Source organism: Felis catus, chromosome F1 (assembly GCF_018350175.1).
Source record: "Felis catus isolate Fca126 chromosome F1, F.catus_Fca126_mat1.0, whole genome shotgun sequence".
Classification (NCBI taxonomy): domain Eukaryota; kingdom Metazoa; phylum Chordata; class Mammalia; order Carnivora; family Felidae; genus Felis; species Felis catus.
Window position 1 is genome coordinate 43,555,878 of NC_058384.1, and position 277,149 is coordinate 43,833,026.

Below are 277,149 nucleotides of genomic sequence, written 5' to 3' on the forward strand. Positions count from 1 at the left end.
GCAAAGGGCCAGATAGCAACTATTTTAAGCTTTGCGGCCATATGGTCTGCCTTACAACTCAAGTCTGCCATTGTAGCTGGAAGCAATCATAGAGAATGCCTAAGTGAATGAGCACGGCTGGTTCAATAAAACTTTATCTGCAGACATTGAGATTTGAACTTCACGTAATTTGGGGTGTCATGACATATTCTTCTTTTGAATTTGTTCGACCATTGAAAAATGTAAAAGCCCCATGGTTCACCAGCCCTTCAGTTTACGTTACCCTTCCTTACCTGTGTGTTACCTGGAGAAGGCGTTTCCCTTCTCCCAACCCCCAGCAGCGATGTGGTCTGCTCCGGAGAGCGTGCAGGGCGCTGCTCCCACTCCAGCTTGGGTCTACATCCTGACTCTGACACCAGCTAGCACGTGATCCTTATCTTGTCCTCCTCCGGGGCACAATCATTGTGTCTGTGTCTCATGCTATGCTGTTGGAGAAGCAATGAGAACTGAGTTATGGGCCAGGCCACCTGGTGTCTGGTTCCAGCTCTGAACTTGGGGAAGTTACGGGGTGCTGGGTGCTGGGGTATTAGGGCCTTTTGCATCAGGACACACAGACCTGGATCTCAGAAGAGATGAAGATTTGGGCTGAGAATAGATCTTAAATGTTCTCACTTCCCCTTCCCCACCCCCCCACCCCCACATTTAAAATGTAACTATACGAGGGGCGCCTGGCTGGTTCAGTTGGTAGAGCATTGCACCCTTGATCTTGGGGTTGTGAGTTCGAGCCCCATGTTGGGTGTAGAGATTACTAAATAAATTGAAAGTAAAATTTAGGGGCACCTGGGTGGCTCTGTCAGTTAAACGCTGACTTCGGCTCAGGTCATGATCTCGCGGTTCGTGAGTTCAAGCCCCGTGTTGGGCTCTGTGCTGACAGCTCAGAGCCTGGAGCCTGCTTCGGATTCTGTGTCTCCCTCCCTCACTGCTCTTTCCCCACTCCTGCTCTCTCCGTCTCTCAAAAATAAATAAACGTTAAAAAAAATTTTTTAAGTAAAATTTAAAAACCTATAACTGGGGGCACCCGGGTAACTCAGTAGGTTAAGCAATCTGATTCTTGATTTCGGTTTAGGTCGTGATCTCACAGTTTGTGAGTTCGAGCCCCACGTCAGGCTCTGCACTGACAGTGTGGAGCCTGCTTGGGATTCTCTCTCTCCCCTTCTCTCTCTGCCCCTCCCCTGCTCATGCTCTCTGCTCTCTCTCTCTCTCTTTCACAAAATAATAGATAAAACTTGAAAAAAAATTTAAAAACCCATAACTTTACGAGGCCATGGATGTGTGATCATTTCACAGCATATATATATATCACATCATCATTCGCACACCACAGATTTGCACAATGTTATGCATCAACTGCATCTCAATAAAGATTGCAAAACAAAACCTTCAATGATTATATATATATGGGAGTCAGCAGCATGTAGATGGTCACATAGCCCTGGGAGAGGATGACATCAGAGAAGAATCCTGAAAAACACCCCTGGGCTAGTCTTAATACTTTGTGGCCAGGAGGTGGCAGCATAGGCCCTTAAGGGGTGTTCTGAGGGGCAGGAAAGGGGCTTGGGAGAGAGGGGTAGGCCCCCCAAATTTCAGATTTGCCAACTGGTTGGGCAAATGCCTGGTGCCCAGGTATAGGAGGGGAGGAGAGCTGAATCAGGGGGGTTTATGTATATGTGGGTAGAAACACATGTAGCTTTTTCCAACTAAAAACTCCCTGGAATCAAGCAGGTATTATATTGTCAGGAGCTCTGACCTAGAAGCCCGAAGGGTAGCACTCACTTGGGGAGGGCTGGAGGAACACAGGGTACACACTCCCAGGCTGCCTAGTTTCAAATCCCAGCTCTGATGTTTACTAGCTGTGTGACCTTGGGCAACTTACTTGACTTCTCTGTTTCAGTTTCAACTATAAAATAAGGACAATGATAATATCTATTTCCATAGGGCTGTCTGAGTACTGGACGAATTGATACACGAAAAGCTCTTAGAACAGTGCTTGGCACGTAGAAAGTGCTTAAATATCAGCAGTTAATGTTATTAACTTTAAAATGCCACGCTGAATGGGAATCCCCCAGGTTCCTTACTTCCCATGAAGAGGTGCTGCAATCTCAGCCTGGGGACTCAGAAACATAGTAGCCACATCAGATCAGCCATTAGCAGAAGGGCCCTTGGCAGAAGCATAGCATGGCTTACCAGGCCAGGAGACTCAGATTTCAGAGGCCATGCCAATAGGAGGGTCAGAGGGCACATACCTGCTGACTCCTGACTCCGAGCCCATTTTATCAGACCTGGGTCCCCACCAGTCTCCAGGAGGAATTCGAACTGTGTGTGTGTGTGTGTGTGTGTGTGTGTGTGTGTGTGTGTAGAAGGAGGGGGATGGGAAGAAGACAGCCTCTCCATCTCTCATGTCCCCCACTCTCCCAGTTTGTCTCTGATCCTGAATTCAAATGATGAGGCAGAAAGACCCCCGGACTTGCCATTAGGCGACCCAACTTCCAATCCTGGCTCTGTGACTTAGGGTGACTTACCTTCCCTCTCTGATCTATTTCTCAGAGGTCCCTTCTGGCTCTGGCATGTCATGGTCTTTGGGGGGGCTTATGATTCTCACCCCCCCCATCATGCAATGTGGGATGCCACACTCCTCTTCCCAGTGTCTTCTCCCTCATCCTCCCCAACCCACTCCCGTGTCCTTGTAAAAGGATCCCAGGTCAAGTCCTGTTTTGAGAGTGAATAGGAAGAGACAGGCATCCTCCCAGCCTATCTGTTTCCATTTCCCCTGCAGCAATGCTTCTCAGGGGTCAGTAGGTGGGCCCAGACTGCCAATTTAGCAAACGGGCTGGGCCCCTTGGGAACAGGAGTCTAAAAACAGCTAAGGGGCAGACGCTGTGGAGGTCAGATGCCTCAGAGCAGTCTGCGTAGGAGGGAGGAGGCGGCTCCGGGCCCGCCTCCGGCTCCGCCTCGGGTTCCAGTCCTGGGACAAGCGTGTCTGGAGTGTCTAACCTGGTAGTCGTTTTCTGACCTTGTTACTCAGAGCTCTGTCTCTTCCCTGGCCTGTAGCCCTCATCACCCCAGTGGGTGCCGAGGGGGGCTCGGCAAGTGTCGTGGCCCTGCCATGCATTCTTGGAGGAAGTGATTTGGGACGAGTGGAGGCTCCCAACCTTGTGGGGCACTTAACACCAAATGGGGCTGGTGGCATCACGGAGACCACCCTCTGTTGCAGAGAAACTTCGTGGGCATAGAAACTCCTGAAATGATGAAATGGTGGAGGCTTGTTCCGGCACGGGGCGTGGTCAATTCTTTCTGGATTCAGGGAACTGAACCCAAACCAATAAGCAGGATTCGTTAGATAATTTGCAGGACCCAAAGCAAAATGAAAACCTCAGGGCCCCTTGTTTAAAGAGCATGAGGAATTTCAAGAAGGCAACAGTGAGGCATTAAACCAAGCGTGGGGCCTTCTGAGTGTGGGACCACCTGGGCCCAACCCCGTGCGTTGCATGACTGAGTATCTGTAAAGCCACCCCTGCCAAGAACGATCATGTATTAAGGGGTGCTAGACATTTTAAATGATTTTTTAAGTTTATTTTGAGAGACACAGAGAGAGCGTGAGCAGGGGAGGGGCAGAAAGAGAGGGGGGTGGGGAGAGAAGAATCCCAAGCAGGCTCTGCAGGGCCGGCACAGAGCCGGACACGGGGCTCAAGCCCACAAACTGTGAGATCATGATTTGAGCCCAAGCCAAGAGTTGGACGGGTAACTGACTGAGCCCTCAGGCGCCCCCTAAGTTTTGGGGTTCCTACAGAGTCACGGTGGGCCCGATCTCTTCTGTGCGTGGCAGCTGCTGGTCCTGATGCTGGCAGCCGCGTGCTTTCCTTCCTCAGCGGGGTCTCAGCCCAACGCCCCTCCTTTCCTTGTCCCCATCCCCTTCCAGGGAAAAGTGTCTCCTTCCTGCAGGAAGGCCTCCTGCCATGGGTGCCTCCAACTGGGTACCGCGGCAGGACCTGATCAAGAAGGCAGTGCCTTCTTTTTTTTTTTTTTTTTAACGTTTATTTATTTTTGAGACAGATAGAGACAGAGCATGAACAGGGAAGGGTCAGAGAGAGAGAGAGGGAGACACAGAATCTGAAACAGGCTCCAGGCTCTGAGCTGTCAGCACAGAGCCTGACGCGGGGCTCGAACTCACGGACCGCGAGATCATGACCTGAGCCGAAGTCGGCCACTTAACCGACTGAGCCACCCAGGCGTCCCTAGAAGGCAGTGCCTTCTTGATCTCAAGGAGAGAACCCTGAGCCCCCTCATCTACTACTGGTCCCAAAGTTTCCTTCTAGTCCCTCCCAGCCCATGGCAGGAAGAGTAAGTAGATGGTTGGGTCCGGGGATACCTAAGGCCTGAGAAACCCTCCAGTACCTGAGAAAACGCAGCAACTTCTCCCTTCTTCTCATCGCCCCTCCCCCAGAACCCAGCCAACTGCGGCCTCGGGCTGCCTGGGGTGACGCCTGCCCCTTTGCCCTCTCTCCAGGAGTAAATATTGGATCAGCCTCAGTCACCAGCTGTTTAACGAAGAGCGAAGTTGTGGGTTCACAAATGGCTGGGATCCTAGAGAAGAAATGCTGAGCCCTATCAACACCGCAGAGGGACCGTGGGCAAGTGCCCCGGGGCAAACAGTAGGCCTGTGGGTTCCAGACTGTTCACCGATCCTTTCCTTCTCCCGGCCGTGCTGAGCACTGTTAGATACCAACCTGCGAGACTGGGCTGTTCACCGGCAGCAGCCGGTCCCCTGGATTGGGTCTTTCTTGCCAGGTCATTTGGCACTCTAGTGTGAGTGGGGGCAGCCTGGAGGATCCAGGCATTGTATCCGGTTACGCCTGTTCACTCAGCCACACTGTGGCCACCACTGCCTGGCCACTCAGGTACATTTTCACCTGATAGTACCCGACATATTCAGATATATTTTGATTGGACATACCTGTTCATTCAGGTATAGGGTCCCTGGACCTAGCTGATCGTTCGGGTGTGTCTGACCTGAGCAGGCCTGGTATCTGCTCCATCACTCAGACAGGGTGTGCTCCTGGGAGGCCCCAGTCATCCACACCCTTCTGGTCACGGGCTTACCTCAGAGAAAAAGGATTGTGAGCCAAGCACCCTACTCCTTTCTCCCTCTTCTGGTTGTACCCCCAACACCGGGCCTGTCCCGATTCTTTCTGGTTCCAGATCCCTCCTGACCCCTCCCATCTGCCAGGCCCCACTCCCATCCCTTCGGCCACACCTGGCTGCTCTGGGGCCCCAGCCCCTCCCAGGCTGCAGGAAAAGGGGAAGTTGGTCTGGGAGGAGCCCCCAGGAAATTAGCTGCCACTCCAGGGCTGGGTTCACCTGGTGTGGTGACAAAGGGCTCCCCGCTGGTCCCAGCAGGCCGTAGGCACAGCCTGCCCAGGCATTTCTCAGGGCGGCCTAGCCTCAGAGGCCAGTACTGTGAGTCAGCACTGCAAGGCTGTCCTCGCCTCTCCCTCCTTCCCAGATTGGTGGTGGCAGTTCTGTGGTGGTCGGGTCAGTCCGAGCCGAGGTAACCCCCAGGGGCGAGGGGCAGGGGCCAGACGGGTGCACTTGTCTGATGATGGGCAGTTAGTTCTATGTGCTGCAGCTGGGTGCTGCCCACCAGTCTAGCTGCTCACTTTGACATTTAATGCCTTGCACACGTATAGCATCCACATTTTCTATCTATGCCTCGGTTTCAGAGGCGCTGGCCTCTGGGTGTCCCCGTCTCTGCCCCCTGTGAACTCACCTTCTTGCCTGTGCAGAATGATGTGCTCCGTGGCTCTGTCCTCCATCAGGATCCAGCTGCTGGAGCCGGGGCTTGGAGCTTGGAGCGTCGGGTCATTCAGGCCCAAGCCACTGAGGTAGAGGGACCGGATAACTCTGGAAGGGTGTGGACGCCCCATCCCCACGCCCGAGGCACCTGTCTTCTCTCCAATCTCCTTTCTGCCTCTACTCCACCCTCATGCTGCGCCCCCGAGCAGCCACACTTGGGTAGGGGCAGAAGCCCCGTGACATCTTCTCTACCCTTCAGCCGGAGATTGTGTTTGGCTGGAGACATGTGGGTGCCCAGGGCAGGCCAATTACGTGGCACCTCTTCATCAGGGTATCTTCACAATATTTGTTCAAAGTGATTTTAGCAGAGAAGCCAAGGTTTGGGTGGGACTGGGCAGAGAAGGACCGCTGGGCCAGGCTCGGCCCCTCTGGCTTTCCCAGTCAGTTCGTGCCCCCCACATAGCAAAGCAAAAGTGCTCAGTCCTCCCACCTGCCATCTTGTCACTAGAGCAGTCTTGAGCATGAGGCGAGCTCACCTTGATCCTAAGAAGCCTACCAATGATTTCTCCTACGTGCATCTTGTTACATTTTTAGGATTGGCCTGTGCCCCTGTCTGCCAGCCCACCCCTTACTCCAACTTTGGCTACTAGGGTCTCTGGGGTCCATCTTGTCCAGGCCTCTCCCCCCAGAATCCATCCAAGTCAGCCCCCTTCTGGTTACAAACCAGTGGAGTGTGTGTGTGTGTGTGTGTGTGTGTGTGTGTGGTGGGAATGTGTGTATGTAGGGGGGTGTGTGTATATGTGGGATGTGTAAATGTGGGATGTATGTGTGTGTGTGTGTGTGTGTGTGTGTGTATGTTGCGTGGACGCTGAGATGTTCTCAGACAAACCCGGAGCAAAGACTTTATAACACCCCTCTTTCTAGGACCTCACTTTCTAGAGTCCAGCTCGGAAACCCTGCAGAAGGCCCGTGTGGCCCATTTGCCCTCCCTCCGTCCTGGTGTCAGATAGGGAGAAGGCGGGGTCCCTCCTCTCGCTCCATGCCCTTTCACTTCCTTTCCCTGAGAGCTTCCCACATCTCCTCCCCAGGGGAGGGTCCCGGGGATCCCCATTCACGACCCACACCCCTCTGGTTTCCCTTCCCCCAGCAGGGCCAGAGGGAGGCCTCACCCATGCTCAGCCCCTCCCCACTGCCTCCCTATCCCCCACAGGAGGGGCAGCCAGTGCCTTGAAGAGACGGGGATTTTGTGTTTAATTATGGAGCAGGCACTTGGCAAGGAGGTGGCTCCAGCAGGGCGTGCGGTGTCTGGGCACCCTGGCTAATGAGACGGTGTCCCGGCGGCCGACGGAGGCGGGCCCTGTGATCACGGCTGTGGGGGGGCTATTGCTTCTTCGTTGGATCAAGAGCAACCTCCTTCTTGTTTTTCCTCCCTCTTTCCTCTTTAATCTAACTGGGAGAAACAGAGTTCGGGTGTCTCCTAATGAATGCGTTGTTCCGATCCGGACACACTATTCCGCGGCACCGGGGTCCATTCGAACGTCTCTACTCCAGATGACGTTATGGGCTTTCAGACTCGCTGAAGCCCCGCGTGGACTGTCTCCTGCTGCTCAGGGGTATGAGCTTCTCCGCATTTCGGAGGCTTGAACCCAGACCGAGATACCTGAGGGTAGGGACTGTGCCTGTCACCTTGACCACTGGATAAACAGTGCTTAATTAGTGTTTCCCAAAAGAAGGAGAGAGGAAAGGAGGAGACAGGGAGGGAGTGCGTGACCCCTGCCTTTAAGAAGTTCAGAGTTTAATTAGTTGGACTAAAGAAATACAAACTAAAAGCAGATTTTTATCATTTTTTATCTTTATTTTTTGCAAGAATCTTTATTTTTTAAAAAGTTTATTTTGAGAGAGAGAGAGAGAGAGAGAGAGAGAGAGAGTGGCGTGGGGGCAGGGGCAGAGAAAGAGAGAGAGAGAGAGAGAGAGAGAGAGAGAGAATCCCAGGCAGGATCCATGCTCAGTACAGAGCCTGCCACAGGCTCCAACTCACAACAATGAGATCATGACCTGAGGGGAAATCAAGAGTTGGATCCTTAAGTGACTGAGCCACCCAGGTGCCCCCAAAGAAGATTTTATAGTATTTAAAAAAATTTTTTTTAATTATTTTTGAGAGCAACAGAGAGACAGAGCACGAGCAGGGAGGGGGGGGTAGAGAGAGAGGGAGAAGGATAGAGAAGGACAGAATCTGAAGCAGGCTTCAGGCTCTGAGCTGTCAGCACCGAGCCCCACACGAGGCTTGAACTCACAAACCGTGAGATCATGACCTGAGCCGAAGTCGGTTGCTTAACCGACCGAGCCACCCAGGCGCCCCCCCAAAGGAAGATTTTAAATAAAAGTTTAGAAGAAAAGTCGACCAGGAGTAGCTGGATCTGTTGTGCCTACAGGACAAAATACTACAGATACAAGGGACAGAGGGCCACTGGTGCTGTGGGCATTGAGGTGGTGGGGAGGGTCAGTCAGGTGATAGAGGTAGTGACCCTGGAGCCCTTCAGGAGGAAGTCGTCAAGGGGCACGCGATGTTCTTGACACGAGCCTCGTTTGCTTTCTCCGCAGGGCAGTGGGACCAGGAGGGAGAGGCTGGGAGGCTGGGGCCATCCTCAGGCTCCCGCTGCCCTCCCTCCCGGACCCAGCACACTGGCTCTGCAGTCGGTCACCAGTTGTCCCCAGTCGTCCTTCCGCATCTGCCATTGGTCCTCCAGCCAGCCTCAGGCAGGTTTCTGCCCCAATCTCACTTCCAGCACTGCCCTCATTAGGGTCACCAACCATGACCAACCTGCAGGGTGGCCAACCATGACCGTTCACTCAAGACTTCCAATTCCGGAACCGGGGGAGTCCCCGGCAAACTGGGGCTGCTGGTTACCCTACCAACGGCTTCCTGGTTGCCAAATTCAGTGATGCCTTTCAGTCCTTAACCATTTTGACCTCCAGCTTCTGATGCCTCTTTCCTCCTTGATAGCCTCTCTTGTCCTGGCTCCTGTCCTAACTTCCCGTCTGCTTATTTTCCTCCTTTGTCAGCTCTGTTTCCTCTGCCAACTTGGTCCTGCTATTTTGGTTCCCCAGACCTATTACATGCTAGGAACTAGGGACATAAAGGCTAAGAAGTGGTGTGTGGCCTCAGGAAACCCAAAGCTCAATAAAGAATACAGACACAGATCCCCCATGTAGTGGGAGACAGGTAATGAGAGTACTTCAGACCATGGAGTGATCAAGCCTGTCTGCTCAGCATCAAAAACTATGAGGTGTTGACTCCTGGACAGGGTTTTGAAGCATGAATAGGAGTTTACCAGGTAACAGGTGAAGGAAGAGGCCTCTCCAGTTGGTGGGAACACAGGCACAAAGGCATGAAGCAGGCCAGTATGGCGGTGCCTGCAAGGGGAGTGCACATTGTTTGGTGTGGCCCGTTATACACCGGGGGTGGGGGCGGGGCAAGCCAAGTGAGCTGATGAGGGAGGCAGAGGCTGGCCACACGGGCCTTCACATGCTATTCCCCCCCAATCCAGTCCATGAATGAGCTTGAAGAGGCCCATAGCTCCCCAAAATGAATGGAAAATGCTGGGCATGTATGTTTTGGATGCTAGGAAGGGAGTCTCTCAGCTGTCGTCAGATTCTGAAGGAGGGGACCCAAGGCTGTTAGGGAGCCACGGGAAGAAGAAGCTGGGCAGAGGAGCCCATTGTCAAATTTTCACTTTGAATTAAGGTCTCTCTGGTAGCTGGCTGAAGGGAGGATGATGAGGTATGGACATCAGAAGCCAGTTCGCCAAGGGGGCCCGCAGGGTCCCAGCTTCAGCCCTCTCCCTTGGCCGGGAGCAAAATCTCCTCCAGGCAGCCTGCTGTTCGTCTAAGCACCTGCTCCAGACCCGCCCGACAGACCTCCAGGACGCTCTCACCACCGACACGTTCTGCAGGCCCCGCCCAGCCCACCCGGCCACGGCTGAAGTCAGCATCGCTGCCTGGCACAGGGTAGATACCAAGGAAATGTTTTCAAACTGAATCGAGGCCCAACTCTACGAGGAACTCACGAGCTGGGTTTTAGGGTCTCTCTGAGGATCAATCGGAAGTCTTCTTTTCCCCAGGAGGCTCAACATTCTGGAGGTTTTCTGAAAAGATCATCTATAGTTCCTATCCTTATTTATTGGTTAAAAAGTAATTGCAACGCGATAATACAGGCACACACTGAGGATACACTAAAATACAAGAAGGCGTCTGTGACCCTACAGGTCAAAGGTGAGCGAGCGGAGGCCCAGGGCTAAAAACTGGGCTTCGAAGGTCCAGACACGCCAGCCCTCTTTTCCTCCCCTCCCTGCATGGGGACCCTCTCCGCATCGTGACCTCACGCTAGCCAGTGCTGCTGGCGTGCTCACCCCAATGACTGGTCCGGTCTTGTTGCTAAGGGCCACCTTCCCATTTTCCCTGCTTTGTGTGATGGTTTCGTTGCCATGGCAATGCAGCAACCTGAAGGTTGTGTGTGTATATGGTGTGTTTGGGAGGCACTGCCGGACTCGGGGTGGGGGTGGGGGTTCTAATCGGGTTGATGGTTGCTAGGGTCAACAGGGCTGTGATTGGCTTACTCTGTTTACATGCCTACCCTGTTCTAGAACCTTCTGGGGACGCAGCTGTTGTTCCATGGGAAGTCTGGAGTGGTTGTGCATGGGGTGTGTGTGCGTGTGTGTGTGTTCACACACACGCACGAGTACATGCGCGCCCGTGCATTTAGCACAAGCAGTGAGGAGAGGACGTGATGCTTGGTGCAGTGACAAAGTGGCAGCTCCCGGGCTCTGTAGTGGCATCACACTGGAACCAGGTAAATGACACTGACCCTAATCACCCTCACTCTCCATAAGTCACTGGAAAACAACGGTCTGGGTTTCTTCAGGGGAGGAGTAAGCATCAGCTGAGCACGGCCACGTCCTGCCACCCCTACGGACTCACACACTCGTAAGGAGCTAGCCCACAGCGGGGTGGTCCATGGGCCAAGCTCCGTGTTGCCATTCTCCCTCCTCCTGCTGAGGTCACAGACGTCCTTGGGGAAGACTTCTCTCTGTTCTGAGTTTCCCATTTCTCTTGTCTTCACTTGTCTCCTGAGAACCCTAAGAAGGTCTCTTTGGCCAAACACTAATGATCTCATACACAGGCAGGTGTCTTCACAAAGTAAATTTTCGCATTCACACTCTCATTTAACCCTCCGGAGCGGCAGCACTCACATTATTCCCCATTATTCAGAGGAGGCAAACTGAGGCCCAGATAAACGAAACGGCTCTTGGCACCTTAGGGGCAGAGTCGGGTCTCCAGGCCTCCCAAGTGTCCCTGCAGTGCTTTTGGAGACTGTGTCGCATGTGTGGGTAGCACCAGAAGGGAGGAGAGTTTGCAGCAACGTGCAGAAAGGAGATTCTCCGTTGGCTGGTCTCCCTGTCTGGATGCTGAGCCTCCCAGGGGAAAGTAGGGCGGGCTTGAACTTTGGTTTTTCAGAAGCTATTCGAATGCACTGCCCACACAGTCTGTGAGGGAGAGCTGTTTCCAGCTTCCCCGCCAGCCCTCGGGCGCCCAGGGACGCCTGTCCTATCTGCAGAGCAGTGGCATGTGATCGGCAGCAGGGAGGAGAGACAGGATTGGGGTGGGAGAGTGGGCTGGGCCGCTGCTGGGCCCCCATTGTCATCCTGCCAGCACTACACCCTAGGGTGACCAGGGCCACCCAGGGATGCCATTTAGGCTAGCAGAGGGGAAGGCCTATAGCGTGGGGCCCCAGAGGCCGGTGTGCCAGGGGACATCCCCAGCTGACAGTCTCGTCTGATCCTCTGCAAGGAGGCAGTTACTGGGCAGAGAAGGGAAATAAGCATCCCCTGTCCGCCAAGTTCACGTCACATTGAAACCTCACAACGGCTCCACGAGAAGGAGCCCATGTCACAGATGGGAAAATCGGAGATGTAACAGTCCATCTAGCTGGAAAGCCCAGAGTCTTGCTTGGTGGGACAGCAAGGCAGCAGTCCTTCCTTAGTGGAGGACCAGGGAACGCGGCTTCTACCAAGCTGGGCTCGTTAAGAGAGGGATGGAAAGAAAATTGGCATGGGAGGCAGGCTGAGGACACCAAATGGTTTTGCGGGGAATTTTTAGAAGGGTACAGACAGGGAGCAGAAAAATCAGGACGGCCCAAGTGCACACACATATAGGCTCCTACCCAGCTAGCAAGCTCCGGCCACGTGCCCACGTTCACGCTTACCTGGTCCCCCTCTTCTATCTGCCCATCTGCTCATGCCCTGCCCTGGGGTTGCCAAGGTTCTATGTACCACTCCCTGGGTCCATATAGACACTCATCTGTAGTCCACCCCCTTCTCCCAACCCCGAGGAGCATGTCAAATGCCTTCAAAACGGAACATTTCAGATTCTGAAACACAATCCCATGTCTGGGAGACAGGGGCGATATGATAGCCTCTGAGCCGATAGCTGGCCCTACGTGGTTTAAGCTGTCATCTCTCCTCGGTGAAGTTGTCCTTGATTCTTTGGGCACAGTTTCCTCCTCTGCCCCAGCCCATACCAGCCTGTATTGCTTGGCTATATGGCTATCCTCTGCATAGCTCTCTCCCACTAGATGGTGAGCTACACGTGACCAGGGAATGAGACTTACGTCCCAAAGATCTAGGACAATTCGTGGCACATATCAGGTGCTCAACAAATGTTTGTGGAAAGGAAAAACAACCATAATTACATGTACTATTTATTGAATTCCTGTTACGAGTTAAGCCCTACGCTTTGGCATACATTATCTTTAATATATACAATGACCACGCAAGATCGATTTCAGTATCTTTGTTTTACAGATTGCAAAACGAGGCTCCGGAAGGTTGTCATTTGCCCAAGGTCACACAACCAATAAAAGGAGGTTGTATGAATCAAGGCAACCCGAAGAAGCTTCTAGCTTGGTCTATCACACCAGGGGCTCCAACCTTGACATTCTTTGCTCCCTTATCTCCTAGACTCAAATAGGCACAAAATTCCATGATCCTGGCTCCCAAACCGTCTCTCAAGTCAGCCCCCTCCTCTGTCCCTGCTGCCACTGTCCCAGTCTAAGCCTGCGACATTCATCGTCAGGATCAGCCTGCAAATTGGGGGTTCTACCTCCAGATTTTGTCCCACTGTCAAGCCTCCACTTGGCTGTCCAAGGGATCATCCTATTTCACAGACCTGGTGATTTCTCTTTCCTCTGACATGTTTCACTTTGCCCTGTAGTTTCGGGACAGGGCGAATGTTAGGAGGGTCTTCAGAACCCAGCACCTGCCTCCTTCTAGCACATCACCTCTAGCCCGGCAACTCTAAGCTCTGGCCTCTCACCCCTGAAGTCTGCACAGGTGTTACCCTTCCTGAGAAAATGGAACCCCCCTCCTGCCTTCCACTGTCCCCTCATCCCTGGACCTTCAGCTCAAGCAGCAAAACAAACTCTCCAGGCAGCCGCAGCTCTAACCTGGGTTAGAGAGACAACACCCTGTCGCGTGTTACCTGTCCCATTAGATCGCGAGCTCCCGGAGGGCAGGGCCTGTGTTCCATCCATCTTCGGTGCCCGGAATTCTGGCTATTATTTGGCATATAAGAAATGTTCAGAAAACTTTTGTTGAAACCTCTCGACCCCATCCATTCCCCTGGTTCCTTGAAACTCTAGTTTGGCCCCATTCTCTTGAACCCTCCAGTATGCACAGTTCTTTAGCCATAGCCCTCTCCCCTGCCCTCCTTGTCCCTTCCCTGCCTCTGCATGGCCTCTCTGCCCCCTGTGTTATCATACACATGGATTATGGAGCCAGGCAGCTGGCTGTTCCCATAGCCTGGAGGCTATGGATCTATCCACTTTTTGCACCCCTTCGGCACCAGGCAGTTTTCTCTTCCTAAAGTGCGCGTGCCCAGGAAATCTCATGCCCTGGCAGAGAAAACAGGTGGCAGAGTTGGGACGCCCTTTGTGGTGTGCCCCCGCTGACGACCCACAAGTCACTCTACTGCAAGGGCCCAGGGTCTTCCTTCTTTCTGCCATCTCCAGCCCCCGTGGAGTCTGGAGAGATCCGTGTTGCCGGCTGGATGCGGGCCGGTGTTGAGGGGCAGACGGTAGGTAGGCCCATGTCCTCCAGAAAGGAAACACATCCACACTGTGGACCACCCTCCTCAAGAGCCCCCCCCCACCCCCTGTGAAGACCCCCAGACTGTAAAGGCCATGCCCACTGGCAAGGCCGAGGACACAGATCTCTCTGATTCGGTGCCCCTACGGTCTGAGGTACCACCTGCTCTCTGATAGCCCCCCCGCAAGGAAGCAGGGCTGGGCGGGGCCGGATGGGACAGGTGTGCCCTTCACTCCGTCCCAGTTTTCCTTCGATCCCTGAAGTTAGATGGTGTGGTCATTGGCTTGAGTCCCAATCATGGTTTGTCTCTGACTCTTTGTGGAACTGTAGGCCAGTCCAATCACCTTTCTGGGCCTCAGTTTCCCCTTCTGTAAAATGAAAGCGGGACCGGCACTGGCTATTCTGTAAGGGTTCCTGGATGAATCTCAGTCGGCCTGCAGAGTTTCATTCCAAAAGGGCCAACTGAATTACCCTCCCGGGTAGGAAGTGGCGGTGATGACTAGTAGGGAAGCTTCATTCAGGCCCTGGAGAGGTGGGGAAACCAGGTGGGAGTTTTGTCCCAAAACGTTAGTGACAAGTCCCACCGGAGGGAGAGCCCTAGGGCTACTGTTGCCAAGAACGCAAAAGGCAAACGTAGCCAACAGGATCAGTCTTTGCACATTAGCTCCTGGGGTGCCAGGGGCTGGGATCCAGGATCAGCCTACCTTTCCAGAAAAGCACTGTCAGCAAATCACCCGTGGTGGTCTGGCCCCAGTCCTGGGGTGCTCCAGTCCAGAGGGTCTCGTCGCCTGGTCGGGGTTAACCGGGCCAGCCCCAGAGGGCTGGCAGGGGCCAGGCCTAAGGAACGAAACCGGAAGAAGCTCTTGGACCCTGGTTCCCAGAGTGGGAGAAAGGGGTGGGCACTCGGGCAGAGGGAGCCCTGGGGATTGGCAGCGGCTGTGGGCAGGGCGGGAGGCACGGGGGAGGAGTCAACTTGTACACGTGAAAAACTCTGGCGGGGGCCGGGTTTTTCCCTTCCTCCTCCTCCTCCTCCCCCTCCCTCCTTTTCCCCACCTTCCTCCAACCCTCCCTTCCCCTCCCCTTCGCCCTCCTCCTCCTCCTCCTCCTCCAGCTCAGGTTGCGGCTCCTCTGGGGAGCCGCTCACCTTTCCGGAGCAGGGGAAGCAGCCCCGCGCCCGGGCAGGGACCCCAGCAGGGCGCAGGGCACGGCGCCCAGCCCCGCGGCACCCCGGCCGTCGCGGGCGGGACCCGGCGCGCCGCGGCCCCCAGGACACGCGCGGTGAGTCCCGCGGGCGACGCGCCGTGTCCGGAGAGCTGGGCGGGCGGCGCGCCGGGGGAGGAAGGGGGCGGTCGGAGGAGGGGGCACCGCGGCGCCGGGTAAACCGAGCAAAGGTAAGCGGAGCGGCTCTTAAAGGCGCCGGTCTGCTTTTGCCCTGGGGCGAGAGGTTGGAGGGAAATGCCGGAGCGCCGCGGGGAGATCGGAGATCACGAGGCGTAGGGGCCAGTGTGCCGGGGGTGGGTGATGCCCCGTGCGGCCCCCTCCCAAGTTCCAGGTGCGCTATTTTGCAGCCGCAGCTTTCCCCCACCCCCCACCCAGGGAGTCTCCGCCGGGACTCACTTTGGCCCCCGGGCTCCGGTCAGAACCCTAGGAAGCAAAGTTTTCCACCCAGGCTCCGACCAGGCGCTTTCTAGTCGCCCTTCCTTCTGGAAAGGGCAAGGGTCAGGAGTCTCCGGGTGACGGGAGAACCCGCGAATGTGGGGCCAGATCGCGCCTTGAAGGGCTTTCTGGGCTCCGGTGAACTTTCCAGAGTGGCAGGCTGGAGGGTGGGAGACCAGAGCCCTGGGGTGAAGGTGGAAGGACACGCGAAGCCCTGCAGGTTCCAGCGCTGGGGAGAGGGGGATGGATTGGGGCCTCTGGGGATTGCTGCCTCTTCTCTGCCCACCAGGGAGACCACGGGGGCAGCGGCCCCCACCCCGCAGCAGTCGTGGGCGAAGGGTTAATAATACAGCGGTGGGGAAGGGCGGGCGGCCTGTTGCGCTGTGTGGCTGGAGGATTCTGCTGTATGGGGGGGGGGGGGGGTTGGAGGGAGAGGATCGGGGATCTGAAATCGGGAATGGGCTGGAAGCCTCTCCTCTCTCCCTGTTGGTGGCAGGGGTTCCCTGGAGCTGTCTGCAGGCCCTGTGGGCCTCCGGCTGTTGAGACAGTGACTGATTTTCTGTGCTGTGGGGTCAGCACGCCCCTAGGCACCAGTGGCCTCTTTAAGGCTCTCCAAACCCTTTCCTGACAGGGAGGCGGTGGGGAGGAGGGGGGGAAGGTGGGGGGCCTGCAAAGTTAGGGTGGTGTGAGGAGTAGGGGGAGGTCAGCTCCCCCCGAATCTCCTCCCTCCCCCCAGCCTAACCCTCAGCAGTTCCCCAGCTGCGGCCTGGGCGCTGTGACTCACTACCAACACCAGCTTGCCCCTCCTGGTCAGTACCCTGTGAGATACAGCATGTTCAGTGGCGTTTTCCACTGGGCATGGGCACACGGCACATTCCAGGACGCTGGCCTGAGGGAGCAGAGGCCTCCAGGATGCTGGGAGGACGGGCTGACAGGCACTGCCGGCCCTGGGAGAGCCCCTACCTTTAGTGTGGCCTTGGGAGGGGGCTGGGAAAATTGCTGAGGGTGGAGGGGAAGCAAGGATGGGCCCAGGCAACAGTGTCTTCTGGGTTTGGGTCTGCATCTTGAAGGCCGTCTGGAGAGAGGGTCACCTTGCCACAGCAAAGCTACTGTCTCGGATTACTCTGTCCCAGCCACCTCCTGTTTGGACTGATGAACCTGTGAGGCAGACCTCCCCCCACCCCTGCAACCTCACTGCCCATTAGGGTTCTGGGACTCTCCCTGCTGTCTGCCCATGCCCTTCCAGGAGCCTGGAGCCTTTGTTCTTCCCATATTCACGGGGCTTCCCGGAACCAGAGTAGACTTCAGTAGTTACATCCGATTTCTGAATGCCTTGATGGCTACCATTTATAGAATATCTACTGGGTGCCAAGCAGTGTCTTACCCGGCTTTATAAAGTAGGCATTACTAGCCCCGTTTTACAGACAAGGAAACAGAGAGTCTGAGGGGCCAACTTTCCCAGAGTCCCACATAAGTGGGATCCAGCCTTCTTTCATCCGACCCCGAGCTCCCTGCTCGCAGTCCCTGCCCCATCAAGGGAGATCCCAGCCCACTCTGGGGGTTCTCTGGTTTGACATCAGTCGTCAGGAGAAGGAAGGATGGGTGTGGTGCTCCGAGTAAATGAGGCCCCCCTGCCTGTCCTGTGCCAGGCAGAGCCAGGCTTCTCCACGGGTCGCAGGAGAGAAGGCACCAGATCTGAGGAACAAGTGGGTTCTTGGTCTGAGATCTCCTGGGATCCAGCCGCCTGCCCTGGAAGCCACCCCCCAGGGCCCAGGGGACGTGGAGCTGCCTTTACGGCTGTACTTGTTTTCTCTGTAGACCCAGACTCTGTCGTCGGCCGGCCGGGCCCAAGCAAACACGCCCCATGCTGTAGGGTGGAGCCTGGCTTGTCTTCTCAGCTGCTACCCCAGCCATGCCTCTTCTTTCGGGGGTCACCCTGTCTGGGATTTTTGTCCGGCATGTCCGTCTATCCCTCCCGATTCCTTTCCTCCCTGAGTTTGAGGCCTACATGGGAGGGCAAACCCAGGGTCTTGTTGGACTCCGGCTCCAGAACATACAAGCTGTGTGACTCCCCTCTCCCCAGCAAACTCCTGAGCTTCTCTCAGCCTCAGTGTCCTCATCTGTGAAATGGGGCTCATCGTAAGGAGGATTGTCACATGAGTTAAATAAAACAACTCCTAGTGCCTGGCACGCAGCAGATGTTAAATGACTGCTAGCTGTACCGTGGAAGGTTATTTGGGAAGGAAATTTCCTAGTTATCACACCACGCCTGGCTCTGGGGTGGAGACTGAGGCAGGCTTTCCTAATTCCAGCAGGCTGGGCCCTGCACATCGTTTCTGCTGTTGCAGGTTGGGAAAGAAGGGTTGGATGGAAACCTGCCAGGAGGGGACCAGGAGTCTGTGTGGTAGGGACTCCGCCCTCTAGTTCCCAGCATGAGTGAGGGGGGCACCGGAAGCTGGAAAACCAACAGCCTCCTGCTCTGACAGGCCTCTGGCGGGGCCTCCATTTCCTGGGGTAAGGAGACCCTTGCTCACTACTTAATTAATTACAGTCCCTGTTTGGCTCTGTTGTCCATGAGGGAGTGGCTGGCCTGGGTCCAAACTCACCTGATCAGCTTTACCTCGTTGGGAACAAGTCACATTTCTCTTCTCTAGCCCTGTGTCCTGCCCTGACCCCTTCTCTCCCCCACCCTGGACCCTTTGCCTTTGCCCTCCTGGCGTGAGCTGCTGAGTGGGCACTCTGCCATTTCCAGGGGGTGGGAACACGCCACGGTTAGTCTTGTCTCGTCCTGGTCCCCACAGCGGCGTGCACACCCACAGAACCCAGCGCTGAGGCTGGGCCTCTGGTAGTTGGGGCAGGGGGCTGGGGTCCCGGGGGTCGCCCCAGAGCTGGGGGCCGGGCCCGGCAGGAGCTGGCCAGTGGTGCGGCAGCAGATGAAGGAAGAAGGAAAGCTGTAGGCGCATCTCAGCCAGAACTCCTGTCTGAAGGAGAGCCCATCTGCTTCTGAAATCTTCCCAGTTTCGTCTGCAGAGGGGGAGGGGTGGGCAGGCAAGGAAGAGGTTTAGCTTCCAACCAAAAAGGGTCCTGAAGCTCCCTGCAGGCATGAGTGTCCCCGCTGAGACAGGGCACCCTGGTGGCGGAGACACTGGCCAGAACTTTTGAAGGGACGGTGGCGAGAGCCTCTTTCTTGGAACCGCGGATGGTTCACCCTGTGCTGCCACCGCACCTACCGACGTTCAGGTCTTCCCTGGCATTAGCGGGGGCCGGTGGGGGGACAGACAAGAGGAGTCCGTAATGGCTGATGCCTTCACTCATTCTTTACAAGTGCCCGTCTAATGTCCTGCATGGGTGGGGGCACTTTACAGACTTTGAGGTTCGTTCAAACCCTGCCCCTGCTGTTCAGTGAGCGGTGGGTCTAGGTGAAGGGACTTGTTCACCCAAGGTTCAGTTTCCTCATTTAGAAAATGGGGAGAGTCGCAGTATTACTTCGTGTGGTTACGAGGATGTCCGTGAGGTCGTGGCCACAGCACTCCTAGCTTTTTGCCTCACCTCGTGTCGTCATCGAGGAGCGGTGGCCAGCGGAGCCACTGGGACACACGTAGCAGTTCTCGGTAGCCTGGCCTCTGCATGGCCCCTGTAGAAACCAGGGCTTAGGCCTCAAATCCAGAAGGGCAGTATTCCTAAGCCATTTCCACCCTCCCTCATTCCAGGCACCTTCTCCATTTTTATTGTTATCGTGGTAAGTTCCAGCAGAACTCCAGAATGGTTTCTGTCCTGACATCTTGCCTCCCTAAAGAAACCCACCCTTTCTTGCCTCTGGGGGTCCCTTCAGGAACCGGGGCTGCTTCTCTCCCCTGGCCCCAGCCGTCCAGCAGAGGAGACCCTTGCTGGGTGACCGGTTTGGGTCCTTCCCCGTGTCCGTGGCAGGGTTCGGTGCCTGGAAGCAGGTAGGAGGTAGGTCCTGTGCCGGAGGACAGCAGTGCTGGGTCTCTAGACCACCTCTGGGATGAGGCCAGACGAGGGGTCCCAGAGCCCCTCCCTGTTCCTGGCACGGAGCCCAGCGGGCAGTACCCTCCACTATGGCTGGGCTGGGTGCCGTGTTCTGGGCTGAGGCCATACCTGACATGGCTTCTTCCCTAGGCAAGCGGCTCCTTGGGTGGGCTGATGATTGTCTAGGTGATATTGCCCTGTGCGGAGAGAGCTATCTCTGGGCAGGTCCTTGCAGTCCCTGAGGGAGCAAAAAGGGCATTGCACTTAGAGTCACAGGCCCTCAGTTCTGGTCTCAGCTCGGCCTCTTCAGCCTGAGTGGTCTTGGGCAGCCCATTCCCCTTTCTGAGTCTTGCCTTCGCCTGAAAAATGAGGGCACAGATGAAGGGATTTCTAAAGCTCCATGCAAGACTGCTGGTTTGTGGTTCCAGCTCTTGCCGGTAGTGCTGATCAGGTGAGCTGTACTCTGAGACTCCAGGAGGGACACTCTCTCTGCCGTTCTTTTAAACTCTGGAGCACAGACAGGGGCTTCCCCAGTGGAGGCCTGTGGACCTGGTCCCTGCCACGGCTCAGATGAACCAGGAAACCCTGGAAGGCCTCCCCACAGTCAGATAATGAGGGAAAAAAAAACTCTCAAAGCAGGGGGTGCTGGATTCAAGTGTCACACAGGCACTGGACGTTCGGGGACAAGGGACTTGGCTCTCGGCCGGGTCCAGCCTGTTGCAGTATGGCACGTGAGCTAAGAATGGTTTCTACGGTTTTAAATGGTTGGGGAAGAGTTAGAAGAAGAAAATAATATTCGAAGACATGGAGACTTATATAAAATTCAAGTTTTACTGTCCACGAGTCAAAGTTTACTGGAATGCAGCCACACTCACTTGGTTACATCTGGTCTCTGGGTATTTAAAAAAAAATTTTTTTTTTAATGTACATTTATTTTTGAGAGAGACAGATCGCAAGCCAGGGGAGGGGCAGAGAGAGAGGGAGACACAGAATCTGAAGCAGGCTCCAGGCTCTGAGTTGTCAGCACAGAGCCCGATGCGGGGCTCCGACCCACGAACCGTGAGATCATGACCTGAGCTGAAGTCGGACACTTAACCGACTGAGCCACCCAGGCGCCCCATCTCTGGATACTTTTCTACAAGGCGGGGCGGGGGGAGGGTTGTGTGACTGCCGCAGAGACCATATGACCCCCAAAGCTTAAAATATTGACTCTCTGGCCTTTTACAGAAAAAGTTGGCCAATCCCTGTTCCAGATAATTATAGCCCTCCCAAGGCTTGCACTAAACAGTTTCGGAATCTCAATCTAAAAATACTTTCTTTTTATTTTAAAAGAAGTGTTACTTCTTTTAACATAAGCAATGAATGGCCATTGTGGAAGTATTGGAAGATGCGAATAAGCAAAAAGAAGATGCGACAGTCAGCCCCATTCTGCCACCCTGAGCTCACTCCCGTTAGCATTTTAACCTGCATCTTTCTGGACTGTATCTAGTGTTCGTATTTACAAGTCCACACGTGTAAGTGTATACGTATGACACGTGCCTATCTAGCACACACACAGCTTTACCAGTGGTACACATCTGCCCTTTCCACTTAACAACACATCTCAAACTATTTGCTACATCCGGGCCCAGTGAGGTTTATTCTAGTATTTCAGACCCTGGTGGGGGGACATCCAGCGGGGCGGTGGCCCGGCAGGTGGTCAGATCTACATACAGGTAGCACTGAGGCTCCGGGGCTTGCTGGGGCCGGAGCTGTGGGTCTGGGAGTCATCAGCACGTGGCTGGTGGTTTCCACCACGGGAGAGCATGAGGTCACCAGGAAAGTGTGTGGAGGGGAAGAACAGAGGGCCGGAGGAGCCCGGGCACTGAGGGACAGGTAGAGGGAAGTGAATCTGACAGACGCAAGGGGCAGAGAGAAGCAGGAGGAGAGCCGGGAGGCTGAGGGAGGGGAAGACGGGGCGTGGAGCCTGGGACTGTGCCTGGCCCGGAGCAGGTACTTGTGGAAGGAGCAAGTGATGAGGAGAAACCAGTGGGGGAGCCTGAGCTCCAGGCAGCAGGGGCCACTGATGGGGGCATGCAGAGGATAAGCTGAACAACTGTGAGATGTTCGGAGGGCGCCTTGGAAGCGGGGAGGGGTGGGAGGAGGTCTGGGCAGAGGGGGCCGCCTGGGCCCAGCCTGGTGGGAGGGAAACCCTGCTGAATGTGAGGAGGCCAGCTTGCCCTAAAGGTTGGGAAATATTGGCCGGGGGTCCTGTTGGAATGTGGGCCAGACTGGGGGGGAGGGGGGGACAGGGCGCGACTGGGAGTGGAATATAAATAGGAACAGAGTCGAGAGACGCTGGGAAAGCCTCCCCTCCTGCCCTCCCTGCTCCTGAGACTGAGAGGTCCCCAGGGATGCCAGCGCTTGATGTTAACAAAGATCCCGTGACAGACCACCATGAAAGCTGGGCTTCTTCCGTGGATGAGGGACAGGGTGGGTGAACTTGATAGGCCTTATTTCTCCTCCTTTTTATCGTGTGGAAGCTGGTGGGCACCGGCCTCTAAACTTCAGCAAACGCAGAGGACACAGGTGTGAGCTGTTTCCTTTGGGACTGTAGGAAAGGTTCCAGACCTTGGGATTTTGAAAACACTAGACCGGGGCCGCCTGGCCCAGTCGGTGGAGCATGCAACTCTCGATCTCAGGGTTGTGTGTTCAAGCCCCATGTCGAGTATAGAGATTGCTTAAAAATTAAATCTAAAAAACAAAACAAAGACAACAAAAAAATGAAAATGCTGGGCTAGGTGGCTGAGGGACCTTCCTTAAGGGTCTTTATTTTATTTTATTTACATTTATTTATTTTTGAGAGACGGAGCATGAGCAGGGGAGGGGCAGAGAGAGAGGGAGACACAGAATCAGAAGCAGGCTCCAGGCTCCGAGCTGTCAGCACAGAGCCCGATGCAGGGCTCGAACCCACAAACCGTGAGATCATGACCTGAGCCGAAGTCGGATGCTCAACCGACTGAGCCACCCAGCCACCCCATCCTTGAGGGTCTTTAAGGGAGCCTCCTGAAAGGAGCGGGCTTCTCACCTGGCAGGGGAGGCGGGCCCGGTCTCGAAGCAGGACAATGTGGGGACAGGTCTTGCCTACACTGCCCCTTGCTGTAGCCTCTGGTCTGGGATGTTCTGCCAGGACTAGAACTGGCAGAAAGGCACCTTGTCCCATCGTATCACTTGCAAATTCAGAGCCTCCCTAAAGATTGCAGACTAGGCTTAGCTGGGTCTCAAAAAGGGTCAAAAAGAAAATACGAGAAGATGATACATGAGCCTCCATTCCTTGAACCGTAAGAAGCCAAAGAGAGCAACGGAGAGTGAATATCAGCAGGGTTGGTGTGGGGCCCACACAGAGGGGCTAGAAGTGGGCAGTCGGGGGGTCAGGAGGGGTCAAGGTCAAGGTCTGATCCCGGCTAATGCACCTGACCTGTGAGGCACTGGGAGTCTGCCCCTGAGGGATGGGAACCCATGAAGAGGGTCCAGGCCCTGTCATCCCCCCTTCCCCACAAGCCCTGTAGGCCCCAATCGATGGTGTTTGGTTGGAACCCCCCCGCCTTAAGACTTTCTCCATCACCAGTCTAGCCATCATGGTGGGTCATCAGCCCAAGTACAGACCTCTGCAGACCTCACTGAGGGAGTTGTCGTGGGACAGGCAGCTTCCCCCCGTGCCTCAGTGGCCCCCTGGCCCCCACCACTGCCATCAGTGGAGGGCTAGAGAAGGAAGGTTTGGTTACAGCTGAGGCCTCGAGGCCAGTGAGCAACGGACAGTCTCCTGGCTGTTCCTGGCTGTTCTCTTGTCTCCGAACAGCCCCTAGAACTCAGAACTCACAGCTTCCAGGTACTCCCTCACTGATCGTTTGAGGGCTCACTCAGTGCCAGGCCCTGGGGAAGAAATGACGGGTCAGACCCAGTCCTTGCCCTAACAACTCACAGGCAAACTGGAGAAGCAGACAGGTGAACAGGAACAGTACAGGGTGCCAAGTGCTCTGCTTGGGGACGGCTGGCATGCCTCAGGCTGGGGCCAGTGGGCTTTCCGGTTGGAGGAGAAGGGAGGACCGTCGCAGAGGGCCTCGCGGACGAGTCTGCGCCTCTGTCAGGCCTTGAAGATGTGAGCGTTTCCCTGGCTGTCCCTAGTCCCTGGCCCACCAGTCCTGCCCGTCTTCCAGTTCCCACTGAGAGTCAGGAGAACCAAGGAGGAGCGACGTCCCGGGGGACTAGGGCTGGTTGATTGGGCCGAAGGGCTCGCTTTGGTGTGCCCGGAAGGAGGGCAGGGTCAGGCTCACCCCCATTGTGCTCGAGGCCTACCTGCTTAGAGTAGAGCTGGCCCGATGAGAAGAACCACTTAGAATCAGGGCCTTGGTCGGGCTGGATGTAGGAAGAGAATCACATATGCCTCACACAGAGAGAGCACCCTGGAGGTTCAAGGGGACCTTGGGGGGTGGAGGGAGGACAATGGGCCTCGTCCCCATTATAGCTGCAGAGGGAAGAGCTTGAAACAGGCCATTGGGGTGCAGTGGCCCGATGGGGTCATTCACTCCACGAACACGGACTGAGCACCTTGTAGGTTCCTTACCCTGTGTAAGATGCTGGGAAAACAGCTCACAGAGCCCCTGCTCTTGTCCCGAAGGACATCACAGTCTAGGGACAGATGTTCACAGGCTGGAATGGGAGCGACAAGGAGGAGGCATCCCATTTTACCTAAAGGAAGGAGGTGCGTCACATGTGACTTTCCAGGGAAGGCAACACTGGAGTTTAGAAGCAGTCTTACCAACCCTCCGTATGGGGGGTTAACTCCATAACCCTCCAGGGAGGGGTGAGAGCCGAGACTCCAGAAGGAGACAGATCAAAACACAAGAGGCCTAGTTGGCTGGGCCCTGGAGTTTGGACTTTTGTCTGAGGGCAATGTTATTTTGAAGGATTTTAAAGAGGAGAGTGATATTGTCAGAAAGTAGCCAAGAAAGTTAAGTCTGGTAGCTTCTTGGCAGTTGGATTGGGGATTAGGTATTCTCTCCACTTAGCGGACAAGGAAACTGAGGCATGGGGGGGTCTTCCCAGGTCACGGTGCTGGTAGGTGGGAGAGCTGGGGTTTCTTCCGTACTCCGAGCGGCAGAGAATTTCGGAGAGCAGGCCTGGACAGCATGTGGCCCTCACTCTAGGACACTTCCATCAGGTGGGACCCTGCAGGGGTAAATGGTGCATCTGTCCAGAGAGCAGAGGCCCCCCTGAGCCCCAGACACTTCACCTCCTGACCATGCTTCCTGCGGGTCAGCTCGTCTGGCTCCCGGAAGGCCCTCCCCGCCTGCTTCCTGCATTCCAAACAGAGGCTGCGGGCAGCGTCTGTTCACTGGCAGGGCGGCTGTGGGCCTATCTGTCCTCCTCGAGGCTGGCCACCCAGAACGCGCCAGGCTCCCAGCCTCCCATCCAGGCCGGAGCTGGGGCGGGGGTGAGGTCCGTGATGGGGGCTCCGGGGCTTCTGCTGTGGCAGCAACTTCAGGCAGCCGTGGGGTGACTGGTGGGCTTGAGGTTTGTCACAAGCTGGAGAAACCGAAGCCCCACGCTGTGCAGGGCAGGGGCAGCCAGAGGAGGGCAGAACAGGCAATATCTGCAGGGCTCCCTGAGGCATGCTTCTCACTGGGAACAGGGCACGTCTCTGAAGTCCCAGCTCGTGACGGCTGCAAACTTGCTCGGCCGTGGCCTCTTGTTCTTTTGAAACCCGCCCAAAGCGGCAGAGTGACCGGGATTGGGGGCGGGGAGCGAGCAGCAGAGGGTGCCCTGAGGATCCTGGCCAGTGGGCAGCCTTTGAGACTGAGGCTCAGACCCTCTGGGCTCCAGAAAGTGGGCAGTTGGGAGTTCTGTCCTTGGAGCCCTGCCCCCGGGACCACGGAGACAGGGATCTAAAAAAGAAAAGAAAACGGGACGAAACCAGAAGAGGGGCTGGGAGAAGCATCTGACTTGTTCCTGGAACCCAGTAGGTGCTCACCACGTGCCTGTCTGCTGTATGTCACCGGCACCGGGCAGAGAGAGCAGAGCACCCTTGTGGGAGAGGCACTTAAAAAGTCCTCACTGTGGCCCTGGGAGATTATGCGCGTGCTCGGACTGTGTCCATCACAGGGCCGCCCGGTGGCCCTAGTGGTTCGGGGAAGCCTTGGAAGACCCCAGGCCTGAACCGTGTGCAGGGGGTACAGGTGCTGGAGCCGAGCTAGGGTTGTGGGGAGCGGGGAGAGCAAAGCCGGGGAGCAAGGGGGCTGGATCGAAGGACCTTGGGTGCAGGCTGCAGATTGGGGCTTTATTTAGGGAGAAGGCAAAGGGCTTCTCGGAAGGGTTTGCTGAGAGGAATCTCAAAGCCTGGCTCCCTGGAGGTTAAGGGATGGAGCTGACCCCTGCCTTCCACGTTAGTCTTCCACTTCCGTGAGGTGGACGTTCCTACCCAGCTTCCCTGGATGCTCTGCCAACCTCCTTCTCTGCCTCCATAGCTTCTCGGTAAGGGCCTGGCGGGTGGTAGGCGGGGGGGCTGGGAGAGGCTGTCCTGGGGTCGGGGGCAGCAGGCTGTGTCCGGACTACCTGTGCAAAGGGCCTGTGGACCGGCCTGGCCTGCTGTGGGGAGCTTTCTCCCCTCTGAGGACCGGGGTCCTCTGCCTTGCATGGCTTTGGAGAGTTGTATCAGTCTGAGCAGGGGTGGGGGGAGGGGGGGGACCCTGCCTGCCTGGCCTGTCCCTCTTTGTCAGGGGATTCAGGCCTGCAGATAGCTGGCGGGCTCCTGCCTCCTGCCCCTCTTCCATCCGGGGTCTCAGAGCCCTTCACAGGCTGTAAAGAGGTGTGCGAGGGACGTGTCTGATGAGCTTGATCTGGGGCCTCTCTTCTGGCATATCTTTGCATCTTAGCAGGGGCTTGAGAGAAGACTAGAGAAGAGCTGACATCTCCTAGTGTCTTCCTTGTGCGGGCTGCACCGTGTCCGGGTGCTCCGTGCCTGCACACAGGTGCCCACTGGACATCAACACTTGCCCCAAACCCGGTTCCTGGGCTTCCCTCCAGAACCTCCATCCCACCTTTGCTCACCTGCACCGATGGCCACCCCATCCTTCCACGTGCTCCAGCCAGAGCCCTTCAGGGTCCCGCTTGACTCCCTTCTGTCACCCCCTGTACAAATCCGTCCGTAAATCCCTTTGGCTCCACCTGCAAGATATATCCAGAAGCCAACCACTTCCACTGCTCCCACGCTGGTCTCAGCCACCACCATCTGTCACCTGGATCTCTACAGGAGCCTCCTGACTAGGCTCCCCGCTTCCTTCCATGCCCATACGGTCTGTTCTCAACACAGCAGCCAGAGGTACCCTGTTAAAATCTAAGTGGGATCATGTCAGTCATCTGCCAGAACCTTCCTGTTCCCTGTGGGGACCAACACCATCTGCTCCGTGCTCGTCCATGGCCTCCTCTGCAACCACACTGCTGTTCCTAGAGCACACTAACACTTCTGCCTCAGGACCTTTGCACCTCCTGTTCCGCACTGATCTGCTCCCCCCCAGGTTCGGCATGACTAACTCCCTCGCCTGCACCTTCTTGGAATTCTTCCTGAGGTGTTGCTTCCCCATGGAGACCTTCCTGACCACCCTGTTTCAGGTTGCAACACCCCACCCCCCCACTCCCCATCCTTCTTTGCTACTTTGTTTTCCTCCATTGCACTTGTCACCATCTAACATCCTGTGCATTTATGTATTTGTTTGCTTGTCTGCTGCTCCCCACCATTAAAATATAAGTACCATGAGGGCAGGAACTATGTCTGTTTCTTTCATAAATGGATTCTCAGGGTCTACAACAGGGCATGGCATGTAGTAGCTGTTCAGTAGATACTTGTCAAATGAAGGACCAGAACCAAAGCTAAGAGAGATCATAGAACATCACTGCCACCATCCAGCCCTGCTAATGTAATACCAGGATTTGAATTTGGTTTTTAATTCGGGGCGGGGGTGGGAGAGACCCGGAACAGGAAACAGCACTCACAGCCTCGTCCATAGGGAGGGGTGGGGCGGGGAGAGCTCCCCTTAAGAGAAGCAAGGAGCCGTGTGGTCACGGAGTCTGTGCGCTCGGCAATGACCAGGAAGTTGCCGCATGATTTCGAGCAAGGCAGCGCTCATCTTGGGAGCCTCAGCGACCTCCCTGCCTGGGCCAGCAAGGAGGTTGCAGTGGTGGATCTGTAAGTGCTGCGGCTGACATTCCAGAAGTTCAGCCCTTCATCCCTGGGTGCATGGTGGCCTCTGGGCAAGTGTCGGTTTCCTCCCGGCCGGTTCCTCCTGTGCTGCCCGCTTCTCTGGCCCCAGCAGGAAGCTCCGGGCTGGCCGGTGTATGCCCGGGAGGAAGTGACAGCAGGTAGGCTGAGAGCTTTAGGCTTCCCTGGCAGGGGGTGCAGGAGGGAAGGCCTAGTTGGGCATCTGCTTGTGGAGGGTCTACCCCACAGTTCCTGAGGGGGGCCCTTCTGCTTCGACATGCCCCCCCCCCCAGACAGCCCAGCCAGGCCAGCATCCCCCACGCCCATCCCCCTCCTCCCCTGGCACCAGTTGCACGAAGGCAGCCCCAGATGGCTCCCTGGCCCAGGGACAAAGGCCACACTGTGCCCGGCCTTGGGCCGGCCGCAGGCTGGGTCACACTGAGCCCTTCTGTCCCCAGATGGGGGTGAGGGGCAGACAGCACCAAGGTGACAGGCCTTTTTCCTGTCTCCCTTCCCCCTTGACCCCCAAATCTGAAGAGCCGATTCTCTCAAGGGAAAAGCGACAGAGGCATCTTATGTCTTGAGCTGGGGAACAACTAACCATTCACCACTCCGTCTGCCCTGTCACACCCAAGACCCTGTCCGGCTCAATGCCCCGATTGTCCCCAGCAGAGAGAGACGTCCACTCTCTGCTGTGGCCACCACCCCTGCCGCCTGCTCCACTGTCACCATCAGAAAGTCCATCCTTACATGTGCCCTCTATCCCTCCTGCTACAGTGACAATCACTTCCTCTGGGTCCCGAGTGGGTGGAGAACAGCCGGTCCCCGTCCCTCCGCATCGCGCGGCCCTGCGTTCCTGCTTGAGAAGCCGTCCTCTGCTTCACCCTCCTTCCAGCTCCCACCCCACCCTCCACCCCACCCTAGACCCAAGCCGGTGGCTCCTGGCTCCTAACCGAAGTGAGGGGAGAGCAGGAGCAGGTGCGAGTCTTGCAGAAATTGGGGGCCTCCCTCCCCGAAGGCCTTTAATGAGCCCCCCTTCCCTACAGACAAGAGCAAGGGCATAAGATTTATGGCAGCTACTGGTGGATTCCTGAACACAAACCCAGCATGCCATCCCATAAATCCCAGACTGCAGGACGGCTTTATGGGGGAGCCCTGTTTTTAGGAGGGGGCGTGACTAGTCCCTCTTGGCAGAGCTCAGACCTCAAGGAGCCAAGTGACTGCCCCCCCCCCCCCCACTGCCGCGAGGCCCTAGGATAACGATGACCAAGCCTGGGGCATCAGTCTGCAGGGCAGACATTCCCCTCCCTTCTGTGCGGTGGTGGTTGGCAGGGAGGGGTGGGGGGTCTGCTGCTTTACTCGGCATGCCTTCCTTCTGCCCTCCTGCACCTCCCCAGCTCTGAGGATTCCCCATCAGCACAGAAGCTGGAAACCGGGGTGAACTACCATCCCTTACCTGGACATCGGATGCTTTTCACCATGGCTCCGTGTCCAGAGCACTGGGGATGCTTCTTTAAAAAAAAAAAAAGTTCGTTTTCCCAGTCCCCATTCTCCGTTCCAGACTCTGAGGGTGAGACCCAGGAATCTGAGTTTTTAAAAATACTCCCTTGGTGCTGCTAATGTTCAGCCCGCTTGGTAAACAATGGACCTATACGGTGGGGACATCTCCGCTCTCCTGTCCTGCTTGGGAATGGGAGGCCACAGGTAGGACGCGTCTAGATCTTCTTGTCCCCGGAACCCATATGCCGCCGCTATCACGAAACTTCTATCGCGGGACACCCCCTCGCCCTCAGCTGGCTGCCACTACAGCGTGAAGTGGGTGGCTGCCCTCTGGGAGCTTCCCGTCTGTGAGTCCTACAGAAGGCACCAGGGGCGCCCGGGGGGCTCCGTCGGTTGAGCATCGACTTCGGTTCAGGTCATGATCTCACGCTTCGTGGGTTCGAGCCCCGCGTCGGGCTCTGTGCTGACAGCTCGGAGCCTGGAGCCTGCTTCGGATCCTGTGTCTCCCTCTCTCTCTGCCCTTTGCCCTCTTGTGCTGTCTCTCTCTGTCTCAAAAATAAATAAACAAAAAACCAAAACCTTTCCTGATAGACACCCATCAGTGAGTGGTCATTGGACTCCACTGAGGGACTCACATATAGTAACTGCTTGTTTTTAAATTTATAGATGGGGACTTACGATGATTATGGTGTGCCCAGTTCTGCCACTTTGTGCAGGTGTCTTAAGGACATGATACTGACAGAAAACTGTTAATGCCATGAAAAAGTAGTCTTTTTATGTTGTATTTCATATGTGTGTTACTTAAATCTTTATTAAGGTTGATAAATCTTGTGCTGCTCAACTGAAAATTTTTCTGACTTGCCTTAAAACTATGATAAATTCTTTGTTCGGATCCTTAAAATTTTGCACTATAGTTTTGTGTTAATGTGTTGATAACCTAGAAAGTGTAAGAATCTGGATTAAAATACGGAGTTTAGCTCTGCCTCAACGGACTAAATTCCTTTGTGCATTTATTCTATGATGACAGATTTTAATAGGACGTATGTAATTAGAAAATACATTGGTCCGTCCTTAATGTTATTCTTTGTAAACTAATCAGAATGAGCTTTTGACATTGATTTTTAAAAATTAGTCTTGTCGGGGCGCCTGGGTGGCTCAGTCGGTTGAGCGTCCGACTTCGGCTCAGGTCACGATCTCGCAGTTCGTGGGTTTGAGCCCCGCATCGGGCTCTGTGCTGACAGCTCGGAGCCTGGAGCCCACTTCAGATCCTGTGTCTCCCTGTCTCCCTGCCCCTCCCCTGCTCACACTCTGTCTCTGTCTCTCTCTCAAAAAAAGTAAATAAACATCAAAAAATATACATATATTTTTAAAAGCAGAAGGCAGGCCCGAGATGGCAAAGAGCCATGGAGGAGAGCCTGAGGTTGGCTGGCAGGAATGAGCTTAGGGATGGAGAACCGGGAAAGTCCAAGCCTGCTGGGCTTTGCCAAGGAAGCTGGTAGAAGAGCTTCTGATACCTTCTCATCAAAGGTGTCACCAGCCCGAGTTCCTTGAGAACACAGGCCGCACTTTACTCGCCATCGTGACCCCCGTGCCTTAGCACAATGCCTGGACACAGTAGGTGCTCAGTCCTCATTTGCTCAGTCCTCACTGAACTAAGTGAGCCTCCAGGACCCGCTGACAGAGATGGGCTCGGTAGGCAGTGCAGACCTGAGACCTCTACGCTGAGACCTGCCGGCCTGAGGAAAGAGGGCCTGGCCACCCCCAGTCTCTGGGCTCAGGGTTGCTGCAGGGCCACGACTCAGGTGCATTTGGGGGCAGCCAGGAGCCAGCAGGCCCAGGGAAGGGACCCTTTCCAGGCTGGCTGAGGACAGAGGATGATCATTAAGCAAAGCAAACATGTTACTGACCCATAATCCCTTAAACCGGGAGGATTCCGGAGGGGTCTGGTTGCCTCGGCAACGGGGTACTGGCTAGTGACGGGGCGGAGAGCATCCCCTGGGGATGGGCTGTGCCTGGTGCTTGGGTAAAAGCTGGGAGAGGGTGCAGGGTGCCCCCCTCCCATCACAGGACTGGCCCTGGGTGTCTTCTTGGCAGGCGTCAGTGGGGCCCTTGTGAGGCCTCTCAGTCCCCCTGCAGCTGAGGGAGGTGTGGGCAGAGCGGGATGAGGGCAGCCACACCGAGAGCTTATGAAATCATGGAGGAGAGCAGGGAGGGGGTGATTTGGGGGAAGCGAGGTGGGCCAGCCCCTCTCTGGTTTTCAGGGCAGGATAGAGAAGAAAGTGTCTGTAGGAAGAAGCAGTCTTACTGGGTGGCTGGGGGTGTCCCCTCACTCAGAGGGCAGGAGGGCTGGGGAGCCACAAGGAGGGAACCCTTTCTGGTTGGGACAGGGGCCTTGGGGGTGAGCCTAGCAGCCCACCCTCTTCCCCCATTGTGTTCTCTGCAGTGGACACCCTGCCGCCCTCGGGGCTCTGCCGAGGGACGGGCCCAGCCTCCTGTCCCTGGGGCCCTCTTTTTCCGGCAAACTTCTGTGTTTCCCCTGAGACCTTCAGCTGCTCCCGACCTCCCTCCAGCTGGAGAGATGGGGCCGGGCCCGCTCAGATGCATATGTCCCCTCCCTTGTCCCTTCCTTCTCTTCTCCTGTCTCCCAGGGACCTAGGACAAGCCAGAGAGGGACCTCCAGGTGTCAGTAGCACGATGAAATGGGAGTTGGGGCCAGATTCTGTCACAAAGCTATAGGCAGAGCTGATGTTCAGCTTGTGGGCGTCAATCAGTAAGGCTTACTGGCTGTTCGCATACTCAGGCTCTCACATACAAGTTGGTAAAGAGCTATTTGGCCTGAGCGTCACCGAGTTCTGGTCCCCTTGCTGCCACTCGAGGCCTCTTTTGAGAACCTTCTAGACCCCCAGCAGCTAAAAGGTTACCATCTGGCCCCGGTGAGGCCCCCAGGGTCCTGCTGGCACATCGTGCGGCTATTATGAGCAGTACTTTGCTATACTGATTGATTCATGGTGTGACCGTCTCCCCCGGGGGCAGGGGATCCTGGGGGAACGAGATTCGCAGGGAAGAAGAGGGCTGCTAGATCCTCCCCTCTGGGGGCTCGAACTTTGGTTAAGAAGATGCAACCCCAGGGGCGCCTGGGTGGCGCAGTCGGTTGGGCGTCCGACTTCAGCCAGGTCACGATCTCGCGGTCCGTGAGTTCAAGCCCCGCATCAGGCTCTGGGCTGATGGCTCGGAGCCTGGAGCCTGTTTCCGATTCTGTGTCTCCCTCTCTCTCTGCCCCTCCCCTGTTCATGCTCTGTCTCTCTCTGTCCCAAAAATAAATAAAAAACGTTGAAAAAAAAATTAAAAAAAAAGAAGATGCAACCCCAGCTTCTGGATGCAGGGCCCCAGAGCTCGAGGGGCAGACGGAGACCAAGACCCAGAATTCACATCTGGTGTCAGCACGGACCCGGTGCCGTGTCCTCACCTGCCCTTCTCCCCTCTCCCGTCTTAGGCCCTGCTGCCTGGTCCCTGCTGACCATGAACAAAATGAAGAACTTTAAGCGTCGTCTTTCCTTATCCGTGCCCCGCACAGAGACCATCGAGGAGTCCTTGACCGAGTTCACAGAGCAGTTCAACCAGCTCCACAACCGGCGCAATGAGGGTGAGGTGTCTGCCCCCCACCCCTGCCCCATCCTTGATGCTCCCCCACGGCCCCTCCTGGCCCGTCCTGACCACGCCCTCACTGCTGGGGAAGGACAGAGGTGGGGCAGCAGACTCCCCTCCCCACCCCTCCCCTCCCTCCGGGGCAGAGGGCCGGGGTGGGCAACTCATGCCTCTGCTCTCAGACCTGCAGCTCAGTCCTCTCGGCAGAGACCCCCAGCCGGCGTCCAGCACCTTCTCCCCGACAGACAGCGGGGAGGACCCTGGGCAGCTGTCCCCGGGCATGCAGTACCGGCGGCAGAATCAGCGCCGCTTCTCCATGGAGGTGAGGGGCCCAGGGCTCTGCCCTGTGCAGGTGACAGACGCGTCTACAACGTATGCCCAAGGAGGGTGGTTGCGTGGGAGCCAGACTTCATGGGTTCAAATCCCAGCTCCGCCACTATTCAGCTCTGCGACCTTGAGCAAGTTTCTCAAGCACTGCATACCAGTCTCCTTGTGTCAAAATGGCCATCATGGAGATTAGGCAAGTTAATATATACCAAGTGCATAGAACAGTCCCAGTACATGGCAAGGGCTGGACAATTTGATTATTGTTCTTGTGACCCGTATGCATGTGCCCAAGTAAATGAAAAACAGGCTTACGGAATCACAGCGTCTGTAGGAACCTCATTCCGTAGATGGTTATACTGCAGCCCAGAGAGAGGAAGGGACCTCCTAAGGTCACACAGCAACCCCTGTGTGTTCACATATGTCTCTGAGCACATCTTTGAAGCAGCTGTGAGCCTGGGGCCACAGTCCATGGTTTGGCCCTGCTGGGATTGCTGTACAGGAAAGCCGGGCCCTGGGGGAAAGGCGAGGGTCCCACAGCACGAGGTAACCTGGAGCAAATGCTAGTGTCCCTGTCTCATCCCGGCCACATAGGACATCAGTAAGAGGCTCTCTCTGCCCATGGACATCCGCCTGCCCCAGGAATTCCTGCAGAAGCTACAGCTGGAGAGTCCAGACCTGCCCAAACCGCTCAGCCGCATGTCCCGCCGAGCATCCCTGGTGAGTCCTAAAAGGGTCAGAGGTCACCAGGGTGGACCATCCTCTCCCCAACTTGGATACATCAGTCCTCCTTTTGAGGGTCCCAGCTGAGGCCTGCAGTAGTCTGTGGGCCTCCAGCGCCACCTGCTGGCCTCAGGAGACTCACAAACCTTGTACTTGGTCAACATCCCTTCCCTAGAGGAGTCCCGCCGGGCCTGGGGCTGAGCCCCCAGCCCTCTCTGGGCCCCAGGATCTCCACTGGGGTGAGATCCATAGACCAGCTGGCCCGTGCTTTCCAGTCGCGGACGCTTATCAGATTTCCTTGGGAGCATCTTGCAAAAAACATGGACTCTGGTCCCTGCTCCAGATACCTACAGAATCAGACTCTGGGTGGTGGGGTCCAGGAATCTTGTCGTTAAGGGTCGGGTACCACTGAGCTAGAGAAGGTATGCCGATGAGAGAGGCTGCCGGGGAGGCGGGTTCTGAACTGGGTCCTGAAAGGCACAGTTCCCGCCCAGGGGGAGCTGGTCATCCGAGCAAGGCGGAGACAGACAGGGAGAAGGTGTGCGGCAGTCCCATGTGCCCCAGCCCTGGCTCCACACCCTCCACTGCCAGGGGAGGAGGGAACTCTTACTTCCAAGGCTCCTTCCTTTATCACAGGGATAGAGGGGAGAGGCCAAGAGGCAGGATTTGTGGCTGCCCTCATCCCCGCTAGCCTCTGTTCTTCCCTCTCACCAATGGGGGTCTCATTCCCTTCCCTCCCAGAGGCTGGTTGGGGGGGGTGTCATGTATGTGGGGCTACTGGGGCCTTGAAGCTCACAGGACCCTGTGTCTCTCCCTCTCAGTCAGATATCGGCTTTGGGAAACTGGAAACATACGTGAAACTGGACAAACTGGGGGAGGTAAGAGACCGGGCAGGACGCTCAAGAGCAGGGTCAGCGTCTTCCTTGCCCTCCCTGCCTTCTCACTGTCCCCGCCCCACAGAGACGTACCATTTTGGCCGGCCAGTCTGGCCCAGCCTTTTGCAGGCATTGAGGGGGGCCCAGGTCCTGGAGGACATTGAGGACACAGTGGCCCGTGGGCTCTGGGCATAATCCAGCCCTTTTTTTTTTTTTTTTTTTTTTTTTGCCTGAAAATACTTCTCTGGATTCAAATCCCTGCTCTAGCATTTGCTAGCTCTGTCGCCTTGGCCAGTCGTATGACCTCTCTCTGCCTTAGTTTCTTCCCCTGGAAATGGAGATGCAGTTGCTCTGCCGCCTAGGGTTGTTGAGGCCGGAACAGGTTACTATAATAAGCTCGTGTGCACACTTAGTGCCCGGCACACGGTAAGCACTGGGTGCCGTCCGCAGTTTCTGTTACCACGCTTGGTGTCAGAGCCTTGGGGTGGGCGGAGGTCTACAGACACAGCCCTCTCCCTCCCGGAACCCAAAGAGGAGACCGACCTGTAAACGTCGACACGAGGAAGGGCAAAACTGGTGTTAGAATAGAAGGGCACCTAGCCTACTGGGGGCCTCGGGGGAGGACAGTGCATCCTGAACAGGGAGGAGGGAGGGAGAAAGTCATAGAGAGGTGGCCCTCGGAGGAAACAGAGAATAGCAATGAAAGGAGAAGAGGGACGAAGGGCCCAGCCCAAGCGGAGGCACGAGGGGGAGGGTGCTGGACAGAGGACTGTGGGCCCTGAGTGTGGCTGGTGCGGCTGGGGTTCTTGTCCCCAGGGTACCTATGCCACAGTCTTCAAGGGGCGCAGCAAACTGACAGAGAACCTCGTGGCCCTGAAGGAGATCCGGCTGGAGCATGAGGAGGGGGCGCCTTGCACCGCCATCCGAGAGGGTACAACGTCCTAGGGTCCTGCGCTCCTGGGGGCTCCTGGGAGGAGGGCTTCATTGACCTGATCCCCAGTGGGAGCTTGGGGACAGAGGGTCATTGCTGGGGGGGGGGGGCTCCCGAGGCTGATTGCGGGAAGAGAGGGAATGAGGGGTTTGTGGGGCCCCAGGGACCCAGGTGGGCCTGTCACCCCACAGTGTCTCTTCTGAAGAATCTAAAGCATGCCAATATTGTGACGCTGCATGACCTCATCCACACGGAGCGGTCTCTCACCCTGGTGTTTGAGTACCTGGTGAGTCGGGCTGGGGCTAGCGGCTTCTCCTTTCAATGGTAGGGGTGGGGACAGCGGGAGGGGGCAGCCCAGGCCTTGTTCTAGAACCAGGTTCTCAGATGCTCCCATGCGGGAGTGGGCCAGGGGGGCTTAAAGGGCAGCTCGGAGCTTGGGCTCTGCCAGGGAGGGGCTTCCGGCCGGGGGTCAGGACAAGTCAGGGCTGAGCCAGGCTCTGTGTTCCAGGACAGTGACCTGAAGCAGTATCTGGACCACTGTGGAAACCTCATGAGCATGCACAATGTCAAGGTGAGAGCCTCAAGGAGGGCCGCCTCCCCTCCGACACCCCATCTTGGCACCCACCTGTTTTCAAGCCCAGCGTGGGAACCCATGCTCACCAATAGGGGCCCAGCTGCTGAGGTTGCTCAGACCTTCAAGTGTATGAGGGTTGGGGCGCCTGGGTGGCTCAGTCGGTTGAGCGTCCGACTTCAGCTCAGGTCATGATCTCACGGCCCGTGGGTTCAAGCCCCGCGTCGGGCTCTGTGCTGACAGCTCGGAGCCTGGAGCCTGCTTCCGATTCTGTGTCTCCCTCTCTCTGTCCCTCTCCCTGTCACGTTCTGTCTCTTTCTCTCAAAAAATACATAAATGAACGTTAAAAAAAAATTTCAAATGTATGAGGGTGTGCAAGGTCATTGCCATTCGGGGTAAGCACCCTTCTCTACCCCACCAGTGCAGACACACACCCTCTACCACCATCTAGCTGTTGACATAGAATCCCCTCGCCAGCTCCGAGCACCACTTTCCCATCCGTCAAATGAGCGTATGGATAAAAGGAGGCTTCTGGAGAAGCGTAAAAGGATGAGTGACCTCTTCTGGTCATTGTTAAAGAATCAAGGGCACACCTCCCCACCCAGGCCCTTCCTGGCCCTTCGTGCCCCACCCCCCCACCCCCAGCTCCCAGGCCAGAGAACTCTCTGGCCTCCAGCGCACCTGCTGCCCTCCTCTGTGGATGCGATCCCCTGGGACGGACGGAGCCCAGGATGGGGAGCAGCGTGGGTAGAACACGAGGTTGCTCTTCTCCAGACAGAAGAGCTGCCCCTCCGGCCCTGCCCCATCCCCATCCGAGCCGTGGGGCAGAGACGCAGGGTCTCCCACGTGGGACACGCTGTGTCCTCTACTCACCGTCCGCTTCCCCTCCTCCCACAGATTTTCATGTTCCAGCTGCTCCGGGGCCTTGCCTACTGCCACCGCCGCAAGATCCTGCACCGGGACCTGAAACCACAGAACCTGCTCATTAGCGAGAGGGGGGAGCTGAAGCTGGCTGACTTCGGTGAGGGCCACGGCCCGGCAGGGCGAGGGGGGATCCGGCACGGTGTCCTCGGGAGGCGGGGGCCGTGGGAGAGGGAGATTCAGTGACATGTCTGTCCCCAGGCCTGGCGCGGGCCAAGTCGGTGCCCACGAAGACCTACTCCAATGAGGTGGTGACCCTGTGGTACAGGCCTCCCGATGTGCTGTTGGGGTCCACAGAGTACTCCACCCCCATCGATATGTGGTAAGTGAGCGCCGTGGGGCCAAGGTGAGGGGGGGATTCACACCCCCACATTCCCTTTTGCGGCCTCAAGTCCCTCTGCAAAGAACTGCCTAACCTTTGACTAGAAGCCATGTGACATCCTGCTGAAGTAGCTGGATGCGAAAAACTAAGCCTGGACTACCCCGGGGTTCCCCTGGCTCTAAACAGACCCTCCAAGGCTATGCTTCTGAAACATGCCCCCAGGGACCCCTAGGAGGTGACCAGAGGGTACAGGAGGCCTTCCAGAGTAAACGTGAGGAATCTCCCCCAAGCATCGGTTCTACTGAAAATTTCGGAAAGGATATATTGTTTTTGTGGGAAAATTAACACGCGTATGATTTGGGGTCGAATGAAAAATCAGCCCAGTTTTAAAGCTAAAACACAGGTTTCCGATGAATGGCCACTGTGCTCTGTGCCAGGGGTTCCCCAGGAGAGTGGATTTATGGACTTTCCTCTTCCGGTGGGGGCACACGTGGACAAAGCTTGAGACAGCACTGCTTAAGGATGCCACATGGGTGCAGCCGCAAACTCCACAGCGTGAGGGGAGAGCCGAGAGAAGCCCCAGAGAGAGGCCACGGTGGCGGATTGGGCTGTGCCAGCCTCCAGTGTCCCGGGCCGCCCACCCCAGAGCCATGACCATTCGAGCCACCGTGGCAGGCAGGGCATCCTTGGTGCCCTGGTGGAGCAGCCCTAGGAAGGGCAGGTGCGAGGAGGCCCAGCCTGACGCCGCCCCTGCCCATTGCTCCCCGCAGGGGCGTGGGCTGCATCCACTACGAGATGGCCACGGGGAGGCCCCTCTTCCCCGGCTCCACGGTCAAGGAGGAACTACACCTCATCTTCCGACTCCTCGGTCAGTCTCCGGCCGCTCCCTCCCTCTCGCCACCAGGGGGCGCCAGGACTCTGTCCAGCCCAGGCGCCTAAAGGGACTGGGAAGAGGGGCTCCCCCTCGCTCTCAACCGGGCGGCCACCCCTGTGGCCTCGGCCATTCTCTGCCCCCGCCTCCTTCGTTGCACCTTTTCAAGCCGCCCTTGGCCCTGTCCCCTCATCATGCCCTTCCCACCCCCTCTCGTCTCCCCAGGGACCCCTACGGAAGAGACGTGGCCCGGTGTGCTGGCCCTGTCGGAGTTCAGAGCCTACAACTTCCCACGATACCTCCCCCAGCCGCTCATCAGTCACGCTCCCAGGTAGCCGTGCCTCCCCACACCTCCTGGCCTGCTCGTGGTCCCGGCTGTCCCTTCTGGAGGTGGCCACACACACACACACACACACACCCCACCCAGATCAGGCTTGTGCCCGCTCCGTTCTCGTGCAGGTTGGACACCGAAGGCATCCACCTCCTGACCAGCCTCCTCCTGGTGAGTGTGCGCCTGGCCGGGCCCAGGCAGCCAAATAGCGCCGAACCCCCGTGCCCCACCTGGGCCCTCCGCCAGCACTCAGGCGTCTCCCCCATCTTCCACCCTGTCGCCCCAACCCAGGCCCAAGAGGGACTTGGGAGTGGGCATGCTCTGAACTCGAACCTCAGTTCAGACCCACCTACTGGCAGTGTAGCCGTGGGCAAGTTCTAGAACTTTTCTGGGCTTCCTTTTCCTCAACTGCAAAGAGGAATTAATAATTCATAGTTTTGAAGATGGTCACGAGGACAAATTGAGATCATGGAACAGTCTGGGGCCTGTCGTAAAGTAAATACGCAGCGAAGGGTAGTTGGTGGTATCCCATGTTAATATTTCTATTATTGATGTTGTGGTCATGGTTGCTTTAGCGTCTGTGTTTCCATCCCAAGAGGAGGTCACTCTCTGGAAGTCCCGTTTCTGTCTTTCTCTTGGTAGTTGGAGACCCTAAGAGTGGAGACCTAGGACTGGCTTGGAGTTGGAGGCTGGCGGCTGACCCCGGGGGCTCCTGGGTTAGACTGCGGCCCCTCGCATCCTGGCCACCTAATTTAGTGCAGTAGTTGCCCTGCCCAGAGGGGTGCCCAGAGTCCCCAGCCAGGGCCCAATAGCCTACCCTCTGCCTTTCAGTATGAATCCAAGAGTCGCATGTCAGCAGAGGCTGCCCTGAGCCACCCCTACTTCCGGTCTCTGGGGGAGCGTGTGCACCAGCTCGAAGATAGTGAGTGTCTGGGGGAGGCTGGGGGAGGGGGACCAGGGTCGCCCCGGAACCAAAGAAGGGGCAGCAGGCGTGGGCGGAAGAGCTGGAGCAAAGAGGCCCCAGGTCCCAGTCTAGCCGAGCAGCCTTGGGCCCGGGGCTTCCCTTCCTTGGGTTCTCGTCCGACACTAAGGGGAGAAACTGTGGGATCTAAGACACCGCCTGAAAGGCCCAGTCCTGAATGAAGGGGTTCCCCAGCCAGGAGGTGTGGGGGGCCACGGGCTCCAGGAGCAGGTCGCCCCTGCCCAGCTCTCTCCCTGCCTTTTCCCTCCCTCGTCACAGCTGCCTCCATCTTCTCCCTGAAGGAGATTCAGCTCCAGAAGGACCCGGGCTACCGGGGCCTGGCCTTTCAGCAGCCAGGTAGGGGCTCCCCCACCACTCCCCTTATTGGAGTAGACCAGGCAGGCTGCTCCTCCCTCCGGGAGAACAGAGATGGGGCCCACCAGCCCCTCCTGCAGCGGGGAAATCAGCATGGCCTGCAACATGGGCCTTCCTTCGGGGAGCCCGTGGGGAGCGGGGAAGGGGCTGGCTTCCCTATCTCCTGCCCAGGCTTCCTCCTCCAGGGTGTCCCTTGTCAACTCCCACCCCAGACACAGCACTGACAAAGCCCTGATGAAGGTGCGTGCTCTCTCTGGTACGTTCACACTCTGAATACTGTCACCTCCATACCATGTCTCTAGGACAGCTGAGGGGGTGACAGGTGCGTTATTCCAGTCCATCCTAAAACACCCCTTATAGCTGGTGCTTGTGTGTGTGTATATATATTTTCTTAAGTAATCTCTGCACCCAGCGTGGGGCTCAAACTCACGACCCCAAGATCAAGCATCACAGGCTCTCCCAACTGAGCCAGCCAGGTGCCCTGAAGTAGGTACTATTAATGCTGAATAATCCCATAATCACGGAATCTGAGGCATAGGGGAGGTGAAGTCACAGTTTCATGTGGCTAGTAAGTAACAGAGATGGGATTTGAACCCAGGACCTGCTGGCTTCTGAGACCATACTTTTGCTGGCTCTGTCAGAGTGGCACCGGAGCACGGCCTTCCCTCCCGATCTCGGGCCCCCTTCTGCCCAGGCCCCTCTCCGCAGCCCCACCTCTCCCCTCTGTTGTCCAGGACGAGGGAAGAGCCGGAGGCAGAGCATCTTCTGAGCTGTGACCCCCCTGCTGCGGCCCGAGAGACGAGAGGTCACAGTGAGCACAACCACAGGCAGGACGGGGCCTGCGTGGCCCCAGCAGGACTGAGGAGCAAGGGCTGATGGCTGGCCCAGAAGACCTCTGGCCACGGCTGTTTCCTCTTCCTGCTTCCCACATGCCTCCCCTGCAGCCTTCACCTACACACCACACCGTCTGTCACCGGCCCTGGAGCCGGGGCGGGAGCCGCTGTCCTAGGAGGAGACGAGGGGGCGGGGAGGGACCTCAGACCCTGTCTCACCCTGAAGTGCTCGGGCACCAGCGTGGGACTCACACAGGCGGGAGACTCCAGGGGCCAGACTGAGCACCGTGCCCAGGACATGGGCAGCACCGTGCCCCCCCACCCCTGCCCACACTTCACTCACCCTCTTCCCCTCTGAGAGCAGGAAGCGGCACGGCACCCTGTCTAGGACCCTGGAGTCCTGCGTGCCAATGTGTGTGCCAAAGCCCACCCCCCCCCACTCGAAGGGAGGGTGTCCCGGGAGCAACAGAGAGAATAGCAGCCCACCCCCCTTCTCCACACCCTCATCATGTTCCCATCCCCTCTCCTGGCCAGAGGCCCCATATGCTGCTGGAGTCCAGCTGAGTCCAGAGGTGGCCTGGTACCACCAGCTTCACTCTGTCACCTCAGCTGGCTCCCACCCCTCTTCCTGGTCTGAACGGGATTGCCTTAAATTGGCAGGTGGTAGAGCACTCACTGCCCTTGGAGCTCTGACCCGAGCTCCTGCCTGTCCACCCTTTCCCGAGAGCGGTTCCTGCTTATCGAGCCCGGGCGCTGATCAGCCGGCCCTGGGCCAGGGTCCTGGGGGTGACACGCAGATATGCAAGGTCACCCTGACACTGGTGCCAGGCCGGCCTCGGCTCCTTGGGGCTAGCACAGCCCCTCCCCCCCACCCCGTTCCCTCCTTCCCACCCCTGTGTCCCTATCCATGATCCACCCAATCCAGCTTCCCCATGCCTCTGCCCACCCCTCTCCCCAGAGGGTAGGGTGTAAATGCCACGGTCTGAGGTGGAGGAAGGTGGGATAGAACGCACAGGCTTTGATCCTGAGAGGCTGGGAGTATGAGGGGCCGCAGCCCCAAAGAAGGCGCCCTCACCACCCCTTCAGAGCACGCCTGTTGTATCCCCAAGGCCTCCTCAACACTTGGCTGAATCTCGAATGGCAAGGCCAAGAGGAGGCCAGGCCCGGCCTTGCTACACAAGACCCCTGCCCAGCCCGACCCCTCAGCCCGAGGGGCAGCCCTGGAGGGTCTTGGCCTCCCCACAAGTCCCTCCCTTCCTTCCCCACTGTACTGTGAATGTCCTGTGACTCAGCACAAAGACAGATAATATATTTAATTCATGTTGTACAGAAAGGAGCGAGCAGTCTGTACCGAAAAGCTGGTTTTGACAGATTGATGCCAAAGATGGACGACTGAAGGCCCTTCTCCAGGCCTCGTGAGTGCGGCTGGCGCGTGCTTGTAGATGTATATATATATAAAGTGGACAGAGAGTTTGGTTTGTGTGGATCTCTGAGCCCACCCTGGGCTTGGGCGGGGTTCCCTGCACCCTTCCTGCTGGATTCCGGATGCTGCCGCCTCCAGGGCCGGAAGTCAGCTCTGGGTGTTGTGGGGTGGAGTGGAGGAGGCCTCTGCCCAGGGTGGTGGCTGGAGGGGTGGAGCCAGCCAGAGAGGGAGTCCCGGGGAGGGGTGCCGGCTGCTGTAGCTGACCCTCCTGCTCCCCCAACTGAACAGCTTCCTGACTAATTGGGAGGGAAGGAGGGAGGTTTAAGAGAGGGTTGACATGGGGAATGGCCGAGGCCAGGGCACAGAACGAGGGTGAGCACCTCTGTCCTCCAGCCCAGCAGCAGTGTCCACAAACCCTGAATCCACCTTGTGCTGCCCAGACCGCCTCTCACCTCGGGTACGCACAACCTTCTTGCACACACATCTTTCAAAGTTCCCAGCATCCTGCTCTGTCTTCCAAGTCAGCATCCAGGCTTGTTTTCCCAAGAGCACTCGGAGAAGGCCAGCCCCAAACCGCACCTCCTGACTTTCCCTGTCCAGTGGCCTCATAGCCAGCCATAACCACTTTCCAATCCGCTGACATCCTTGGCGTGGCTGCTTTCAGAGAAGGAAGCAAATGCTGAGGTTGGGTGATGTCTTCCGAGGTCATGAAAGTAAGGGGCGGACCAGGGCTTGGTTCTCAGCCCAGCACCACTTCTGCCCCCTGGACTTGCTCACCCTTTTCAGGCAGCCGGTCACCGAACTATAGGACAGTTAGTGCTTGTTGGGAGACGTAGTGGTGGGAATCAGGGATTTATATATATATATATATATATATATATATATATATATATATATGAATATATGAATATGAGAGAGGCCATGAGCCAGGGAGAGGGGCAGAGGGAGAGAGAGAGAGACTCTTAAGCAGGCTCCATGCTAAGCAACAGAGGGCTTCATCCCACGACCCTGGGATCATGACCTGAGCTGAAATCAAGAGTCGGACACTCAACTGACTGAGCCATCCCGGTGCCCCCCAAGTCAGACTTTTTAAGCTGAGTGGGGGGTCACCTGGGTGGCTCAGTCGGTTAAGGGTCCGACTCTTAGTTTCCGCTCAGGTCATGGTCTTACTGTTGTGAGATCTAGCCCTGAATTGGGCTCTGTACTCACAGCACGGAGCCTGCTTGGGATTCACTCTCTCCCTCTCTCTGTCTCTGCCCCTTCAGTGAGCTCTCTCTCAAACACACACACACACACACACACACACACACCAAAAAACAAAAACAAAACAAAAAGCTGAGTTTGGAAAGAGCCCAGACAGACCTGATATTGATGAGACTCCCTACTACGTGCCAAGCATGTGCAGAAGCATCTCACTGACCCCTCACAACAGCCCGTCGCTCTCCCTGCTCTGCAGGTGAGGACAGTGAAGTTAACTGTCTTCCCCAGAGTCATCAAGCAAATAAGAATCCCAGCTCTGTCGGCCATACCAGCCATTGGTCTTCAAGGAGGGAAAGGAGCAGAGAGAAGGAGGTGTGGACAGTGCGGGGCCCTCGGAGCCAGGGGAGCCAACACAAGGCAGGACTCCAGGCTGCCGCTGCTTTGCTGGAGCACCTCGCGAGACCACCGTTGTGGGCAGGCAGCGATGGCCACCAGTTCACAGAGGGGCCTGCCCCTTTAAGATTTCCTGGGGGGGGACAGCTGTTCTGTCTGTTGTGGAGGCTCACATGGGTGGGGGGGTATGTTGGAGGTATGTTGGGGGGGCATCAAGGCACTCTGAGCTGCCCAAGAAAGCCTGGGGCCCCCAGTGACAGGTTCGCACCAGGCTTCATATGTAGTTAGCGCTCCAAACCTTTCAGTGCAGAAGTGCTTCCGGAGAAGGCAGCTGGAGGACCTGGTGAGTCTGGTTATGAGCTGTAGGGGCGGAGGGCGTCAGTCGCCATCACCTGGCTCTCTAGCGACCAGGCTAAACAACACAGGCACGTGTTTCCTGGACACCCCCGCCATCATGTCCTTATACCTTAGGGCTCAGGAGCCTGCCCGTTTCACTGGAGCCCTGGGCAAAAGCACCTCTTAGCGAGTCATATCCCCCCTGGTACCACTGCGCCATCCGCTCCTGGAGTAGGTCAGGGATCCCGGGGTCTCGACTGACCTCTCTCTTCACCATGCCCGCTCTGCCGGGCGTTTGTAGTTTGCAGCTGCCTGACAAAAGGTCCTAGTTGTGGATGGCTGCAGGGGTGGGGTGGGACCTGGGGCTGGCTCTCCGCAGCCCCACCCTTCCCTTCCTGTGGGCTCCCAGTCGCCCTGCCCCTCCAGTCTGGTCCAGTCCCCCAGGCCGCCACTCCCTTCGCCCTGCTCGGCTGCTTGGACCCACTGAGGGTCAGCACCGTCGCCAGACCTCCTTGTCTTCCTTGAAGCAGCGCCCTTGTGGCCCATCTTTCCACCTCCGTCCGTTTGGACCCCTGCTTCCATCTTGAGGCCTCCCAGCACTCATGAGCCCTTCTGTCTCCAGAGCAAATCCTCACACCATGAATCGGTCGCTGGGCCCAGGACGCCGAGGTGCATGGGGTGCCCTCACCTTCCAGGGGCTCAGGCCTGCTGGCGGAGAAGGTGTCTCCATACACCTTCTTGTCAAGTGCTCATTGAGTGCCAGGCGCTATGTTGGGCCCTGAGGATGGGGCAGTGAAAGAACCGCCATGTCCCTGCTGTCAAAGAGCTTAGAAAGATGTCACCCAGATACACACATGGTACATCCAGGGGTCAGAAGTGTGACAGGACAAAATTGAGCAGGGTCAGGACAGATGTGACGGCCAGGGGTGGGGGCTCTCTGACAAGATCAGGGGCAGCCGTGACTTGAGGCAGGGCGGGGAAGGTGGACCCCCAAGGACAGAGCATTCCAGCAAAGGCCCTGAAGGGAGCGTACTTGAGAATGAGCAAGGAGGAGGCAGGCTGGAGCACAGTGGCCGGGCAGGCTGGTGAGGCCGCCGGGGAGCGCGTAGGACATGCCAATGCCTGGCTCCAGCTCAGATCGGTTCGCTCAGACCTGGCGGCGGGGACAGGCATCAGTAGTTTTTCAAAAGCTCCTTAGATGACCCTAATGGAGCGTGTGCAAGTGAGCAGGTTTGTCAGGACTTGAACCCAGGCCCGCCCGCCTGAGCAGCACCACCGGCCTCCCGGGGAGATGTGGGCGGCCAGCGGCCAGCACAGAGGATGCACAGCTGGGGTCCTGAGGACTGGGAGCAGCACCCTCGCCCTCCGGTCACCTACAAGCAAAGGTCACCATAGGCACCAGAGGGTTAGCCAACAGTCACTGCGCCCCCACCCCACCACAGGCCCCCTGCCACCAGCCAGCTCCTCCTCTGGACCCTCTGGACCTCCCACCATCCACCAATGAGAAGGGCAGCATAGGACATGGAGGCCGGAGGCCGCTGTGCCTGGCGGCCTTTCTGAAGGTCGGTACTCAGCTCCGGTGAGGGTGTGCCACCGCCCGAGACAGGACAGGACGGGGCAGAGGGTACGCTGCCTGCCGGCGCCTCCCCCGCCCATCACCCTCTTCTCCTCTCCCTCCTTCCCTCCTTCTTCCTGGCTCTCGCTCCCTTTTCCCCTCTGCCACGCCCTCTTTCTGCCCCTCCCCCTTCCTCTTTGGGGGGGAACACTTAACCCTGGGGAGCCATCAGCTGACCTGGCCTTCTCCCTGAGGAAGAAGATCTTGCGGCCTCCCCAAGCCCGAATCCCTGAAAAGCTCTCCTGAGGCCAAGCTTCCCTTTCTTTCACCCTCATCCCTTTTCTAGTGACGTCGACACAAGCAGGGGGCACGGGGCGCTGTGGCAGTGGCTGTGCGGCCATGGGGGGTGCAGCCAGAGCGTGGCAGGCGCGTGGCTTTGTCCTCCTGGATGCAGGCAGCACTCCTCCCTGCTTGGAGCTTCTGCCCTGTTCCTATTTCCTGACCCCTCCCCCCTCCCCTCTGCCTCCTCCTTCCCCTCTCCCTCCTCCCTCCCTGCCTCCTTCCCTCATTCATTATTCATCTGAGGGCTCCTGACAATGTGCCAGGCTCTGTTTCCAGTACCACCCGGATACAAACTTGACCCTGACTTAGACCCTACTTGGGGGAGCTCAGAGTCGGAGTCAGTTAGGATGTGGTCTTGGCTTCCTCTCATGAGATCTCAGTTACTTGAGGGAAGGAGAGTTGTCTTTTAAAATTTACCAAGTTCTTTTCTTTTCTTTTTTCCTTTTCTTTTCTTTTTTCTTTCTTTTCTTTTCTTTTTTCCTTTTCTTTCCTTTTCTTTCTTTTCTTTTCTTTTCTTCCTTTTTCTTTTTTTCTTTTCTTTTCTTTCTTTTCTTTTCCTTTCTTTTCTTTTTGTTCTTTTCTTCTCTAACATTTCAAACACAACAAAACCTTTTTATGCCATCCAGGTTTTCCCTGGAGGAGGGGTCAGCTGCGTCCTGGGTTCCTGAGACGGAGTCTTACACATCCAGGGCTCCAAAATACACAGGCCTGGATTCAAATCCCATCTCTGCTGCTTGCAAGCTGGGCCACCTTGGGCATGTTACACCCCTCTGTGCCTCAGTTTCCTTCTCTGCAGCATCACCCTTTTTCACAGGATTGTGAGGGTTTAAGAGAACCCTGGGGCTGGCACCCAGTGCTCAGTAAACGGTGGCATGGGTACGCTGCGCATGTCCACCCTGGTCCCCAGCAGCAGGGATTCCAGCCTTCTCCTTCCCCCCCGGGATCCCAATCCTGGCATTAGAATTGGCCGCTTTTTTGTTTCTTGCTTTCTTCACCCTTGATAAGATCTGTTATTTTCAACAATGTATTAGGCACCTTCCATCTCAAGGATTTTGCAAGCCTTTAAGATGACCTCAGCCCAGAGTACTGTCTCCACAGAGCTGGGGAAGGAAGCATGGAAAAGTTTACAATAAAAGCATTGGGTCAAGGTGTCACTCAAAGTGGGTCAGCTGCCTTCTGAGGTAGCCAGTGCTCTGTCCCTAGAAGCAGTGTGGCAGGGGCTGGGGGAGCACCTGTTGGGGGCTCTGGGGCTGTGCACTGCCTCTCCTAAGTCCTACCAGCTTGCAGAGGAAGTGGCCATCTGGGTCGGCCGGATCCGTACCTGGTCTGACACTACTCTTTGGGTCTCCACTTTGCCAAGTGGGGGAGCAAGGTCTGGCCCACAGGTGAGAAGCATTGCTCAGAGTGGCCGAGAAAAATGTAGTAAACCGTGGCTGTGGGTTGCAAACCTCCTTCCCCCTGGACTCCAGGAGGCTTGGGCCACCCTCCCAATCAGGTCATTCGCTTTAAGACCAGACTGACTACCTTGGCTTTTCAAGAGCTGGGACTGACTCTGGGGTGTGGGAATGAACAAACCTGGGGTTCCAGAAGCTGGAGCTGTTGAGGGTGGGAAGGCTGCCTTGGGGAAGAGGGGATGGGGCCAGGGGCTAGAGAGGTGATCCTCAACCACCTGTGACTGTATGCCTCTGGCCAAGAGTTCCACCTGGTAATGGAAAGGACAGCCCAGCTTCACCATACAAGGTAGTGGGGAAGGTCAGGATTCACAAGCAGGGCAGAGATCAAGAGCAGAGCTCTCTCTAGTGCCTGGCTGCCTCGACTTGAATCCTGTTCCACCACTTCCTGGTTGTGGGACCACATGACATGGCTTCTCCGTGCCTCAGTTTCCCCATCTGCAAAATAAAGTGAGCGTAGGATTAATGTGGAGATTAAACGAGTTAATACATAGGGGTGCCTGGGTGGCTCGGTTGGTTAAGCATCCGACTTCGGCCTAGGTCATTATCTCGCCATTCCCAAGTTCGAGCCCCACGTCGGGCTCTGTGCGGACACCTCGGAGCCTGAACCTGCTTCGGATTCTGTGTCTCCCTCTCTCTCTCTCTCTGCCCCTCCTCCACTTGTGCTCTCTCTCTCTCTCTCTCGGGAATGAATAAACATCAAAAAAAATTTTAACGAGTTCATACACGGAAAGCACTCAGAATTTATTGGCCACATAGAAAGCACCACATTAAGTGTTAGCGTTGTTACCTGTCTCCCAGGATAGAAGCAGACATCACTCACCCTCTGTTTTCCCAGTGAGTGCCGTGAGGGAGCACTAGAGGGAGGAAGTACTGTGGCGGGGGGGGGGGGGGGGGAGTCCAGGGATGAATAAAACCCCTTCTGTCCTAGGGGAGCCACTCTTCCTCCCGAACTGCCATCAGAGCTGGAGAATTCCGACGTCCCTTATCCTAACACATCTATGTTCCAGGCAGAGTGCTGTGAATTTAACAAATTGACTAAATTTAAAAAAATGTCCTTTGTTTACTTCAACAGACATTTATTAAACATCTCCTTGGCCCAAGCAACCCTGTGAAACACTAAAGATTTAGAAATAAGTAAACAGTGCTCTCTCCTCAAGGAACTCAACGTCTGGTCAGGGAGAGATAAGCCGATTGCAGGAATAATAATAATGGCTTCGAAGTGGGCTGCGTTTATCTGCTCCTCACAGATGCCCGGGTGATAAACCCAGAGGGTGGGAGCGGCCTGCCCGCCGTGAGCCTCCCTCCCCTCCCCTTCCTCAGCCCCCGCAGTACCTGTGAGTGTTACAAGCCTCATAAAGTGAGTTGCACCTTTACACTCTAGGTTCGGGTCAGGGTCGTGAAGAAACATGAATTAATATAAAAATGAAACGTCTGATCCATCAGGAATCTTCCCATTGATGGTCCTACCGGCATCTTTGCAAGGTTCCCAAGCCCTATGTTCCCCAGCCTCTGAGCCTCTTTCTCCACCTGTGTCTGACCATCCACTCTGTAGTGTGACCATCTACACTCGTGCCGCTGGGCCAAGGACCCACCCTTCCCGGAAGGGGCTTCCTCTCTCAAGCCTCTGCGCCTCCAGAGTCCATCTGTCCGTGTTCCCTCTGCCTGGACCTCTCCTTCCACCTCCCTCAGCAGCTCCGGCTCAGTCAGACTCACTGGGCCTTGGACAGGTGCTTCCCCTTGCTGGGAGTTCAGCGCCCCTGTCCCTAGAGTGAAGGGGGGCCCCAGATGCCCTAGAGTGTCCCCTCTGCTCCAGATTTTACACCAACCTGTTTCCACTTCAGTGTTTTGTATGAATCATTTCCCTCCCTCCTCCTTTCAAGCACGTCTCAAACTCCCCTCCTCCAGGAAGTCTTCCGTGATCCACCCCATGAATATTTTCTGTGTGCTCAGTTCTGCCGGCACCAAAGTGCTGACACTAGGGCTTCAGGGGGTCTCAGCCTCTCATAACCCCCATCACCCAAACGTCACCCAAATACACACAACCTGAGTAAAACCAGAGCTTGATAGGGTAATGTGACCTCGAGGTAAGTCATCCAACACCCTCCACCTCCAACCAGTCGTAGCCTCACTATCTAGAAATTCTAACAGCCTGCGTTCTGTACTCGGGTTTCAGTGTCTTCCTAGGGTTCAGATTGTAAACTGTCTGGGCGGTCTTCACTGCCACCCCAACCCTAACTGCTTTGTTAGGCGAACAACACCAGTTGGTGAATTTGCTTGCAATGACTGAGGCACTCTCATGCACACTAGCCCATTTTGCTCTGAAAACATCCTGTGGGGTAGACAGGGGCAGGCACGATTACCCCATTTCACGGACGTGGAAACTGAGGCCCTGGGAGGTTTAACACCTTGCACACGGTTAGTTAAGTGACAAAGCAAGGTCTCCCATCAGGTACACCTACTTGCCTCACTGAACTAGTTTTTTGCCAGCTCCGATTTTAATCCGTTCCAGTATGGAGCTGTTGAGCCCTTGGCCCCTAGAGCTGGCAGGGGACCCAGAATAAGCACATTTGACTTCTAATCTGACTCGCCCAGCTGGTTCGGAAGACAGCCACTCTTCACCTCGCCTCTTCCACAGCTGCTCCGGGCCCCTCTCTGCACCCCTCCTTCCCCCCCCACCCTTTCCCACTAGCTCTGGGAGCCTTGGGACGGGCGTGGGGTGGGCTCCCAGGAGGATGTGAGCCTAAGGACAGGCGGGATGTTTTTCCGACTCCACATTGTTCTGCCCGTGCCCATTGTGTGGGCTGAGAGCTGGACGTCACCGAGTCGCCTGGCAGGCTTTCAGCAGAGCTGGGGAACATTTCCGGAGGGAACTGACCCGTTATGAATGATGGAAGCTTCTCACAAGCGTTGGCATTTCTTTGGATGGGCCAGACTCGGGGAGCCAAGGCAAGGAAGACTCCCAGACTCCCCACTCCTGGCAGCCGGCTACCAGACTAAAGGTCCCGGGGACCTTGGCTGACCTGTGGTTTGCAGAGAGGGCCCAGTCCCACAGCGAGAGGGGTTTGGGAATGGGAAGTGGAGGGGAAAGGGGTTGGGGGCGAGGGTGGGATGGAGGACTTGCCTACGAGGGGCCAAATTGAACGGTTATTCTGTTTACATCACCTGACTCCAACTTGGGACGGCTCACACCTGAGGACGGGAACCGGATCTGGTCACCTTGGAAAGCTCATGGAGCTCATCCTACAGGAAACGCGGGTCAGAAATGTGTTAAAACAGTTCGGCGTTTGCCATGGATGAGTAATGCTGGGTGTACGCCCAGCTCTTCCCTCCCAGGGAAGGCATTTAATTTGTGCACCCCCCCCCTTTACCACGTGGCTGGGTGTGCCCCCGGAGAGGTTCCCCGATGCCGGGTGTTGTGTATCGATTTTCCCACAGTTTGATTTAATCCTCAAGGGGCCGGCATAGTAACCCGCTTCTTACAGATGAGGAAACCGTCTCACAAAGGTTAAGGAATTAGTTCCAGACCACACACACACAGCTATTTCGTGGCAGAGCTGAGCTTTGAACCCAGGTCCGTGACGCTGCAAAATCCACGTTCTACAGCGGGATTTCTCAACCGTTCGCGTCCATAAGAATTGGTTGGGGTGTTAGCTAAGAATGCAGAGTTCTGGGCCCCGTCCCCCACCCCACCCCTCAACAGAACAAGGTTAGGTGACTGGAATCTGCATTTTTTGCCAGACAACACAGGTGACTCTGAAGTTGCTGGGGCACAATCAGAGAAACACTGCCTTGGGGTCTGGACTGCCTTCTGTGACTTTAGCCAAAGAGAGCACCAACCCGGTCTGAAAATGTGGGTGCAGCCCGATGCCCCTGCCGCGACCTCATGGTGGCCTCACCTCACGCACATGTCCCTTGCCTGAGGAGTGAAACCCAGGAGAAGCAGCCTGGAGCCTATGAGGACGACCAATCTGCAGCCTAGAAAAGTCTCCCGTCGCCCTTTACAACATGCTTAACATGAGTGACAAAATCAGGGATAAAGGGGTCCTCCCCGCATCACCATGAAGACCAGGGGGCATGCTGTAGGCCCTGAATGGTCCACGGCACGGATGTGGTGGCACAAGTTTATTCTAGGTTTTTAGGCAATTCCAACAGAAGGATCCTGGCCGCATCTGGCCTCCAGCTGGCACAGACACACTTCATGCCCCTGGGGAGCCAAGAGCTGGGCTGGGTGTGGGGGGTTCAAATTCAGAATCACGACTCTGGACTCTGATGGAGTGACCCGGGGCATCCTTGGAGGGTCGGGGCTCAGGCTATGGCCCGCAGGACCCTGACACCCAGATCAGGCCTCGAGGGCTGTTGCCACCCCTCCACTCCCTTGTCTGTCTGTCCACTCCCCTGTCCATCCGCCTCCAAGCCCCTTTGCTCCTCTCCAGGAGGTCACACTAAAAGCATTGGCTCTGAGGGGCCAGCTCAGGCCCTTCCTCACTCTACCCTCACTGTTCCTCCTCTTGTCTCCCTGCTGTTGTCCTTACCGAGCTGGGGGACCTAACCGTTCCCCCTCTCCGCCACCCTCAGCGGCTCTGAGGACGCTGCCCGCTCTTCCTTGACCCGCATGCCCTCTTTTGAGGCTCCATTCCCCACCCACCCCTCGAGAAGCCCAGGGTTATCCTTAGGCCCGCAGCCAACTCTTTCCCGGGGGGGAAGGACCTGCTAAACTAATTCACACCCAGGACATGGACGAGGCGTCCCTGGGCCCTCGCCGGGAACGTGTGTGCTTTACAAGAAGCTGCAGGAAGGAGGCAGAGCAGGGCTGGCAGACGGCCTCTCCCCTAACAGCTTGGCCTTGCAGTTAAGGGCACAGGCTCTGGAGCCAAAGGGTTCAGATCCTGGCTAGACCATTCACCTTGGGTCACCTGCTTTACCTCTCTGTGCCTCAGTTGCCTTGTATGCAAAACAGAGATGTGGTCAACGAATCCATTTCCTTAACGCAGGAGAGCACTCAGAACATGTCTGGGACGTACCAGGTCCTCGGTAAATATCAGCCATTAGCGCTTATTAATGGAAGGGTTTCGGACACGGGAGACCGTTAATGGTCTGGGCTCCATCAGTAACTGCCCGTGTCCACCCAGGGCCACGTGCGCCCCGCCTCCAGCCTTCGTGGCGCTCTCATCCGAGGGCGATGCTGCAAAGGGAGCCAGTGTCCAGACTCTCGGGCCGAGACTTGGCCTCTTGGGAAATCTGGGGAAGAAGGGTGAGAACGACAGTGGCCAGACTAGGGGCAAGGTCTCAAATAGCATCCCTGAAGCCAGGGCAAAAATGGACGGGAGAGGAACCTGACATCTTCTCCCCTGTCATTTCCTTTAGGTTCAGCTCCCCTGTGAACGGGGGGCGGGGCTTGTTGAGAGATGGGGGGCACAGGGGCGGGGGCGCAGTTTATGAACCACTGGGTCTCTGGACTCTGGGAAACCGGGAAGGAGTGGGATTCTCTGGCAGCAACTTTCTTCTGCAAAACGGAAAGACAATTCAGGTCCTCCAGGCAGGGAGACGGGCAGGAGGGCCCTGCTCCAGTCACCCCTCCGGCTCCCACCCTGTCCCTTCTGGCCAGCATCCCTCCAGATAGGGGCGGGCAGGAAGACTGGAAGGCTCCTGGAGGGCTGGGGGTGGGGGGTTCCGTGGACAAGTCTCTGCCGCAAATGTCACCTCGTCTCCCAGCCCCGTGTTCTCCAGGGACATGAAGAAGGGGACTCCTCTACTTCCTCAGACGAGCCACCCCGGGAGGGCCCTGTCTCCTCACACCGGACCACTGGGAGGGGGTCCAGCACCCCTTGTTGGCTTGGAAGATGCGTCCCCGTTTGAAGAATGCCACTTAGGTAGGGGGCCCCGCAAGGAGGGGAACAAGGACTGCGGCCAGGTCAGGCAGAACGCCAAGTTCACACCCTAGAAACTCTGACACGCAGAAAGGAGACACCGAAGCAGAGACTGTGGCCAATAGTAATTCTCTCAGTACTTCCATTTTGCAGAAGGCGGAAGAAGCCATGAGGGAACAGCCGTTAGGCCCACACTTCCCTGGCACTCGGGGTGAGTCAGGGCCTGCGCTGCACCAGGAAGCACGGTGACTCATAAGACAAGGGCCACACACATGAAGAATCCGGTCCAGAGGGGGATGGTGGGTTACCCGGCCACAAAGGAGGGCGCCCCTGATTCTATCTGGGAGGGGGGATATTTGAGCTGGACAGACTGGGTCGCATTACTGTAGGACAGGGGAGAACAGCCAAGGGGCCGTGTTCACGGGTCATAAACCCTCCCAGGGGTGCGGGGTGGGGGGGAGGGACGGGGAACCACAGAGGAGGATGCAAATGCAACAGGGGACTCGACGTGCACATTGAAGGGATTCCTGCAAACAGTGGGGAGGGGGAACATACATGGCTTTCTCCTGATCATTAGAAGCAATATATCTTTATCATTAAAAATTGGGGGAGGGGCCCCCGGGTGGCTCAGTTAAGTGCCCGATTCTTGGTTTCAGCGCAGGTCATGATCTCAAGGTTCTTGAGATTGAGCCCTGCGTCGGGCTCAGCACTGGCAGCACGGAGCCTGCTTGGGATTCTCTCTCTCTCTCTTTCTCTCTCTCTTTCTCTCTCTCTGCCCCTCCCCCACTCTTGCTGTCTCTGTCTCTCTCAAAAATAAATAAATTAAAAAAAATTTTTATGTTTATTTTTGAGAGAAACAGAGACAGAATACAAGTGGGTTAAGGGGAGAGAGAGAGGGAGACACAGAATCCGAAGCAGGCTCCAGGCTCTGAGCCGTCAGCACAGATACCGATGCGGGGCTCGAACCCACGAGCTGGGAGATCATGACCTGAGCCGAAGTCAGATGCTCAACCGACTGAGCCATCCAGGCACCCCTCAAAATAAATAAATTTTTAAAAATTTAAAATAAGTGAGGGGAGAAACAGGAAAAGAAGAGAGAAGAAAATTAAAATCACTCATCCGCCAGCTACCCAGAAATAACCACTGTTAACATGTTGATGTTTTCCCTTCAGATTCTTTTTTTATAAAGAGAACTTTAAAAAGAGGTAAGTATGATAGGGGCGCCTGGGTGGCGCAGTCGGTTAAGCGTCCGACTTCAGCCAGGTCACAATCTCGCGGTCCGTGAGTTCGAGCCCTGCGTCAGGCTCTGGGCTGATGGCTTGGAGCCTGGAGCCTGTTTCCGATTCTGTGTCTCCCTCTCTCTCTGCCCCTCCCCCGTTCATGCTCTGTCTCTCTCTGTCCCAAAAAAATAAATAAACGTTGAAAAAAAAAAAAAGAGGATAAGTATGATAAATACAATATGTAATATACAGGCATATTATATAGCAAAATACATATTTCATATTAAAGGGTTATGTTATATTAGAACATAATCTGAATTCAGAGAATATAGATTAACAAACAATTACTTTATGCTAATTTAGTATGCGTGCTTTTTAAAAAACTAAATTGAGATGCTACAAAGGGGAGTTTTAAATTTAATTTATTTATATTTAATAGACAACACATCTGTGTGCTCCATAATTTAAAAGGTCCAAGAGCATTTATAGTGAAAGTGTCCCCTGGGCGGCTCAGTCGGCTGAGTGTCCGACTTCAGCTCAGGTCATGATCTCACGGTTCATGGGTTCGAGCCCTGTGTCAGATTCTGTGTTTGCCTCCCTCTCTGCCCCTCCCTCACTCATGCTCTGTCTCTGTCTCTCTCTCAAAAATAAATGCACATTAAAAATAATGATAATAAAAAAATTTTTTTAAAGAAAGTGTCCCTTTCACCCCATCTCCCAGCAGCTAGTTCCCCTCCTTGGAGATGTGATTGTTGCTGTAAACCTCAAGGGACTTTATTCATAGACAACACAAACACATCTTATTTTTTCCCCTTTACACAAATGTCACAAGAATGTTAGCCACTTATTCTGCATCCCCCAGTTTTTACTAAATATATCTTAGATACCATTTCCTATCAATACATAAAGTGTTCTCATGTTTGTGACTACATGATATTCCATTATATGGCTGTCTCTAATTTATGTCTCTACTCAGTCATTTGGGCTTTCCACCATGTTTTGCCTAAGTAAAAAGTGCTGCAATAAATAACTTTGCACGTATGTCATTTTGCATAAGAACACCTCTCTAGGGGCACCTGGTGGCTCAATCGGTTAAGTATCTGACTTTGGCTCTCAGGTCACGATCTCGAGGTTCGTGAGTTCGAGCCCTGTGTCAGGCTCTGTGCTGACAGCTTGGAGACTGGAGTCTGCTTCAGATTCTGTGTCTTCCTCTCTCTCTCTCTCTCTCTCTGCCCCTCCACCACTCATTCTCTCTCTCTCTCTCTCTCAAGAATAAATAAACATTTTTAAAATCTTTTAAAAAAAAAAGAGAGTGACCCTCAGTCTGAAAACCATAAAACAGACACATTAAGAGAGAATTGAAGGGGCGCCTGGCTGGCTCAGTTGGTGGAGCATGTGACTCTTGATCTCAGGGTCATGAGTTCAAGTCCCACATTGCGGGTAGGAGTTTACTTTAAAAAAATAAATAACCAAAAACAGAAAAAGAGGGAATTGAAGATTTCTGTTTAAAGACAGACTACTGGCCACACATGTGCGTTGTCCCTCCTGTGACACCCCCCCCCCCACCAAAATGACAATAAAGCAGTGACGAAAAGCACATTCTCCTAATGAGGAAGAGAACAGGAGGAAGACCAGCACAGGTGAACATTCTCAGGGGGTGTATGGGAGCGGACCGGGAGACGAGTGGTTGCTGATGAAGGCGAGGAAGGGAGCCCAGAGTGGGAGGCGGCTGAGAAGGCCCCACATCGTCCCAGCAGGACGACAGGAGAGTTCAGGCCTCAGAGAGGCCGTGGCGTTGGACGGCCCAGGGGAGTCAGGAGACCCAGCCATGGCTGAAAAGAGGATTGGTCAACAGTCTAGGAAGACCCGATTCCTAAGCAACACATAAGGCAGCAGGGTTCCATCCCCAACTGGAAGGTTCAGTGACCGCAAAGGAGGGCCTTCCACTTCTGCTACTTGGAATCCCCCCGTGTGACCCAGGCTCCCTTCCCAAAGGAAAGGAAACCTGCCAACTGGCCAGCCGAGCCTCACTCTTAAATACAGAAGGACAAAGATCATCAGACATTTGACAAAAGGCTCAGATATGAAAAGGAAACAAAAGTAAATAATTAGGGGCAGGGAGGATGCTCCATAAGAAAGAGAAGTAACTTGGGAAACAGAAACACAAGAAAGCTTTCAATAACTGACCGGTATTTTCAAGTGGACTTGAGGACCTGTTGCATCCCTAAACAAGGACAAGATGCTATGAAAGAAGCAACCAGAAAATAAACGTGAGCTACTAGAAATTAAAGATAGGATTATGGAGGGGTGTCTGGGTGGCTCAGTCGGTTAAGCATCTGACTTCTGACTTCAGCTCAGGTCATGATCTTGAGGTTCGTGAGTTTGAGCCCCTCATTGGGCTTTGCTCTGACAGTGAGGAGCCTGCTTGGGATTCTCTCTCTCCCTCTCTCTCTGCCCCTCCCCTGCTCACATTCTCCCCTCCCCCTCAAAGTAAAGAAATAAACATTAAAAAAATAAAAGTAGGATTATGGAAATAAATATTTCAGTAAAAGGTGTTGGAAGGTAGAGAATTAGAGAATTACTCTTATATCTGGATAAAAGTCTATCCAGAAAAAAAGTACAAAGAAGATGGAAAGGAAAAAAATTCTCAAATAAGAAAACAAAACAGGGCGCTTGGTTGGCTCAGTCGGTAGAGTATCCAACTTTTTATTTAATGTTTATTTATTTTTTGGGACAGAGAGAGACAGAGCATTAGTGGGGAAGGGGTAGAAACAGCGAGAGACACGGAATCTGAAGCAGGCTCCAGGCTCCGAGCTGTCAGCACAGAGCCCAACGTAGGGCTCAAACCCACGAACTGTGAGATCATGATCTGAGCCAAATCGGACACTTAACCAACTGAGCCACCCAGGCACCCCTAGAGTATCTAACTCTTGATCTCAGGGTCATGAGTTCAAGCCCCACATTGGGCAAGGAGCCTACTTAGAAAAAAAAAAGAAAAAAAAAAACCAAAGTAATTCCCCAAAACCAAACAATTTTCAAATGTAAAGGGGACACCAAGAATCACAAATGAATAAGAGATCCACATATCTGTCATGGTGAAATTTTAAAATAGCAATGACAGGGGCGCCTGGGTGGCGCAGTCGGTTAAGCGTCCGACTTCGGCCCGGTCACGATCTCGCGGTCCGTGAGTTCGAGCCCCGCGTCGGGCTCTGGGCTGATGGCTCAGAGCCTGGAGCCTGTTTCCGATTCTGCGTCTCCCTCTCTCTCTCTGCCCCTCCCCCGTTCATGCTCTGTCTCTCTCTGTCCCAAAAATAAATAAACGTTGAAAAAATAAATAAATAAAAAAAAAAAAATAAAATAGCAATGACAAACACAAGATCCTAAAAGTTTCCCTAGAGGGGGAACAAGTTTGTCTCTAAAAATACAAGAATCAAGAGTGCCTGGCTGGCTCACAGGTAGAGCATGTGACTCTTGATCTCGGGGTTGTAAGTTCGAGCCTCACATTGGGTATAGAAAGTACTTAAAAATAAATCTATTTTTTTAAATATTTATTTATTTTTGAGAGAGAGAGAGAGAGAGAGAGAGACAGTGTGTGACTAGGGGAGGACAGAGAGAGGGAGATACAGAATCCAAAGCAGGTTCCAGGCTCTGAGCTGTCAGAACAGAGGCAGACACGGGACTCGAACTCACGAGCCACGACCCAAGCCAAGGTCAGATGTTTAACTGACTGAGCCACCCAAGCGGCCCTTAAAAATAAACGTTGAAAAAAAAGAATCAGACCAGCTTCAGGATTCCCATTAACTAAGGCTACAACAATGCCCTCAACATCGTGTGAAAAAACAATCCTTTTTTTTTTTTTTTTTGAGTCTATTTATTGTGAGGGGAGGCAGAGAGACGAAGCGAGAGACTCCCACGCCGGTTCTCCACTGTCAGCACAGAGTCCCATCTAAGGGCTTGATCCCATGGACAGTGAGATCATGACCTGAGTCAAAACCCAGAGTCTGGCGCTCAACCGACTGAGCCACTCAGGTGCCTGAAAAAAAGCAATTCTTAATGCAGAAGTCTATATCAGTCCCGATTACCATTCAAGTGTGAGGGCGGAGCCAGGCCACTTGTAAAAATGAGGGACTCAGAAAATCACCCCTTCTTAAGAAATGACTTGAAGGTGGGGTACCGGGAAATGATAGTGTAAACAAAAAAAAAAAAAAGAGAAGGAGGGAAGGAGGAAGGGAGAGAGAGAGAAGAGGAGGCAAGAGAGGGAAGGTGGAAGGGAGGGGAAACCAGTGGGACCAGGCCAGGGCATCAGTGAAGGGAAGGAGTCCCAGGGAAGAGACAGACAGCTGTGTGACGGAGAAGCAATTCACCCAGGGGCGCTTGGCTGTCTCTTTAGAAGAGCAAATGACTCGTGATCTCAGAGTTGTAAAACAAACTCAAGAAAATGATATTGTTGAGTGAAGCGAAGAAGAGAAGGGCAATAGAAGAAGAAGGAAGTCAATATGAGACTCTAGGATAAACTAAAACAAATAAAGGGAAATGCAATTACAAGGCATTGCTGGCCCTTGCCACGGACAGTATTTACATGGTCACAAATGCACACATCATTGACTGGATTCAAACCATTAAAACCAACCTATAGGCAAAGCAGGAAGACCTGATTATGGCTAGAAAGTTAGAGTATCCTGTCAGCAACATTTGAGCATTTCAAGTAAATGCTCAGAAGACAGAGGTGGGAAGGAGAGCCGCAGGGGAAACATAGGAGAGACGGTATCCGTATCCCGCAAAATAGTGAGTCCAAACTGGCAATAGCCGACGGCATGAGAAATAAATGTGTTACTTGAAGCAGCAAAGGTAGTCGACAGATTTATTTTCATTTTATTTAGAGGAGCTGCATAAAAACAGCTGTCTAGCCATGTTGGGAGGAGGCGGGGAAGAGGGTTGTATGGATGATATATGTGAACTACCTCCCTATCCTTCCTAGTTACAAATCAATAGAGGATATCTCAAATGGAGAAATCCAGAAACAGCAGCATAGGCGTATTATTTACAGACATGGAAATCACTCCCAGAACAGCAGAGGTAGAAGTGGTCGCCTCTGGGGGGCGAAGTTAGCGGGGAGGAGGGACGAGGTAGGGCTGTGCACCGTAGGCTCCTCTGTTCAACTGTGTTTTCAACCCTACGCATGAAGTACTTGGATATAAAAATTTAATTGCATCACGGGATAAATGAGAAGGCAGGCACTGAGAGCTTGTGTGCCAGCACATGAGTGCCGGAGGCCAGATTCAAGGGAATTAGACACCTGCGTCATGAAGTACCTTGCAGGTAGGACTGAAAAATGACCAGGATAAACGTTGACGACGTTGGAGATGAGAAAGCGTTCTGATTTTCACAAAGAGCCAGAAGGTATTTCTGGAAACCATAGACCAAACGGCTCAGTATAGAATCCTGGCAGAATTCTAGCACAGATTATTAAACAGATGGCTTGGGAGTGCTTTGGGATTTATTTATTTATTTGTACTCTGCCTCGTTCCAAAAGGGAGGATTTGTAAAGGCTTACAGAGACGTATACAGTACAACAAGATTAAAAAAAAAAAAATTATGTGAGAAAAGATTCTCAAGCAGTTAACCAGAGCGTTGCTATGTGAGCCCAGCAAATGCACCGGTAGGTAGACGCCCGAGAGAACCGAAGTAGGATCACATAGAAACTTGTACCTGAATGTTCGTAGCGGCATTATCCATGATACCCCAAAAGTGGAAACCCAAATGTCCATCAACGGATGAACGGAAAAGCAAAATGTGGTGTATCCGTACAATGGGATACTGCTCAGCCACGAAAAGGGCTGGGTACTGAGGCACGTCACAGCATGGAAGAGCCTGGAACACACGCTAAATGAGCGAAGCTAGACATAAAGGCCACACGTTATATGATTTCGTTTATCCGAATTGTCCAGAAGAAGTAAATCTATAAGGAAAGAAGGTAGACAGCGGTTGCCAAAGGCTGAGAACAGGGGGAAGGGAGAGTGACTGCTAACGGGGATAGAGTTTCTTTCTGAGATAATGAAAACATTCTGGAATTAGGTAGTGGTGTCGGTCACACAGTCTTGTGAATATACTAAAAACCACTGACTCGTACGCTTTAAGAGTGAATTTTAGGGGCGCCTGGGTGGCGCAGTCAGTTAAGCGTCCGACTTCGGCCAGGTCGCGATCTCGCGGTCCGTGAGTTCGAGCCCCGCGTCAGGCTCTGGGCTGATGGCTCGGAGCCTGGAGCCTGTTTCTGATTCTGTGTCTCCCTCTCTCTCTGCCCCTCCCCCGTTCATGCTCTGTCTCTCTCTGTCCCAAAAATAAATAAACGTTGAAAAAAAATTAAAAAAAAATTAAGAGTGAATTTTATGGTATGGGAATTATATCTCAACTAAAAAAAAAAAAACATGGAAAAAAATGGGGAAAGGAGAATAAAAGGACGGACAATAAAAAGGAACCAGGTCAGTACGCAATACATATACAATAAAATTCTGTATAGGTGACAGAGGTGGACCATGCCCTTGGCCATGAGCTTTCCAGCAGCTACTACCAGTTTAGAACTAGTGTTAATTAAATGACTCCCAGCATCCGTACGATAAAAAAGAACTGAATGTTCGGGTGAATCACAGCTTTTCTTGGTGCTGACGCCCAGCAGAACTCTCTCCTGTGCATCTGCATCTAGGGCTCCGTCGGCGACAACATCCCTACCAAACATAACTCCGTTAACATATCCTGAGGGCCCTCAAGCGAGGCACAAAGCCCAAACACAATTCAATGAGGCCACTTCAATGAGGGGCCTAAAAAGTGTGCCAGGATATGCAGACGAGCCTTTGGTGGTAAAATGTAGATTCTCCGGAGAGCAGTGGTTTCCGACCTTGGCTGCACCTTAGAAAGCCCTGGGGAGCTTTTGCAAAATACCAACCCGGGGCTCCACCCGCAAGAGAGTCTGACTTTCTTCGGCTTCCAGGTGATTCCAATATATAGACAAGTCTGAGAATTGCTAATTAAGTAGATGAATGGTACATCCGTCATGAAATCCCCCAGGAACGTGATCCCTTGCCTCAGAGTTTATTCATAAAGTCAAGCTTATCGTAAACTTTAAATTCGTGTACTGGCATTTTCTGAATGTCTGCTGTGTACCAGGCAGGTGCTGTGCTGTGCCCCTGAGAACAGAAGGGTTCATGTGTGACCCAGCCTCCGTCCTCGGGGAGCTGACAGTTGATCCGCGTTAAGGACACCCCAGCTGGTGATCACAGGAAGGGTGGTAAGTGGAGACGGAGAGAACACAGGCCCCCGGGGTAGCAGTGGGTGGGTGGGAGGCTCCCCCCGGGATAAGCAGCTCGCCTGAGCTCCGAAACGAAAGGTGAATTAGCGGGGCGGGGGCGGTCAGCGTTCAGTATGTGTCTCAGTGATTTGGATGACAATTAGTAACCACACTTTATGAGTGAATGTGAGGTGTCATCCTTACCCCGGATTGCCCTTTCGCTGAATGACTGAGTTGGGACCCAAAGTGTGCCCGCAGGGAAGAGGAACCCACACTGAAAGCAAATGAGACTCAGGGTAGAGGAAGGCAACCGGGAGGTGTAGACAGCGCCGGCCTCGGTGATCTACCAGAGGCCCGAATGTGTTCTCATGTCGTTCCGCCACAACCCAGCAAGAACGTGATACGTTACAGTTGAAGAAAATCGGGCTTATAATGTCGAGCCCTGAGCCGACACCGTCGAGGGCAGGGCCAGAACCCAGTGCAGGTCTGTCCTGCTCCCACGTTCCCTTTATTCCACGTGTGCTGTACTGTATAGGACTTCGGTAAACCAGCCGCACATAGGGGTGCCTGGGGGGCTCAGTCAGTTAAGCGTCTGATTTCGGCTCAGGTCATGATCTCGTAGCCCGTGGATTGAGCCCCGCGTCAGGCTCTGTGCTGCCAGCTCAGGGCCTGGAGCCTGCTTTGGATTCTGTCTCCCTCTCTCTTTGCCCCTCCCCTGCTCACACTCTCTCTCAAAAATAAACATTAAAAAAAAATTTTTTTTAAAGAAAGAACAATAATGAACTTAGGCTCTCACAGACACAATATTGAGCAAGCAAGCTATTGTTTCTGGGGTGAGTGCCGGAAATATTCTATATCTCGATCTGGGTAGTGGTCCCCAAAGTATGTACACATATAAAAATTCACTCTGTTCACTTAAGGCTTGTGCATTTTAGGGGTGCCTGGGTGACTCAGTCAGTTAAGCCTGTGACTCTTGATTTTGGCTCTGGTCATGATCTTACAGTCGATCTCACGTCTGAGCACACGATCTCACGTCTGAGCTGACAGCACGGAGACTGCTTGGGATTCTCTCTCCCTCTCCCTCTCTCTCTCTTGGCCCCTCTCCTCCCTCAAAATAAATAAACTTAAAAAAAAGACTTGTGCATTTTAATGTACGTAAGTTTAACCTCAATTAAAAAAAAAAAAAAGTAAACAAGGGGTGCCTGGCTGGCTCAGTGGGTAGAGCACGGGACTCTGATCTCAGAGCCATGAGTTGGAGCCCCACTTTGGGCCTAGAGCCTACTTTAAAAAGAGTAAACAACAAGTTATTATATGTCACGTGCTTGGCACAGAGTGGGCACTCAATATATTGCTGTCAAAGTTTCTAGAGAGGAGGAGGCGGCAAACCCGTCTCGCTGTGTGCAGCTGAGACCAAGCGGGAGCCCTGAGTGTAGTGCAACCAGCCCCCATTTTTATGAGGGTCACTAACAATCAGAGCATGGCATGATGGGAAAGAAGCCTGGCGAGGGGTCTGGAATACATGGCCAACGACCGATGGCTGAAGGAAGTTGAGAGGATGTTGCTGGGGACAGTGAAACCTAGGGAGAACGTGAAGGATGTCTTCAATAGTGAATGGCTCGCCGTAGAATGGGAATTAGACTCTTCCTCTGTGACCCGAGAGCACTAATTCTCAGACTGTAGCCACATCTGAATACCCTGGGGGGGGGGTTATTAAAACAGATGACTGAGCCGCACCCCCAGACTTTCTGATCCAGTCTGGAGCAGGAGTGAGAATCTGCCTTTCCGTTTCTTTAAGATTTTGCTCTTAAGTAATCTCGCACCCCAACGGGGAGCTCAAACTTACAACCCCGAGATCAAGAGTCACATGCTCTGCCAACTGGGTCAGCCAGGCGCCCCTAGAGAATCTTCGCGTCTAGCAGCTTCCCAGGACATACTGATGCTGCTGGTCATATTTTGCTAGCCACTGTATTCGTGTAAAAAACCATAGAGCAGTTTGTGCTGTTGCAGTGAGGAAGGAGGAGGAGGAGAACTTATTGAGAATCTGGTATACCAGATTCTTAATATCTACACCTCCTGTGTTGCACTCCGTCTACATTTTCTCACAGTAAGGGAGACATGATTCTTCCTGCTTTATTTATTTATTTTTTTAAGTAATCTCTACACCCAACACGGGGCTTGAACACACGGCTCTGAGGTCAAGAGTCCCATGCTCTACCGGCCGAGCCAGCCAGGCGCCCTTGTTCTCCCCATTTTAGAGAAGAGGAAACCAAGGCTCAGTTTTCACACACATCTCACACTCGACCCCAAGCCTGGACGTGCTAAAGCTTAGGCTGAGCAATGCCATGAATAGAATTCCATTTCTGAGTGGAAGGATAATTTCAGAGGTCTTTCCAACCCTCAAAGCGAGACTGGCTTTAACGAGCCCTTTTAAGCACTAACATGCATTCAGCAGCAGCTAACTGCTATGCTATATTCTCTCCAGGATGCATGCGGCCACCGGTCTAACTCTTAAGATGCCTCTGGGCCATCTTACCGGCTCCCACCTCTTCTATCCTTCTTGGAACCTGCAGTCACCACCCCCCCACTTCTCCACGCAGGCTGAGAACTCGGTTCGCCCAGCTATTTGGCAAAGGAGACTTTTTGTACACATACCCATCTCTGCTGTCAGCATTTATGTGGGGTAGGGGGGCTGGGGCATCTGGGTACAGTCCTTGGCACCAAGTTGTCTGCCACCCACCCCATGCCAACCCCAGACAGAGCTTGCCAATCCGCTCTCCACACTGTGACCGGCAAAGCAATGACGCCAGGGCTGTGAGGATAAAATCCGGACGTGGGGGAGGGGCGGCCTCATTCCCTAGAATGGCCAAAGGAACTGCAGATGTGCTTAATGACCTTGAACCAGAGACTTCACTCTACTGCACCCGCCTTGCCTCCTCAGGGTCCGGGAAGCAGAGTCCAGAGGGTCCTGGGGACCGAGAGCAGGCCCACGGTCACTTAGCGGATTCTGCCCAACATGAAATCAGGCCCAAGTCTAAGTGACCTCCTCTAGGCCTTGATAATCAAAACGTTTCTCTTTGCACGTTTTAATATTCAAGGTTTTCAATTCTTTTTAAAAAATGTTTACTTATTTATTTTGAGAGAGAGAGAGAGCACGTGAGTGGAGCAGAGAGAGGGAGGGAGAGAGAGAGAGAATCCCAAGCAGGCTGGCTGCACACTTCCAGAGCAGAGTCCAGTTCGGGGCTTGATCCCACAAACATGAGATCATGACCTGAGCCGAGATCAAGAGTCGCACGCTTAACCAACCGAGGCACCCAGGCGCCCCTAAGGTTTTCAATCCTAACGGAAACAGTAACAAAGACAAAATACAGTCGCGATTCTGTGCACTAAGGAATTTGGGCAGCTCCCACGTACGTGAAAGGTTGGTAGTGAGAGTACGTGGCTTTTATTTCACTCTCTGTTATATCATCTTGTTTGCTTTCTCCCTGAATGTTTCCCGGATGTAGATCACTGTTGATGGTCCAAAATATACAATTGATTTATTGTTTATCAACTTCAAGGACTAAGTGGGAGTCACTGTAGGGCAAACATCTCTCACCACAGAGCCAGTCCTGGCAACTCAGTGACGAACAAACCCCGTGGCCCTTGCCTTGGAGGAGAGGCGGTAGACAGGTGATCAGCAATGATGTAGTTTGGGGCCCTAGGAAGGTCAGGGAAAGCTCTCCAGAGGAGGCGACCCTTGAGACAAAGAAATAGGTTTCAGTCAGCAAGAGCCTGAGGACCCTTCACTCCTACAGATCTTTTCTGCCAGTGCAGTCAGTTTTTCCGTTTTTGAGCGTCTCAAACTGCTGTCCAGAGCTAGTGAGGGACAGGGATCATTCCCTTCCAATTTACAAGGAGGGAAATCAGACAGTGGCTAAGGGACCATCCAAGGTTTTTCTGTAAAATTTAAGAGTGACCACAGGGTGCCCAGCTAGGGTTAGATACTTGAATACTCGACACGGGAAATATAGGACAGCCTCTGCCCTTGGGGAACTTGTTATCGCTGGGAGATAAGATATGTAAATGAAAAGCCAAAAATAATTGTTAAAGGCAACGTGCAAATAACTCAGTTCCCCAGCTGTTTATCCAGGACTCGCTATCTGAAAGGCATTCAGTGAGGCACCTGGGTGGAGGTGGGGAGAGTCAAAAATATAGGTAAATATGTCCCAGGCCCTTAAGAACTCACCGTTTCACTGACTGCAAGGGAGGCTGGGTGACAGGAAGAGGAACCTAACAATCCATGGATACAGCTGTGAAGATTGTAGGGGCAAGAAGTCAATCAGGGGCTGGCTAGAATTTAGGGATTGGATAGAATTTGTCCAGGAAAGGTTCCTGAAGGAGGTGGACAGCGTGATGATAGTGGAAAACAGGAGACAGAGAAGAAAAAGAAGAGAGAAGAAGAAAAATCTTTTCACACACCCATCCTTCCACACTTAGTTCAGTAATGAAGCCCTCCCCGGGCAAAATGGGATACTGCCCCAGGCTCTCGAAGCATCCCCATAACAGAGCCCCGTTGCTTCACCTGTTTCCCTGCCTGCTAGTCCCAGCTCCAGGGCTCTGCCCGAAAGAAAGAAAGAGAGGGACACCCGGGTGGCTCAGCCGGTGAAGTGTCAGATTCTTGGTTTCAGCTCAGGTCACGATCTCACAGTGCATTTTGTGGGATGAGGCTGAGCCCCAAGTTGGCACAGAGCCTGCTTGGGATTCCCTCTCTTCCTCTCTATCTGCTTCTCCCCTGTGTGCTCTCTCTCTCTCCCTCAAAATAAATAATAAACTTTAAAAAATTTAAAAAAAAGAAAGAAAGGGCGAAATAAAGGAAGGAAGGAAGGCTTGACTCTAAGGGGATTGGGTATTCACAGTAAAGTGCCTCACTTTGCATTTGTTTACTTATTTTTACTTTCCACTATTTTGTCCAACTGTAACTTACAGTAAAAGACACAAATCATAAGCATGCGTATGTTTGTACAAGAATGAATATTTACATATGTTTATAGCTGTGTAACCACCACCCGGATCAAGCTATAGAATGCCTCTAGCACCCCAGACACTATGGGCTGCCTCACGGTGCACTGTACCAGGGTCACGGCTACTGTGGCTGGAGGAGCTGCCCCAGTAGGGTGATAGATCTGGGGAGTACCATCTATAGAAATCATGAAAGAATTTTAGGTGTTTGGGCTGGAGAAGCCAAGTGCTGGGGCCGGGTGGTGTGTGTGAAGGGCTAACATGCGCGGAGCAATTAGACTTGTCCCGTGGGTGGCGGTGGGGAGTCACCGGGAGGGGCATTTCAGTGGGGCATGAAACCCTTCCTAACTGGAGCTGACCCACGTTGGAAGCAGACCCACAGGAGATGATAGGTAAGGTCCTCAACAGTAAGAGGTATCAGCCAAGAACAGGACTGATGAGCATTTATCAGCAACTATGGGGAGAGGATAGGGGACTCGATTTGGAGATTGTTCTTTCCAACTCGGAGCTTCTGTGGTTCTGGAATTCTGTGAAAATGGCAGAAAGGACCCAACCAAATGCTTGTGGTTATGATTCATTTCTTTTTTTTCCTAGAGGAGAACTTTTTACTGAACCACAAATACTGTGTAGACCCTCCATTATCACTACTGAATAAATAACTCTTACTACCTACCAACCCACTGAGCCAGAGAGGCCCTGGGGCTCTGCTCCCATGTGCTCAGAGGAGAGGAGGGATGGTGCCTCTGTGAGATGAAGCCAGCCCTGCAAGAAAAGTGGATTGCCCCCTCCTCGTGCCAGGTTGTCAGGAGAGCACTCCCTCCCCGCCCCCCAACCTCCTCAGCCCTTTCGGCTCTGGTCCCCCTGGAGGGCCAAGTGGGCATGATGTCGTGGTTCCTGCCACCACCAGCAGAAGTGACACTCTGGACCTTACTGCTCCGCCTCCGGGGGCCAATGCAGGAACCCTGGCTCCCTCAGAAGCAGGACCACACAGGACTCGCCAGTTCTATAGCCACCTGGGGGGAGGGACAGCCTGTGTCAGCCCAGCCGCAAGCTCCTCCAAGGACTACTGGTCTGGAGAGTGACACCTCTCACCCCACTCCCCCATCCGTTTTTTTCCAGCAAAAAAGGAATTCTCCCCCAGGACCCTTTTTACCCCTGGAGGATTACTTCCCAACTCCTCTTGGGACTCCTCCAGATCGCTGCCCACCCCCGCCCCCCACTAGGAAGAAGGCGAGAAGTGGAGTTTGGAGAGAACACCTTCATCTTCCTCCTTCCTGCACCTGTCCAGCGCGCAGAGATGCGGCCGGGGAAGACCAGCTCTCAGGCGGAGCTTCGGGTGCAGATCGGATAGTTCCAAGGTTTTCTGTCTAAAATGCTTATCCTCTCGAGGGTCCAATGAAAGCCATGAACACTCTCCCAAAGGAAAAAAAAAATGTATGTAGGAGATTTTATCTTCTATTCTGGGGGCCGATGGGGGCGCTGTCAGACCCTTGAAGTGCATCTGTGAAGCACCTAGGTGTAGGGGGGGCGCTGTGCTGGGGGGGGGGGGGTTCCTCCACCGCAAAGCCCAGGCCAGGTTGGGAGGTGAGGGTGGGGATTGTAGCTCCCCAAGCCTAGGCGAAGCGCTGGAAGGTCCCGCTCTCCAGCCTCTCCGAGCGTCCGGGACGTCTCTCGGGCTCAGTTTGCCCAGCTCTGCAATGGGCGCGCGGGCCCCTCCGCCCCCGCGGGGCTGTGCACGGACGCGGGTGGGACGGACAGCTGGAGAGGGGGTGGGGGCGAAGCGCTGCAGGCGGTCGGTCTCCTGCCGCCGGGGAGGGTGAGCGTGCGTTCGGGAAGCAGGGGGAGGCCGGCGCCCGGCCGCGCGCGAGGAGGGCGCGGGCCCCGACGCGGTGCCAGGCGGCCGCAGAGGCGCCCCCGCTGCTCCCCGGGCCCGAGGGCGGGGCCCCTCGCCGGGCCGCCCCTCCCCGCCCCTCCCTCCCGGCCGCCGGCCTCCCCTGCCCGGCCGGCCCTCCCGCGGGCGGCGCGGCACTCGGGCACCGGCGCGCGGAGCCAGCAGCCGCCGAGCCCGCCAGCCGGGGCCATGGGCTGCGACGGCCGCGTGTCGGGGCTGCTTCGCCGCAACCTGCAGCCCACGCTCACCTACTGGAGCGTCTTCTTCAGCTTCGGCCTGTGCATCGCCTTCCTGGGGCCCACGCTGCTGGACCTGCGCTGCCAGACGCACAGCTCGCTGCCCCAGATCTCCTGGGTCTTCTTCTCGCAGCAGCTCTGCCTCCTGCTGGGCAGCGCCCTCGGGGGCGTCTTCAAGAGGACGTGAGTGCCGGGCCCGCGCGGGAGCCCCGCAGCCCCCAGCCCCCGCCGCTCCTCCGCACGGCCGCGCCGACCCTTCCTTTCCCTTCCCTTCCTTTCCCTTCCTTCCTCTCCTTCCCTTGCATCCCTTCCCTTCCCGCCGCCCGCGTCCCTGCCCCCGCGGGGCTGGGGCCGCGGGGCGCCCTCGCCTTCTGGCGGGCGGCGACCACCTCTCCCAGCGCCGCCAGCCGCGCCCCGCCTTAGCTGGACTGCCTCCCTCCCCCACCCCGGCTCTCCCCGGAAAAGTCTCTCCAGAGACTGAAGGTGACTTCTGGATTATTTATTTGCCTTCGCTCACCCCCGCCAGGGGGTTAAACCCGGCCCTCACCCGCTCCCCCACCCACGCGCCACGGGCCCAGGGGTGATGGAACCGGGGGCGGTGGGACGGCGTCTCCCTCCCGCACCGCGGGTCTCAGGTTTGTCAGTAGCCCCTGCTGCCGGGGGCGGAATTGGAAGTGAGGTGGAAGGAGAGTGGGAGTGTCACCTCAGGGGCCGTGCCAGGTGCCAGGGCTGGCTGCGGCTTGACAGAGCGCCTTGGGGCGGGCTCCACTCAGGCCATCAGCTCCGGTTCAGCTGACACACGCTGTCCCTTCCCCCCCCCCCCCCGGGGCTGCGGGGCTGCTGGGTCCTGTGTGTCCCTGCTTCAGAGGGAGTCAGGGTTCCCGCATCGGCCTCCGGAGGCCAAGCCCTTCTGCCTGGGAGACGCTCAGCACCAAATTACTAGGGCCAGGTAGGGGAGGGGAGGGCTGTCCCACGCACAGCTTGGGTAAGTTGACCCTCCAACTCTGGGGCCAGGGTTCCCCTCCACTTCTCCCACGCCATGTTAACTCTTCCTTGGCCTCTGCTCGGGACTCGGCCTGCCATGGCCGCGAAAGATGCCCCCTTTGGATACCATCGCAAAGCCTCCTTCTCCCCCGGGCTCACGTTGGACAGGGCCGCCCCCGCGGAGCCCTCCGGAAAGGCAGCAGGATTGCTCGCCTAGAGCAGCTGGGAAAACAGACCCAAAAGCAGGGGATAGATGGCTTGCAAACTGGAGGCTGCTGGAGATTTCCCTGGTTCTGGTTCCTGGCTGGGTGGTTTTCTGGGCTGCATGGACTCGAGCAAGCGGAAGGCCCAGGAACAAAACCCCGGTTGGGCTATCCCAGAGAAACGGGGGTAGGGGGCATGCCCAGCCAGGTGCTCTCACCCTGGGCTCGCTCCTAGAGGTACCCCTGAGCTGATGGAGAGAACACAGGCATCATACAGACAGATCCCACTTTAGGACGCCCAACTGACAAAACATTCCCAATTAGGGAGTGATTATCCCCATTATCAAATTCTTTTGTAAACGGAAGAATTCTCTTGAGAGGCAAGTCTCGTGGACACTGGTTTTTCTTTGGGGTTTGTGCAAGGTTGGATGCATGGGGGATTCCGCAAATCTTAAGAGAAAGCTCAGGATGCTTCTCGATTCTGCCTAGAGGTTTAATTAGAAATCTATCAGGGTGTTTTTCTGTTTTCTCTCCTTCCTTTAAAAGCGTGTTTTGCCTTACAAAACATCCCTTACCTGGCACTTTTTAGGAACATGTGTAGTGCAAAGAACAGGAAGGGGAATGGGAGTAATTTGAAAGGGCAGGTTGGCCGGCCAGGTTCGGTGAAAGCAACAACAGAAACAGACACACACCCAAAGGGGCCATCTCTTCCTTGCTTGCTGTGCACCTCCCTCGGGGCTCCTTACTCAACAAGGAGCTCTGAGCAGGCAGTGGAAAGGGTCGTGGGGCAGGAAACCGGCTCACAGAGAAGAAAAATAATGCTAATAATAAAACTAACTTCGGAGAGCTCTTTCTCAATGCCAGGCACTGTTCTTAGCTCCTCACTGTTCGTAGCAACTCATTTAAACTTCACGACAGCCCTACAGAGTAGTACTGTTGTTTCTATTTTGTGCCTAAGGAAGCTGAGGCACAGAGAGGTTAAGAAACTTGCCCCGAGGGCCCCTGGGTGGCTCAGTCGGTTGAGCGTCCCACTCCGGATTTCGGCTCAGGTCATGATCGCTCTCCGGTTCATGGACTTGAGCCCCGCATCGGGCTCCGTGCTGACTGTGCGGAGCCTGCTTAGGATTCTGTCTCCGTCTCTCTCTGCCCCTCCTCTCCTCCTCTCTCTGTCAAAATAAATAAATAAACATTTTAAAAAATTAAAAAAAAAAAAGAAAAAAGAAACTTGCCCCAGGTCGCATCATACAGCTATTGAGTCAGGTTTTGAACCCAGGCATTTGTCTCTGGAACCAGATACCCGGGAAATGGCTCTTGCTTTCTGAGTAGTCCTCTCGAACTGCGTAGGGTACAAGTTATACCCTGTCCTCACCAGGCAAAGGCATGGGGCTGAGTATTCCTGAGCTGACGCCTCTGGGAAGGAGGGATCTGAGGGGTCAGGTGGAGGGCCTGAGTCCTATCAGTTCAGGCTCACATTTAAGTCCTGGACCTCAGTCCTCCCAGCCCCCAAACAAAATGTCATAAAGAACCCTTTCCTTTGGCTAGGAGCGAAGTGGACTTCGGGAGGAATGCAGGATTTGTGTATAAAGGAAAGTGACAACCTAGTTAGGTCCGGACGACTCATCACAGTCCCCCATTTCTCAAAACAGACAGAACCTCCAGTAGCCCTAAAAGCGGCCACTAAAGCTTGATCGCTTGGAGCCTGACCACAAATTCAAATGCTAATACCCCCCCACCCCCACACCAAGTGCTTTTCAGCTTAAGTGATTACCCGAGAGAGCAGTGTGGCCAGGCTGTTACTTGTGAGGGGGATGGGGGTTGGTTTAACAAATGGCAAGAGCCAGCCGGTACAGACAGACACACGGGAGAGGTGAGGGGCTCGGGACAGCCCCAGTCCTGCCTGCTGCTGGGCCCAGACTGAGGACCAGGGCTGAAGAGGGTTTCTGGATGCCTCCGTGGGGGCACGCATTGGACGGTCTGCGTGTGGACAGCCTCGGGCGTTAGAGCGGGACCGGACAGGACAGCACAGGAGCTCTCTGCTCAGGATCAGTTACCGACCCCCCCCTCCCGCCCCCGGCCCCACCCCCAGCTTCTAGCACAGACAGATCTTGAGGGAAGCTACCATGTGCAGGCCAAGAGGGAGACGGGTACAATTAGAGTCAGAAGAATCTGGACTAGACCTTCCTTAGAAATATCTTGCGTATCGAGAGCAGGGAACCATTCAGAGAAGAGAAAACTGCAAAGCCACCTGGTTGGCAGGGTGTATAGGTATGTGCTTTGTCAGACAGGAAAGAGAAAGGCGTATTTAGATAAAAGGTTAGGGTTTTTGTTTTCTTGGTTTCTTGGGGACCTGTCTAACCACCCTGGGCAGTTTGGGAGACCCCTTTATCTCAAAGGCATCAGGGTAGATAAATGGCTTTCAGACCTTCCCCAGCCTTCTCCCAGCCTCACCTTGGCCTCTGCCCTGCATGCACCCTCTTAATTGAAGGCTTGGGCTCTTCTCCTCTACCCTATTCACTGCCTCCTTCTCTACCTATCATTTTCCCCAAATACCTACAAGTCCTGCCCTGCCCAAGACCCAGCTCTGCCTCCCTCCTGCCCGTTGCATGAAACCTAGTCTTCCCTGCAAGGTTTCCCAGGCCACCATCAGCCCTGCTTCCCCAAGATGCTGGCCCCCTGAAGTTTCTGGAACACAGTACAAAAGCCAGTGTCTTCCCCTGAGCTGGGCCCCTGGTCGGTCTCCCGTCTAAAAAGCCTCTGCCTCTCCCTCCAGCAGTTTGTCTCCCTTTGAGCACACAGAAAACCTGGGCTGAAAGCCTACTTGGGGTCTGGCCCCAGACACCGTTCTTGCTTTGAAAACTCATCTCAGTGTGGGAATTACCATAAGACCCAGCAATGCCACTCTTAGGTATATTAAGACCTGTCAACACAAAACCTTGTACAGGAATGTTTATAGCAGCATTAGCCGGTTTTTAAAAAGATTTTATTTATTTTTGAGAGAAATAGAGTGTGAGCTGGGAAGGGGCAGAGAGAGAAGGAGACTCAGAATCTGAAGCAGGCTCCAGGCTCTGAGCTGTCAGCACAGAGCCCGTCGCGGGGCTTGAACCCACGAATTGCGAGATCATGACTTGAGCTGAAGGTAGAGGCTTACTTGACTGAGCCACGCAGGCGCCCCAAGCAGCATTATTCCTAATAGCCAAGAAGTGGAAGCAAACCAAATGTTCATCGATGGATGGATGGACAAATGAAATGTGGTTCACCCGTGCGGTGGAGTAGTATTCAGCCGGAAAAAGGAATGAGGTCCTGATAGATGCTACAACATGGAGGAACTTCGAAAACGTCATGCTAAGTGCAAGGAGCCAGGTACAAAAGACCACAGGCTGTGTGGTTTCATTTGCATGAGAGTCCGGAATGGGAAAATATAGTAGAGCAGTAGGTTTCTAGGATGTGGAGAGGAATGGGGAGTGGCTGCCGACGGGTATAGGGTTTCTCTGGGTATAGGGGTGAGGGGGGGATGCCCTAAATTTAGGTTCTGGTGACGGGTTCACAGCTCTGAACATACTAAAAACCACTGAATTATACACTTTGAACAGATGAGTTTTATGGTATGTAAATTATACCTCATTTTTTTTTAAGATTTTTATTTTTTTAAGTAATCTCTATACCCAACGTGGGGCCCGAACCCACAACCCCGAGATCGAGAGTCGCACGCTCCACTGCCCCTATCTCAATTTTTTAAATGAAAACAAAATCTCAAAACTCATCCCACCCCTTCATTCACTTGTCCAACAAGCATCTTTCGAGCCAAACCCCGGTTTAGGGGAGAATACGATAGACAAGGTCCCTGCTCTCAAGGAGCTTGTGCTCTGGAGGACCGTTGTAGTGAAAGAAACAAAGCAGGACGAGTGTTGTGGGGGGGGGGGGTTCTTTCACCAGGTGGTCAGGGGAAGCTCCTCTGAGGAGGGGACAGTGGAGCTGACATGCCAATGACAGGAGAGAGCCATGCGTGTGAAGAGCTGCAGGGGAGGGGTTCCAGGCGGACAGAGCCGCTAGACCATCCTTGCAAGGCCAGCACCCCAGCGCACCAGGCAGGTCGTCACACACAGGGTGTGCCCCCCCACCTGAGTCTAATAGGGCCTGAGCCCTGCCTTGGGCTGGGATCTCCCCAAAGGCAGTCTTTCTTGTTCCTCCCTCTGGGTGTCCCCAGCCTTAACACAGGGCCCTGACCAAGCGGGGGTGTCAGTATGGGAGCGGCCAGTTAGAGGGGAGCCACGAGAAGGCAAAAGTTGCCCCTTCCCTCTTGGCCGGCTCAAACTATTCTCCAGCCTGCCCTAGCTCCCAGGCTGTGGCCTTGACTCCTGGTTTCTTGTCCCAGACCCCGACTCCTCTCTTGGAGGCTGCCGGCTCCTTTTGGGCTGGAGAGAGGCTCAGGCTGCCGCTGACGCTTCCTGGGTTCTGGGCACTTCTCCTCTTCCCTGGTCCCTCCAGGAAGATTATCAGGGTGGACAGGGGGATGCCTTGAGGCAAGGGTGTGAGAATGTCAGTGCCCATGCTGGAGTCACTCCCATGGAGGTGGCATGGAGCGGTCGTCAGCAGCATTTTTACCCACCCCTGGGACGTGGAGGGCAGGACGGGCTGGCTGGCATCTTACTGTTTATGCCCTTCCTCTGGTTTGGAGCCAGGCAGCCCCCCCTCCTCTTATCACAGAACCAGGAGGGCCAGAGCCGCCACTCCTGGCAACGCCAGGTCAAGGCGATCACGTGTGCCCTCTGGGTAAAGCAGAGCACCTGGGCTGACAGGGTCAGCAGCGTGTTCAAGGTCACACAGCACACTGGTGGGGCGGGCACCTCCCGCAGAGCCACCGCCAGGCTGGGGGAGGACCTGCTCTCTCTCCCCCGTTTCACCTGCCACTTGGAGCCGTCAATGAGTAACTTGGACATTTCTCAGGCTTCCTGAGGAAGGGTTCCCTCGACGGTCTAAGCTGTTCCTACATCTCCCCAGGCCTTGGGGGATTGCTCCCCCCCCCAACTTTAACTGGCCTGAATTAACCTTTGAGTTCGAGATCAGGGGAGGAAAGATCAATAACACAATGCTGGCTTTAGCCTGGAATGGGAGTCCAGAAACTGGATCCTGACTCTCTTCCCCTGTCTGGGCCTGGCTCCTGATCTATACAGTGAGGGGTAGGATTATTAGGTCCTTGCTGCTGCTCCAGCAGTTCCCACACCAGCCTCCCAGGGTCACCCCAGAGGGCGCTGCAGTGGGAACAGAGAATCCAGGAGCTGGCACCCATCTCTGCTGAGCGGACTTCCCTGGGCCTGGCTGCTGGCAGGGAGGGGGGTGAGCACCGAGGAGGGGGACTGCCAGTGGCCAGGGCCAAATCCCAGCGAGTGAGCCAAGGACTGTAGCATCACACTGACTCCGCACGGCAGCCTCAGGAGACAGAGCTTACTGGCCCCATTTTATCACGGAGAAAACCGAGGCTCTAAGGAGCGATGTGTCAGTGCCTCGTCCGGAGCCGCCTGCTGGGAAGTGACAGAGGTAGGTCTAGGACCAGTCTTTTTTTCAATTTTCTTTTCCTTTTTTAAAAATCTTTTAAAAATGTTTAGTTTTGAAGGGGAGAGAGACAGAGTACAAGCAGGGGAGGGGCAGAGAGAGAGGTGGGGACACAGAATCCGAAGCAGGCTCCAGGCTCTGAGCTGTCAGCATGGAGCCCGATGCGGGGCTCGAACTCAAGAGCCGTGAGATCACGACCTGATCTAGAGTCGGACGCTTGACTGACTGAGCCACCCAGGTGCCCCCTCTTCTAAAAATTTTCTATTGAAGTATAGTTGGCATACATATTATGTCGTTCCAAGTGTACAACATAGAGATTTGACATTTGTCTACACGAGGACCAGTCTGACTACAGATCCCACCACATCCGTGCCGCCAAAGCTGTTTTGACATTATTATTCCATAATTTTGAAATTGCCCACATTCCTAGAAGGGGCCTTTGACTAAACCATTAAGTGACCAAGCCAATTAGTATATTTCAGTCTGGCTCTGGGGTGTATCTGGGACTTCTTTTCTCTTGGCAGCAATGTTCCGATCTAAAGAAATTTGTTCAGGCTGGGTTTTGGAATGCCCAGGCACAGCCTTGCTGGAGAGACTGGGGAGGGCGGGCAGCCCGGGATTGAAACACAGGCTTTCTTGTGCTACGGCTGCTCCCGCTTACTGGGGACCCGTCTCCATTTCCCAGTGCCCGGGAACCGCGGGCCCGGTATGGGCTTAGCCCTCTGCAGCCCCGGCTGGTAGGCGGCAGCTTCAGATCATGGCTCAGGGGCTGGTAGCAGATGCAGGAAGGGGCCTCCCCCGGCCAGTTTTCCTCCAGCCTCTCCTTTCTGTTTTCTCCTTATCCTTTCCTGTCCGTCGCTGGGCCTGGGAACAAAAATCCCTCCCCCCCACCCCGGCCATGGGCATCAAGTGTCCTTCTCAGAAATGACGAGGTGAGAGGGTACAATAGGGGAGAGGAGAGGCCTAGACGGTCAGCCCACCATGACCCCAGCCCTCCACACCCCCCTCCCATCTCCCCAGCCTCCTGCTGCTCCACTGGCATCCGGGCCCTACCTGAGTCTTCGTCTCTTGCCTCTGTCTCTCGGTCTCTGTCTCTGACTCCGTCTGAGTGTCACCCCGTACAACTCCCACATCAGCCTCCCAAGTCTCCAGGCCGTCCTGTGTGGGGTCACAAGACGAGCTTCCGCAAGCACGTTTCTCATTTGACCAGCAACATCCAGCAGCCCCGGAGGGCGCGCCTTCTCAGGGCCGAGCAAGGTGCCAGGCATGGGGGCCTCTGCACTAACGGCTGCAGCGGATGCCTTGGGAGGCCTGCAGTGGGACCAGCGGTTATAACACGAAGGGTCTGGAGCTGCCATGACACCAGCAGAGGGACCCCTGGGGGCTCATGCCCCGGTGAACAGCTGTTCCCCCATTGCCTCTAAGCCTGCCAAACGAGGCTCTGCTGACTCTGGCCCCTGCTCTCTTCTGGCCGCCCCTCTCCCCAGCCCTGCTGAGTCTGTGGCCCAGCAGCAGCCCTTTTACACACACGCGCAAGCTCTGTCTCTGTCTCTGCCGCTGTCTCTCTCTCTCTCTCTCTCCTCCATGGAAAAGCAGCATGGCATAGGGGTTATCAAGATGATCTGGGTTTGAGTCCAGACTGTCAGTGGCTTTTGTAGTCTTTCTCTGCCTCAGTTTACTGGGGGGTCAAAGAGGCACAACTGCAGAGCCTGCCCGCGGGCACTGTCGTGTGCACCAAATGTCTCGGGCACCGTAAGCACGTTAGTTGTCATTTTCTTGTCTCGCAGCCTTCCTTCCCTCTCAGTTTCCCGATCCTGGGACTTTGCTACAGGGCTGATCATTAACCACGTTCGTCTAGGTTTCTCAGGGCAATAATGATAATGCGTTAATTCTTTAAGAGAGTGTGTGCCCTTGACGTGGGACCTCCATGCGTTACCGTAAAGTGGTGAGTGAGGTGGTGGAAAGGGCAAGCCATCCCGTGTGCCAGCTCAATGGGGAGAATATCTGAAGGGGAGACAGGGGACCCTCTTGCCATCCCTGAAGTGAGGCCAGCCAGGATAAGGCTGGTTCCATGCCCAACATGGGGCTTGAACTCCCAACCCTGAGATCCTTGTGCAGGCAGAGGAAAGGGAGAGAGAGAGAGAGCTATAATGAGAAGCTTGCTGTGTTCATCACCTGTGGAGAAATGGGCATCGCCTCTGTGCTGGGCACCGGGGAGGAAAGGGAGATTCGGAGGCCAGGTTGCAGGAGGCGGAAATGCATGAACCTCAGTGAGCAGTCCAGGCTGTCAGCACCGGGGACCTGCAGAGCAGGGGCGGGGGGAGGATGCCAGAGGGAACAGGATGGTGGAGGGAACCCGGGAAGGACCTCAACAGGCCTCCCCACAACACAGCCCTCCCTGTCCTCCTCCTAGTGGCCGAGGTGAAGGGAGTCCCCTCTCCCTGCTCACGCAGGGTTGGGATCAGGCAGGGATCGTGATCAGTTATCTGCCCAGCAGATCAGCCCGGAAACAAGAAAAGAGAAAATAACGGATGCTATCAGCAGAGCCCTTCTGATAAAGGATTTAATCAAAGGTGGGCCAGAAGGAGAAGCTGAGGGCCCCGGGGGTCAGAGGCAAGCACTTCTGGTGAAGGACGCAGCCCGAGGGCTCTCCTGGGGGCCCCCTTCTTTTTCTTAATGTGCTGGAAACACATATGTCTTCTGGCCACACACCCCTCCTCCCGCCCACCTCTCCAGGTCCAGCTGCCAGAACAGCTGTTCATAATCTGAGAAATTTCCTTTATAGCCTCTGTCTTCCAGAACCTTTTTTTTTTTTTTTTAAGTAGGTTTCGTGCCCAACATGGGGCTTGAACTCCCAACCCTGAGATCAAGGGTAGTATCTTCTGCCAACTGAGCCGGCCAGGCATCCCCAGAACCTTCTTGCTGCCCAACCTCCTTCACTCACATTAGCCTTTCAGCCTGGTTCCAGAAAATACAAGGCATCCTTCCTTGCTCAGAGTCTGCTTATTAGGTAGGGGGTACCAAAAAGATCTTGAGAGAGCCCTAGACATTCCATTTACTCACTCATGGGGGGACAGGCCCTCAGCCTGCCTGCTGTGGGCTCCTCTGGGGGAAGGTCACCTCCCAGACACCTCTCAGTGAGGACAGCCACCGGGCCTCCCTTCCAGAGCAGCCCCGCTGGGGGGTGGGAGGGGATGTTTTGGAAATCGGGTCCCACCCCGGGTCCCACCTCCAGTTTCATGCGTTCGGCACCGTACCCATGAGACGCCCGAAGCAGGCTCCTCCTGTACATCCATGAGAGGAGCAGAAATATCTTTGTATGTAATCTTTTCTAAGTAAGCCATTGATATATTTATAAGCTTTTTAAAATATTTATCTTTAGACGTTTATTTCTGAGAGGCAGAGAGCGGGGCAGGGGTGGGGCAGGGGTGGGGGCGGGGCAGGAGCGGGGCGGGGTGGGGGCGGACAGAGGATCCGAAGCAGGCTCCGCGCTGATAGCGGCGAGCCAGATGTGGGGCTCAAACTCAGATCCTGAGCCGAGCTGAGGTCGGTTGCTCAACCGGCTGAGCCACTCAAGCGCCCTAAAGGTTTTATTTTTAAGTAATCTCAATGTGGGGCTCAAATCCACAACCCCGAGATCAAGAGTCGCACGCTCTACTGGCTGAGCCAGGCAGGCGCCCCTATCCGCAAACAATTTGAAGTTGAAACTCGCTTGTAAGTAAAGTCATAGCAGGTGCACTTTGCTAAGTGCCATCACGTGCCGCTTCACACGGTTTCTTGAGTTCTTACGGCCGCCCTAAAAGGTAGGGCTTGTTACCCGAGAAGACTGGGGCACAAGAAACATCTCGCCTGTGAACCCCTAGCTAATAAGTGACAGAGCTTCTTCAGCAGCCCCCTCTCCCCTCTACCAGAAGCTTCCCCTGAGGCTGCCCAGCGAGCGGGGGACAAGGAGGGGGCTCTTTATTTGAAGGCCCCAGGCCCCTCCCCTGACCTCACCCCTCTGCTACCGTAGCCTGGCCCAGTCGTTATGGGCCCTCTTCACCTCATCCCTGGCCATCTCCCTGGTGTTTGCCATCATCCCCTTCTGTCGAGATGTGAAGGTGCTGGCCTCTGTCATGGCGCTGGCGGGCCTAGCCATGGGCTGCATCGACACCGTGGCCAACATGCAGCTGGTGAGGGTCTACCAGAAGGACTCGGCCATCTTCCTCCAGGTGAGCCCGCACGCACGGGGCTGGGTGGTCACAGGGAGCTCCCGGGAACCTGTCCACCTCTCCCAGCCCCCTCCCTGGGGTGAGGTGTCTTTTACTGGAGGCCAGGGGGTAATGCAAAAAGAGAAAAGAGCACCGGGGTCTTGGTTTTATGTGGCCACCTCCAGCTGGGCCACACTGGGCCACTATCTCTGGACTCGGGCCTCCTCAGCTCTAAAGTAGGGTCATGCTCCCTGCGTGCAGGGTGGTCCCAGGGACCCAGGTGCTCCAGAGAAGAGGTTCTTTGTGAGTCGGAGTGTGCCATGACGGGAGGGCTTGCTAATTTCTCAGCTCCTTGCCCGTCTCTGCATTTCTCTTCCTATCCAGCCCTTCCCTCTGTCAAGCTCCCTTCCCTTTGGGGTGTTGGCTGGTAGGTGTTATCATGGGAACAGCCCCCAGCCGGAGTTAAGATCTGGGAAAGAAGGAAGCGGGAGGGAGGGAATTGGCCACTGTCACCCAGTTATCCCCGGACAAGAAGGTGACTGAGAGGAACTTCTGTCCTCCTCTCTCCTGTGTCCCCATCGCTTCCCACTCTGGGGCCAGGCAGGCACTCCCCAGATGGAACACAAAGTGGGGGGGGAGGGTATGAAGCCTGAGCCATTCCCCCACCCACACCACTTCTCCTCCCCCCTCCAGGTTCTCCATTTCTTTGTGGGCTTTGGCGCCCTGCTGAGCCCCCTCATTGCCGACCCCTTCCTGTCTGAGGCCAACTGCTTGCCTGCCAACGGCACGGCCAATGTCACCTCTGGAAGCCACCTTTTCCACGCCTCCAGGGTCCTAGGCCAGCACCACACCGAGGCGTGGCGTTGGTCCAACCACTCGCTCTCCGGGCTGCCTGCGCAGGACCGGGCAGGGACCCGCGTGTCGTATGCCTTCTGGATCATGGCCCTGATCAATGTGAGTGCCACCGGGGCAGGGCCGGGGGGGGACAAGTGGACCGTCACACGTGTCAGTCCATAGCAGCTCCCAGTGTAGATTCTTATGATTCCGAGCAGTGTGCTGGGCTCAAGCGTGCCCTCAGGAAGGCAAGGGGGCGGGAAGACTAACCCCCCCCCCACAAGGATGCATCTGAATACAAACGGGGTCGCAGGAGATCATCTTGAAGGTCCTCAGTTGTCACAATCCATGATTGCGATTCTCCAGGGAGGTAAAGCCATGAGCAGGTTTAGCACAACGGGATCAGGGTCAACTTTCAAGCCGTCCGAGCCTCCATGGGAAACCAGCTCTCTCCCTCCAAGGCCAGATGAAGGGGCTCTGGGACAGAGCACCCCAGGCTGTATGGGGCTCTTCCCCGGGCTCCCTCATCACCGGTGGGATTCCCCTGTGTCCTGCTGTGAGGTGGGCTCCCATGGGGGTCAAGGGATGAACAAAATGACCACACCATGGCTGCCATGGTGGGAGCAGGGTAGAGAGACCACCTGCCTGTACTGGGTCAGGTACTGAGGCCCCTCTGTACCCCGGCTCTCATCCTCCCTGTCAGCACCGACTCTGTCCCTGGCCAGAAACCTCTGGCGGTCTTTAACCCAAGACAGATTCCCTGCCAATAGCCCAGGCTGGGGCCAGAGGGACAGGTGGAGAGACGCCCCTACCCTCTCTCCAGCTTGGGAAGTACCGTGAGGAACAGCAGGAGCATCCCTGGCCCCCTGGCTCGGCCCGGCCTGGGCTGCGGGTGTGGAGTATTCCAGGCGGCCATTGGCCCGGCTGCGGGATGGAGGCAACGTATGGCCCGTCGTGACGAAGGGCCTCGGTTTGCTCTGGGCCCACTTGTCACCGCTCTGCAGTGGCTGCCCAGCTGCGATGCCGTGCACGTAGCACTGAAAGGGGTCTTCGAGATCATCCAGTCCCCCTGAGCAGCACAGCAGGGGGCGTCATGCCGTCCCTGGCACAAGGGCCCGATGAGTGGCTAGCAAGACACTGGCCAGGCTCTCACCCCGACTGCCAGCACCGGCCTCCTTCCTGCTGCCCCATAGCAAGTGCTCGTTTTTCCTTTCTTCGTGACTTTCCTTTCCTTGTACCAGAATCTTCACTGGGGGCTCTGAAAAACACACGCCCCTCTCTCACCCTTTCCGTTTTCTGCCCATGCCTGTCACTGCTTTGGAAACAACTCAGCTTCGGGCCTGTGCCCTCCAGGGGGGCACCTGTAAGGGGAAGCGTCGCCGTCAGTACCGTGTCAAAGCCGAGACGCCAGGACCAGGAAGCCGGAAGGTCCAGTGTCAGCCCGAGCCCTGTTTTCTCTCGCCCCACGAGGTGCAGCCTGGAGGCGCTTTGTTTGTGGCAGGATGTCCGGACTTTTTTGTTGGTTTGTTTCTGAAGATAAACAGTCCACCACAGAAGAGAATGGGGCTGTGCATGCTTGTGGGCGCACGCGCGCGCACACACACACACACACACACACACACACACACAGGCAGCCTCCCCAGAACTCTTGGACTCTCCAGGTGGAGCCTTTGCCTTCTCTGAATGGGCTTCTTATAAAGACAGGCTGTGTTCTTACCAGGCAACCCCAGCCAATCCTCTGTGAAGCCCTTCCTACCGCCCACCTCCCTGGAAAGCCCCGCTGGAGTGACCGGGCTCTTTCACAGCTGTTTCCCCTCGGCCTTCACCCAGGCATTCTGCCACCGCAGGCCTCTGTGTGCGGGTTTCCTGTTTCCCCCATCAGACTGGAGGGAGGGTTTGACTCTCCCCCGTCAGACCTGGGACTCCCGAGGGCAGGGGTCGTCTCCTCCCACTGAGGCCTGATTTGCGGGGCGTGTGACTTATCTTTGAGTGTGGAGGGAGGCTCCCAAGGTGCCCTCGGGGGGGCGGGAGCCCTGGGAAAATGCCACCCCCCACCCCGGGGCACCAGCCTGCCTCCAGGGAGGGAGAGACCGCCTCAGAGCAGCACCAGCCCAGCTGCCTCCCATCTCTGTCAGCGCAGAGATGCCCGGCGGGCTCTGGGCAACTTGCACAGCTCCCTGGGCTTCCTCTCTGTCCTAAGCAAAAGGAACTCGATCTATGGTGCAGCAGGGAGGGCAGAGGGCAGACTTGATGGGGAGCTTCCTGGCAGTGAGGGCGGTGAGACGCAGGCAGGGCACCTGAGGGAGGCGGTGGAGGCTTCTCCAGGCAACCGCAGGGGCAGGAGCTATTTCTCATCGCCCTGAGGAGTTCGCTAAACCCAAGTGGCTTGATGTAAAACACACAACACCGGGCTCGTGGGCGCGGGTGTTGCCCGGACCGTGCATCTTTCCAGCAAAGGAGTCCGTGTCCCGGTTTTCCTGTTTAGACAGCGAGCCTCTGGGGACAGGCCCTCTACCTCCTCGGGTATAACATCACCCACACAAGCCCTGAGGTGGGGTCTGACCAGACAGAATCAGGGTGCCCCGGGCTCCAGTCCAGCTCCGCCCTTCCCTCCCCCGTCAGCCAGTGACCAGGCACTAACACTCTCGGGTCTCTCGCTTACCGATCTGGTCTCTTCCAGTTGTAACGGGTGATGACTAAGTGACAGTTTTGAGCCTCAGGTCGCCCCATCTGGAAAATGGGGATAACGAACCAAAGCAGACCTTCTTCGTGAGGTGGCATGTGATCTCCCAGCATGAAGGAGTGTGGGGGGGTCCCGCTTCGGCACCGTTCACAATAAGGACCTTAGAAACAACTTTATCTCTGACATCTCTCCTGTACCAGCGGGGAGGCCTGGTGTGAGTCCAAGATTTGCATGTGACAAAGAGCTGTCTTTAGAAAAACGGATGTGGTTAAGGTTGGACAGTCAATACACCTGGCGGCATTCGCTGGGGATGGCCTTTAGGTGGACACCCTTAGAAAAGAACCGTCTTCTCTCAGGACTGTGCAGACCCGTGCCGGTCGACCCCGTGGTGGTGTGTGCAGGTGAGGCACGGGAAGGGGAGAGCCTGATGGGAACAGGGCTCTCCTGACCCTCTGCCCCCTCCCCCAGCTCCCGGTGCCCATGGCTGTGCTGTTTCTGCTATCCAAAGAGCGGCTGCTGGCCTGCTGCCCTCAGAGGAGGCCCCTGCTCCTGTCCGCAGATGAGCTGGCCCTGGAGACGCAGCCTCCCGAGAAGGAAGACGCCTCCTCACTGCCCCCAAAGTTTCAGCCACACCCAGGTGGGGGCTCTAATGAACTTTCACGCTCACGGCCCCACACCGAGGCTTCCCTAGTGACCCCATCCCCCGGAGGGTGAACGTCGATCACAGGCGATGATGGTTGGAAGCAAACCCCGGGCACCCATGGTCCCGTTTGGCAAGACACGGACCAGCCTGGCCGCAGGAGTGGGGCAGGCAGGCTTCTGGCTCCAGCCTGCACTCTGCCTCAGCCTGCCTGTGTGACCTTGGGCAAGTGACTTGATCTCCCTGAGCCTCGCTTCCACCAGGACTGAGGTGGACAGGAGCTGTCCCTGACAGCTGGCTGGAAGTTAGGGAAGGTGGGCGGCAGTCACCGGTCCCCAACCTGCCAGGCTCGTCCATCTGGCAGCCGCTTACCCCGGGCCTGCAGAGGGGAAGGAAGGGCTGAGACTCAGCCCTGTTCTCATGTCTCGTCCAGGGCACGAGGACCTGTTCGGCTGCTGGCAGAGGAAGAACTTCAAAGGAGCCCCTTACTCCTTCTTCGCCATCCACATCACAGCCGCCCTGGTCCTGTTCATGACCGACGGGATGACGGTGAGCCTGCCCGCCTCCCCGGCGCTCGAGCTGGGGCGGCAGGAGAAAGAGGGGAGCTTCAAGGTGTCCTAGAGGGCGCACCTGTTGTGCAGTCAACACATGCATTTAAACTAAATAGAAGTCCTAGGGGGCGGGGACTGTCCGAAGAATCGTTCGCAGCCCCTGGGTACTATGGTCTTCTGTCCCAGCCAGCTGTTTTTATTCCCCTTAACTCTGTGGGCAGGGGCCCCTCTGGTTTGTTACCAAGTGCGAGCTACCCACGTTTCTTGAGAGGCAGAGGTCTGTTCCTCCAGGCAGAGGTCATGCCGTGTAAACGCGAGGGCACGCCGCTTCCCGGAACGCGTTCCAAACCTCAGCCTCTCAAGCCACGTTGTAAACAAGCTACAGTCAAGATTTGGGCCCAGCTGTTTATTCTACTAGTGACCTCTGTTAACACCGTTTAGTGCCTTTTTCCAGAAATCTCGTAGGATTAGATCGGGATACTTTTGAATGGCCGATTGATGAACCGATTGCCATGCTGGGGCCTCTCCGAAGAGAAGGCCCTAAAACGGGTGACCCAGTGGGAAATACTCGTGACAGTACTGGTTGACTCCCAACTCTCAGTGTGACCTTGGGCGCGTCACTTCTCTCCGCCCCCTCCTCCGTAGAACGAGACGCGACACGTGTGCCCACCTTGTTTTCAGCTGTGGTGCCCTTCCTTCAACAAGAAACCATCCGTGGAATCCTCATAAATGAGACGTGTGGTTGTGCTCTGCTCTGGTGGGGAGGGGGGAGCGGCCCAGACCTCTCGAGACCCCCTGTGGAGACCCGGAGACACCCCTCTCCCTGTGTCCCCAGGCCTGCGCCTCTGGGCCGGTGGAATGTGTAAGCTCTAGCTCCCCAGGGTCTGTCCTCTGCTCGGGCCGCGAGTGTTGTGTGATGTTGGCCCTAGGCCCGCCTTTGAGCTTCTAGAGGCAGGACCAGTCCTCCCTCAGCCCTCAGCACACCTGCCCCGACCTGGTCTTCCTTCTCTGAGGGCTCAGCTGTGCCCCAGGTGTGCTCAGCAGGGCCCGTCTCTCCACAGGGGGAGTACTCAGCCTTTGTGTACAGCTATGCAGTGGAGAAGCCGCTGTCTGTGGGGCACAAGGTGGCTGGTTACCTCCCCAGCCTCTTCTGGGGCTTCATCACCCTGGGTCGGCTCATCTCCATTCCCATCTCCTCCAAAGTGAAGCCAGCCACCATGGTGTTCGTCAATGTGGTAAGTGGCCTCCTTTCACTTCTTGGAGACGCAGGAGGACCATCCACTCCTGGCCCTACCACCGCCCCAGGACATTTGCTCGGGACTGGACAGGGAGGGAATGCAGGAGTAGAGGGAGGAGAGCAGCGGGGAGAGAGATGCCGTGAGGAAGGGGGGAATCAAGAAGGTGGAGCCTATCTGTGTGACCTTGGAAAAATCCCTTTCCCTCTCTGGGCCTCTGATTTTGTACCCATCAGAGAAAGGGGCCGTAGGAGGTGGTTACTGCCATGCGTGGAGCAGATCTCAGCTGACAGTCTGCCAAGAGTACAAGTGAAGCGGGTGCTGGCCTTGGTCCTCCTGTGTGACCTTGACGCCCAGCTGGTCAGAGCCCCATGGCCAGCGGAGGCCAGGCATCCCCTGGCCTTCAGAAATCACCGTGTCTGGGCTGGAGCCTAGGAATCTGCATTTTGAAACTCTGCCAAATGATTCTCAAGTACCAGGCTGGAATGTAGGATGTTATTCAGGGAACTGGTCTGCCCAGAAGGCAGGGGTTCCAGGCCCAAGCGATGGGGTCAGACTTTCGACCTGACGTGGGTCCATGTCACTATCTATGACAAAGCGTCCAGATTACAGATTAGGGTCATCTAGCCCAGCCTCCCTCCAGGGCTCAAATCACCTCTGTAACATCCCCTCCAGGGAGTCCACAGTCTGTTTAATAACCTCCAGTGACTGGGAACTCACTCCCTTTCCAGGCAGCCCGATCCGCTGCCAGAAAGTACTTCCCTGAGTCAAGTTTCTAGCGGCAAGGGGGTTCGGAAATAATGTTGGGGCTACAGACACCAAAGATCATGAGCGCCAAGAAAAGCCTTTATATCTGACCTTGTGCTGGTTGATGACTTTTAAGAAAGAAATTACTTTTTTTTTCAGTCTTTCTTTCTTTCTTTCTTTCTTCCTTTATTTTTAATTTTTTTTAACGTTTTATTTATTTTTGAGACAGGGAGAAACAGAGCATGCACGGGGGAGGGTCAGAGAGAGAGGGAGACACAGAATCTGAAACAGGCTCCAGGTTCTGAGCAGTCAGCACAGAGCCCGACGCAGGGCTCGAACTCACGGACAGTGAGATCGTGACCTGAGCCCAAGTCGGACGCTTAACCTACTGAGCCACCCAGGCACCCCTCTTTATTTATTTTGAGAGAGAGAGAGAGAGAGAGAGAGAGAGTGAGCTCGTGACCTGAGCCAAAGTCGGATGCTCAACCAACAGAGCCACCCATGCCCCTGAAAGAAATTTCTGTTCGACATAGAGGGGAGGCGGTGTGAGCGGAAGCCGAACTCAAGAGGTTGAGGGCCAGACAGGAAGCGGAGGTGTGACCGTTGCAAATGGTCCTGGGCTGGAGGGAGTTTTGTCTGACAGGAGCCTGTTTGGAGGCCGAGGAGAAAAGGAGGGAGCCTTGAGGGAGGGGTCCCGTTGTCAGAGAGAAGGGCCCCCCCCCCCACCCGAAGGGAAGAGGGGATGAAGAGCAGTGGAGAAGGGACTGTCATCTCAGTGAAGAAGAGGGCCAACATGATACTGCCGGGAAGGAGCAAGTCTGCACGAGTCCTGGGGTGCAGAAGGCTCCGGGTACCTGTACTACTGGGGGCCTCTGCAGGACCCGAGGGCAGCTGCTTAGACAGAGGAGGGTGGGGCGGGACTCTGAGTTTGGAGGAAGAAAAGCATCTCAAGCACCCACATTGACAGGCGCGGATGAGAAAAACTCACCCGGACCGTTGGGTTTTGTTTTTTACTTTTTAAAATTTTTTAATGTTTCTTTATTTTTGAGAGAGACACGCACGAGAGAGACACAGAGTGCGGGCAGGGGAGGGACAGAGAGAGAGACACACACAGAATCCAAGCAGGCTCCAGGCTCCCACTGTCAGCACAGAGCCCGACGCAGGGCTCAAACCCCCGAACCGTGAGATCATGACCTGAGCCTAAGTCGGCCGCTTACCCGCCTGAGCCACCCAGGCGCCCCTGGACTGCTGGGTTCTAAAAGGAAACCTAGATTCCTGGGCCCAACCCAGACCTCACGAACTGGAAGGTCCAGGGGAGGTACCTAGTGATCTGTATATTTAACCAACACCCCAGGGGGTTCATGTCACCAAGCAGATTTCGGAAAACAGTGTCCTGGAACAAGTGACTCCCAAATACATTAGTGGTGGTTTGGGAAGATACGGATTCCCGGGCCCCTCCCCCGGAGACTGTGACTCGGGGTGTGGAGAGGGGCCTTGGCGCCTGGATTGTTTTCAGACCTTTTCAGGTGCTTTTGGCGGGCACCCTGGCAGGATTACAGGTAAACAGCCGCGAGCAAGTTCCCCTCATGCTGCCGATTCACTCCTCTCGGTTTTAAACTAACAGTCACCCTGCTCTCTGTTCTCCTGGGTCTCGACAACCACTTCCTGGTGAAGGAACAGGCACTTTGTGCAGGGCCTGTGGGCAAGTGCAGGGGTACCAAGTTGTACAAGGCGGGGCTCTGCCTCGGGGAGCTTATGGTTGGCTAGGGGCTAGGGAAGAAGAGGGGGAGGGGAGGGGAGGGGAGGGGAGGGGAGGGGGAGCTGAGCGTGCCCTGCAGGGCCGGTCAGCAGGCGCGTGGTTAGCAGGTGAGAAGCAGGTGGGGGGGGGGGGGGAGCCTCACGGAGTGGGAGGAGTGGGAGGAGTGGGAGGAGTGGGAGGAGTGGGAGGAGGGGCTAGTTCGCCCTGGGCATGCGCGCTCCGTCTTAGGTCACCCCAGCTAAAATAAGAGGTGTTTTTAAAGCTCGCCCAAGCCTGGAGATTTTCAGGGTGGCTCATCAAGGCCCGCCTGCAAACGTGTGGTGTGTAAAGGGGGTGCCAAGGCAGCAGGAGGGGAGCAAGAGCAGAATCTTCGCCGGCTCTGCCCCCGACGTCTAAGTTGAGAGCTGACAACTGAGAAGGTGCCAGCGGTGTGAACGGCAGAGGAGTCGGGGTTCCTGGCTGATGGCACTGCTGGTCGCAAGGCCCAAGGGGGGAGCTAACTGGGTGAGAGCGTGGTGGGGCAGGGTCTGTGGTGGGGAGCAGAGAGGAAACAGGTTGGGGAAGCAGACATGGGCTAGATCCTGGAAGGTCTTGTAAGCCAGGTTTGGGGTTTTATTCCAAGTGGGAGAAAAGCAGGCCTTTAGAAGGTGTTAGGCGGGGAATGGACATGATCTGCTCTGTATTTTATTTTAAAATTTTTTTATGTTTATATTTGAGAGAGAGAGAGTGTGTGTGTGTGAGCAGGGGAGGGGCAGAGAGAAACAAAGAATCTGAAGCAGGCTCCAGGCTCCCAGCTGTCAGCACAGAGCCCAACGTGGGTCTCGAACTCACAAGCAGTGAGATCATGACCTGAGCTGAAGTCGGTTGCTTAACCGACTGAGCCACCCAGGCGCCCCTGATCTGCTTTGTATTTTAGTATATGGGCTGCCGAAGCGAGCACAGATCTGCTTTGAAGCACGCTGCCCTGTGCTGTATGAGCGTGGCTAGATCTAGAAGGGAGACAATGAAGAGCCACTCCTATAGTCCAGGCACAAGAGAGTGGTCCGGGATGGGTGTGGAGAGGTACAAGGGTGCACAGCGTTTTGGGGGCGGAGTTGACAGGACTTGCCCTTGGCCTGAAGGTAGAAAGAAGGAGGAAACAAGATCAAGGACATACATACCTTCGTGACAGGGCCTGACCACGGGGCGGATGGGGATGCCCTTCACCGATGCGGGGAAGTGTGTTTGCTGGAGGCGAGGCCGGGCTCTGTCTGGACCCGGTTGTCAGTCGTCCAGTGGAGTTCTGGACACAGGTCATGGCCAGAGGGATGGATTTAAGCGGCTGGGCGTAGAGATATTTGAAACCATGGCGCCGGACCAACAGGGAACACAGACAAAGAGCCAGAAGGGTCTGGGGCCGTGCCAACATTTAAAGATTGAGCAGAGGAGGAAGAAAGAGCAGTGAAGCTATGGGGCCATTTTCTGTGCCAAGGAAATACATTATACTTGGAACCTTGGATATGTCCGCCTCTGTCGCGTTGTGAAGAGGGTGTCTTCCCCTCAGCCGCCATTTGTGGTACACCCCCCTCCGGGGCAGCAAGTCTTTCGCTCGGTCTCAGGTCTCGGACCAAGAGATCGTGCAGCAGAGACGGAGGGGCTGGTAGGGAAGCGCAAAGGGAGGGGCTCGCGGGTTGCGACCACTGGCTTGGTTCTTCCAGCTGGAGCAAGTCCCCGGGATCTGCCTGTGAGTGTGACCGTCCCTTCCCTTTCGGCACGCTCAGGTCATCTGTAAAGCGGCCGGGGTGGGGGTGGGGGTGGATGTGGTTTCTTACACACCTTCTAGCCCTCTGCTATGTAATTTTATCTTCCTTTTTTCTGGAAATGGAGGTACTCGCCCAGGAGACGCTCACCTGAAAACCACGGTTTTCTATGCAAGATCCTCGTGTCTGGAGACATCAGGGAGGGCGCGCACACAAACACTAAGACTGATATTTGTCGCAAGAGTCACACTTGAGGAGACCCTGCGTTGCCATCATTTTCCTACCACTCTTCCGTGTCGCTTTTGTAACCCATTTCGTGGACTAGGAGGCTAGAGAGATCAAGGACTTCAAAGCCGCAGACTTGGTCTTTTGCCTCCAGACCCGGGCTGCCTAAGTTTCCTCCCAGAGGCATTTTGCCTAGAAATTTTTCAATATTGACATAAAAACCTTTTTAAGGAATTCAGAAAAAGCGACACTTAACAAAAATATGCCCATGTGACAGAGACCCTTACTGAACCAGGAAGATCTCTGGTCCCCGAATCCATCACAAGAGTCTCTAACCACAGGCTGGAATTTGCTCATGGGAGTCCGAGGTGAAACCGAGGAACCGGGCCACAGTCACGGACCCTCCGTCTGGGAGGTTTGCCTGGATTCCCAGAGCGTGGGGACCCAGCCACCCACACCGTCCCCAGCCAGCCCCTCCTGCTGCCTGCAAACGCATGGCTTTTAGGGCCAGAAAAGCAGCTCCTCTTCATGAGGAATGGAGGGCAGAGAGCTGGTGGCGTGGCTGGAATTCCCCGTGCTCCAAGATAAGACCTGAGGGACAGGCAGTACTGCCTCACCAAGCGCTTTTCAAGTGTGTATGGCCCGCCCTCTGCCTGGCGGTCTTGGCGCCTCATCCCCTAGGGCATCCTTGGCCGAGACCCGGCTGGGGAAGGTGCAGTTCCCACACAGTCCACAGGGAGGCGCCCTGGTCACACAGCGCTGCTCTGGGGTCCGAGAGGAGCTTTCCAAGTCAGGAGCGGGACGCCCAGCTTTTCCCAGTTCCTAATAGCCTCCTTCTCTGCTGTTAAAAGGTGGGCGTGGTGGTGACGTTCCTCGTGCTTCTCGTTTTCTCCTACAACGTCGTCTTCCTGTTCGTGGGGACAGCCAGCCTGGGCCTGTTCCTCAGTAGCACCTTCCCCAGCATGCTGGCCTACACTGAGGACATTCTGCAGTACAAAGGTGGGTGTGCTGGGGCGCAGAGCAAAGAGCGTCCCCGCCTTGGCTGGGTGCGGCTTCCTCCCCCGACGCCCCATCTTTTCTGTGGTATTCCAGCCAGATCCCCGCCCTCCTGACTCGGTTGGGAACTTGTTCGCAAAGTTCTTACCCCCGTGGAGTTCCCCGTTCAACAGTATGCCCGTGTCATGTGATTTCAGGCCACCGAGAAGCCCTAAGCTTCTCTTTCCCGTTTTCTTTTCTCCCACGGCAGTGCCTCCTGAGGCACAGCTGGCATTTTATGGAACACGGGTGTGCTGGAAATCCCAAGTTCAGAGACCAGCAAAGTTGCGCAGGAAAAGTTAGGGCATAGGAAGGGGGTTTGTAACTTATCACTAATAGTACCTCCTCGCTCTGCTGTTCTTGCGGCTGTTTTTGGAAGCACGGAGAATTAGAACAGCGGCTCCACACTTGATCGGGGGTTGTCCTGATGGGGTTCTTGGATGCCGGAAACCTCAAATTCTCTGCAGTAATCTCCCTCCCCTGCTGTAGCCTCCCCACCGCGTGTAGCAATGAGCAATGATCCTTTTTTTTTTCTTTAAATGGGTTGATTAAAAATAATTATGTTTTGAACATTTAACATTACCCTTAGAAGTAGCTAGAGTGCCCTGGGGTGTCGGAAAACCAACATTGAGGAGGAGTGATTTCTTTAGGGAGGAGTGAGGAAATGGTGTGGGGGGGGGGGGCGGTCTGAAGCAGTTAGAGCCAAAACCAGCGCAGTTATCCCCAGTAACAAGAGATGGCAGGCCTGGATCCGCGAGATCTAAGGATGATCTCCAAACCCCAGTGAGTAGACGAAAGCAGTGAATTAACGTTGGTATCACACATCACGCGGTGGATCCCAGAGTTTTAAGTGGTCAACAAATGTTAGACGACACGGGCGCCTGGCCGGCTCAGTCCGCGGAGCATGTGACTCTTGACATCGGGGTCGGGAGTTCGAGCCCCACATTGGGTGTGGAGCCTACTTAAAAATAAGTTCATTAAGTAAGCCAAATGTTGGAGAATAATAATAATAATAAGTGGTCACTCAGATCTGCTCTCTTCTCATTTCCCACCATCCCTACCGCAGTTCAGGCCTTTCCCATGACGTGCCTGCTTGGAATATTTCATGGTGCCCCGTGTTTTCCAGTCTCTGATCACCTCCATCGCTGCCTCCGCAGGTCTTGGCCCGTGCCCTTCAGATTTGCCTCCCTCGGTGGCGGTTCTCAGTGCTGGTCCCACATTAAAATCACCCAGAGCGCGTATAACACAACCAGAGGCCTGGGCTTTGTTTCCATGACACCTGGCGTAATTGGTCCGGAGCCACTGGGAGGCTCTGAAGTGCAGCCAAGGTGGGACCACTTAGCGGCGGGTCTCCAAGCTGCTGCAGAGGGGTCCCCGCGAAACACACGGTCACGGCCTTTGTATATTCCGGTGGTGCTCTTCTCCTTTCACCAGCCTCCCCTGCCCACCTCTTGTACTCAGGGCCTGCGTCCTGGCCATGCTGAATTACTTGCTAGTCCCTGATGGCACAAAAGCTATGCTCTGCCTGGAGTGCCCGCTCTACTCCGTCTGGCCCCTTTGCCTGCCTGCTCAAGTCCCTCCTTCTCTACCCCTTCCAGAAGTTTCTCTGATTCCCCCTGGAAAGATGTGTCCCTCTCCTTTGTACCTGCCTCTCTTGTTTGACCCTCATGGCTTTTGTACCTATGTTATCTGTGCCCCCTCCTCAGCAATGTGCTCCCTGTGGGCACCAGCAGGGAAGGAGGGCAAGAGCATAGGCTTTGAGGTCATTGGCAGACCTGGAGGTGAGTCTTGCCTGCACACTTTCTGGCCTTGAGAGCATTTTCTCAATTTTCTTCCCCTTTCTGAGCCTCAGCTTTCTCATCTGCCAAACGGGGGCACAAATACCTATCTTTAGGATTGTTTGTGCATTTGACGAAATGTCAAACACTTGACTTAGCAGCTTAACTGACTCACAGGTGCTCAAAACATACGTTAACTCTAATTATTCATCTGACTACTCGGTGTTTAGCTCGGTACCTGATGCCCAGAAAGTACTGGAGGGTTTTTGAATGAATGAGTGGAATAGACAGTGGGTGCTACTGGGATTCAGAGAAGGGAGTGACCAGTGTTGAATCCACACATAGCTTCCTGGAGGAGATGGGACGTGAGCTGACCCAGGATTTGGAAAGGCAGAAGGAAAAAGGAAAGACATTCCGAGGAAGAGTGGGGCAGGGGCAGTGAACAAAGTGACAGCAAAGGCATAGAGACTAATGTACACGTGAGCCAGACCAAAAGAGGAACTTGAAGCCTAAAGTAGGGAATGATAATCTCCGTTTTAGTAATCAATCAATCAACATTAAGTATCTATCATATGTTGGTCACTGGGCTAATAATAAGCAGTAGTGGACGCCACTGAATACAATGCAGGGCACAGTCCTCTCTCGTGGGCTCACAGCCAGCGCAGAGGGGAAGGCTACCCTGCAAACAGTGGGGTACCTGGGGGAAGGGTGGAGGGCCGCGGGACATGAAGAGCAGCTCCCGCAGGGTTAGGGACGGGGGAGATTTCCTGGAGGAAGTCTAAAGGAGAAACTTCAAAGATGAACAGGGGCTCGGCCCACGAAGGGGAGGAGGAAGAGGACCGCTCAGGAGGGAGGGAGGCAACGCAAGCGTCAGAACCCGGCGGTGAGCATGAGCGTGCAGGGCAGGAAGCGAGACCGTCCTCCTGGCGGGAGGGTGGATTGTGAGCGGCTGTGATGGGAGTCTGAGCTCTCAGCAGAGACCAGGCCCTGCAAACCACATGAAAGCATTTGGACTTTATCCTGAAGGCAGCGTTGAAGGGGTTAAGCAGAGAACTGGCAGGGGTTCGGGAGTTCACTGTGTCCAGCACTGTGCTAAGTACTTACCACTTAGTAAGTGGTGTATCAGATTCACCACACAGCAACCCTGCGGAGAAGGTGTTGCCATGCCCATTTACAGAAAGGAAACCAAGGCCTAGAGAAGGGGGAGAACTTGCCTAAGGTCACACGGCTGGTAGGTAACACAGTTGGGCTTGGGACCCGAGTCTGACTCTGAAGCTTGGGCTCAGGGGGTCTGTGCCCTGTTGCCAGAGTGAGTGGAGGTGTGGCTGCTCAGTACAATGCCAGGACAGTGAGGACACTGGTCTGCCTGGAAGAGAGGGTTGGCCTGAGGAGATCAGGGAATCTTTGCGGAAACGTAGGGGGCAGTCAGATTTGGAAGGACCCCGAATGCCAGGCTAAGCAATTTGGAAGTTACCCTGAAGACAACCCTGAGTGATTGAAGGTTCTAGAACAGTGAAACTATACTGACAGCAAGACCTAAGCATTCCCAAAGCAAAGTTAAGGACTGAGGCCTGAGAAATCTTAGGAATTCGAACTCGTCCTCTTAGGCAGTCACACCATTTTCCAGGGTCTCCCCAGAAATAGCCAGGATTGTACCAGCTGACTTGTCTCCTTCACTTGCTTTTACTAACCCAAATCCTTCTCTTTTGGTTAGGCTGTGCGACCACGGTGCTGGTGACAGGGGCAGGAATTGGCGAGATGGTTCTCCAGATGCTGGTTGGTTCGGTATGTGGGAGACCCTAGGGGCAGGGGACAGCGTTTGGGGAGCCCCCCTCCAAGCAGGTGGGAAGATGTAGCCAGCCACCTTCTGAACCCAAGCTGTCCCTCCCCTGGGGGTCCCACACAGCAGGCAGGACCCCCTCCGTTACCTGTTTCTGCTTCCGCATGTGAGACCTGGAGATGTGAAGGGAGGTGCGGTACGGTCCAAAGCAAACACAAGTCATGTCTGGGAGCGGGGCCAGCGGGGCCCTGTGGGAATGTCGTTCAGCTCCCAGAGCCTGGGATTGAGTGGCGGGCGGGAGCTCTTTTCCCACCCGTTCTCCACCTACCGTCCCCACCCCAGCTCCCCTAGCCTCTGGCCACCCTACACAGGGCCCAGCTTTCCTGCCCAAGTCCTGCCCTCATCGAGGGCCAGCCCTCCCGCGTCTCTTCAGACGTACCCGTCCTCCCGGGTGCACCAGGAAAAAAATACATCTGCCTTCGTTTGAAGCTTCTAGCGCTGTTGCTACGCCCCCTTTTACAAAGGAGGATATTGAAACTCAGATAAATGAGCAACTTGCCCTCGGTCAGTCATACTTCTAAAAACTGACAGGATATTCAAACCTAGGTCTTTGGGTCTTCCAGATGCCCCTAATCCCAACCCTCCTTTCCTGATCTTGTGCCCTGCCGGGAGGAGAACTACACCTCCTGACAACACTCCGCATGGAAATGACGTGAGGTCTGGGGTTTGCTTCAGTGTGATCTAGTGCAGGGGACAGTGGAGGGGCACGGAGGTGCTAATTGCTAGTCGGATGACGGGCCCAGGGGAACTCCGTAAGCTCCTTTGGCCTGTGTTTTAAATTTTCCATGATAGACATAGGTCCATACACATCCTCTGCAGAGTTCTGGTTCGGCCCTGTGGGTATAGACACGGTCTGACCGGAGTTTTAAGGAAGATGGAGAGATTTTCAGAAGCTTCCAGATACAGAGCGAAAAGGGACCGCAGGGGTCACGAGCAGGGTTTCTGCCTCCTCCAGACACATAACCTTGAAACGAGGCCAAGACGTCCCTCCTACTCACCACCCTGCCCGTCGGTGTGACGGGCCTCAACCTGACTGCGGAGCCCGCCGGGGGTCGGGGGAAGCTGCTTCCTCCAGGGCGCCTTCCTGTGAGGCTCTGACGGCCTGCGTCTCTGTGTTTTCCCCTCTGGCAGATTTTCCAGGCCCAGGGCAGCTATAGCTTCCTGGTCTGTGGCGTGATCTTTGGTTGCTTGGCTTTTACCTTCTATGTCTTGCTCCTGTTTTTCCACAGGATGCACTCTGGACTCTCATCAGGTAAGGAAAGAATCTGTTGCTACACAAGAGGAGGAAAACAAAGTGAGGCGAGGCTGTGGGAGATGCTGTAGATCGTAGCACGCCACAAATACTGTTCTGTTCCAAGTAAAGTGCGAGGAAGTGTTTATTTTTCTACAGCTTCCTTTTCCCCTCTTCCTGCTTTGCCATGCGATTGTCCACACTGGACTCTTAGGGCAGGAGGGAATGGGATAGGCTGACTCATGGTTTCTCCATCAGGAGAGGGGCACGGATCGTGAACTTGGCTTCCTGCATCCCACCATGCCGTGGGACCACGGGCCAGGATTCCCTTTCCAGCCCGTGTGGGGCCCTGAAAGGCGGCCTCTGCCTCCTTGGCTGGACCACGGCCCAGAGGCCTAATTGGCCATCTCTTTGCAGTTTGGGATTTTGACTCTAGTCCCAATTTCTTTTTCAAAAAGAGGTCCTCCAGGCCAAGTGGCAAAGAAAAGCTCCTTTGGGGCAGAGACACCTCCTAAGAATAGTCTCATTCCTGGAGACCCAAGGCAGGGGGTGTCCCGAGGCTATTTTCATGTCCCTGAGCCTCCCAGCCTTTCTGCCCAGAGATCTCAGAGTCCCAGGCACTGTATCAGCTGTGCACGTAGCCAGTTCTTAAGAGAAGGGGCCCAAGCGGAGCCCTCATCCTCTCCATAAAAGCAACATGATCAAACAATTGAAGGAATGGGTGTCTGCAATCCAATCTCTCAGACGACCACTCAGTTTAAAGCCCAGGAGAGCAATCCCGCCACCGCCCCCCGCCCCACACCCCGGTCAGCACTAACTGTAGCCCCACTTCCAAGGTGGCCGGTACCAGTTGGTGTCTAGCCTAGCACTCAGCATGGAGCCTTCATTTAGGCCACACATTCGAGAACTATTTGGTGAATATCCAATGAGTAACACCCAATGAGTTCCCTGTTGGTGGGAGACCAAAAGAAACCTATCTTCCCTGAGCCCCAGACGCGAGTCGCAACGAGCCCCCTCCACCAACAGTTTGCCAGAACCAGTAAGTCTGCCTTTCTGCTTGTCCTCCCTATGGAGCCATAGGATGGGAAAAGCAAAAGCCCGGGGAAGCTCTCGGAATGAATAATTGCCGCAGCTAATCAGAGCTGCTGACGCATGCTACCTGTTTTTTCTGTTGTAGTTCCTACCCAGGACAAAGCACTGGGAATGGAAAGCCCAGAGTGCTACCAGAGGTAAAACTGGGGGAAGGGGGCAGGCGAAGACGGCCGGCCTCTCGAGCACCAGCACAGACCAAAGTGTTCAAGAAATTGGGGGTCGCCCTGGAGGCGATCTCTCCACGCCTTGGCTCGGATCTTTTCCACAAATACTTGGTTAGGTAGAAGAAATTGAACGGACTGGGAAAATCATTAGCAGTTTACTGGATGGATATTCAAGTTACCTTCCTCTCCCCCGGTTCGGACCTTTGGTAAGAGGTGTCCAGGATACCCCGATGGGAAGGAAGAAGACAGCCATATGCTTCACTCCATTGGCCACCGACCACCTCCTGCATGGACCATCCCCTGGGTTTGAATATCACTTTTCGTTGAAGCTTGAAAGAACAGGTTGAAATTGTAAAGTTCGATGATCACTGCTTGCTGTAGATATATTTGAAATCAGTCAAAACAAACCCCAAGTTAGTTCCCGGCATGCTCAAATGATTTATGTGCTTTTTACTTTTTGGTAAGCCACGGTCTCTCAAATTCCCGTTGCTGATATCCGTAGTTCATTTAAAATCTAAAACATCGAAAGGAAAAGTCGAATCTTGCTATCTTTGGGACACTAATTCAGTGGTATGCTGGGCTGGCTCGTACTAGCTGATAAAAGCCGGTCGTTAACATTTCCTTTTGAGAGCTAGTTGTTAAAACTCGGCCAGTATTAAACATGAGATTTTATAGAAAGTTAACAATTCCGTTAAAGACAAGCGAAAGAACCACTCAAAACTCATCACTTCCTTGAAGGTATCTAAGCGTATTGTACCTGTACAGGGGAAATAGGATACGGAGGTGTGGCTCTGTCCATCTCTTCCCAGATGCGCTTGCAGTGGTAACGTGTCTGGTGGCCCGAGATCAGCCACGTGGGAGGATTCGCCCCATAGAAACTGGCAGAGGCTACACATCCTCCCCTTTCTCTTCCCCCCGGAGAGCCAGTTGTTAAACATCTACCTGCAGGTACCCCACTGCTAACGATCAGTGCAAACGGGCTCAGAAGCCGTCTGGGAGAATGGGATGAAGGTTCCGGTTTTCTTTTACTTGACCGCGCTTACGCGAAGTGTAGGCACAGCACTAAGGAATTCTCAAAAATACCTGGTTTAAACTTTACATCTTTTGTCAAGGAAAACAGCTCTTTGTACCACGTCAGGTGGGTTTCCTTAACAAAAAGCTGGGACTGCCGAGCGATGCGGGGGGAGCAGCACACCGAAAGCAGTGTGGAGGAGGGGGCTCTCCCGACCGAGCAGATCCCCTAGTGACCGAGAGGGCACAGAGCCTGCCACTTGGAAAGGGTGAGACCACGGAGGCGTCTGTAAGTAGTCAAATGGCCGTGACGGTGACCGTACGTGCGCTTACCTGCAGCTTCTCTGCGTTATGTACGAACGTGCATGCGTGGCTATAAAAAGGGGAGCGAGGTTCTCTGTAGCCTGAGCCGCAGGCCCCACACTGAGCAGCGTACCCCAGATCGGTGGCCTTGTCATGTCAGCCGGCTGCGTCTGCCAGCATATGCTATGTGGTGACGGGGCCCTGGCCGGAGAGCGGGCGCTGGCCTCGCTCTCTAGCTGTGCGGCCCTGGGCGGGTCCCTCACTGATGGTCTTCCAGCCTTGCTTGTTCTTGTTAAATCGAAGTGACATTTCTAAAAGAACTTACCCTACCTCAAAGGAATTCTGAAAGAATGAAGTGGCTTTGTTTAAAGCAATTATTGTATGCCTGACCTAGAAACTGCTTCATAAACGCTAGCAATTTTTAAAACCTCTTCATAAGCAGATTCGAAATTGTTCGTATGTTTGGTACACAATTATTGTTAAGTCAAACAGATCTAAATTTTTTTGAAGGCTGATGGTCTAAGGGTGTAGTTTTAACTATGCCTGTAAATACTTAAAAATAGCTGATGGCTGCCGGACTTCAATGTGCAATCTAACTGGAGTGACTGACCTGGACAAAAAGAAAGTAGCTGTATTTTTCTCGTGGTTTTTCAAAACAAACAAACAAACAAACAAAAAAACCCGCATCCTTTTTATACAGATTTACAAAGAAGGATCACTGGCTTTATCTAAGATGATCATGATCAATTTGAGAATATAGAAAACGAGATTGAAGCAAATCTAAGTGTACCTTTCCTGAAATAAAATATTTTAAACTTAACAAGTGTGTTATCCATTATGGACGATCGAGCCTTTTATATGCAGCTCAGAAACAAATGACCAAATATTTTCCAAAGAGAGGTCTCTCTCAAACTGTAGGTTCACATGGCTGATATTTTAGAAGAAACAAAACTGTTAGACGGAGAATCACTATTTCCCTCGTTCGTATAATCAGAATAAGGGAAGGCAGAGGTTTTGAAACCCCACTTCAAAATCAGTTCCAGAGCAAGTGGGGCTTTTTACCTGATCTCCTTTGAAGAGTGTGACATTTCAGAGTGCAGCGGGATTACCCCGTTCCCAGATGTCCGTCTGCTGCTTGGAGGCAGGAATCTAATCCATCTGTACGCCAGATTCACTGAAGGAAGACAGACTGACCGAGCGGTCTTTTAGAGGATTGATTCATTTATTCGTTTTTAAAAGATTTAGGGGGTGCCCGGCTGGCTCAGTCGGGAAGCACATGTGACTCTTAATCTCCGGGTTGTAAGTTTGAGCCCCACGCTGGGTGCAGAGATTAAGAATAAAATCTTTAGCAAAAAAAAAAAAAAAAGATTTATTGAGCCACCTGTTATGTCCAAGGCACTGATTAGGTGCAGAGAATCGGCAGAGAATGAGATAGAAGCATCTGCCTCAGATTACACTGCAGTTGAAGACAGAAAGACAGGAAAGGACCACGCCGGGAGATGAAGGATACTTGAGTGTCACAGAGGAACATAAAGCAGGGGAGTGGGAAGAGGGATTGGCAACAGATGCTCCTGGAAGCCTTCGTAAGGAGGTGCCGTCTGTGCTGGCACCAGATGATGGGCGGGAGCAGTGACTCCAAGTCCCAGGAAAGGCTCGTAGGAGGCAGGGGAAGGGGTGAGTGCACAGGCATCGGCCAGCATTCGTGTGCCGTCCCTGAGAGGCAGCAAGCTGGCCAGTGAGGCTTAAATGCAGTGAGCAAGGTGGTGACAGGAGCAGGAAGCAGGCGGGAGTGGCAGCGAGGGGCCAGATCCTACTTGCCATGGCGGGAGCACGGATTCTGTTTTTATGTGAAATCGTTGGGAGTTGCGAGCAGGCAGGGCACATGGTCTCATTTACACTTCTAAAAGTAATACTCTGCTTGTTGTGAGGAGAAGAAAGTGGGGGGCAGGAATGAAACCGGGACACTGGCGAAGGCACCACTGCCTAAACTACGCAAGAGACGTTGGTGGCTTGGACGATGTTGGTAGCATCCGAAGTAGTGAACGCGATTGGATTCAAGCTCTATTTCGAAAGTCAAATGGATAGAATTTGCTGCTGGAGTGGGTATGTATGGGTGTGAGAAAAACAGGAATCTAGAATGACCCCAAGCCATTGACTTGAGTTACTGGCTAGATGACGAGGCCAGTGAACACTGGAGGATGAAGGAGGTGCTCCACAATTGTCTTGCACATGTTCATTTTATGATGGTATCTCGGATGTGAAGAAGGCTAGTAAGTATAAATGCACAGAGCTTCAACGTCAAGCCCAAAGATATAAATTTCATGGTCACATACCTATAGAGCTTAAAGCTGTAGGACTGAAGATGACCACCTAGAGAGAGAACATATGACTAGAAGGTTGAGCCCTGGGGTTCTTCAACAGTGGTTTAAAAAATATATATATGGTCCAGCAGAGCATATGAGAGAAGCCACGGAAGGAGGAGGAAGTTCAGGAGAGACTGTGGTTTCCTGGAAGGCACCATGAAGAGTAAGTATCTCAAGGAGGAGGAAGTAACCAATGCTGCCATGAATTCTGATGAGGACTGAACATCGACCACTGGACTGGGCAACATGGAAGGTGGCCTTGACAAGAGTGGGGTTTCTGTCAATGATGCTTTGAAAAGCACATGGGAATCATAACATCGACTGTGACGTTCCAACAACCTCCTCGACACCAATGCTTTCCGCCTGGCAGAAATGATCTTTCCTGTTTGATTTTTCATCACACACTGTCCTCTTAAAGTTATCCCGAAGGAAGTCACCTTCATGAACTCCAGTTACAGGGCATATTCCTCTTTTTTTTTTTTTTTTTAAAGTTTTATTTAATCTCTGCAGCCAAAGTGGGACTTGAACTCACAATCCCAAGATCAAGGGTCACGCTCCTCTGACTGAGCCAGCCAGGCACCCACAGGGCATATTCTGGTAAATGCAGTGCTTTATAGTGACAAATCAGTGAGAGCTTTTTTTTTTTTTTTAATTTATTTTTGAGAGAGAGAGAGAGAGAGAATGAGAACGAGCAGGGGAGGGACAGAGAGAGAGGGAGACAGAGGATCCAAAATGGGCTCCACCCTGACAGCAGAGAGCCTGATGTGGGGCTCAAACTCACAAACTGAGATCATGTCCTGAGCCAAAGGCAGATGCTTAACCGACTGAGCCACCCAGGTGCCCCAAAAGCTTACAACTGTTAATAATTATCTCCAACCTGGTAATGCAAGCCCTGGGAAATTACTCAATGTTAGGGCATTAGTTTGTCATTAGATGCATCTATAAAACACAGAAAGTGATTGCAAAATGGACATTATGCCTCTCAAGAGAATGTGTCAACAGCCAGAAAGGTTAGAAAATGGTGGATCGAACAGGCTTTTTTACTGAAGGATTTCTTAGAGCTTTTAATATTCTAATATGCATCTTGAATCTCCAAGAGGTGGTGACCCCATTTCCCAAACGTATTCGACCTCCCGGGACAACGGTTTTAGGTAATATTATTTTGACGACAGCGGTTTAGGAGGATCCGGCTGTCGTCCTAAGTGGTTACTACCCAAACACGCTGAACATGGTTTACCCACCATCTGAAGTGAAGCTTCATTGCCCCCCAAGGAACTCTTCCTCCATCTCATTATCTCCCCCTGGAGACAAGAGACAGCCCTCTGTGACGTAATTTGTGCCATCTAGTAACCCCACTTTCCCCCATGTGTATTATATCAACTCAGCTCGGAAAGGGCCCAATTTCATTAACTTAAAGAACTCAAGTCTCCAGTGTCTTCTGTCAAGAAACAATGCCTAGAGCAGAAACAAGCAAAATATGGTGCTCACAAGGGCTAGTATGAAAGAATCTAAGTTTCTTAAAGTTAAAAAACAAACAAACAGAAGTGAAATTTTCACACGGGGAGTAGTTTTTCTAGCCCGTCAGTTCTCAATTCCTTTTTATGGCAACAATCATTTTACAATCTCCCGTTTCCAGCACCTATATCCCAACTCAGGCTTTAAATATTTTTTTTATTTTTATTTTTTAAAAATTTTTTAATGTTTATTTCTGAAACAGAGAGAGACAGAACATGAGCAGGGGAGGGGCAGAGAGAGAGGGAGACACAGAATCCGAAGCAGGCTCCAGGCTCTGAGCTGTCAGCACAGAGCCCGATGTGGGGCTCGAACTCACAAACTGTGAGACCATGACCTGAGCTGAAGTCGGTCGCTCAACCGACTGAGCCACCCAGGCGCCCCAGGCTTTAAATATTTTAATGTAGCTGCACATCAAATAGTTGATGGCCAGGTTTTAATAACCACTGGGAAACCGAACTTTTTTCTAACCCACATTTAGCACGGATGAAAACAGAATCCAGAGACTATCTCAATGGGTGTGACAGGAATAATCAATTCAGAGGATCATTTTGTTAAAAATATTTATTTAAAAAAATACAATTGTCGTCCGTATCTAGTTGCACATATATCTATTAACATATCTATGTAGTTTCAGACTTCAGTAAATTTGCTACGGTGCTTTCTTAAAGCTAGCTTGCCATTATACAAAGCAAATTCCTCTGTCAGTTCCTGCATAAAAATAGTTGTTTTTAACATATCATCTTTCTAAAAAGACACATATCACCATTACAGAATGTAACAAAACTTTTGCATAAAACTTGAAGTGAGAGAGAAAAAGCGATCACCTGATTGGTTATCAGAGCAACCCCTTGCTATGTCTGGAGATGCACTGAGTATCAACGGTCCTTTTCTCTTTTCAAAGCAGCATATCGTAAAGCCCTCAAAGTGCTAGCGCATCCTCTTCCTCACCTACCTACGCTCTGTGTGAAGGTTCTTTGCCACAAGAATTAGAATCCGAGACTCTGGCTCCCGTCATTCTAATCAACCTTAAAACAACACCCCTTTGTTTCCCAACAGGCTAAGTCCCACTGCTGAGCTAGAAGACAAGGCAGCTCCTCTCCAGCTGCCCCAACAACCAGTATAATTTCAATAAATGTTAGCAGTTACCATCATTTTCGTTGCTGTTGTAGGAAAAAGAAGAAAAAAGCAATGTTAATACTTTGAAGATCTCCCTAACGTAAATCATACTGAAATTATAACAAGTCACTAGTGCTGCTCTAACCGTCATTCATTCCTTTGGGTAGGTGTGCACCTGCATCACATAGAAACGGTCCATTTACACAGAAGCGGTGGAGATTAGGTATCGTGAGCGATAGATTTCAATAAACAAGGGGGAAACAAACAGTGACAGAACTGTCTTCTCAGCCAAGTGGATCTGGGTTGGAGGGAAACACCCCAACAAGTTCTGATGACCACACAGCCCGAATTAAGACATTGATGTAAAAAACAAAAAGAACAAAAAAAAAAAACCTCTCTCCGGTGTTAACGCCACAGCAGACATGTTTTTCCTCTGCATTATACACTGGGTGGATGAAAATCAAATGTTCACTAATAACATTCCATTGTCAAGTGACGTCCACACCTGAAGATCCAGTTAGGACTCATAGAAAATTCTGAGTTTGTTCTTCAAAATGCAAAGTTACACACTTTTTTAAAAAACCAACTTGATTATCTGGCCAAAAAACGGGTATAATTGTAAAAAACTAGTTTCGGGTCAAAAATTGTATTCACCTCAAACCAAAGCTATCAGTGGCAAAATGACTGGACTGAGTTTCATATTGAATCTTCCCTACCCACAGAGGTCAGTGAAACTGCAAGAAGGCAAAAGTGCAGAAACCGACAGGACTGTGATTAGGGAAATCAAACGGCCAAATCGAATAAATAGGCCATGAGTGACCAAAACTTAATTGTGTTAATTTCTATCTTTACATATATGCATATTAGTTAATTTCACTAACAGTGAACAGGGAAGTGGATAAGATATTGCTACTTCTTACATAAGCACTGACTGCAATGTAGGTGCTGGTAAAACTGCCCTCAAAAACAAAACCCATGAAGTGTCTTAGAAGGGACTGTGTCCCCTGCCTAACAGACAATGAGCAACAACGATAAAACAGAAAAGAAACATGTAATTGGATAGTTTACAAAGCTGAGTGTACTCCATCAATTGCAAATCATTTAAAAAGTTTCCACAAAGCAGAGTATTAAAAGCTTGTAAATAATTTTAAAACATCCTAGCCAAAAGAGCATACCTTACAGAGCCCTGAAGAATGGCTCATCAGGTAATCCATTTACCTCTTCTCCAAAGAGTCTTAATTCCAGAAAACATAAATGAGAAATAGACATTACTTCTCTGACCCTCCATATCCTTAAGATGAAATGAATCAAAATTACCATTGTGCTTCCAGTTATTAATAACAAAACAGTGCTAATAACGGTGCCCCCAAAAGTGCCAAGTGATTTAATACCAGTATGAACTCTATCCTGGGCATATTTGGACGATTCTATTGGCTACGGTTCTGGCCTAGCCGCAGGGCATGCCCACCCTGTCCTGATCCCAGGCCTGTCCTAGCGCGGCTCATAGTCCTTGGAGGGACAAGACTCAGAATGGGCCCTCAGGAGATGGGAAACAGAGCAGGCTGAGAAGAACATTCAGCCCGAGATACTCTGAGGTTTCTGCTAATGCTTATTATGTACGGTCTGAAAGGGTAGACTAGACTACAAAGCCACAACTCCTCCACTATTTTATCAATTCACGGTCAAATCTGTATTTTAGAAATACTACTCTTAGTATAAACCCCCTCTCTGAGAAACTCAGACCCCAACATAACAAGGATTTTACACAAAAGTGATAGTGTAGAAATGTTAGGAAAGGGCATCTGTATTTGAGCAGTGATCCGTGCACAAGCGAGTGGGTTAACGTGGCTTTGTTCAGCGCATGTCACATGCAGCCTCCTATTTCTAAAAATGTTGGCAAGCAATTAGTCTTTAAGGCCTATGAGTCTAAGAATTTAAAAAAACTGAAATGTGCAAGGCATTAATTTTTTAAAAGTGGCAACTGCAAAGTGCAGCCAATTTTTTTTTTTAAGTTTTCGTATAAAATAGCCTGGGAGCCATCCTAGAGGATGAAAAATATATGTTCCCTCTGAAAGACAGATTTGTTTACACACACACACACACACACACACACACACACACGGTACTCAGCCGATAAACCAGAATGAATTTGAAAAGAAATGCTCCAGTCCCCCAATTACAGATTTCAAAATAAAATTTTAAACCTCATAAAACTTTCTGATATGTATTACACTAAAAAAACTAGAGTTCAAGAGCCTTACCATGTTTAATTGTATCCCTCACGAGTTTTCTTGTTAAAGGTTTCGTCTAAAATGATGTTAACGACAGCTTGAATTTCTTGGTTTCTGCAGAAAGCCTGAAAGCCAACATCTCCCCTCTCACACGAACCACTCTGGATTTCCATCTTTCACAAGCGCCCGGTGCGAATGGCGGCATCCTAGCAATTGCCATTTTCCGGCAGGCTGTCAATCTAGCACTTACTTTTTTTTTTTTTCCCAGAAAAGCCTGAAGAAACTGGCAGCTTCAAATGGAACATTTAAACCGCATCAACAACTCACCTTGCAGACTGTTCTGTTTACAGGTCAAAACATGACTTTTGTGCTAACAGGTTCTACCAAGTACGAGAAATGAAATCAAACCGCCTTTTTTTTCTTGCTTAATACACTACCACCCACAAGAATTCTAGACTCTGAGATTAAAACCTCAAACTTCAGTAAGCAGAATTCTGATGACCTAAGAGGAATAACAGGGCACCCTGCTTCAGGTAATGCTAGCAGCATTAAAAATAATAACATCTATTTGTTGACCCCAAAGCAAGAAGATAATTAATGAAATATTTTCCATAGGACCCATTCTCTGATCAGATTATCTGCTAAAGAAAGATAATTATGGTTGGCCTCCACTTCCCTACTATGGCTTAAACAATTAACTTCTCAGCTCCATTTTAGAAAGAACATGTTCTGTCATGCCCTCAGCTAACAGACTACATACATCATGAGTAGTCTTTTTAACTTTCCCATTGGTTTGGGAATTCATTTGAAGCTTTCTGCACAAAGACACCTGCACCCGTCTCCATCCTTGTCTACACACCCCGGCACAATTCTAGATTTCTGGCATGGGCAACTAAAATATATACAAGTAAGTGATAAATAGCACAGACCCATTAAGGAAAGTATTTCTTCAAGAGATGCTGAAATGTTTCAACAAATTAAAAAAATCAAAGCTTACAGGGGCGCCTCGGTGGCTCAGTCGGTTAAGCGTCTGACTTTGGCTCAGGTCATGATCTCACGGTTCGTGGGTTCGAGTTCCGTATCAGGCTCTGTGTTGACAGCTCAGAGCCTGGAGCCTGCTTCAGATTCTGTGTCTCCCTCTCTCTCTGCCCCTCCCCAGCTCACTCTCTGTCTCTCTCAAAAAATAAATAAAAACATTAAAAAAAATTTTTTTAAAGCAAAGCCTGTGAATGCAGCAAGAAAGTGCGGGTGATTCTCTTATTTTAGCATAAAGCAACTTAACATAATTCCAAATCTGTTGGTAAAATACAGTATTAATAAGGCCAGAAGAAGTTTGTAAGCAGGCTGGTAACATAAAAGTAAATTAAAGAGTCCTATCTAGTATGAAGACACAAGAGCCAACAGGCTGTCAAAAATAATATGCACAAAGCTCTGGAAAACATTTGGTAATGGGGTTATCTATAAAAAAGAATTAATATAAAATCTCAGGAAGCTGAAGACAACTGTTACTGAAAAATTCCAAATCAAACTTCTAGGGGTTTTACATGAAAATCAGATCAAATATGTAAAGGAGTTCTCCACATATCACAACAAAAGTATCCACGTTTTATTTTCAAGATTAAGCAGTGAAACAGTGTCCCGAGTCCGTGGTCTTTAAGGTAAAGCACGTGCTGCCAGAAGGTGCGTGAGACCATCTACTGGGGCGGGAAGAAACCAGTGCAACTTGCAGTCAAGATTGACCGTTTAGACCATCCTTAATTCCTATTTTTTGTACATCTCAGAACGTACATGTGCCTTTCCTACAGCGGCATACAACTCCACTTATACACGTATGATTTCGCAGTAGGAAATATGGTGTTTAAAACTTTTACTGATCAAGGTGTGCTCGAAAAGGCTGCAGACTGCGTTTCTGAAATGGCAATGAGTGCTTCTAGCGCTTAAATTTCCCAGAAACATACAAAACTGCCTTTAGAAATTCAGAATCCTATCACCTGTTCTGAGACCAGGATGAAACAAAGTTATGAGGCTACAACTCACACAACAGGTTTGAATGGGACTGGAGTGATGTTACCAATAGCCTGCAGTTACAGCCACAGAATCCCACACCTCTTTATTTATTTATTTACTTTCCCCTCCACGTCTGAGTCGCACAGGATGGAGAAAACTAGAAATTGTGCCCGGTGATTGGATTCAACAGTCATGCCTGTTTTGATCTCTCATACAGTATGCAAATCATCGAAGAATTCTTCCAGTTTAAAAAAAAAAAAAATCCAGGACCCTTTTTCATTATATACACATATACACATGCATACATGTATGTGTGTGTATACAGGTATATATACATGTGTGTATATACACACACACATGGGCTCATGGGCTTAGTTTCCCCATCAAAATCTGAAGAAAAAAAAAAATCTCTGCCTATATAGCTTACATTGACTTTTTTTGAGGGTTTCTGGATTATTCCATCATGTACGTATTTTTAAAAATCAATGGAAGTTTCTACCTTTGTTAAAACACACAAAATATGCCATGAGGAATGTAACCTCACAAAGGCACTGACAAACCATTAAAAAAAAGATTACTGAAGCTAGCCATGTGATTTTAATTTTGTGTTTTAAGAAATCAGCATATGAACAAGGAAGAAAATTCTTTTAGAAATTATGTGAAAATCCACCCTAGGATGGAATAAATGCGGTGCTTTGCTGGCTCAGTGTGTGGCTTTGAGCCAACTGTGTTCATCCCTTCTCAGCTCTAAGGTAGTAGCTTAAAATCAGCCACAGGGGAAATAATTTAATCATGGGAATCAGCAAATGCTACAATTGAAGGATTGTTTTTTCCCCTTCAGAAAGCCTGGTTGTTAAACATTTCCCAGCATACAAATGAGTAGATACGGGCCAGAGCAGATGAAAAGCTAAGATAACCACAGATGTCTCAAAAGCTCATTCAACCTGCTCCCTTATCTTCGCTTAGGCTACTTTTGCCCACCAGCGAACGTCCTGGCAAAGTGACTTGTGATGGATACCAGCTAGATACCGAACAGAAGTCTCCCCAGTGAATATGGATCTTAAGTGGTATGTCACCTTTGGATGCTAAGAACACCGGATGCTCAAAAAAACATGAAGCTGAGAGTTTTCCAGGAAGGAGGTAGTTTACTAACAGAATGGTCTGCCTCATACACTTGAGCTGAGGTTGTAAACTTTCATTTGAAAAAGGAAATACACACACACACACACACACACACACACACACACACACACGCACGCACATGCACACACTTCTCCATGTCAGTTGATCTCAAAGAGAAAGCAGATCATCAATCTCCTGAGGCCCGCACCTCTCGGAGGCTTCCGGGGTAGGTTTATAGACAAGAGGCCTCACAAACATTGGTTCCCAGGAAGCTGCTTTGACTGAGTTTTAATGGTGCCCTTGGTTCCCAGGCACCCCTGTGCTGACACAGTTAGTCATCAAAGATATTGTCTATGAAAACAACCAATGGCTTTTCTCCTTTAATTCAAAAAGATAAAATACTTTTGTGCTTTCAAAATTTAAAATATCTAGTTAAATCGAGCCATCAATACTTAGATTTAATGTACAAAGTATTCATAAACCTAATAAAACTATCCCAAAGTGCTGCTGAGGTCTGATTCCAAAGAAGCATGCCCACGAAGCGACTCCGTGTGGGAGAGAAGTCCACCGTCCACTCCCCATCACTACCAAACATTGCCTCCAGAACCGTGGCGCACCTCAGGAGCACACCTTTCAGCCCATAGCCACTGACGAACCAGTGAACGGGTCCCCAAGACGACAGATGTGAAGACGGCTCCCTGAATGTTGTCCCTCCCTGACTACTAACTAACATGCATGTCTCACACTGTAGCTCCTCCACACTGTATAGAAACATATTTAAAGTGAATATTCTACATCTGGAAGATGCTGGTTCCTATCAGTGTCATTCGGAGCCCTCAAAACCTTACTCCCTCATTCCATTTGGTTTGGGACTCCATTACAGAACTCCTTCTAGGGTTAAAAGATGAGGTTCCTAACGGGCAGTGTTGCAGTGCTGGTCGTGGCATATAATCTAATCCTAGGCTTTAAAAGCCAAGTTTTCCCAAAGATTCCACTGTGATGTTGGTTATCAATTCAGCTTGGACTATCCACAAATATGTCTCCACCTGGGGCTGAGTACCATATGATAATATTTTATCAATGTGGTAATGTAGAGATGAAGGCCTACGTTTTTTGCTACTACTGTGAACAATCCAATCCCTGTACATGAGCATTTCCAAACAAATTCTGCTGCTCTCTAATAAAAAAACTTTTTGTCAAAGACATAACATCTTTACCTCACTATAGACTTGGAGGCTTCGCTTTGCTTTTCATCTTCCTAATTACATCTTTAAAACAATCACAACCCCTAACAACCTGAAATTTAAAAGATAAAATATGCAGTGAACAGAAAAGAAAAAGTATCTTCTAACTGGGAAAGAAAGCCCCACATGTGGTTTCAAGTTATTCAACTGAATGTTTTACTCAGAGATGCCTCGAGATTTCACAACCCAGGTTCATCCTAAAAGCCATCACTTACCATCCTGTACATATCACGGGTGTGTAATTATACCACCAGCGAGCAGACATTTCTGTGCTAGAGATGGGGTCCCCTATTCTCACCGGTTGTTGCAAAACGTGGTCGTAAACCCCACGTTTAAAAATCTTCCTATGCTGAAACAGACCAGGCTCCATGCTGTTCACAGGTTCAGACAAGATCACACACACGGCTAAGAGACCCACCCCGATACAGGTAATAAGATACCTTGCCGTGGACTGCTTACACATGTTACAGTTCAGAGCAAAACAGAATCTCCCCAACAGTACTGCTCTAATCTTACTTGGTATGAACAGGAAGGAATCCTTTTCCTTCACTGCTCATACATAGCTCACTTTTAGTTTTTCAACAGAACACACTTAGTCCTAAAGATATGGCCAACTGCTTTTAACATTTCTTCAACTAATATACTCAAAGCATAAATGTTTTCCTGGCCAAAGGGTCCCGATAAGGCAGAAGGAATAACTTTGTTCTTAACTGCTCCTACAAAGCATAGCTAACTGCTAAACCCCACCAAAAATTTCTTTAAACACAAAGCTCAAAATATTCAGGAGGGAGGGAAGGAGGTAGGGAGGAAAGGAAGTAAGGAAGGAGGGAGGGAGGGAGGGAGGGAGGGAGGGAAGGAAGAGGAGGAGTTAGGGAGGGAGAGGGCAAGGGGGAGGGAGGTGGAGTTTGGACTCCAATTAAGGCATTTTTATATACAGTCCAACTTGAGTCTTAGTCAAAGGGAATCTTAGAAAGGCATTTCAATGGGGAATGGCAAAAATCACAATAGTCTATTATCAGCATTGTAGAACTATTAATCGCTCACTTCAAATGTAATCACGTCGAATGTCTTTCTGTGTCTGTACTCCTTGGTTCTCTCATTCCACAAGTGCATAGGTTATGTTTTCTGTAGATCTGGGGAAAATGGGCCAGGGGTGGGTGGTCCATCCAGGCCAGACACAGTGAACGGTCCATGACTGTTCAGTACAGAAGGAAACTGAGAAAGAAAATACAAACACATTATCATCCTATTACTCAACCCCAACTTTCATTTTCTGTCCCTGCTACATTCCCTGAGGCAGAAAATGAAAGCCACCTGCAGTGGCTCACAGGACAAAGGTAGTAACCGTTTATCATGGAAGAACATGATGTCACAGCAGAAACTTTAAAGAAAAAAAGCTGTTCGTCCTACATGTTCCATATTACAGTCTCCAGCCTACCTTGAAGGAAGGAACAAACCTATGAGGCCTTCCCTTATAGCCAAAGGTATACAGGTTTACATTTAACTTCATATGAAAGTTTTAAAAAGTTCAGTAAATGACAACACGCACGACAGAGTACAATTCAATCATAAAACAAATTGCAGACTGTCAAAAAGAAGTCCGGAAAGAGATGCCCATCTATGAACTCTACAACTGGTGTAAATAGTTAGACGTATTCATCCTAGAAGAGCCTTCCCCATCATGTATTCTAAGACCAGTTCTATAGGGAGAGTCCGGGCTGAAGCCACATGAGCACTGTAGCTTTGCCTGAGGTCTCTGGTCACTCTCTCACTCAATTATCTGTGAGAGGCAAAGAAAAACATAAAAATAAAATATGAAAAATTCTCAATGCTTTCTAGTCAATAACTTAGAATGTTTTACAAAATTTAAAAATGCAGAAGTAGGAAGATTTTTAATTTTCTTTTTTCCTTACCATTTCATTTCCAAAAGAACAAATGAAAAGTTAAATTACAAAATATAAGAAAATCTCCCAAGGAGTCTCCCCTAAATAAGTGAATGAACCAACCAAAATAAACTCTAGGAGTTAAAAAGTCTAGGTGTCTGAGGCAAAATGATGGTTAAAAGCTGTAAGACCCTTCCTATGATCTTGGCTAAGGGATAACACAATATCCATTTTTTTTAAAGAGTTTTTTAATGTTTTATTTATTTTTGAGACAGAGAGAGACAGAGCATGAGCAGGGGAAGGGCAGAGAGAGAGGGAGACACAGAATCCAAAGCCAGCTCCAGGCTCTGAGCTGTCAGCACAGGCCTGACACGGGGCTCGAACTCATGAACCGCGAGATCATGACCTGCGCCGAAGTCAGACGCTTAACTGACTGAGCCACCCAGGTGCCCCACAACATCCATTTTTTAAAATATGTATTTAAAATGTTGATAAAGGGGCGCCTGGGTGGCTCAGTCGGTTAAGCGTCCGACTTCGGCGCAGGTCATGATCTCAAGGTCTGTGAGTTCGAGCCCTGCGTCGGGCTCTGTGCTGACAGCTCAGAGCCTGGAGCCTGCTTCAGATTCTGTGTCTCCTTCTCTCTCTGCCCCTCCCCCACTTGTGCTCCGTCTCACTCTGTCTCTCAAAACTAAATAAATGTAAAAAAATAAAATTTTTTTTAATGACAAGGAAAGGAAATCGGGCAGGTTCAAAATCTACAGTACCGAACAATCCCTGGTCTAACTCAAACGTACGTCACAGGGAACAATGGAAAGGAGACGTTGGCTGTGTTTGTCGGAGCTGTTCGCCGGCTAGAAAATCAACACTTGGAAGGCATGTTTGTTAAACACAAGTTTTATAATGATGAAACCAAAGGGTGAAGACACTGCCTTTTGGCCCCACTCTTCGTGGACCAGGCCCCAAGTGCAAGAGACAGACCTGTGGGTGTTTTACCTGGAAGAGTGTGTTAGCACCTTGCAGCCTGGCTGGACTCAGGGGAGCAACAGGGCTGAGAGTGCTCCAGAAGTGGATACTGGAGAGCAGGGGGCTCGGCGTCAGTAAGATGGGCGTCTGCAACACACAAAACAGCAACGGTCACTGAGGACTGTTTCAACCTTATAATAATACACCAGCAGCCCTGAACCCAAACATTGTCCTAGTCTCTGCCCCAAATCTCTCCAAAATTTCATCATGAGGGAAAGCTCAGAAATTATTTTTACTTGCTAAGAAAGGTCAAAATGTCTTCTCACCTGTCTTTTGTAGGGTCTTTCCCAAATACACAAACCAATCTGGTCAAGTAGGGAGAAGTAACAGGTAACTAAGTCACAAACACGGTTCCCCTTAGTAACGGGCAGTCTGGGAGTCATGGATTTAAGGTTACGGGAGAGGTGACTGGAGACAAGCAAGTGAAGAAATGGCTAATGTAACTGTGCACACTTGCTACTCAACATCACACCAGTTGTTCTCACGTTTCTCAGAATTTATTGTTTTCCAGCTTTTGAGGTTATCACTGTTATTTTATAAGATACCAACCAGTTCTATAAGACCAAAAAAAAAAGAGAGAGAGGGAGTAGTTGCTTTAGGAGGAAGTTGGAAAATATTCATCTACTTGCAGAGACCATGAATCCTTCACAACACGACTCCAAACCTTTCACTGCAGCGATCCTGACTGGGTGAGGAACGGGGTGACTTTCACGGGGTCACAGCTAACTTTTCTAAGACAAACCTAAATAGCAGCAGGAGAACCTGATGTTATAAATTCGGGATTTGTTTAAAAAGGTGAGTCGGCGGCGCTAAAAAGAAGGGGTCAGTTACCTGGGAGAACAGCGCTGGCGTGAGAGAAGCCGTGGGGAGAGACGGGCTCAATATTCCCAGCGGGCTCGGGTCGCTGCCCGTGATCACGAGGATGGGTGCCAGCTCTAACCCTTTGGGTTTCTTGGATCTCGAGGAATTCCTTGTTTTGTCCTTTTCCAGCAAAGCTGAATCCTGGTCTTTAGGCTCCAGCGACAAGTTCTCCGGAAGTTCCATGGGCTGAGAAGCCACCGAGTCGATGTCTGTGTCAAGGTCAGGGTTAGGGCTCAGCGGCGGCGAAGGCGTCCCAGGAGGCTCCTGCACAGGAGGCGGCGCGGACGCACCAGGCGGGGTGGCAAACGCGGTCGTTATGCTGCAGGCGGAGGTCGGGGCTTCCAGGGAAGGCAGTTTGGGGGAAGCCAAAGTCTCCAACGCTTGGAGAGTTTCTTCTGAGGATGGAGAAAGGCTTGGGCCGGCCGACAGCACGGCAGCCACGGGTTCAACTGGTAGCTTCTTGGAAGGCGTTGTTACGAATTTGATGACGGACGGTGTTGGCTCCTGAGGAGGTTTCTTCTCTGCCAACTTCTCGGCTGGGTTCTCGAGCTTGATCGGCTTGAAAAGCCTCTTGTTGGAGGAGTTCAAAGAGTTGAGGGTAAAGGAGGAGTACAAGCCGGAGTGTATGTAGTCGTTGCGGCTGGAGGTCCTGGCGCCAGGCTGAGGCGGCCTCTCCCTGCCCCCGCTCTCCGCATCTCTGCAGCTGCTGGTGACTTCGCCGCAGCCTCCGGCTTCCCCGTCCCCCTCAATCCTGCCCACCGTCATTGGGTCCATTTTCAAGATCTCTGGGTAAGAGACAAACTTGTACACAAACTTCTGACCATTCACTTTTTTAATGATATTCTGTAGATAAACAAAATAAGCATTCTTACACTTTCTCATAAACTTACCTCCCACAGCTCACGAAAAAGCTGACCTAATAACAGACTCTATTTGGCAAGTAGTTTACCGAAGAGCTTCAAAACCATCTATGTTTATCTAGCCACACCAAAGGCAGTTCCTACCACCGTGGAGCCCAAGTCGAGTGTTTAAGTGCCTCATTAACAACTGAACCAGTATGTTACGTAAAAGGGAGATTTCAATTGCTTAACACTCTCAACCAAATATCGGCATTAAGTCAAAAATCACTGAACTGCAACCTCAAATAGTTCCAAAGGTACAAGCCATACGCATCCTGAGGAAGCAAAAGGGAACAGAACGTTACTTCTGCTGAAGTTTCCACTTCGTTCTGAAGTTCCAGTTGTTTCTTAGACAGACAGAAAAACTGGTTAAGATCAAGCTCTTCAGAGCGAAACAAATGAAGATCTCAGCTTCTCATTCCAATTCTATCCATCTTGAGCCACTCATTGTACCTCAGTGCCCAAGAACGTATCCAAAATAAGAAATTAAACAAAAAATAAATGTTAACTAAGAAACCAAATCTGTGCACTAACAGCTCTTCTTTAAGGTATTTGTGTTCCCTGGGTTAAATTAAAAAGTAAAAAGTAAATAAAGCTAAAACACAAGCATATGTGTGACAATTTTTAAGTCATGATATACACAAGAATGTTTCTTTTAGCCTTGAAATCTCCTATTTTCTGCTCCTTATTCCAACCCTGTGCTCATTTTTCCTTTAAAGATGACTGCAATTAGGAACAAAATATGTATGAGGAGTGGAACTCTGCAGAAATAGAGCTGGCACACTTACACATTTCATCCCAATTCCACACTGCTGAAGTTATCAAATAAACTGGATCAAAATAATCCAAGGCAGTCTGTGATCGTTTTGCAACGTACACAAACATCGAATCGTTATGTTGCACACCTCAAGCGAATATAATGCTGTAGGTCAATTATGCCTCGATTTAAAAGAATTTGAAATTAACCAGGACATGAGTAGTTTCATAACCTCAACAGAAGAGAGGAACAGGTCTTATTCTGAGGTGGATGCGTATTACCTTTACATAATAGTATCGGAGGGCTCGGCTGAGTTTGTCGTAATTCATGTTAGGCTTGTTCTTACGAATCCCCCAGAGACGAGCCACCTCTTCTGCCTGCAAAAGCTTGAACTCCCCATCATTAGACGTCCAGCTGATCATGTGCTTGTTCTGAGGCTCCTGTAGGAGCTGAAGGAGGAACTGCCACAGGGTGATAGCACTGTCCATAGCAGTGAGCTGAAAAGAGGCAGACAGGGAAGACATGCGATGGTATTAACAGCCACCACTCCCATAACACCCTATGCCGGGCGCTGTGCTCTAAATGCATTACTTCATAGCATTCCCCCAATAATCCTACAAGACAGATACCACTGCGGCCTCGTTTGACATTTGAAAATACTGATTCAGAAAGAGTTAAGTCACTCCTTGTCCGAGGCTGCGCAGGTAATTGGTGGAGCCGATGTTTAAACCCAGGCAATCTGGATCTAGAGACCAAACTCGGAAGCATGCCACACCGCTTAAGAAAAGTCTTGCTGGGAGATAAAGTGAGTCCTTTAAGTCCCGGGAGCGGTCTCGGATGACGGCCAGTCACCGGAGGACCACTGCCACTACGTTTTAACTGAAAATCTCCTCCTATCCTCCGAGACCACCCTTTCAGCATCTATACACATCAACCCAGTTGGTTTATCTGCCAGGATGTGTGTGGTGTGTGTGGTGTGTGTGGTGTGTGTGTGTGTGTGTGTGTGTGTGTGTGTGTGTGTGTGTCACAGTGGCCCAAAGATATAGGGAATAATCTACCTGTGCTCCATTGGCCTTTCTCCTCCAAACAGTTTCCGTTCTCCTAAATTAATTTACATTTAACTTGGCAGCACTGAAAATTCAACAAAATGTTCCCTGATTTATTTGACAAGTTCTATCACCATTCTGCCCACAGAGCTTCCATCTGCATAAATTACTTTTTTTTTTTTTTTAAAGTAGGCTCTACGCCCAACGTGGGGCTTGAACTCACAGCCCTGAGATCAAGAGTCGCATGCTGTACCAACTGAGTCTGCCAGGCACCACCACACATCCTCTTTCATTTGATTAGTAGCCTTTATGTGATTCTCAAGACATGAAATTAAAAATCTTTCAATATCTCAGGTTTCAGGATTTCCCTGTTTCGGCCAGAGTTTCTCAGCTTTGGCTCTATTGTTCGGGCCAGATAATTCTTTGTTCCTGGAGGCTGTCCTGTGCACTAGGACAGTGAGTTTAACTCACTAGATGCCAGTAGCACCTCCTGACCGGTTGTGATAATCAAACATGTCTCCGGCCATTGCCAGATGTTCTCCTGGGAGACAAAATCGTCCCAGTGGATACCACTGGTTTAGGCAACAGAGCTGCAAGGAAATGTCCTCACAGAGTTATTTTCTTCACAGAACTTCAAGATTCCCATTAGGAAGAATTCTTTATGGCAGAAACTCTGCCATCCCAAGAAGCACCGTATATATATAGCACATCCTAAGAAGCCTGTAACTGAACTATCCACACACAAGAAAACAAAAACAAAAACCCTTCCTTTCTTTATCTAGGAATGACATCTCAAGGGACCAAAATAAGACTTGAAAACAAATCAAATCAATTCCATTAAAATACTACAAAAATAGGTAATTTGGTTGACATCAAAATGTAAAACTTTTGAGCTGCAAACAATATTGTCAGGTGAAAAGACAATCCTCAGAATGGGAGAAAATATTTTCAAATAAGAGGCTTGTATCAGAAATATATAAAGAATTCTTACAATGAAAAAAAAAAAAAAGTAAAGGAAGGTGCAAAGACATCTCTTCAAAGAAGACACACAAACTAGGGCACCTGGGTGGCTCAGTCGATTAAAGCACCGACTTCGACTCAGGTCATGATGTCGCAGTTAAAGAGTTCCAGCGTGTGTCTGGCTCTGTGCTGACAGCTCAGAGCCTGGAGTCTGCTTCAGATTCGGTGTCTCCCTTTCTCTCTGCCCCTCCCGCACTTGTGCTCTGTCTCTGTCACTCTCAAAACTGAGCATTTTTAAAAAAGCGTACAAAGAATAATTTTTAAAAAAAGACTAATTGACAATAAGCTCATGAAAAGATCCTCAACATTAGTTATTAGGGAACTGAAAATCAAAACCACGTAAGATACCACACCACACCTACTAGGATGGCTATAATCAATAAGACGGACAATAACAAGTATTGGCTAGGATGTGTCGAGAGTGAAACCCTCATGCATTGCTGGCAAGAATGTAAAACGGGATAGCCACTTTGGAAAACTGTGATACTTCCTCAAAATGCTAAACAGAAATACGATCCAGCTATTCGGCTCCTAGGTACGTACCCAAGAGAACCGAAAATACATGTCCAACAGACACACTTGCACAGGAATGGTCACAGCAGCATCATTCTAGAATATCCAAAAAGTAGAAACAACTCAAATGTCCATCAACAATGATGAATGGACAAGCAAAATGTGGTGTGACTACTGGAATATTATTCAGCCGTAAAAAACAGACTTTAGGGGCGCCTGGGTGGCTCAGTCGGTTAAGCGGCCAACTTCAGCTCAGGTCACGATCTCGCGGTCCGTGAGTTCGAGCCCCGCATCGGGCTCTGGGCTGACAGCTCAGAGGCTGGAGCCTGCTTCCGATTCTGTGTCTCCCTCTCTCTCTGCCCCTCCCCTGTTCATGCTCTGTCTCTCTCTGTCTCAAAAATAAATAAACGTTAAAAAAAAAAAAAAAAAAAAGACAGACTTTAGTACTGGTACATGCTACAACACGGACAAACCTTGAAAACATTGTGTTAAGTGAAAGACACCGGCCACAAAGGCCACATATTTTATTTCGATTTATATGAAATGTTCAGAATAGGCAAATGTATCAGACACAATGTAGATCCCAGGTTGCCAGGAGCTGGGTGGAGAGAAGAATGGGGAGTGACTGCTTATGGGATGATATAAATAAAAGACTGCAATGGTGGTTACACAACTCCTTGAACACACTAAAACCACTGTCTTGTCCAACTTAAGTAGATGAATTTTATCTCAAAGATGTTAAAAACACTACAAACATTACAAAAGCGCGGGCCTCAGAAGCCTAATTCTACCAATGTGTATGTAACTCACAAAGGATAGGGTCCTTAAGGGTCAACTATTTCCACTCCCAAAAAAGGCAGGAGGAACCGAAGTGGAAGATTTCTGGGTTTCCGTAACTTTCCTGAGACACTCAAAAATGTCTTCCAATAATCCTCACTCGTCCGTTTGAAGCCGGCTGTGCAGATATGGTCATCCAAAAGCAGAGATGGGAAAATAATAAAGAACAGAAAGCAGGAGATGTCCCCAGTCACACAGTTAATGGAGAAGCTGAGGCCATGAGTCCAAGTCTTCCATCAGAGTCACACTCTGTTCACCAGGGAAACCACTCCCTGGATGCATAACAGCATTCCTGCCAGCAGCTGGGTGTAAAGAAGTATTACATATTAGATACTAAGTGACAATAGCCTAGAACTATGAAGTGCAACTTTAATATTAAGTAACCATGTCCACTAATGTCTGCCATGGCCTCACTTAAACTGAGATGAAAAGGTAGTTTTAGGGGCACCTGGCTGCTTAGTTAAGTGTCCAATTCTTGATCTCAGCTCAGGTCATGATCTCACGGTTCATGGGTTTAGGCCCATGAATTGTCAGGCTCTACACTGACAGTGTGGAGCCTGCTTGGGATTCTCTCTCTCCCTCTCTCTCTCCCTCTCTCTCTCTCAAAATAAATAAACTTTAAAATATAAAAATTAGGGGCGCCTGGGTGGCTCAGTTGGTTAAGTGTCCGACTTCGGCTCAGGTCATGACCTCATGGGTCATGGGTTCGAGCCCCACGTTGGGCTCTGTGCCGACAGCTCAGAGCCTGGAGCCTGCTTTGGATTCTGTGTCTCCCTCTCTCTGTCCCTCCTTCACTGATGCGCTGTCTTTCTCTCTCTCTCAAAATTAAACATTAAAAATAAATAATAATAATAAAATTTTTAAAAAGTGGTTTTATATTATGATCCATCAAGTATGGGGGGGCATCATTTCTCTCAATTTACCAGAGATAATGATGCCTGTTTACGGCTTTTAATTACATATGTTGAACACCTAAATGATTTTTTTCAGTCTAAACCTGCTCAAAGTACTTTCTAATAAATTTTTAGCTTAACCAAAGAACTGTCTCCATATTTCCAGACATCATCTTCCTATCAATAATGCTTATGGGGTTGGGATGTGGGCATGTGTGTGTGTGTGTGTGTGTGTGTGTGTGTGTGTGTGTGAGAGAGAGAGAGAGAGAGAGAGAGAGGAAGAGAGAACACCAGTGGGAGGGGAAAGGGAAAGGGGAGTAGAGGAGAGAGGGAAGGGAAAAAGAACTGAATCTCAAAACAATCACAAATTTGGTACCTCTAATTCCGTTTGTTTTTGGAAAAATTCCCAAACGAAATCCGAGAATATTAACACCTATCACATAGACAATGCACGGATCCTACAGGTTAATAGCGGCTAAGATACGCACACAAAGACACACATAACCATCCACATCTCCACCACGAGCGCACAGGTGCCGTCCTGAGCGGAGGGGAGGCTCCCGAAAGTACGCAGGCTCCCAAAGGGGCTCGGGGTACACCTTCCAACTCCCATCTTCCCAAGCTGGTTACTAGGGGGCCAGGGCACGGACAGAGTCAAGTGCTGGTGGGCGCTACCTGAGGCCGAACTTAGCTGCCCTGGGAAACGCTGCGGCTTCTTTAGGGCTCAGCAGCGCCTCCGGGAGAGGAGGTTGTTGAGAATCAAAGAAAAAGGGCCTTGTGGTTTTGGAATGAAGTACTGGAAAAGAATGGTCTTTTCCCAAAAACTAACAAAGATATAAAATGGACATCTCCAGTGGGTACCTTAAAGGAATGTTTTCTTCATTCAATTCTAACAGCAGGTTATACTCTTTGACTGAAAAGTTGGTGAACCTCTGGGTATACAGTCGGGTTGAGCCTCTTCATTTTAGTTCCTAAACGTGTGCTACGGATATGAAATTCAATGATTTCCTCAGCCATAAAAAAGAACGAAAAGGAAAAAAAAACAAACCCAGAAGACAATTAAAAACGTGAAACGAAAAAACAAAAAATACAAATACTTTTATTCTAGCTACTTATCAATAAAAACCTTTACTTTCCTTCACAGGAAAACCCACGTTTTCTAAAACGACAATTTTAAAAGAGTTCTTCAGAAGTCTGATGGGGGAAAGAAATACGTATTGCAAATCAAAGAACTGATTTTTGAGGAGTTAATGTTGAAAACATAATTGATTCTACCTTGACACTTGAAAGGTGGCTCTATCCCTATGCTAAGCTGAAAGAAGGTATGTTGACATAACCTATTAGGGAAAGGAAGTCTCCAGTAAATGAAACTTTTTCCACCCTAAACATGTTTATAATACACATAGTCCAGTTGCTGCGGTGACCCACAGCCCGACTACTTTTCAGAAACAGCAGCCACAACCCAAATAATAAAGGTCTCCAAATTCAGCGTGCTGCTTAAATAAAGCAAAACCAAATTATGAAGTGTATCAAGACTTGTTTTGAATCAGAATCATCATCGTTGAAAACTAATCAGGAGTCTCTTAACTGTACCCTACATTAAAACAATAGTAAAAGCATAGCTACATTGTGGTAAAACTCGAAGGGCAGTATTTCCCTAAGAACATAATGAATTTCACTCACGCAGGGAGAAAGGAATTCCTGACGGGGAAGGGGAGGTGAAGGGGTGGGAAACTGAATCACAGCTACATGTTAACGAAAACACCGCTGACAGTCCTAAATATTAAAGCACCGAGTCTTCCACGTAGCGGGGTGGTGGCTGGGAGACGGCAAAGAGATGAAATTGTCGAGATAAGGAGTAAGACTCCAGAGTCTTCAGGTGAATGCCCTAAACTTCAAACAGCAACATCCGGGGGAAAAGTCAACTGTGTATCCTTTGACTAGTTCAGTCAACAACACCCCTGATTTCCTGCCGAGGCCACTTAATAGCCCGCCCCCCCAAAGGCGTTTCCAATTGACCCTCCCAGGAACCTAGAAACGACCAGCCTCGCCGCAGCTGTACATTAAGCGGAAAGTAAAGGGGGCAGGGGGCTCGCGGGAGAGAAGTAGAAAAAGAAATGAAACTTGACACCGGATGAAGAGCGAACTTGGGGAGAGGCAGAGACTCGGGTGACCGTGTGCCCCGGAGCAGATCAAAGTCCGGGGAAGAGCCGCAAACTCACGCGGCCTCGGTAAGCACTGAATTACTGTACTTTCATTTTCCAACTTCCTGTCACCACAAAGAGTCAGAATTCGCCCCCCCCCCCCGAGGCAAAAAGCCACTGCCACCCGGCGCCCCAGGGACCTCGCGGGACTAAATAAGCGGCGCAGCAGGGGACGGGACGCGCCGAAGTCCACCTGCGCGCCGCGGGGCAGCGGGCGGGGCAGGCCCCAGGGGAGCGCGTGCCCGCCCGCCCCCGCCGCCACGCTCACTTCCTGTTGTGCCGCCTGCCCCCCGGGCCCCGGCCTCCGCCCCCGCTCCCCGCGGCTGGGGGGCGGCGGCCGCGAGCACCCGACGGGGCGCAGGAGGGACGGGGGCGCGCGGGGCCGGCCGCTCACCGAGGCCGCGCGCGGGGCTCCCTCCGGGTTTCCGCCTCGAGCGCGATGCTTCTCTCCGCCCGCCGCCTCCTCACGCTGGGAGTTCGAGGACGGCGCGGCGGCCGCGGCGACCCCCGCGGCGGAGCCGGAGAAGGCGGCGGCGGCCCAGCCGAGCCCGCCGGGTGCCCGCAGCCGCCCGCATCGCCCGCCGCCGCCGCGCCCGCCGGGGCTCCTCGCGCCCCGCCCTCCCCGCCCCCGCACGCGGCGGTGGCGGCGGCGGCAGCGGCGCGGGTCGTGGGGCCGCTACCCGCCGGGCGCGCGCTCGGGGCGTTCCTCGCCGGGGCCCGGCCTGCCAGTCTCTCCGCGGCCGCCGCCACTCTCAAACCCCCCGGCTGCGTCCGGGCCCCTCCCAGGCGCCGTAGCCGCCGCGCGTCACTTCCGGGGGCGGGAAGGGTGGGGCGGCTGTGGGAGTAGGACTGAGAACTGCGGCCGTCCAGAGCCCCGCGTCCGGGGATCCGGGGGTCCGGGAGTCCGGGGGTCCCGGGAAGCGGGTGTGCGCGTGGGCGCAGTGAGGGTGCCCCCTGGAGCTCCGCACCCGCCGCTCTCCGCCGGACTGAGTGGCTAGTAACAGCTTGCTGAAGCGCCCGACAGAGTCCGCAGCACCAAAGCTGCCATTTGTGCGGGGTGGGGGGGGGGGTGGGGGGGGGAACACCTCGGACGGCCTGGGGCCTCACCGCATCTCCCGCGCCCGATAGTGGAGGTGGCGCTCGCCGGGACCACCTTTGTTGTTGCTAAGCTGAAGCGTGAGGGCTTCTCTCTCCCGGGCCACTTGTCCTGCCTTGCCCCTGGCTAGATGGACGGGGGAGTTGGTGCCGCTGCAGCTTGTTCATCCAAGTACCTGCTCCCAGGACGCTAAGAACACCCCCGGTGAACATTATGTCAGCACTGTGGCTCGCTAGCTCGGGGACTGACAAATGGAGTCAGACCTGGAATCCAGTCGTGGCCTTGTCCCTCAGTAACTCCCAGATCTTACTTAGTAACTTTAACCTCCCCAAAGCTTCATCATTTGTAAAATGGAGAGAACCCAGTCTCAGAGTTGTGATGATTAAAGCAGATAAGGTGCATAAGTCACCTAGCAGAGTTTCTACCACGTAGGTTCAAGTAAATAGACTTCCTAAGGAATCAAGCCACACTTGGTATTAGCGACTAGTTGAGTAATTTAGCAGCAGCAGAAGAGATGTGCAGTCTGTAAGCTGGACTGCTGAACCCTCGAAGAAATCGCTTGCATATTCTTTTTAACAAGAAGCCAACTAGGCCGATGTCTGAGTTACTTGGTCATATAGTAGCTGTAAGACCTGCAGTGAGTTACTTAACCTCTCTGAACCTCAGTTCCTCATGTTAAATGAAGATGATAATGTGCAGCGTTGCTGAAAAGATCAAATGAGATAAAGACTATAATGTGCTTCATGCATTTCCTGGCACATAGTAGACACCCAGTAAACGATGATATCATTTGCTTTTGCCTCCACTCACCCCCCCCAATTGAATTCAATTGAATCAATAAAATTAATTGAACTCACAGAGTAAAATATGATCCTATAATCCCTGTGTAGGCTTTTGGAAGAGAATTGGCACTTCATTTTATTTCCAACCTCCTGCCCTAGTACAGAGCAATTGTAACACGGAGGCATTCCTGTAAGACCGGCGCTACCAAAAGATGTTAGCTTTCTAAAAATAATTTCACCAGAGGATGTAAACATATTTTCATTAAGAGGAAACCTGCAATAACTGAAAAACACCAGCACTCTTGGCCTCTGATATAAAAAATTTTCCTTACAGCAGTTTCCATTTTAGAAACCGAGAGGAAAAAATAAGAATTATTAAGGTAGGCTATTTAAGATACACTCTTGGAAACATTTGTTTATAGAAAGATTTCATTCTAAACCTTGTCTCAAGAACAGTTAAGGCTAGTGGAGCTCTTCTACAGACTAGCCCGTTCTCCCCAAGCTACAGTAAACATCTGATTCAGCCCCAGGGTCTATTGTATCACAACCCCTTTAACACTGAGCTGATAGTATTGTCAATTGCAGTGTATTTTTGGAAGAGATCCTACTTTGGGAGTTCTTAAATTAGTCCTAGCAAGTCTGCTTTTAAATTGACTTTTTTTTTTTTTTAAATAGTACATGTTGACAGCAGAGAAACTAGAAGATAAGTCAGATTTCAGATCAGTGAACTTGGGGGGGGGGGGGGGTATTGTGCCTGCTTTTCCCACTCAAGATTCTATAAATACAGAATCTCTCTCCATGGTTCCTCACACAACAGATGGTTGTTTTTGCAAACTCCATGGTGGTTATGTTGCTTTTTTGTTACTTTGGTCACTTTCTCACTCAATAGGTAGATTTCCAATGGTAGCCTTGGCTACTCAGGGCTATGCCAATTAAATTTGCAGATTTTCTTTAAATACTTAATATGTGTTTTTCTGCTTGAACTGCCCTAAAATTGTGTTTTTTAAGCAATCGAGTTATCCCAGCCCTGCCAGCCCTGCTCCCTTAATTTAATTACATTTCCTATCCCAAGAACACCTAGTTCTTAACGATTATTTCTTCTGAAAGCAACTTCCCTTTCCCTCTCTTCTTTTTCACTGCTTCATCATTACCCCAAATTAGTGTCCCTTTTTCCTAGAGAAATATTTCATGGACTCTGACTGAGCAAGCATGGAACCATCCGATTGCCTGTTCTGTCTTCCCCAGCGATGTCTTGTAGCACATGAAATAAACAAGAGAGAACTTTAGGTCAGAGGAAGCGTCAACACCCCCAGAGAGGGTCAGATGTGAAGTATGGCTGACACGAAAGAATAAAAATCTGGGATTTCTGGGTTCTAGCTTTTCAATCTCCCTAAACTCCAGACTTGATCTTCTTGAGAAAATCCTTATGACTTATCCCTTCTGGGCCTCACTTTCAACATCTTTAAAAAATAAAAGATATTCATACCTTTCAGCTTGTAGTCTGTGGTGGATGGAGGAAAAGAAGAAGACAGCCGATCGAACTATGCTTTGAGTACTTGTTGAATGACCCTATAGTTATGACATTTGTAGGACTTGAAATGGTAAGGTTATCACTGAAAACAGAATTCAGGCTAACTGGATACTGAATATGGCAGCATTTGCCAACCCCACTACCTGCCAAGGCCCTAAAATTCACCAAAGACAACCAGTAACATGCTGGTTAGAAGTATCTTTACACTAAGACTATTTTTCTGGGCAAAGAAGTTCCATCCCCAACAATAAGACTTATAATCAGAGGCTATTCAAGGTCCAGAGAAAAACCCACGAAAAGGTCCTTGAATAAGGTATTTGTAGCCTCTGAACTATGAGGGAAGCTCATGGAAAAATCTTTCAGCCCTAGCTGTAATCTTCACCCAACTCCCTGTTTTCCCAGAGAGGACGTGACAAGACATGACTTATTGCAGTTACGTGCCTGGGGCGTAGTACCTGCCTAACACATTTCATGACCTATCCCAAACACACCTCAAAAATAACTGCATATTCTTTTCTTCATTGGAATCTACACCCAGCCTACTTCTTTCCTCCTCCACTAAGGTTTTTTTTTAACTTAAAACAATTTTATTGGTCTTTGAAACAGGTACTTTCTCTTAGCTGTGAAAATGGATACAGAATATGTACTAGAGAAAAAGAACAGAACCGATCACCTCTCTCCTAATTGCCCTTTGCAAAAGATGCAACTTGATTGACAAAAGTTCATGAAATCCACCTTGTGGGTAACCATATAAGATTCTGTGTGGTTTGACTAACTCATTGTAGGATACGTACTTCTCTGAATTCTAAGCCAGAAGTTTTGCTTCCTCTCTTGTGTGTTTTATGGCAACTGACTTGAAAATTTTTTTCACTTAAAATTAATTCAGATATGACCACCGAAAGGTTTTGTTCATTTTTTAGGAATTGTCGGTCGTGGACCAGCGACACTGGCACCCTCAGAGACCATTATTACGATCCACGACTTCCATAGATTTTAGAGTCCCCCCACCCCCTGCATTATCTCTTTTGATCCTGTTGACATAGACAAAGAATTCAGCTAAGGATCCAGAGATGCTGGGGAAGGAAAAGTCAGGCTGGGGTAAGTGCAGTTTTTACAGCAGTGTGCTTTGTGGTGAGGAGGGAGAGGGAGGGAAATTACCACCTCCCACCGCATTCAGGAACATTTCCGGAAAGAGGTGGAGTTTGAAAGACTTGGTGCTAATTCAAAAATGTGTAATGCCAGCTTTTTTCTGCCTTACTTTATTTATCCAGCTGCGAAACAAAATTAGTTTTGCCATGCTAAAGAACGCATAGCTGGTGAGTTGGATTCCCACTTCAGAAGTGGGACACAGCCACCGGCTTCCCTCCTTCAGACTCTCAAGGAAGAAAATTTGAATTCTGTCTAGGCTCACCCCATAAAATTGGGAAATTGTTGGTCTACAGGGCTTAATCCCCCCTCCTTCTTTCTCTCAGATTCTCCCTGCTTCTCGGAAAATGCAGCTGTGATGCATGTAACCGATTATGTCTAGAAATCAGACTCCAATGACAGAGCCCGGAAGTGGAGGGAGAACAGGGGCTCTCCCATGATGGAAAAGAATCCAATGACAAGGTCTCATGGAGCAAAGAGAATTCTGCTTAGGTTTTCTTTGGAATTCTATCCCTGCCCTGTGTGTGTATACCTTATCTGTGTTTTTCTGCTTCCTCCCCACCCTCAACCCCAGCCCTCTCCCTCAGCCTTATTTTTCTTTCCCTGTCTATGTTTCCTTTCCCTTAATATTTTTAAAGCTTATTTACTCACTTATTTTGGTAATCTCTACACCCAATGTGGGGTCAAAGTAAGGAACCCAAGGTCAAGAGTCACATGCTCTTCCAACCTAGCCAGCCCGGCACCCCGTTCCCTTTTTACCTCTCTGCCTTAACCCTGCCACTGGCAGCCTTGAGAATTTATTAGCCATGAAAAGTGGTCCTTAGGCCTGAGAAGATTTCATATCAATAAATATATCTTTGGGAGCACAGGGCTGGCTCAGTTGGTAGGGCATGTGACTCTTGATCTCAGGGTTGTGAGTTCAAGCTTCACGTTGAGGGCAGAGTTTACATAGCAAAGAAAGAAAGAAAGAAAGAAAGAAAAAGAAAGAAAGAGAGAGAGAGAGAGAGAGAGAGAGAGAGAGGGAGGGAGGGAGGGAGGAAGAAAGAAAGAAAGAAAGAAAAAAGAAAGAGAAAGAAAGAAAGAAAAGAGAGGGAGGAAGGAAGGAAGGAAGGAAGGAAGGAAGGAAGGAAGGAAGGAAGGAAGGAAGGAAGGAAGAATTAAGCAATGCTTTATAAAATATATATGTAATTTTTAAGCATTAACTGTGTGCCGAGCACTGCAGTGGACACAGGAGATGCAAAGAGGACCGAGACCAGTCTCTTTCTTTAGAAGTTTCTAAAAGAGGAGGGGCTACAACCCATTGTGACACAGGAGGGGGTGTTAGTTAAATAGGGGTGAAGACTGTGCTGGGGGAAGGGAGGAAGGTCAGAGGCTCCTGGCGTCCTGGGAGGGGGGTACTTGGAGGAAGCGGGAGAGGGTTTGGAGGGCAACGTTCTGTTTGGGATGCTCTGCCTGTTCCCCTGCCCAGCTGGACTCATGGGGCCGGCTCCTACGTTAGGTCTCAGCTCAGCTCCGATGTCACCTGCTCTAGGGTGTGTGACCTCCACTGTCTTCTGTGGCGGCCAGCGCTGACCCTGCTTGTGGCCTTCACCATGCTCACCTTAAGTTTCTCCTCTGTTCCACCCTTCAGACCGAGTCCTCCAGAGGAGAGCCTAGATCTCAGTCACCTTTCCAGTCCGGGACGCGGTGGCGCAGGCCCTCTGCCAGGTGCTGCTCAGTAAGTACTAACGGGGCGACTAGATCAGCGGGGCCAGGGGGGGCCCGGGCGCAGCCCAGCGTTGCTGACGGGAGGTGCGGGTGCGCCAGACCCAAAGCTTGAGCCCGCCCCCCTCGCCTCCTCTGCTCGGTGCGGCCGCTCTGGCCTCTCCCGGGTCCTGAGTTCTCACCTCTCCATCCTGCCGGTCAGCACGGTCGCTCTCGCCTGTCCTAAGAAAACTTCCCCTTCAACCATCAGCCTATCTTTTCCTCCCTTTCAGTATCAAACTTCAAAAAATAATGGTTTCTATTTGCGGCCCACACTTTCTCAGCTTCCACTCACTCTCCAATCTCCCGGATATGTCTGCTGTCCCCACCACTGACTCTTTGAGGCACCACCCCACCCACCGTCTCCCAGTCCTCCTCAGGCCCAGCTGAAGACATCCCCTCTCTAGGTAAACACTCTCTGACCTCCAAAGCAGGCTTAGGTGCCCCGTCTTGGTGCCTTCCAGGAGACGCTGGGCTCTCTTGGCCTCCATGATTCTCCCTCTAGGTCTCTAACCAGTTTTTGTCTCCTCTGTCTTTGGACTGTGGTCCCTCGACTCACGCCCCACGCGGGACCTCATTCTCTCCAAGGCTTTCTTCACCACCCAAAATGCTGACGACCCCCAACCTTTATTTCTGACCCCAAATTCTCCCCTGACCTCTGGATCCCTGTCTCCCATTTCCTACAGGGTTTCTCCTTCTGAATATCCTCATAACCTTTCCATGTCAGAATATATGACTTGAGGGGCGCCTGGGTGGCTCAGTCAGTTAATCGTCCAACTTCGGCTCAGGTCATGATCTCGTGGTTCGTGGGTTGGAGCCCCGCATCGGGCTCTGTGCTGACCGCTCGGAGCCTGGAGCCTGCTTTGGATTCTGTGTCTCCCTCTCTCTCTGCCCCTCCCCTGCTCTCTCTCCCTCTCTCTCTCTCTCTCTTTCAAATACAACTAAGCATTAAAGTATACACATGTACATGTATATATATATATGTACCTATATATGCATATGTACATATATATGCACATATATATATATATACCTTGAACTCATTGATACCTGCCACCTGAACCAAACCCTCCTTCCTTTTCCAACTGAAAGCGCCACCCGGACCGCTCAGGCACCCTAACCGTTCCTTCTTCCTCACCCTCCGTACGCATTCCATGGTCTGTTGTACCTCCTCTCTAGAGTATCTCACCTCCATCCCCTCCCCAGGGCTCTCAGTGTCTCTTGCCAGGACTACGGCAAGCCTTCTGCTTTCTCTCCCGGCTTCCAGGCATGTCAGCCCACGTCCACATTGCCACGAGGGAACCTTCTGGAACACACACTTGACTGCGACACTCATCTGTTTCAGAGTGTCCAACAATTGATTTCCCTGCTGCTTCCAAGGTAAAGTCCAAACTCGAACCTGACAGACCTGTGATGGGCAAGGTTTAAAGGCCACGTCACCCTTCCGGTGATCATCACTAATCACTGTTTTGATCAGTGACCCTTTCCATTCCCATCCCTTTTCAGCCTAATCCAGCCTCACGAACTACAGGCCCTCGAATACGTCCAACACCACCAGGACTCCAGCCTTTTGTCAATACTGCTCTCTCATCCTGGACCGTCCCCTCCACTCCACACAGTTCCCTGAAAGCGAACAGCGTGGCTGTCATCTTCGCACAACCCGTGTGTCCCAGCCTTGTGCCTGGCACGTAATAGGGACTTAGTAACTTTTGAATAAAGAGCTCCCAGGTTTTTTAAAAAAAAATTTTTTTTTAATATCTACTTATTTTGAAAACGAGAGAGTGAGATGATCCCAAGCAGGCTTCTCACTGTCAGCGCAGAGCCCAACGCAGGGCTCGAACTCACGAACCGGGAGATCATAACCCGAGTCAAGATCAAGAGATTAACCGGCTGAGCCGCCCAGGCGCCCCAGAACTCCCAGTTCTTAGTGTCACTTCTTCACTGCTTCTCCCGGCCCCAGTGAGGTGTGATTGTTGCTTCCGGGCTTCGTTCATTTAACAGATTTCGTGAGTTCCTGCTACGTTTCAGGCACTGTGCTAATGGGGCGGGGGTGGGGTGGGGTGGGGGGGGAGATACGAGAAAGTTCAGTCTAGGTTAATAGACTGTCAAGTAAATAATTATAACACTGAGGTAGGTACCGTGATGAGTCCTCTGTCACGCACCTTTGCCGTAGAGAAACTAATTCGAAAAGCCAAACGATGGCCATGCTCGTTGGGGAGCATGGTGTCTGGGCAGCGGGAAGGGGTTGGATGAATCAAACGTTCTGTGACATCTTGGTCCATTCAGGCTATTCTAACAAGGTACCACAACCTGCGTAGCTTCCAAACCACAGAAGTGTATTTCTCACAGTTTTGAAGGCTGGGAAGCCCAAGAGGAAGGCATCAATGTGGTGGAATTCCGGTGACAGCCTGCTTCTTGGTTCACAGCTGTCAGCCCTCTCTGTGCCCTCACGTGGTGGAAGGGCTGAGGAAACTCTGTGGGGTCTCTTATACAAGGGCACGAATCTCATTCGGGAAGGTGCCACACTCATGACCTAAGCACCTTCCAAAAGCTCTACTTCCCAACACCGTCATCTTGGGGCGCCCGTGTGGCTCAGTCAGTTAAGCATCCGACTTCTGCTTCGGTCGTGATCTTGCCGTTCGTGAGTTCGAGCCCTGCGCCGGGCTCTGTGCTGACAGTTCAGAGCCTGGAGCGGGCCTCAGATTCTGTGTCTCCCTCTGTCTCTTCCCCTCCCCTGCTCACGCTTGGTCTCTCTCTGTCTCTCAAAAATGAATAAAGATTTAAAGAAAAAAACCCCTAATGCCATGGTCTTTAGGGATTAAGATTTCAACATATGAGTTGGGGAGGGGAGGGGCCGAGATTTGGACCATAGCACCTGATAACTAGATGTTGCAGCTGCACCAAGGGCTGTGCCTGCCACAGACAAGAGAGCCCCTTTTCTGAACAGCGTGGGGCCAGTCACTCCCAACACCGTCTTCATCTAGTCCCCTCTTTGTATTTCCTACCGACCACCTCCCTTCTACAGAGACATTCTCCTTAGCTGTCCTAAAACAGTCGCCTGGGTTCTAGCCAAAGTCTGCCACCTTCCCCTAGTTCTGTATCAAACAGGAGAGGAGGAAAAGTGTACCCCTGTTTCTAGCCTATATAAGCTTCTTTCTCTTAGAGCCATTTGTGTCCTTGGGAGGGGGGCCTTAGTTTCTCTAGCCGAGCGGAGCGCTTCATACAGCACGGACCATCCTGTTGGGCGGGGTGAATGGTCACGTTCCTCCTCTTCGGACCCCACTATTTGTGGCAATCGGTCATTCTCCACAGCCCCGTATCAAAGAATCTTCTGTACTTAAGAAGAGTGCAGACCAACCATTCCTTGTGCATGAATCTCCTCCCTGACACGCACCAAGCACTTGTCCGGCCCGTGTTCTGGGACTTCCAGTGCAGAGAACGCCTGAGCCCCTGCAACAGCCCAGTTACCCCTTGACTCTCGCAGTCTGTGTTCCCGGAGCCTTCCCCAGCCCTGTGCTCCAGAGAACACGGTACAACCCCATTCCTTCGTCTCCAGGTCAGCCCTTCCGACAGCTGCTGAAGACTGCTCCCCAGCCCCCTGAGGGGCTCTCTCCCGCGCTGAACACATCCTCCTTTCCTTCACCTTCCTCGCACGATGGGGTTTCAAGGATCCTCACCGTCTTGCCCATTGCCCTTGCTCTAAATAGGATGGGCAGTTACTGTCATGGCCAGATGGGCTTTCTCTTTGGCCCAAAGAGAAAAATCCATCATAAGCTTCATGCAAGCCAAAAAGCAAAAACAAAAACAAAAAACAAGCCCCATTACACCTAAGGTTTGAAAACAGGCTGCTGGCTGCCTCACTGCTCCAGATACCCCGCCTCCCACTGCACCCACGGCACCCCCCAGCGTAACTAGGAAGGCAGAAGGCATGCACTAAAAATGTTCTTTTTTAAAAGATGTAAGCGCTACTGCTAGAGATCTGTATTTTCAGAAGTTTTCCGTGAGCTCACTGAAATGAAGGCGTGGGCCACCTCCACCATTCGTCCCCCCGCAGGGACAGTCTCAGCTTCCCAGCCTAGCAAAGCCGGCACTGCTCTGAGCCAGCTCTCGACAGAGTAATGAGGAGGTGAGGGCTGTGGCCCCCACCGTCCTCCCCGTCCCCTGTCTCCCATCGTCCTGAGTGCCCCCTTGCCTCCAAACCATGCCGTCTCCACAGGTCACTTCTGCACTTCTCTGAAATTCTCACTGGCCAAGGACCTCCAAGAGGGTAGGAACTATGTCTGTCTTTCCACCCTCTACCTCTGCTATCCCCCTTCGAAAATTTCTCCTCCGAAAACATACCGAGTCACTTGTATTCTCTTACAGATGAGTGTCAGTACCTTATCTTCCCAGGGATATTTGTCTTCTTTCTCTCTTTTTTTTTTTTTTTTTAATTTTTATTTATTTTGAGAGAGAGCATGAGCAGGGGAGGGGCAGAGAGAGAAGGAGAGAGAGAGAGAGAGAGAGAGAGAGAGAGAGAGAATCCCAAGCAGGCTCTGCACTGTCAGCATGGAGCCAGATGTGAGGCTCGAACTCATGAACTGTGAGATCATGACCTGAGCCAAAACCAAGAGTTGGAGGCTTAGCCAGCTGAGCCACCCAGGCGCCCCAAGTCTTATTTCTAATTATGGTCTCCAGTTAAGGAGACTCCAAGCATCAGCTAAGTGAGCGTGGTTGGTGGAATGTGCAGCGGGAAGAACCTTCCTTCTTGGGCTCACACATAACATCTGTAAACTGAGGCAAGTGTTTGATTTCTAGCTTCGACATCGATGAGCCGCTGACTTGTCTGGTGTTAGTAAAACCTCCTTGTATTAGTCATGCTTCTCCCGCAAAACACAACCTATAGGATGCCCGTAGAGAGAACGATTTGTTACAAAGAACAGGCTCCCACGGCCATGGAGATTGACATGTCCCAAACTGTGCAGGTGGAGTTGGTGAGCTGCAGGCCCGAGAGAGCCAGTAGGTGGTTCCAGTCCAAGTCTGAAGGCCACCAGGACAACTGTGGTGTAGCTCCGGTCTTAAGACCAGCAGGCTCAAGGCCCAGAAAAAGCCAAAGTTTTAGTTTGAGTCCAAAGGCAGGGAAATGTTGATGTCCCAATTCGAAGGCAGGCAGGAAGGAGGAAGGTTTTGCTCAGAGGCAAGTCAGCTTTTTTGTTCTGTTCAGGCCTTCAACTGATTGGACAGGGCCCACCCACATTGGCTTCACTCAGTCTTCAGATGTAAATGCTAATCTTATCCAAAAACACCCTTACAAACACCCGCAGAATGTTTGACCAAACATCTGGACACCCCAGCCCCCTATCAAATTGACACATAAAATTAATCATGGATATAGATGATTTGAGCAAGCCAAAAGACCTAGCCCTGGTGGTGAACAAGAGACATCAGATGGGAAAGTTCTTTGACCTCTTGGACATGGAGGCAAGGCCATCCTTGGTATTTCACTCCACCTTTTCCCTGGCCCCCATCCACCAACCCCACAACTTCTTTCCACTACCACTTTACACTTTATATATTTTTAACACAAAGGGATTTTTCTTTATACATATATATGTATATATATTCTTTACATATATATTTATATATATGTAAATATAAATATATAATTATTTAGTTTGAGAAAGAGAGTGAGCAGAGGAGGGGCAGAGAGAGAGGGAGAAAGAGAGAATCCCAGGCAGACTCCCCACTGTCAGCACAAAGCCAGACACGGGGCTTGATCTCAAGAACCATGAGATCATAACCTGAGCTGAAATCAAGAGTCAGCCTGAGCCTCCCAGGCGCCCCTATTTTATTTTATTTTTTAAGTAAACTCTAGAAACTCAAGCATGGGGTTTGAACTCATGACCCAAGATCAAGAGTCACACGCTCTACTGACTGAGCCAGCCAGGTGTCCCTCCCTCTTTTTTTAAAGTTTATTCATTTTGAGAGAGAGAGAGAGCACACACTCTAGGAGGGATAGAGCAGAGAGAGAGAGAGAGACCATCCCAAGCAGGCTCTGCACTGTCCTTGCAGAACCCGACAAGGGGCTCAATCTATGAACCCAACTGTGAGATCATGACCTAAGCCGAAATCAAGAGCCGGATGTCTGACTAAGCCACCCGGACGCCCCACACTAAGACATTTTTTAACGCAGTTTAAGAAAATATGATTCATAAAATTCATAGACACGAATAAGTGAAATGAAATACCTCTTTCCGTAGCATACTGAAACAAAACCCACAAGCTCATTCAAATTAATGTGAAACCGCTCATCATTCACGCAGTGTTACTAAACTAATCTAAAGGTGAAAAGGTACTACGACAAACCACATGATCCACAGAGAGAACACAGCCTCTGTCTTCAGCCCAGCCTCTTGATAACGGGAGCAACATTTAGACGAGGTGGTCTACTTGCTTAACGGTAAGGTGGCTTCCACCTGCCCGTTCGTTTTGTTTGCTCAACACTTCGTTTCATCAAGCAAGCGAATTTAATGAGCTCCTACCACGCGTAGCTACAGATCTAGACTTGGGGCAACAGGACAAGGGATGAGATGTGGCCTTCGCCCCGGGAGAACCTGGTTGGGGAACACGTGGCAGGGCCCTGCTGGGGCTTCCGCTCTCGCTTAGCACCGCGTCTCCTGGGAAGCCTCTCCGGTCCCCGGCACCGGGCCACCGCCCAGACTGGGCTGGGGCCCCACCGTGACTCCCCGCATCCTGCGCCCCTCAACACAGCACTGGCACACGCTCCGTGATTGCCTCTGCGTGTCCCCGAACCCCTCACTGGTCGGGGGCCTCCGAGGGTAGGGACCGCTCCTGTGTCTCACCCGGCCACAGCCCTGGCACGTGCTAGTTGCTTCATAGATGTTTGCGGAGGAATAAGGCCAACAAGCTTTGGTCCAGTGTACCCGAGGGCCATATGGGAGCAGCGTGCGATGGGAAGCCTGAGGAGGAAGTGATTAACTTCGAGGCCCCAGGAAAGGAGATGTCTGTGCTGAGGCTTGGAGAATCAGTACCATCTCAGCAGCAGAGAAGAGGCAGAGGGCTTTCCGTGAAGAGAGGGCCGCAAGTGCAGAGGCACGGAGGCCGGAAGGAGCCAGGCTTGGCCGACCAGCAGGAGGAAGCGCATTGCGGCTTGAGGAGGCTTGAGAGGCTGGGGGGACGGGGCTGGGGTGGCCACGGAGGGGATACAGAGGTGGACAGAGCCACCCGTGAAGGAGCCTGCTTGCCGCGGGCGGGTGAGTCCCCTCAGGCTGCTGTCCCTCACGTGTGGGGCCAGCGCACGGGGACAACGCAGGCTGCGGGCGAGCAGGGCCCTCACAGCAGTCGAGAGGGTGGAAAAAGGGAGATAGAGGCACAGTGAATACAGGAGTCCAGGGCGCCTGGTGGCTCAGACAGGTAAGCGTCTGACTCTTGCTTTCGGCTTGGGTCATGATCTCACAGTTTGTGGGATCGAGCCCTGCATTGGGCTCTGTGCTGAGCGTGGAGCCCGCTTGGGATTCTCTCTCTCCCTTCCTCTCTATCCCTCTCCCTCTCCCTCTCATTCTCTCTCTCTCAAAAATAAACATTTTAAAAAAGGAATAGAGGTGCCGGGGTAGCTCAGTCGGTTAAGCGTCCAACGTCAGCTCAGGTCATGATCTCGCGGTTCGTGGGTTCGAGCCCCGTGTTGGGCTCTGTGCTGACAGCTCAGGGGCTGGAGCCTTGCTTTGGATTCTGTGCCCCCCTCTCTCTCTGCCCCTGCCCCGTTCACTCTCTCTCTCTCTCTCTCTCTCTCTCAAAAATAAACATTTTTAAAATTTTTATAAAAATAAATAAATGAAAGAATAATACTCGCTTTTCAGAAAAGCTTCAGAGATAATGCAGAGGCTTCTTGTAGTCTCCTCACCTCCACCTTTTTGCAATTGTTGATAAGTGGAACAGAAATAGCCCTGAATCAGTGCACCCTGGGACAAGTCACATCGTCTCAGTCGGCCTCAGTTTTGTCGCTGGTGAAAGGGGGATCTGTCGGTCCTCACCCCCCATGCTGTCCCCACGTCACTGTAATAAAGTCACTGGGATGAGGCCAGCCTGTGAGGTGGTCTCTGGGTCCGGCCTGCTGCTCCCGAAGCCCGCTTCCTCTCCGGGACCTAAGTCTCCTAGCAGCCGGGGAGTGGCGCAGCACCCGGTGCCCACCCGCCCCCCCCCCCCGACAGCCCCATCTGAGCTGCAGTGATAATGTCTTTCGTCAGCACGGACCCCAGGGCGAACATAGGGTCCAGCATATGGGGAGGTAGACAAATATTATTTGACGAAAAGGTGGAGAGAACGTTACCTGGGGATTATAAGTACTCAACAGTTCATGAGGGAGTGGGAGGCACAGGGCACAGAATGATGGAGAGGAGGTCAAATGTCAGTAAGGGGCAGACTGATGTCAAGTCACCAGGGCACGCTAAGCTGCCTCCCAGTGTGTGCAGAGGTCCAGTGACAGTGTTGGGTGTCAGAAAGCCCCTACCGTGAACAGGCCTCCAGCCAGTGGTGACAAGACAGCCAGGCTGCTGTAATCAAATCGGACCCTGGAAACCAAGGGCTTTTTCCCCAACGGCAAAGAAGTAACCTGAGATCCAGGCTGTGCGCCAGATGTTCCCCACGCTAACCTTCTTGCGCGCCATCCCTCTAGAACTGGCTGTGCAAGGACGGGCACCCCAGGCCAGAAAGAAGACCCGTGAGGGTACAAAGGACGGGGCACCACCCACCCAACCCCACCCCCGCCCTGTTTCTCCAGTTCCTAGGCTCACACCACGAGCTGGGGCCCAGGGCTCCAGCCCTCTCTGGGGGATGGGCAGGGCCCAGCATGATGGGGACAGAGCGAGCTGTGGAATAGTCTGACCCTCTCTCTCCACCACAAAAAAATCTTATTTTTCCCTCCTCTAAACTCTCTGGCTTATGCCATTTCCACTCACATCCTGCCTTATACGTGTGGGCACGTTTGATTCAAAGGTGCTTGTTCAAGGGCGCCTGGGTGGCTCAGTCGGTTGAGCGTCCGACTTCGGTTCAGTTCATGACCTCGCGGTCTGTGAGTTCGAGCCCCGCGTCGGGCTCTGTGCTGACAGCTCAGAGCCCGGAGCCTGCTTCAGATTCTGTGTCTCCCTCTTTCTCTGCCTTTCCCCCGCTCATGCTCTGTCTCTCTCTATTAAAAAATAAACATTAAAAAAAAATGCAAAGGTGCTTGTTCCTCTCCACCTAAATTCAGCAAATGGTCCTTACGGGCATGAGCCAGACTGCCCTTGTCTGAGAGCCGCACTCATGTTAGTTGTGAGATCTTTGAGGCTATTTGCAGTCCCCTCCTCCTTTCCCGAGTCCCCTTTCCTCCTGCTTCTCTCCTCTCCTCTGTCCTTAGCCAGGAGGACTAAGGAACTACCAACACAAGGCCCCAATGCTTGCGAGTTAGTTTAGCTGGTCCCAGATATTGAAAGCTTGTGCTAGAAAATCCCCTGTGAGCCCCAGCTTCCTGTTCCTGTGTATTCTGAGCCTCCTTTTGTGTACTCTGAGTTTGTACACGTGAGAGGGAGGGCTACCAGTCCAGTGGCCCAGGTTCAATGTTCCAGTGACAGACAGGCTGACATCGATGACTGACTGGTGGTTCTTTTTCTTCTTCCCACATCTCACACACGCGCACACTAAAAAGCCCTGGGCCAGGTCTGTTTCCATATGGGAGAAATTAGAGAAGGAAAGTGTGTGTGTGTGTGTGTGTGTGTGTGTGTGTGTGTAGTCTTGAACTTGAATTGGAAGTATTAATATAAACTCACAATATGTTTACATTTTAAAAATGTCCTAGCTTTGTCCACTAGAAAGGCCTAAAAACAACGATGTGCCCAGTAACGGGCACTCTTGGTGCAGATTTTATGGTCTCTAAAAACCCTATCCCACAAAAAGCAATCAGAGACCCTTCCAAGAAGTAGCTCATTCCAAATCTGTGGCAGAAAATATACAAGATGAGCCTGGACATCTAGTCATGCCAGAAAGCAGAAAAGCTTTAAAGGACCAAAATAATAATAATAATGGCATCAAAAGGACTCAAATCAACTTGAGGGACGCTTGGGTGGCTCAGCTGGTTGAGCGTCTGACTCTTGATTTTTGGCTCAGGTCATGATCCCAGGGTCAATGGGATCAAACTGTGTGAGATTCTCCCTCTCTCTCCCCGCCCCCCGCCTCTCTCTCTCCCCGCCTCCTAGGTCCCTCCCCCACTTGCATGCACTCACTCTCTAAGATAAAAAATAAATAAAAAATAAATCAACTTGAAGAGGCTTCCACTGGCCAGTCACAGGAGCAATATGAACACGAATAACAGCTGCGAAGGACTGAAACCCATCAAGTATGTTTAAATCCACGAACTCATAACAACACTAAGGGATAAAAACCTCTCTGGCATCATTAGGGATGTTAGGAAATCAATTCAATATTTTGAAAACTGGTAAATACAAGGAAGGAGTCAAGCATTTTTGAAGAAATATCGTTTTCCAAGGTCTATGCAACAGTGGGTTGTAAGTACGGATAGCAGTGACCACTAATATCAAAAAAGAAAAACAATACCTGCTCCCTTCTGTGGAAGTACACAAATCTACTAGGTATTCTTACAAAAATTTATCTATCTATATCTATAGATATATATATCTCTCTATGTATAAAATCTGATCCAGTCTCGGATTTTAATTACCAATTTACAGAAAATACAGGGGCAATAACATATGAAATGTCACCATGGGAATGATATCAGCAAAATCCAGATCTGTAGGAAAATAACGCAGTTTAACAAATAAATTACAAGGAAAAACATTAATACTGAGAAGGTACCTGTGGAGTACAAGAGATCTGAGAGACGTGTCAATCCATTGCAACATCTGGAACTTAATTAGGTTCCAGTTTGAGCAAAAACCGTAGGAGACAGGGAAATGCGAACACTGGTTAGTTAATTGCACTACTGAATTAGATTTAGGTCTGATCATAATGATGTGGCTGTGTGTTTTTCATCTTAAAGTCCTTACCTTGTAGAAAAACGTTCTGAGATACTCAGGAATGAAGTATAATATCTGAAACTTGCCGTAGGAGAGGGGTGCCTGGGCGGCTCAGTCAGTTAAGTGTCTGACTTCAGCTCAGGTCCTGATCTCATGGTCTGTGGGTTCAAGCCCCACATTGGGCTCTGTGCTTACAGCTCAGAGCCTGGAGCCTGTATCTCCACATTCTGTATCTCCTTCTCTCTGCCTCTCCCCAGCTTGTGCGCTCTCTCTCTCTCTCTCTCTCTCTCTCTCTCTCTCTCTCTCTCTCTCTCTCTCAATAATAAATAAATAAACTTAAAAATTATTAAAAAAAAAAAAAAACCTCTCCCTCAATGGGTGGGGGAGGGAGAGTAGATAAAATTAAAATGGCAAACTGTTAATAATTGTTAAAATTGGGTTTGTTACACCAGGCTCATTTTTCATGTATGTTTGAAATTTTCCATAATAAAAGGTTAAGTAAAATATAGAACATTTAAAAATAAAGTCAATCCTTTTTTAAAAATTTTATTTGAGGGGCGCCTGGGTGGCTCAGTCTGTTAAGCGTCCGACTTCAGCCAGGTCACTATCTCGCGGTCCCTGAGTTCGAGCCCCGCGTCGGGCTCTGGGCTGATGGCTCAGAGCCTGGAGCCTGTTTCCGATTCTGTGTCTCCCTCTCTCTCTGCCCCTCCCCCGTTCATGCTCTGTCTCTCTCTGTCCCAAAAATAAATAAATGATGAAAAAAAAAAATTTATTTGAGTAATCTCTGCACCCAATGTGGGGCTCAAACTCTCAACCCCAAGATCAAGAGTCGCATGCTTTAATGACTGAGCCAGCCGGGCACCTCAAATAAAGCTGGTCCTTGCATATGGTGTTAACCATTCTGACCGCTAGAATTAGGAACAAGAAGGCCAGTCAAGTTTGGAAGGATGAGGGAGGTGGCATTGCAGGGAAGACTCTGAATTTGACCTAAGCCTGGCAGGAAGGGTGAAGGAAGCAAGGCTCAGTGATGTTGAAATCCTAGCCTGCACGTACCAGGTTCGTTCCTACTTCCTATTGCTGTGGTTTAGATAGAAGGTGCTTGTTCCATCTCTTTGGCCACATTATGAGCCCCTTGCGAAGGAAAATGCCCCGCTCCCTTGCACTCCGTGCTTTTCCCGCCCCGGCCCTTTCCCCAAATTCCCCAACTCTCCAGTCCAAGAGGTAGCTCCTCCTAGCCCATTGGCCAAGCATTGGAAGAATACTGGTCTGTGGCTCCATCTGCTGGCGATGCTGGGAACTGAATGTGTCAAAACAGCTGACGCTGAGGATTTGAAAGAGAGCTGGTCCTTCCCCCTCAGAAAAGATAAACACAGGCCAATTAAACATATAAGAAGCCTTTAATTTCATCACCATAAACATTATACTCTGATTGCTCACATACAGTATAAAATATTTACTCCACTAAATAAATAAGACATAACATTATTGCAAACGGCACTTAAACCCCCCCCAGAGATAAGACCTCCTTAGCCCAGGCAGGGGGTACTCCTGAGTTTCTGTGCGAGATTCCCCAAGCACAGATATGCCCTGGGGGCTGAGACGGATACAGGCTCGAGGAGCCACACTCTGTGCTTCTGGTCCTGCAACAGGCCCAAGGAGAGGACTGTGGAGCCAGTGGGGAAGGGTAGGGGGTGGGCAGCTCCTTCATCAGCCCAGCCCTAGAGAGAGCAGAGAGGAGTCAGGAGTGGGGCACAGGCTGGGCCAAGAGAGAGGCTAAGGAGGCTGCTGAGACCCGGAGCCCCGCCCTCCACGTACCCCCAGCTCCCCCAGCCTTGGGTAACATGATTTGGGATATCAGCTGGGTGAGTAGAGCTTCCAAGCTCCTGGGCTAGGCAGTATGGGGCCAGACCAATCACCCAGGAGAACATTCTGGCAATGCTCAGCCCGATAAACCAACCATCTCATAGGCCCATTGGAGATCTCACCCCTTAGACACCAAGATGGCAGAGCTGGGAACTGATCCCCCTCTACTTAGTTAAATAAATAAGTTAAATATTTAAAGGCCTGTGTCCCTATGATGTCAACACAGGGGCCAACAAGCCATGTCCCGATAAAATGTAGTTGTGGGGGAATAGTAGAAAGGCAGTGCTTTGGGGCCAGGCAGCTTCCTCCGTGTCCGATTCTTCCCCACACATAACTTCCATATTTTCAAATCCTGTGGAGGAGAGTTTCACACTAGAAACTCCCATGCAAGAGCAACGTCGAGGGAATCTATGGGATAAGGGGGCTTGGAGGTGAGAGACCAGGTGGTTGAGTTTATTCAGCTCCCCAGATCCCTTCTCTGGGCATGTCTTGACCAGGACACTGCCTGTTAACCCTACCTTGGTAATCCCCCCGCAGAGTCCTGCAGTCCAGTGCATGGAGCTAATGAAATGCCCTGCTCTTCTGGCCTCCCTGTAGAAGTCCAGACTGAAGCCTGTTTGGACCAATAGTCAGCCAGGCCCGAAGACCGGGGAGGGAGGGAGAGAGAGAGAGAAGCCCCAGGTCCCCTACCTGTGCGGCTACGCACCTCACTGCCACAGGGGGGCAGCAGAGAGCCACACCCCTTTGGCGGCAACAGAAACCAGAGGGCCCGCCCCACCCTGGCCCCAGAAGGCAACCAGGATGTAGAGCTGGGGGGGTTGGGCGGGGCAGGCAGGGCTGGGACCCAGTGAGGCAGGCCCCCCTTCAGTGGGTCAGAAGTACTCTACACCGAGTATTTGGCCAAGTCGCTCTTATCAAATACTACCTGTGTAGCAAAATAAATGGCCACCAAACCAAGGCCTGCAGCCGACACCATGTAGGCAGTGACAGACTGGCTGAGCTGAACAATGGAGCCCATGAACAGGGACGGGGCCACCTGGGACAGCAGGAAGGCACTGTCCAGGATGGCAAGGTCCAGGCAGATGCCCCGGCCCGGAAGGACCCTGGCCTCAGGCTGCTCGCCGACCACCACCCGCATGGAGACATCGCAGGCAGAGGCCCCACAGAGCACGGGTGGAGACGGGAGGAGGCCGCCACCTCCGGCACCCATGTGTCCGTTGGGGAAGGGAGATCCCGCCTTGGGGCCCGGGGGGAAGCTGGTCTTCAGGCTGTCCTCACTGGCACTGCTTCCAGCGTCTCCTCGGTACTTGGGCAGGAAAACCTGGGGGGGTGGAGGGGAGGAAAAAGGGGACGTGGACATTTAGGTACCCAAGCATAGGATCCCGGCTAGGAGAACAGACCCCAGCATTCAGACCAGGGGCCGGAAGACACCAGGCAACTGGCCTTCATGACAGTTATGCAGCAGGTGAGAAAGCCAGGCAGACCCTCCTTGGTTTGGGTCTAGTTAGGAGTCTCCTTAGGGGCAGGGGATCCCCCGGGGAGGGGACACATCTGAAACCACAAGTCTAGGTCTGCACTAGCCTCTCCTGGAGCCAGTAAGTGGCAGACGAACTCACAGTGCAGGCAAGGAAGAGAGCAGAACCCCAAGGTAAAGGGAAAAGAATGAAGACAGGTGAGAAGAGAGATGTGTAAGAACAGAGGAACAAAATCCAAAGCTGGGGTCCCTGATGGCCCAAGCCCCCACACAGGCTCTCTTAACCCTCCTACTTCCTGCCCCCCACCACTTCGCCTTGGGAAATCTTTCTCAACCTGGAAGAGAGAAACTCTGCTCCCACTGGGGTCCCAGGCCTGTGAGGTCCATGGCCCCAGCCTGGGGCAGGGAAGGTCCAGCAGACTCAGGCCGGAGGAAGAGAGGAACCAGAGGAATCTTCCAGGCTCCTATGGCCTAGCTGTGCTGATACTGAAGCCCTTCTTGCTTCCTATTCACTGTCTGCCTTAGATCAAGGTAGCCTGGCCCTGCCCAGAGCCCCCTGTTTTAGGATAGGGCCGGAATGTATCCGACACTGTCCCCGCACCTGCTAGCACTGGACAGGAGAGGGCTCTCGAGCTGGCTGTGCTAGAGCCGGGACTCATGGCAGAGATGAAGCCAGGGAAGCCCATGGCTCTTGGCGTGGCCGGAAGTAGGCCAGGCAAGTACAGACGGCGCACAGGGCCAAGTGTGCCATGGATTGCTGCTTGGAACCGGCCTCCCGGGACCTCCCCTGCCTGCCTGCCACCCCCGAAAAGACCAGTGAGGCCGGAGCCTGAAGAGGGCCCTAGGGATAGACCAGCTCTTCAGTGCGAGGGGAGGACTGGCTCTAGCAGTTTCCCTGGCACGAGTGCATATGCCCACCCTGGCCTCTGGACACCTGCCCTCAAGCCCCCAGCCAGGGCAGTGAAACAATGGAGGCTGATGAAGGTTATCAGTGCACTGACAGGAGTCTCAGGCACCAGGCTACCCCAACCGAAACACCGGCCCCTTCCTCCACACACCCCACCCCTGCAGCTACCTATTCAACCAGCCTCCTAGCTACGTATTTCTCTGCTACTTCACTCATGTCCTACAGGGGGCGGACATCCATCTTCCCTATGGTCTGGAAGCTCTACGAGGGCAGGCCTACATCTCCTCCTTCAGGACACCCCAACTTCTTGCCCTCTGTGAGGGCTGCAGCTCACTGGAGCCAGTGAAGGGGACAAAGGTGACCACACGGCTTCGGTCGGGAGGCTTCCCCTCAGAAGGGGGCCCCTGGAGGGGCTGGTTCGCGTGGGGCCAAGCAGGAAGGAGGCCCCCAACTTACAGTGCCCAGGCGAGCGGTGTCAGATGCGTCGGGCTCAGAGATCCGCCGTGGGGGCGGGGGAAGGGGACGGAGGCAAAGGTGTGAGGCAGGAAAAGAAAAGAGAGAATTAGGCAGAAAAAGAAGATAAACCAGAAAGAGAAGGGGCAGTAAGGAGCCTTCCCCACATTGGAGAGTAGAGCAGGGTACTGGTCAGTCACACTGCCCCTCCCTGAATAAAGAGAGCTGTCGCCAGCACCAGACCGTCCCCCCTCCCCATCTGCCGAGGCTACGTGCCCCAGAGGTCACCTGCTCCTGCCCCCTGCCTCTGCAGAGAACTCAGCACAGACTGAGGGCCTCCGTTAGGCCTAGGCCGATTCCTCAGGATTCCCAAAGAAGGACTTAGCATTTCCTGCAATCATCCGCTCAAGTGCTTTATAGTTCTGACACCAGGAAGTCATTCCCAGAATCTAATCTACACCCTCCTTCCGCAGCCCACGTCTCTGGCCCTGGGCTACACGGGCTTCCTCTCCAATCAAAGAATGACTTCTCCGGCGTCTCTGGCCAGACTTGGGCTACTGCGTCTCCCCTCCACCCCGGCTCCACCCAGCGGCCAGTGTGAGTACCTGCTTCTCGCGGTGGTAGAGGGAGGCTAGTGTGTAGGGCAGGATCTGCAGGGCGGAGAAGGTGAACCCGGTGAGGGCAGCCGAGGCGGTCACCACGGCCACACTGCGGGACAGGCACATGGTGCCGGCAGCAACAGGGAAGGCCACCACGCTGGCCAAATAGACTGCCCGGGTGCCGAATCGCTGCACCAGCCGGTCCATGACCAGAGAGAAGAGCAGGGAAATGGCACACTGCAGGAACAGCCCCAGGCTGCCCATCCGGACCCCTGCAGGTGGGGAAGAAGAGGAAGTCAGACCCAGACCCACCCGTACAATCTGGGGAAGGCTCAGAATTGCGGGCACCTGCCATCCCAGCCTTGCTGTGGACCAGACCCGCTCCCTGCATCATCCCCACCCAGATGCAACAACGGGAGTCTAGGTTCTTCCACTGCCCTTAGAAAAGGCGAAGCCGCGGGCTAGGGGCAGAGGAAGATGCTGATTGCGAGGCTCAGCTAGTGCTCAGCTATCTAGGAGGCTGACAGGGAACACAAAGACAGTTGTGCCATTGGCTCCGGGACAAAGTTCCAGGAGGCCTGAGCCGAAGGTCTGGCCAGGCAATGTGGAAAGTCAGCAGGGGGAGCAGAGGGCACACTGAACTTGGGGCTAGGCAGACCTGCGACCCGGCCTTGACTCCTCCACTCTCTTTGGACCTTAAATAAGCTTGGCCTTTTCTGCTGTCAACTTGGGGCAACGACTCTGAGCAAAGTCTCCGCAGCCGGAGGCCCTCCTGAGACTGCCAGCAAAGCTGACCTGCACGCTGGGGGCCGCATGCACAGGCTGGGCCCATTTATCTGATCGGGAAATCGGAGCCCAGGTACACAGCTCCCAGCCCGGCGCAGACTGGGGGCATCTTCCTACGCTGGACCGTCCCCCAGAGGGAACTCCCTCCACAGCAGCCCCCTCGCCGAACGCCCGCTGCGGAGGCCTTACCTTCATCGTAGTGTCTCCGTGCCTCAGTGCCTGGCTCAGCCCGGGGCACACCCTGGTACAGCCCCTCGCCCACGAAGTCCGTGTAAAACAGCGTGAAGGTCATGAATGCCATCCAGCTGCACAGTTCGGCCACAAAGAGTCTGCGCAGGGTGCGAGGCACACGGCAACAGAGCTGGTGCAGCCGGGGAAACAGGGCGCCCAGGTTCCGGAAGGCCAGGCGGGTGTGGCACGGGCAGCAGCGCGGCGGCACGGAGGGGACCAACAGCCCTTCCGCTGGCTCAGCCGGACCCAACGCCGCCTCCTCGGCCACAAACAGCGTGGCCGCCACGCAAGTAAGGAAGATGAGAGCGAGCAAGCCAAAGAGGCACTCCTCCTGGGTGCCCAGGTAGGGGGCCAGGGCACTGGCGTCCCAGTCGATTGCAGGCAGGAGGTAGCCCAGGCAGCCCCCAAGGCTGATCATGAAGGCGTAGACGGAGAAGGCCTGGCGACAGTGGTCTGGGTCCCGGAAGAGGTCGGACAGCAGGGCCTCCAGTGGAGTGAAGCACACCTGGCCGCAGAAGTCCAGCAGCCCCACACCCAGGATCAGCAGTGCCAGCTCCAGGGGCCTGGTATCCGGGCACAGCAGCCCCGCCAGCCAGCTGGCCCTCGGGATGAGGAAGAGGCTCAGGAGGACGCCTAGGGACAGGGCCCAGATGAAGGGCCTCCGGCGACCATAGCGCCCGCGCCAGTGGTCACTGGCTGAGCCTAGGAGTGGGACCGAGATGAGGCCCAGCACTGGCCCGATGCCTGCAGGAAGGACAAGTGGTATGAGCCAGAGGCTGGGACCCTAAGGGGTGGTGGGGAAGGGGGCCTAACCTCCTGGGAGAAGGATGGAAAGGACCACGGTCCTCTCGCATGGAGGGCCACCCCCACCTCCGTGCTGGACACAGTGCTGAGTATGGCACACAGGCTCTAATTTAGTCCCCGCAACTAGGATCCCTAATGCCCAGTCTCAGGATGGGCAAACTGATGCACGGGGCTACTGGTGAGACTTGTGCACTGGCACCCGGCAAGGGGGGCAAGAGGCCGAGTTCCATCGGGCAGTCTGACTCCAGAGCCTATGATCTGGACAGCCCCCTCTTCCGGGAGCCAACCCACGGTGACCTCTTTCTTGCCTCTGGTGGCTTTTGCAGAAAGCATCTGCAGTCAGGAGCCCAGCCCATGCCCTAGGGGTAAGAAAGCCCAGGCTGGGAGACTCTGATCCTGCTAATCAGCAGCTAGCCTTCGGGCCCAGCTCAATCACCCAACTTCTTATCAGCCTCCATTACCTTCTCCGTGAAATGGATGGCCTCAAAGGGCTGTTGCAAGAACCAAATGAGATAACAGATAAGGTAGAAAGAGTAGACAAAGGTGCAGAGCAATTTCTCCAATGTCTCCTGTGCGCCAGCCAGGCAACGTGTAGGTGCCAGGTGAGATGACCGGGGAATGTCCCTGTGTTCTTTTCCTACTGGGCCCCCTCCAGCCCATGGTCACCCCTGTGTCCAGCAATGTCCACCCACCAGCACCACAGCCTGAGGAACAGCAGGCAGCCACCTCCTCCTCTTTGGGCAAAGGCACCTACTTCCTGGGTATCATGTATCTGGAGCAGGAGGGAAGGAGGATGTGGTGACTCACCCAGCACCATGGTCATGAACTTCTCCTCTACCCCCACTTCCAGCAGCAGGGGCGGCACGTAGGTGATACCTGCGGCCAGGCACACCTCCAGGCCGAAGGTCAGCAGGTTGACCAGCAGGAGCTGGGCTTTCCGATGCCGCAGCAGACGGCTCACCCACAGCCTCTGGGCCATGGTGGACCAGGCAGGTTGGGCTCCGCCCGTTCACACACTCCAGAACTGCTCCGTCTCAGCCCTGCTCCAGATGCCCGGGCCTCTCCTCCTTGCTGCCACCAACTGCCTAGGACTCAGCCGGGAGCCCATTTCTGCCAGCCTTCCGTGCAGGTGCGGCTTCTCAGCCCATGCTAGACGCCCGCTGCCGTGGGGTGCCTCGGTGCAGACATGGCTCATCACTCAGGTCCTAAAAGGGCAGGGGCAATCAAACGCAGAGTGTTAAGTCCTGGGAACCAGGTCTCCGGGATTTGCTCTGAGTTCTCTGAATCCTGAGTTCACTTCCAGGCTGGCAGTGTGGCCGTGCTACCCCCTGCAGCCAATAAGGAAGCGCTTGTTAATGTTAGCCTAAGGCTGACATAACTAATAAGGTAAATATGATTTTTAAACCTCAGCACACTTCAGAACCAAACAGATGTCAAGTTTTTCTCTGTTTTGGAATATCTTTGCAATTGCCCTTGCCTGTTAGTATGGAAAAAAGAAAAAAAAAAAATCACACCAATTGAATTCCCAGTTCCCCAGGCTCTGTTATCAAGGTGCCCCTGGAGACCCTCTGCCAGGCCCGGATTGTTTGCTTTTCTCTCTCCACTTCCCAAAGCTGGGCTGTTCAACTGCCCTTTGTTAAGAGTAGTACTTCCCAATCTGCGCAGCCTGGCCACACACCGTGCTGCACTATAACCTGAGCCCCCAAGGACGAGGACAAGGGGGAAGGGAGGAGAGGCTGTGGTCTGTTGGGTTGGGGGTTGACCTGTCATTGAAACCACTTGAAGAAGGCTCCCGTGGAGGAACCTGGGCCTGAAAACCTCTCCCTGGAGTTTTCTCCCTGTGCTCAATGTTCCTGGGGAAGAAACATTCCCACAGGTACTGCCCAACTGTCACGGGACAATGGGGACTGTTCCCAGGTGCCAGCCTCACCGAGGCGTGAAACTGTAACACCTGGTGGCCACTATAATGACACCAGTAACCGGCGGCTGGCAGGATACCCCACCGCTTTCCAGGGCAGCCCTTCTCTGCTCCCCAAATGGCTCTATTCTCAGCAGAGAGGTCCCCACAGCCCTTCCTGCTAGGCCCGCCTCCTGTGCATAGAGATCCCAGGGCGGGGGAGGGGGGGGCGGGGAACCACCCATCCTGTGCCCCCACCCCCTCAGGCAACTGGCAGCCAGGTCTTACTTCCTGAATATGATGGTACCCAATGCAGTCTGCTGTTTAGGGGTGACCACTAAAAAGGCTAAATCAAGTCAGCCACAAAGAGGAGGTGTAGAAGGTGGGGCCTTCGTGAGAAAAGGCAAGCAAGCGTCCCCTAACTTTGTCATCTCTCTCAAAGAGGTGGGACAGAACTTCATGCCGCTCGTGGCTGGAGTCTGGAGTGCCTTCCCTTGCCTCACTGATTCCCTACCATAAATGCTGCTGAACAGCACTGCTCCTGTGCAAGGTCCACAGCTCTGAGGGCTCCACTCCCGGCCCCACCCCCACCCAGCGCCTGGGGCACCCTCAGTCCTCTTTATTCCCGGCCAATCTCAGCATCTCATAATCCTCCACTATACCTTCTTTTCTCTTTTCAAAGAACACTCAACTTCGCAGGGCCTTATATGTTATAAAGCATGTCGTGGGTGCTCTCTGAAATACACCACAAAGAAATCAGATGGCCATCAATCCTGGGTAAGATGTGTTCATGTCTGCATTCCAGGACTCTGCCGCCAGCAGACCAGGAAGGAAGGAACTTTAGATATGGCTAGGCAACCAGCAGCCCCCTCCCCAAAGTTCTGCTCAGACACAGACCATCCACTTTGGGAAGGGGCGTGGCTCCCAAGGGGGTGGCATGGGGAGAGGGTAAAATACTGATTGAAGGGTCCCTAAGGGTGCTGGGAGGGGGCCACACGTAGGTCCTAGCTGGGCAGTTTTGAACCAAGCCCCTCCCCTGCCCTAGAATCCCCCACAAGGCAGGCAAGAGACTGCACATAGACCAAGACTCCAGCCTGGAGGGAACGGTTCTGGGTCAAAAGGCTTCCAGCCCATTCTACTCCCCACCCTCAGTCTGGGAAGGCCCTGGACACTCACCTACTCTGGGTTAAGGGAGCAGGTCCTCCCTTAGCAAACAGAGACTTTGTCAGACCCAGCCTCACCCACAACCTGCCCCCATTCCCAAGCCCTCGTTTTCTCCCTGCTGTTTAAAATAAGTAGCAGCTCTTGGGCCAAAACACTAATCACCCCACCTGCCTCCTTCCCTCCCCTAATCCAGCTCCTTGCTCCGGGGAACAGGCAGGACGTCTGTAGCCCACAAGAGAGAGACTAAAAGACCAAAGGGGGGTGAAGACAGGAATTTCCCTCCATCCTCCTTCAGCCCAGGTAGCTCATTAGCTGCCTCCCTCTCCCTCCTTTCTCCTGCCCCTCCCCCCTTCTTCTTTACCAGGTAACTGGGGGCTGGGCCAGGTGAGGAATTCATTGAAAGAGCGGGGTAGGAAGTGGGCAGGCTCCAAGCCCAGCTCTGCACCCCGCTGTTCTTAGGTTGCTAAGCCCGTCCTCCCTCTTTTGACTTGTACTGTGCCCTGGGGTCCAGAGCACTCTTGCCACCCCTAGAGTTTATTCTTCCAGGCCCAGAACCGCCTAAGGAATTCCAAGCCCGTAAGAATATTCTCCCTTCCAAAGCTCCCCGTTCCGGGTCGGCTCTTGACACCTTCCCCCAGGGTCCCAGGCCGGCCCACTCGCTCCAGAGTCCTCAGGGAGGAGGGAACTACAGAGGACCCCCACAGCACTAACCAGCCACCTGCCATCCCTCCAGTGCACGAACAGAGAAGCCCAGGCCCTGCCCAGTGCCCAGGCTCAGACAGGTGGGGGACAAGAAGTCTTCCGCATCAACTCCTGTCTGCAGCCTGCTGCAGCCCCAGGGCACGCTTCCCGCCAAAGCTTGTAAGTGACAACTGACTGCTGGGCACCCATTTTGGGGTGCTCCCCTGACTTCCTCAGGAATACAGGCAGGGAGACGGAATCCAATTCTCCCCACTGCCCTCCTGTGTCAGAGGTGCTTCTGACTCCAATCTTCCTGTCCCGCTGCTCCTGGAGCACTCTGCCTGTCCAGCAACCAGAAGATCAACGAGAAGAGCCAGCCTCCAAGGGCTCACCTGGTAGGGAGGGGGCGGGAAGAGGAGGCAAGTGGAGGTACAGAAAGGGGGAGTGTGGCCTGACCGCCCCCCCCCACACACACACACAAAAGAACAGCAGCCTTCGGGGAGGGCAAGTCCCTCTCAAGTTCCAAGTATCTCCTCCTCTCCTGCCCCCCAAGGACAGGACAACAAGAAGGCTGCAAGAAACCCAAGACCTCCAGAAACCTCCACGGAGCTCTGCCCCAGGCCATCTTTCCTCACCCCTGGGGGAGCAGAACTCTAGCACCCTGGGGACAGTCAGGGAGCCCAGCCCCAGACCGCGGGAGACCTTCGCTCAACCCTCTGGCGCCCACCCTAGCATGAGGGGCCTGGGAAATATTTACCCGAAGAAGACACAGCTGAAAGCAGAGTGGGGGTGGGTGGGGTAAGAGATGGGAAAGACCTGAGGGCCCCCCCCATCCCCTCGCACACCAAGGAGATCCCAGCCAGACCCCCAGAGGGGGCAATTCCTCAAGGTTCACAGGTGGTGAGTGGACTGGACTGACCCTTGGGCTGGAGCGCCCCCCTCGTCAGGTTAGGCCTCAGCGAGCACGGGGAAATGAAACTGAGCAGCAAGAACAAACTTGGCCTGAACTTTCTCCAAAATTCAAAAGACAGAGCGAAGGAGGTGGGAGGAAAGGCGAGAGCCCACTCCGGTAGCTCCCTATGGGAAGGGAGGGTCAGAGGGACGCATAAAGAGGCCTTTGAGGGCTTTCAAAGGGGCTCCTGCCACCCTCACGACTGAGGTGGAGCTGGGGGGAGCGGATCCCCTCTGCTGACAGACAGAGGCCAGGGCAGCCCAGGCTGGGGGCAGCCCCGCCGCGGGCCAGTGTCAGGCAGCAATTCTATGGGCTCTTTATGCGCCCGCGTCCCCGCACCCCGCCCAGGCACATCAAACGCTGCGGCCCCCACCCTGACCCCAGCAGCTCGGAGACCCCGCGTCCTCCTTCCGCGCTCACAAAGACGGCCCGGCTTTCTCACACGCTCCTCTACCCCTCTCAGCCCCCAGGCAGCCCCTCCCGCAGAGAAGGAAATGGGGTGGGGTGGGCTCCCTCGAGGAATAATGACTCAGCGGCAGAAAGGGGGTGGGGTCACTCCTGGCCAATCTGCCTGACACCAGCCCAGCACCCGAGGCTCTCCGAGGCTCTCCTGCCCCGGGACCAGGACGGAGGGCAGGTGACGAGCAACCCCCGGGTGGAGGCTGCAAGACTGCGGGAATGGGGACCCCAGAATGTCATTCCAAGTTGAGCTCTCCCAGGCCCTCTAAGTTGGGTGGCAGGGAAGAGGGCTGGGGGTTCACCAGCCCAGCATCCCTGTGACCCAACCCTGTGCCTCAGTCCCAGGGGCCCAACGTCCTCGGCTTTACCTGGTAAAACCTAGCACACAGCACTCCGGAAATGAGTTCTGCCCCCATGGGGCCTTGGGGCGCCCCAGAAAGAGGCCGTGCTGGCCAGCCAGGAGTCCTGAAAATGAGCATCCTTGTGAGGCAGTGGCTCTCATTACAGACCCCGGTTCAGGGATGCTGGGCTGTGGGAACTGCTACCTGGGCAGCTGTGGGGGGCGGGGGGGGGGGAGGGGCGCACAGGATTAGACCGTGCGCGGTTTCAGTGTCTTCCAACCCACATTCAGTCTTTGACTCTCCAGGCTCCAATTTCCAAAGAAGTGAGGGTCTGCCTTCCCCAATCCCACCCTATCAAAAAGGCCATGATCTGAGCAAATACCCGAGGCCTGCACTTTGCAGGGCTTCCCCAGACACCTGCAAACTCTGCTCGGAAAGCGGCCTCCACACCTCAAGGGAACTGTCAGAAAGAATAAGGGCTGGACAGAGCGGGGAAGAGCCCACCCCCGCCCCAGACTTGCTCCCTAGCTTTGCCTCCCCCGGGGCCCAGAGGCCAGGGATTTGGAGTTCGCCCTGCTGCGCTGCCTTTTCTTCACTCGGACTGGAAGCCTTCTGCTTAGCAGCTTGTCAGAGAGAGTGAGGGGGCTGCAGGCTGGGACACAAAGGGGGATTAGGGAGAAACCTCTCGGCCTGCAGAGTAATCCATCAAACTCTCTCCCGGCTGCCAGCACCGGCCCCTTCCCACTCAATTCCCCTTCCAGCTGCTGCAGCCCCCCCCCCACCCCCTCCGGCTCCTGAGCCCTGTCACTTAGGGCAGCAAAGAGAATCCCAGGCCCTGGGGGGGCAGAGGGGGCACACCACAGACACTGGGAAAAGGGCAACGGCTCCCTCCCCCCACTCACCCCCAATGTGTGAAAACCCAACAGGTGGCAGTGGCTTGGAGGAAAGTTGCTTTTGTTGCCCTGTCTGAGAGCCCCAGCCCAGCTTCTGAAAGGAAACAAATGCCGAGGAGGTTGGGGGAAGGGGAGGGGAGAGGAGAGGATGGGCGGGAAGTCCCTGGGGCCCCACTCTTATCTCCCCTCCCCTCTGCAGTCCAGTGACAGGAGTTCTGGGGCTGGCCTGACCCTCACCTTGGCCAGTCAGTCCTGGCCAGCCTAAGCCAAGGTGAAGCACCTTCCCAGGGGGTTGTCAGGCAATCCCATGGTGACCGTCTACACGGACACACATCTGACTCCAGGCAAAGACCTCCCAATCAGACTTCCCTTCTGAGAACAGCTGTGACCCAAGGTCACACTGGGTCACCTTGACCAAGTGCCCTCCAAACCTAGACAATCAACCTGCAGCTCCCTTCTGCCCGAGGGGCCGCAGGCCTCTGAACCCCGGCAGATTGTGCAGGGTGACCTGGGTGTGGCAGTCAGCCTGACCTGGGTTTGCACGCCAACTCCACCACTTACAACTCTGTGACCTGGTTAGTTGCCCTCCCCGAGCCTCAGTTTCCTCGTCTGCAATTAACAATAACAGCTAACCCTGAGGCTTACTACGTGCCAGGTCTTCCTCCAAGCATTCTAATCTTCCAACCGCCCGATGAGGTGGGTACAATGTTGAATATGCCCATGTGACAGGCGAGGAGCCTCAGATGAACACCACCAACTTCACAGCGGTGGGGTCTGTTGAAGAGACAGCCTGTGGGAAGTTCGAGGCAGCCCTTCCTTCAGTTGTCTGGGCTTCCCCAGCAGAGAAACCCGGGAGCCGGCTTTCCCATTCCGGATCAGGAGCAGCAGAGGTCAGAGGGGGACCAGCTAGCCGCCCTTCTCGGCCCGCATTCCCCCCTCACCCACGTGCCCCGCACGGCCTCCAACGCCTCTTTCAGCCCCCAGAGGCAGGAGGAATGCCAAGAATGTAAATGCCTCCCCAGGTGCTGGCCCCAACAGGTGAGGAGAGGTCACTGCAGCGGACCTGCCTGGTGGCTGAGGCGGCGAAGGAGCTGGAGGCTGGACTAAACATCCACAGTCATGAGACAAGGGTGGATCCCCTCCCCAGGGAAAATAATCACGGTGGCTGACAGCTACTCACTGTCCAGAAGGTGTCTGGCATGGGCTGGATACCTGACATACCTTTCTCTCTAATTCAAACCATTTGAAAATCCTGCACAGTGCTCTGAACTGGGAACCAGGACCATATACTCTGGTTTCAATGACTTTTGTAGCTGTATAGCCATTTTACACGTCCCTCCACCCCGGGACTCACACGTGCAAAATGAGAGCTAGTCTAGATGCTGTCTAAAGTTCTTTACAACCGTACAGCTAAATGATCTCACACCCACCCACCCCCTGCCCTTGGCCTCAGGTATGGTGCTCTCCCTCGACAGGTGCCTACTGAGCGCACACTGACAAGGCCACATGGCATTGGGGAGGAGAGTTTCATAGCCTTCCACCAAAGAGAGACACAGGGAACCAGGCGGAGAGGGGCTCCCCAGCCGCACTTAAGCCATCCTTTACCTGCTCAAGTACACTGCTCAAGTACAACAGGGTGCCAAAGATTAGCGGACACCTGAAACTGAGCCGAGTGACTGAGACATCTGGGGGCAGAACTGGCCTCCTCCCTACTCCCTCCCGGAGCTGGACTGTGTTCCTGGCAGATGTCGGTAAATTCTTTCTCTACCTGGGCCACAATAAAAGCTTCCCTACAAAGTGGGGTAACGGTACCAAGAAATCCCTTGGTCCAGGGTTGGGGGTGGGGGGTGGAGAATGAGGAGCTTGGCACAGCGTGCAGGCCACTGGGAAGTTCTCTCTCCCTGCTGCCTTCTCAGTTCCTACAGCCCTGTGAAGTGAAACCTAAACAGCCTCTCTCCTAGCGAATTTGAACTCGGCCAGTCAGCCAGACAGGGCAGTTCTCTCCATCCTGCAGAGCCAACCCTTGCCCCCTTCCTGCAGACTGGCCTCCCTCAGGAGGTGCAGCCCACAGGAAGGAGGCCAGGGGGTGGAGGCTGGGCAGACCTACCCATCCCAGACTGGGAGGGGGGCCAGGGCGCTGGTCCTAGCTCTGATGTGTTCCACCTCTAGGATCTCAAATTCAGTGGTCTCTCGGGCTCTTTCAGCCCTGATATCCTACAGTCTGTAACTAGTCCTATTTATCATCAGAGGGCTCGGGGTCAGATCCAGCCCCACGGAAAGGTGTTGTTCTCAAAAACAATTGCTCAGTGATGAGCAGTGTGCGAGGGGGCTCCAAAAAGGACTCTTTTATTAAAGGGTCCCAGTTTGCCCACCCCCGGAGGAAGTATGCCTCAGTGCATGCAACCTAACCTCCCCCAAAGGAATGTCAAAGAGCACTAAAACTCACTCACCCACCCACCTATCCATCCATCCAACACTCACTGAAATCCAATTCTGTGCCAGCCCACTGTGAAGGGGCCCTGGGTACAGAAATGACTGCCTGCAGCCTCCTTTAGCAGTGCTGAGACACAGGTCCCTGGAGTCGAGGCCCAAGACATAGGGCGTGACCAGTCCTCCCAGGGCTTCCTGGAGGAAGAAGCCATGTTGCTGAGCCTTGCAAGATGGGCAGGTAGGAACTATGCAGAAAAGGGCAGATATTTGCAAAACATAGTCACTGGAGCTTGGGACCTCCACACACACCTACCTCTCCTTTTGGCCCCGACCCAGTGAGGTACAATGGCAAGAATACCAGACCCCAAATTGTGGCAATGGGTTTCGATCTCAGACCTGGACCCAAGAGAAAGGAATTTATCAGCACCGGGCCTGATTTTGCTTCCAAAGTAGTCACCATGCTCCAGTTACTTCCCCAGGATGCCCTCTCGTTCACCTGGCCCTTGTCCAGCTCAAGTCCCATACCTCCTTCAGGGCTCCTGGGAACCCCAGTTATCAAGGATCCCCTCTTTCCTCCAAACCTTGCTGTGCTCAACAGGCAGCCCTCAGGATTGGATACTGCTAGTGGTCCTCTGGTCTCCTGCCCCACTAGCTCTTCAGCTCTTAGAAAGCAAGGACCACAGTCCCTGTCCACGACCTGGATGGAGGTGTGGAGTGCTCAAGAGAAGGCCTTCCAAGTGAGGCTGAATCAGGATTCCTGTCTGATGAATCTGACCAACCTGCCAGGGATTCAGGCAGGGCCACAGTCGAGGTATTTGGGTGCACGGCTCTTTCTAGCGACAGGAGCCAGGAGTGGGAAGCTAGACTGCCACAATCCCTAGGGATGGGCCATGCACTCCCAGCTTGGACCCTATGTGTCACCTCAAAGGGCATCCGAGATTAGAGGCTGGGGTGGGGCGTAACAAAGAGCCTTGAGGAAGAAGGGACTTGTCTCTGGCTAGCTGCTCCTGAGGGCATCTATCTGGCTGGGCATTAGGTCTGGCCTGAAACTGGTGACTGAGGGACTATGGGCCATGGGACCAGGGGCTGGTCTCATCCCAGTTTCCCAGAGAGAGTGATCTCCAGAATTAGCAAAAGAAGGGGAAGGGAACAAACAGGTACTAAGCACCTGGTCTGTGTAGGCACTTTGCTAAACATGCTCATCTCATTTAATCCTCACTGTAACCTTGCACGGTTTTACAGACACAGACGCCAAGGCCAACAGGTGAGGCAGGCCCGTCTCTAGTATCAGAAGCAAGAAGCCCTACAAGTCATTCAAGGTCAGTGGCAAAACTGTGGACTTCTTCCCACAAGGGAGGAAACACAGACTTCATAGTAGGAAAAGGGATTAAACAGGAAGTTCTGGCCAGATATCAGGACCATCCCGTGACGGCTCGGTCAGCTCCCGCCCCCAAGCAGGGACACTTAATACACTAGACAAAGCTCCACGCTCCAGCTCTATTGCTGGGAGTCAAGTGGCATCAGCGTTCGAGACCCCGGGCCTGGCACCAACTGGTCCAGCCTCTGTCCTTGCTATCCAAGAAACGGGGCCACTGACTATTCAAAGAAAGCCAGGCTGCATTTTTCTTCTGGACATCAGAAAGCAAGGCATCCTAAGCGCTGAAGGGGGTGGGACAGAACAGAACCCCAACTTCAGTGTGCCCCCCTCCTCCTCATACAGTGTCCCTAAACATCACAGCAGGTAATCTGTCTGCATAGAAGGCTCTTGACCTTTCAAGCTAGATATATATTCGCCTCCGTTATTTCATGGCACTCTCTTCCAACTTGCGGAGACAGGGAGGGCAGGGTTTCTGGACAGATTAAAAAACAAGTCGCTCATGGTATTGACGCAGGAGAAACCAGGATGTCCAGTCCTGGTGTATTCTCTGCACCAGACCACAAGTTCAACTGCAAATAGGTCATTCACAGCTTGCATATGGTTATGCGTGGTCTAATTCCCTTGCTCGAAACTCTGGTTTCTAAGTGTAAACAGCAATAATTGCTCCCATTGTTACCAAATAACAGCAGCTGACATGTGTCAGGCTCTTTTTACACAAGCTGCTATGCTTGGAGCTTTACCTATATCAGCCTGTTTAATCCTCATGATATTGTGAGGTGGCTACTATTATTCTCATTGCACAGAGGAGGAAGTTGGAGCACAGAGGGGTGAAATAACTTGCACAAGAGGAGATGGGATTGAAATCCAGGCAACTGGGTGCTGGAGGCCAGTCTCTTAACCAGTCATACAGACTCCCCAAGGTCCAGAAGACCTTGCTCCCAAAGAAACAAGAGCAGAACCCAAGAATAGAGTAACGGGCTAGGTGCTGCTGTGCATTCGGTCACAGGTGAGAGATACAGTAAGTGCTAGCTAACATTTATTGAGCACTTACTACCTAAGGCACAAAGTCCAGTGCTCCGTACTCATGATTTAACAATAGACACTTTTCATATTTTACATATTACAATCAGATATTTATATTTAATTTAATAAACCAAAAAAAGCTATGGGATGCCTGGCTGACTCAGTCTGAAGAACATGCAACTCTTTTCTTTTTCTTTTTCTTTTTTTTTACATTTATTTATTTTTGAGAGACAGAACACTAGTGGGGGAGGGGCAGAGAGAGAGGGAGACACAGAATCCGAAGCAGGCTCCAGGCTCTGAGCTGTCAGCACAGAGCCCGACGCGGGGCTCAAACTCACGGACCGTGAGATCATGACCTGAGCCGCAGTCGGATGCTTAACCTACTGAGCCACTCAGGTGCCCCAAGCATGCAACTCTTGATCTCAGGGTCCTCAGGTCCTGAGTTCAAGCCCCATGTTGGGTATAGACATTACGTAAACAAACTTAAAAAAAAAAGAAAGCTGTAAGGGCACCCGGGTGGCTCAGTTCGTTAAGCATCCATCCAAGTCTTGATCTCAGCTCAGGTCATTATCTCACAGTTTGGGAGTTCAAGCCCCGCACTGGAGTCTGCACTGACAGTGCAGAGCCTGCTTGGGATTCTCTCTCTCCCTTCTCTCTGCCCCTCTCCCACTCTGCACAGAGGAGGAAGTTGGAGCACTCTCCCTCTCCCACTCTGTCCCTCTCTCTCTCCCTCTCAAAAAAAAAAAAATCTGTAAAGTATTATTATCATCATCCCCATTTTGCATCCAGGGATACTGAGACTTTGAAGAAGTAACTTGCCCAACCTCCCATGGCCAGTGGAGTAGCCAAGATATAAACCTTGTCTGACAGTCTAGGTTTTTATCCACAATGTTATGTTGTCAGGCTCTGATGGTCCAGATGATGGTACGTAATTTCCCCTTCGGAGTCCTCAGACCATCCCCACCTTTCTGCCTTTTTCCTCCAGCGCCCTGCCCAGGCTGGGGAGGCGGGGGTGGGGGGCTTCACCACCTGGTGGCCTGGAAGGACCTCAGGGGGCCACCAAGAATCACTGTCCAGTCCCTCCTGCTCCTTCAGGATAACCCAGAGAGCCAGGCGGGGCAGGAGAGTTCACCACACCCTCCATGAGGACACAGGAAAACTGCCCCTCGCACACCCCACACACATACTCTAATTGGGGCCTGGATGTCCACAGCTGTACATTCATCCACAGCTGTATTTTCCTCTTCAGACTCATCCTGCTGACTCAAGCTCCATTTTTCTGAGCACTTTTAGAAAAACAGAGTCCTGGCTCCATGACAGGCCTGGGGGGAGGAGATAAGGAAGGAATGAGGGGATGGGACCCATCCAACAGAAGGGCCTGTGACCTCAAATACCGTAGCACTCACTCCCTAGGAGGAGTTGCTCCATGGGTTTCCTCAGGCTTCCCTTCCAGCCTGCCCCTCCTGGGCCTTCCCCTCCCTAGCCCCCTGTGCCAGCCTGCCCCCCAGGCCTTGGGCAGGTGAGCCCACACCAAGGCTGTCTCCTTCTGAAAGGAGAGCTGCCAAGTGCATCAGGAAAGGCAGCCAGAAGCCCCCAGGGCCTCGCCCCACCCCTGAGCAATGCTTCCAGGAGCCCAGTAAGGGTCACTCTGGGCCTGGGTGCACTGGCTATGGGCAGCAAAACAGCAGCTGGGCTATTCTTAGTGTCCGCTCCACTGGGATCAGGTCTGTGTAACAGCTGAAGGGCAAGTCCTCACCAGGTACCCACCATGCCAAACCCCTCCCTAGCCCCAACTCTGGCCCCTGGGGAAAAGAGGAAGCAGGGTGGCAGGAGGAGCCCAGGGGGAGGGGTAAAAGCTGAGCAAGTCAAGAGTGTGTGAGGAAGATGGAAGCCGATCCAGAGGTCAAGGGCAACGGCAAGTCAGGGGGGGTTCCAGCGCTTGAGGGGAACGGGAGACTCCGGCAAGCACTGGCTCACTCCGGAGAAACGCCGCAGGTCCCTCCCTGGGGGCTTCTCCAGCAGGCCATGCTCTTGCCTAAGCCCAGAGCCCTGAGAAGCTACAGCAGATGCCCAGGTACCATCTCATCACACCTGTTTGCCGATCTCGGCACTCTCACCGTCCCTCCCACCGGCCCTACCCGAGAGTCCCGGGAGGCGAGGAGAAAAGGGCCTCTCCTCTTCCTCCTCCCCTGAAGGATAACCGAGGCGGAGAAGGGGGCAGAGGAGCTCACACACGCACACACTCCCGCTTCAACTCTGCCTGCAGCCCGGCCCCAAGACTAACGTCCGGGAGCGCTGGGCCACCTACCCCTCCCTTCGTGACCCCTCCCTCTCGTCCGGGCACGCCGGCCCCCGAGCCTGAGGACCCCGCGGCATCCCGGCCGCCGGCCCCTCTCCCGGCTCCCCGGTCCCGGACTGTGCGCGCCGCGGTGACTCATCCCGTCCCTTTCCGGTGAAGCCGAGACAAGGGAAGAAAATAAATGCAACTTTCCAAAGAAAACTCTGACGCTGGAGCTGCAACAGGAGCGAGTGGCCGGTCCACCCCGCGGTCCGCCCGGCCCGGGGCCCCCCCGGGAGGGCCCGCTCCCCGCCCACCCGCCGCCCGGCCCGGGACAGCGGGGGACCCGGCGCTCCAGCCCAGCCCGCCCTCCGCGGAAGAAAGCCCGGCTCCCCCGGGACCGAGCGGCAGGACGGGGGGCGCGCCCGGGGCCCGCCACCTCCCCCGGGAGTCGCGCGCGGCGCACCACACGCCACCCCGCGGGGCTCGGCCGCGCGGCGCCGCTCCCTCCGCCGCGCCGGGACCCCCTCCCCCGGGAGAGCGGGGGGCGCGCGCCTACCTGGCCGAGGCGTGCGGCTGTCACCCGGGGCCGGCGCGTGCGAGCTCGTCCCCCCCGCCTCCTCCCAACGCGCGCCAGCCGGCGGCTTTTAAATCTCCAGGTTGCTCGGCGGGGGGAGAGAGCATGCGCGCTGGGGCTGCGGGAGGGGGCGGGGCGAGGCGGGCCGGGGGGGTGTGCGGGAGGGGTGTGGAGGGGTGGGGCTGGTCCCCTGGGGAAGAAAGCGGGAGGTCTCGACGCCGTCTTTGTAGCCACCACCGAGACGGGCAGCCCCCGCGTGGCTCCCCGACTGCCCTGTCATTACCTAGGGCAGTGCACCGCCCCCTCGCCGCTCGCCACCAAAACATTTAGGTAAAAGCTGCCCGGCTCCGCGGGGCACCTCCCCTCCCCGGGGCCAGTCTGTGACCATTATCCGCACGTGCTTTTCTGGCCGTCAGCCGGTCCCAGGGCTGAGCTGCACCCCACCCACCCAGGACCAGCCCTTGAAAGGAGATGTCACAGCCTCCGCCAGTTACTCTTCCTCCTGTTTGCTCTCCTCTGAAACAGAAAGAGCTCCCTTAGAGCTAACGCAGCCCCTCTCTCTGAAGTTAAAAGCCAAATTTCAATTTTTTTGTCTCCTTAAGGATGTGTATGGGGAAGAGGGAGCGACACGCTGCCAGTCAAACGTTCCCTTTGTCAGGTAGCTGTTGAGCAAGGTCCCAACAGCTGTGTGTTTCCAGGATGCCGTGGACGAGAGTGGAACAATGCAGGTGGGAGACGGAGAACTGGAGGCCCAGGCTGGCCTTGAGGTGGGGGAGGCCCACATGTGTCTTTTTTCCTTCAGGGAGTTTAACTGGGGTGGAGAGAAATCCAGTTTATGCGGCTACTTGACTTGAATGCCACAAAAACCACAGAAAGACACCTTTGAAGGGGAGGAGCCAGTTGGCTGCAGCCCTGGGCTGGGCACTGGGGCACTGGAACCCAGAGCTGGCCCTGTCACCAACCAGGTGTGATGTGAAGCAAGTCCCTTCCATATCCTGGGTCTCTGTAAGGAGTTGGCCAGATCATCTCTCAGGGCACCCCAGCTAACAGGCCAAGAACAAGAAGAAAGGGAAACGGAGAAGGGGGAGAGAAGCTATGGAGCCCTGGTGGCCGTGGGGAAGAGGGCGCAGGAGAGAGCAGAGCAAAGTCAAGAACTTTCCGAGTCACTAACCAACTTTAACTTGGAAACTGTCTCAGCACTCACTCCTCCAACAGGTGACCCTCCAGAGCCCCAATGGCTTTCCCAAGCCTTTGGAAAACCTGTGTGTGGCGGGCAGAGAGACTAGGGTAGAGTCCTGGGTCCCTGAGCTGGTGTCCCCTCTGCCCCAGAAAAGAGGGCAGGGGTCAGAGGGAATTCCAGGGAAGCTGGAAAATTACAGAACAGGAGGGAGTGGATGACGGTATTTTCGAGGCCTGGGGAAAGAACACTGGGAGCAGGAGGGACTTGTCCTGCCTCAGAGGAGTAGCACCCCCTCTCTGCCCCCTTGACTCCTTGCCAGGGGCCGACATGCCTTCTGCCTTGTGGCCTGGGGAAGTGCAAGGAGGGTGCAGGGCAGTGAGCAGACAGCGTGGTGTGAGGTCCTGGACCCCATCCAGCAATCTGGCGGGATTGACCCTTCTTCCCCCAGCCAGGTGAAGGCCCTCCCACCCAGCACAGGGCGCTGTAGGGCTCTCTGCTGTGAAGATGCTCCCTCCTCCTTTTTCTGCTGGTGTAGCCTCGTGGTGTGATAATAATCGTTAACTATTACTGATTGTGCCAGGCATGGCCCTAAACGCTTTCCATGTCTTAGCTCATTCCTTCCTTATAGCAACTCAACACATGGCTACTGTTTTCGGAAAAAAGAAACTGAGGCAGTCCCTCAGTCCAATTACTGCTACCCACCCACACATACCCATAGTCTCTGGGCTCCAGAAATAAGGCAGAGGCTCACAGTGACTTCAGAATGTTCGAGAAAGTCCTAACACCCATGCTATGACTCACCATGCCGGGTCCCTCTGCACAGCGGCTTCCCTGGGCCTCAGTTCCCCGTTAAATCTGTAGGAAAACCACCATGTCCCTTTTCCTTCCTCCTCCCTGCCCCCATACGTGTGCGCTCACAGTCTCACACACACACACACACACACACACACACACGCACACACACACAGCTACTCCCTAGCCGCTTCCCATTTATAGGAAATGGGGGATGACGTGAGGAGCAGGGCCATCCTTGGGGAACTGCTAATAGTCTGACTGGATATTGGAGAAACCAAAGATGCAAAAGTGCATTAGCAGCTTCTGCTCCAGCCCCCACCCACAGCCCCTTCCCATTATCCTTAGGCTCAGAACAAGCATCATCCTCTTTCTATAGAGATAAGATACCCAACTGGGGCTGGTTAGCCTGGAAGAAGGCTGAGAAGCCTTGAAGGACTTGATGTTCCCATCCCCTCCTGCCGCGTCCACCATCCAATGGCTGTGGTCCCTTTGTGGCCTCTTTGCTTCTTCCCCTGCCTGCCTCGGGTTGAGGGGTGAGCGGTCTGTTTGAGTGTAAGGGCCACCAGCAGGGCCAAATCCTGGCTGTACTCTAGGAAGGGGGAGGGATGGGTCCCCTGGACACGGCAGTTCCACTTCTGGAATTTCTTTTGCGGCAAAATAATCAAAGAGAGGTGTATCAGGAGTATGTGCAAGGTGTTCATCTCATCATTCTTCATACGGTGAAACACTAAAAACAGTTTAAATGTAGCATAATAAACCATTGGCTAAGCAAATTTGGCGAAATCCGTATAGCAGAACGTTATGTCACCCTTAAAAATGGTGATAACATAAAAGCATTTTATTTGTTTATTTATTTAATTTTAACTGTTTATTTATTTTGAGAGGGAGAGACAGAGAGCAAGCGCCAGGAAGGGGCAGACAGAGAGAGAGAGAGAGAGAGAGAGAGAGAGAGAGAGAGAATCCCATGCAGGCTCCTTGCTGTCAACGCAGAGCCCGATGTGGGGCTCGATCCCACAAACTATGAGATCATGACCTGAGCCAAAACCAAGAGTTGGACGCTTAACCGACTGAGCCACGCAGGCACACCTAGAATAATTTTAATTGATAGAGGAAACACAGATGATATGTTACCAATGAGAATAGCTGACTACGAAAGAGTATGCACAGTGGGATATACATTTTTTTAAAAATTAGGTATATACTAATGCAATGTGGTATCTTGGATTGGATCTTGGGAGAGAAAGGGGCGTTAGTGGACTTAGCAGAATCTGAATAAAGTCTGCAGTTTAGTAAATAGTACTTCGCCTGTGTTAATTTCTCAGTTTTGATCATTATACTGTGGTTGCGGTGACAGCACGGGAAACTAGCTGAAGGGTATATGGGAACTCTGTATTATCTTTGCAGTTTTTCTGTAAATACAAAATTGTTCCAAAGTAAAAGTTTAAAACATTAGGTATATATTGGGGCTCCTGGCTAGCTTAGTCAGTCGATAGATTAGAGACTCTTGATCTCAGGATAGTTGAATCCAAGCCCCACATTAGGTGTGGAGCCTACTTAAAAAAAAAAAAAAAAAAAACCACTTAAGTGTAAGTCTATACAGAAGAAATGATTTAAAAAGCAAAACAAAACACAGGGATGCCTGGCTGGCTCAAAGTGTAGAGCATGCGACTCTTGGTCTCCAGGTCATGAGTTCAAGCCCCAGGATGATTGTGGAGCTTACTTAAGAAACAAACAAACAAACAAACAAATAAATAACCGAAAGGTGAATACTGGCTTTCTATAAGTGGGAAGGATGATTTTGATCTCAGGGGGCCGGGGTGGGGGGTGCACTAGGGAAACGTCTGTATCTCCAGGTTTCTTGTATGGATCATAGATTGGTTTTGTAAATAGAAAGGATCCATAAACATCATTTTTTAAAAAGGGAAAGGATAAAATAAGATGAAGGAAGGAGGAAGAAAGAGGGATGAGAAATCACCAGGGACCTGAGCCGGAAAACCAGCCCCAGGGCCTCCTTAACTAAGAGGTTGGGGTGAAGAAATGAGACGGAGCAGAGTCTGAGGAAAATCAAGGAGCTGGAGGGATTATACCCACACACCTGGGCCATATTTCCAGCAGGACCAAAAACTTCGTGGGCACAGAAAAGGAAGAAATTGAACCCAGTGAAAGAAGAACAGCTTGCCCCCCCCCCCATCTCAAACCTCAAGCTTGGGGGTGGCAGTGGCTTCTAGTTCCTGAGGTCACCAATGCTCCCCTTCCTCTGTCATTGCTAGAAGGTAGAGCCTTGAAACTGCTCACGAGCGGCACCTGGGCGGCTCAGTCAGTTAAGTGTCCAACTCTTGGTTTAGGCTCAGGTCATGATCTCACGGTTCTTGAGATCGAGCCCCGCGTGGAGCTCTTACTGACGGGGCAATGCCTGCTCAAGATTGTGTCTCCCTCTCTCTCTCTGCTCCTTCCCTCTCTCTCTCTCTCTCTCTCACTCTCTCAAAATAAATAAACTTAAAAAAAAAACTGCTGGCGAGTGCAGCTCCTCATTACACAGCAGGGGACAGTCCAATTTAAGTGTCCCCACCCCCCAATGCAGAGCAGGTTTTAAAATAACAACTAACACCTTCAAAGATACTTCAGGAAACTTCCCTCAGACCAGAAATCCTTTTACAAAGAGAACTTTCCTCTGGATTTAAACTTCCTTCTGAGTTCTCCCTCCAGCCCACCTGGGCCCCTTGGGGAATCACTGGGAGAGACGGAAACTACCTCCAAAGCAGAAAGATCCAGCTGAGCAGAGGTGGGGAAATGTGGCCCAGTGTTCCTTGAAAAGGTGTTGGCTTTTCTATAGACGGCAGCAAAATCCATGTCAAAAAGGAATGGCTTCAGAGGGCCAACCTGGAGCAGAGGAGAGAGTCACAGGAGGCAGATCATAGATGAGTGAAGCGAAGGGTGCAGGTCCCAATCAGCTGTAAGCCGATTAAGTATGACAGGGGGCTTTCAGGTACCAGGTAAAGGGTGAGCCTGGGTGAGTACAAGAGTCCTTCCCAGCGCTGAGAGCCAGTGAAACCCATCCCGCTCTTCTCTCAAAGGCCAGATCTGAGTCCTTTAGCCTCCCATATTTTAGGGGCATCAGCAGAATGTTCCATCAAGGAGCTTAGAATGGGAGCGGAGAAAAGTAATGCCATCTCCTTCCCCTGAAGAGTTGCAGGAGTGAACCAGACAACTTCCCTGTAAGTGCCTAACTGGGAAAGACACTTGTTAACTGGGCTGGGTTCTGAAATGCCTGGAGCAAGGAGGTGATTATGTCACTATGAATGCCGGGGACTCTACTCTGGGAGCTCAGACCGCCTGAGGGGCTAACTCACCAGGGTGGGTTGGAGAATGGGGAGGGACAGCCCGAGGCGACCCAGCTCCCCAGCTCCCCAGCTCCACGCCTGCCCTGAGCTCTCACCAGCCGGTCTCGGTCTCGGAGAGGCTGTGAGCTCCAGTGGAAAAAAGTGTGGGCTCTCCAAGGCCACTTACCAGGCATCCAGTCATTCATTTTTCATTCGACAAACGTTTATTAAATAACAATTACAAATCAGGCTCTGTGCTACGATGTAGTAACCTGATGCCTGCCAGGAAGCCACTTAACCTGGGAGGCTCCATTTTTATGCAGAAAGCTGGTTGGTAAGGATGCAGGCTGCTGCCTAAATATCGCCCTTAGAGGAGAATCTCAATGTGTGTTTGTCCATCCTGTCTTATACGCAGATCCTAAGGACGCTGTGCGGAGACGGAAAAGAACATGCAAGGTACGCTCTCTGCCCTCGTGGAAGTTACAGTCTTCTCAGGGAAATAGAAAGTGCTGCAAAGATATGATTCAGCAACAGATCAGCAAGCACAGAAACCTCAAGGCTACACACCAACTCCAGAGGTCAAAATGATCACAGAGTTCAGTGGGAGACGTCCGGGGAAGCCAGGCAGAGCCGGGAAGTCCTGAGCTGGGGCTTGAGGCCAGTAAGCTGGTGACAGTGAACGATAATTACTTGTTTCTGTGCTATACTTACCGGCTTACAAAACACTTTCACAGACATCAGGTTTGATTTTCACTAGTGATGAGGAAGCATCAGGCAAGCTGAGGGCAAAGGACAGGCTAAGAGTACCCCCCACCCAGGTGGAATATGTGTGCTATTGTCCCCCAGACACTCCTGGCTACCCAAGAACAAAGGAGAGGGGTTTAAGTGCTTGCCACGGTGATGTGGGAAACAAAGGCAAATGAAAAATTAAATTCCCTTACTGCCTACAGCCCACTGACGAGTCCTTGACACAGGCAGAGTGACCTCCCTCTGGGAGCTCAGCTGATGAGGACGCTTTGCTAGGGGCAAAAGAGAGTCTTGGCTCAACATTATTCTGGCCCTCCCCCCAGCCAACCTGGGTCCTGTAAGTCTACTGTAACATATAAAAAATCCTTTGAAACCTTCCTTTATCTCAACTGCCCCAAGATATATGCTGGCAATCATCCTCCAAGCTTATGGCCCTCTGATAGACATCTGAACGGTCTCATGACTGAGGTCTTCTAACCGGTAATACATGGCGTTTTTCTAACAGCAGTTGGCCCCTCAAGGTCCCAGAAACCTTGCTTCCAAAATACCTTAGAGACTTAACTCTATTCCTAACCCCCTCCCAACCTTAGGGTATATAACTGGCCACTCCTCGTGACCCCAGGGCAGATCTTCCTGCCCACGGGTCCTGTCCCCATGTTTTAATAAAATCACCTTTTTGCACCAAATGCGTCTTCAAGAATTCTTTCTCGGCCATCGGCTCTGGACCATCCCCACCATGACCCCAGAGGTAGGCGGGTGCCTCCCTCCTTTTACAGATGGGGAAACTGAGGCCAAGTTACTTGCCCAAGGTGGCCTCAGTGGAGGCAAGTGAGAGAGCCTGAGGTCACTCTTTTGGGTGTGGTCAGAGCCCTGAGTTCCCTGCCTGGCGGCTTCTGCCAGGGCTCAGCTCTCGCTAGATCAGTGCTGCACCTCGGTGGTGTGTGAGTGCAGAAGCCGCAGCAGGCCCAGACAGAGCCCAGACCAGGAGGCCACAGAGCTCAAAGGGGATTTGGTTGCTGGCTGTGACTCCCCAGTCTCCAGAGTGGGGAAATTAGAGGGGTCAAGAAAGGGGCAGGAGGGTGCAAGGGAAGAGGCCCCAAGGAAGGTCTCCTTCCATTCTTCCTGTGGCGCTGACTCTCTGGACTGCAAGGCAGAAATAAAAGGAGGAGGAGGAGTCTGCCATACCCACCATTAAGTGCTCTGACACAGAGGCAAGGAGGGCCGAACGAGGGGGAAAACACTAGAACTGCAGCAAGAGGGGTAGGAGTCAGACTAGAGGAGGGACTTCCCAGGCGATCCAAACTAAGGTGTAATATTACTAACCTCCCTTCTCTAAGTATCCCATGAAGCTGAGTCCAGAGCAGAACAGCCAAGGAATAAGGAAGGGATGGGCGAGATGGCCTGTGGCAGACGCCATCTTGGGAATCCGATGTGGGGAATCCTCTGGGCTGGGTAGCTTTTCCCATTCCGGAAGGGATGACCTGAATGTGCCAGGAGCTGTAGGGAATCTGGGTTGGAGTGACTTTTGGCAGGAGTTACTACTGTACCTGGGCCTGGTGTGTGTCTGCGGGGTGAGGGGAGCTGATACTAATTTAAGTGGCTATAAAGCCATTCTCACGGTCCTGATGCAATGCTCAAGATAATAAGCAAGTGAGTAATTAATAAGTAGATTGTGAACTAACCTTTTGCCTCGGGGTATGGTACCACTTTTGCACAATCCATCCCCAGGCCTGCAGGAAAGAGAGGCACAGGCCTGAGTCTTGGTCTGGGCAGGGCCACCAGCCTCCAGACTCTGGGGCCCCAGAGACACAGAAGGAATTGGTGGGAGGAGCCTTTCTGCTGGGCTCCAAGGCCAGGAAAGGGAGGAGGAACGAGACACAAAATCTGTTTTGTAGATTTTGTTTGGTTTTCTTTTCTCTTCTCTTCTTTTCCTTTCTTTTTTTCAAGTAGGCTCCATGCCCAACATAGGGCTTGAACTCATGACCCCAAGATCAAGAGTCACGTACTCTACCGACTGAGCCAGTCAGGCACCCCTAGTGTTTTTTTTTTCTTTGATTAATTAATTTCAGAGCCCCTCCCAGGGCTGCCATATACAGTTGTGCATGTTATTTATTCACTCCCCAAGCATAACTAGGCAAGGCTCGTGGCTGCATCGGCCTTTCTCTGCATTGCATAAAAACACTGTATGGGCTGGCATTAGCACTGGCATCTTCAGTGGACAGGCTCTGTGCCCTGCTCTGAGGAATACTTCCTGTCTCTCCCCTCCTCCACTTCAGTTCGCTCCTGTCCTCCAACCCCCGTTTTTAGTCTTACACCCACACCCAGAATAGGCTCTCCAGAGACTTGGTGGGTGCAAAGATCATAGACTCTGGCGTTAGACACACTTGGGTTTGCTGGCCAGCCATGCCCTTACTGGTGGTAAACTAAGGCAAATGACTGAAATTGCTGAGCCAAGGCTGCCCCGTGCAAAGTGGGATTGTAGGACCCATCCCACAGGGTTGTGTGAGAACCATGGAGCCTTTAATTTAATGCCTGACACAGAGCAGTAAACAATCACTGCCCTGGTCCCCTGTCCCCTCCGTCTCCTGCCTTCCACCCCCATCTCTGCCAGGTTCTGTCCTCCTTGCCCTGCCAGTCTGTGTCTTTGTCCCCATTCCCCATTCCATGAAAACAGCAGTCCCTTGCATGTAAATGTCAGTGGTTTCAAAACCCTTGCACAGACGCCTCCCATTTGCTCCTGATCACTCAGAGCAGCAGACAGGAAAGGTATCAGCTCTGTGTTTATAGGATGAGGACACAGCACTGGAGAGGTGACTTATCAAGGCTTACGTGGCTACAGAGTGGCAGAGAGCTGGACCAGAACCCAAGGCCCACTCCCTTTGTGCTGAGCTCCCCGGGGGGGGGGGTCCCATGGGGGGTTCTAGAACTTCAGCAACACCTTCCAAGAATCAAAGAGGGGAGTGGCAATTGCCATGTGAAATCCATGTATTTAAAACCTCTCTGTCTTCCACCTTCCTGGCCTAGAGCAGGTGAGCAGAGGAGGAAAGCCAGAGACCAGAGGGGCGGGTAGGGGCTGTTGTTCTAGTCTGGGCAGGAAGCAGACTGCTATCTTGGGCTAGCTGCCGGAAGGCTGGGCCCCATCAGAGATGCTGAGATCAGACCACACGCAGGGGGCTGCCTGGATGTGAGCGATGATAGCCTCCCTAGGCCTCGCAGCTCTGGGACAGGCCTCCCTCCCATCACATCTCCTAGATTGTATAGAACGTCTCAGGCTCCGGGCCTGCGCCTCTGCTTGGGACATGCTATGCCTTGGTTATTTCAAGGTCACTCAGCCACTTTGGGCTTGGAGGCTCGCTCTGCCCATTGCAAGGGGTGGGCCCAAAGATCATAGCTCATCCCCATGAACATTCCCTCCTGGGCTTTATGGTTTTCATGCACAACGTGGCACTCGGTCCTCACAATGACCTTGGGAGACAGGTGTTAGTAAAAAAGGGTATCGTAAACTTGGAGAGGTAGCAAGTGACTTGCTGGGTCTACACACCTGCTAAGTGTTGGAGCCTGGCCCTGACCGCTAGCCTTCTGACCGTGTCTCCTTCTACGGAAGGAGACGTAAGGGGATGGAGGCCGCCGGCTGCTGGGACCTGAGCAAGGCGGGGCAAGACCACGTTCTGTCTCTGTTCCCCGAGGTCTTTGGTAGGATGGGCCTTTCCTTCCTTAGAGTTTGCAGGCCAGTGGCCAGGGCTCGGCCCAGCCCTCCGGACTTCCCAGAGCTGGCAGACGGCGGGGCCAGCAGAAGGACGAGGCCCTGGAATAACACGCTTCTGCCTCTGCACTGTGCCCTGGGCCTCGGCTTCCCGACCGCCCCCAGCACCCTGGCTTGTTCAGGACAGAGGCCTTTGCATTTTCATTCCTGTCTCTTCCCTGCACACACATCCCCACCCCCACGGCCACAGCGTTCCTGCATCGTCTCTGCCACACGGAGGGGGAGCCTCCCAAGGTGATTATAAGCTCCCCAGAGAGAGAGGCCTGTCATTAGGAGCACACTGGCCACTTCCTAGAAGCAGCTAGCTCTCCTGGTTGGTTTTTTTTTTTTTCTAAGAAGAACCTACCAGGGCTCTCACAGGCTGCCTCCTAGACCGGTGCCTGCGGTGCAGACGTGGAGGAAAAGGGTACCCAGGGCTCCTCCCTTGGGTGGCCCGCCTCTGGCTTTGAGAGTTGATGTGCCTGAGGTTAAGCCACTTCACCCACCCCACCTTCCACCTTCTAGGAAAACGCTCAGGGCAAGGGGAGATTAGCTGAGCCGCAACAGGGCAAGGGGCTCCCGTGGGGCACTGCTCTGGGGGCTTCTTTCCCCAAAGGCTTCGCAGGTGCGTGGCCCCCCTCCGTTTGTCTGGCCGAGGGGTGAAGCGGGGCCTTCCAGAGCATGCAACAGAGGGCCCTGAAAGCGGAAAGTTCCCCAGAGGCCATGCCGTCCTCCCCACTGCCAAGCAGCCTCTTGGACAAGCCCTTTCACTTTCTACAATCAGCCGAGGCTCCACACGCTTTTTCTGGAAAGGGCCCAAGAGAAAATATTTTAGGGGCCGCGCTGCTCAATTCTGCCTTGGCACCACAAAAGCAGCCTCAGACGGCACACGAATGAGTGGGCGTCTAATATAATTTTATTTGTGGACACTGAACTTTGAATTTCATACAATTTTCACGTGCCACGGAATGGTCCCTTTATTCTTTTCTTCCTCAACCACGTAAAAATGTAAAAACCTTTCCTCACTCGTGGGCCGTACAAAAACCTGCGTTGGCCTGGATTTGGCTCCCCGGTGGTGGTGTCCTGTTTATTCCTCCACTGGCGTTACCTCAAGCGTCACCCTCCTTAAATAAAAAGCATGATAAAGTTGACGAAGGTTGTAGAGACGAGATCAGTGTGTGCCAGCACCTAGGTGCTGTTTTGCTGCCTCCCGATGAACCGTGTGGATTTATTTTTAAGCCAGTACTCATTCCACATCTGTTTTGCGCCGTCACACAATTCTCCCAGCCTCACGGCGGTCCTGGGAAGCCAACTGGTAAGCACTTCTGTTTTACATCCGAGGAAAATTAAACGCAAAGAGGCAGAGTGACTTCTGTGGGGTTGTGCAGTTAACGTATGCCAGAGCGGACGGGTAAACCAACGCTTAGTTGCCGGGTCTCTGAGGCCAGCGTTCTGCCCAGATTACGGGCCGTTCCCAGCCCCACTGCAGCCCCAGGGGGGATTTATTAAGTCATCCGACAGAATATCGGTGAAACCCCTTCTAGCTGCTGGGGACACACGGGTGAAGAGGACAGCCAAGGTCCCTGTGTCTTAGAATATACATTCTAGCAGGGAAACCGTACAGACTCATAGCTAAACAATTGCAGGCGGCTATGAAAGAAGGAAAACAGAATGATGAGTTACAGGGCCTGTGGGGAGGGGCCGGGGAGGAGGGGTCAAGAGAGAGAGGACCCTCCGAGGCGGTGCCATTTGGCTAGATCCTGAAAATTAAGGAGGAGCCCACCCCAGGAAGATCTGACAGGAAAGCGCTAGGAAAAGGCAACAGCAAGTGCAAAGGCCCTGAGGCAGGACCTGCCTGTAAGGCAGGGAAGTGCCAGGAATAGGAAGAAAGCCAGAGCAAGACAAGGAGGCAGACATGGGGTGGGATAAGTGAGCAGAAACCAGATGGCATGAAATTCGTTCTTGTGCAACAGGAAGACACCGAAAGGAGTCAAGCAGAGGGGGGACATGATCTAATTGATGTTTCTGAGATCACTCTGGAGGTGTGTGTTTGCCAAGGAGAAGAATCAATCAATCCAGGGGGAAAAAAGAAGTTTGAAATGAAACGGGATGTCTGCTGTGACCACTGGAGTGGCATGGAGGGCCCTGAACGGGGTGGGGGATACCCCCCAGGAGAACTCTGTCTCCGCCTTCCCTGTCCTACCCACACTTGAGGAGGCCGGGCCTCCGAGACCCAAAGGGAGATGGGAGAGAGAACTGGCAGAGAGAATAAGGCATTTGGGAAAACAGTGTCCTATTGTCCTCTGCCACCCCAGAGGCTGGCTTCAAAGGCCGGGGCCTCTTCCCAGCCACATCACTGGCTCCAGCCTGCACCTAGGAGGCACCAGAGGCAGGATGAGTAGATGAGAACAAGGAACCGAGTGTCGAGCGTCTGCGATCTCCTTCTCTTCCAGAGGAGAATCCCAAAGGGAGCTCATCCTTGTTCAAAAGAAACAGGAGTGGGAACAAGTAAGGAGGGTTCCGTTTCTCCCTTTCCAGTGGCCAAGGGCTGGGGACAGTCCCGTGATGGGATCAAAAGGTTAAGCATCTTCGTCAGATCAAAGGGTCGGCTGGGAGGAGGGTTGTGCTGGGGCAGGCAGTCTCTGGGAGGCTTTGGAGGCATCAGGAACTTGGGCTGCTGGGGGTTTGGAATTTGAAGGGAGGGGAGGATTGGTGGATGGTCCGCATGCACTTGGCGGGGAAGGGACCTTACCCACACCACCTACAGCTGCTCCAGTGAGGGACAACCACTGTCCATCTCGGGCCCCTAACACAGCAAGGAGAAGCACACCGTATAAGTAGAAAAAACAGCGCGGCATATCCAGCCAAGTGGCAGCGGGACTGGCGACCCGGTGGGACGGAACCGCATTTGCCAGATCCTGCCGTGATTTCAGGCAATGCCAGCGCCACAGCCGAGCGAGATGCCACAGCCATGGAATCCGGTCCACTGCTGAGTCCAAACTCCCCAGCTTTGCTGAAATTCTCTGTTACTCTTGTGCCTCTATGAGCCTCCTTTAAAAAAAAAAAAAAACCACAAAATAATAATTTTAGGGGCACCTGGATGGCTCAGTAGGTTAAGTGTTTGACTTTGGCTCAGGTCATGATCTCGCGGTTCGTGAGTTGAAGCCCCACGTCAGGCTTTGTGCTGACAGCTCAGAGCCTGGAGCCTGCTTCGGATTCTGTGTCTCCTTCTCTCTCTGCCCCTCCCCCGCTCACGCTCACTCCCTCTCTCTCTCAAAAATAAACGTTAAAAAAATTTTTTTAATAAACATTTAAAAAATAAACATTAAAAAAAAAGAAGAAGAGAAGTGGAGCACAGAATAGTGGTTGCCAAGGATTAGGGATGGGCAATGGGGGGTGAGGTTGCAAAGGGGCCACGTGAGGGATCCTGTTCCGGGGAGCAGGGTGGTTGCTCAGAATCTGGATTGCGAAGGCTCAAGTGTACGTAGGCAACAAAATCTATAAAACTCAACACGCATGCGTGCCCACGGGTGGGTAGGATGGGCTAGCTGAGTAGGACGGGGGGACTGTATCCGTGTCAGTATCCCGGTTGTAATATTATACTAAGCTTTGCTAAAAGCTACCACTTAGCAAAGTGTATAAGTAATCTCTTTGTATTATTTCTTTTACCTGCATGTGAATTTACAATGATCTCAATTAAAAAAACAAAAAAAAAAAGATCTGAGCGACACTCTGCCCTCAAGGGCCCTACAGTCTCTGCCGAGTCCCCCGTCCCTTTTCTCCACCTCCGCTCAGCGCTGCCGGGCTGTTGAGACTCAGTTAAGTGGTCTGATTTTTCTCGGGGACGAAATTGCTGGGTGGTTAGTGAAGGGCCATCAATTCCGGTCAATCTTCACCCCTCTTCCCGAGTTCCCCCAACCCTAACCCCTCGACTTTGCATTTTGTTAAGGGCACCTCGGGAAGGCACCTGGAACCATGAGGTCACGGGTGAGAGGAAGGCAACAGAGAAGAGGCCCAGAGAGTCTCTCTAGTTTCCTGCCCCCAGGCTCCCTCGCAGGGGACCAGCTCGTACCTCACTGTAGGTATTGAAGGGACAGACCGCCTAGTCTGAGCCTCGGCAGGACGCCCCCTCTCTCCCCCCTCTCTCAGGGGGTGGGCAGAGGAGGAAAGCTGCCCGTAACCCTCACATCCTGGAACAGGCTTCATGAGTAACCTTTCTAGGGAATCAGCAGCCCAGCTGTTTCCTGCTCCCTGAGCCGCTCCCTCCACGTCCCCCTCACCTATGGTCCCACGTGGCACAGAGCTCCACAACCCCAGGGACCGTGCCAATCCAGGGAGGCCGCGGGGGGAGGAAGATCCGGGACCTCAGCCAGGAACCCCCCCCCCCCACTCCACCCCTGCCCCTGCCCAGCAGCCCAGCTGGAAGCAGCCGCCGGCCCAGCAGCTGTACACAGCAGGGGTGGGCCAGCCACACTCCGTGTCACTCCCCAGCAGCAGCAGTTAAGGGCTGTGGCTAAACAACCCCTCTTCCTCGGGGACTCTCCGACACATAGCCAGCCCCTAATCTCATCCTCTGCTTGGGTTTCCTGAGAGCATCGGAGTCACAGCCGTGCCCAGCAGCAGGGTTGGGACAGAGGCTCCCGTGTGCATCCGGCTGGGACCGCTGGGGAGGGCAGGGAAGGCGCGGGGAGGGGGTGGGGAGGGACAGCTGCTTCCTTCTCGTTCCTCCTGTGACACCCACTGATGAAGTTTTGGGGAGATGGTGGGGGTGGTTCGGAGCTGAGGGCCAAGAAAGAATTCTTGAAGACGCATTTGGTGCAAAAAAGTGATTTTCTTAAAGCAGGGGGGCAGGACCCGTGGGCAGGAAGAGCTGATTGTATACCCTCCGGTGGGGAGGGGGTCAGACACAGTGTAAGTCTCTAAGGAATTTTGGAAGCAAGGTTTCCGGGACCTTGAGGGGCCAGCTGCTGTTAGAAAAATGCCATGTATTACCGGTTAGAAGACCTCAGTCATGAGACCCTTCAGGTGTCTATCAGGGGGCCATAAGCTTGGAGGATGATTGCCAGCACTTATCTTGGGGGAGTTGAAGTAAAGGAAGTTTCCAAAGGAATTTTTATATGTTAAAGTAGACTTACAGGACCCCAGGGTGCAGGAGTCAGGATAATGTTGAGCCAAGATTCTCTTTTGCCCCTAGCAAAGCGTCCTCATCAGCTGAGCTCCCAGAGGGAGGTCACTCTGCCTGTGTCAAGGAGGCAGTTACTCTGCCTGTAACTCGTCAGTGGGCTGTAGGCAGTAAGGGAATTTAATTTTTCATTTGCCTTAGTTTCCCACGTCACCGTGGCAAGCACTTAAACCCCTCTCCTTTGTTCTTGGGTAGCCAGGAGTGGCTAGGGGAATAGCACACATATTCCACCTGGGTAGGGGGGGGGGTGGGGGGTGCGGTTAACCTGTCCTTTGCCCTCAGCTTGCTCCACACTCCATCACCCACCACGACCAGGAAGATGAGGAGGGGGCACCCGGGCCGGGGTTTCCCAGCTCCTCTGAGAAACTATTTCCTTTCACCAAGAGGCATGTAATTAGCCAGGGGGAGGGGGGAGGGAACCTGGGGAGCAAGCGTCCCTTGGCTACTCCCGACAAGAGAGGGGCTGCAGACAGAGGAGAAGCCCCCCTGCAGCCTCCCAGCCTCCAGAACACACGAACACTGGCTCCTCTGCCTGTTTCTGTCTCGTACATGCATCTGGGCTACACTCGAAAAAGGAGCACTGGCTGCCCATCTTGTGAATCAGGAGCCTGGCGTGGAGGGAGGCAGGCGGAGGCAGGACCACCCGGCCCTGAGAGGAAGGTGGTCGTGTGTGGGCCTCGTCTCCCTGCTCTCGGGGGAGTTGAGGTACCAAAGGAATTTTTATATGTTAAAGGAGAATGACAGGACCCTGGGATGGGGGGGTCGGGATAATGTTGAGCCAAGATTCTCCTTTGCCCCCAGCAAAGCCTCGTGGTCACTGAGGCAGCCGAGCTCCGTGTTTCACGTTCACTCTCCCCTCCCGTCAGCCCCCGTAGGGCTGTAGACGCTGGCACTTGTTGCTTGTCCACCAAGTGTGGACGTCGGTTCCAGGCTTCCCCACCACCCCGTGCTCCCTCCTTCATGGGGAGAGGCAGGGCGGGGCTGAGTGGGGGCCCACACCTCTCCCAACCTGGCCCCTACTCAGTCCGCATTCGTGCGGTCCTATGTCCTAGGCAGAGCCCCCATGTGAACAGTTTCGTGAAGGGCACTGGTGACCCATGGTTTCGACCATACACCTCTCACCACCACCTAACCAGGGAGGTCTGACCGGCCAGGAGAATCCTGTTCCGAGGCAGGCCTGGCCTGTGCACTTCCAGAGCATTCCAAGAGAGACCCCGTCTGGCTCCATCCACCAGTACCAAAATGTGTGTAAAGAGCCTGTGGCTTGCCAGCTACTTTGTAGGACAAATATAAATAAACGGAGAGGGCCTGACACTTGGGGAGGCACAGAGGCTAGGCAGCCAGAAGCGCTGAGGCCAGTAGGCTGGGTGGTTCCCAACCCCTCCTCCCGTGCCCTTATTGACCTGGAGGCCACCCTCAGAAGAAAACAGAGAAATGTAACTTCCCTCTGCAGCAAGAGTGAAGGCCCTATAGTTCAGAGGCTGAGGCTGCTCCTTGCTGATGCTCCTGATGCATTACCAACTTGTCATCCCCCTTGGAGTGGAAATGCTACAGGGGCGGGGGGAGGGGTTGGGGGGGCAGGGGGCTGCTGGGCAGTTTCACTTACGATCCTCTCTGCAACCCTGCGAAGTAGGTGTGACTGACACAGTGAACAGCCTGGGAAACAGACCAGGGAGGAGCAGTGTCTTGCCAAACAAGGGTGGGTGGGCCCTTGCTCGTTAGGGGTGGTCGGGCTGGTTGGTTAGGGGTGAACCAGAACTCGAGCCCAGGTCCCTAAATTTCTGTGTAGAGTTTTTGTTTGTTTTCTTGTTGTATCTCCCTTTTCACCTATTTTGGGTCAATTCACTGCTCCCTGACGCTTCTCCTAGAAGTTGGATGCTCTGGGAAGCCAATGAAGGGCACCGTATTGCAATTGATCGGCAGTGACCTTAGTCAGTAAAAAAGGTTGCGGGATGTTGTGGCTGTTGGGCTAGGCGATCTGGGGCACATGGTTCGACCATCTCGAGACCTCAGTTTCTTCCTCTGTAGGTTGGGGATAGTGGTATTACCTGTACCTGAGGGGACGGTCGTGAGGTTCAATGATAGGAGGCACAGCAGATGTTCATGTGAGCACCGAGAAGCAGGACCTACGGTTATTAAGACAATATCAGAAGAGCTATAAGTTAACAGTCAAAATGAGTTGTCCAGGGTGAGATATAAACTATTGAAAACTGTTACTACATATGTTCTCCTGAACATGAACATCTGTGGTTGGTCAGAGACATTTTCAGGGTCCAGATGTCTTTCCAGAAAGAGAATGGAAAAAACCCTCACAACCAAGGCCTGAAGTCCAATCGCAGGCAGCATCCTGAGGTCATGGGCTAAAAAGCAGGAGTGCCATGGGGCGCCTGAGTGGCTCAGTTGGTTAAGCGGACAACTTCAGCTCAGGTCACGATCTCACGGTTCGTGGGTTCCAGCTCTGTGCTGGCAGCTCTGAGCCTGGACCCCGCTTCGGATTCTTCTCTGTCTCTCTCTCTGCCCCTCCCCCACTCGTGCTCTGTCTCTTTCTCTCTCTCTCTCAAAAATAAATAAAATGTTAAATAAATAAATAAATAAATAAAGCAGAGGTGCCAGAGGAGGTGTGCGACAGTGGGGCTCATCGAAGGGAAAGGGCCGGTTTTATTTCTGGTGACTCTTACGGAGAGATGAAGCAGCCAGAAATGAAGAAAATTATTTCCAGGAAAGGCAAATAAGGATGCAGCTCTCGGATTTAATCGGTGCTGCTGGGTCAGCCCCCAGAAGGATGTAGTAACTTGTCTGTCTCAATAGCATCACCTAGGCCAAGCTGCCTTTTCTTTTTTTTTAATTTTTTTTTTCAACGTTTATTTATTTATTTATTTTTTAATTTTTGGGACAGAGAGAGACAGAGCATGAACGGGGGAGGGGCAGAGAGAGAGGGAGACACAGAATTGGAAACAGGCTCCAGGCTCCGAGCCATCAGCCCAGGGCCTGACGCGGGGCTCGAACTCACGGACCGCGAGATCATGACCTGGCTGAAGTCGGACGCTTAACCGACTGCGCCACCCAGGCGCCCCTAAGCTGCCTTTTCCAAGCAGGAGAAAAGGGCAAAGGTTCGGTCCAACTGATCCTTCCGCATGATTCAAACGAGTGGTGGTTCTCGAACCTCAGTGTGCCCCCGAATCAACTGGAAGGCTTGTGAAACCCTTACTGATGGGCCGCACCCCAGGGCTTCTGAGTCGGTAGGTCTGTGATGGCACCAGAGATTCTGCATGTTGACCAAGTTCTTAGCCGATGCCGAGGTTCTTGGTCCCAAGATCACATTTTGAGACCCCCGGTGGAAAGCACTCTTCTATGGGCAGCCAGAGTCTTTCAGATTCCAGAACCCTTCACACTTTGTTTTCCAATACGTGGAACAGTTGCGTCTAGTTATTGGCCTTCTTACTCTATCGCGCTGACTAGAAAATTAAGCTATGTATTATCAATTGAGAATTTTACGTTGAAAACAGAAAAAAACACAAAAGAAAACAACCTCAGATGAAGAAATCTCTGTTGAAAGCCCGATCGACATGCTCACTGTCGAGTGAGTAGAGCAAAGGAGAAGCAGGCTTCTTAGTCCTCACCCCGGTCTTCCTGTTGCGAACCTGCCTTGTGTGTCTCTTTGTGACCAAGCTCGCGTTCTGGCTCCACGAGAAGGCTGCGGAAGCGATCCCAGTTCACAGCTAAGTGATCTTAACACCACACTCGTAAGAGGGAACAAAAATTCAGTTCTCACGACCTTAAATGCTGACACTTGTCCAAAATCCCTAATGAGGAGGAAGCATGTGTCATGTACTTTAACAGAGCTCAGTGATGGTAACTGGGTTGAGAAAAGTGAAAATTTTTACTAAAGCCAAAATGACCAGTTCTAGCTCCCGGAGCAAGATAACATGACAGGAGGAACTTTCGACTTCTGGGGCTTATCTTATCTATGCAAGAAGCACATGGGGTGTTCTTTAAAATCTGATGGAAGAGATTATTACAAGATGACAGGGTCCTGGGCAGAATGTCAGGATTTATAGTCTGACTGTTACTGAACTAACATAAACCAAACTTTGGTAAAAGGCCTCCTCACTATCTGTGGTAACTGGGTCTTTCTTCCCCAAGGCTGCAGAGAATTTGCGGGGGAGGAGAGAGGCATCCGTCTCATAGCTTTTCCCCGGGGTTCAGTCGCCAAGATGCTCTTCATCTAGAAAAGGCTCTCCTAATAGGGGCTGTCCGAAAAAGCAAAGAAGTGAGGCCCCAGGATCGTGAGAACTCAGGATGCCACATTGCATCACTAAAACAGTTCAGTTGAGACCCCTGGGTTCTGTCCCTGGTAATGGTTCCAAGGGATATTTGGTGACTTCCTCTGGTATTAATCTTGGAGGACCAAAGACACAAAACTATGGTGATTTCATATCCTCAAAATATGCAATGCAAGTGTTTCTTTTTTTAATTTTCTTTTCTTTTTTATTTTCTTAAATGTACATCCAAATTAGTTAGCATATGGTGCAACAATGATTTCAGGAGCAGATTCCTTAGTGCCCCTTCCCCATTTAGCCCATCCCCCCTCCCACAACCCCTCCAGTAACCCTCAGTCTGTTCCCCATATTTATGAGTCTCTTCTGTTTTGTCCCCCTCCCTGTTTTTATGTGATTTTTGTTTCCCTTCCCTTATGTTCATCTGTTTTGTATCTTAAAGTCCTCATATGAGTGAAGTCATATGATGTTTGTCTTTCTCTGACTAATTTCGCTTAGCATAATACCCTCCAGTTCCATCCACGTAGTTGCAAAGGGCAAGATTTCATTCTGATTGCTGAGTAATACTCCATTACTCAGCATACCACATCTCCTTTATCCATTTATCCATCGATGGACATTTGGGCTCTTTCCATACTTTGGCTGTTGTCGATAGTGCTGCTATAAACATAGGGGTGCATGTGTCCCTTCGGAACAGCACACCTGTATCCCGTGGATAAATGCCTAGTAGTGCAGTTGCTGGGTCGTAGGGCCGTTCTATTTTTAGCTTTTTGAGGAACCTCCATACTGTTTTCCAGAGTGGCTGCACCAGCTTGCATTCCCATGCAATGCAAGTATTTCTAATCAGTTTTCTTGTCCAAATGACTGTTCCTCTCATTGAAATATACCTCCCATAACTAGGAAAACAGTTTGTAACCACTGGAAGGAAATTTTTTTCCTAGGAGGAGCTGAAGAGACCTTCAAACTGCCCTCAGTTCTGTGTACTTATATTACTAAAAAAGCCCTTTTATTCGTGCAGGTGAGTCGGGAGATGCTGTCCCTCTTTCCTCCCTTCTAAAGCTGCTCTGTATTGTGGGCTTGGTTAAAGTTTACCCTTTTGCAAGAGTGTCCTTACTAATAAATAACTCATTTGTAAAGCTTCAGAGACAAAGCTAAAAGGATTTCGGTTCTGCAGGAATGAGGTTTTCACCGCCACATACCTTGCCTAGAGGTACATTGCTGCTTTTGTTTGAGGCCAGTTGGTCTAGAGTGTCAACAGCTCCTGGGGTGCACAGAGCCTCTTTCCCAGGGGTCAAGTGCACACAGCCCCACTTCCTCTCATAGCGTCCCTTGAAGCAGAGGAGAATCGGGCTCTTATTATCTCCCTTATATAAAAAGGAGAATCGGGCATGCGGTGGGGAGAGATGGGGGGGGACGGTGCGCGGGGTAGGCGACTCGTCCGAGATCACCCTGTAAACGGATCTCCTTCATCCACTATCAGTCACAAAGCTTCTTGAAGCAGGTCACAAGATGAGGAAAGATCACTGGGGGTTTCAGTAAAGCAAGGGACTAGAGAGCATACTAGAGTGTTCTCAACTCTGCTGCTGAACACCTGTTGTACTTTTTACCCTAGTCATGTATATTTTCTGGAAGAGTCCCAGTTTACATATTTCATGCTTTGGTTCCTTAAACCATAAAAATATCCCAGAAACATCACTGAGACCCAAACTGTATCTTTGGTTACCACAGGCCCCAAGTTTTGGTAATATAGTCATCATAATTTTCGCTGTCAACACGTATCGCTGGCTAATTCAGAGGAGGTCTCTAGAAGCAACAGGCGTTCTAGGAGCTTCTATTCCACTATCTGGCATCATTTTTAAAAATTTTTATTTAAAAATTTTTTTAATTAAAAAAATTTATTAATGTTTATTTACTTTTGAGAGAGAGAGAGAGAGAGATACAGAGAGAAAGAAAGAAAAAGCAGGGGAGAGACAGAGAGAGAGAAAGGGAGACACAGAATCTGAAGCAGGCTCCAGGCTCTAAGCTGCCAGGGCAGAGCCTGACATGGGGCTCGAACTCACAAACTGGGAGCTGAAGTCAGACACTTACCGGAATGAGCTGCCCAGGCGCCCCCCTACAAAAAAAATTTTTTTTAAAGTTTATTTATTTTAAGAGACAGAGAGAGAGAGAGAGCACGCAAGCACGTGTGTAACTTGGGGAGAGGCAGAGAGACAGAGGGAGGCTCCACGCTGTCAGTGCAGAGCCCGATGCGGGGCTCAAACCCACCAACCATGAGGTCAGTCCTGAATTGAAGTCAGATGCTTAACTGACCAAGCCACCCAGGTGGCCTTTTTTTTTTTTTTTTAACTTTTTAAAAAGTAATCTCCACGCCCAATGTGGGGCTTGAACTCACGACCCCGAGATCAAGAGTTGCATGCTCTACTGACTGAGCCAGCCAGGCGCCCCTCGGCTGTCTGGCATGATTAGCGTGTCCTCAGCCTTGGATCTCCCGGAGTGGGGCATCTGCTTCCCAGTGACTGCTCAATGGTGTGACGTTTAGAGAAGGGCAAATGGCCTTTGAACCAAATACTGGGTCTTGTTGCTTCACTTGAGGGTGTGGGGAGAGAATGAGGAAAAGACGGATGTGAGGAGGAACGGCCTGCTTTGCTCCTGGCCCAAGACTGGCCCATTGTGCAAGGTCGAGGACAACAACCGCTCTCTTTAACGAGGTGCTGTGTATGGCCTGCATACCTGCGTTCACAGCCACGGCGAAGCTTTGGAATCTAAGCCCTGCATTGTTCCAAGGTTTACCAGGAAATGCTGTTTGTCTTGCCCGGGAGCCAGCTGTGGGGCTCTCGATGGGGGGGGGGGGGGGGGGGGCGGTTCCCTAACCACTTCGACGGATACCTGGTTGATGTATAAACGATATTTTTGCCCCAGAAACACTAACGCCATGGAAACCACTCATTCACAAAAACAGGAGAAGGAAAAGAGAGAGAGTGGTAAGTTCGGGTCAGAGGCAGGAGAAAAAGAGCAAACAGGCGGGGCTTGGAGCTTGTAACTGAGATGTGGCATGCATTAGGTATGAAGTTAGGCTGCTGAAGCCGAGATTAGGTTCCGAGATCTAAACCGAATGTCAGCTGAGTCCTCGGCTCAAAAAGACAGTGTCTTCTAAACGAGCTTTGCTATGTCGTTATTCTTAAAAAACTTTAGAAGACCATACTTTGAAAAGGCTTACTATTTTATTCCACTGGGGCTGAATTAGTGAACTCCAAGAGAACTGCGGTGAGGAGGTATGTATGTCGCTGTCTCTGTACACTTTTTATTACTTACATCACCACATATATTCGGTTCATTGTGGATGAGAATCCCTTCTGGCCTCAGGGCCAGTCAGCCAGTTACCAAATCTGTAATCTTAAATTTAGGCCATCACTTTTCTTGTTCCAATTACTTTCTACCTCCTTCAGAGCCTTATCTAAACCACCCACCCTAATAATCTCTTATAGTCAGGAAAGCACTGACTACATATAGACTGCGTATTCCTTATTCCTACCCGAGGTGGAAAAGGCAGAACTGTTAGACACATTATAGTTCACGTCAGCCAAGGGAGCTGACGTGGTCTTACATGTTCTACTCAAAGGGTCTGTGTGTGTATTCAATACATATATTATTATATATTAGTAGCTGACACATTACCAACAATAGTAATAACACGCGATCTTCCACAACTTATCCCTTAACATCGGCATTTTTAAACAGGTGATTTCTCGGTGCTAGCTTAGAGCTAAATCAAAGCAAACTACTATTTCCAACATTTCGTTATATTTTTAAGTAATCGTTTGCCTTACTAGGACGGAAACTCTGGGTGCACCCTCTCACTCCCTGACTCCAGAATTAGCACAGCCTTTGTTTCCCAATATTTGTCCAGGACTTTCGTATTGAAACAGGGCACACCCATGAGTAACACTGATTTCTCCTAGCCAAAACATGTCAGAATGGATACCTGTCCCTTCTATTGAGATAATGGACAGAATGAGAAGCATGCCGTCACCATAAAGGAACACCAGGTACCATGTCACCATGAAAACAAGTTTCAGGATTCGTTGTATGTGAACTTGTGTTTAGTGCTGCTTGTGCAAGAGACAAGCTTTTTGAGCTGGAGGACGATTTCAAAAGCCAACACCTGTTTCAAAATCGGGCCAAGAGTTCCCAGTTGCATTTTGAAATCTCAACATAATCTTCCATTTGGGGATATTATCCACATAGGTTTGGGGAGTTGCAAAAAGAGAACATAAGCAGACAGATGTGCACGAATCAAGAGATCCTATTTCCCACTAAAAATACAGAACAGACTACTGCTGCTGGACACACTAGGATGTTAAGTGGGCACACCAATCACAGAACATTTCTAATGAGGTAGGTGGAAGGGTGTCCTGATACGGTGGGTGGTGAGCCCAGGGGACAGCATCTAAAAGTGAGGTGGGGGGAACACCTGGCTGGCTCAGTAGGTAGAGCATGTGAGTCTTAATCCCGGGGTCATGAATTCAAGTCTCATGTTGGGTCTAGAATTTGTAAAATAAAGGAAAAGAGAAGAGAAGAGAAAAGAAAAGAAAGAAGAAAAGAGAAGAAAAAAGAAAAGAAAAAAAAAAAAGAAAAGACAAGAAAGGAAAAGAAAAAAAAAGAGTTGGGGAGAGCAGCGGGCCCATTAGCCAAGTATATGGAGGACAAACACTGCCCTCTACTGGCAGAGGATAAGGGCTGTATATAGTCCAGATTAATAATACTTTCAAGTTACTATCTTAATACATAATCAGAAAATATTTTTTTAACCAAATTTTATTTATTTTTTTTGAGAGACAGAGAACGAGCAGGGGAAAAACAGAGAGAGAGGGAGACACAGAATCCAAAGCAGGTTCCAGGCTCTGAGCTGTCAGCACAGAGCCCGATGCGGGGCTTGAACCCACGAACCATGGGATCATGACCTGAGCTGAAGTCAGATGCTTAACCGACTGAGCCACCCAGGCGCCTTGAAAATAAAAGTTTTTAAATAATTTGAAGCTTCATATCTAGGGGCCATGAGGATCTTTTTTAAGTAAACTGTTTAACAAGAAATTTTCCTATCTTACTGAAAAGAAGCTTTTCCTATTAAATCTTTGATATTAGTCATTGGACTGGTTCAAGTGTCACTGTTACTGAGATGCTAAAGACCAGCAAAATGCTCAAAAGGTTATTATCAAGAAGAAGGCTCAAGGGACCCATTTATTCAAGATGATGGGAGCTGGTTTTAGAAACAACAGCTGTGACAACTCCAAGCACACAGAACTGACGACCTGATTTCAAAGCCTTGAATCGCAATACCTGCCATGTGAAAGCACACCTGAACCCGTTTCTGTTCTATGACATCGGAGGAACAACAGCTGGCCAATCTCAGTTGTTGGGAAAACCGAATGAGGTATCATGTAAACAGAAACTCTTCATAAATTGCAAAGTGCTGTGCAACTAGTGTTAAATTACTGCACAATAATGTTCATGGACCAGAGTCAAGGGAGTTCCAAGTGTATTTATGCCTCTGATGTTTGATAGTTTTTTAAATTCTTTACACCAGAATTGTACTGAATGCATTTCTTCAGCATTGTACTAAAACAGAAATTGGGTAGGTTAATCATAAAACACCTAGAGATTGTTGAAGAAAAAGTGGCTGGTTCTTCTGAAGGCAACTTTGACCTGGGACAACTCTAAGAAATAGTTACGTAGTCACTGAGAGGTAACAGCCTGTAGAAACATTTAATTTCAGAGCCAAGCTGAGTTTGTATGTCAATTACAACACTTAGCTGACAAGGCAAGAATGTAAACAATGGGAAAGGATGAAGAGAATAAAAGCCCTAATAGCTACATCAGCCCAATTCTAAAGGGGGGTCTTACACGATATATCCAAGTAATATTTAATTCTAAATTGCAGGTTAGTATAGTTCATATGGGTATTTGAAATTGAATGCAAGTATCTGTCTTTTGAGCATATTATCTTCTTATATTACCGTTGAAGCAATTTTGCCCTCCACAACCTAACCTTCGATGTGAACATGCGGAAAAATGCTAACTAAGAATCCTCATGCACTTCGGTCCCGAGCTCCCCTGATTAATAAAGTTAGGGAATCTGCTTCTTCATTACATACTCTTAGGCATTAATTACTCCTTCTGACTTTTAGACAACACATGCCTTTCTTATTACCAACACCAGTGATGGTCACTGTGTCTGAAGAATTCATTCGGGGAGCAGGTCGCCCCCCCCCCCCAAAGTCAGGCTGGACTGGGAGCTGACAGGCCAAGGTGGTCAACTGTATGATTAGTGTATTTGCTTGAGTGTTATAAGAAGTACACGGAGCACGCATCTGGGTTATAAAAGCCCTTTTATAAAGCCATTTTTAAACAAAACAAAAAAAAGTTTACAAAAGAAAAAAAAGATACAGAAAAAGAATAACTTGCTTCATATGTCCCAAAAAGAGAAAAAAATAAAGGGGACAATGCCAACATGCTCAACAATAAAGGGTTCTCTTTCTTATTTTTTAATACAAAATACAAGCAAAGGATACACATACTCAAAACAGAGCTCAGGAGCAGACACGCAGTCCTGGAGACCCTTCAATAAAAGAAAGCAGGAGTTTGTTTTTTCTTGGTCTATGCAGATACATACAGAGACTGGGATATGTAAAAATTAAGGATCACAAAAGACCATCACACAAGTCTACCAATGCATGTTGCATCTATAATTCACGAACATGGTCAACAAAATCATGTTCACTTCAACCTCATTTCATTTAAATTAAAAAAAAAAATCTTTTAAATAAAGTGGTTACATTCAAACTTTAACTTCCTTAGTACCATGCTGCAGATTTCAGCACTGTTAAGGTATTGCAAGAATGCCCAACCGTCCGGTGTCTGATCATGTATCTATAGCAACATTGCAGTATTAAGAAAGGGATGCCCCCGTCTCGGCCCATGGACTGATGAAATACATTTAAACAGGTTCCTCTCAATAACCCTTCCTGCTCAGAAGGTAAAAGATTCAGAACTAAAATCAAGGAAGACTGGGAGTTTTAGAGCTGGCAAGATGAAGTCTGAAAGGCGAATGGAGGCGAACAATTACTGAGAACTTGGCTGCTGCTTAACCTGGCAAGTCTGGAAGTCTTTCCTTAAATCTTGCAGGGATTAGATGCGTAAGGTTTGCTGCAACATGTTCATGGTAAACAAACTAGGTAGAGCTCTTATTTACAAATCTTGTAACAAATACTTCTGGAGGAAAAGAAGAAAAGAATTCACTAATTTCCAGAAGACAAAAGTTTTAATCGCCAGACATATACAAACACACACTCACACACACACCCACACAATACTTCAGGGGTTTTTATACATGTTATTTAGGGCATAAGCTGAGTACTCTACCCCTACACCCCATTGAAAAAGGAACAACGAAAAAAACCACCCCAATTTTACCCTCCCCCCATAATCTAGAAAACCCTCCCTTCACCCCTGATGTACAAAGTGTATGCACAATGGTGGCATTCCACCAGCCACACAAAGCATGCTCAAACAGATGTCACCCGCTCACGCACTCCATTGGCATGGCAACAGGCAGGTTTACGGGACTCTTCCCAATAGTGGTTAATACACAGTCAGCACCACTGTGAATTTTGTGATTTAGGCTTTGAAAAAACGTGTTAACTTAGCGATTTGGGATTCAGAAAGTCATTTTGTATCAAGTTTATCCCAAGACGAGGGGAAAATAGGTTGCAGACTAAAACTTTGCTATAGGTAGCCTGATGTCCCAATATTCAAACGAACTCCCTTTTCAAATAAACCCAGCTCTATGAACACAGAAAAAGACAAATTTTCTAACCTCGAGAGCATACAGCTTGTTTTATTCTCCCCCTCCCTTGGCAGGGAACATTTATTACTTGTTCCTCTTAAGTATCTGTCTGAATGCCATTAAAGACCAGAGGCCAGGTTCTGTCCTTCCCAAATGCCTAAGGTGACAGTTTCTTCACAGTGCAGCTACTGGCGATGCAGGAACAGAAAGAACTATTCAGATCAAAACTCCCACTCTTTAGAACAATGGCCACATGATCTTTTATAAAGCTTTCCCTGTTGCTCCTGGTAGATTCTGTTCTTGCCTTACTACTACTCTCAAAGCATCTCCTAAACTGGTTTAGAGAAAGCAGTTCCTTCTTCCAACCAGTACCCTTAAAATCCACCTGTTACTTGAATGTTCCTGGATAAAAGAAGAAAAGTTAAAAAAAAAAAAAAAAAAAAAGCTCAAATTCAGTCTGGCTGACCATTTCCAGAAGTGTCAAAAACTCTACTGGATCATAACCTCAGATTCCACTCTTCATTAGCTACCTGTAAGAAAATGCTATTTCAACCAGTGCCAAGAGTAAGTACTGAACTGAAGACTGAAATGGGGCAAACCAACAAACAAACAAAAAAATCAGTATCCAAGCTCCCTTGTGGGAAATCGGATTAGGTCTTCCACTGTTACCTCCCTAAAGGAGGACACACCCACTCATTTCACTTCATGGACTCCACCGGCAGTGGGGATATGAAAGGGAGAGAGGTTTCAAAAAGCAGGACAAATCTACCATCACCGAAACTGAAGTGTCATCTCTGGGCCCGCTCCATTGATTCCAATCTGAGGTGGGGAGGGACGAAAACAGCAGCACGTCACGGGTTTAAGAAGATGGAAGCCGCCCATTTCTAGCTGTGTCTGTCGGGGAGGGAAGTCTGGAAATTAAGGGTCTTAAGAACTAGAATGTAGTGTCAGCACAGCTGCCGAAATCCATGCTCCAGAGGTAAACCTAACAGAGCGAACAGAATTCAGGTAATGGCAAACAAGCACCTTCCAAGTGTACGTCCCACTTCCTGAGCACTGCAAACGAGACCCTGAACGACGCCACGGCCACTTCGCCACAGGCGCGCTAGAGGGAAACACAGGGGGTTAGTCAAGGGTGGTGCCAACGGCCAGTCACTAACAGCTTCTAGCTTGTCCTGACATCGCCATCAAACCTGACTATTGAGCACCTGTTTCCAGTTGAGCCACCACAGTCGTCCTCCTACACGCATGCATGATTTGAAGGGAGGACTAGAGCGTTTTCACATCATCGATAAAAAGCGGAGAAAACAAAGGTCATTCAGAGCCGGTCTCACTTGGGGACACAGATCCTTTTGTCTAGTCCATTAGAAATATAGAAGACATTTTCAATCTCATCAATTAATTTTTAAAAAAGGGATCCCAACCAAATGCACACAAATAACCTAGAAGTCAGGATTACCTCTAAAGAATGAGCGTATATCACAGAGATGTTAGTGCAGATTAATATATAAAGAGACTGTGTTACATAAAATACAGAGGCTAAAGTTTTAAAAGACCCCCCCCCGCACCCCAATCTTCACGAAACATAACCTAAGAAAAGTCCAAATGTTACTAGGAATGTAGGACTTAGAGTTATAAACCCCTAAAAACAGAAGTGCATGGTGGAAACACTGATAGGTCTTTTACTGTATGAACACAAACCTTCTTGTTAAAATTGGCTACCTGAACAAACCCACTAAACCAAATAGAATAATCTTTAACACCCTCATTACAAAGTTCACAACTATAAAGTTAACCATCGTGGAAGGTAATAATCCAACCGCTACTTAGGTTCAAGTTTTGCATTTTTGGCCAAGTACTAAAATCTCCAAATCCGTTCTTTAACACACGCAGTGCCCGGCAGTGAAATGACTCTGCCACTGGGCGCTATTTTAAAAAGTCACAGAGGAAGGATAGTCCTTAAAGTGTCTTAAAAATCAGAGTAAAAATATTCCTTAAATAACCTTTTGTCCTAGGAACATCTGCAAGAAAGCCACGTCGTCTGAGAGAAAAACATGCTCTAACTTAAAAGATAGAAGGAAAACCGCATAGGATATATCGAAGCAGCAAACCTAGATAAGAAGGCAGAGGTTAAACCTCAACCATGTTTTCAACTTAGTAGCACACTAAGACCCCTAAACCTTGCTCCCTTTAGCTCATGGAATCAGGATGCAGAGGATCCAACCTACAGACCCCTGTCCTGACTGCTTTCATAAGGCATGTAAAGTCTATTCTCGGTGCACACAGGCCTCCTGAACACATGGTTTCTCTAGCCCTGAGCCCCTTCCACTTTGGCTTTACACAAAAGGGGCACCAGCAGAAAGACAAAAGCAAATCAAAGAGAGTGGGAGCAGCATTTAACAGACTCCCAATCAAGCAGGGAATATGAAGTGAAGAAAGGAGCCAGGAGAAATCAGAGCTGGCAGGCTCTCGGGCGGGTAAGCGGTGGTACCCCACGTAGTAGCGGGAAGCCCAGAGATGCGCTTCATGTGTCCGCGGAGAAATGGGAAGGCAGGTGTATGAAGAGAAAAATGTTCTTTCCCCAAATAAAAACAGAGCATGGTTCATGGGATCTGAATGCACACTTACGGCATAAAAGAATTTCAATTTTCGGTTTTCATAAAGGAAAAATCTCAAGTCTCTGTGATTGAGTTTCACATTAATTGGTACTTTATTTGCTTAAAACCTAAACATTGTCAGTTAAGAAGAAATCCACTCTTGGTGTATAGATCTTGCCATTTAAATTCTAGGTTTGTTTTTGTTTTTGTGGGGTTTTTTTGATCCTTGGTAAAATTTTATCCAAGAAACAGAATAGATACATATATATTTAAAAACATGAACCACTAGAGAATGAAATAGGAAATCAAGAGTGACTTAAGTTTTGGTGGCCCTTGTGTTTTTTTGTTTGCTTTTTTTTTTTTTTTTTAAAGTTCCTGAAAGACTGTAGCAGGGTAAAAGGATCACTGGCTCCCGGTCTCTTTGAGATAACAGGTGACAGAATTAAAAAACAAAACAAAACAAAACAAACCCACCCCCTCACACAAGGTCAGGTGACCCCATTCCCTGCCCTGCTCCCTCGGTAAAAAATATGAATACTTTTAGTAACAATTCAGAATTCAGCATTCAGCTTTATCTCCTACCTGCCCCATCAGTGGAAGTGTAACATCATGATTTTTTGTAGACATCTATACTTGTGTATATAGACATATAAACTTGTATTAGATGACAACTGATTTTTTTAAGTCCAGGTAGAGAAAGAAGCAATCATTTTTAACTAAACCCCTTCTATGTTTTTTGATTAGGGTTCAACTTGCTACCGTTTAGCAAAAAGCAAAATTTCCATAGCGTTCACCTCAAATCTTATTGCTTTACAACTGTGGTATACCTTCCATTAAAAATAAAAAGATGAAGCAGTCAATCCAGTGATTACTTTGACATGGCTTTCATTGGGAAGGGGTGGGAAAGAGGGGTGACGGCAAAGAAAAGACCAAAAGACAAAAAAGTAAATTAAACATACAATGGTTTTCTTGGAAAAAAGAGACAGAGAGAGAGAGAGAGAGAGAGAGAGAGAGAGAGAGAGAGAGACAGAGAATGTTATTTTCAAGAAAAGGGAAAAAGCATTGAAAGCCCATGAGTCAAGCCATAGCCAAAACCATGTTCTATCTTAAGTAAGTTTTTTTTTCCCCCTTTTTCTTTTTTCTTTTTTTTTTTTCTCTTTTTTTTTAATAAAATCTCTCCCCAAACCATCATCACTTTTTTAATCCTCCCCAGACTGGGCTTCATCTTCAGACCCTTCATCCCCAGATTTCTCAGGTGGAGGGCTGGCAGAGGGTTTCTTTTCTGGAGGGCTTTCTGGTTCCTCGTCTTCTTCTTTGGGAGAAGGAGTCTTTTCCTTTGATGCCTTGGAAGCTGTGGGGCGACCCACCTTCCCTTTGCCTTTCACAGGGCTTGGAGTCACTGAAAAGAAAACAAATACCAATTTGGGGAAGGGAAGAGAAGAGAAGCGAAGAAAAGGTCTTTAATAAAAATCAGCCATAAACAAAACTAGAAGAATAAAATCTATCAAGACAACATCCTAACTGACTAAAAAAATCGAGGTGGGCACTGGTTCCCAATCACTTTTGCCAACACCGTGGTGTTATGTTTGCAGTAATGTTTCTAATAAAGAAACAGGATGCTACAGAAACTGCACACTATCCTTAGTGGTTTGTGAAATGAAAAGTTGTTTCTGATAAAGGTTTTGTTTAAAAAGTGGGTCGGGGATGGGGTGCCTGGGTGGCTCAGTTGGCTGGGCATCGGACTCTCGATTTCAGCTCGGGTTGTGATCCCCGGGTTGTAGGATGGATGGATGGAGCCTTGAAACTGAGCTCCATGCTGAGCAAGGAGCCTACTTTAAGATTCTCTCTCTCTCTCTCTCTCTCCCTCTCCCTCTGCCCCTCTCCCCTGCTTGTGCATTCTCTCTCAAATTAAAAAAAAGGGGGGGGGGCGGGTCAAGAAGAATGGATACAACAATGTGAGTGGAAATTAAAGCCATCAAATTCTTAAAAAAATTTTCTAAGGATGTATCATTTATTTTCTTATTTTTAAAGAAAAAATTTTAAGTTTTATTTATTTTGCGACAGAGATGTGACCTGAGCCAAAGTTGGCCACTTAACTGACTGAGCCACCCAGGTGCCCCGATTTTATTTTTAAGTAAATTCTACACCCAAAGTGGGGTTTGAACTCATGACTGAGATAAGAGCCCATGCTCTACCAACTGAGCCAGCCAGGCGCCCTCATCAAATAACATACCTTTTGACAGTTCCAGGATTCCTCTTTTTTTTTTTTTAAATGTTTATTTATTTTTGAGAGAAAGTGAGTGGAGGAGGGGCATAGAGAGAGGGGAGACAGAGAATCCCAAGCAGGCCCACATCGTCAGTGCAGAGCCCCACATAGGGCTCGAACTCACAAACCGTGGGATCATGACCTGAGCATCCTGATTCAAAACTGAGATGGATGCTTAACCAACTGAGCCACCCGCGTGCCCCAGACCGTTCCACAATTCCTAATGGTAAGAAGTGGTAAGTGAAAAAAAGGTAAAAATCACCAGTTCTATTTGCCAGAAAAAACAAAGCAAATCGAACTTTGAGTTAAATAACAAAGTAGCTATGAAAGGGGAATATCTGGCAGAAACCACAAGGGCTCAAAGAAACCGAATCCATGTTGCCAAGTGTGGCTTCGTTAGGCTAGCACAAAGGACCGTGCACGGATCAGAACAGAGAACTGAAACAGGATTACAGGTGTGCATTTTCACAATTTTGAGTCTTTACTAGCTGCTGGGATTGTGATGTTGGTGAGAAAAAAGAGCAGGAACAGCTATCCTGATGCAACGTTTCCAGCACTGTGCCTGACACGAACAGGTGGCCGCCAAAACTTGCCACGGAAGGCAGGAGCTGAAGAACAGGGCTGAGCCGCCAGACTCTTGCAGGGGCTAGAGTCTCACTAATAATCAAATAAGGGATACTTCCAACTGTGGAAGACGGTCCTTTCAGAATTCCTTCATTCTTGTTAGGCATGTGGCCACTGCCAACCCCCAATGAAGAATTTCTGTAGAGAAAAGTGTATTGGTTCTTGAAACTTTTCAAAGCGGTAATTTAATTTCACTTCTGCACCACTCACCTGTAGCCTTTAGCCTGGGTTTGGGCATTTTCTTTTCTTTTCTCTCAGGTTTGGACTTCTTAACCATCTTTTTGTTTTTCTTTTTTGAACTGCCATAGTCACTATCATCATCATCTTCCATGAGGAAATCTTCATCGCTGCCGGAATCTTCTGAGAGGAAAGAAGAATTTCAACGTCCAGCTTAACGTACACATCCTTCCAAGTGAACAAAGGGAGACCGTGCTAGGCACGACTGGAGGAGGGGATCTGGGAAATAAACACTCTCGGATTCTGCCGGCAGCTGTGCTACCCATTTGGCTGGAGTCGTCGTCAGCCCCACGTGTACAGCAGGCTTAGCCCGCACACGCGGGTGACGCCACTGACTTGTTTAAAGAGTCGGTTGAGAACGGGAACGGATACAATTTAATGTGAATAAAAACCGCAGCCACCAAATAACTTTTAGTAGTTCCATCACCCCCCTGTAGTACTGGGGAGACCGGGGAAATGAAACGGCACCAGTTGGGTGTGTGTTGGTCCAACTATGAACCAATGAAACAGGAAAGCTAAACACAAAACAAAAATACACAGAATCAATAAAGCTGAGTCATGTGTGAAGCATCTAGATTCTGCTATGAACGCTTTTGCTGGGACGAGGTCTACCCCTTCCACTCCCAGGCCAAAACGCCAATCCTAATCACAACACCCACCGTGTAACTGCTGTTCTAACAAGCTCTCATTCAGTATTTGAGTTCAAACGATGGACATCATAATCAAAGAGAGTCTGTGAACCTCAAAAGTATCAGCAGGTATGAGAAACAGTCATCTCCTCTAACAGCGAGGATCTAATTTAAGGGACCGGCTGCCATGTTTAGTATCCATGACAACCCAGAAGCCATCGAGGTCACAAAGTACAGTCATGACCAAAGTAACAAGCCAAGTCTACATACTCTCTTGGAACGGCGCCTCATCTTCCTCTTCTTGTTCTTCTTCGCTGCCCACGTCCTCCATGAGCATCTCTCTCTGTTTGGAAGCTGCTTTAGAGGCTGCCTGCCGTTGCTGGCGCACATTTTTATGATCTTCTTTTTCATCTTCACTGTCCTCTGTAATACCGAAGTTATAATGCAACAATCGAAGAGTTGTGCATTTATCTGACAGCTGACCAGAAAAGCCAGCATGAGCTATAACCTTCAGCTTTATTTCACTCAAAAAGGGTAAATTCTATCCCTAAAAACTCCTACAAAATATACAAAAGGAGAGGAGCTAAAATTCAAAGCACGAACTTGAAAAATATCACGTACTCATTAGTGCATAGAAAATAACTTAGGCGGGGCACCTGGGTGGCTCAGTTGGTTGAGCATCTGACTTCAGCTAAGGTCATGATTTCGTGGTTCATGAGTTCGAGCCCCACGTCAGGTTCTGTGCCAACAGCTTACAGCCTAGAGCCCGCTTCAGATTCTGGGTCTCCCTCTCTCTTGGCCCCTCCCCTGCTTGTACTCTCTCTCCCTCTCAAAAATAAATATACATTAAAAAAAAAAAAAAGAAAAGAACTGAAGCATGTAGTTTTAAGTAACAATAAAGCTGAATTTAGGTGTGAACATCTACTTTAAACTCGTATCATTGTGTTGCCCTAAAATTATCAATTACATTTCAATCTATGTTCAGTTTTTATTTTTATTTAAAAAAAATTTTTTTTAATGTTTATTTATTCTTGAGAGAGAGAGAGAGTGAGAGAGACAGAGAGAGGGAGAGAGAGACAGACTGAGCGTGAGCAGGGGAGGGGCAGAGAGTGGGAGAAACAGAATCCGAAGCAGGCCCCAGGCTCTGAGCTGTCAGCACAGAGCCCGACGCGGGGCTCGAACTCACAGGCCGCAAGATCATGACCTGAGCCGAAGTCAGACACTCAACCGACCGAGCCAGCCAGGTGCCCCTATGTTCACAGTTTTTAGAAACTAAAGTTAGAAAAATATTTTATTTTTTTTTTAAGGTTTATACATTTTTCAGAGACAAAGAGAGAGAAAAAGCATGAGTGGGGGAGGGGCAGAGAGAGACACACACGTAAAGAATGTGAAACAAGCTCCAGGCTCTGAGCTGTCAGCACAGAGCCCCACACAGGGCTCGAACTCATAAACTGCGAGATCATGACCTGAGCCAAAGTCAGACGCCCAACAGGACTGAGCCACCGAGGCATCCCAGAAAAATATTTTTAAATAGAAGAGGGGAAGACTCCCAATGATAATTATTCTAAGATACAAAACCTATTTCTTTTCAACTTAGGCAGTCAGATAACCACACTTGGAAAGGAATGAAAGCCAATAGCTCAGTGGAGTGCACGCAGTGGGACTGTCGGCCCTCCACGTATTAGCCAACAGCAATCCTATTTAGAAGGACATCCAGGAAAGCAAAAGCATGGGAATGTAGGTCAAAACTAAAGTGGTTGGGGGCAGTATAGAATAAACCCTCAGTTCTTAGGAGAGTTAAATTTGGAAAAATAACAGCAAGTAATCAGGATCTTACATTGTATTTGGCCACGGGGTCTCTATTAATTCTTTCGAGTTAAAACTCTTACCCCAACAGCCTGCTCTGTGGCTACCGTTTCAAAGGACTACTTCCCGAGCTAAAGTAAGGGCAAAACTATCTTCTGTCTGCTCTTCACTCTAGAGTTCCTCGCCACACGCCTTAGATCTGTCACTTCCTATTATACATACTCTTTAAAATCTATTCAGTTTGATGGCTGTTATTTGTTTATGCAAATAGTTTTCAGTGTTGATTATGCATTAGAATAATCTGTAAATATTTTTAAAAAACAAAGCCCCAATGTCCCACCGTGACCTACTGCATCAGAAATCCTGGGTGGATTTCTGTAATAAGCGTGTTTAAAAAACCCTCACGGCAACTGCAGTAAGTCACCGGCACTGAGCTCTTCAAAGATGCAAACCTCTTTGTCATGTCAGTATTTATGACAGCGCCTGGCATTATTATAAAACTGCTATTAAAATGTCCAGTGAATAAAGATATCAGTCAATCCACCTATTACACTAAAAATTGTTTCCTACCTGCTGAGTGAGAATCATCCTTCTTGGTCTTCACATCTTTTTCTTCGGAGTCCTCACTGTAAAGGGAAGCAGGGAGAAAGTTTAAAAGTCTTAGGTCAAAATCTAAGTGAGCACACATCTCTGGTATCTCCGACAGGGGAAGAACCTGAAGAATACCTCTTTTATGGATGAAATATTCAAAGAACATTTAATAATAAAAAATTCTCTGTTGTCAGAGGCAGAGTATAAAAATACTAAAAATAAATTACACAATGTATGAATGGCGGGAAAGTAGGCAAATAAATTTGGATGGCACCAAATAGAGACGCAGAAAACCCCTAAAACACAATTATTTAAGGAAACTGGAGTGCAGTTGTATAAATTACAATATCCCTAAAAAATTATCTAAAACAAAATGCAAATAAATCAACTAATTATCTCCGTAGATTTTTCTTGCCTCCAATAGTTCTATACATCAGAAACATCAACACACAGACCTGCCCTGTATCATGGAGAGAATAAGAGCACTCAAATCACCGCAAAGTAAAATAAGAAAAAAGTGCTTCAAAGTTCCAAGGAAAGTTATATAAAACAATTTAAGTCACAAAGATGCACGTTTTATGTCCTCAAAAATCTTAATTCAGGAATCTGGGTTCTCGTGTCCTGTCTTTGTCATTAATCAGTTGTATGGTCTCAGGCAAATCACTTGGTACTCAGTCTTCAGTGCTCTGACTTTATGACTCTATGAGAAATTCTGACAAACAAAAAAAGAAACACCCAACATAAAAACTGCCTTCACAGCTTTTTCAAACAGCAGGTCTTGTAAATCTCTTCTGGTATTTCCTATGATCTAGACCACACTCAAATGACAAACTACCAAACTCAAGATTCCCGAAAAAAAGAGAAAAACCAACCCTATTTCTTTACTAAGCAATGTGATCCAAGATACACCGTAATGCCGAAACCTGAGACCATTCTGTATGTTTTTATGCAAAGTAAGCATTTAATTCACAAGTTACAATGACAAAGAACTATAGTTTTCTCTAGTTCTTTTATTATTGGGTTTATTATAGAGACCATTAATCCTGGAGTCCCATTACAATAAAGTCAAGTGAAAGCCGAACTTTTACAAGTAGAGATCAATAGAAAACTCAAGACAACAATGGTCTGAGGGAATAAACTTTACAAGGCACTTAGTACAAATGGCAATAAAAACTGTATCTCCACCATTCCCGACACTTAGGAAAGAAATAAAACCAAGCAATTAGAACAAGGGAAAGTTTAGGCTAGCTATTAATTGTATCGATGAGACACTATAGAACAGGTTGCAGGCCACAAAGAAATCCATTCCTAAGAGAAATATAAAAAATGAACATAATGGAAGAGAATCTAAGTTGGGCTGCTACAGAAAACTGGATTAAAGATATACTACAAAACTATGGAAGACTTGTCTCCCCACAGCACAATGTTGTCTTATTTTTCCTCAAAACCACATTTCTGAAATTTTCCAGGAAAGAAAATACTGGAGGTAAATATTGTCATTTCTACAAATTTAGCATTCTATGAATTCAGAACGGAAAGACTTCTGTGTGGGGCTTTATTTTACAAGACTTTAGTATCTGAAGGTAAATATCTTAGAAGAACTGACGAGAAAGATTGTATTTCTTTGAACTGCTCTGACGTAATATATTTGGAAGCAGTACAGCCCAATGGTGAAAACATGGTCTTTGGAGTCCAACAGACATGGTTCCCTGCTGGTCCATTTGCTGGATAACCTTGGATAAATCACTGACCCTGTCTCTAAGCTAGCAGTACCTTAATACAGGTGTTGTGAGAATTAAATGATAATGAATATAAATTATAAATTAGCACATAAGAGAGACTGGCAAAGAATCATCCACGGTGGCTATCACCATTATCGCCATCACCACCATCATTAAGGTCTTAAAATTATGCTACATGGAGTATGATGAGAGTGTGTAGGTCTGTGACAGCAGAGGCAAAGTAGAGTTAAAATCACAACTCCTCTACTGCCCCACAAATGACGAAATTATCTGAACAAAGGAGGATTATAGATAGCAAAACTCAGCAGTCTATACAAGTGAAGATTCTATAAGCTTTAGTTATGATTCTGCCAGTGATGTGTGACTCAACAGGAAAGGCCACTCATTCTTTGCTATCACTACAATGAAAATGTCAATACTAACCTTGGGTAACAAATTACATACTTAAACAATCTTTCTGCTTATGTTCAGAGGTTTGAGGTAGCAACAAAAGCATTCTTGGAGATCACCTTGGATTCTAGGTTGAGTCTAAGTAAGCCTCATGACCTTAAAGAGGCTAACCCCTCGACTCAAGAAGCACTGCCTGAGATAATAAGAAATATGCAAAACAACATTAAGTAGACAATAAGCACTTTCCCAAAGTAAATGGAGATTCCACCAATTTAGAGATCAGAGACCACCCTCAAGGCCAAGTGGGAACAGCGCAAGCAGGAACAGATTAACAATGCCTCTTACCTATCTTCCTGTGAATTCTTTCCAGATCGCCTCTTGTTTTTAGCTTCTCGGGGAGATGACCGAATTTTCTTAGCTGGAGGCCCTGAATCTCTTCCATAATCTTCATCTAAACAGAGCATTTTTCAAATTCAAATATTATGATTTTTACATGTATAAATTACCACTATTTATGGAGATAAGTATCTCTAATGCTATTTACACGGTGAGGGGCAGCAGGATTTCCCACAAAATTTTTTCTTTTTTAAAATTTTCAGTGTTTATTTTTGAGAGAGAGAGAGAGAGAGACAGAGCATGCATGAGGTAGGGGCAGAGAGAGAGAGGAGACACAGAATTCAAAGTGGGCTCCAGGCTCTTGGAGTTGTCAGCACAGAGCCTGGTGCAGAGTTCGAACCGACAAAACCATGAGATCATAACCTGAGCCCAAGTTGGCCGCTTAACCAACTGAGCCACCCTGGCACCCCTCAATTTTCTTTCATTTTTAAAAAATAAATTCTTTCCTATATCAGTCCCTTCTAATCTCATGTGTGTATTTTAATATACCCATACATAGCCAAGTATCTCTTATCATTTTATATCCTACCCTTTTAATTTCTTAAAGATATTCCCACGTTTCAACATCTTCATATTTACTTGAAAACCATTACAGTAATAAATACAAGCATTTCAGAATGTAAAGACCCCACAATTCTATAATCCTAACACAATTACTGTTATCAAGTAGATTACTTTTGAACTGAAGTATTAAATGGAGCATACTCTGACACTTGAGGAAAATACTTCCAATTTCAAAAGTCCTATAGAACTTAAGAAAATTAACCAATCTTAAAAATGGGTTATGTTTACTATACCATTTTATAGAATAGTGGAGATCTGGAAGTACTCAGGAGCTTCAGCAATTATTAAATGGATGGATACATTATAAATTCCATTATGGAATATCACACAACCATTAATAGTAATTTCTCAAATAACTTTTCATAATAGGAGAAAGATACACACAAATAGGAGTAGCAGAGAACCCAAAATTCTATAGCAAGACTTCCAACTATGTTTTTAAAAGGAAAGACAGACACAGGCTTTTTTTGCAAAAGGTTAAAATGGCCATTTGCCAGCTAAGGGCCTTGAATAAGATCCCTCCCTCAGTTTCCTTATCTGTAAAATGGAAACAATAATAGTATATTCCATTTTAATAGGATTGCTCTACTAAGGATTAAATGAATACATGCAAATATTTAGCAGCATTTAATAAATGTTAGCATTACTTCTGGGAGGTTGGATTGTATGTTATTACTCTTTTTCACATTTCTGCATCTTCTAAGTTTTCCCAAAGTACACACATTATCTTTACAAAGTGAAATTCGATTTTAAAAAGGCAGAAAGAATAGCAAATGCGTCTGGAAAATAATGAGATTAAGGACATATTGTAAGAAAACATTACTGCGTGTTGAAGCTGACTCCAAAACCAGTTAAGAAAAAAGTTATCCAAGTATTTATTATCAATGATCTACTAAGGAAAAGTAAAAATCCATGCAAGTTCAACTTCTGTTTTGGGTGACACAAATCCCGACATAATTTACATATAGTTTAAAAATAAAAAAAGATAAAACTTATTCTAAAAGCATGATAAAACAGTACACTGAATTAGCAATTCTTTCAATATTAGTTGGTCCAACTTACAATTTATTGAAATCACGAAACTTACCAGCATCATCAGATTCCTGAAACTGTGAATAATCAACCACCTTTCTATTTCTGTAGAAAGAAGAGACTCTAATGAAGATCATTCTCCTAAGATATCAGAACACTTGTTTCTGTTTAAAAACAAAATTAGAACTCGCTCTGTGAAAACCATTCGACAAGCCCCACATCCGTCAAAAAGCTTTTCCATGTTGTTATGAAAAGTGTAGTTCGGAAGCATTTAAAACTACAATTCTCCGACTGCTCATCTCAGTGATAGCTCAAATACTATTCTTTCCCACAAAACCTCCCACTTCCCAAACACACATGACACAGCAAAATGAGCCAAACTACCATATTATTCATTACACAGAGATGTCACATGTGCATCAACAAAAACCGTAAATATTTTTTACACTTTTATGCTTACTGATATGTACACATACACGTGTACACCTGATAAAGTTATTACTGAGTTTTTTTCAAGGCAAGGTGATTTTTAAATATAATGGTTAATGTTATAACATACAAATTATGACGACAGTATATTAAGCCTTACAAAGAAGAAAAAAATAATTGATCCATTCAAAAGAAGCTTTTTCTTAAAGGGCCTGTAATTAAGAAAAATACGAGCGAAAGTCACAAATTTATGTACCTACTTGACTCAATGATTTTAAGCACTTCCTACTAGGTAAGGCATCTTTAACATCTTGAACAAATCTTTAATTTCCATCTTTCTACTTCATACTTTAAAAGCTTAAAATTCCTCCTTTAGAGATATATATAAAAACCTCCATGTTAGTATCCAAATTAGTATCCATGTTAGTATCGCTTTCAAAAGAGCCTTATAGGTACTGTACTAAATGGATACTGAATATGTGAACCAAAAGAATTAAAAGAAAAATGCCACCAACTACATTTAAACCTGAGCAGAGGAATATTCCTGATTTTATAGATTAAGACACCATTTATATCCAAAGACAGGATGTGCAGTATTCAAGCACACGTACAGTTTATATATAATATGCAAACATGGAAGGTGGAGGGCTGGATGGATTCTGAAAACATGTTTGGGGCTTAGATAGGGAAGAAAGCATAGCCATACCCTTAGCTTTGGACAAGAAAGATAGGCTCTAAAGGAATTTTGCCTTCTGTTTTTCTTTAGTCTACCAGCAATGAATTATCTTCTCACTGTACTGCCTCTGTAAGTCAAAATGCAAAACTTTAAAACATGCTCCAAATGTTTTGTTACAAGCAGCTGGGTTTATATATAAATGATTCCATTGTAATAGGAAAGCTAATTTCAAAAATATGACCGTTAATTCCACTTACATGATATCTAGAGTAGTCAAATTCATAGAGAAAGAAAGAAGGACAGTGGGGATGCCTGGCTGGCTCAGTCAGTAGAGCATGTGACTCATGAGTTTAAGTCCCCCACCCTAGTTGGGTATAGAGATTACTTAAAATAAGATAAAATTGGTATTTTTTTAGGTTTACTTATTTATTTTGAGGGGGGGGCATGCATGAGTGAGCATGTGCAAGTGGGAGAGGGGCAGAAAGAGGGGGAGACAATCCCAAGCAGGTGCTTCTCTGTCAGCCACCCAGGCACCCCAAAAAAATCTTAAAAAAAAAAGTTAAGTGGGGCCTCTGGGTAGCTCAGATGAGCCTCCCACTCTTGACTTTGGCTCAAGTCACCATCCTAGGGTTGTGGGACCAAACCACATCTCTGATTCTGTGCTGAGCATGGAGCCCGCTTAAGATGTTCTCTCCCTCTCTCCCTGCCCCTCTCGCCGACTGGTGCTCTCTTCTAAAATAAAAATAAAAATAAAAATAAAAATAGGGGCAACTGGGTGTCTCAGTCAGTTAAGCGTCCTGATCTCAAGGTTTGTGAGTTTGACTCTCACATCAGGCTCTGTGAGTCTTTGGGTTCTGTGTCTCCCTCTCTCTCTGCCCCTCCCCTGTTCACTCTTTCTCTCTCTCAAAAATAGATAAATGTTAAAAAACAATTTTTAATAAAAATAAAAATAGAAAGAAGAAGAATGGTAGATGCCAAGGGTTGGGGGGAGGGGATAGTGAGTTAATGATGTGTATAGTTACACTTTTGCAAGAGAAAGAGTTCTGGAGGTTGGGTGTACAACAGTGTGAATGCATTTAACACTATAGACCTGTACACTTAAAAATGGTTCAGATGGTTGGGCACCTGGGTGGCTCATTTGGTTAAGAGTCTGACTTTGGCTTGGGTCATGAGCTCACGGGTTCGTGGGTTCAAGTCCTGAGTCAGGTTCCAAGCTGTGGGGATCCTGCTTGGGATTCCCTCTCTCCTTCTCTCCGCCCCTCCCCCCTCATGTGCCTTCATCTCTCTCTCTCTCAAAATAAACTTAAAAAAGATTTTTAATGGTTAAGATGGTAAATTTTATGTGATTTTACAATTAAAAAAAAGAATAAAATATTTTGTTTCAAAAAAAAAAAAGACTATGGGGGGCTAGTAATTCAATGCCTATTATGTTCTAGCAACATGGTGATTTTTTTAATGACAGGTGCCATGAAAAACAGTATTATGATCATCATGTAAAGATGACAATTTTCTGCATTACTTAGGATCAAGGAAAATGGGACACGTAACAAGAGGAAGGAAAGTATCCAGAAGAGGGAGTATGAAATATTAACCTCTACTAGTTAATGTACAAGGTTCTAAAATTGCAGGCATAATAATTCTAGCTTATCCATGCTGGTGGGGTCGCCAACTAAAACAACGGTACAATTTCTGGGTACCATCTATCAATAGATACATCCTGTGAGACTATAAAAAGAAGGGTAACCAGAATGGTGACGGGTATGTCCTATGAAGAACAACTGAATAAACTGGAATTTTCAACTTGCAAAAGAGAAAACATGTTAGCTACTTTAAGGTTTTGAAAAGAAAGTAGTAAACACACTGGCTTATTAGCTTCCTGATCAAATTAGGCGTAGGTTCAACATAAACAACTTTATAACAGTTTGCTAATGATAGTTACTTCTTAGTCTATCAACAGCAACACTCCAGAAAGGAATTCTATGGTAAAAAGTATGGAATCTTTGTTAACAGGAATCTCGGGTTCTGGATCTAGAACTTGAGGCAAATCACATAATTTACCTGGGTGTCAGATTTTCCTCTGCTGGAACTGATGGCCTAAATGGGTACGCCTTTATTTATCTATTTATTGCCATAAATTTTTATTTTTTTATTTCTACACCCAACATGGGGCTCAAATTCACAACTCCAAGATCAAGAGTCTAACATTCTTCTGACTGAGCCAGGCAGGTGCCCCTATGCCACAAATTTAAATAAAATTATTAAAGTTCAAAAAAAAAGTTTTTCTCAATTGCAAATAGTCACCTACTCTTTTGTATGCCACACATCTTAGCTTCTATTGCTGTACCATTGATTTTCTTCACTAATCTGAGCTTCTTGATATCAATGGTCTTATACCCACATTTTTTTCTTTTCTTTTTACCACAGAGCAAGGTAAAAAGGAAACACTCAAATGTTTTTAATTTTTTGCTCTTAGGGCCAAATTTAAGAACTCTGTTGGAAACCTAGCTTTGTAAAATACTTGAGAGGATAATATCTAATCTCCTAAAAGTCTTTGAAGGCCTCATCTTTTGCCACTTAATCAAGCCACTTACAAATCTGTAGTTCCTCCAATAAAGTTGTTTCTTAACACTTGGTCATGCTTCTCCTTGACCTACATTGCTGCTTGTGTCACTCCCAGTCATATCAGATACAACCTCACCTCCTCTCAACACCTTTAATCCTTTATTGATACAATTATACAATCCACTGAATGTCTGTTTTCCCTACTAAATGTGAATTTCCTGAGGGCAGGGGTTGTCTCTCCTTCATTCAGAACACCAAGTCCAAGAAATGATGCATTTGATGAGCGAATGGACTCAGCATGTGCAAAGGTTCAGGGTGAAAAGGCATCATGAGAGAGGATGTTATATGTGAGCCTTCAGCCTATCAGATATTTAATTCCCACTGCCCTTAATGACAGGAAAATCTGGTTTTGTCCATATGAAATAACTCGTTACTTTAAACCTAAAAAAGTAAAAAGGCAAGTATTTAGTACATTTTCTTGTATCCTAGTTTTCAACAAGCAGAACTACAAAAAATGCCACGTAAACGATACGATAGGAGTAATTAAATTTAAATTTTTCAAAATTAAATTCAAAGGCCACCCCCTCCTTTGAAGCAGAAAATATTTTATTTTGAATTATGTGAAAATTATCAGAATTATCTTGCATATGTCATTTTTCACTGAAACTATGAAACCTGAGTAATGCAAATATGAATATAGTAGCGAATTTAAGGATAACTAGGCAAAAAGAAAGGTATCCATCCACAAATGTTAAAGAGGAAAAGAAAAAATAATTTAAATAAACGATCTATGAAAATGGGTCATTCATAGTAACTCATTAAAATGATTTATAAATAACAACTCAGTTCATTTCCTGTCTTCTAAAGATGCTTCAAAACAGTAACAGAATTACAATTTCCACTACTTGGAGATTTACCTTATTTAGGATGGAAATGCACTTTTAATGGACTTACTCCACTATAAACTAAAAATTGAGAAGATATACTGGGATGGAAACACAACACTCGTGAGTAATACTTAAGTCTAAAGGTGTGAGAAGTTCTACTTCTAGTTGAAAACAAAGACACATTCTTCCTTCCTCGAAATATCATTACATAAATTAAATGCCAAAGCTAAACCAACTCTTCAGTGTAAAATAGCATCAACGACTAGGACAACCAGAACTGGGAGGACAACACAAAATTTCAATATAGCATAGAGGTTAAAAACAGATTTTTTGAACTGGGTTTAAATCCTGGCTCTGCCACTTACTAGTTGTATGTTCTTGAGCAAGTTACTTCCCCTCACTGAACTTCAGTTTCCTCACCTGTAAAATAGGAATAACAATACCTATCTCTCAAGATTGTTGTGAGTATCAGGTGCACAACTAACCAACAAAGAGCAGCTTTCATTACTTGTAAGTACTAACTTGTTCCACCCAGAATACCACAGCCATGTTGAATATACCTAATTCGATGATTAATGAACACGATGATTAACTTACTTTTAAAATATGTCTTAAATAAAATCCAAGTAGAACTTTTGACAGCCCCCACCCAAACTTAACAAGTAGCCTACTGTTGACAGGTAGCCTTACCAATAATATAAATAGTTGATTTACATATATTTTCTATGCTATATGTATTATATAATACATTCTTACAATAAGCAAGCTAGAAAATGTTAAGAAAATCATAAGGATGAGAAAACAGATTTATAATACTGTGCTGTTTTTATTGAAAAAAAAAAAATCTGCATTAAATCTGGACCCAGGTAGTTCAAACTCAGTGTTCAATAGGTCAACTGTATAGGAACACAAAAATTTCAATTATATGCCTTATGTAATCTCTGTCTAGATTCTAAATGTACCTTGGTCACAGCGAACCAATTCCTGAGAGGTCACCAGAGAACTCTGAGATGAGAAGTCCCCACTTCTGCATCAGGTTGAAGGGCAAAAAAAAAAAAAAAAAAAAAAAAAAAGGGTAAAGTGGGAAGCTAGACAAAGAATACTAAAAGATCTGGTTTGGGCACCAAGAGTGGGTAACTCAAGCAACTCACAAACAGTAGGGAATTTCTTCTTCCACTCTCTTAATCATCAACTTATTTTTACTGATAGGTCTACACCCCAAATGCTCTTTCTTATAGTAGTAACTGTCTAAGACCCAAACAACAATAGGTTGTGTGGTACCTCCCACCAACATTCTGAAGAGTCAAGGATCAGTGTTTGAGATGAAAATCATCACAATTTTGGAGGACCTTATCTAATCCCCTCTTTTTTCTTTTTTTCAAGGAAGCTCTAGGCCCTACACGGAGGCTTGAACTCATGACCCTGAGATCAAGAGTTCCATGCCCTATTGACAAGAGCCAGCCAGGCGCTCCTAACCCTCTTTACAGATGAGAAAACTAAAACCACATAATCCAGCTCTACTTATAACAAGCCTGCACATCAAAATATGGAGTCGTAACAAGCAACCAACAATTACATATAATAATATAAATTGACACCCTAAGCTCGATAGTACGAGAAGAGCACAAAACCATTTTCTCAGGGCAAATGGGAGAGCCTTGTAGACATAATTTAGTTTTATCAACAGACTACACTTCCATTTTTATCCTCAAGTGCTGGTCAACGCAGAGAAGAGGAATGAAAAAACCCAACTTGCTAACCTAGAATTTAACAAGTTTCTCATTAGGCACTTAAAGCACATTTGAAATCTGAATTTTGAGAAACCTAAAAATAAACAACATTGTTCTTTTCACTAATCACCTGGGTGGTAGTATCTCATTTTCTCAGATAAATGAGATCCTGTAGAACAATGTTTTTCCATCGATAGGTCACAACCCACTACTGGGTCCTGAAATGAATTTATTGGTATATAACCAGCATTAAAACAACAACAACACAACAAATAAAAAATATCAGAGAAAACTCTATTTTAAGTAACAGTTAAGTTACCTGCAACTTATTTCAGGTGTTTTTGTTCTTGTGTGTAGCGACCTCATCAAAAAAGTTTGAGACCCACTATTCTAGAATAAAAAGTGGATTGCAAAAGATTTCTAAAGTTGTTCTTATGTTTACCGTTACAAAAAAGTTTGTTTTTGATCCTTGGTGGCAAAAGAATAACATCCCTTCCCCATTTTAATTCCCCGTCTTTTTTTTTTTTTTTTTTAAGATTTTTATTTTTAAGTAGTCTCTACATCTAACATGGGGCTTAAACTCACAACCCTGAGATCAGGAGTCCTATGCTCTACCAATTGAGCCAGCCAGGGAGAGTCCCCCTCCTATCTTTAAAAAAAAATTGTTTCATTTATTATGAAACACTCCATGCCCAATAGGGGGCTCAAAGTCATGACTCTGAGATCAAGAGTTGGATGCTCTACCCACTGAGCCAGCCAGGCACCTCTAATTTCTTGTATCTTAAAAATATGTTTTCAAGCTTAAGCACTCCTAAAACTTATCAAAGTTTTGCAGCCAGTGGTGGGGCAGGAGGTAGGGTGATATGATGATGCTATCAAGTGTATTTTATGTACTAGAGCTACTTAGTACATCCACATAGACCTTGGACCTTAGTACATCCACATGGACCATTACATGGACCTTAGACCATCTAATCCAATCTTACCCCAAACTTATCCTATCAACAAATGTCCCTAGAAGGGAATGACTAAGAACCTTTCATGAACCTCCCACACAAGGCAGCCTATACTAAGAAAACACCAATAATGAAACAGTTCTTCCCAAGAAGGCGAAATCTGCCTCTGAGGTCCACTCACTGATTCTATCATCTATCCACTTTCTGGATTACCATGGTTTAAATCTTTTTTTTTTTTTCAAGTAGTCTCCAGGCCCAGTGTGGAGTCCAATACATGGCTTGAACTCAGGACCCTGAGATCAAGATCTAAGCTGAGATCAAGAGTTGGAAGCTTAACCAACTGAGCCATCCAGGCGCCCCATCCCATGGTTTGAATCTAACCCTTCCTCCACATAGTCCTTAACTTTATAGGACAGATTCTGCTTTTTTCTTCAAGGCTAATTAGGGTTCCTTTAACCCTTCCCCATCACTTGTTTCAAGCATCCTCATGACCTTGTTTCCCTCCAGATTTAGTAAAGTCTATCAAGTAGTGCCCCAATCTAACCCTAACAATATGGTTTATAAAGGTGTATGTGCAGGAAAGAGAGAGATCAGGATTCAGAATTTCCTACTCCTATTCTACTCTATATTTGTACTAATGCAATCCAAGATCTCCATTGCCTTTTGGGCTGTTATAACACACAATGTACTGGATATTGCAATTCCAATAACTAAAGCCTCTTTTTCCCAAAATCTAAAACCTTTTTGGGGGTGCCTGGGTGGCTCAATCAGTTAAGCATGTGACTTCAGCTCAAGTCATGACCTCACGGTTCATGAGTTGGAGCCCCAAATCAGGCTCTCTGCTGTCAGCAGGGAGCCTGCTTCAGATCCTCTGACCCTCTCTCTCTCTGCCCCTCCCCCACAAGCGCACGGGCGCGCTCTCTCTCTCTCTCTCTCTCAAAAAAAAAAATTAAGAGAAAGAATTGTTTACAACCATCTTGTATATTGATAGTTCATTTCAACATATTTATCTTTCTCAACTTCCTATTATCTGCAAACTTAGTCAACACAGGCCAAGAACATCAGTAGAAATGTACTTTCAGGCTGACATTAATCGGGGTACGGCTATTGAGGTTCAAGTCCATCGTAATGAACTAGCATTCTGCCTAACATTTCGTTATCTTCCCCACAAGGACTTCTTCATATGAAGCTCTGTCAAAACCCTTGTTGAAAGAGAAACCCAGTACAGTATTCTTTTACTCTATTTTCTTTTAAACAAACGATAGTTAAACTTTTAAAAACTAAACCTTTTTTGTTCGAACAAAAATATTCCCAGGAACCACAAAATAAAACACAGCCAGTAAAAAGTCAAAGCAGCAGCACTGTAAGAGCATGAATTAATTATCATTTCAAATTTAAAGAATTTTCTCATTACAGACTTTCCCAACTTGTGTTCTGTCAAGATAGGTTTTCTAAAGGTTTCCTAGCCAGATCAATTTGGATATTATCACCTCGTTAAACAAGTTAAAGCTTTGAAAATCCTGCATTAAAGAAACTTGCTTAACTTTGATTTCTGAAATTACCAGTACTTTTTTATACTCTTGGTTTCTCTTCAGATCGCAAAAAATCTTTCACTTTTTTTTACTGTTATTAGTTTTTCTTTTTCTCAGCGAGAGAGCTGGAGCGCAAACAGAGGAGGGGCAGAGAGAGGGGGGAAGGAGAATCTCAAGCAGGCTCTGCACTATCAGCGCAGAGTCCATCTTAGAGCTGAAACTCACCAGTGGTGAGATGGTGACCTGCGCCACATAAAGGGTCGGATTCTTAACCCACTGAGCCACCCAGGTGCCCCTAAAATTACTAGTATTTTAAAAATAAAAAATTGAATCAATGTTTGAGATGGCCCTGAAAGTGGACATTACGAAGACTACTGACCTATGAGATTCATTTGCGAAACGATGCTGAATTCAAAATTATTACGACAGCAGTTAGTACCATGCACCAGACACTTAACCTAAATTCTCCCTTAATCCTCACAATCATCTCACAAGAGGAGCTAATTAACATTAATTCCATTTTATCTGAAGAATCTAATGCTCAGATAGGCGAAGTAACTTTCCTATCACTGCAAGCTATTAAGCGGTAAAGTGAATTCTCCAGCTCAAGCCCAACTAACCCAATACCCCACAGGGCACCGTTGATGCCTGCAACCTCTCAAATCTTCCTTTCCTAATCGCTCATAAACCTAACTCTGCACAACAGAGACTAATGAAGTTTCTTCAGATCTACATAAGGTTTCTGTAGAACTACTCTCCCCGCTTAAAACTTAGGATATTTATCTCTCCCCATTCTTCTAGTCCTCAAAGATTATTTACACGCCAAATTTTCTAGAGACATAAGAACAGTAACTCCTAGAAGCCCGGATACCTGAACGCAACTAAGAGTAATTTCTTAGAACTGCTTCATTCATCGTAAGCTTCAAGTTCCTATCAGCTAAGATTGACTCCTTTGACTGCATCTTGTATCATTGTTATTTACAATTAAACATAAAATTCAAAAAGTTACAAGATACAACAGAAAGTAAAAAACAAAGTAAAATGAACATTTAGGAAAGCGTTCCTAAGGTTTTTGGATGGAGTTTCTAATTTCTGTAGCAAAGGGAAGGGAGTGAAGGTTTGAATGATGAGCCAGGCACGTTTATTAGCTAATTGTCATAATCCCCTACTAAATCTTTTATCAACTTGTTAATGTTTCAGTCCAGATGAATAAATATTAACTCCTACATGGCACTTCTTATTCTTAACATATATTCAGTTCACCACTCTCTCTCCATATAGGAAATTATTTTGTTTAAAAGTCACACACAGGGGCGCCTGGGTGGCACAGTCGGTTAAGCGACCGACTTCAGCCAGGTCACGATCTCGCGGTCCGTGAGTTCGAGCCCCGCGTCGGGCTCTGGGCTGATGGCTCAGAGCCTGGAGCCTGTTTCCGATTCTGTGTCTCCCTCTCTCTCTGCCCCTCCCCCGTTCATGCTCTGTCTCTCTCTGTCCCAAAAATAAATAAACGTTGAAAAAAAAAATTTTTTTTTTAAATTAAAAAAAAAATTTAAAAAAATAAAATAAAATAAAAATAAAATAAAATAAAAGTCACACACAAATTTCAGTGAGCAGAATATAGTATTAGATAAATAAAAGGGGCGGGATTTTTCCCAACAGAAGTTGAGTGTAAGACCTATGCACTCAGGGACAGAGAAACCTCAAGCAGGTGAGACTTAAGGGGTCTCAGATGCCCACGCTACCAAAGTAGAGTCCTGTCTGCAGCAGGACCTCAGGAAGCTCAGTGGAGTCTTCCAGTTGTCTTAAACCAATCACCAGCCACAAATCTGTAGCCTGTCAGGTTTAGTGACTCATTACAATGAAGGCAGAGGCATATTAGAAGTATGGAGGACCTCACCATACAGAGAAAATAAAAGGATCTGGAGAAAGGTGCTTTTGGGGAAATTACACGAAGCAGTGTCCTGATAGGCTTGAAACACAGTAAGAATGTGTGTAATGGGGTTAACATCAGGTCTGACCACAAAGTGGATCCTATTTCTTGGCAGAGAAGTTAGATGTGGAATTTGGGTCCAGCAACTCATCTGAAGCCCTGAAGTTGTAAACTGAGTTCTCCAAGTCAAAAGGATCTAGCTCTGACAGAAGTGTGGTGTCTCATTCTGACATAATTTCAAACAGCAAAGTTTCTGACAGTCTCTTTTAGAGAATCACTTCTCAGTAGGAGTAGCAGTCACCAGAAGGAGGATTGTTGTAAGTCTTTACAGCTGCAGTTTATCTGTGGCAGCCAGCCAGCCATTTTTGTTATCCCAGCCCAATGAATAGCAAAGTGGATTTTTAACTTCCAAGTGGAGCTAATGTTTAGTTCAAGTAGTTCATCTTCAGGGTCATTTTAGCTTGACAGATGAAATCTTAAAGATCACCTTGCTTAGCAGGGAACTGGAGAGGTGCACAATTCAAAAAATAGATGTGCACGAAGCAGCAACTAAAAATATGCAATCCCCAGTAGATACGGTCTTTGGCAACCTGTGGTCTCTTTGCCTGAAGTATTTCAAAGACCTATAATTATGGCTACTTAGATAGAGTAGTTATTTAAAAATATGTCAATGCAATATTCTAACCATCAGTTCTACTTCCTAGAATCCAGATAGGAATAGGTTTTTCAAAACAAAACAAAGGGATGTCCTGGTTTGACCAAAGTGGTCCTGCTGCTACATCAAATGTTTTCTACTGTGCACAACACGGCGGTCTGTTAAGTGCTATCTCTAGCCTCAACAATCCAAGAAGCTACTTCTTCATGATCTGGAGTAATGAGGTCATATTTATTTCTATCTTTGCAGCTGAGAATTAAAAAACGCAAACAGAAGTAACACTTCACGGCATATTCAATAGCTTCATTATTATTAAGTTCAAGTAAACAAAGTTTACAAAGCAACCCATCTGGCTGTGCAGGCTCTAATTCTTACTATTCCAGAAGAGCGCCATTCACAGGACTAGGGTATGGTGTCCTGGAATTATGTAGTATGGTGACCTTGTTTTATATTTCTGGGAAAAACAGACCATATAAATAAGTAAATAAAACCAACTGCCCTTTCTCTACTCAAAATTACTTTCTCATTATTTCTAGAGTTGGAAGAAACCTATGAAAATTGCAAAATGCTTTGTGGGCAAGTTTCTATTATTCTGATGGACTGCAACATCTCCATTATATAAACCTAAGTTAGCCCAAGTCTCCTGATCCCCAGGGTTTCTTTCGCTGTACCATACCTCCCCGCAACGTTTTTTTTAAAACACTAAAAATTCAATCACTTACCTTAGTTTGTAACTTTTGTCAAGTTAAATCAACTCCAATTTTTAATTAATCTTAATTTTCCTTCTAATTATAACATGCTGAATTTTATGAGTGTTGAATCTTTCCAAATACCATGGTTTTTCTTTTTTAAACTTTATTTTTTTAAGTAAGCTCTATGCTCAATGCGGGTCAGGAACTCAGGACCCCAAGATCAAGAGTCACATGCTCTACTGACTGAGTCAGCCAGGTGCCCCCTGTCTTTTAATGATGCATCAGTAACAGATTTTAAGTTTTGTTCCTGGGACAAATTCTGCTTGCTCATATACATTTTTAACACACACTGGATTCAGTTAGCTAATACTCTGGCGTTTCTGCAACTATAATTATATGTAAAATGAGTACATTAAATTTCTTATAGTGTCCTTTAGGTGGCTATGAAATCTACTCACTTAATTAGCCAGGGGGTACACACCCTTGCATTACAAAACACACACACTTGAAGCAATGTCACTTATCTAATGCTCACATTTCTTCCCACAAGTGTCCCACTATTTCCCTGCTTTTCCCTCTCCATTCGGGTTATCTTCCTTCAACCTCCTCACATATTCTATTCCTTCCAAAAAACTGTCATTTCACCCCCTCCCCCATTTTAAATTTGGTCTTCTCCAACTTTACGAACTGTATGTAACCCCTTCCAAAGATGGCAAGATGCGCTGTGAGGGTGTTGCCTGTGGCGGTGTGTCTCACGGGGAAGATCACAAGGACTGTGGGTTGGCCACATTTGGATTTGAAGTCCTGCTTCACCTCTTAACAGGTGAACTGGGCCAGTTCATTTAGCCAAGCCTCAGCTACTTCGTATGAAATGGGAATAACATATACCTTGCTTGAAGAGTTCTTTCAAGATCGCGAAATATGTGTAAAGTATCTGCCAGGATACTTGGCACGAAAAAAGTTGCTCAGTGATACTCTTTCGAGTCGCAGTGTGATTTTTTCTAAAATTGAAGGTTGAGAAAGGTACTTCTGCGGTTAAAGGCCCACAATCTCTAATTCACAATTTAGAAATTTAAACAGTTCTGAAAACCAAATGTTTCAGTTTACCTAAACAACTGGGCTTTTTAGTTGCATTTTTTTGTGTGTGAAAACTGTTTTATTACAGAGTCACTATGGTGTTTGATTATAGGAGCATTACTGCAGAGCTCACTAGTGATCGCACATTAACGCACAGTACAGGCACCATTACTTTGAACATTTTTGAAAAAAAACCCTGAACTTCCAAACACACATGGCCTTCATGATTTCAAACTATACAGGGACTGCGGACCTGTACTACATTCTATGTGGAATCAAATACTGTAAATGCAAATCTAGTAGAAAGGAAAATAGCGAAGACTCACACAGTTTAAATAGTTTTGCTATTTCTACACTTTAATTTCTTTGGCTTATAAATCATCCCTGGTAAACTGAAGGAACTGGACTTAATCTCTGAAGTTCTAATTAAAAAAATACTTTCAATTACAAAGTATCTTGGAAAATTATTTTAAATTGAACAAAACTGCTTATTTAAAACTTACTTAAAATAATTTTGTATCAACCAGTATGAACCTATGCTTTCACACCTAAACTTTCAAGGTTAAAGGTTCCTTGCAATCTCCAAGTATATTCAACAGAAGACAACCAGATACCAAGTACACTTATGTGACAGAAAGGAACACACACTGATCTGAATGCCTTGGATGATTTTCAAAAAGGGAGGATCTTTGGAGAATATACTAAGCTGAATTTCAAGAAACCTGGTTTCTAGTCTGGGCAAGTCAGTAAATCGGAGTTTTCTTTCTCATCTTTTATAAGTAATAGCATTTTCCTTCCTTCCTCACAAGATTCATGAAAACACTTTGAAAGGTTAAAAGTGCTGTATATTATAATAACATCAACACGTACCAGAAGATAAAGTGATTATTATTCGGAAAGGGTGAGGATGAGTAGGCCTGGGAATTAAGAAATCTCGATTCTAGGCCCAACCTTTGCATTAGTGTGTGATGCAAGGCACTTCACTGGTCCAGGTCCCCATTGAGTCACTTGTAAAATGAATTTGCCTAAATTTCTGTCTAGCTCCAAGACTGTAATTTTACACTATAAAATTGAACCCAAGGCCTAAAATATTTGAGCTCATTTATAAACAGTGAGTCAGATGCTGTAAAAGGTAAAGACAGCAATATTGTGTGAGCAAAACTACTTGGGTAAGTGTTGCACACACGTCTACAGAAAAACCTGCTGTAGCTTATCAGTTCATCACTCCCTTCATATGGAAAGTGGTGTCAAGCAGCCATTAGTACATTTCTAATACTTCTTTAAATGCTCAGGTTAGTATTTAAATGAAAATGAATATTTACAGTGAAGTATGAAAAGCAGAAAAATTTCAAAATTACATATAGGTCTAAAGGGCAGAAACATACCCTAAAAAATGTGCCCACACTCATTTTCCAACTTGCGCTTTTTTTTTTTCGGTTTGTTTTTAAAGGGGTTGATCATTCTGGTATCTCTGGTCAATGTTGACCATTAACTTTTTTGTTAAATGCCCTCAGGTATACAGATTCTTCATTTACACCTTGGAACAAAAGCACTTCCCTAAGATAAGACTTTTTTGTTGCAAAATTTAACAAACCACCAAACTCAAGTTTAATTATTTCTGCTTTATTATTGGTCATGAGTATATTAAAAACTTTTTTAAAAAGTTACAAAGAGACTTTAATCACTAAAATATATAACGAGAAACCAAGTTGCTTTAAAATACTATGAAAGTGACCCCAAAAGCCAATATATTAATTTCATTCAATTAGGGGCAAATAGACAGTTAAATTTATTTTTAACAACACAACGAACAAGAAAAAATTTGTGCAGACGTCCCAATGCCTCGAAAAAACCCAGAAAGATCCGTGCTTAATATATCCCCAACTGGTGATATTTTAAAAAAATCAAAGTTTCCAAATAAAAAAAACTGCTGTTCGTGTTCCAGTGTCTAAATCTGGGAACACAAATTGAGGCAGATGAGTATAATAAAGTCACACGATAATATAAAAAGTCATCAAAACCTAGTGAACTGACGTTAAAAGGTAGAGAAAAACAGTCCCATTTCACCACACAGTAATTTACTTCCAGAGACAGGAGAGCCAATACAGATGAATCAAATCTTTATTACGATATTGTCTATTTAACCTGATCCTAAAGAAAATATTCTACATAAGTTGATGGGATACATTGATCAATTTTCATGCCAAAAAAATTTTGCACACTATAATCTGAAGTATCTATTCAGACTCCTTGCCAGAAAGTGGGCAAAACTCTTCCGAGTGCGATGGTGAGTTATCAGAGATGAGGGTAGAAATTAGAAGGCAGAAAAGCAGTGGTAGTTAGTCAGCACTCTCCTCATGCCCACCCCGAACGTAGAAGTATGCAGTCCCAAACCACCACCAGTTGGAGACGGATGATCTAGTCAGGAGATAGATCGGTGTGGAACAAAACCCCTTCCCGGGTTCCAAACCTCTCTCTCTCGAGCTCTAGGTCAAAATCCTTCCGTTTCTCACAAAACTTGGAAGAAGGGGAAGCAACAACTGTTAACATTTTAAATCTACACCTTCGCCTATTTATCTAGAAAACACTATGCGAAGCCGCCAATTCCTTACATCGAAAGCGTCGCGGACATTACATTAAAAGTAAGTTATTTGCAACAGCCCTCCTTTTAAAGGCCTCGACACATTGGATTAAGCCACACCCCTCCATAAATGGCACATTCCATACAATAGCCAGGAGGACGGCAAAGGGCGATTCCACCGTCCGCTGGGGAACTGCAAACTTGTTGAAAATCTCAGAATCAAGTCTACGGGTTACCGGAACCTAGACCCCTTATCATTCAGGTTACTTGGGGGGAAAGAGAGGGTTACAGAAACATCTGAGACACGTACACCGAGTGAGCGTAGACAGGCAGCGGGAACGAGAACCACACGGGATTTGGGTCGGGCTGTTAACCCGCACCTTCCTGAGTGGGGACATTTCCCCGAGGAAGGACATTTCTAGTCGGAGGGAAACAGCGAACTCGGGGGGGAGGGGGGGTGAGTGGGGGCGGTTAACCCGCTCAGAACTCCGAGTTAGGGGAGAGGCAGCAGTCATTTTCCAAGGCCCAGTCCCCAGCTCTTACTTTTGCCTAAGGGGAAAAGAACGGGTCCCGCCCACGCCCGGCCCAATCCGGGAGGCGGGGCCCTGCAGCGACCCTGGAGGACAGAGGCGGGGCCCGGCGGCGGTACCGCCCCTCCCCCTTTGCATGGAACACCCCGTCCGCTAAAGAAAGAGGGCTGAGTTCCCCCACCCCCACGCAAGCAGAGGGGGCAAGGGGCCACCGGGCGTCTCCGCCCCTCCTCACTTAAGGTGGGGAGCCGAGCCCCGACTCAGCCGGTCTCCCCGCAGGCTCCAAGGGGTTGGCCCCGAGGAGGTGGGGCCTGGGTGGGGGCGCTGACTTCACACCCCTCCCCCTCCGGCCGCTGGCGGTTCAGGGAACACCCCGCCCGCTCCAGTGCGGCGGGTGGGGGAGGCAGCAGAGCAGCCCGGAGCCCTGCAGCGGCGCGGGGTGGGGAGGAGCGCGCGCATGGGCGCGCGGCCGCCACCCCCGCGCAGCCCCGCGAGCCAGCAAGGCCCCCCACGCTCAAGGGCGCGCGCGGGCCCCGAAAGGGAGGAGGCCGTGCGTGGCACTGGAGAGGGCCGACTGCAGGCTTCTGTCCCCCAGTCCTTCACCACTCACCCCCAACCCTTTCCATCCCGCTCCAGGCCTCGGACTCCGCACTGACCTGACAGGCCGAGACATGTTCGCTGTCGAAACAGGACCGAGTCGAGAAGCCAAAGACCAGGACCCCCCCCACCCCGCGCGCTCGGCGCCCCACCCCCCCCAACTTCGGCCGATGGGGCCGCTGCCGCCGAACCCCGGGCTGCTGGCTTCTCAAACTCCGCTGCTTCTTGGTTCAGGGCCCCTTAATCAGACGAGCCCCCCGCTCCCCCGTCTCTTCAAAATGGATGAATCAAACCAGCCGAAAATGCGCCAAAGCCGCGCTGCAACCAAACCCACTAGGGCCTGTGGGCTCCGCCCCATCACGCCCGGTCATTGGCGGCTTCTGCCAGATGCGCGGAGCTCATTAGTCCGTTTGAATCATCACGTCTCCCAGACCCCGCCCCGCGCACTGATAGGCCCCGCCTCCTCCGTGGGGTCCTGTTAGTCAAGATGCTCTGAGAGTGCACGGCCGCAAAACAAAAATGGTCGCTGCTTGGCCCGCCCCCTGGTTTCCACTCCAGGGTTGCAGATTCGTTTTAGGTCGCATCTTGGAACGACTAGAAAAAAAGATTTATACGGGATTCAATGTCATTTAGTGGTAGTTTAATGATGTTTCGTGTCGCCTGCTTTGATCATCTAGAAACTGCACTAATAGCAAAACCCGTGGGCTAGGTAGCTGATTCGTCACTAAGGGGCTGCTTCAGAATTGGAGGGAAATTCCATAGGTTCAAAATTTTTGACCTTAAACGCACAAACCCCTTCCCCTGACTTCAGCATTAGCCCTCCGGGGTCCAAACGCTGTTGGAGCAGAGAGGCGGGATCTTAATCAAGGAATAACTTGGCTCCCAATTTCTATTCTCCATTCTGGACCTTGAGACCCATTTCAGGGTCATTAGAGTCCTGGTCTCCGACATTACTTTAGGGTCTTAATGATTAGAAGCATGAGCTCTGGGGCCACAACGTGTTTCGGTTTGAACCTCAGATCCACAACTTAGTAGTTGTATAACTTTACCTCATTGTGCCTCAGTTTTCTCATGTGTAAAATGGGGGACAAAGATACTTAACCTCATAGGGTTATTAGGATTAAATGAGTTAATATATGAAAAGCCCCTGGGACAGTCACCCACGCACAGTAAGTGTTTGTTAAAATTCAATTTTTGAAAGGTGACCTTATCCCTGGGTAAGAGTGGATGAGGTTGGCTGAAGACTCCAGACAAGCCACTGAGGGTAACTCAGATCATTCCATTTAAATTCATAAATATTTGTTGGATGCCTAAAATTCTCAGAAGTAGAGCTCAGAATTCCTATGAGAATGACTAGGGTTTACTTCACCATGGTAAAAAAGAGTTCAATGCCTGCCACAGGCAGCCTGTTAATAACCAACTGAAGATACACTTTATAAACAAACAAACCAACCTACCACTGTCTCCCTCGTGAAAGTCTCCCCTTACATAAAATCTGGCCTCTCTAAGGGAGGAGAATGGCACAGCTCACCAGTGAAGCATTAAACAAGTTATCTTCTCTCTTTAGCCTGTCACTCCACCCTTTCTTCCCTGAGTGTGTGTGTGTATAGTAAAAAAGTACAAACATAAAATTCATTGTTTTAACTGTTTTTAAGTGTATAGTTCAATGGCATTAAGTACATTTACAATGTTTTACAACCATCACCACCATCCATCTCCAGAACTTTTTCATCTTCCTCAACTGAAGCTCTGTACCGTTGAACACTAATTTCCATTCCTTCTCTCCCCAGACTTTGGCACCCATCATTTTACTTTGTTTTTATGAATCCGACTACTAAGTAGAATCGAATTGTATTTGTTCTTTTGTGGACTGATTTCACTTAGCATGTCTTCCAGGTTCATTGATGTTTTCGCGTGTATCAAAATGTTCTTTTTTTATTTTATTTTATTTATTTGAGAGAGAGAGCACGTGTTCGAGTGGAGGAGAGGCAGACAGAGGGAGAGAGAGAGAATCCCAAGTAGGCCCCGCACTGTCAGCACAGAGCCTGACTCAGGGCTCCAACCCCGGAACCGTGCGGATCATGACCAGAGCTGAAACCAAGAGTGGTATGCTCAACCAACTGAGCCACTCAGGCGCCCCCAAAATGTTCTACATTTAAAGGCAGGTTTTAAAACGTTTATTTCTTTATTTTGAGAGAGAAAGGGGAGAGGCGTAGAGAGAGTGGGAGAGAGAGAATCCCAAGCAGGCACCAAGGTCAGTTAGGAGCCCAAGGAGGGCTCGATTCCACCGGCGTGAGATCATGATCTGAACCCAAATGAGGAGTCGGACGCTTAACCAACTGAGCCACCCAGGAGCCCCAAATGTTCTGCTTTTTGAACACTGAATAATATTTCAATGTATGCATATATCACATTTTGTTTACCCATTCAACAATCAGTGGACACTTGGGTTGCTTCCAGATTTTCATTATTGTGAATAATGCTGCTGTAAACATAGGTGTACAAGAGTCTTTTTGAGCCCCTGCTTTCAATTCTTTGGGGTACATCCGAAGTAGAATTACTAACCTCATGGTCATATTTTCACTTTTTGAGGAATCTCCATACTGTTTTCCACAGCAACTGCACCGTTTTACATCCCCACCAACAGTGCACAAGGGGTGTCTCCACATCCTTGCCAACGTTATTTTTTTGGTAGTAAGCATCCTCATCAGTGTCTGAATATGTCTTGACTAAGTTTACTGTCAAACATACAATTGTCAAAATGCCAGTGCAAGACTAGGGTGGTGCAGTGATCATGAGTGACTTTGTTGGGGGTTGTTTTATTAGGGCAGATTGCTATTATTTTAGAAAATACCTTCATTTAGTATTGTAAGATGAGGCAGAGGAATTCTCGGTACTCATTTATTAGGTAATGAAAGGAACTGGCCATAGTCAACATGTCCAGGCAGGTGGAAATCTCAGGACAGGTTTCCAGGCCGTGCCCTTCTAGTTGAGTTCAAGACCAACTGACAGATGGCCACTCAACGAAGACTCTTCTTCCAAGGTGAGAGTCATACCCTACTCTCTCCTCACCTCAGCTTTAGCTAACATCTTCCTCCGTTTGCTTGTTCATTCACTAAGTATTTCAACAAACACTGTCTCTTAAGAAGAAAGTAACTGAAGATTGGAACTTCTACTTTACTTTTTTGTGGACAAGTACTGAATTCTGCCTTCAAGAGCCCCAGCACTGTCTCCCTGTCTGCCAGGAGAGCCTGGAATGAAGTCTCCAAGGTGAGTTCCCTCTTGTCCGTCCCCAAATGCTCTGCCCTGGGCACATGTCACAACCACAATCAGTTTGCTGGAAACTGAAGAAAGATATCATATGATAGGCTAGACTTTAGAAGCACCGTCAGATAACGCTGAAGGGACAACATACATAATAAAACTATGAAACACTAGGAAAACAAAAAAGCTAAGGAGACAGTAAAGACAGTAATTCCTTTTCCCTGGAAATGAGATTTAATGGCCTTTTAAATCAATGCTTAATTTCCCTATGATTTTAGTTATGTTTTGGGAAGCAGCCTTTTCTTCTCCACTTAGTGTTTAAGATACTAAGAAGTGGGAGTGCCGGGTGGCCGGCTGATGACTCTTCCCTGTCCCTGACAAAAACGCATTTCCTTCAAGGCTAAGCTATAATAGCTGGGAGATTTATAACAAATTTTGAGCACTTACTCTGTGCTGGGCACTTTTAGTTCTGTGACCTCATGAAAGTCATCCAACTAGCTCTAAAGACAGACATTATTTCTGCCAACCACAGGAGCACAGAAAGAGACCTGTCTTTGAAGACCCTGGAAGGAAGTTAAAGAAAAGTTCTCCCAGGCTTTTTTTTTTTTTTTTTTTTTAAACTTCCATCTCCAATCTCCTGACTCTCTGCTCCATCATACTCATAAGAAAGGATGGGACAGAAGAGCTGTGTGTCTGCTTAGTCTTTCTACAACCCCAGAGGCTGAGTAACCTTGGAGGTTAAGTTCACGGTTAAGGAGGCTGCTCCTTTGCCCACAGATCAAAGTCAGAAAAAGATTGGGGCAAAGTCAATTTAAACATTTAAATTCATTTTCTTGTGTAGATTTCTTCTGCTCCAGACTTCTAACTTCCTCTCTACTTTAAAGACTGTTCACAGGGCGCCTGGGTGGTTCAGTTGGATAAGCATCCAACTTCAGCTCAGGTCATGATCTCATGTCTGTGAGTTCAAGCCCTGCACTGGGCATTGGGCTCTGTGCTGACAGCTCAGAGCCTGGAGCCTGCTTCAGATTCTACATCTCCCTCTCTCTCTGCCCCTCCCCTGCTCATGCTCTGTCTCTCTCTCTTTCTCTCAAAAATAAATAAACATTGGGGCGCCTGGGTGGCTCGGTCGGTTGAGTGTCCGACTTCGGCTCAGGTCATGATCTCGCGGTCTGTGAGTTCGAGCCCCGCGTCAGGCTCTGTGCTGACAGCTCAGAGCCCGGAGCCTGTTTCAGATTCTGTGTCTCCCTCTCTCTCTGACCCTCCCCCATTCATGCTCTGTCTCTATCTCAAAAATAAATAAACGTTAAAAAAAAATAAATAAACATTAATTTTTTTTTTTTTTTTAAATAGAGAGTGTTAAGAGATAAGGTTGGGTGGATTTCTGTAAATAGAGGTTTTGTTTGAGTTGCGGGGACTATGGGTGGATTGGAGTTTTCTTCTTCATTTTCCTTCATGAGATTTATCTTTTATCATGATAAAAGTATTAAAAAATCTGGGGGTGCCCGGGTGGCTCAGTCAGTTGAGCATCAGACTCTTAATTTCCCCTTGGGTCATGATCCCAGGGTCATGGGATCGAGCCCCCTTGTTGGGTTCCGTGCTGAGTGTTAAGCCTGCTTGAGATTCTTTCTCTCTCCTTCTGCCCCTCTTCCCCGCTCCCGTGTCCTCCCTCTCTCGATTTTTTATTTTTTTAATGTTTACTTATTTATTTTGAGAGAGAGAGAGAGAGAGAGCATGAGTGGGGGAAGGGTGGAGAGAGAGCGCAAGAGAGAATCCCAAGCAGGCTCCATGCTGTCCGTGCAGAGCCCGATGCGGGGCTCAACCCTACGGACCGTGAGATCATGACCTGAGCTGACTGAACCACCCAGGTGCCCTATCGCTAGCTCTCTTAAAAAAAAAAAAAAAAAAAAAAAAAAAAAAAAAAAAGTATTAAAAAATCTGTATGCCCATTTAATAAATTATTCTTTATTGCTAGCATATTGAACATGTGTTGTATGGAAAAAATTCAAGGATGCCACCACCAAAACACACACATAAAAAATGAGAAGCAGTGTATTGTGTAGGAAAGGGCCATTTTCCGGAGTCACACTGCTTAAGGCTAAAAATCAGTTTGCCACTTGCTAGCTGTCCCACCTTGGGCGAAGCCTAAATTTTTTGTGCCCGTTTATATATAATAGGTCATTGTAAAAATAAAAATAATCCACGTGAAGTGCTTAGGGGAATACTTGGCTTATAGCAGCACTTAGATGTTAGCTACTGGCAGCAACAGTTGAGAAGGGAATGGGTGTTAAAATCCCTGTATTTGCAAATAACATAGCTGATATTCAAAATTAAATGTCAGTCACTGCATTTGGGTGACATACCTTAGTAAATGGAAGTTGTTGATTAAACATTTTAGGATATCTGTGCACCGCATGCTACTCAAACTGCACTTAATGTGTCCCCAAATTTAATATGGAAATGTGATTGTCTCTACTCCATGCATGAACATAGTTTTAAAAGCTAACACAAACCGGAAGTTCCAAACCCAAAAAGGATCAGTTCTGTTTCTCTAAATGTCTGGGCTTCTTTTCTTTTTCAAGATTTTTCAAATTTTTGGAGCACCTGGGTGGCTCAGTTGGTTAGGCGTCCGACTTCGGCTTAGGTCATGATCTCACACAGTTTGTGAGTTCGAGCCCCGCATCCAGCTCTGTACTGACAGCTCAGAGCCTGGAACCTGCTTCGGATTTTGTGTTTCCCTCTCTCTCTGCCCCTCGCTCATGCTGTCTCTCTCTCTCTCTCAAAACTAAATAATCATTAAAAAAATATTTTTTTAAATATTTTTTGAAAAATTTCAGGCAATCTCTACACCCAGTGTAGGACTCAAACCCACCACCCCAAGATCAAGAGTTGTAGGATTCACCCACTGAACCAGCCAGGTACCCCTGGGCTTATTTTCTAAAATAGGTTTTTCGGGTCAAATGTTTCCCAGAAACCTAAATGATAGAATGGAGATGGGAAATTCAAAGACATGAAGTTGTCTTGACTTTATGACAAATTCAACTGGCTGCCTGTCAGTCAATCAAATTTTGAGACATTTGTTCCCTCAAACATAAAATGTGAAGAACCGTTTGCTTTCTTATTTCAGAGATAGTTTAAGAAGCATATACAACTCAGAGCTTGGGGAAGAGTTTACACCAAAACAGACATTAGTAGTTGGTGCTACTGGGCTGCCCTTTTCACGTCATGATACATCATAAATGCCTACTCTCTGTCCTTGCTCTTCCTACGTGCTTTCTCCTCTTTATTCTCATTAATGTGTAGTTAGTTCCTAATCACATAGACTTTGGGTGTAAATCAAAGTTGAGTACGAAGAAAAGGTATTAAAACACTACCATTGCCTAATGAAGTCCTGTGAGGTGTATGTGATAGTTAATTTGTCAATTTGACTAGGCAACGGAGTGCCCAGATATTTGGTTAACCATCATTCTAGGTGTTTCTGTGAGGGTGTTTTTGGATGAGATTAACACTGAAATCAGTAGACTGAGTAAAGCATCTTACCCTCTGTAATGTGGATGGGCCTCGTCCAATCAGTTGAGGGCCTAAATACAACATAAGGTTGACCCTCTGCTGAGTGAGACAGAATTCTCCTGTCTGATGGCTTCCAAGCAGGAATATCATCAGCTATTACAGCCTAACTAACAGCCTTGGGACTTGAGCTGGAACGTCAACTCTGCATATGTTGGACTTGCCAGGCTCCACAGCTGCACACGTCAGTTCCTTATAATAAATCCCTTTACATATGCATATATCTCCTATTAGTTGTGTTTTCCAGGACAATGCTAATACAGAACCATACTGTTATATACTGAAACTCTGCAGACAAAATTTGAGAGAATTCAAATTAGGCTTGAAAGTCAAAGAAAAAGCAGAGCTGTTCCACCAACGAAGGCCACAGATAGACATATTCTTGAGTCTCAGGTATTTACAGCGGGATCAAAAATACATGGAGTACTTTCCAACACACATCACTTTCTAGTGGTTTCCCACTTATTCCTACCTGCAGCCTTGGGGATTATTTGGCTTTAATAAATGAGTCACTTACATAGCTGAAGCCTCTTCCTATACAGTGAACCAAGATGGCAGAGGGAAAAAGGGCACTGAGGTTCACTCCCTTGGGCAATCTGCCACTGGATCTTACGGAATACCATGGAGATTTCTACATCTTCCAACCATAGCCTTAGATCATGTCAAAAGCAGACTATTGCTTACAAATGAACAGCAACACACAGGAAAGGCCTCCTGTTAGATGGGACAGAGTTCTGAGGACAGAAGACAGACCACTCAAAGAAGAGTTAAATCTGGAGATGACAGGAAAAAATGAGGACCCCAAACATATCTTAGCAATAGCTAGGGCAAATGAATTGGGGAAATCATCTTGGGAGTAATTCTGGCTCATTAGTAGTAACGAAAGGGCAAACCGTCACTTACTGTGGAGGGGCCTTCCTTGACCTGTGATCTCTTTTTCTCTATTTGTTTGGTCACTCATTCTGTTCAAAGTCCAAAACCAGGGCAGTCACAGTTCCACAGCTCTGTTCTCAGCCCTTCCTTGGGTCTCTTAAAAACACTCCACAGGACATGCTTATGTTTTCGTTCAGTCCAGAAACCAGCTGAGTGGTTGGAGGGGCATCTTGTCTCAAATATGGAAAGTTCTCTAGGGAAGGGCTACAACAATATCCATGTTCCTAGCAATTGTACCAACATGTAGCATCCCAATGACAGGATATAATTATTTTTAGTATAATTCTAATTCTAATTCATGTAAACATTTCCCTCTTTTTAAAAAGTCTTAGTTGATTTCCCTTTTCTTTATGGATAGGACATACAGAGGAATTAGTTACATTTCAATTTCTTTAATTAGTTTCAGCCCTTTACTGTTCACCACTTAAGAAAAAAATCCAGAAGGACTGGCAGGCCAGCCTCGAGCAATGCTTGAAAAAGCAGGTAACTCTTGAGTCAGCACATGGGAAAAGAAAACATATTCAATGTTTTTTTTTTTTTTTTTTTATAATGGTCACATTTCCAAGCGGTATTTGGAATGTTACATCAAGTACTGAATTGGTATTAGGCGATGGATACCCGTAAATTAATAGACAGAATAAACATTTACCTACGTTTTTTAAAGGTGTTTAAAAAATAAAATCTCGGGGTGCCTGGGTGGCGCAGTCGGTTAAGCGTCCGACTTCGGCCAGGTCACGATCTCGCGGTCCGTGAGTTCGAGCCCCGCGTCGGGCTCTGGGCTGACGGCTCAGAGCCTGGAGCCTGTTTCCGATTCTGTGTCTCCCTCTCTCTCTGCCCCTCCCCTGTTCATGCTCTGTCTCTCTCTGTCTCAAAAATAAATAAACGTTAAAAAAAAAATTAAAAAAAAAATCTCCACTTCCACAATACTCTTGAATTATTCATCAGTATAAAATGGCACTTTAACAAACTCACTTCAAAGGAGAATAACTACCATGAATACAAGACTTATTTCACCTTTATTTGTGACTTTGCAGAGGTTCAAACTGGCAAATAATAATCAATTTTCTTTTCACATAAAGGGAATTAGTTACTCCACTAATACCTTCAGAATCGTTGTAATAAAAACCTATTATTTTAAAAGGGTAATACAAAAGAGAACTTCACGGTCTTAAGAGACTATGCACAAGTGATAATACTTGGTATTAAAAAACAACCAACCAACCAACCAACCAACCACTGAAAGTCTGGCTCCCATTCTCTTTCTGATATTTGGCCTCTGATCATTCTCTTAAGACAGTAGTTTCCAAAGTCTGGTGTATATTAGAATCACCTGGAGAGCTAACAGAGCACAGGGGAGCCCAGGGGCATTTATATAGGGAATGCCTGGGTCTGTACATCTTTACCAAACTCCCCAGTGATGCTTTCCAAACCAGGCTAGTCAAATTATCCGGGTAGCTTTGAAAAACAACAAATTCCCAGGCTCCACCCCAGGAAATTTTGATTCAGTGGGTTTGAGAAATCTTAAAACATAAAATAAACACCTTATTTAAAAAAAAATGTTTTTTTAAACAAACTTCCCAGGTGGTTCTGATTGGTCAGATTTGGGAGTTGCTTACTTAGGATGCTTACTTATCTAAATAAGTGTCTTTCAAAAAATTCTAGGCCTCTGAGTCCATTAAGAATATTCATAACTTTGGGTAAGTTATAAATCACCATCCTGTGAGAATTTAACAAATTAAGCTGTCTAGAAGTGATTTGATACTAAAAACCCTACCCGATTTAGCACTTAAATTACTTAAAGATTTTCTGTCTATCTACTCAGTCCCCTCAGGCAAAGGTCTGTACATAAAATTTGTTTCTTAAGGCTGTTAAGTGCTAGGCACCCAAAGTGCTCAGAAGCAAGTTGCCCCACAGGATTTTGTTCTATTAACCTTTCCCTCTTCCATTCAGACTCCCCGAGCTGTGCGGAACAGACCTATTTCAGGGCACCACGGCCAACTGATGTCATTTGCAGTGTTAGACGTCAGGACACCAGCCCAGAATACCTGCTAACCCCGCTCCCACCCCGCTGGTAGCGAGATACTGAAAAACTCTAACGTGACAATTGATTCCTTTGGGGGAAAGAAATGTTCTCGCCACACACAATAAGTAGTTTAAAAGCTTGACTATTCTTGAAGCCAAGGTAAGAGAAAGCCAGTTATGACTTTAGAAGCTTCAAAAATACAGTGACTTTTGCGTTACCTCCTGTAGCCCCAAACCCATGGATATCCAGCCGCACTCCTGTGCATCTTGGAATCAGAGGTTCAAATTCAAAGTCCAAGACAGGAAGAATCTGACAGCGATAACCTACGATGAATTTGGGAAATGCCCTTTGCTCTCGTTTTCCTCGCAATCTGAAGTCCTATCAGGTTGAGATATCAACATACATCAAATGGGAACATGAACGTGAAAAACAGGTGGGGATTCTGATCACAGGTGCCGATTTCCAACGCTTCCCACAAAATCCCGGATCCCAAATGGAGAGATAAGATGAGCTTTCTTACACAGAAGGTGCCAACTGAGTCACAGCAGCCAGCAGCCAGTGGGAGCCCACCTGTGAGAGATGCAGAGATGCATTTGAGTCCCAGGCTTTCCTTAGGGATGATGGTCCTTCCAGGACAGCTGGCAGGAGACAGTTCAAATGCACATGAGATTGCTGGGTGGGCAACCAAGGGAAAGGGATGAAGAGACCTCCTGACAGTGGGAGGGAAACAAGCCAAAAACTACTAGCAGCACGCCCAGCTGGAGGAGGGCTTGGTCTGCAGATTGATGTAGTCCCCTTGGGTGGACAAAGACATATCTTCTCTGGAATTGCTCATCATCTTTTCAATGAGGACTCTAAAAAACAAATAAAAAGTAAGCCTGATAAACTGGGTGGAGGAAAGGGAGGAATGGCAGACAACTGTCTGCCTTATCACCAGATGGCATTCGGTAAAGCCACAACCTTAAATGCCCCTTTGTCCCCAGTTATCTCAGGAGAAAGGACAGCATCCCTGACCTTCCGAAGCTGGGATTCCAGCGGCTCAGTCTGTTCTTGTTTGTTCAGAAACAAGGAAAGAGGGTCCAAGGCAGGGAGCGGTGGCAGAAGACAGGTAAATCTGTGTGTCTAACCCCAGAACAACATGAGCTACTCACCTCATGGCCTCGTTAATATTTTTGTTCTCCTTGACCGATGTTTCTGTCCAACCTGTGAAACCATTCTCTTTACTGAACCGGTCAACTTGGTCTCGGCTCACTGCCCAGGGGGACAGATCACACTGGCAAAGAGAGTACATAAAAGGCAACACCATAAACTTCCTGAGAGTAGGAACACTGCTCAGATAGTTGCGGATTTAAAACCTTTCCACCAATGGCTAAGAGCACCAGCATCTAAAATCTAGTCAACATTCTCCCCAAAGAAAGTCCCAGCATCCCTTGAAAAGAGGTAGAGATGATTTTGCCAACTTGAGAAGGGGAAATGGATGCCTGGAATCAGAGAGCATTTTAGACATGCTTACTCTCTGACCACAGAGGCCAGGGGCCGTTTTCCTAGATTAACCACATACTTTGTTGGCCAAGAGCAGGCAGGGCACGGGCTCTCCATTAGGCAGCGTGAGCTTGCTGTCCAAGTCCTGTTTCCATCTCTGGCTGTTGGTGAAGGTTGTGGCGTTGGTGACATCGAACATAATAACACAGGCGGAGGCATCCCGATAGTACAGTCGTGTCATGGAGGTGAAGCGCTCCTGCCCTGGGAGGAAAGAAGGGAGCTGTTGAAAACGTGATGCTAACAACTAGTCTCAACCCCCCCCCCCCACACCCTGCCCTTCGTGTCTTCACTGTGGGGGGACAGGGCAGTAGGCACTGTGGCCGAGTCCAGATTCTGTACCCAGACCGCCCAAGTCCAAATCCCCGCTCTGTCATTTACTATCTGCATGACTTTGGCCAAGTCAAGCTTTCAGCGCTTCAGGTTTCTCATCTGCAGAGCGGGGAGAAAAGCAGTAGCTTTGATCACAGGGTTGCTATGAGGATTAACGAGTCATTGAATCTAAAATGCTGAGGAAAGTGCTGGTATACAGTAAAAGTCAGCTATTATTATTATTGTCTCTATTTTCTGGGGATCTGGTTTCTCACCAAGGTCAGCTGAAACGCTGGAAAAAGCACCCTCCGTCTGCTGTGAGAGCGCCCACCTATGGTCTGGACAATCCATCACCCTGCCAGCTGCTCCACCCACAGAGAAAAGGCCCTACGTTTATCCAGGGCAAAACACCTACAGAAAACATCTACAGCGACTCATCTTATGTACCCTCTGAACGACCCAGTCATTCTGGCTCCACAAAAGCCCTTCTGGGATTGCTACCCCACTTTTTCTGAGGGCTTGCTGATTCAACCAAAATTTCTTCCTTTGTTCCTAATGCATCTTTGCAGCCTACCTGCAATATCCCACAGCTGGAGCCGCACCACCTCTGAGTCAGACCACTGGAGAACCTTCAGAGCAAAATCCACTGAAAATACACGTAGAATCGAATAAGATTTACCTTTAAAAAATCCGTGAACAAACCCGGATCAAATGTGCAGTTTCAACTAGAGACACCCAACTCTAATCCTTTCTATTTACTTTTCAGCTCTCAATGGGCTGAGATGAGTCCACCACACCTGTGGAACAGACAATTCTTTTTTTTTTTTTAACATTTATTATTATTAAAAATTTTTTTTAAGTGTTTATTCTTTTTTTTTTTTTTTTTGAGAGAGAGAGTGCGCGGGAGGGGCAGAGAGAGAGGGAGACACAGAATCCGAAGCAGGCTCCAGGCCCTGAGCTGTCAGCACAGAGCCCGATGAGGGGCTCGAGCCCATGAACTGTGAGATCATGACCCGAGCTGAAGTCAGATGCTTAACCGACTCAGCCACCCAGGCACCCCTATTATTATCTTTTTAAGTAAACTCTACCCTCAACATGGGGCTCGAACTCACAACCCCAAGATCAAGAGTCACATGCTCTTCTGACGGAGACAGCCAGGTGCGCCTGGCACAGACAATTCATAACCACTCTCTGAAGGGGTCTTCGGCTTTTATTCTCTTAACAAACTCATCGATTTGTTACTACATCTCTCAGGCTGGGGGACAGGAGGGTGGGAGCAATTGTGAAAACCATTCCTGATCTCAAGCTACACAGTTTCTGGGAGGTCTAGGGGGTTTCCTTAGGGATGATCGGGCAAAAGGGGGAAATGAGGTAAGTGTGGGTAGCTTTTGCATCTTCCACATTCAATTTCACTGTTGGTTTCTAATCCGATTGCATTACGAGGAGAACACACCCGGGGGGAGGGGGAATTCTATACCCTCCATAAGGCCCTAGGAATTTGGGGCAGGAATGGGCTAAAGTGCAGGGGTCCCAGAGGATTCCCAGGAAGAAGAAAGACCACGCGTGGATGATGCTTTAAGAGCAGTGCTGGAGTCTGTAGATGCTGAGACTCCAGGAGCTAAGCCTGAAAGAGTCTGCCAGGGGGCCAAAGCCTTTCGATAAGGAGAGAAAATGAATAATTTCCCAGATTTGGAGATACATTTTCCCGCATCTGTGACAGAAATGAAAGCCAGGGGAAATTTAGAATAATTACTGAAAAAAAAAAAAAAATAGCCGGAGCCAATTATTCTTTACTAAAGGAAAACCAGAGCAATTGCTAAAAACTAATTAGCGAAATATTTTTTTTAAGTTTTATTTTTATTTATTGATTTTGAGAGAGGGAGAGAGAGCGCCAGTGCAGGAGCTCACAAGTTGGGGAGGGGCAGAGAGGAGAGACAGAATGCCAAGCAGGCTCTACACCATCAGTGTAGGTGAGATCACGACCTGATCTGAGGAGTGGAACGCTTAACGGAGTGGGCTACCCAGGCATCCCTGTATTTTTAACCAAATCCATGAAATAGGGGACCTCATATTATTTAGGAGTTAGGGGGCAAAATGGTCAGGAAATAGTTTTTGAAACTTTAAACCCTAAATTTCGGGGCGCCTGGGTGGCTCAGTCAGTTAACGTCCGACTTCAGCTCAGGTCATGAATTCGAGTCCTGCCTCGGGCTCTGTGCTGACAGCTCAGAGCCTGGAGCCTGCTTTGGATTCTGTCTGTCTGTCTGTCTGTCTGTCTGTCTCTGCCCCTCCCCCACTCGCACTCTCTCTCTCTGTCAAAAATAGATGAACATTAAAAAAAAATTTATAAACCCTAAATTTTGCTGGATGTTCTCAAGGAGGATGTTTTAATGGTAGTGTTAATGCTTGTTAACTTTTTTAAATTCCATAATGGACACCAGCACCCATCTTCAGTATTTACATTAGTGCAGGGTTTTTCCTTAAAAAAAAAAAAAAGTTCTCTTAATGTAGATAAATGAATAAATGTTGTGTTACTCTCCCCCTTCACCAGCTGTTCCCAGCTAAACACCTTCTACCTAACACAAAGGCATTTCTACCTCTGAGGGGAAAAAAAAGTTGAGCCCAAAGCCTGTCCCTAGAAACAAATGAATGAACTCCTTTGTGTTCCCTTCCTTTTTCACCTCCCCAGTTTGAGAGAAAAAGGGGTGGAAAGATAGGCCAGATAATCCATATATTTCAGATTTCCTAAAGAATTTCTAGGTTGCCTTTATTTAAGCAATCCATGGACAAAAATACACACAGCTTACCAGCCTGGATAAGCATCAGATTGTGGGGGCCGGGGGCCCTCCCAGGTAGGCACCCCCAAACAAAGCTGGGATTCTAGGGGCGCCTGGGTGGCTCAGCCTTAAGGTTAAGCATCCAACTCTTGATCTCAGCTCAGGTCATGATCTAGCAGTTCTCCGAAGGAGCCCCACGTGGGGCTCTGCGCTGACAGAGGGAGCCCGCTTGGGATTCTCTCTCTCCCTCTCTCTCTGCGCCTACCCTGCTCTGTCTCTCTGTCTCTCTCAAAATAAATAAATTTTTAAAAATTATTAAACACACACACACACACACACACACACACACACACACACACACACACTAGCATCTTTTAAGGCCAGATTAAACACCTTTCTGTTCCTTCATCAACTGCCTGGAACTCCTGTGAGAGGCAGGCCAAGAGCCCCAGCCGGCACCCAACCGGGCCTCCCAGGTAGGAGGGGTGGGGGTGGGGGTCCCAGCGGCCTCTGCTGATGACAGGAATTTGCCCATGACCGCCTGGAAGGTTGCAGGAGACCGGAGTTCACAGTTCCCGGGGGGAAACGCAACAATTGCGCATTTTCTCATCCACCCTTCCCCATTCCTCCTCTTCACACCTTCGCCCAATCTCTTCCCCGGCAGTCAGCTCAGGCTGGGTGAACCTCACTGGGGAAACCCAAGAGAAACGTGCAAATCAAACACCGGGCAGTTACTCGCTCCAAGATCCCAAACACCTACTTCCTGACGGAGGAAGGGCCTTGAGGGCTCGAAGCCCCCGGCTCCCCACCCGCAGGGGTCCGCCCCGCCCCCGCGGCGACGTCTCACCTCCCACCGTGGACTTGTAATGTTTGTTGAAGCTGTCCTGGGAGTATCGCTGCACCAGGGACGTCTTGCCCACCGCGGCGTCCCCCACCACCAGCACTTTGAACAGGTGATCGCGTCCGCCCATGGCTGGAGGGCTGGACTGGTGAGGGAGGCGGCCAGTGGGGTGGGGGGGGGGAGTCGCTTGTTTTAACTCCTTCGGTTCCGGACCCCCTCAAACCGAAGACCGCCCGCTGGAGCGGCTCTGACGAGAAAGCAAAAAGGGAAACTTTGCACTCAACCTAGACGCGCTTCCTCCCCGTGCGGCCGCAGCCTGGGTGGGGCGCAGGGCGCGAGTTCCGAGCCCCCGGGCTGTTCGCACCTTCCCCAACCCCCCGACCTCCCCCCCCCCCCCGCACCGGGCTGCCCAGAAACTGGACGTGACCCAGCGGTGCCTCGCCCACGGGGACTTCCCCGGAGCAGCACCAGCGGGCGAACCCGGGCCAGCGCTTACACGGATGGGGCCAGACGACGGGGGCCCTCCCCGCCCTGCACAAACCAAATTCCGGGCAAGGAGCTGCTCACACTTAGACCCCGGGGACCCTGGACCGCCTAGGGCGGCGCGGGGCCCCTTGTCTTCCTCCGCACGCGTCACGTGCAGGGCGGCTTGGGGCACTACATTCCCCAGCTTACCTCGAGGCGAAGAGAAACTAGAGGAGAGCGGAGAGTGCCCCGCGAGGCCTCCTGGGAAAGGTAGTTTATGCACTTTTTTTTTGTTTTTTGAAACGCTGCACAAAGTTTCAAGGCTTTCAAACCTCTTCGGTGGTTCGGGATCTTGCTTTCTAGTAAGCCTGGAGTGGAAAAGATCCTTCAGAGGCGATTTATTCCACACGATCTCACCTGCCTCATTCCGTCCCCAGATTTCCCATTATCTTTAAAGGTTTTATGGAACAAAGGTTAAAAATTGTTCCATAGATTCCATAAATGATTCAACTAATAGAAGTTCCAGCCTCATCCCTCATGCTCCCAGCGAAGTCCATTTGCTGTTTCTTTGATCACACAGACAAATCTCCAGTATCTTAGGAACATGAAGGCTAGCTCTTTCATTTGCCATGTGGCTAGGATAAGTCAAGTTCAGGGACATTTGATCAAGAGACTGACCCTTAGAAAAACTTATGCCATTAAATGTCAGTTATTATTATTATTTGATAACTGGCCACAACAGTAAAGGTAGAAAACGAAGAGACAGTTCTTTATTCTCACTTCACAATTCCCAGTCTTATCGTTTGAACTGGCAGCTAACTGGAGTCCACTGGGAGTCCTCCTCCATTTGCTGCTGCCGTTGCTCATAAATAATCATTAAACTACACTTTTGTGATTTAAAAATTTCGGCCTATAGCTTTCATGACCTACCCCACCTTTAGTTAAAGAGTTAAGGGGACCTGAGATTCATGGCAAGCAAAATAGCTCTATTTTTCTGGGCTCTTGCCAGAAACAGAAGAGAAAACAGCAAGCCCTGGTAAACACAGCTATGCGCAGGTCTCTTTAAAAACAATTTTTTTTAACGTTTATTTATTTTTAGAGACAGAAAGACAGAGCATGAGTGGGGGAGGGGCAGAGAGACCTGGTGACACAGAATCTCAAGCAGCCTCTTGATAGACAGGCTATCTCTTATGACCCTTGAGGACAGAACATCGGCATGATTCATGAGGTATTTAGCCCAAAATGTTTGTTACCCAGGAGGCGCCTGGGTGGCTCAGTTGGTTGAGTCCAACTTCAGCTCAGGTCATGATCTCACAGTTCCTGAGTTTGAGCCCCACATCGGGCTTGGAGCCTGGAGCCTAGAGCCTGGAGCCTGAAGCCTGCTTCAGATTCTATCTCTGCCCCTCCCCTGCTTATATTCTGTCTGTCTGTCTCTCTTTCAAAAATAAATAAACTTAAAAAAAAAAGTTTGCTACCCAGGTATGGGAGGTCAGGCTAGCTGCTCCTCTGAGAGCCCTTTCCAAGGGTCTCTTCTCAGTTCCCATTGGCTTTGACATAGCTGACGACCCTTTGACAACTCTTTGGCTTTGTGGTTGGTCCTCTTGTCTGTCTCTCTGACCATTACCTTTTTCTTTTATGGTTTCTTTTCCACCCCATCACTCCCAAAAGGGGCTATTTTTCTAAGGCTTGATTCTTGGTCCTTGAGCTGATCATTCATTAAACGCAATTCATGAATTGCTCTTGGCTTCAAATATCTCTCAGTCTTGACTTTATTTATATTTTTATCTCCAATCAATTATATTCAACTGGTACTTAAAGGTGCCTCCACTTGGATGTGGTTTCACAGCCTCCCTCTTAGTGCATCATCACAAAAATGGCTCCTTTTCTCAGGGTCCCCATTTTTGTCACTGGTCTCATTGTTTCTTTGCTCCACTCCGGTTTCAGACCTCGAGCACTAAAAACAAAACTTTTTTAGGCCCGCCTGGGTGGATCAGTCGGTTAAGCGTCTGACTTCGGCTTAGGTCATCATCTCACGGTTCGTGAGATCAAGCCCTCAGTCGGGCTTTGTGCTGACAGCTCAGAGCCTGGAGCCTGCTTCACATACTGTGTCTCCCTCTCTCTCTGCCTTTCACCCACTCACACTCTGTCTCTCTCTCTCTCTCTTTCAAAAATAAAATAAAACACAAAAATTAAAAAAACTTTTTAAAACGTTTATCTTTGAAAGAAAGAGTAAGCACGAGTGTGGGAGGGGCAGAGAAAGAGGGGCACAGAAGATCTGAAATGGGCTCTGTCCTGACAGCAGTGAGCTCAATGCAGGCTTGAACTCATGAACCTTGTGATCATGACCTTAGCCAAAGTTGGATGCTTAACTGACTGACCCACCCAGGTGACCCTGAGCATTTAAAAAATTTTATTTTTCTGTGGTAGGAATACTTAACATCAGATCTACTCTTAACACATTTTTAAATGTGTTATGAGGTACAAAAAAATACAAATGTTTAAGTGTGCAACAGAGGTACAGTGTCATACAGTAGATCTCTAGAATTTACTCCTCTTGCTTAACTGAAACTTAAGCCCATTGATCAGAAACTCTCATTTGCCCCCTCCCCCCCATTTTTTGGCAACAGCTATTCCACTCTTTGATTCTATAAATTTGTCTATTTTATTTTATTATTAATTTTTAAATATTTACTTATTTGAGAGAGAGGGAGCAAGTGGGGGAAGGGGCAGAGAAAGAGGGAGAGAGAGAATCCCAAGCAGGCTCCACACTGTCAGCGCAGAGCCTGATGCGGGGCTCGAACTCACAAACCCTGAGATCATGACCTGAGCCAAAACCAAGAGTTGGATGCTTAAGCCACTGAGCCACCCAGGCACCCCTAATTTTGACTATTTTAGATATCTCATATAAACGAGATCATGCAGTGGTCGTCTTTCTCTGACTTGGTTATTTCACTCCACATAATGTCCTTAAGCTTCATTCATATTGTTGCTTACTTGCAGAGGTTCCTTTTTCAAAAAGGCTGAATAATATTCCACTGTATGCATGTGCCACTTTTCTTTATCTATTCATCTATCGAAGGACATTTAGGTTGCTTCCATATCTTGGTTATTGTGAATAGCATTGTAATGAACATGGTAATGCTAATATCTCTTTGATATACTGATTTCAATTCTTTTGCATAAATACCCAGAAGTGGGATTTCTGGATCATATGATAATTCTATTTTTAACTTTTTGAGGAGCTTTCATAGTGTTTTCCATAATGGCTGCAGCATTCGCATTCCCACCAACAGTGTGCAAGGGTTCCAATTTCTCCCCATCTTTGCCAACATTTGTCTTTTTTTTTTTTTTTTATAATAGCCATCTTGCCAGGTGTGAAGTGATATCTCATTGTGGTTTTGTATTTCCCTGATGATGAGTGACACTGAACATTCTTTCATGTACCTGTTCACTATCTGTATGTCTTCTTTGGAGAAATGTCTACTCAAATCCTCAGCCAATCTTTTAATCACACATTAGTTTTTTGTTCTTTTGCTATTGCAGACTTTGAGCATTATGAACACTTCCTTTTACACACATCACTTTACAGACTCCTTTTAAAAAAGTCAGTCACCACATCACCTGATTCCTCTTTCAAAAACGTTACTCCACCCACCCTTTCTGCTTCCTATTCAGTGCTCTTTTCCTGGTTCAGGCTATCCTTATCTCACACCTGGGTCATCTCCAATAACCTGTTTTTTGGTCTCCCTGATTCGAGTTTCTTTAATCTCAATTCATCTTACACATTGTCCAGGATGATTTCCCTAAAACATCATTGTTCCCTCCACTGTCTACCAACTATCCAAAGACTGGCCAAGCTCCCTGAGATGGTATCCAAAACCTTTTTTTTTTTTAATTCTTTTCAGTTATTTTTAAAATGTTTATTTATTTTTGAGAGAGAGAGAGAGAGAGAGAGAGAGAGACATAGACATAGACAGGGAGTGAGCGGGGGAGGAGCAGAGAGCGACAGAGACAGAATCTGAAACAGGCTCCAGGCTCTGAGCTCTCAGCACAGTGCCCGTCACAGGGCTTGAACTCACGAACCGTGAGATCATGACCTGAGCTGAAGTCAGACACTTAACTGACTAAGCCACCCAGGCACCCGCAGTTTTATTTTTTTTTAACGTTTATTTATTTTTGAGAGAGACAGTCCAAGCAGGGGAGGGGGAGAGAGAGAGGGAGACAGAGGATCCGAAGAGGGCTCCAAGCTAACAGCAGAGAGCCCAACAGGGTGGGGTAGGAGGGCTCAAACCCACGAACCAGGAGATCGTGACCTGCACTGAAATCAGACACTTAACTGACTGAGCCACCCAGGCACCCCAGTATCCATAACCTATGCACTGACCCCCACCCTCCCTAACTTGATCTCAAAGGAGAATTTCCCCTTTGACAAAGTCAGGTTCCTTACACTCTTTAAAAGCCCAATTTCATTGTTGACCTTGCACTTTTGCCTGGTGCCTTACCTATCAGAATACTCTCAGTATTGACATACCTAACTCTTCCCATGCTTCAAGTTCCAAAAGTCCTAAACTTTTGTGTGTATAAGACTCACCTGGGGCACTTGTTAAATGTGGACAGTCTGATCCAAGGGAATCTGTCTTTGTGTCTCGTACTAGGGTGACTGCTAGACTAGATTCCGTTTTGAGAAATGCTGTTAAGGCCTGACTTCAGTGTCAACTCATTTATGAACATTTCATTTATTTCTGCAGCCCTTATTCATCACCTTAGCATCTACAAGCTGCTTGACTTGTGGTCACTTAAGCATGCGACCAATTTACGATTATTTAACTTATAAATAAGCAATCAGCATGTTGCAAAGTAAACAAGGACTTCAAATACAAAATTTTGGCTTTGGTCCCTGCTGTCTGGTAGAGGAGCTTCTTGAAGTTTCCCAAATCAGAAATATGAGGAGCAGGGCACCTGGGTGGCTCAGTAGGTTAGGTGTCAGACTCTCGATGTCAGCTCAGGTCATGATCTCACGGTTTGTGGGATGGAACCCCTCGTTGGGCTCTGCGATGACAGTGCAGAGCCTGCCTGGGATTCTCTCTCTCCCTCTCTCTCTGCCCCTCCCCTGCTTACTCTCTCTCTCTCTCTCTCTCTCTCTCTCTCAAAATAAATCAATAAACTTAAAAAAAAAAAAGTGAGGAGCAAAGATTTAAGAGGGTAGATTAGCAAGTTCCTGGTGTTCCTGCCAAGTCATAGAGTTTCTATCGAAGGATGACAGTTCCTTTGTTGGGGGGGGGGGGTATTTCATCATCTTCTTCTTCTTCTTCTCCTTCTTCTTCTTTTAATTTTTTTTTTAATGTTTATTTATTTTGAAAGAGAGAGAGAGAGAGCAAGCAAGCATGAGCAGGGGAGGAGCAGAAGAGCAGAGAGAAAGGGAGAGAATCCCAGGCAGGCTCTGTATTGTCAGCACAGAGCCCAATGCAGGGGCTCGATCCCACAAACCCATGAGATCATGACCTGAGTTGAAATCAAGAGTTGGATGCTTAACCACCTGAGCCACCCAGGTGCCCCCGGGGAATTCTTTGACAGTAAGTTGCAGATTTCCAGAGAGGCAGAGAAGGAGGGAAAGCACATTCAGGGGGCCTGATGACTGATTTGCATATACGTGTTTGGAACACAAGTTTGTTGGAAGCTAGGGAAAGTGGCCAGCCTTGCTTTGTTACTGTCACACTTCCTGTAACTGTCTGCCTTTGTCCTTTTTACTTCTCACTTTTTATTTTCAAAATGTTCAAACCCATAGAAAAGCTCAAAGAAGAGTACAATGCATACCAGTATGTCCTTCAGTTGGATTTCAATTTCTAACAGTTTGCCACATCTGCTTTGTCTCTTTGTGTGTGTACTGAACCATTTGAAAGTAATGCACATTTCATCCCTAAATAGTTCAGCACACAGCTTCTGATGATGAAGTTTACTTACAAAACCAAAATACCATTATCACACCCAAGAAAATTCACCTTAGTTCGTGAATATCGTACACAGTGTATATTTATACCTGTCTATAGCCTTGAAATATTTTTTCTCATTTTCTCCCTGCCTCTGATCTAGAATACAGAGTTCATGCGTTGCATTTGGTTGTTTTATTTCTTTCGTCATTTTTTTCCCCTAAAGATTTTATCTAAAAAAAAATTTTTTTTAAGTTTATTTATTTTGAGAGAGAGAGAGAGAGAGAGAGAGAGAGAATCCCAAGCAGGATCCACGCTGTCAGCACAGAGCCCAACTCTGGGCTTGATCTCACGAACCGTGAGATCGTGACCTGAGCTGAAATCAAGAGTCGGACGCTTAATGGACTGAGCCCCCCAGACACCCTAAAGATTTTATTTTTAAGTAATCGCTACACCCAGTGTGGGGCTTGAACTCACAATCCTGAGATCACGAGTCACACACTCTACTGACTGAGCCCGCCGGGCGCCCGTATGTCTTTTTAATGTAGAGCTGTGCTGTGTCCAATATAGGAGCCAGTAGCCATGTGTGGTTATTTACATCTAAATTAATTAAAATTAAATACATTTACAAATCAGCTCATCAGTCATACGGGCCACATTTCAAGGTGCTCAGTTGCCATATGTGAGTCGTGAACAGCCCAGACGTGATTATTTCCACTGTCGCAGATAGTTCTATGAGACAGCATCAGTCTGTAACAATCCCCTGCCTGTTTTTTGCTTTTCATAACATTGGCTTGCTGTTTATTTTATTTTTTTAGTTTTTTTTTTTTTTTTTACTTTCTTTTTAAAGAGTCCAGGCCATTCTCTCGTAGACAGTCCCACAATCTGGACTGTCTGTTTTTTTCAAGGTTAGATTCTGGAAAAAACGTTTCTTGGCAAGAGCCCTACATGGAGGATGTGGCATACATTATCTTACGGCACTAATTTCAGGTGCCTGCTGGTGATGCCTTCCGTATGAATTCAGTAAGTACTTATTAAAGAAGTGACCCAGCACCAGGCAATCACCGAAGGACTCGGGAGCTTGACTTCAAATAGAAGAGAAAAAGGGTTTGTGTGGTCTCCCGAGCCTCCACCACTGTGCCAGGACAGACAGGAAAAATGCATTGTGACATGAAACGGAGACAGAAGTGACACGGCAAGTGGCCCAGCAGCACGGAGGGAGGAGAGGGACGGACCCAGGGCAGGGTGAGCTGTCCCTCAGCCCCAAACTCCACGCTCGTTTAAATGATCGTAACTTTTTGGTGATTGCTTTGGGCACAGGAAGCAGCTTGGTGAGATGCCCGTGACCTAGCTGAGCATTCAGCTGGAAGGCTGCACAGCAAGGTGCCCTAGGAAACCCTCTAGAGAGAGGCTGGCAGGCTCACAGAGCCACATGCCGCTCGCTCCTCCGTGGGCTTGTGCCCCGAGTCTGGGGTTAACTTTGCGCCTGGGAATATGTAGGGAAAACATCAAACTCTGGTTTTTACGGTTTTGTTGCCACATTCCCCTCCTTGGAAGGATACCCTCCCTTCCACCCCAAATAAGGACCAAGGAAAGAAGATAGAAAAAGGGCAGAAGCTAGAGGGGAAATTTTGGTTTAAAGAACTGAGCGTGTGGTCCCAACTGTCTGTGTGGCTCTGAGGAAGTCACATCTGTAAAATGAAGGTGTTTCCTTCCAATGCAGATGTTTCTGTTCTAATTTTCTCTGTCCTTCTAACTCTTCAAGAGGTGAGGAAGGCAGAGATTACTGTGCCTATAGGCCATCCTTTGTTACTCACCGACTGCCCCTGCCCCTCCACCGAGACTTGGAAATACCACGGTCTCCCTAGCCCTCTCAGAATTAAACTCTAAAATGAACATTGATGATGGAGTGCCTGGGTGGCTCAGTCGGTTAAGCGTCTGACTCTTGATTTCAGCTCAGGTCTTGAGCTCAGGGTCATGAGTTCAAGCCCGGCACTGGGCTCCAGGCTGGGTGTGGAGCCTGGTTAAAATAAAATAAAATGGACGTTAATGAGAAATCCCCGGGCAGGAGATTGGAAGTAGACGTATATCTAAAGAAGGAAGGCATTGATGTGAAGGGAAGTTGGTCAACCTGAGAGGCAGAGAGAGGAGACACTGAGAGAATAGTGGCCACACCTCTTTGGGCTTTGGTGGAGACCAGAGTCTTAAGGGAGTATTTGGCCGCCAGTCAGATGTCCCTATTGCGGAGACTCATGCAGCTGACTGACGAGACCTGGTGCCATTATATCTTCAAGTTACAAAACTAACTTCTCTGTTAGGATTCGGAACTCTCTGGGTCCCTTCCAATCATCGGCCTTCCCGGGTTTGGTCTTTGGTCTGATGCACAGGGCTCCGTGAGTTGGTGGGTCCAAGTCAGCCTCCCTGACATGATTTCCGGGTGGGATTGGGTTTCTGAGCCTCTGAGGATGAAGCCGGGCTCAGGGTCTTGGTGTGTTCATCCAAAGGAGACCTGTGTGTGAAGCCAGCCAGTCCTCTTCCCTGCACAGCTTGGTCCACCTTGCGCTGTACCCTGTCACCAAGGAGTAATGTCTAGGGTCTGGGTCTGTCAGCTTCTTGATTTACTAGCTACTTCCTCTCATCCCAAACTCTGTATTCTCAGTATTTCTCTTCTCATTTTGCTATACCACCAATTCAGTCAACATTATAAAATAATAATAAAAGCTTCTATTTATTGGATCTTCTGTGTGCCCAGCAGCCCCACAAAGAAAGCATTATTGTCCTGTTCTACCAATGGGACAACTGGGGGATCAGAAGATGCTAGTTATGCCCAGCAGCTGAAAGAGGTAGGATTCAGATTTCTGTCTACCTCTAAAGCTTGTGCTTAACTGTTATCATTTGGACAATTAAGCTACATGAGGAGACTAGGGAGACGTCCCAGAAGAAGCCTATAGCATCCTTCGTGTGTTTTCTAGGTTTCCTCATTCTGAAAGTGGACATCCGGATTCTTACTTATTGAGGTCAAAGAATAAGATTCTGCCTTGATTGGAGAAAGCAGGCTAGCATCATGCAGGGTTAGAGCAGGAGAATTCCAGCGATGCCCTGGGGCATCCCAGCGGATTCTCACTGCCATCTTTGACCCCGATACAGGAAGGAGATAACCCAGATTCTCAGCAAAGCAAGACACACGGAATGTAGAAGCATGGGTTGGGCCCACGATGCATTGTTCTGTTCTCCACAGCATGGGAGTTACCAGGGAGAAGGATCTGAACTGCACCCCCAGCTTGGGAGTGGTTGCCCCAAGAGTACCTCGGGCATTGGCGACATTCCTCCACCCTAACCTTCCTGAACTTGTGCAGAAGGACAGTTCGGATCTTGGCCTGGCAATCCAGAGATCTTAGTAAATATTTCATATTTGACAGATCATTTATTTTCTTGAAGCTTTAGTGTCCACAAATTTCTAACTCCTAAAAATCAAACGCTCCATTTCTGAATTGTTTGTGAGGTCCTCAACAACTTAGGTAATGTACTTGAAACTCACACATGTGACAGTCTGTGGGAGAGTCAAGGACAGAAAAACATGGGGTTGTCCCAGGCTGACCACAATCTGGAGCTCCCTTAAAGCAATGTTCTCTACTTGTTCATTTCTTTGATAGGAGCTAAGAGAAAATAACTTCTGTAATGTTCAAAATAAGGAACTTTCGCCATGCACTGAATATGACATAACATTTAAACTTATTTGGGATTATTTTAACTTAAAAAAAATCACCAATAGCTAGGCAGTCTTAGTCACCCACACTTAACTAAACATGAATATTCCCATAAAGTCTTTCAAATTATGTTTAAAAAATCTTTGCTGGCTGGCCAAACTGTTCTCGCTTTTCTGCAATTTCTGTTTTCTTTCTAGCTTTTTTTGTTTGTTTGCTTGTTTGTTTTAAATTTCCAAGCCAGTCATTTTCTTGGGAGCCACACTGAAAGATTTTATGTCTAGATAATGTAATAAGATACAGTAGAGTACAGTAAACAGCACTCTATTGTACAATATTCCGTTTCTGGATTTTAGCTGAAGGAGAGAGGATTCCAGGAGACTGGCAGCTGGCAGCTCTCAGGGTTGGTGTTGTTGCCTGTAATTATGTTGCAAAAATATCATCAGGGATAGACTGGCGCCTGGGAGGCATGTTTTTAAATGTCCACTGGAAGATATGATCTATTTCAGTAGACAGTTAACATGGTGCAGTAATGTGAGGTGTCTCATGGGCAAAATTGAGATAACAGGCTCCATATTTCTGATCACTTCGGCAATGCTTTTGTTTTCTCTATATGGGGCACCTTGGCTAGCTGTTTCGTCTGGCCCCAAGGCAAGGTGGGAAGGCACTGGGCTGAGAGAAACCTGGGTGTGAATACATGACCTTGGGCTAGATACTTAACTTCTCTGAGACTCTACTTCTCTCTCATAATATGGTGAGAATATCAATTTTGCAGAGTTATTAGAGATAATACTGGAGTTGCAAATGAGGCCATTATTTAAAGGCATACTGTATAGTATAATATACTGTATATTAAAACATTGTACAAATAATAATTCATAAGCAATTATCCTCTTATTGTTAACCCTTAATCACCTTACTAACGTATTGCTTCTTTGAAGAGTTAGTCCGAGAGCCCGGGCCTGTTATAAAACGCTGGTTTTTAAAAATGTTCTCACCAAAAAAAAAAAAAAAAAAAGTAAATATGTGAAGTGATGAATGTATTAATTAACTCAATGGGGGGGATCCTTTCACAACATATACATATATCAAATCATCATGTTCTATAAATATTTTACAAGTTTATTTGTCAATTTTACCTCCATAAAGCTGAAACAAACAAACAAACAAGGCTGATTACTGGGGTGAGTAATGCTCGGCATTTAGTATATGCTCTGTAAGATTGTCCCACGTCCTGTGGGGCAAGTGTCCGGGTGGACAGCGGTTCCCAGCGGAGGCTTTGGAGTCAGACAGACCTAGGGGGAGCCGCACTGGGGCTCTGCTCTTCCCTATCTGCCATCTCAGAAACGTTGCTTTGTCACAAACGTGTGTGTCTGTGTGCGTCTGCTAAGGCTGTGTCACGCTCTGCCCTCCAAACTCCGGTCACATGGAACTCTCTGTAGTTCTCCAAAGCTTCAGGCTCACTTCCCTGCTTAGCATATTGCTCCCTTGCGAGATGGCTCTTTCCCTTCCCACTTTCTGCTAACTCCTATTCCCCCTGACTTCCTCCAAGACTTCCCTGACCCTCAAGACTGGGTTAAGTGTCTTCCCCATCTGCCTGCTCCCGTAGCCACCCTCCATTTACTACCCCTATGGTCACTGTACTGACATTGCTTTGTCATTGGCCAACCCCCCCCCCCCCGCCCTTTAAACAATGACTAGTATTTTGGGGGTTTAGTGTGCTAGGCACAGAGCTTGGTGCTTTATATGTATTACCTCGCCGAAATCTCCTAGCAATTGTAGGAAATAGGTATTAGTACAGGTGAGAAAACTGAGGCTCAGAGAGGATAAATGATTTGCTAACGTCACACAAGTGCAAGCAGAAGATCGAGGATCTGAACCAAGGCCTGTCTGGCTCCAAACACTTCGAAGGCCATTGTAAATTTCTAAGGGCTTACAGGGCGGAGCATAGTGAAGGCACGTAGTAAGTCCTCAACAAATCCTAGCTGCTATTAATTTGACGCAACCAGACCGTCAGCTCTGCAGGGAAGGAATCTGAACCCGTAGACGCTTGTGCCCCTTAGCACGATACCCCACCCGAGGCCGACTCAGTGCGTGGAAGGTGGAAGGCAAGGACACTGCACGGACTTCTGGAATAAGTCCCAGGGCACTGCTGATCGTTTCGCAATAAATGACTGATGTGTGCGTTTTAGCACACAGCTCTGTATGTAAGGGATGTTTCATTTCTTGTCATACTCTGGCCTCTTGCCACTTCTGGGGGAGGAGGGGGTGGGACTACCGAGGGGAGGCTAAACAGCTGGAGCTGCTTCAGGGTGAGACACACAGGAACCGCCAACCACCTAAATAAACGTCCTCTTTATTTTACCAAATATAATTTATCAGTTACGTTGACATTTGTCAATTCAGTTATAGTAACTATAAATAATCCTCTTAAGACACAGTTCTGTAACTCTTTAAGGATACAAGAGTAAACCAATGTTGCTCCTCTCAGCCAGGCCAAAATGACATGCAGTTTGTGCAATCAGGGGAAAAGAAACGAGTCTTCCGGGAAAGTCCACTTCATTTTCTTTCCCTTTCATCCCACAGTCCTCCCGCTGCTCACACACTGAGGGCTTGGGGCACGCCTACCTTCCTGCTTTTTCAGCAAAGGAGGATGCTCCCGAGTCTCCAGGGCGGCCTGGCTGAACTCCAGGGACGAGGAAGGGGTGAGTGACTGGGGGCAGGGGTGACCGGGGAACACAGGGGCACAGCCTCGGGGGCAGAGGACTTGGTTTTGGTGCCTGTACAAGAAGAGTCTGTGTGCAAATGTGTCTGGAGGTGGAGGGCAGGATAAAAGAGGGCCTGAGGGAAGAGCAGAAACAAGGCTGGTGTTAATGAACTCTGCCAGACCCGGCCCCAGCTAGATAACCCCCCCACGGTTCCTTCCAGTTCTAAGACTCCAGAAAGTGGCCCGGGCGGAAATGGAGGGACAGAAAAGATAGTCTCTGGAGGTACAGGCTGAGTTCCTGGGATGAGATCTGGTGTTGGGAAGACACAGGGTCAGTGCCTAGCCTGCTGCTGGAGGCGGGCCCTTCCGGCTAGAGAGAGGAGGGTTTATGGGGGCGGGGGAGAGAGAGGCTAGAAGAAACCTGCATCCAAACGCTCGGCTATGCACACACGTGAGTGTGGGCAGATTTCCGATCTGGTCAGAGTAATGGGCGGGGGCGGATGGGGAGGCTCCCGTGTTCCCCAGGTCTTGCACTCGGCAGAGCAGAGGAGCAGCAGCTGGTGACGTCCAGCCTACCAGGTCGGAATCCTCTTTCGGGTGGCTGGCAGGGGGAAGAAAAGGTGAGGAAGGCTGGTTTAGGGAAGTGACCTGCTGGCTGAGCAGTGGGGCTGGGGGCTCTAGCTGGGGTCAGCACTGCACGGAGGCGGGATCTAGAGGCTGCGCCTGGCCTGATGACACAGATGGAAACACTTCCAGCAAGGAAGCTTTCTGTCACCCTGGAAGGGGCACACGGCCTTTGTGTCCGGGGAAGCAGGGGAGCTTAGAGCCGTTTCCCTGACCGCCGGCACGGTCCCTAACATGTGGTCGGCCCTCCATCAGTATAGCTCAGTGAATGCTTCAGACCAGGCCTGCACATGAGCTCCTCTTGGGGAGGCTGTGTATTTGTTGAATGAGTGAATGAATGAATGAATGAATGGATGATGAATGAGGGCAGAAGCCAAGAGAGAAGACCCTCCACAGCAGGACGGCATGAGTGATTTCAGGAAGGGGCAGAGTCGAAGGTGATGATGTGAAATGCCCGCCCTCGGGAGAAACAGCGACAGTGAGCCACCCTCCACATACTCATTCCCTGTCCCTAATCTTGGAACCCAACCTGGAAAGCTCTGGAAAAGGTGGTGTTGAGAGACAATTAGACACAAAGATTAAACAGAGATAAACAATCGGTCCTCTGGGCCCAGGGAGGATGTAGATCTTGGTAAACCTGTTGGTGGACACGGGTCAACAGGAAGACCAGGCCCCTACTCATTTCTTCCCGGATGTGACAATCAATTGGAAAAAGATCAAAGGGAGGGGTTGGTGGTGTTTATCAGACAGCTGGGTAAGGGGCGTGTGTACAATCTGAATAGTCAGTCTGCCTCACTCTTTTTGGGACCGAGAGAGAACAGGGCTAGGATTACACGGGGCCAGGAGCAGCTATCTCCTTCCTAGTGCTTTGAAGTTGGTCCGTTTATAGAAGAAAATATGTGTGTGTTTTGGAAGAACGGGGGTGGGGGTGGGGGAATGATATTTATCTCTCTGTTCAATCAAAAAGAAAAAAAAAGAAGGAAAAGAAACCCACAAAACCAGAACCCACTTACAGAGGGTTTCTCATTAGGGCCATGACCGAGTTTGCTAAAGCTAAACCAGATGCCCCCAGATCCCAGACAGAAACCCCTGCCCCAATCCACATCGCCTGGAGGCACCCACCAGGAAATTGCACTTGGTGATTGTCTCAAAAATCTACTTGTACTGCTCATCTCAGTCCATCTGTCCTGTCTGAATTCTTGCTATACAAACTTGGCTCAATGTATAAAAATTCCCATTGAAAATAATGAGAATTCAGTATCAAAGTGAAGTCCCTAGAAAGAGGTGGGAGTGTGGAGTGGGGCTGGGGGAAGGGGAACAAAAGAAAAAACTCAAACAGAAAGTGCAGGAGGGGTGGGGGAAAAGGTTGAGTGACCAGGCTAGTCCCCAACATCTGTGTCTCGGTCCCCAATGAGCCAGAGGACATGGAAGCTGAGTGCTAGGAGCCCAGTGCCGAGCAGGTCCCCCAGAGCTGTCAAGTACGGGATGGAGAAGTTGTCTGGGTCCAGGCCCCGGCCCCACATCCAGTGCACCATCCAGTCCGCGATGTACAGGAGAATCAGCACCTGGGGAGACAGAAGGGCCCGGCCTATAGCCATCCCCTCTCTCCAGGGGGAGCCAGAGGCCACGCGATGGAACGCACCCATTGCCTCACAAGGCTCGGCTATCCACAGTGGGACAGCTCATCTTTCCACCCTTGCATTGTTTCCAGTCCCAAACAAGAGACTTCGTAATCTAAATCCTACTTATTGCAGAAATTCAGCACTCTTGCCTCTAATTCTGGGTCATCCTATTCTCGGGTCCCTCCAGCACCTGCCCTGTCGGCCTCTCCGGGAGCCTGGCAAGGGGCTGGGGACTGGAGCTGGCCTTCCACACAGGGGCTTCTCCGCGGAGCAGAGCAGAGCAGAGCAGAATAAGGACAGCATTGGAGGCTGCTGCCAGCACACTTGTACCGTTGTCTAAATAACAGTCGATTATCCCAAGCTAGCTTCCTCCTGCCCCTTTCGGTTCTGCTGCCGTGGGCTCCTGGAAAGCAGGTCTAGCTTAACATTAGCCCTAGCAAAACAGAATTACGAGTCTGTCAGCTGGATGTAAACCAGAGCGCGTATCAATTCAAAACACATTTTGGATCATCTGCTGCTTTGATTTATCTGTGCCCTTACTTCCCTCCCACTTCTACAGATCAAGAATGATCTAGATTAGAACTTTGCTAGGGGGCCCCAGGACCAGTAGCGTCAACAACAGCTGGGAGCTGGTTACAGAGGCAGAATCTCAGGTCCCCCTCTTGACCTTCTAAATCGGAATCTGCATTTTAACAAGATTCACGTACGCTTTTAAGTTGGCAAAGCGCTTGATGTAGAACACTAGAGGGGAGTGACGCAGGACCATGTCTTCTGTATCCTCAGCACCATTTGGGCTCCCTAAATGCCCGCATCTGCGTGCGAATGAAGAGGTTTCTACCCGTAAATCTCCAACACAGTCATTTGGGAGGTTTTGCTTTTAACCATATTTTGCAAAAACTGGTATGTAAATTCTGCCCTGAGGGGCTCAGTTGCAGGAACCGGAGGCCCTTGGGGGATCCTGAAGCCAGAACCGATACCTAATTTTAGGCAAACTTGGTTGTTCTCTCGAAGGCAGCCAGAGGTTACGGTTCCAGCACCCTGCACGTTCCCCCTTGCCTTGCACACAGCAGCCTTGTACGTGGCCTGCCCCTGGCCCTGGGTGAGGGCCGCCCCCCCCCCCACTTCCCGCCCCCTAACTTCGCACCCTTCCCAGCAGCCGCAGAAGAGTCCCAAACAAAGAGTGTGGCCAGGAGGACTTCAGGACAAGCTTCAGGAAGGGCACGGCAGCAGCTGACCCCTCATTCCAGCCTCCCGAGCCAGCTCTAGGACGCATGGCTGAGAGGAGGGGGCAAAGTACGCAGGAAGAACCTTTACAGCGGACTAAGTGCCCAGCTCTGGCCCTCCACAGGCCTAGAGAAGAGAGCAGAGGTGAGGGTGCCTCCAGCCGGCCCCAAATGGGGAACAGAGCCAAGGTGTATCCTTCCTGATGGAGGCCGAGGGCTAACCTCTAGCCACAGACCCTTAGCGTACCCACCCCCGCTTTCCCAGCAAGGGCACTTAACCCAACTTGCAGGGGAACGTGCTGCGTAGGCAACTGCCACGGGGCAAGAACGGATGGTTGATTCCCAGCCCAGCCCTTGGTAAGATGTCCCAACACGCAGCCTTTTCAAGGTGTGGGGTGAGGGGCTGGAGGGATAAGAGGTTCCCAATGGCGGACTGGTTAAATGAAATCATGTCCATCTATCTATACGATAGAAGACCGCAGCCATCAAAGAATCAGGGCGCTCTTCTCTTTATGTGTTGACGTGGACTGACCTCTAGGATAAACTGTCAGGTGAAAAAACAGGGTGTGGACAGTGTGGAGGGTATGCTACATGTGTGTACAAAAAAAGGGGGGGGGGAGGAAAAGAAGAAAAATTATGTTTGTATAAATACAGAAAAGGTTGAAGGATCTACAAGAAACGGATGACACGGGTGGCCAGAAGGAAGGGACTGGGTGGCAGGGAGAGGGCAGAAAGGAAGAGCTCTCATTACGAACCTTTAAAATGTTTAAGCTTGGCACAGTGGCAGTATCGTAGCCAATGAGGTTTATCCGAGGCGCGATTAGGGCTAATTAAAATGTTTTGAACTATGGGGCTGTTATTACCGGTCGAAAGTCAGGTCTATAGAAATTGAAACTATAATACTAGGGTGAGCGTGGCTCCAAAGGGATAGCGTAAGGCGGGGCCTGTGACGGAGGAACGGTTCTGTGGCGACGATACACAATTCTACGGCACGGAGACAGAACGGCATGGAATTAAACACACGCGTGCACATGAGTGTATATAAAACTGATGCAGTCCGTGGACCGTTCCGACCCTCACTGCCCGGTCTTGTTACTGTGCTGAGTTACGTGAGATGTTACCGCTGCGGGAAACTGGGTGAACAGTACACGGGATCTCTTGGTACGTGTTTTTTGCAACTTCCCGTGAATATATAATTATTTCAAAATAAGAGGTTGCAAAAAAATGGAATATTACTAGCAGGGAGAGAGTGTATTGTGTTCCAGGATGGCAAGGCTGGACAGGATCCTAGTGTGGTGGTGCTGACATTTTTTTCTGAAGCCGTGAAACCCTCCGTTCGAATGACATCTCCTGAGGAAGCCCAGCACGCAAAACAGCCGAGTGGAGCTCCGTGGCCAGGCCGGTGGGGGTGGCACCCAGGCCCACCTGCTCGGCACCCTACAACCACCACCTCGGGTCCATTCCTCTCAATTTACAAATGGATCACTGAGGCTCAGAGACGTAAAGCAACTGGGCCAAAGTCACACAGCATGTTCGTGACTCTGCTGGAACTGCAGCCTGTTCTCTGAGCCCCTGAGCCCAGTGTTTCCTGGCCACCCCAGTCCCAGAAGAAGTGGTGGCAGAGTGTGTGGCAGGCCCTCCCACGCCCCTGCCGTCCGTACCTGGAGCAGGGCAGCTGTCATGTAGAAGATGATGAAGATGAGCGTAAGAGTGGTGTGCCCGCCCTGCATACAGCTGATGGTGTAGAGGAACACCAGGTGTCCTGGAACCACAAGGAGGAAGAGGACCCGGGCCGAGCGAGAATTCACATCTGGGACCAGGGGAGAGAGGGGGTGAGGAGGTGAGGAGGAGGAGCCCTGGCCCCGGAAGGCCTTTCAGTCAGGGGACACCACACTACGCTCCAGGACAGCGGGGCTGTCTCTGCTCTCCACGCCGTGGTCCCCAGCCCCCGTGGCATCCCAGGAAAGGACCGTCTTCCTGCCTGGGATCTGCTCTCCAGAGAGAAGGAGATCTTCTCCTTCTAGGAGTATCTAGGCTCCAGCTGGTTCTCAGGAGAAGCTCACTGAGTGCCGCCCCCTCCAGAGCCGGAAGGGACTGGGAGGCTGGGACTCTGCCATTACCAGGACTGAAGAAGGTGGTGCAAGGACTGGGGCAGCGGCGGGGGGCTTGCTCCGAGTTCTCCCCTGGCATCCCGTTCATGTGCAGAAAAGTGGAGATGCGGCTGGCCTGCACGGCCACCAGATTGCCCCCGACACCTGCAGAGAGACAGAAGGGGAGTGAGGAGTGGGGAGGGCAGGACACATTCACCAGTCCCACGGGGAAAAGGGACACACTGAGGAGGAAGACCAAGATGCCCCCATTTCCAGGGAGTCTTCCAGGCTCCTTCCGTCCTCCCCGCTATGGAGACGTGGCAGTCCCATGTGCCCCTCGGGTGGCCGAGGGTGCGGGAAGGGGTGCAGGCCGATCTGTAGACTCAGGGAACCTGAGCCCCTGCTGTCCCACCCACACGGCCGAGGCGACAAGGCCTTGCCTTGCCTCAGCCCCTCTCCTCAGCTCTGAGCAGACCCAGGTACCCCCTGCCCCTGTGCTGGTTCCAGGAACTGATTTCAGGTCTCAGGTTTGAGCTCTGGACTCTGGAATCTGGTACCTCTCCTAGGAACCGTGCTGGTTTATTGTTGCCCCTCCCACCGCTGACCTACCCCCTGCTCTTCTCAGCCTTGCTTGGAGCTCCGAGAGGCTGACTTCTACAGACTACATCACCCAGTCTCCCCTGCTGGCTGCTTCTAATCGGGTTAGTTCAACAGGAGGCACCAGTACCCCAGTCAGAGACGAGGGGGTGGGGGGGGGGGAGAGAGGGGCATGTATGTCTTTCCTTATCCCAATCTGCTTTTAGGTAGAGGCTTACCCCTGCTGGGGGCAGAGGTGTGTTCCCTCTGGGCTCCTATAACACTGTTTCTTCCCCTTGACCCTTGAGGACTAGGGCTTCCTGTGGTTGCTAATCTGTGTGTCCTTCCCCTGCTCCCTGCTCTGTGAGCAGCCCCTTCATTAAAGTCTTGAACTCTCTGAGCGGGATACTCTTGCCCGCCGGAATCCCGACGCAGTGCCCCCCACACCCTCCTCTCCTGCCCCCCTCTGTTCCCCCGGCGCTGATGCCAAGACCTCACCATTAATCACAGGCGTGAAGACGGCCATCCCTGCAAAGTTGGGGTCCGAGACAGTCTTGTCCAAGATGAGACCTCCCACACTACACAGACGAAGACAAAGTGACACAAAGATCACCGAAGGGTTGTGCTTCGGTTCCGGGGATGACAGGCACAGGCCCATCTGGCCTCGGGGAGGAAGAGGAGGTGCTCCCAGGCTCCCCGGTCTCCCAGACCTTGCCCCCTTTGCCAGAACCAGGTGCTGTTTATGATATTCAGAGCTGGCAGAGCGGCCCCAGAGCTAACTGGTGGCACCGGGTCAGGCAGCCGCCTCCTGTACCCGCCCCGCAGGTTGGCTGCAGGAGCCAAGGGCGACCTGCCCGGGAGGGCCGCCTGGTGTGCCTGCTTGGTGTTCGTTTCCCCTTGTGGAAACAGCGTGGGGCTCTTCCTCGGGAATCGCCTCTCTCAAACTCAGTCACTGTGGTTCGGGTGACACTGCTTCAACGACGGCCAGGCCCCGGGCCCAGCCAATCACGGCATCGCTTTCCCGCAGCCAGAGTGATGGGCTCAGGCAGAGCCGTGTGACTGGCTGAGAGCCGGTGAAATTCTGTCGCGGGACTTTGTGGAACTGTGGAGAGGCTTCCTCCCACGGGAGTTAGTAAGAGTAAGGAAAGCATGAACCTGGAGTTGCAGGCCATCACAGGGAGAAGCGGAACCGAGAGGCGGACAGTAGCGGAGCCCTGATGCTGTCGCTGATGCGCCTGAGCATAGCCGGGCCTTTTTAGTTCCCTGAGCCAGTGCGTTCTGCTGCTCAGTGCAACCCATTTCAGATGGCTTCTGTCGCATGCAACAGAAGGCCATGGAGCCGATACACTCTTGAAGGCATCTCTAGGGTCGGCACCAGACCGCTCCCCTTTTCCCAGGGCTCCCCAGGGACTCTCTGGCAGGGTGGGAGGAGGGTGAGGGTGCGTACGAGGGCCCGAGCCTACCTGCTGATGGCCATGGCAATGATGACGGGCTCCCAGCCTGAGTACAACACCTCCCTTGTGGCTGGGCTCCGTCGGGCGAGCACCACCCAGACAGGCAGCAGGGCCACGAAGAAGGCACACACCAGGGGGTAGATGTATTGCCAGTCATCTGAGAGAGGCAGAGATCAGAGGGAGGTGAGCACCGCAGCTCCCTGCTCAGGCCTCCCCCGGCTCGGCCTGCCAGTGTGCCGGCAGATCCACGGGAACGTCACCCTAGGTGCCTGTAAACACATGACCTCATTGATCCTCCCTGGAAGGCCAGGACAGAGGAGGGGCCAGCCTTTTCCATTCTGTCGATGAGGAACACCAAGCTGAGAGCTCCCCAGGCATGGGGCTCATTAGGGGCAGAGACCAGATTCCAGCTTCCTTGGCTTTGATCCCCAGAAATCACTAATTCCCCTCCCCTTCTTCACTCTGCAAGCAGATTCCAGACTTCAGTTCCTTTCCCTCACCCCTTCCACCTTTACGCCTCCCAAGGCAAGTAGGAATCCACCGGATCAGGCAAGAATAGATTTCTCAGACCCTTTTCCCCGTGCCCCTGCTGCCTGCATGCATTGGAGAGTACTTAGTCTCCGTGCTCGGGAGTTATTACAAAACTGTGTTCCAACCAGATAGTTAAGAACTTAGAGGAAATCCTTACACGCCGGTAAACCCACTGCCATCTCTCCCAATCCCCCCTACCCTGGTCACACCCTCAGTGGCCTCAGCCTCACCCCGCTCCAGGTAGAGTCCCCAGCTGATGCCTGAGAGCAGTGCCAAGGTGATGAGGTCACCCAGGCTGGCGGCAATGGGCGTGGCCACATTGTCTGGGTTGATTCCAATCTTTCGGGAGCCAATGATGACTCCAATCATGATCATACCTGGGGAGGAAGGGGATGGGCCGGGCGGGGCGAGAAGAGATAAAGGGGTATCAACAAACAAAAGGAGAGATTGGAGGTGCCAGGCTGACACCCTGCCCTTCTCTTCCTTCCTTACCCAGTACCAGGGAGGCGATGAAGGCCGTGGCCACGCTGCTGGCACACAGTAGGAAGGCGTGCGGGATGCTGAAGTGGCCGTCAGGGATCCAGCCAAAGACAACGGCTGCGATGGATGCCAGGAAGCCCACCACCGTGGCCTGCACCTGAGGAGGGAGTGGTAACTCAGACAGTGGGGGGAGGGGGTGGGGGCACCAAGAGATTCCTAGCACCGGTCACTGAGCACTTAGCCAGACCTCGTCGTGGCTCTCGGCAGCCCCAGGAGGCAGGCTGGGCTGGACTGTGCAGCAGTCCTCCCAGGCTGGAATGATGTCTTTATTTATTTAGTTTCACACCAGACACTAGTACTGGGCAGTGCACCCTGCAGGCGCCCGGGACGTGTTACTGGCTGGATGACTGTCCCTCTGGGGATTGGGGTGAGGCTCAGCAGAGCCTGAGCCTTCAGTCCACAGACAAGGCCTGGGACTCCAGGGTTAAGACTCTCAGTCTGGAAGCTGTGTAGCCTCACGTGGTCGATGGCACTCCAGCACTCCGGAGTCTGATCTGTGGGGACTCACACCCAGTGGACCCCTGCGGGTCGAGAACTGACATGGGGCCCGCTGGGACCCTCCCCATCTTGGCCGTTTTCCTGGGAAACTTGGTTACCTCCTAGAGCTGCTTCAGGAGACGCCAGCTCGGCAGGATGCTGGAGTGTCGCTCCCAAGCAGGCTGGGGCTGACCTCAGTCGTTCAGATTCCTGACTAAGGGGGAAGCTTAGCCCACCCTCGTTGGTCTCTGCTTTCTTACCTGGATGAGGGCCATGTTCCCCGTGATCATCCGCCAGAGCTCCTTGGGTGTGTCCATGTGCCCAATGTTGGCCTGGGAGAGGGAGGGCGAGGGGCTGGAGCTCCAGGCTGGAAAAGGCCTGCAGCTCCGTCTGTTGGGAACCTGCCTGGATTAGGAGCCAGTGCATGTGGCCTAAGACTCTGGGACCAGGGCGTAACCCCCAGGGAAAGTGAAGCAGCATCAAGGGGGCCAGGAGAGGGAAGGAGCTAAAGAGGCTGAGCTGCTGCAGCTGGGGCGGGGGGCCGGAAGGGGGCTCCCAAGGCAGCCCGCTCTTCTCCTTCTCGCCTCCTCTCAGGACAGCCGCTGAGCAGAGGCAGAGTCCATCCCACCGGCTGCTCATCTGGGCGGCCCATTCCCGTGTGGGTCAGAATGACCCAATCCCTGGCTCTGAGGCCCGCTTGCCATCCTCGGGCAGGAAAGGTCAGCTGCCGGTACAGGACTGGGGCTGCAAGAGGGTCTGGGCCAGAAGTAAGGCAAGATGGGGTGGGCTTGACCGGCTGCCACTCTCTCTGCTGCCCTCTCTGGACTTGGAGCAGTGCGGGACATCCCTGCCAGCTGGCTGCCCAGCCTCCTGAGTCTTATTGCTTCCCACCTCCCACCCTGTGGCCCTGAATCTGGTTCCTTCTCTGAACGGTCACGGCTGATCTCTGGGGCTGTGGGGAGGGGGAGTGATAAGCAGCCCCCTCCCTGTCTATTCACTTGATGAAGAGTAAGTGGCAATGGGGGAAAGGGAATGGGATGCGAGGGGGGCTGGGAAGGCCTGGCTCTGCTCCTGCCCAGCTGTGGAGTAGGGCTGGAGATCAGAGGAGGCCCCCATCTGTGCAGGTCGAGGGACCAGCATGACGCTTGCCTGTCAAAGCTGCACAAACAGTCACGAGGCGGGTTGCAAAGCAGGGGGTGGGGCAAGAGTCCAGGGACAGCTGGGACATCCAGAAACCAAGCCTGGGAACCACTCTGGGCGGGGAGCCCCTGCCCAGAAGCAGGACGCCCAGGCTGGGATCTCCCTACCCCTTCCCGCCCCAGCCCCGCACTCCAGGCCTGGGCACTCGAGAAAGGCCTGTAGTGATCTCTCAGTCTGGCTCTGTGCCGCCCGGAGTCCTCTGTGTGTCCCATGCCTCCCAGCCAGGACACTCACTGCAGTGGACAGCCTCGATGCCAGGGTCATTTCCAGGTTCCCCTTAAGCCCCAGCAGCGCAGGCACCAGGATGAAGACCTCTGTCACCTTCTGGAAGACTTCCCAGTGCTACAAGGTGAAAACAGAACCCAGGAATCTCAGTGCCCCAAACGGTTGGCATCAGGTCGAGCAGATAGTCTGGGACCAGGGGCTCGAGGAGGAAATGGAATCAGCAGGGCATGAGCACACCAAGCGCCTTTTCTCCAAGAACCCTGGAACCCAACCAAGAGCATGGTGCTGCAAACAACACGGCCCCCCGCTTCCTGGCACCCAGAAATGGGGAGACGTGGAGGGTCGCTTCCGGTCAGGAACTCCGGCCTGGTTCCACTTCCTCTGCCTGCTCTCTGGAGCCGGGGGGAGAGGAGGTGAGGACCCACACAGCTGTCACCCCAGGCTGGTTTACACCCCAGAACTCCTTCCCAGGCCCCCCTCAAATAGCAGTCCCCAACCTCTTTGCCTTCAGCCCAGTTTCTCTGTGGCTGCAGCCTTGGGTGGTGTTGTCTCAGCTGTCGAGAGCCAGGCTCCACAGGGCTGGGGCTGAGATTAGAGTTTGTTTGGTTTCTGTGTCCAAGGGCTTTGGGCCTCAGCCACAGCAAGTCTCCTTAAGAGGCTCTGAATCAAGACCGGAGCCCCCAAATCTCTGCATGCTGGTTTGCAGGAGGCTTTTTATGCCTCCTCTGCATTCCCGCACCTCACATCCCTTCCCCAGTCTCTCAGCTAGGCAAGGCAGGTGTGGCCCTGTAGGAAGAGCACGGGACTAGGAGTCAGGAGGCAGAGGTTCTAGTCTGGGGACTATCAGGCCTGGCTCTCCACCCAGTTTCTTCAGCCAACAGCTGTTAAGTGCCGACGGTGTGCCAGGCTAAGCGCTCTACGTATGTTTTCTCATCTCTTCCTATCAACAATCCATTTCGGTAGGGGCTATTTTTGTCCCCATTTTGTGAATGAGGAAAGAGAGGTTCGGGGGGCGCAATACTTGTTCGTGCCAAGAGGGGAAAGAGAAAGAGCCAGGATTGGCTATTTGAAAGCTACTTTAATTGCAAGTGGGACTGAAGATGTGCAAAAAGGGCTGGGATTGCGTCTCCCTCCCTGGTGCTGGCTGCCGCATGGGCTCCAGTGTTTGTTCCCTTATTTGTTTAGGAATGGGTCACCACCTTTGGAGAGGGAGGAGGGGGTGGGTGGCCAGGCGAGCGTATGCAGGCTGATGAGGGAGTTGTGGGCAGGAGGCAGAGTGCTGTGGGTGGGAGGGCACTGGACTGAGAGCCTTGGGTCTCCTACAGAGACCACAGGGGTGGGCCTTATGCTGTCCCCCCTAGCGGCCTCCCACACGGACCAGGACAACCTGTACGGGGGCCTCAGACACATTACAAGGGCCTCAAGCTCCTGACTGTAAACTGTACAATTCAGGGGCTAACTCAGATGGTCTCTAAAGGCAATTCCAGCATTGACACTCCACAGTTAAGAACGAGGACAGCTGTAAATCAAACCCCCAGGGAGATGTATCACCTACACCCATTAGATTGGCTACTATGCAAAATCGCCAGAAAAAAACAAGTGTTGGTTGGCAAGGAAGTGGAGAGACTGGAGCCCTCGTGCGCTGTTGGTTGGGGTGTAAAATACCGTAACCACTGCGGAAAATAGTATGGGGGGGTCCCCCCCAAATTAAAAATAGAGCCACCCTAGGGGCACCCGGGTGGCTCGGTCGGTTACGCGTCCGACTTCGGCTCAGGTCGTGATCTCACGGTTCATGGGTTCGAGCCCCATGTCCGGCTCCGTGCTGACAGCTCAGACCCTGCAGCCTGCCTCGGATTCTGTGTCTCTCTCTCTGTCCTTCTCCCACTTGTGCTCTCTCTCTCTCAAAAAAAAAAAAAAAAAAAAAAACCAAAAAACAAACAAAAAAACTTAAAAAAATGTAGAGAATAATAAAACTACCCTATAATCCCGCAATCTCCCTGCTGGGTGTATATCCGAAAGAAGCGAAAGCAGAGTCTTGAAGAGATATTTGCTCACCCATGTTCACAGCACCATTATTCCCAATGGCCAAGAGGTACAAGCAGCCCTGGTGCCCACTGATGGACAGACACACGAGGTGGTATATACAGACAGGGGACCAGTGTTCACCCTTAAAAAGAGGACATTCTGGGGCTCCTGGGTGGCTGAGTCGGTGACGCATCCAGCTGTTGATTTTAGCGCATGGCATGATCTCATGGTTTGTGAGTTCGAGCCCCCCGTTGGGCTCTGCGCTGACAGCACGGAGCCTGCTTGGGATTCTCTCTCTGCCCCTCTCTCTGCCCCTCCTCCGCTTGTTCCCTTTCTCTCTCTCTCTCTCTCAGAATAAATGAGCAGACTTTAAAAACTAACTAAATGAATACACTAAAAGAAAAAAAAGGAAGAGCATTCTGACACATGCTATATAACATGGATGGACCGTAAGGACATTATACAAAAGTGAAATAAGCCAGAGTCACAAAAAGACAAAAACTCTACAATTCCACCTCTATAAGGCACCCAAAGTAGTCAAATTCATAGAAATAACAAGTAGAATGCTTGGTTGTCAGGGGCTGGAAGGGGATTTAGTGTTTAATGGTTATAGACGTTCAGTTTCTCGAGATGAAAAAGTTCTAGAGATCTGTTTCACAACCATGTGAATATACTTAACACTACTAAATTATCCATCTAAAAATGGTTGAGATGATGAACTTTGTTGTGTTTTTTACCACAATAATAAATAATAACAATAATAATCATAAAAGATGAGCAAGGATTATTGGAGGGGGCTGGGCCAGGGCCAGAGACTTGAGCAGGCTGGATACCTGCCGGGAGGACCTAGAAGGTAAGGATTTCTCTCTTCTTGTCAGAGTTCTTTTCGCGGGTGTGTGCGCATGTCGCTGGGGTGTATGCTCACCCAAGCTCCTGGTCTGGCCCCTCGCAGGTGGAGGGCCTAGGACTCTCTTTAGGGGAGCCCCTCCCCAAGACTAAGGATGGGAGAGCAGCCCCCACCCCCTGCCTGCCCCCTCTCCCCCAGCGCCACTGGCTGAGCTTTGAGGTGCCCCCAGGAGGAGAGAGCCAGCCCCTTGCAGACACTGGAGGACCGTGAACCCCATCTCACTCCCGGGGTCCCCAGTGAGAAGGCAGCCCCAGCGAGCCCCGGCCACCCCGGAGGAACTTGGGGACCGTTACTCTGGGACACAGCTAGGGCACACCACTGGGGTTCCAGCTCCCTGCGGACCCGGCCTGCTCTGCTTCACCTCATCCTCTCTCCCTAAACTGGACAAACAGCTCCAGGGAGGGGAGGACTTCCCCTCCCCCCACGAGGGTGGCTGACTGGGGACTTCGGAAGCTTCTCTCAGAGCACAGCCTCGTATCCCCTCCTCACTGCAAACCATCCGCCCCTCCTAGCTTCCACACCGCCGGCTCCGTGCAGAGCCTGGCTCTCCTGGTGGGCGTGGGTAACGTGCACATGCAGGCCGAGTGAAAGGACCTGGAAAGAAATACTTTAAGTGTCTGCGTGTAATGTCGGCTACGCTGTTTGTGAGGCGTATTGTTTGTCTTTGCGATTATTTAAGAAAAAAATGTAGGAAGCCGAGCTAAGCCCCTCTGGCTGCCATGATAAGCACTCCCAAAGCCCTCCACCTCCCAGCACACGCGTTAGAAGGACCTAGAAGGTACGGGGGTTTCAGTAGCGGCAAGATGAGAGACGGAGAGGCAAGGGGAACACGCAGTCACTATAACAGCCCCTGTGCAAAAGTTTTCCCAGCCCACACACAATTCGGCCTGGAATCTCTTACCGCCTGACCCTCGGCCCAGCAAAGCCCTGAACTGGCACTTGGGTCAGAGTAGCCAATTCCCACACACATACTTGCTTCACCCACCGAGCCTGCTCAAAGAGGCAGCTCAGGCAGGGGCAGGAGGGAGCCTCAGACACACACACATGCACACACACTCTGTGTCTCTGGGAAGAGAGGCGGGTGATGTGGAACCAGCCTGGGAGGCAGGGCGGCCCTCAGGTTGGGCGGCTAGAATGTGGCAGGGGCAGACAGTGAGTGTCTCTCTTCCTTCCGTTGGCCTAATTCAGGCCCATCCTGTTCATCCTGGTGAGGAGTGCCTGCCCCTGAAGTCAATCAAACCTGTCAGCCAAGCCTTCACCCACGCCTTCCTGCTCTGCTGGGGACAGAAAAGGGCACGGTCCAGGAAGCACGGCCCCACTCGGTAGGGGAGGGCATCTACAGATCTCACTGCTTTTCAGAATGTAGCTCCTCTTCCCTTTCTCTGTCCTTGGCTGGGACTGGGGGCTCATTGGTTCCTGATATCTGGGGGTGAGAAATGAGACTGCTCCCCCCACACTCCAAAATAATTCTGATCCAAAGCGATCACCCTAAATTTCATACCTCAGTGGTCCTGCCGGGACCTCTTCCCCCTCCTTCCAACTTGCCTCTCCCGTCCCTTACCTCCTCTGGCTTCATATACTGACTTCCGTCCGCTTTCAAGCATTCTGCCCTGTGCTCTCTCCCCCTCCAGGAGGGTAGCGGCAGGGCGGAGAGTCACAGCCAGGAACAGGTGGAATCAAGACATTAAGAAGACCAAAATCCCGGGGTGCCTGGGTGGCTCAGTCAGTTAAGCGTCCGACTTTGGCTCACATTATGATCTCGCGATTCGTGAGTTCAAGCCCCGTGTCGGGCTCTGTGCTGATAGCTCAGAGCCTGGAACCTGTTTCAGACTCTGAGTCTCCCTCTCTCTTTCTGCCCCTCCCCTGCTCATGCTCTGTCTCTCTCTCTCTCTCTCAAAGATAAATAAACATTAAAAAAAAAGAAGAAGACTAAAATCCCTAGAGATAAGCTCTGACCAGGCTGTGGGAGGACCCCGGAAGCTGGGCTGGAGTTGAGGACTAAGTCAGAGTCACCTGCCTGAGGCTTTCCCCCTCTGCAGGCATCCCAGGTGCCCAAGCAGGCGAGCCCCAGGCCAGCCTGGGTATCCGGGGCTGTGCAAAGGGCGAGAACGAGAGTGGTCAGCGGAGATGGGATCCGAGCATCCTGCCCGCGAGCGCCGGCGGCCCTGGGAGCAGGCCAGGCCGGCAGGAACGCTTCTTTCCCTCCACTTCCCCAAGCCCACATTCGCCATCCGCCTTCATCTCCGTGGACTCTTCCACATGAGCAGCTGGAGGAGGAGGTGTTTGGGGGAGGAGGTTGTCGCCTTTCCTTGGGATTCTCAGTACGTGAGTAGGGAGCTAAAATAAGGACCTAGGGGTCTCACCTGTCCTAACACAGCTGGGAATTCCAGGAAAGGTTGGTACACACCACCTCCTGCCACCCCCATCCCTCAAAAGGCTGACGGAAAAGGGGAGCGAGATGCCCTGCAAAGGCCTAGGAGCAGACTGGGGGGTGGGGCACAGAGCACCTTCGGCAGATCCCTATCCGACCACATTCAACCAACCGCCTCCACTCCCACAATGGGCCCAACCCTGCTTTCCTTCCTAAATGTCACAGGAACTTTCAGCCTCGGTCTGGACGCTGGAGCAGATGGCAGTCCATTTTTCTTTTTTTTGACTTTTGGACAGTATACCAGTCCCTTATCTCACTGCAGAGGCTGGCTGTGCACATTGGAGGGGGGGGGCAGATAAGAGGCAACAGAAAGGAGCCTCCTAGGAAGAGACTAAGTCTTCTGCAGTCGTGCGGAAAGATGGGGGGCCCTGGACCAAGGAGCCATCAGCACCGGACTTTGGTTCATTTGCTCTGAGATGCTGGGGACACTCTATAGCCAACCCCTCCAGATGGCCCCAGTCTTTTAGGCACTCCCAAATTCTGTCCCACTGAAGGCCATCTCAGCTTGTGAAGGGGGAATACAAGTGTGAATCCCTAGAAATCGTCCTGCTTTTCCTGAATCTGAGATTGTCAGTCACCCCTCTCCCCCTGCCCCCTGCCCTTTGCTCTCCTGGATGTGGAATAAGAAACTCCCTGTGGTCCCATGTCCTGGTCTTTCTGCACCCTCCTCCTGCCCTGATATCACTGTAGCCATCTGCAAGGCCTGCTCCAACCCAGCTGTGACAGGAAGGCTGGGGGAGGGGGACAAGGACAAACCAGCCATTGTCATCTATACCAAATGGATCCTAGCTCTGGGGTGAGAGCCTAAGTGCCACACTGAGGGCAATTGCTGGCCCTCTGTGGGTACGCTGGGCAGGCTCCAAAAGTCCCTACCGCTGTCTCAGGCTCATGGGTGTGGGGTGGGGGTGGGGCCAGATGTGAGAAGCCTTTTCCATCTCTCGAGTTCTGAGTGTGTGGGAATGGGGTGGGGGTGGGGGACCGCTAAGAACCTTTGTTCTTGTTCACTTCATAACTCCAGTTGTTCAGGATTCTGATCCACTCTGTCCTTTGAGGGAAGACGTGGAGAGCAGATTCCTCCCTGAGTCTTTAACCAACTGGCAAATCACGGGCATGGTGAAGGCTGCAGGGCTTAACGGCCCAGGAGGCTCTGAGTCAGGATGACCAGGGACAAGTTCCCTAATCCCTCTCAGCCATAGGTTCCCTATCTACAAAACGGAGATGATCATGGTGCCTACCTCACGGGCCTGCAGAAGGCCCTTACCATTACTGTCATTATTATGCAGAAAATAAAACAGCCGGACCCTGGTTGTATACCCCTTTGTAAGCACCAAACCAGAACCCAAAAACTCTTAAGAATGAGAACCAAGGCCACAGGAAAGGGACGGAAGAGGTGCGGACATTGCTACCCCAGGCTCATTTCTCCTCCGGCTCCTGCCCCCACCCCCTCCCCCGGGAGGAGAAGCAGCCCCTGGGGGAGGAATCCGAAGCCTGCCTTCCCAGCTCCAGACTGGCTTCCCAACCTCCATGAGGAACAACCCTGAGGACGACAAGTCAGGGCAGAGGGAAGGTCCTGTCCAGATGACAGGACAGGCCGAGGCACTCTGGCATGACATTAACACCATCCTCATCAGCAACAGGAAGTGCAGGGTTCTTCTCGTAAGGGCTCAAGTCAAAGTGGTCCAGGGGGACGCTGTCGACAGAGCCACGTAGAAACCACCACCCTCAGTTCCCTGGGACACTGGCAAAGTGACACCCGTCCACCAGCAGGACTCTCTGTATCACCACATGCATTGTGTGTAGGGCTGGCCTGGCCCAGGGAGGGGATGTTGAGCTCCACGTCCTCATGGACATGGGGGATTTCATGGTTAGGGACAAACTGGTGGTGGTGGTGGTGGGGTGGGGGGAACGCGTGGATCCCAAGGGCAAAGGCCAGATTTTCCCTGGTCTTTGTATTTCTCTAAGTACCTAGGACAGAGCTCAGCACTCAGCAGGAATTTGATACCTGCTAATGATTAACTTTGATAAACCCAGCACCTTGGGCCAGGGGAACTCTGTGTGCCTTACTACACTTCAAAAACTTTTACCTGGAAACAAGACTTGAATTCTCTCTTGGACCTGAAGGTTCTGGGTGAGTCCCAACCTGCTACACAGCATACCCCTGGCTCTCAGCTTCCAGGGCCTGCCAGTTGTTATTCTCACCTCTACCCAGTAGCCTCACGAGAAGCCTTTTTTGCTCAGGGCAGATTCATGAACGGCAGGTAAGAAGCAAAGAGGAGAGATGGTTCTGCCCAGGCCTGGTTACCTTTTGTCCCCATTTACATCACAGAATTGGCACTTCTAGGTCTTACCCCCAGCCCCCTCACCTTCCCCCCCCAAATCATGCATCAGGTCGCATGTGCTTACCCCTGTTCTCCAAGGAGATCGTACCAAGGTTACAGGCAGATAAGCAACACAAAATGCCTTTAAGAACCTTCCCACTTAATTTGAGACCCTCTTGGCAGCTGAACAAATTCCTGCCCAGCAGGGGGAAGGAGGGGAGACTTGAAACTGAGCTTTCTACTGTGGGTATCCTTGAAACCCCAAGTGAAGGAAAAAGACAGCACAAAGAGGAGTCCCATCTAAGTGTCTCCTACTGAGCTGGGCTCAGGAGGAATGCCCAGGAGGCATGGTAGGCAACAACCTTGTTCCATCTCCCCTCGTCCAAGCCTGAGCTCTGGAACAAATTCTGCTTCTGTTAAGCAATGCTGCCCTGAACACCTCCTCAGGGCTACTGGGCTTCCTCGAGGCTTCTGTAGAAAGTAAACTAGACCAAGAAGAAACTGAGGATGTGATCCAAAGGGAAACAGCATTCTAGGAAGCAGCAGCTGCTTCTGACAGGGAGGTGGAGAGAAAACTCCAAGAGTCAGTTTCCCAGGAGGAAAAGGTGGCCCTGGGTTCATGGTCAAGAGCTGCCCTACCCAGGTCCTACCTGCACGATGTCCAGCACCATGCCAGCAGCCACAGTCCCAAAGCCTGCCAGGAGGAAGGGAAACAGCACTTGCAGCCCGATGGAAAAGGAGGTCTCCTTGAGAGGGGAGGGTGGTGCGGGGCCACGGTCTGTGCTGACGTCGTCGCTTTCATTGCTCTGGCTCCCGTTCTCCAGAAGGGCGTCCTCCTCCCGAACCCCCTTGGCGTTGGCCCGGGACTCAATCACCACCACCTCCACCCCAGCCCCGTCAGGCCCCAGGAACTCTGAGGTCCCAGCCAAGGGCTCTCGCCCGGGGCCATCAGAAGAGCAAGGTGAGGGAGTAGGGCCAGTCCCGTTCAGCTGGTGGGCGTCCTTCGGCTCTGGCTTAGAGGACATGACGGGAAGGGAGGAGGGGAAGGGAGAACTTCTCTCTCTCTCTTTTTGTTTGCTTTCTCTCTCCCTTTCTAAGTTGGGAAAGAACTTAGTCTTGGGGTGAACCCAGGCTTGGGTGCCGCGGGACCTCTTCCCGCGGCTCTCTGCTCCTACCGGGCGCTGCACAAACTGCTCCACCGACAGGCAGCCCCATCAAGCACTGAAGCGGCGAGCTGGAAGGAAACGAGAAACTCCTCACCAGGCTCCGCGGCCAGCCGCTAGGGGTGCAGGTGCCTGACTCCCGCCGGCCAGCGCTGTGCTCGGGGGCAACTTATCTGGCCTCTTATCTTCTTTGGTTCTGAGCGGCAGGTTCCTCAGGGCAGGGGGCATCCAGAGTAGAAGAGCCCAGCCAAGTCCGGGGCGGCCTCTTAGGTGGCCCTTCTTTCATGAAAAGTAGCCTGAGTTCAAATCCTTGAGAAGGCAGCCGCGGCTGCGGCTCCCTCAGCTTCCCACAGCTCCTGGGGCTCTGTGGTCCCAGGGCAGTGTCTGCCGCCCTTCCCCTCTCCTCCAGAGATTTCCTTCCTTCCTGGGAAGTCCTTGTCCCGCGTTGAATCCCTGGTCCTTAAAGTCGCGAGAATCTGTGCGGAACACCTGATGTGGGAAGGAAGAAGACGAGAAAAAGAGAATGTGACGATATGGCAAAGGAGAGCTCACACTGGGACAGTTTTCCCACAAAGGCAGGCACTGAGTTTTCACTAAAACTACCGGTTCCCGCACTGTGGCATCTGGAGGGCCAGCAGGCACCGACCCTGCCGTTGTCCCAGCTGGCAGCCCACCGTCCCCCAGGGGTCACCGCAGTGGTCAACAGCAGCGAGATGTGGCCAGCCTGGGAGTGGGAAGATGTGGTTCAGGAGACCTTGGCATTGGCTTCTTGGCAACCAGGGGTGGACAGGGATGTCCTGGGGGAGATCCCTTCTTGAATGCTTATTAAGAACCTGGGATTATTTAAGTGTAGTCTCCCAGTGGGGTCAGTCACAAATTTAGTCACAAGCTCCCGGCCACACAGCAGAGGCACTGTACTGCAAAAGTGATTGTTTACAGTCACGAGACAGCTGTGCAAGGCAAATAAACAGGGAGAATCTGGTCACTAAATGAAAGTCTCCAGACCCCCAAACAGCCATAGCCCCTGAGAGAGAAAAAAACAAAAACAAAAACAAAAACCAAACCTAGGAGGACTCCCTGGGCAATGGGGCAAGGCTGCCAGACCAAGGCCAAGAGCCAGAGGCCTACCCACTCCTGCCCTTGAGAGTCAGCAGTGTTACAAAAAGCTCAGACGCTGACTGGGATCCAGGCTTCTGTCTCTACTTCTCTCCTCCTGTTCTTGGCCTTGTGGGTTTGTCAGATAGGACAAGAGAGTTATCTCAGTTTGAAGGGGGAGAGCGCAAAACTATTGGTTATTATGCACACATTTCAGTTCCCTAGGTTCGTCCTGTTCCCCAGGGTTGCTAAGAGTTGGATATAGTGGAATTCTTAAAAAACAAAAAGACAAAAGCAGCAAAACTAAAAAGAAAAAAAAAAAAAGTAAAACAAAGCAAAGCAAAGCAAAATATAAGCAGCACCACAAGCCAAAATGCACTTGTTCCCAAATGCATGTGTCTAGGTGTAACGGTCCCACTTTTCCTGTTTACGATCCCCCCCCCCCCCAGGCCCTGATCCCACCCTAGCCCATTTCACCAAAATAGTTCTTACAGGCAAAAAATAAATTTAAAGAGAATTTCCCTAGGTAGGATGAACAAGTACTTAAGTATTCCAAACACAATTAGTCAACTCCAGTTTGGGAAAGGGTGATTCAAACTCCGGTAACTGACCCATGGGAATTGTTTTCTCTTTCTGTGGACTCAAGTCACACATCCAGATTCCCTTTTCAGACCTCTTGAAACACAGTCCTGTGGTTCTTGACCCTCACTAGAAATCCAGAACGAGACCTCCGAGCAGGAGAGTCCACTGCTCCTATCCCAGCAGCGCCTGCTAGAACCTGACCCTCCCTCCTCCTCCTGTCTTCCTGGCAGGCCACCTAAACTGAAAGGGGGCACTCAGGAAGAGAAGCCAGTCCCTCACCACACTCCTTCCAGTAAAGAGACTTCAGACGGGCCTAAGGCCCTGGGATGAAAGAAGCAAAAGTAAACCAGGATGCCCTGAGGAGGGGACAAAAAAAGACCCGTTTTAGTATCTCCAAACCCAGGGCGGGGGAGAAGTAACTGGGTGGCCTACCCCGCCTCTCCCGCATTCAGACTCAGCAAATGCGCTGCTCGCCAGGGCTCCCGCCCTCCGCCACCCACCGCCCCAGACCCAACAGGACTGACCTGCCTCTCGCTTGGGAGGAAGGGGGGTGCCTGGCGAGTGGCAGCAGGGACCCGTGGTCTCGGGGGGTGCAGGGTTCCCCCTCTTCTCATCACTCCTCCTCGGCAGTCCTCCTCGGCCCCAGGCGTGCGCGCCCCCCACCCCCCCGCACCCCCGGCCAAGGCGAGCGTCCAGCCGCGACACCCGGCTCGCTACATTTCGCCTCTGCGTTACAGCGAGGCCGCCGCTCCGCTTCCCCGAGGGGTAGGTGGCCGGGGAGGGCAGGATATACCGCCTCGGGCCCGGGCGGGGGGGACCCGGACGGGGGACCGTGGGGCTGAACTCACTCGCCCCCAATCGCTTCTTGCCCGCGGACTTGGGCCCGACTGGTTGGCTGCTAGTGGCAAACGTGATCTGGGGCAGACTGGGTGGCACCCCCCCTCCATCAAAAATAGGTTCAGGATGGACAACTGCGGCAGCCAATCGGAGGCAGGGGAGGGGGCGGGCTCAGCCTCGGCCCGGCCCCTTTCCTTCGCTTTGTGCCGGGGAGGCGGGGCGCCGGGGAAACGCAGTGCGAGGAGTGACGGCGGCTGCGGGCCGGCGGCGTGTGCCGAGAGCTCGCGGGTCCCCTCGCCCGGCGGCCGGCGACCTGAGGTTTCCGTTGCCCGGCGCTCGCCGCTCGGGGCCGCCTCCCCCGAGCCGGCCCCGCCCCCGCCGCGAGCCCCCCCCCCCCCCCCGCCGCCGCCGCCGCCGCCGCCTCGCCCTTTAAAGGCTTGTGCGCCTGTGCGCGTTTCCTCGCGCATCTTGAGTGTTTCCTCCAGCCCGTGGCCTTCGTAGAGTCGGTGTGGAGCCAGCCAGCTCTGACCCCGCGGGCTCAAGCAACCATCCCCGCGCTCCTTCCCGTGCTCGGCACCGGGAGAGACCCGTCCCCACCTCGTTCTTGGACACAGCCCCTCTGCTGCTGGCTCGGCCCCTCGCGCTGCCTCCAGATCCCGCGTTCCTCTAAGCAAATGGCTCGGCCCTGACGGAACCGGCCTTAATAACGTCCCAGTTTTGGAAGGGGTGGGGATGGGCGGGCGGGAGCGAAAACAGGTCAGACTCGCGGCTGGGGTCCCACAGGCCCCACCTGAGGGAGGGGCGGAGGGGAGCTTCCTCTGACCCACCGTTCCCGGTGGCAACATAGGGGAGAGATGTCTGCATCCCGGGCGAAACGAAATCCAACTTTCCCTGACGCACCTTGTGGGATCAAAGAGGGGTGTTCCCATCTCGCCTTTTGCCACTTCCTCCCTGGGGTATCTCCACCTCTCCAACGCAAACTCAGTACCAGCTCTCTTTGGGATGTTTTTGTGCAGGCGATGTGACCTCCCCCAGAAAGGAACTGCCACCCCCAGGTTTTCCCCTCTTGTCAGTGGAACCTGTGACCAGTGGTTCCTTCCTGCCCTTTTCCACTGGGAAAGTGGCTCGGGGGGCGTTCTAGCATGACTCCAGACCCCTGGATGGGTTTTGGAGTAGGGATGTGCCTGGGGAGAGGAGAACGCAGTGCTGGCTTTGAAGCTGTTGGCTGCCCTTTCCTCTTTCGGATACGCATGAACACCCACAGCAACCTGAGCATCTAATACCTTTGGACAAGGACGACAGACATGTGCAACCTGGCGCCCCCACCCGCCTTCCCATGCTAGTACTTAGGATTATTTCAGTTTAGCTGCTAAAACATTTGCATCAAGGGCCTGCAGTCTCTAGAGGAAATGTCAGTGTCTTAGAACCCCAATTTTGGCCTCAAACACTGGGTCTCTCTTCCTGGAGGGAGAAGTAGCTGCTAGACTAGGAAACAGTGGGCCCCACTGAAAAGGAGCCGTTTTTGAAGAGGGGGTGTAGGATTAGGCAGAAAATTAAGGCTGATGTATCTGGAGGCTTTTCAGTCGGGCTGGAGACCATTCCCGTCCTGCTCCATTCAACAGTCTTTCCTGCTGCTTTAACCCTTCCTACAGCTCAGCCACCTGTATGTAAAATCTTGCTCTCTCCCCTATTCCCTTCCCACCTAGCATTTCTTACCCACCTGAAAACAGTTCTCTCCTGTGGGTTTTTTTTTTTTTTAAATCAAAGTATACCAGCCATGTGTGAAAATGCACAAAACCAGAGTTTACAGGTCAACAAATTATGACACAATGAACATACCCACATAACCGCCACCTAAATCCAGAACGAAATCATTCCTGGCATCCCAGAAGCCCTCGTTTTCTCTCCCAGTCACTACCCCACCCTCCTTACCAAAGGCAACCTCTAACACCACAGAATAGTTTTGCCTGCTTTGGAACTTTGTATAAATGAAACCATTCAGTAGGTATCATTTGGCGTCTGGTTTCTCTCACTCAATATTATGTTCGCGAAATTCATGAATGTCACATTGTGGTAGCAGTCCTCACTCATGTTCGTTGCTTTACTGTATGCCATTAAATGAATATAGTATAATTTAGCTTTTATTCTGTTGATGGACATTTGAGCTGTTCCCAGTATGGGGCTATTATGAGTAATGCTCCTGTAACAGTTTTGTTTGTGTCCTTTGATACACTTAAGTTCACATTTCTGTTGGGTATGTCCCTAGGAACAGAATTACTGGGTCCTAGAGTAATCATATGTTTAGTGTTAGTAAAGGCCCCTAAATAATTTTTTGAAGTGTTCCTGTTAATTACACTCCTGCCAGCAGTGTCTTAGAGTTCCAGTTACTTCCCATTTTCATCAACACTCTGCATGGTCAGTCCAAAAAGATTGAAAAATTTTAGCCATTCAGGGGGTGGATGAGTTGGTTGAGCATCCGACTCTTGATTTTGGCTCAGGTCGTAGTCTCACTATTCGTGAGCTTGAGCCCTGCATTGTCAGCGCAGAGCCTGCGTGGGATTCTCTCTGTCCCTCTCTCTCTGCCCCTCCCCTGCTCTCTCTCTCTCTGAAAATAAATAAATATTAAAAAAAAAATTACCTATTCGGGTGAGTATGTAGAAGTATCTCATTGTGGTTTAAATTTACATTTCCCTGACAGCCAATGAGGTTAAGTGCCTTTTCATACCTTTATTTGTCATTTGGATATCTGTTCGAGCATTTTGTCCATTTTGGGGGTCCATTTTGTATTTGACTTTCTGTCTTCCTGCTTTGTAGGAGTTCTTAAATATTTCAAAGATGAGTCCTCTGTAGGTTATAGGGATTGCCAAATATTTCTATGAGCATATGAATAGAGGACTTCGGTTTTGGGGTCTTCGGAAGCCCCAGGGCCACTCGGACAAGACTGGGAGCTCTGTGTCCACTTTGATCACTAGTGTAGTCTCAGCTCTTGGCACTTAGTAGGACTCAGCAAGTATGTTGAATGAATAACGGATGGGATAGGTAAGACTCGTCCTGGTAGCTTGCCCTGTGTTGGGCTGATCCCTAAGGTCAAACATCAAGAGGGGCTGGCGGGGGCAGATTTCCTTCCAGCCCAGCCAGCTGTGACCTTGGGAAGGGGAAGACACCCAGCCCTTCCCTACTGAAAGAACAGAAATAGCTACAATCTGTGAAGAGAGAAGCACGGAAGTAGGGAGCGGAGGTCACAGATGAAAAGACAGGAACTAGCAGCAGGTAGCAAGCCAGCCAGATGCTTCAGGAGAGACTCCATTGGGGGTGGATGCTCACACACCCTCAAGGAGACAGCGAGCATCACAGCCGACTTTTATGTGACAAGGACTTCCAAAGTCCACATGGCTCTTCTCCTCCCTCGAGACATGCTCACTCTGAAAGCTCGTTAGTCTAAAGAGCTCTTCTATACTTAGAAACACTATTCCCTCTCTGAAGGAGGTGCCTTGACTCTTTGGTTGCAGGGTCTCATTCCCACCTCCCCGAGGGGAACTCTTTTTTTCAGGTCTAGGTGTGACTTCCTTGTGGCCTGTAAGGTCCATCCTGCAGATGGAAAATGATCCAGTCACTGGCAGTCCCTCTCCAGGAAGTCTTTCCCCAGGCCTATAGCACTTCTCTGTGACGGTCCTTCTCCTTCTCTTCCTTCGGACACAGCAGATACCTGGTCAGGTCGGGGGTCTCTACAGGGGAGGGATTTCTCCCTTGCAACACCGTGACAAACTCACAGCACTCCTTTCCCAGGTTCCCTAGAAGACAACGAGGCTGGTGGTGACTTCAGAATTTTCTATATAGGATGGGTTTGGGGTAGAAGACTGGTTGGAGAGGAGCTAGATGACGCGTCAAGAAATGGCGTTTGTATTGCAACCACAGCATTTTCACTTAGAATGTGGGCTTTTTGGTAGAGGTGAAGGACTTGGGGAGGGGTGGTCCTCATTGTGGAGGAGCCTGTGAGGAAGCGTCTCTGTGGGGCAGGCTTCTTCAGTCTTGCTTGGCATGTTTCCTAACACGGGGTTCATTTAGCCTCGGTCCTGAGGTCTCCAGGTCCCATGGCCTTCCATTGGGGACAGCTGAAGTCTACCAATGGCTTCTCCATGGGCCACCTGGGTACTCATCCTGAAACATCATAAAATTCCAGAGCCCTGTAAATCTTGGCTCCTCTAACCAGTGTGGTTAAGTCACAAGACTAGCCTGACACGGCTGGAAACTTTTCTGTCTTTTGTCTCTGCTGGGCAAGGGGTGCCCCCTCCCATTTTTCCCTTGCTATGACCCCTCCCCTCCTATCTCCCTTCCAGAGGTCAACTTCTTTCCTGCTGCCCAGAGCTGAGGTGATATCCCCTTCCGGCTTCATTCAGTTCTAGGAGGATGTAGTTACGGGGGCGGGATAGGGAAGTGTGGCCATCTGTGCTCGGGGCTAGTTGCTCTCACCATCTCCTTCGCTTGTCTGTCACTCAGCTCCCCTTTCCCGAAGTCCCCTGGATACCCTCTCTGGATTCCTTTGGGCAGGAAGTTTCCAACTATTTGGAAGCTGCAGTTCTGAAATTACTGGGTGTTACTGGGAAGCCCCAGCAGCAAGCAACATAGCCTGGCGAAGCATCCACTGGGGACAGAGCGGTCACCTTTGAGAGGAAGTGCCGCAGAGAGGCACGTGCCCCAGTTCTGTGCTCACATGGGTTTGAATCCACACTCAGCCACACATTAGGTGTGTGACCTTGGGTCAGCTCCTTGATGTCTCTGAGCCATGTCTATAAAACGGAGACACTACTCTTTCAGAGATGCTGTGAGCATTAGCGATAATAAGAGCATTCGGGACATTCCTGCGCATAGTAGGGATATTATATCTTCACCAAAGAGGGAGAGGCCCCATCAAGGATCAGGCATATGCAAGGGCCGCTCAGGCTCTCCCTGGGGTGCACGCTGAAGTCTAGCCTTCCCAGACCGTGAAGGGCACGCCTACCTGCAAAGGGGTAAAGACGGGCAGTCTTCAGCTCCGTGGATGCGGGTGGGGAGCTAGTCTCAGGGCAGCATCCCTGCGGTGGGTCATCAGCCAGATACGAGTAATCTTTATCTTTCCAGAGCAAGTACGAGTAATCTTTATCTTTCCAGAGCAAGATCACAATGTGCAAACCAGATTATTGTTTCACCCCGCCCTCCGTGTTTACTGCTCTTTGATTAGCCAACGGCCCAGGGGTTCCTAAACTGGCCCCGGCAAAGGAATCACCTGTGGGCATGTCTTTTAAAATATAGATTTCCAGGCCTCTCTCCTGGAAATTCTGTTTCCAAAATCTGGTGCCAGGCCAGGAAATCCGCCCTGTTAATTGGTGCCCCAGATGACTCCTGTGATCTGACCAGTTTGGGGAACGGTGCCCCAGCCTGGTAGTTTCTAACCATGGCTGCATATTAGAACTCCTGGGGGAGGTTTAACAAAAATATACCTTTGTTATAGGAGGAAACATTGAACTTTGTCTGGGAAGGCTCTAGAAGTCTTCAAAGACATGGAGATGCTTCAGTTGACTCTTCCTGTGTGGATTTATCTATTAACTCATTTAATCCTAATAATTACCCTATGAAGTAGACTGTTGGAATATAATAGGTCAAAAACAAGTCTGTGGATTGGAGAAACCTAGGTATATTTAAAAGTTATTTAGGTTTGGGGCGCCTGGGTGGCTCAGTCGATTGAGCATCAGACTTCGGCTCAGGTCATGATCTCGTGGTGTGTGAGTTCGGGCCCCGCATGGGGCTCTGTACTGACAGCTCAGAGCCTGGAGCCTGCTTCGGATTCTATGCCTCCCTCTCTCTCTGGCCCTCCCCTGCTCACAGTCTGTCTGTCTGTCTCTCTCTCAAAAGTAAATAAACATTAAAAAAGATTTTTTTAAAGTTATTTAAGTTAATCATTAGGGAATTGCAGATCAATATCACAATGCAATATCACTTCATACTCATAGGTTGGCCATTAAAAAAAAAAAAAAAAAAAAGCAAAGCCCAGAAAATAAGCCTACGTTGGCGAGAGTGTGGAGAAATCCAAACCCTCGTACATTTGCTGGTGAGAATGTAAAATGGTGTAACCACTGTAGAAATAGTTCGCTGTTTCCTCAAAAAGTTAAACATATAATTACCATATCCCCAGCAATTCCACTCCCAAGTAAATGCCCAAAAGAATTGGGAACAGAGAATAGCATTCTAGTCGGAGGAAACAGTGAAGTGGCAGGCAGGCCAGGGAGAACATGGCAGTTTTGGAGAACAGCACGTTTTTTTAATACATGGCTGGGTGGGGAGTGGGAGAGAAAGATGACAGTGCTCTGATGATATCAGGTATGCAGCTTGGGACTTTACAGGGACTTTTTGTTTGACGGGCTGGTTTTGTTTTGCTAAGTGGATTACAAGGTCCTCAAGCATAGATACTTTATATTTTAAAATTTATACTAATTTTTAATGCCTTATAGTACGTTTAAAATTTCTGTTTGCGGACATATTCTAATTTTTTAAAAAGACAGTTTTTTTTAGGAGTAGCTTTAGCTTTACAATAACATGAAAGAAAGGTACAGAGCCTTCCCATAAATCCCCTGCCCCCATACATACATAGCTTCCCCCTTCATCAATACCTTTGACCAGAGTGGTACATTTTTTAAAAAAATTTTTCTTTGTTTTAATGTTTATTTATTTTGGAAGGAAAGAGAGAGACTGAGCATGAGTGGGGGAGGGGCAGAGAGAGAGAGGGAGACACAGAATCCGAAATGGGCTCCAGGCTCTGAGCTGTCAGCGCAGAGCCCGACATGGGGCTCGAACTCACAAACCGTGAGATCATGGCCTGAGCTGAAATCGGTCACTTAACTGAGCCACCCAGGTGCCCCACCAGGGTGGTGCATTTTTTACCAAGGATGAACCGATATTGACACGTTGTCATCACCCATAGTTTACCTTAAGGTTCACTCCTGGTGTTGCACACTCTATGGGTTTAGACAAATGTTTAATGGTATGTTTTTTTTTAATGTTTATTTTGGAGGGGGGCCGAGAGAGGAGGGGACAGAGGATCTGAAGCAGGCTCTGCACTGACAGCAAGCCTGACTCGGTGCTCAACGCGGGGTTCGAACTCATGAACCGTGAGATCATGACCAGAGTCAAAGTCTGACACTCAACCAACTGAGCCCCTAATGATATGTTTATCATTAGAATATCATGTAGCGTATTTTCACTGCCCTACCGATCCTCTGAGTTCTGCCTGCCCATAACACCCCCTCCCCACTACCAGTGATCTTTCTATTGTCTCTCTAGTTTTGCCTTTTCCAGAATGTCATGTAGTTAGAATCATAGAGTATGTAGACTTTTCAGATTGGCTTCTTCCACTGGGTGATACGCATTCAAGCTTCCTCCGGGTCTTTTTATGGCTTGATAGCTCATTTCTTTTTAGTGCTGAATGATATTCCATCGTGTGGCTAGGCCACGGTTTGTCCGTTCGCCTGCTAAAGGACATCTTCTTTGCTTCTGAGTTTCGCCAATTACGAAACAGGTTTTTGTGTAGATAAACGTTTTTGGGTAAATACCAAGGAGTGCACTTGGTGGATCATACGGTAAGAGAAACTGCCAGACTGTTTTCCAGAGTTGCTGTAGTTCTGTTTTCCCACCAACGATGGAAGAGAGTGGCTGTTGGCCCACATCCTCTTCAGCACCTGTGTTGTCAGTGTTCTGGGTTTTGACCGTCCTAATAGGTATGTACTGGTTTCTCGTTCTTTTAATGTTTAAAACAATTTTTAATGCTATTTATATTTGAGAGAGAGAGAGAGAGAGAGAGAGAGAGAGAGAGAGAGAGAGAGACTGTGAGCAGGGGAGGGGCAGAAAGATGGAGACAGAATCCGAAGCAGGCTCCAGGCTCTGAGCTGTGAGCTGTCAGCACAGAGCCTAATACGGGGCTCAAACTCAAGAACAGTGAGATCATGAGCTGAGGGGAAGTCAGACGCTCAACCCACCAACCCGACAGAGCCAGCCAGGTGCCCTGGTATCTTCTTTTAATTTGCGTTTCCTCGATGACATAGAGGGAGCATCTTTTCATATGCTTATTTTCCATCCACATATCTTCTTTGGCGAGGTGTCTGTTAAGATCTTTGGCCCGATTTTTATTCAGGTTGTTTATTTTCTTACTGTTCAGGTTTATTTTCTTCTGAGCTCCAGGCTTGGATCTCTTGGCACGTCCAGCTTGTTACATCCCAAATGGAGCTTGTCATCTCCTGGATATCTGCTCCTTTTGCAGTCTTCCCCGGTTGGGTAAATGAAGCCACCCTCCCATTGGCTCATGTCAGCCACCTGGGAGTCGTCTGGACCCCTTGCTCTACCTTGCCTCCCCCCTACCCATCAACCACCAAGGGCCATGCATGGACTCCACCTCCTAAATACCTCAAACATTTTTTGTTGATGTAAAATTTACATGCAACAATTAAGCACACAATCCATTGGCATTTAGTACCCTCACAATGCTGTGCAACCACCAACTTTATTTAGTTCCAGGGCACTTTCCTCACCCCTTCCTCCCCCCACCCCCGGAGGAAACCTTTTACCCATGAAGTTACTCCCCTCTCCCCCGCTCTACTAGTCTGCTTTCTGTCTCTGTGGATTTCCCTTTTCTGGACATTTCATATAAATGGGTCCATGCAATATGTGACCCTTTTGTGTCTGACCTCTTTCGTTCAGTGTAACGTTTTCAAGGTTTATCCATGTTATAGCATGGATCAGTATTTCATCCCTTTTTATGGTTGAATAATCGTTCATAGCATGGATATAACAGATTTTGTTTATCCACTCATCTGTTCATGGACATTTGGGTGGTTTCTATCTTTTGACTATTATGAAGAGTGAAGCTACGAGTACTCAAACTTTTGAGTACTTGTTTTCAGTTCTTTCGGGTAAATAAATAGGAGTGGAATTGCTGGGTCCTATGGTAACTCTATGTTTGACTTTTTGAGGACACAACGAAATAATGAAAGCTGCGAAAAACCCCAGAAACCCAGTGTTTCGGTCACTCGGGTTTCAGCACTCAGTGCTGGCACAGGGCAACTTGTCACCCTACACACATGGTCCTGAGACTAACACAGTTCAGTTCAGGCCCCAGAGCGACACTTCTCTACAGAGCTTGCCCTATGTCTTCAGGAAAAAAAAAAAAAAAAAAAAAAAAGAACACCCTGAAGATGTATAGGTTTTGTCACTGTGAACTTTAGAGACAGACATGGCCTTGGCGTGCAGGGAGGAACTGAGTTGTCAAAGTGCTTAGCTAAGAGAAAGGAAAATCGACTTGTCAAAT

At 50.6% G+C, this 277,149-nt stretch overlaps 7 protein-coding genes, 4 long non-coding RNA genes and 1 other non-coding gene across 36 annotated transcripts; 5 read left to right on the top strand and 7 right to left on the bottom strand.

Annotated features, from left to right (window-relative positions):
- Positions 1–14,888: 14,888 nt before the first annotated feature.
- Positions 14,889–42,505, top strand: CDK18 (cyclin dependent kinase 18). Of its 6 annotated transcripts, none has more exons than XM_023247364.2 (16): positions 14,889–15,248; positions 32,843–32,992; positions 33,177–33,316; positions 33,913–34,038; positions 34,863–34,919; positions 35,733–35,847; positions 36,039–36,133; positions 36,356–36,418; positions 37,316–37,439; positions 37,541–37,661; positions 38,432–38,529; positions 38,758–38,863; positions 38,992–39,034; positions 39,695–39,785; positions 40,127–40,181; positions 40,934–42,505. In XM_023247364.2, the coding sequence occupies exons 2-16, from the start codon at positions 32,869–32,871 to the stop codon at positions 41,073–41,075; spliced, it is 1,500 nt and encodes a 499-aa protein (XP_023103132.2). In that variant the 5' UTR covers positions 14,889–15,248; positions 32,843–32,868; the 3' UTR covers positions 41,076–42,505. The 6 variants fall into 6 exon arrangements, with proteins under 6 accessions (XP_023103132.2, XP_044904381.1, XP_044904383.1 ...); XM_045048446.1 differs by lacking the exon at positions 14,889–15,248 and adding an exon at positions 15,256–15,361; XM_045048447.1 differs by lacking the exon at positions 14,889–15,248 and adding an exon at positions 15,420–15,522 and having other exon boundaries at positions 40,104–40,181.
- A 4,299-nt stretch (positions 42,506–46,804) lies between these two features.
- On the bottom strand, positions 46,805–53,965 carry LOC123382699. 3 transcript variants are annotated; one of them, XR_006591447.1, is made up of 4 exons: positions 52,658–53,961; positions 50,898–50,975; positions 47,857–48,170; positions 46,805–47,381 (listed from the first exon to the last, which is right to left on the bottom strand). It is a non-coding gene; the product is annotated as an uncharacterized LOC123382699 (long non-coding RNA). The 3 variants fall into 3 exon arrangements; XR_006591448.1 differs by having other exon boundaries at positions 46,805–48,170; positions 52,658–53,965; XR_006591449.1 differs by lacking the exons at positions 46,805–47,381; positions 47,857–48,170 and adding an exon at positions 48,329–48,750 and having other exon boundaries at positions 52,658–53,964.
- A 13,053-nt stretch (positions 53,966–67,018) lies between these two features.
- Positions 67,019–69,347, bottom strand: LOC111558327. The gene is made up of 3 exons (XR_002739054.2): positions 69,242–69,347; positions 68,360–68,515; positions 67,019–68,115 (listed from the first exon to the last, which is right to left on the bottom strand). It is a non-coding gene; the product is annotated as an uncharacterized LOC111558327 (long non-coding RNA).
- On the top strand, positions 69,104–99,843 carry MFSD4A (major facilitator superfamily domain containing 4A). 5 transcript variants are annotated; one of them, XM_023247210.2, is made up of 10 exons: positions 69,104–69,412; positions 79,979–80,177; positions 80,850–81,110; positions 84,142–84,310; positions 84,747–84,862; positions 85,926–86,099; positions 91,421–91,568; positions 95,097–95,167; positions 96,452–96,474; positions 97,631–99,843. In XM_023247210.2, exons 1-10 carry the CDS (start codon positions 69,183–69,185, stop codon positions 97,827–97,829), a joined length of 1,590 nt encoding a protein of 529 aa, XP_023102978.1. In that variant the 5' UTR covers positions 69,104–69,182; the 3' UTR covers positions 97,830–99,843. The 5 variants fall into 5 exon arrangements, with proteins under 5 accessions (XP_023102978.1, XP_023102979.1, XP_023102982.1 ...); XM_023247212.2 differs by having other exon boundaries at positions 69,105–69,412; positions 96,354–96,474; positions 97,631–97,833; XM_019822121.3 differs by lacking the exon at positions 69,104–69,412 and adding an exon at positions 74,335–75,951.
- A 7,989-nt stretch (positions 99,844–107,832) lies between these two features.
- On the bottom strand, positions 107,833–130,191 carry ELK4 (ETS transcription factor ELK4). Of its 4 annotated transcripts, none has more exons than XM_045048436.1 (5): positions 130,045–130,191; positions 116,326–116,541; positions 114,359–115,231; positions 113,498–113,614; positions 107,833–111,836 (listed from the first exon to the last, which is right to left on the bottom strand). In XM_045048436.1, the coding sequence occupies exons 1-5, from the start codon at positions 130,189–130,191 to the stop codon at positions 111,738–111,740; spliced, it is 1,452 nt and encodes a 483-aa protein (XP_044904371.1). In that variant the 3' UTR covers positions 107,833–111,737. The 4 variants fall into 4 exon arrangements, with proteins under 4 accessions (XP_044904371.1, XP_023103004.2, XP_044904372.1 ...); XM_023247236.2 differs by lacking the exon at positions 130,045–130,191 and adding an exon at positions 122,952–123,084; XM_045048437.1 differs by lacking the exon at positions 130,045–130,191 and adding an exon at positions 121,215–121,335.
- On the top strand, positions 122,156–130,589 carry LOC102901431. Of its 6 annotated transcripts, none has more exons than XR_006591441.1 (6): positions 122,156–122,584; positions 126,869–127,064; positions 127,439–127,574; positions 128,743–128,829; positions 130,123–130,235; positions 130,362–130,589. It is a non-coding gene; the product is annotated as an uncharacterized LOC102901431 (long non-coding RNA). The 6 variants fall into 6 exon arrangements; XR_006591439.1 differs by having other exon boundaries at positions 122,157–122,584; positions 126,887–127,064; XR_006591442.1 differs by lacking the exon at positions 122,156–122,584 and adding an exon at positions 123,641–124,815 and having other exon boundaries at positions 126,887–127,064.
- A 10,650-nt stretch (positions 130,590–141,239) lies between these two features.
- Positions 141,240–161,185, bottom strand: SLC45A3 (solute carrier family 45 member 3). 2 transcript variants are annotated; one of them, XM_045048817.1, is made up of 6 exons: positions 161,034–161,112; positions 159,384–159,518; positions 147,786–148,183; positions 146,133–146,918; positions 145,164–145,429; positions 141,240–143,045 (listed from the first exon to the last, which is right to left on the bottom strand). In XM_045048817.1, exons 3-6 carry the CDS (start codon positions 147,955–147,957, stop codon positions 142,608–142,610), a joined length of 1,662 nt encoding a protein of 553 aa, XP_044904752.1. In that variant the 5' UTR covers positions 147,958–148,183; positions 159,384–159,518; positions 161,034–161,112; the 3' UTR covers positions 141,240–142,607. The 2 variants fall into 2 exon arrangements, with proteins under 2 accessions (XP_044904752.1, XP_023103357.2); XM_023247589.2 differs by lacking the exon at positions 159,384–159,518 and having other exon boundaries at positions 161,034–161,185.
- A 29,638-nt stretch (positions 161,186–190,823) lies between these two features.
- Positions 190,824–218,054, bottom strand: NUCKS1 (nuclear casein kinase and cyclin dependent kinase substrate 1). 2 transcript variants are annotated; one of them, XM_045048435.1, is made up of 7 exons: positions 217,905–218,054; positions 201,067–201,116; positions 199,365–199,470; positions 196,867–196,922; positions 194,761–194,913; positions 193,835–193,981; positions 190,824–192,133 (listed from the first exon to the last, which is right to left on the bottom strand). In XM_045048435.1, exons 1-7 carry the CDS (start codon positions 217,919–217,921, stop codon positions 191,934–191,936), a joined length of 729 nt encoding a protein of 242 aa, XP_044904370.1. In that variant the 5' UTR covers positions 217,922–218,054; the 3' UTR covers positions 190,824–191,933. The 2 variants fall into 2 exon arrangements, with proteins under 2 accessions (XP_044904370.1, XP_023103807.1); XM_023248039.2 differs by having other exon boundaries at positions 193,835–193,984; positions 217,905–218,048.
- Positions 216,566–218,473, top strand: LOC111558421. Its single transcript, XR_002739319.2, has 2 exons — positions 216,566–216,779; positions 217,885–218,473. It is a non-coding gene; the product is annotated as an uncharacterized LOC111558421 (long non-coding RNA).
- Positions 218,474–226,603: 8,130 nt separating this feature from the next.
- On the bottom strand, positions 226,604–233,761 carry RAB29 (RAB29, member RAS oncogene family). Of its 4 annotated transcripts, none has more exons than XM_006942916.4 (6): positions 233,663–233,761; positions 233,102–233,342; positions 230,055–230,126; positions 229,191–229,372; positions 228,781–228,902; positions 226,604–228,483 (listed from the first exon to the last, which is right to left on the bottom strand). In XM_006942916.4, the coding sequence occupies exons 2-6, from the start codon at positions 233,223–233,225 to the stop codon at positions 228,372–228,374; spliced, it is 612 nt and encodes a 203-aa protein (XP_006942978.1). In that variant the 5' UTR covers positions 233,226–233,342; positions 233,663–233,761; the 3' UTR covers positions 226,604–228,371. The 4 variants fall into 4 exon arrangements, with proteins under 4 accessions (XP_006942978.1, XP_003999466.1, XP_006942980.1 ...); XM_003999417.5 differs by having other exon boundaries at positions 233,637–233,757; XM_006942918.4 differs by having other exon boundaries at positions 226,604–228,199; positions 233,592–233,751.
- An 11,770-nt stretch (positions 233,762–245,531) lies between these two features.
- On the bottom strand, positions 245,532–267,922 carry SLC41A1 (solute carrier family 41 member 1). Its single transcript, XM_003999419.6, has 11 exons — positions 267,506–267,922; positions 264,792–265,793; positions 256,470–256,577; positions 255,296–255,367; positions 254,511–254,655; positions 254,249–254,395; positions 253,497–253,644; positions 252,532–252,611; positions 251,488–251,622; positions 251,029–251,177; positions 245,532–248,087 (listed from the first exon to the last, which is right to left on the bottom strand). Exons 2-11 carry the CDS (start codon positions 265,164–265,166, stop codon positions 247,902–247,904), a joined length of 1,545 nt encoding a protein of 514 aa, XP_003999468.1. The 5' UTR covers positions 265,167–265,793; positions 267,506–267,922; the 3' UTR covers positions 245,532–247,901.
- LOC111558473 lies at positions 250,137–250,273 on the top strand. The gene has a single exon (XR_002739375.1). It is a non-coding gene; the product is annotated as a U4 spliceosomal RNA (small nuclear RNA).
- Positions 267,923–277,149: the final 9,227 nt, after the last annotated feature.

Bases quoted from the DNA above. Each gene is read 5' to 3' on its own strand.
- NUCKS1 (XM_023248039.2), bottom strand. The intron at 196,923-199,364 runs GTAAGAGGCATT...TTCCCTTTACAG, and splicing joins AAGAATTCACAGGAAGATAG to TGAGGACTCCGAAGAAAAAG. The intron at 193,985-194,760 runs GTATGTAGACTT...CTTTCCTCTCAG, and splicing joins TGAGGCGCCGTTCCAAGAGA to AAGATTCCGGCAGCGATGAA.
- RAB29 (XM_006942916.4), bottom strand. From the start codon at position 233,225: ATGGGCGGACGCGATCACCTGTTCAAAGTGCTGGTGGTGGGGGACGCC. The intron at 229,373-230,054 runs GTAGGCTGCAAA...CTTTCCTCCCAG, and splicing joins CCAGCTGTGGGATATTGCAG to GGCAGGAGCGCTTCACCTCC. The intron at 228,484-228,780 runs GTGAGTAGCTCA...TTTGTTTTTTAG, and splicing joins AATATTAACGAGGCCATGAG to AGTCCTCATTGAAAAGATGA.
- MFSD4A (XM_023247210.2), top strand. From the start codon at position 69,183: ATGGGCTGCGACGGCCGCGTGTCGGGGCTGCTTCGCCGCAACCTGCAG. The intron at 84,311-84,746 runs GTGGGGGCTCTA...TGTCTCGTCCAG, and splicing joins AAAGTTTCAGCCACACCCAG to GGCACGAGGACCTGTTCGGC. The intron at 86,100-91,420 runs GTAAGTGGCCTC...TGCTGTTAAAAG, and splicing joins CCATGGTGTTCGTCAATGTG to GTGGGCGTGGTGGTGACGTT.
- ELK4 (XM_045048436.1), bottom strand. From the start codon at position 130,191: ATGAGTGTCGCAGTCAAGTGTGTGTTCCAGAAGGTTCCCTCGTGGCAA. The intron at 116,542-130,044 runs GTGAGATACTCT...GCCTCTTTTCAG, and splicing joins GCCCTGGGGAGGGGATGGAG to CTCACTGCTATGGACAGTGC. The intron at 113,615-114,358 runs GTAACTGACCCC...TGTGTGTTGCAG, and splicing joins CGCCAGCGCTGTTCTCCCAG to ACGCCCATCTTACTGACGCC.
- CDK18 (XM_019822119.2), top strand. From the start codon at position 15,492: ATGCCCCGTGCGGCCCCCTCCCAAGTTCCAG. The intron at 38,530-38,757 runs GTCAGTCTCCGG...TCGTCTCCCCAG, and splicing joins CCTCATCTTCCGACTCCTCG to GGACCCCTACGGAAGAGACG. The intron at 39,035-39,694 runs GTGAGTGTGCGC...TCTGCCTTTCAG, and splicing joins TCCTGACCAGCCTCCTCCTG to TATGAATCCAAGAGTCGCAT.
- SLC41A1 (XM_003999419.6), bottom strand. From the start codon at position 265,166: ATGTCCTCTAAGCCAGAGCCGAAGGACGCCCACCAGCTGAACGGGACT. The intron at 254,656-255,295 runs GTAAGAAAGCAG...CTCCCTCCTCAG, and splicing joins GGAACATGGCCCTCATCCAG to GTGCAGGCCACGGTGGTGGG. The intron at 254,396-254,510 runs GTAAGGAAGGAA...CTTCCTCCCCAG, and splicing joins CATCGCCTCCCTGGTACTGG to GTATGATCATGATTGGAGTC.
- SLC45A3 (XM_023247589.2), bottom strand. From the start codon at position 147,957: ATGGCCCAGAGGCTGTGGGTGAGCCGTCTGCTGCGGCATCGGAAAGCC. The intron at 146,919-147,785 runs GTGAGTCACCAC...TCCTTCCTGCAG, and splicing joins GTTCATGACCATGGTGCTGG to GCATCGGGCCAGTGCTGGGC. The intron at 145,430-146,132 runs GTAAGGCCTCCG...CCCCACCTGCAG, and splicing joins ACGGAGACACTACGATGAAG to GGGTCCGGATGGGCAGCCTG.